Genomic DNA, 259,560 nt, shown 5'->3' on the forward strand with positions numbered 1-259,560 from the left:
ACATCATTAAGCCCCAACCCACTTGCCTCCTAATCCCCTCCTGAACCAAGCCCAATCCCCCTCCTAAACATGTGCACAACATTAAGCAAAGGTTAAGACTTTCTAACCCAAGCCAAAGTCAAAAGTCTCCCCTATCCTCTCACATTCCTATCCAAGAGCATTAATGATGCTTACATGTCATAAATACCCTTAAATGCCCCTTACATCCTCCTTCCATAGTCATCCCCCCTTGAGCCCCCCACTTTGAACACCCAAACCCCTTGTGACACTTGTCACAAGGCTAGAGCTTCGAAGAAGAACAATCCATGTACTCTCCCTTCCTTGCATCCTAGCCCTTCCTCACCCTTTCTCCATTCTCACATCTAGACACTCCATGTCACCACCCCTTAGCCTATAAATTGAGCCCTTCACCTCTCACAACTCATTCAACTTTCATGCAAACTTATAATGTCCTTTTAGAGAGAAAAACATGAAATCACACCCTTGACATGCATAAATTGTCACTCACCCCATACACCATATTTCATCGATTTGGAGACTCTTTCCCATTGAACACTTGAAGTATGCTTGAGCACACATCCATCCATCTTCAGACACATCAATGTCATCATAGGTTACACTTGAGGAGTTTACCATTCTTGGTTTTCTTGTCTCAATGGTGTTTCCTTCATCTTATCATAAGTGTAGCTAATTTACTTTGTTTGTGAATGTTAGTCTAATTACTAATGTTCTTTGTACACTATTTTAAAAGCTCTACAATTTTGCATGCCCAACGAGACCCCACATTTGGGTCATTTTGATCATATTTTTCACCTATTTTGTTAATTAACCAAATTGACATGATGAATTTTCTCTTGTATGTTTTAGGTTTTTAACAATTTTTGTAGGTGCATAAGTCTCAATCTAGGAACTACACTCCCAACCATATAACCAAGTTTCCACCAACTTACTTTAAGAACATTAAATTTTTGTGAATTTGTGACTGTAAGTTCGAGGGAAACAAACCTAGAAGATTGCAAACCTACAAATGTGGGAATACATTCATCATGAAACCTAATTTCCATGTGGTAGTTAAAACCTCCCCCATCACTAGTGTTGTTCCATCTTCCCCTAGGAACACAAGTTTTTGCTAGTGGGTTCACTAGAAAAACTTATGAGAATGCTTAGCCAAAACAACCAACTCTAGAAATATAGTTTATAAATTTTACCCTCAAACCTATACATACACTTGTTAATGGGAATTCTTTCTAAAAACTTTAGGATCTCTCTATCATGAATGCCCTCTATAAGTATTTTTCTCACTACCTACTTTTCATTTGTTTTCACTTGCTTTTGCACCATGATCCTACAATTTTTTACTACATTCCCATGTTGTGGGATCACAAGTTGACTCCACAGGTTCAGTAGTTTGATTAACCAATTTAGTTTTCTAATCTATTTTTTAGTGAGGTAGCTCACATGTACCTTGATAGAATTCTAATAGTTTGGTTTTGCAAGTTTATTTAGTTTAGTTGCCAAAAACCCAATCTCAAATGCTTAAGGATAAAACTTTAATGTGTTTCATAGAATTAATGGTTAAATAAATTAGCATGCTTGTCATTGGAATGAATGATTAAGTAATTAGAAAACAAAATCTTGAATGTCAAGTTCTAAAAAAGAATGAATGCAACAAATAATTAGTTTTAAGTGTTAATGAACATTATGTGTAAACACTTCAAATTTTGGACTTAAAATGAATAAAACTCAATCTTGAATGCCTTAAAGTGAAATTATCCTTATTCCCATCACTTTCAATTTTTTCACTTGCTCAATTTCTTTTGTTGACATGATTTATTATGTTGACCATCAATATAAGTAAAAAATGAACCTTGTATCATAAAATCATGAGTGTTTTCAAAGTGATCACTAGGATACATTAAAAGATTCTAAAATAGAATGAATCATGTGCCTTATGTGTCTTAAGATTGTTCCCTTTAGCACATATTTGACTTCTCTATTTTCAAAAATTAGGACCATTTAAATACATGATACATCTACCAAAATTTGTTAGCAAGATCATTCGCAACAACCTAGGTGTGCTTCTAGTGAGTTCATCCCCTCTAGGAAACATATCCCCTTGGAGAGAAGCTCAAACTAATAAATAATTTGGCTAGTATATAAATGAGATGAAGGGTAAACCTTCTTGCTCCATCAGGAAAGTTTGGGCAATGTTCTTTTGGGGGTAGCTTGAGGTGGGAAAACTTTCCCATGATTTTAGTATGTCCAAAATAGATTCTTAAGTGGATCACATATGTAACAACTAAGTGGTTGTCTCCACAAACCTAATTATGAACCAATTTAGTAGCTACCTTTTTGTCCTTGGTGTATTACTCATGGTGCAAGAGAATATAAGGCTTCTCTGAAGTTACTAACATATGTGTTTTCCCTCATAGAGGAATAAGGCTACTTGGGTTTCATCTCCAAGAGTCATTGTCCTTGCAAAAGGGGGGTTTCTATTTGTCATACCTTGAAGGATCATTGATGTGTAATTTTTTTTATTGACTCTTATATACACTCACCTCTTTGATTAGAGGGAAATATCACACTAGATATAGAAAACATCAAGATGGGCACCTCCCAGTAGGCTTAATGAGTAATATATTGAAACCAAAGTGACATTAGGGATAAAACGTGTGTTTTAATTGTCTTATTTGTGCAAAATATTTGTGAAAAACATTTATAGAACATACACATTTTTATGGTTACTATCAAAATCCTTTTTCTAAAGTGATCATGTGTCTATCTTTCAAAGCTACTTTTTCCTTTGAGAGGTTGTTTGCTCACAAAATACCATATCGAGTTATCAAAAAGAGTTTCATCCTTGGTATGTTAAAAAGGAGTTGTTGGAAAGTCTATTTTGGTTTTACTTCAACTTTTCCAAAAACAAATGATTCTTGTTGTTTCAAAACAATTGTTAGCAAGTTTATTTGCAGCAACTTTAGTCTAGTTGGTCTTACCTCACCTATTCAAAAAAATGTCATTACAACATCCTTTGGTAAAGATCACTTCATCCACACTCAAAACCATCTATCTTCAAATCAAATTAACCTTTACTATCTCAAGGATGATTGTTAGAAATCTATTCACAAAAATCCTAGGCCTAGTTTGTTCTATTTTACTCCTTATAGTTAAACTCAATTCATTTTGTCCTTTGATAAACACCATTTCTTATACCTATTATGTCATCCAAAAGATCTATGTTATCCAACCTAAAATAAAAGGTATACTTACTATAGTCACTACCTTAACCTGCAGTTGTGATAAACCTATTAAGAATACTTTATGTCAAACCAACCCAAAACTAAGCTCAAAAAGATCAAGCTTCCACAAATAGTAGTCTATAAAGAGATAGAAGTAAAACGAAAAAAGTATACACTTAATCCAAGACTCACAAAGTTAGATCAGATTGAGAAGGAAGGTGTTGAAGTTTCTCTACAAACTGAGTGGGATCATAAAATTAAGAACATAACCCTATGACATAGAGTCAATCAAAGCCTTATCAAGTATACTAATTATACCCATTTATCATATCTATCATAGATTTAGGTCTCTATATAAGCCTTTATTCTACTTAGGCATTTTGTAGATTTGTCATCTTTAGATCATACTTTAGGAATCCAACCCCATCCAAATCAAACATCATAGATCACAATCATACATCATCTCCATCATACTCAAGCATTTAATGTCACTTTTTTGAGAATTATCTACCCTAATCCTACATTCATCACACTATCTATATTATCCCTCAAACTAAGCATTGCTTAGGGTAAACTATCTTTGTCTTGTGTGTCCCTCATCACCTTGAGAAAAAGGTTGGGCTCCACATGTGATCATCATTTCTCTTCCAAAAGGTCACAAGTCTACCTTAGAGTTGACATCATCATCGCATCTCAAGCATACACAAAGGAAAAACATCCTCTCTTACTTTGGCATCACATAACTCATCCTTAGGATTCCTAGGTAGCATATCATTAGATATAAGGTCCTCCTTACACATCTATCATACATCTTTGGGAATCCTAGAAAATCCTTACATCATAGTTATTATATCCCTAGAGAATTTTCAAAAAATCAATCACTCATATATCATTGCATTCATTTTTCTACTATCTTGCACTTCATGCTTAGGTACATCACCATTTCATGCTACCTATCACACGTCTTGCCAAGAATAAAAGGAAAAAGAAAGACATGGATCTCAATCTTAGTGGTAGTTTAGCTAGTGCACAACCATACCCACTAGTATCTACAATCACATATGATCCACTACCACAAAATCCTAAGGAATCTGACCCTTCACTAGACATAGAGGCCTTTATGAATCATCCCAGACATGCAACTATCATCAATGCCATCATAGATCAGAATACAAAAATCATCATGGCCAAATTATTGAGAGATAATGTTGGTGCCTTTGACTTTGGAAGACCACCGCCTTTCAATATAATTGATCCTAGACATCCTTTGTTTGGATGACTATTGGTCCATCTGATCCCAACAACCGCCTTTTTATACCAAAGGAAGGATATCATTCAATGCAACTAGAACCCACAAATCTAAATATATCATCTACCCAACTTAGTGCTCTAATCCCATAGAGATATCAACCTGTCATAGGATAATCTTTAGTCTAGACCACATCCTAGCATACAACTACTACACCTGTCATGTCTATGAACACCACCACCTTCACTACTCCATCTACTTCTATCCCATTTATTAGCACTACACTCACTACTTCCATTTCATATGCATCTACTAGTGCTACAATCTACCCCCCTTAGTAGTATAGCTAGTCAACATCCCATCATACCCTAAGAATGTCATCTTTAGGGTCTAACAGTCCACCTTTTATCTTGCCCGCTATCAGTGGTAACCCATTTTCTATGAGTCATAGTACTACCACCTCTTTTTCATTAGGTCCTTGGAATTTTACAAAATCACAAGGTCCACCTACCAACTTTTTCACTAGTAATTTGTCCATGTCTAATTTCCAACTATTGCCAATATTTTCCATCACCCCTGTTGGCGCTCAAAATTGTGTTCCCAATTTGAGCGTCTATTTCAATGTTTGAATCAAATCAACTCCTATGAATGCCCATAAATGCATATGTACCCGATTGTACCTTTGAGGCCTCTAAGGTGTTTAATGTTTCTAGCACCCTCCATTCAGTGTGTTTAAGTGCTCCATGATGATCAATTGACATTCCGAGCCATTTTGTGAAGTCTTGTTTTGAGCTAGTTCCAAATTTGCATTTTCACCTTAGTGTCAAATAGCGACAGGAGGCCTTGTTTGCATTTGAATATCTCACACCCAATAATCTTTCATGGCTTGCCACTTTGGGAATGTCTAGTGTCTGTACCCAAGAACTTATGTTTTAGATTTCGAGTTGTTTCAAGTCCATTTGACTAGGTTTCAATTCCCTCAAAGTTGGTTATTTAATGTTGTCATGTTGATGCACTTAGTTCATAATTCTGGGAAGCCCTATTTGACGTGTTATAACTTTTGACTAGTTGACCCAAATGATAAAATTCCTTTTGTGTTGCATTGTAGACATCAAAGACTTGTTATGTTTGAAGTTTTAGCTTATGAAAAATCCATTTGATTAGTTTTCAAATGTGATTCCAAACGTAATTTCTATCTTTTTATTGGTGTTAGCATTTGTAGAGTTGTCGGTACCACTATTTGTGATGTCATATCTCAAAATCTATGATTGGTGAAATTGAATGGATTGTACCACTGTGTTGTACTTTAAAAATACTTTAAGTGTGCTAAGTTTCAAATCATGAAAAATCCATTTGCACACTTTTCTAGGTCCTTTCCAGTTGCAAAAATGTGTCTTCTATCAATGTTTCCATTTTGCAAAATCCAAGTAGCCCACTTTGATCACTCGCCATTTGCGTCCTATTATTTGTCATGAGCCCAAATCGCAGATCCATAATGTCCTCATGACAGAGAACCAATGTCCCAATTTATGTTTCCCTAAGTGTCAATTTGTCTAGTTTTCAAAGCCAAATCTGAACCCAGTTTATTGCTTTCTAACATGTTTATCTACAGATGATTCTGAGAAGGCAACTTTGACGGTGAATATCTTTTGACCCAGAATTCATCATGAGATGAGATTTGACATGGTAAAATTATGTGGAACAAAGAGTCAGTGTGCCAATTTTCAGAGCCTAGTTAGAGGTTTGGATCAATTTTTAAAGCCAGTCAAAGGACCTCCTAGCACCAAATTCACAGTTTGCAGATAAAGGATAAAATGAGTTTTTAATGATAGATTATTGATCGAATTTGATTCTAATCGGTTTGAAATGATCAATAGATCAATTCAACATTTAAGTTGTCCAAAAACAAAACAAAAATTAGCTGGACCCGCTTTGGAGCCTGACTAAATTCACTAGACTAATAAGGTGTTTTGAAGAATGAAATACTGAAAGGGATTCCTAAAGGTATCCAATGCAATTGTTTAAATTTGATTTTGTCAAACAAGTGTAAGTTGCCAAAATTGTTTGAAACGCTCACCATGTCTTGACAATACCATTCAAGGTCAACAATGTAAATGCATCAGGAGTTGACTGAGTAGGAATTATTGACCACTTATTCTTGAGCAAATGTAATATGAAGTTTTACCTTTAGGGGATGCCCAATCGAAGTGGTCATGTGATTGTGACAGAATCCAGTGAGCTTGACAAAACTCATTATTTGGATCTATGAACTACTCAAGTTGCAATTGTTAACCATGTTAAACAAGTTTTTATAGCAATCAGACCTACTGCAAATGTGGAAGTTGCTTCGACATATGTTGAGGAGTTTCATTTAGCTTTAGACAATGAGCTTTCTAAATGTTTTGATGAAGCTTATCCAAAAGGGGAGTCCGCAAAGTTGTGGTCATGCAATTTCAATTTCAATTTACAATTTGCGATGCTTTGACAACTAAAGGGGATTTTCAAGGGGCAATAAGTGCCTTAGAGACTAGACAACAATGTGCTAAGGAGGCAAAATATTGTGAACTTTAGATGGTTTTCGCAACTTAAATATTATATGTTCTCCTTATGCAATGGGAAGATATGGTTGTTGTTGAGAAAGTTGTTTGAAGCATGTGATATAATCTAGAATAGTGCTCTGTTAGATAAAAAACAATTTTGTTGTGATCACCAGGGAAATCCATATCAAAGGAGAATAGAGAAAAAATGCAACAAAAGGAAACCCTCTAATAGTTCAACAAGGGGTGGCGTTAAAAGAGAAAGCCTATACAAAGCAGTAAAAGAAGAAAGCACAATCACATTAGAACTAGGCACCCAAGATAAAAATAGAGGAATTCAGTGTTTTTTATAGAAAAGTTAGGACAAGAGGTAGAGGAAGATCATGCCATAAGCAGAGGATACCTATGTGAGCAGAGGTCCATGTGCGAACAACAACATGCCAACGTGTTCAAAGGTGGAGAAGCAGGCATTTTAAGAATGAAGGCGACTGAGTAAAATAAGCCATACATAATGCTAAGGAGAGAAACTAAAAAAAGAAGCCTCAGTCCAAGGTAGGATGTGACAACGGTCATCCACTAGAAGAGTTCACATTGGCTAGTAATAAGGGAAAGGCATCCACACAAGGAACCACATGCATGAAGACAGTAGATGCCCACACAATAGGAAAATGCATAGAGAGAAATAAGGGCATCCCAGTGCCATGCACAAAGAAGAGCTCACATTGATCAAGGAATGTATAGGTGTTGAGTCGCAGAATAAAAATAGAGCAGAGTTATGAGGAACACAGTCAAATGCATATGTCTGACATTCATTGTGGGAGGAAGTTTTTATTTCTTAAATACAATAGTGTTGGGCATTTTACATGTCTTAAGAGACACACCTTTTAAAGGTAGTAAAGAAAGAGGTGGGCCCCCTACGCGTTGGATGATGATGGCAGCTAAATTTTTAATGAATCCATAGGCACACTGACATGACACCAAAAATGGAGATGCACCAAGATGTCGCCACATGTCAGGATCGAGGGCTAGCAAAAAAGGTATGCAGACCAGATAGTTGTAAAAGAGAGACATTTTTAAAATCAACTTTCTGGAGGTTCTTGTGATGCAAATATAGTGATATTATATATCGCCAAAATCATGAGAAGATGAACTTTTTGATTATGGAGTTTGTTTCTGCATAGGAATTCATTTGTTCAAGTTATAGCCAGAAACATGAAATTTGGGGCCTTCGCAATTGAATGAGTTAAAATTCAAAATACAGTTACAGGATTAGTAATATGTAGTGAAAATGCAATTTGAGGCAAATTTAACCACTTTCAAATCAGTAAAACTCAATTTCACTAGCATTTTCATGAAGCTTTTAGATATTTTGATGACTCAACAAGTTTTCATCATTGAACAAAAGATATTTTCAAATCAGTTACAAAGTAATGATGAAACCAAATCAGATAAATTTTTGGAAAGAGGAAGGAGGTTTGTAATTGGAAAAGATTGATTTCCAAGTGGACACATGTCACTCTGAGATCAAATCTAGGAATTCTTTCTTTTTTATATCATTCTTTCTCTCTTTCATTTGAATGGGTTGGCAGTTTTCTCTGGATAAGACCAGCAAGGTTCTAGTGTTTTACTGTGAAACCATTTTCTTCAACATATTCTCTATTGTATGAATAGCATTAGGAAGGATAATATAGATAGTTCAGATCTATTAGGTGTTTTCTGTGTTTTCATTTCATGCATATGAATGTATAGTTTAAAGGAAATTAATACAAAGAACAACAGGTTGAGTTTCATCTTTAATCTTGTCTCCTTTATTAGTGATCTTCAATGTTTTATAATCTTTGACATGGAGCTTAGGTTGTAATTGTAGTCCCTTAAGGTTGTATGTTATTTCATTGTTTCCTATAACTCAAGGGGTTATGTAAATGCTTCAGGGAAATCAACAGGGTTGCAAGTTTGTTGATGGGGATATCATGTAAGAATGAGGTTGAAAGTGAGCATAGATGTCAATTTACAAGTTAAATGGATAAATCAGATATCTAAAGATACAAATAGGTATTAGATATCCATATGTGTGTTTTTTATTCATAGATTTTCCCAAAAGTTAAGGCACTGATCAGTTTACAGGATCATTAGGTCTTACTATTGCATATATGAGGTTTTGTTGAATTCAACATTATTAATCAAAAGCCTTTTCCCTACCATGTTGAAGAGCCATAATTGTTTAACCATCACTCATCTTATGCATTTCATAGATTTCCATTCAGCTACTATAGATTTGTGTTATTACATAAGTTATTAGGAGATATAAGGGTTTTCATCTACAATAAATAGATTCAGGGATATGTTTTGCACTGGTACCACATTAATTGGATCTAAGGTTCACCTACCTAGGTTTTGCAGAGCCTAAAGTGAAGAAGGAGTTATGCCTTAAAGTTGGCCCAAGACTGCAGTCAAGTGTATCCGTCATAGAAATTTTCTAGCCTTAGATGCATTGGTCTAGTTTCTTGGTCATTTTCAAAACTATTAAATCAGGAGCCAACAACCCCCACACCTACCATCATGAATTATTTTTTTATGACATCTCTAGGAAGAAACCAAACTGTACCATGCTAGTTCGTACTAGTGCTAGGCACATTTCCTTAGACTAATTATTTGGCTTCATTCAGCTCCCAATTGCCACATTAGCTAAGCACTCAACCCCAAACTATAGCACTACTCTATCCACCACCTCCACCCTTCCAAAAAATCCCATTATAGTCATTGCATGTTTAAACTTCCATACAACATCCTCTAGCTAGACAATAGTCTCATGCCTATACTCTGCTATAATAGCCACATTATCAAAGCTACATCCAACAAGCAAAAAAACATTTCTAGCCACCATTCCAACAACCCATCACTCTCATCCTAGTAGTAGCACAATCTACATTTAATCTACTATAATATTTGATCCAAATCCACCTAACTTTACCTATACAATTAGATACATACCCTCCACTAGGGGTACTAAGATTGAGGGAACCTGTCATAACTCCTATCAACCCTAAATGGGAAGAGATGAAGAGTTCCTTTAAAGAACTCAAGGATTGAACAAAGTCCAAGACATTCAAGTTTGAAAATGATTGTCTATATCCATTTGAGAAGACTATAACAATGACAAATTTTCTAAAACACTTTCAAATCCTAAAATTTGAAAAATTTAGGGGGAAAGGAAATCCGATCACCCATGTCAAAGAGTTTTATATGCACTTCCAAGATGTGGCTTACAATGATATCTTCCTCATGTGACTTTTTCCAAAAAGTCTAGGAGGCTTCTCTCTTGAATGGTTCTGTCGCATACCCAAAGATATAACTAGTACCTTGTTTTATATGTCAAAAGCCTTTGTAGCCCAGTATGATCATTTAGTCAAGACCAAGTTATATGTAGTGGGCCTAGTCCATACCAAACAAAAAGGAAGGGAAAACCTCATAGATTACTTGCAGCTTTGGAAAACTCTCACAACTTGGATCTCATGCACCATACCTAAATGCCACTGTGTCAAGATGTTCATTAACACTCACATCCTAGTCTTGCACACCACATGGTTATGAACTACTTAAAAATATACAAAGACATCAAGGAAAAGGGAATGGGACTGGAGAAAGAACTCATTAAGAACCCAAGACCTAGGGTAATACAATGACAAACCATGATATTAGAATAAAAAGTGAAGCATAGTCACTAATGGTGCCACTAATAAATGGAAAGCTCATGTTTTAGGGGCTACACCTAGTGCACCTAATCCCCCTTATCTACAATTACCACAAAAGTAATAGTCCACTTATCAACATAGCATGTACCAAAAATCATACCAATAACCCCCATTACAACACACTCAACACAATCTCAACCACAAACTCCTCTAAATTAGATGAACACCATTACTATCATTGTTGGATCCAAGTTGCACATATAGAGGAAACCCTGAGTATACACCCCTTTAGGGGAATCACTTGATTCCATCTTTGAAAATTTGTCTAAAAATAATCTTATTCAATACTCACAAACTCGATCATTAGAAAAAAAATCAATAAAGGGCATCCTAGTATAAGGAAAATGAGTTCTCCAAATTCCATCATGTTAAGCGGCATCCCACTCTCAATTGCATGCAACTCAAATATGATGTGCAAGATCTCATTGATAAAAGGAAATCACATGCGGGCAAAAAATTTCACAAATGTAGGATTATTGATTTATCAAAATGCATTTCCTCCACATAACAAAAATATGGACAAATCCCTAATGAATGATACTACCACTAACAACACTAACAAACTGAACAATGATCAAACTAAACAAGGTGATAACTGCAACAAATCACAAAACTATACCTCGACCTACTTGGGCTTTGGAAATTTGATCAGTTACATATCTCAGATAAAGACTTCTATAAATGTCATCAATATCAAAGGCCCAAACAATCAATGCATAGTTACCACAAGAAGAGCTCGACTCGCCATAGTTAGACCATTTGTACCTACCCCATCAAGATCACCTCTATTAGGACCACCCCCATCAGGACCATAATATAGTATCTTGGAACACCTTGGAAATATGCCAGCTAAAATCTCCATTTTGGATCTCTTGTACACAAACCCACAGTATCAAGAGATCCTTGATAGTGCTCTTCATGAATCATGCCTCCCTACTAATATCAATGCCACAAAGTCTTGCAACCTATTAGGTCATCTATCTACATCATGCACCTTGTCCTTCAAAACTTTAGACATCCTAGTTGTTGAGCCCAATCATATCCTTCCACTTCACATAGTTATCATGGTTTATGACTTCGTTGTCAAACAAGTCATGATAGATAATGGATTGGCCTTGAATCTCTACACATTAAAATTCATCAAGAAAGTAGTCTACACTAAGGTAGATATGCTAAATGACGTCATCACTATCAAGGCATATGACAATTTGGAGTGGACCACTAAAGGAACTATCCTACTACCTATTAGAGTTGGCCCTCTCACTCAAGAAACAATATTTCATGTGTTTGATCTTAACCTACCATATAACATCCTCCTTGGTCGACCATGGATTCATACCATGAAGGTCATTCCCTCCACATATCATTAGTGTGTTAAATTTCTACATAATGGTACTGACATAACCATCCACATTGATCTCAAACCCTTTGCTTATTGCAATGTGGTAGATGCCTCATAGAATAATCATTGCCCCAGAATCAAGATTGGCAACACCATGGCTAACTCCTTTGGTACTTTCCATGATCCAAATACCATACTAGCCTCCACTCTTTCCATGGTTAAGATAAACTATCAAGGTTGTGGAGAATACAATATTTCAAATGCCTTTGTTATTGGTGCTCTAACACTTGATTGACATACTCAGGGGTGCCTAACTTATCAGGGGCCAAAGCTAGAAAAGATTGCTTAGATCAAACAACTTGGACCCACCATATTTGTTGCAAAAATTATCCTAAATGGAGAGGAAACCACCCCTAATATTAGTACATGGCTATACAAAGATCCATCCCCTAAAGTTAAAGAGCTCCTTGACTGCTTCAAAAATAAATACCCACACTCACATCACCTTGCTATTGAACAATGGGATTATCAAGAAGGTACCCTAGGTCATGAAGAGTCAGGCATTAGACATCCTGTAGAGGCATAGAAGGAAGATAAAAAGAATTTTCATGGCTATGGACTCCCCACAATTAGGGGTACCACAAAATTTGTTCATGCCTTTTTAAACATTCATAATAATCTCGTCAAGGTTGAAGGCATCCCTAAGAAAGTGTAAAAAAAGGCCTAAGATGATATTTTCCTTGACAAACTTATCTTAGGAGCCTCTTGCTCCATGAAATTTTCATTAATCTTATAGGCTTATAGCTCACTTATCCTGAACTCATTGATTGGGACCAACCAAGTGCTATCTGTGTCAACTAATTCTCCGTGGGGCATGTTCTCCTAAGATTCATAGGAGTTGAAATACCACACAAGAAACAACCTCCATAGTCAACTTATGTCTACAAGTTCAATCCAAAAGGTTACTCCAGGGAGGAGGAAATATCTAGTCCCAAAAATGATCAAAAGAAAGATAGCAAAAAGAAAAAAAGAAAAGCAAAAGTATCCCATGGTGAAACCTCTTTTGGAGCACCATCAGATCACTCAAAAGATGAAATAAAAATAAAGGATGTATCCAATGGTAAAAACCTTTTAGATACACCCATGGATGGAGATTTCATCCCTCCCTATAAGATTATAGGCCAGAAATTTCATCAATCCTAATAGAGAAAAATAGACCAATCAATATTAGTCTAACAAAGACACTAAAAATCACATACATTGCAACATCTTTACCACTCAAACAAGTAGATCTTCTCATTGAGGTGCTCCAAGAAAATATAGGATGGTCACATGATAATATCAAGACATGTTTAGGGTAGGAAATAACTTAGTAGCACACCACTTGGTCATAGATCCAAAGGCTGAACCAGTCAAGCAAAAACTATCAAGCAAAAACTATGTAAGATGCATCCCAAAGTTTCCCTGCTAGTCAAAGTGGAGTTAGAAAAATTGCTAGATGCAAAGATCATTCACCAGAATTGACTACTCAAATTGGATCTCCAACATGGTATCTATCACAAAGCCTTATGGTGATATTAGGATTTACATAGATTTCTAGGATCTTAATAAAGCATGTCTAAAGGATGATCTCCCATTCCCAAATATAGAAATGATTGTCGATCTTGCTATAAGCCATGAGCTCTTATCACTCATAGATGGTTTCTTAGGATATAATTAGATTCAAATAGTAGAAGAAGATCAACATTATACAAAATTTACTATTCCTTGGGGAACATTCTATTATAGCATGATTCCATTTGGATTGAAAAACATTGGGGCAACCTATCAGCAAGTCATAATAGTCATCTTCCATGACCTCATCCACAAAACTCTTAAGGATTATATGGATGATATTTTAGTCAAATTTATTCATTCCCTTGATCACTTATCTCACCTTGAGGAAGTATTTGATTAGCTAGCTAACTGTCATCTCATGCTCAACCCTAAGAAATGTGTCTTCAATGTCACATCTAGAAAGATCTAGGGTTCGTTGTATCAAGGTGTGGTATTGAGATCAACCCAAAAAATTTAAGGCCATCATGGATATGTCTCCTCCCAAGACACTCAAAAAACTTTTCTTTATCTGAGGAAAGTTGCAATCAGTCAAAAGATTCATCTCACAGCTAGCAACCAAGTGTCATCCATTTACACACTTGCTAAAAAAGGATTAGAATTTTAGATAGGATCCTATTTTCCAATACATATTTGAATTGGTCAAGCAATTCTTGGCTAATCCACCTATCCTAGTTTTGCTAGTTTTAGGAAGACCACTCATCTTATATGTCATAGCTACCTTGATAGCACTAAGTATGATTCTCACATAGCTTGATGACAATGGAAAAGAGATGGTTAATTACTATGTTAGTTGCACTCTAGTTGGGTATGAGCTTAATTATACACCTATGGAAAAGGATTTCTTAGCTATGGTGTTTTCCACTCAAAATATTCATCACTACATGTTGAGTCATACCATGCAACTTATATCCAAGATTGGTCCTTTGAAATATATGTTATCATGCACAATACTCATAGGATGCCTACCCAAATGGGTCATGCTTCTTAGTGAATTCAACATCCAATATATCAACAAAAAATTTAGTAAAGATCAAGTTATAGAAGATTACTTGGCCAATGCACCCTTGGTTACTGATCAACCCATCATTATGAAGTTCCTGGATGAACATCTCTATTTGATAAAGGAACAACCATCTTGGAATCCAGATTTTGATGGATCTTACACATCCCATGGTTCCAAAGTTGGCATACTATTGGTCACTTCTCAAGGTGACTACATTCCTAAGTCTTTCAAACTCTAGTTCCAATGTACCAACAACATCTCAGAGTATGAAGCTCTTATTGTAGGCCTCAAAAAAATAGTTGAGTGGAACATCATAGAGCTATAGGTCTTCAAAGATTCACAGCTAATTATCAAGCAAGTTCTTGATGAGTATCAAATGAAGGATGCTAAATTCCATCCTTATAAAGAATTGGTAGATCAACTAAAATTGCACTTTACTCAGATCCAATTCACACAAGTGCCCACATTACAAAGCAAGGCTGTAGATTTCATGGCTACTATTGGTTCACTCTTGGAGATCCCTCAGGAAGCTACACAATATGAATTCTTAGTCATATAGCTTCACAAGCCCACATACGAGAATGATGAATCAACATAGGCATGTGTCTTGGTTGGTCCCCAAACTTCATGCATGGTACCATGAAATTCACACTTACCTACTAAATGGTATCATATCTACCCATCTCACACAAGCCCAATGCCAAAACCTCATTCATAAAGCATCCTACTACACTATCATAGCCAATATCCTATATCATTGTGGTTATCATGAAAATCTCTCTCAATGTTGTGCCCACATTACAAAGCAAGTCTGTAGATTTCATGGCTATTATTGGTTCATTCTTGGAGATCCCTTGGGAAGCTACACAATATGAATTCTTAGTCAAGTAGCTTCACAAGCCCACATATGAGAATGATGAATCAACATAGGTATGTGTCTTGGTTGGTCCCCAAACTTCATGCATGGTACCATGAAATTCACACTTACCTACTAAATGGTATCATATCTACCCATCTCACACATGCCCAATGCCAAAACCTCATTCATAAAGCATCCTACTACACTATCATAGCTAATACCCTATATCGTTGCGGTTATCATGAAACTCTCTCTTAATGTTTAGACCAAAACAAGGCTGCAATGGTTCTCAAAGAGGTACACATTAGACTTTGTGGTGCTCACATGAGTGGTATAGTCCTACCTAAATAAATATTTAGAGTTGGATACTATTGGCCTATCATAAAACATGATGCTTGTAACTTTGTCAAATAGTTTCTACCTTGTTAGAAACATGCAAATTTAATATGAGAGAGAGCTCAAGATCTTCAACCCATTGCACTACCATGGCCATTTTCATGTTGTAAATTCAACCTTGTTGGTGTTATTGCACCTCTATCTTTAAAAGGTCACAAATGGATAATCAAAGTGACTAATTATTTCACAAAGTAGGTAGAGGCAATCTTTCTTTTCACTACCATACGAGTTCAAGTTTCCAAGTTCATCCTTTGTCATTTCATATGTCACTTCGGCATCCTAGCTACCATTTTAATTGACCATGCAGGTAACTTTGAAAACCTCAATATGGAAGAGTTGTGCACTTCCCTTCACGTCCATCACCATTTTTCCTACCCCTACTTGCCACAAGATAATGGTTAGGTAGAGGAAACTAACAAAAACTTACTCAAAATCCTAAAGAAATTTGTCAATGATTTTGGTCGCGATTGATATTTTCAAATCAACCCCACCCTATGCACATAGTAAAATCCATTCCATGCATCCACAAGTATAACCCCATATTCCCTTGTATATGGTGCCAAAGAAATACTGTGTATTGAAGTTGAACTCCCATCCTTATGCATTTCTTTGCAAGGATAGATATTACATGAGGATTATAGAGTAGCCAGACTCACCCAACTAGATCTACTTGATGAGAAAAGGCAATAGGCCTATGACCACCTCATGTTCTATTAAAATTGCCTCAAGAAAATATTCAACAAAAAGGTTCACCCATGGTGGTTTCAAGAAGGTGACATGGTCCTCAAAGAAAATATGGAATCCAAGTAGACCGAGAAAGGAAGGGAAAGTTTGAGCCCACATGGATTGGTCCATATGTTTTCAAGACAACTTTTGGCTTTGAAGCTTACCAACTATCAACCCTAGAAGGTGAAGTACTAAATGATCCTACCAACATCATTCACCTCAAAAATTTCTATGTCTAAGATCCTCAGTGTATCTTGTTACTCATATTTAAAATACAAAAAGCCAAAAAAATCCAAAAAAAAGAAAAGAAAAACAAGCATCCAATGATGAAAAGTTGGAAATTCAAGTGTCTTCAATAGGTGACTTGGTGAAAACCTAGCAAATAGGCACCATGTGTACTTGACCTTTTCATTATCTATTAGCAATCTACACCTCCTATACCATCCTCCACATCTCATTTCCCATCTTCCTATTTCCCCAAGGTGTTCCAAAAGTCCATTAATGCACTATCACTATCATAGCATACTATTCCCATCCCTGAGCTTGGAAATCTAACTAGAATAATATATTATATTATGGTTAGCACATATATCATACCCCTATACTTTACCACATGTATCATATTAATTGTATTTTAACTCGTAAACCATATCCATGTATCATATCACTTGTAACTCTAACAACAATGTACTATATTAGATCATTCACACTACATCATCATCCTAAGTTTGTTTTTCATTGTCAATAAACCACTAGTCTTTTACTCTAAAATTTTATACAAAAACCCTTGTACATATCTTGGTCTATTTTTTCTATATCCTCTTTTCCCATTTCTCCCTAGTCTAGGTGTTTCCTCAATGTCTATAGCAAGATCTTGTGTCATCAAAGAGCTTTCTTAAGAAAGTTATGGTTTCCAATTTTGTCATAGTTCCAAATACTACCAATAGGTTCTTTCAGGATGCTTCCTTCCTCATGTATAACCTTGGTCCATCAGGATCTAGTCCTACTCCTCAAGGTCTCCATGATCTTTTATATCATGGTGCATTGTGAATAGGGCAATTAGAGAGCAAGGTTTTGATCAGGTCTTTTCTACTTGTGAGTCAGTCGGATGTGACCCTTGCATTTTCCAAACATGTGATCATTTTAGATCACATGATACACTTGGGAAATATTATTTTCTTTTAAACTACCCAATATCATTTCCACTCTAATTCCTCTGGGATTCATGTGTGATGTTGGGGGAATCCTTTCATGCTAGTTCAAGTTAGTCCTATGTAATATTGGGGTAAAGGCCTTGATGTTCTCGGTAACCTTGGCATATCCCAAATATTCCTATATCAAATTAACTTCTCAAACTACATGGTGGTACTTCTTTATGAAATACTCCACCCTCAAGCTTCAAGCATCATTCTATCATCCCATCACCTTGTTCCATAATAGGAAAATCTCATTCATCTCCCTTTTACCACATTCCTACTACTGAATCCTACATGTTCTTTTCTTACCATACACATTTATCCTAGCTACCAAACAAATTTCTATTCCTAAAAGCATCCCTTGATCTCCTATGATCTTATCAATGTTTCACCCCATCCCCTCAAATCTAATTTAATAGCCTATCCCCATTTCCCTTCTTTCTAATCTCCTAACCCATCACATCTCCTTAGATATCTTGTCCCACAAATATTATGTTTGAAGTCGTGCACATTGTTCCCCCCACAACCAAGGCTATGGTCTATCAGTGATATGCTACAAATCCTATCCCTACATACATTTCCCTATTATTATACTTGCATTTCATCTCATGTCCACTCATCTCTCACCACATTGCCATGACCTTTTTCACTATTATTCTAGTCAACCTTTACATTTTCATAATTCTTTAAGTCCCAAATTACTTATAATTTCCATCATCATAATCTTTATGGTTCATTTTTACTCCTCATTTCATTATCATAGTTTTAGATCCATTTTTTTTATCATAGTTTTAAGATTTGTTTTCATCAGCATAGTTTGAGATTCATCTTTTAACATAGTTTTAAGTTCCATTTTCATTATCATAATTTGAGATCCATTTTTTATCATAGTTTTAAGATCCATTTTAATTATCATGGTTTTAGATCCTTTCTCATCATCATAGTTTTAAATCCATTTTTCTAATCATAATTTTTGTCCTTTATCATAGTTTTATCTGTCCACTTTCATTATCATGGTCTTAGGTTCATTTTTTATCCCTTTCCATCAGCATAGTTTTAGGTTCATTTTTATCTTTTCTAGGTTCATTTTTATCCTTTTCCATTATCATAATTTTAGGTTCATTTTTATCTTTTTCCATTATCATAGTTTAGGTTCATTTTTATCCTTTTCCATTATCATAATTTTATATTATTTCCATTACCATAATTTTAGGTTCATTTCCATTATCATAGTTTTAGGTTCATTTTTACCCTTTTCCATTATCATAGTTTTAGCTTCATTTTATCCTTTTCCATTATCATAATTTTAGGTTCATTTCCACTATCATAATCTTAGGTTCATTTCTATTATCATAGCTTTAGGTTAATTTTTATCCTTTTCTATCATCATGGTTTGTCCATTCATTTTAGTTATCATTTTCATCATCATAGTTTTAGATTCATTTTACTAATCTTTTTCATGATCATAGTTTTATAGTTTCATTTTATGTTATCCATTTTACATCATCATAATCATTTCATTAGTTAGATTCCCTTTTATCATGCATCTCATAAAGAAAGCATAAAAAATAATTAGTAATGTCATGCCATATCATACATCATCATATAGAAGGCATCACATCCTACATCACAAAGCATTAGTATAATCATCGATATCCTATATCTCACAAACCTACCATCACATCCTACATAACACATGCCAATCCATCTCATACATCTATCCACATGCATCCTATGAAAAATTAAAGTATAATAGTAAAAAAACCACATGACACATTCCTTGGTACATACATATCCCACCCCAAAGAATGCTCATATATATATATAGACACACACACACACACACACACACACACACACACACACATTCTCAAAGAATAAATAATGCATCACCCATCCCTAAAAGAATAGAAAAGTCTGTCATAGTCAACTTCAATGTCCATATAGTAAAAATATCCATATAAATACATCAGGTCTATGCCTACAAAAATACATCCAAAATCTTGTACATCATCACCAAATGCATGATATCACTACTCCTCATCCTTGTCCATCACATCATCATCATGATACATGTAAGGGTCCCTCTCTACACCCTGCATCACTACTAGTTATGGTGGTGGCCTCATCCTCCCTCCACCAATACCCAAATACTCCACCTCATCCCTCCTCCCACCAATCCCCCTATCTTGTCTTTGGCTCTACTCTGTCCTATGCTTCTACCCTATGCATTCAGGCCCTCTAGTCCTCTATGATCCCCTAGTGCTCCATCCACTCTCTCCCCCATCCTATATGCCTATATGAGTGCCATATATGCCAGATCATGTCATTTTTCTATATTCCTCTATTTGGTCTATAGCCACCATTGTATGGTACCTCCCCCTACAGAATCCTTCTCTCTCCCAAAGGTCCTCCACCTCCCCCCTTAGTCATCTCAACTCCTCCAAACCACCCCCACTACTATTTGCATCCTCAAAATCATAACCTCCACCATCAGTCATTCTAGCTCCTCTACCCCTCACCCTACCACCATTTTTGCTCACACAGTCACCACCTCCACCACCAACTAGTCTCTCTCCTCCTGCACCATGTCTAATATCCCTTTTAGCCTCTTCCTCTCCCCCTCCATCACATCTAGTCTCCTCTTTAACCACCCTACCTCTATCTGCAATGTCCTCAAATCAACCTCTTCTTGGTCTACCTATCCCTAAGCTATATCATGCTCATGTTAGAACTAATCCTGCTCATCTCTAAGATGGTCCCTCTCCTACTAAGTATCTCACAACAACTAGCTAGTGTCCTTGTGTACATACTACAGGGTGTATATCTCCTCACCAATCCATCATCTCCTACCCTTGATGATGATTGTCCCCCTCCTCCACCCACTGGCCCCTAGGCCCCCTCTCCCCTCTCTCATTGTGGTCTCCTCACCTCCTCCTATTGCCCCTCTCCTCTCTCTAGTTGTAGCCTCACATCCTCTTACCTTTCCTCCTCCTCTACCTCCCTCTGCCTCCACCTCTATGGTGCCTCCCCTAGATCATAGCCTCTAGTTACTGTCTCAGGCCCCTAGCCTTGTACCTCCCCTTCCTCATTGCTCAGGAAATCTCCCCTACCACTACCACTACTCATCACTTGTGCCTAGCCTATTACCCTTGGGTGCTCAAACCCATCCTTGTACTCCTATGTCAAGCCAACATCCACTACTCTACTAAACTAATCCCAATCTTGAGGCACTAAGTGTTGCCATGTGTCTAGCAATCCCTCTCTTTATAGAGCTTGCCCAAAAAGAATTAGAGACCTCCTTATCTCTCAGTGATACCAAACTGGCTCACCTGGTGCAACTTGCGGCCATTCAAACTAGTGTAGCACCCTATCTAATCAATACTACTTGATAATGTAATCCCATTACTCAAAAATAAATTAAGTTGAAAGGGTATAAGATAATCATTTCCTATCCTTAGCCCATGGCCCAAGACACATATATGACCTCCATATAACTACTTGTACCTCATCCAAATAGACTCACCAGTAGTCAACCTCCTCTATATCATGATAGGTGAAAGCATCACCCCAACTTTAAACCATAAGCTCCTCTAGCTATCTGTCCCTCCACTTCATTAGCCTAAAAGCAACAATGTGCTCCTAAGCCCACAACTTTAATAGAGTAGAGAAGCACACACTCCTCCCTTGGTGGTGCCTTAGTATACTATATGATGAAGATCTTGATACAGCTCAGCCAACATTAGTGAGCCACATGCAACATGGACTCCATCATCAATAATCTACATAATTATCAGTACCAGTGCCAAAGTAACACTAGTATCACTTGTGTCTAGGGAAACATACTTGAGACTAGCCTACATACATAGAATTATATCATCTGCTCCACCACCACTCGATCCAAATTCTCATCCAACAGAAATTGGCCCCTCTGAATATGAAACTTAACTCTAGGATTGACTAGTCACCATATAGCCACCTCTCATGTGATCTCCCTAGTTTCCATTACTAGCATACCTCACACTAGTAGACGAAAGATCATGTCCACATCCTCCAAAGTCACTATCATCTTGCTTATCAATAGATGAAATGTATCACTCTCACTATGTTAGTGCTCACACAACATTGTCACCATAGCCATATAGGTATGAGTGTGTGGTGGTCCCATTAGGTATCCAAGCCCAATGGCATCAATCCTTGCCCAATATGTTGGTATGACCTACTCCCTAGCATGTTGCTCTCGCAACACCAATGCATCCAATGACTACTACATCCATAAAATAACATGATGTCAAATCTACTTTCCCTTAAACCTTTATGTCTCAATTTTTTCCCACCCACTTAGTGTCTTATGTTTTCCTCACATTCCTGTAAGTAGTTTTGCATTCCCACAAACCATCTTTCGATGAAATTCTTGCTACTACATTTTTTAGTGGGATCAGTCCTTAACATTTTTTAAGTCTCACCCAACCCTAACTCATGTTCACACTACCCAACCTACACTCCTACTTTCCTGCAACTATAGATCACCATAGGAACGCATCCTATCCTTTCCCCCTCTTGATCAATTTTCCTCATTCTCGCGTTGACTATTTCCTAAATATCACTATAATGTGAGAACATTCCAACCAAAATTGCAATCTTGTGATAACTACCAACCAAATTCAAGTTCTTTTGAAAATGGCTTTTGACCTCTTTTTTAACGCGTCCCTTTAGACTTTTTGTAGGATTGTTGTCTCATTGATCCTAATTGCAATCTCATCAGACTTGTGCCTGTAGGAATGATGTTTCTAAACTTTTGGATTGCTATAAAAGAAAATGCAAAAATGACAAAGTAGAGTTTTTAGTGCCTATCAATTGGTTTAGTGTAAGTTGTACCTATACTTGTCATACCATGTCTACCCAATGCTCTGGTTGTCCCTATGCAATCATCATGTAATCCAAATGAGAGCTCAAAAAGGTAATATCTTTTCATAGGTATAAGAGAAAATAACCCTTTCTAACCCTCCTAGACCCCCTTATAGGCCCCCTATAGTGCCCTATTTCCATTTATGATCCCACCAGCAACCATTTTTTCCTCTAGCCTTATTATTTTTGAAAATTAATCATCATTTTAACACTCTTCTAGTCCTTTTACATCTTCCTGCTCACCCTAGCTTATTATAAATTTTCAAGAAGTCATCAAGCTTCATTTTTTCTCTTTGCCACCTACTTGAGGGGGCATCACATAGTCCATTCTCTCCTCTTCTACTCAAAACTGTGGAAACTATGTTGCTTTAAAAATCTTCTTCACATTATTTATATTCAAACTTCTTGAAATAGTGTTGTCCCAACACTATGTCAAAGAGGGACAAAATATAAACACTTAAATCTGATTAAACCACTAGCTAATCTATTTCAGTAATCTTCTAGGACATTATTGATTATTTTTTTATATTTGATTAATTAATTATCATCCCCTAGTTAATTAACTAATTTAATTAACTATAGTCTAATTGATAAATCAAATGATAACGCAAAATCAATTTATCAATTAAATCCTCATTCTTCTATTAAATTAACTAAATGCAAAAATATATTCAATTTAATTCCACATCCTCATTTATTAAATATTGCATTTAATAAATCAATCCCAAAACCCTAACTATCCCTAAACTCTATCATTATCCTAAGCCAACTCATTCACCCATACTAACCTCACTTAGCCAACTAATGTACCTCATTAAGCCCTAAACCACTTATCTCCTAATCCCCTCCTAAGCCAAGCCTAATCCCCCTCCTAAACATGTGCACAACTTTAAGAAAGGGTTAAGAATTTTTAACCCAAACCAAAGTCAAAATTCTCCCCTATCCTCTCACACTCCTATCAAAGAGCATTAATGGTTGTTTCATGCCATAAAAACCCTTAAATGCCCCTTACTTCCTCTTTCACACTCCTCTCCCCTCATAATTCCCTTTGACCCTCCACATTGATCATCCAATCCCCTTGTGACACTTGTCACAAGCCTAGAGCTTTGAAGAAGCATAATCCATGTGCTTTCCTTTCCTTGCATCCTAGCCCTTCCTCACCCCTTCTCCATCCTCACATTTGGACCCTCCATCTCACCACCACTTAGCCTAAAAATCGAGCCCTTCCCCTCTCACAATTCATTCAACTTCCATGCAAACTTATAATGTCCTTTTAGAGAGCATAAACAATAAATAACACCCTTTCCATGTAGGAATTCTCACTCACCCCATACACCATATTTCATCCATTCAGAAACTCTTACCCATTAAAGGCTTGAAGCATGCTTGAGCACACATCCATTCATATTCAAACACATCAATAACATTTTAGGTTATACTTGAGGAACTTACAATTCTTGGTTTGCTTGCCTCAATGGTGTTTCCTTTATATCATCATAAGTGTAGCTAATTTACCTAGTTTGTAAATATTAGTCTAATTAATAATGTTCTTTGCACACTAGTTTAATAGCTCTAGAGATGGAAGATATGCCTTAGTGCATTATATGCCAGTCTCCTCATTCTCCATACTATTGTGTTGTTTCCGAATAATTCTCCACATATCAAAAAGCACAATCTGAACAAGGAGATGAGGAAGAAAGAAAAAGTCATGAAGATGTGGGATGTAACATGATAAATCTATGTGACAATGGTGAAGAATCTAATTTGGAGGATTCTGAGATTGATATTACTAATCAAAGAAATATGTACCAATTGAATCATCAACAAATATTTTTAGATGATGAAGATAAAGATGGAGCTAGGATGTGAAATATGATATCAAATGTAGAGCACATGAACTTAAGAAAACCATCTAATGAGGAAATTGATAGGATAACTGCAAAGATGGTAGCTTAAGTGCATAGTACTTACAATCTTAGAAATAGAATAGTGAAAAATATTGCTAGTAAGTCATCTAGTATTTTCATCAAAGATATCAATCAAAATATGGATGACAAAAATAAAAAGGAAAATCCAATGATTATGAAAATCAAAGATAGTACGAGCAAGTAGTGGGAACCAAAAAATAAAGTACATTTCCAAAGTGCAAAGATAGTCAAGGTCAATAAACAAGTAGCCAAATGTAATCTTTCCAAATCCTTTACATATCACCTTGTAGATATGATCTCAATGTTGTGTTAAATTACTATTAAGGTTCCCTTATCTATGATGTTTAGGATAGAAGAGCACAAAAAGAAGGGCCTCTCTTGGTTAGGTGGAATAGGGAGTAATAGTATTGTTGAAAAAGAACCATCAATAATGTAGCAAGTACCACTTTTAATAAAAGACAGGGAACAAAATGGAGTTATGTCCCAAATACCTTAGATGTATTTGGATAATTTATCTATAGCCTACATAGAAAACATTGACCCATTCTTTTTGAGTCTAATCATAAATGGGAAAACCTTAAAAAATTGTATGATTGATTCAAGGGTTTCTAATACTTTCATGTCTTTTAGAATTATGAAAGTACTAGGTTTGAAAGTAGATACCAAGTGGGGTAGATATATGGAAATGGATACAAGAGAAGTACCTATCATAGGTACAATCAATGCTCTGCCTTTTAAATTAGTTTCATACCCTAATGTTGAACTAACCATTATTGTCCTAGTAGTTGATATTCCTCCAAAGTATGAGATGTTACTCTCAAGAAAATGGAATGTTGCAATGGGAGGTAACCTACAATTTGATTTGTTCTTTGCTACATTTCACATAGGGGACAAGGCCATTTAGGTTGGTAGAGAACCAAGATCACCCATATGCTAGAAGACAACACTGACACTAATGCTACATGCTTCTTAGATACAGAGGTCAGTGCTTTTAAAGATGAACTTATTATTCAAGAAATTGAAAAGCTAGCCCCATTAATTGCATAGGAGGCATCAAATTGTATAAATTCTCAAAACCTTTGGACCATGTACTTTGATGGGGGAAATTATAAATATGGGTCAGGGGCTAGGGTTGTTTTCATAACTCCAAACAAGAATACTTTCATGTATTCATTTACTTTGAACTTCACACATACTAATAATATTGTAGAATATGAAATACTTTTACTTGGATTAAAAGTAGCAATAAGTCATGGTTTTAGAAAGTTACATACTATTGGTAATTTAGAGTTGATTGTGTTTTAGATTAGGGAGACATATGCTTCGAAGAATAAAATACTAAGATAGTATAGAACTGTTGTTTGGGACCAAATTGAAGCATTTGATGCTTTTGGCATATATTTGATGGATAGAAGAAATAAAAAGATGGATGACTTCTTGGCCAATATAGCAATTAAACTTGATGATATATCATTTGTTGATGTGTCTAAGATTGAGATGAAGAATAGGAATTATATTCTTGATAATGTAGAAAATTGGAACGTGTTTCAAGATGATAAATATATCTTAAAATTTCTTCTTAATGAGGACAAATGCCTATTGAGGTTGATGAAATATCAACCCCACTACTCCCAAGAATCACCTATATGAAAACACATGTCATAGAAAGAGAGAAGCAAAAGATATGGAGGCTAAAATTCACAGATCCAAAGTTGACACATTCTTGATGAGAAAAAAGAGAAATTTCTATAATTAAAAGTGAATATATTGATAATTACAAAGAGATATTGTCCTTATTAAGGAGATCAAAAGCCAAAAAAAATTAATTATTAGATGCCTAAAGTTTAGCTTAAGTAGATAAGAGTTAATTAGGAAATATCTAATTACTCTAACCCCCCCACCCCTTAAGATAAACTTAGGGAGTAGCTAAAAACTTAGAAACTATTACTAAAAGTAGATTTTTATCCCAAAAAAAAAATCCTAATGAGATACCCAAGCACAACTAAATCTCTAAAAAGAGGAGAAAAAGAGAAAACCACATGGGAAAAATCCTACTCCAAAAAGAAATGGAAATAATGTTGAAAAGTATGTGAAGGACAAAAGAAGTCTCCAAACTAGGGAATGTGCTAGAAGATAGGAACAAAAGATGATCATGTAGAACACCAATAAAGTATGTAGAAGTTGAAAATCTCTATCAAAAGTAACTGCTAATATAAAGAACCTCCACTGAAATAGAACCTGACTAGGTAGAGAAGACCATAATTTGCATCAAATCAAGAGACACAAATACAAATAATTGAACTCAAAGTTATAGATGGCATGAATCACCAAAGCTTGAAGAGTTGATCAAATGAACAAAGGAAGCATGAGAAATAATAGAAGAAACCCCACTAATGTAGACAAGGGTGAGGTGACAGGAAACTAGAAAAGTGAGCCAAAAGAACTGCATGTCAAGGAACCATGATCAAGATGCACAAAAGAGTACATATGTGTGTACTAAGGTGATCAATCTCAAACATGTCATGAGGCTAATGTCAGGGAAGGGACACTCACTGAACAAAGGAAGATGACAGATAAAGGAAAAACATCAACCCTCCATGGCACTTTAATCATGAGTAGTGCATGTACAATAAGGCATAAGATATGGTAAATCCCAAGAATATAATAATCTACATGAGTATCTTCAAATAACACTTCTTGAATTAGAAGGCAAAAAAAGGAAAAATAATTGAAACAAAAATATAGATGTAATATGTAATGACCTTCCTCAAATTTTCTCTCAAAAAAATGCTGATGAAAGCTCAAGGAATTTCATCAAACAATTCACATGCAAGGGACGTATGATTGATATAGTATCTCAGCTATCTTCAAATGACTTTTTTTACAATTTGCATCAATGAAAATCTTGTGCTAGAAGACTACAATGGACTACACAATGACCTAACATGAGTGTGCTACTAATTTTGACAATATTCAGTGCATATATATGATCTAAGCATGAGAAATGAACACCTACAACCAACTGGCATTTTTACAAACTAGTTGGTATGCAAACTAACTAGCTGATAAATAATGATATTAAATTGCTTGAATGACACCAACAACTATTATCTTCTTAATTGCAATGAAAATTACAATGCTCATGAAATATGGCCAAGACTTTGGCATTTACATGGATTACAAAATGATAATTCTGGTATAATGCACACTTACAGCTGAAAGCTTATAACACCCTAAAAAAAAATACTAACAAAAGAACCTGGTTATAGATGTTGTAATAATTTCCTTCTATGTTGCCCCTTCTACTTTGCTTTTTCGAACTGCTTTTTTGGCCTGCCTTTTTGTACCCGCTTTTTTAGCCTACTTTTTTTGGTTTCACTTTTTCGGATTGCTACTATGTTGAATCTCAAGACCATATCTTTCAATGGCGTCAAGATTTCTAGCTTGAAGGGATTTCATCCTCCAAACTATTGAGACATAATCTCCAAAAAATTTCCCAATTTCTTTGATATTTCCAAGCATGCATAAAAGAAGCTCTTTCATTTCTTTTATAGTGTTCTCACAAGAGCTCCATCCTTCGTTTTCTCAATGTGGGATAAAACATAACTCCCTTTATGTAACTTATGTCTCCAATGTGTTATAAAATAAAGGGGACTGTTTTAATTTTAATATTTTCGACAAACTATAGTCTATGCATTAATAAAGTTAAATATTTAAATTTAACTTTATAAAATAGCTTTATCAATGCATAAGAAATCTTATTAATGATAAATAAGTCTTCTTGTCAATTTTAAACAATTACCATCGACATACCATTGCCACTAGATGTCCACCCATGTCCAAGATGACTTACTATAAATAGTAAGTATGCCCAAAGTTGCCTCAAAACCCCTCAGAAAGACTTGCAACTGAAACTATCTAGGCCAAATGGCCTCTAAGCCCTTTTAATGTCTTGGTTAGCCTACAGGACCGTGGGAAAATAGGCTAACAAAAACATCATGCTATGAATTCTAAAAAGGGGACATTACAGTCTGCCCTTCCCAAAATTGCTTGTCCCCAAGCAATGGCCGAACAACAACCCAATCAATCCACCTGGATCCCAAATGTAGTCATGAACTATATTTCTGTCATTCAACATAGGCTCCTGCAACAACCTCTGAAAATTAACCAAGAGGAATCCATAATCAAACTGGAAAATACAACTCACCCAAACTCCAAAGTCAGGAACCCATGAGAAATAAGCTCTCAAAATATTAGAACCCAAGTAGAGTAGATAACCCAAATTGCCAACATAGTAAATACCATCAACGCATCCCATTGGCCTATGCAGAATGTACAATACAACTCTGCAACAATGATGAATACTCCCACATGAAACTGCACCAAATACAGAGAATCCACACACTGCACACTTACTGCAATCAGCACAACTCTGTAAATCACCAGCCACTATCTCATAACCATAACTCTCATGCATCACTGATGGCAAATAGTCATCACATGATAAATAGCAAGAACTAGAACCCAAACCAAATTTGACGACCATCAAGTCCTCAACACCTGGATCCAATGCAAACTGATGAACATACCTTGTAGTATAATGTTGGTAAAAAGAACAAATCCCAGTCAAGGACTCATCCTGCAGTCATGATACGACCAATTGTGACTGATCATCAGCTAAGTCAAAGGATGATATAGCCAAGGGCACAGAATCAATAACAACATCACTAGTCTTTGTGTCCCCCAAGTTGAACATACCACAATGCTCAGCTACAGGGCCCAACTCAGCTGAACCTACCTCCAGTGGAAACGAACAAAATATGCCAATACTAGTGTCATAGACAGATATATCCTCATCTCCATGACCTCTATCAACCTTGATCATGGACATCCTTGGATCACCAGACACCATGATCTATGATTGTACAAAATCTAGTAAATATTGAAGTCATTCTAACTCCATGGTCACCTCAGCTAAATGAAATTGTGACTCCTCAAAAGCCAACTGTGTACTCTCAAGAAACTCAGAAGTCACCTCGAGTTGCTGAGTAAGCTCACTCACCTCATCTTCCTTGACCAATAATGCATCATATGTTGTACTACCCCACTCCATAAGATAATCTCTGTCGGCTGCCAACTGCATATAATTCTATCTCAGAATCCGAATAGCCTCCCATAAAGAGTGGATCTCTGTCAAGGAAAGATAACTGCCTCCTTTCTCATCACTAGTAGGAGAACCCCATCCATAAACTACTAACAACTGACAAGCAGCATCAAAATTTTCACAAGCGATAGAAATGTCTCACTTGCCAACTCTCAGCTGACTAGACATATGATTGTGTCGACTGGTCGAACTCCTATACTCTATCCCTAGTACACTATCCAAAGGAGTAACCTTAGAATAGCTATCATCTGTAATACTCAGATCCTAGGACTCTTCTATAAACTCTGTCATATCTGAGAGATCATTAACCCATTCCAACAAGAATGGTCGACTGGATATATGAACAATGCCCAATACAGGTGTGTAAAAACTAAATCTAGCATCAAACAAGTTGCTGGCATGGATGAGAACTACACCTGGAAAACTACTAATCAAGTCCATGATGGTGCAATAGATACTACTACCAAGGAATGATAGACATCTCCAGTCAAAATGATCCAAAGTACTAAGATAAGGATCCCAACATCTAATCCATGAATAGAAACTAGCTGGCAATTCAAGAAAACTTCTCGCCTGAGTAATGTGAACAATACCAACTAACTTCACGCATCTCTCTACAATCTCTGAATTCAGAGTGTGAATGCTAGACATACTCATATCATCATCAACATGTGACCTGACTGTAAAAGAAATTTGAGTCCCTGGTATACGCGCTAACTCCTGAACTAAACTCACCTCAAGACAAAGCTCATCCACGTGTCTCTCAAAATCTTGGAGAGCCAACTGAGTACACACCAAGGAATTCCAAGTATCCTCCAACTCATGAAAAAACTAATCAACCTCCTTCTCCTCCTTCACTACATCTAAATAGATCCTTGCAAGATTAAGGATATGATCACAATCTAAAAGTAGGTGTATGTAACTTAACTTCATTGCCTCCATGTCTTCCTTGATTTGTTGTAAGTCATCACAAGAAGAACTTGTTGTGACTCCTTTCTGTCTCTCTTGCAGTTGAATCATCCAAATGTGATTCTCAATCAATCCATGTATCCTGTCATGATGAGATAAAGTCATGACAATATTCTTGTCCCTTGTCTTCAGTTGGCTTGCCAAACCAAGTAAAGAGCTACTAGCCTCTATCTCATGTGAAGAAGCATCCAACTGTGCCTGATACTCATTTTTTGCAAAGTCCTAAATGCTCACTTTCCGATCAACTATACTATCCTCAAACATGATAGTATCCTCAACTGTTGTAACTTCATCTAGCCCAATTGTACTAGAATCACTATCTATGTCAATCGCACAATTTGGTGTCCCTGTGATATCACCTTTTGGCTCCTCCTGCACAATGTCTGTAACCCCTTCTACTTGTGAAGATGATGCAGATAAACCATTACCTGAAGATGTGCTAATGTCTCCCTGTATCGAATCAACATGTCTGTTAAACTCCTTATACAAGTTTTTGCCTGTCATAGGGAAGGTACGATCCTTAGGCCTATCAAAATGTTCAATCAGTCTCTCCGTAAACTCTACATATGAGGTAATGTGTGCATGAACCATAGTGACCATAGCATGATGCCACCACTCATGTGCTAACCCATCCAGGTGAATTTTTGCATACTTAATAGCTTCTTCCTCAGGCATAGGCTTCATTTGAAAGTATGTGTCAAGCCTTTGAACCCAAGCTCTTGCTATAGACTTCCCCGAGCCATCATAATATGGTAATTGAAGTTTCCCTACTTTCTTCCGTAGCTCGTAGCTCTGGTTCTTGTCATGTGCACGAGGCATATGCTTCATTCACACATCTATATACTCCCTAAAGGTAATTGCAGTAGTAAAATCTGGACCTCCAGCTTCCTAATCTCTCCTCAGCTGGTCCTTTATATCAGTGATCTGGGGCTCTAGTACGAGCTTCTCTGGAGCTCTAGGAGGAAATGTGGGAATAATGGGCCTTGAACTCACTATCCTAGTTTGTTGGGGTGCATGATCGAAATTGTTCCCCACTTTTTTGCTTCCATTATGTGTCCCATCCTAATTATTACCACTCTAGTTATTACCATTCTGATTATTTCCTCCACCCACATTAGCATTCAACCCCATTTGACGAGCCATCATCTGCATCATAAGCTCCAATCTTTGACTCTGTTCCTGTGCTCTCTGCTCTGCTGATCGCTATCCCTGTGCTAAGGTGTCTAATAACTATAAGAATCTTTCCTTTCCCTGATCTGGACTAGCATTCATTTTGTCAAACATTTTTCTCTCTATCTAGCTAATCCAAATTCCCAATAAGACCTCCACAGGATGGCAGGAAACTGCTCTGATACCACTGTAATAACCCCAATAGGTTATAACTTCTTCAAACACCAAAAATCTTTATACTTCAGTTGTTTGACATTTCGTCAAACACTTTGCAAGAAAGCTCTGATACCACTGTAATGACCTTCCTCAAATTTGCTCTCAAAAAAATGCTGATGAAAGCTCAAGGAATTTCATCAAACAATTCACATGCAAGGGATGTATGACTGATATAGTATTTCAGCTAGCTTCAAATGACTTTTTTTACAATTTGCATCAATGAAAATCTTGTGCTAGAAGACTACAATGGACTACACAATGACCTAACATGAGTGTGTTACTAATTTTGACAATATTTAGTGCATATATATGATCTAAGCATGAGAAATGAACACCTATAGCCAACTGGCATTTTTACAAACCAGTTGGTATGCAAACTAACTAGCTAATAAATAATGATATTAAATTGCTTAAATGACACCAACAACTATTATCTTCTTAATTGCAATGAAAATTACAATGCTCATGAAATATGGCCAAGACTTTGGCATTTACATGGATTACAATATGATAATTCTGGTATAATGCACACTTACAGCCGAAAGCTTATAACACCCTAAAAACAATACTAACAAAAGAACCTGGTTGTAGATGGCTGTAATAATTTCCTTCTATGCTACCCCTTCTGCTTTGCTTTTTTAAACTACTTTTTCGGCCTGCTTTTTCATACCCACTTTTTCAACCTACTTTTTCGGTTCTACTTTTTTCGGACAGCTTTTTTGTACCCACTTTTTTCAGCTTGCTTTTTCAATTTTGCTTTTTCAGACTACTACTATGTTAAATCTCAAGACCATATCTTTCAATGGCATCAAGATTTCCAACTTGAAGGGATTTCGTCCTCCAAACTATTGAGACATAATCTCCAGAAAATTTCCCAATTTCTTTGATATTTCCAAGCATGCATAAAAGAAGCTCTTTCATTTCTTTTATAGTGTTCTCACAAGAGCTTCATCCTTCATTTTCTCATTGTGGGATAAAACATAACTCCCTTTACGTAACTTATGTCTCCAATGTGTTATAATATAAAGGGGACTCTTTTAATTTAAATATTTCTGACAAACTATAGTCTATGCATTAATAAAGTTAAATATTTAAATTTAATTTTATAAAATAGCTTTATTAATGCATAACAAATCTTACTAATGATAAACAAGTCTTCTTGTCAATTTTAAACAATTACCATCGACATATCATTGCCACTAGATGTCTGCCCATGTCCAAGATGACTTACTATAAATAGTAAGTACGCCCAAAGTTGCCTCAAAACCCCTCAGAAAGACTTGCAACTGAAACTATCTAGGCCAAATGGCCTCTAAGCCCTTTTAATATTCTGGTTAGCCTATAGGACCATGGGAAAATAGGCTAACCACAACATCATGCTATGAATGCTAAAAATGGGACATTACATAATATGACACTTTATACCAGTGCATTTGTAAAAATGATACAAAGGATGTCTAAATAGATTAGAAGAGACATAAGACTAATACAATAGATATTATTACTCATGAAGAATTATATGAAGAAATGAAATCAATGCCTAGACCTAAAACAACTATGATATCCACCAAAATGCAAAAAACCCAAAAGGGTGAATAGAATGTACTAGAGCATAATTTGGAAAAACAACCAAGATCACTGAAAGGATCTCAAAAATACCTTTCCAGCGATATAAAGAATTCTAAAATTGGAATCAAATGCTCAATATATGTCCCCCAAATTGAAAAATTGTACCCCTAACTTTGACAACAGAAAAAGCCATAAAAAATGCATCAAAATTGAAAATTAACTATACCACTTTGACGGGCTCAAAACTAGCTTTCTAACAATATCTAATTTTTGGAAAACAAAGTTTGTGTGCCCAAGAAATGAGAAAAAACTTGAAGAGGTGAGAGAAATGATGATGCAATCCTGAAATTAGTAAGTAATTAGCATAAATTTGATAGTCAAATGGTCATCGAGGAAAAAATTGGTAGAAAAACTACCCCTATTGGAGAAAAAGTCTAATTGCTAGAAATAAGAGCTAGTTCAAAGAGCCAGTGCTAGAAAAAATTCTGGTGGCTAAAAGAGACATGTGCCAGAAACATGTTGTCAAAGAAAAGTTCAAGCGGGGGCCACTCCATGCAGAAAAACATGTATCTCAATCAACCAAAAAATAAAATGTAATTGATTGGCCCATGCATAGGTGTCAAACTACTCCATTGAATATAAACCACATGTGGGAAGGGTTTTTGCCAAGAAAGATGATGTGGGTCCACATGGCCATCACAATTTCCCCATAACCACCCATTCATTCCAAAAATAACCAACAAGGGGAAAATTGCTCGAATGTGTTTGGATAAAAGGCACAAAATGTTGTCAAAAATCCTGAAATCACATAATGTCGATTGAGAATAGCCTATTGAACTTGATCACTAAAGTTGACTGGTGTCGATCACATGGAGATGTGTCATCAAATACACCATTAATAGGGGCTAAATATGTCGAGTCAGGAGCCAATTTGATGTGCAAAAGAAAATAGGTTTTGACTTTACCTAAAAATGAAGTAACTCCCATAATAAACATTGGCCATCACAAATGCATGGGCAAGACAAATACATGTATGAATGGTAAAAATATATGATGTTACTAATAGAAATGAAGCAAGGACAATCAAAATATTGTGCCTTCAAATCATAGGTGGGAGTGGAAAAATGGTAATGCATGTGGTTGGTGATATGCCTAGTGGAGCAAACTTAGCAAAAAACAATCTACCAAACTCCACATCTTGTGCATCTTGGGCATTCCAAATATAAACTTAGTTTGTGGCACAAACCAAGGGAGATAGATGCATGGGTAGGAAGGTCCCCTTGGAGGAGACCACATAGCTAGAAAGGCACTACAACATATGCCTAGAATAGGTCCTTGAGTTGTCCAATCAAAAAAATTTCCCACAAGTCCTCCATAAACAAAGGAAGAGAGACCCATGTCGATGACCAAGTGAGATTTGAACTGCCAAATCGTGTGAGCTATACAAGCCCCACAAATCTGATGTCCTCCCTAAACAAGTCATTGAGTTGGTAGTCCACACTAAAATATGTATTCAATTCCAAAAAAGGCTACACCAACAATAAGGAGAATAAAAACAACCATGCAAAATTGAGAAGAGATTTTGAAGCTCAAGTTTTCCCTCTTCTCTATTGTCCAACTACAAAGCACTAGATGGATACTTATCTATTTACTTATAATTCTATGAATGAGGGGCACCTAGATAAGTTGTGTGATCATATTTCTAATCTAGTATTGGATGTATTCCTAGAGTAGGATCCTAAAAGAAAGGTATCATATGAGACCTATAGAGAAATTGGCTTCATCTCTAATGATGTGGACTTGGATGCTAACAGCTACAAGGTGCATATGAACATTGAGCTATAAGAGGCTAGACCTATAGATTTCAAGGTATTAAACTAGGTGCAAGTATAGGGGTCAAAAATCATAGACAAACTTTGTGGCTTAGACTCCAAGTAGGTGCTATCAATGCTGATGTGGTGGTCATTGATAATTGGGTGAAGTGCTTCAATAAACTATTAACAAAGGTGGTGTAGCATTGCATATCCATAAAGTGAAACCACATACTACAAAACATGTTTGTATGTGCATTAATCTGATGGGCCTAAAGGAAATAACAACAGTCCACACATAATCTCCAAAAAAGTGCAGCTTGAGGGTTGGTGGGGCCCAATAAAATGGTTGCCTATCCTTCTAAAGACACACCTCTAGAAATCTCAAACAAGTCCACAACAAATCATATAGTTGTGAAGCCATTGAAAAAGTCTCGCTAAGATGACTCAAAAGCCCAAGTTGAGATTTTGGTGCAAAAAAAAAGAGTCTCTTAAAGAACCATAAAATGTACTCATCTCTGACAAGATGTCAAATGGAACCTAGTACATGTTGGTACAGGGCCCATCGGGTACCTTTCAAAAAGATATTTAAACAAAAAACACCTTTTAAATCAACACTTAATTTCACACACTTTTAAATGATAAGGCATGCAAAAAAAAAACTCCTTCAACAAGTCAATACAACCTAGGTGTGAAAAAAAATTCTATAGATTTCAAGAGTGTCCAAACTAGATGTATTTTATATGGAAATAGGGGTTTTTGAGTGCTTTGAGCTCAACAGTGATATCCATTTTTTCTCAAAGTGCCTCAAAAATTAGTGACCACATCCCTACCCCCCCCCCCCCCCTTCCCGCCCCCCCCACAAACAAAAAAAGATCCAATAAAAAAAATTTGAAAGATCAGATCTGAAAACCAATGTCAAATCTCTCACAAACAAAATAGGGGCATAAGGAACTAGAGCTCTAATACCATGTTGAAGTTGATGAAAGATCAACCCTACATCTCCCAAGAATCACCTACATGAAAACACATATCATAGAAGAGAGAAGCAAAAATTTATGGAGGATGGAATTTCCAAATCCATAGATGAGACATTCTTGATGAGCAAAAAGATAAATTTCTATTATCAATAATGAATTGATTAATAATTATAAAGAGAGATCATCCTTATAAAGGTGATTGAAACCCAAAAAAGGTCTATCCTAGGTTGCATCATTAAAGAATTAATTATTAGATGCCTAAAGTTTAGCTTAAGTAGACTAGACTTAATTAGGAAATATCTAATTACTCTAATGATAACATGGCCAGGAAATGGATTGCAGTACATTGATTAAGATAGTAAATGGAAAGAAAACCATTTTTGGTCAAGAGATATGGCAACTAAAAACCAACAAGGTACCTAAAGGATTAGTAGTGTTAGAAAGTGTCTTTGATAATCAAGAAAGAGTACATTCAAACATCAAAGATAAGAAACCACAAAAGCTAGAAGAAATCAACCTTGGCACAACTAGATCACCTAAAATAGTGTATATAGGTAAGACTTTATCCCTTGCAATTAGGAAGTCATTGATTAATTTGCAGATAAAATTTAGGCATGTTTTTGCATGGTCATATGATGATCTTAAGGCTTTTAGGGAGGATTTGTTTCAGCATGTAATCCCCTTTAAAGATAATGTTAATCCATTTAGACAAAAACAAAGGCCTCTCAATCCCACATTAGCCCCTAAGATGTAAGAAGAGCTTATGAAACTAAGGGATGGAGGTATAATTAAACCTATTAGACATTCTTTACAAGTGTCAAACCTAGTACTAGTTAGAAAGAAGAATGGTGATATTAGGTTGCATGTTAGTTTTAGAAATCCAAATATTACATCCCTAAAGAATAATTATGGATTGCCCAACATGGAAGCTATCTTGTAGTAAGTCACTAGTTCAAAATGGATGTCAATGATGGATGGTTTCTTAGGATATAACTAGGCCCTTGTTGATGAGAAAGAGTAGTTCAAAATAGCTTTTACAACTCCTTAGGGAACCTATTTATATGTCAAGATTCCCTTTGGTCTAATAAATGCAGGAGCAACATTTCAGAGAGCCATGGATGTAGCCTTTAAAGAATATATTGATAAATTCATGGCTATTTATCAAGATAATCTGACAGCATACTCAAAGAAAGAAAAGGATCATCATAAACATTAAGAAAAAAAGGTATAAAATCCTTAGAGTATGGGTTTCATTAAAACCAATGAAATGCACTTTTGGAGTTACAAAGGGGAAGTTGTTAGGCTATATAGTGTCTAAACAAGGGCTTAAGATTGACCTTGAAAGAGTGGCAGCAATTGACAAAGTTTGTAAGTTTGAGAATGTCAAAGGAATCCAATCTTTCTATGGACAAGTTAATTTCTTGAGGCGCTTTGTAAAAAAAATTGTTGAGCTCAACAAACCTATTTCCAAGATGCTTAAGAAAAGAGCAATAATCAATTGGAAAGGTGAGCCTACTTTTTTTTTCAAGAAATTAAAGATGCTATCAAAAATTCACTAGTCCTTAGGACACTAGATTATGCCAAGTCTATGCATTTTTATTTTTCTTTTGCATCTTTTCATACCATAGTAGTAGTGTTGCTTCAAAAGAATGAAGAAGGCTATTAGCAACCAATCGCATTTTTTAGCAAATCACTTATGTAGAAAATGTATTTTCATAACAAAAATTTAATTGATCTAGAAAGAGTTTTCCTCAACTAATTATTGAAAAAATATACTGAATTCCCTTTCATGGGACATTAACTGCTTTTAACTACCAACAATTTACTAAAATAACAAATCTCAATTGAAATAACTATATCAATAATCAACTAAAATAACTATAACAATAATCAATTGTATTAACTATAATAATGATTGGCTAAAATAACTATAACAATGATCAACTATAATAACTATAATAACAATTAACTAAATTAACAATAACAATGATCAACTATAATAACAATAATAATGATTAACTAAAATAATTGTATTAACTAAAATAGTGATTTACTATCTTTCCATACATATAAGTAAAGTAAATGCTTAACATGAAAAGGAAATAAGAACATATGAGAGGTATCCAGTGAGTCTTTAATTGGTTGTGAAAGCCTTGGTTTTGGTAAGAGGAGAAGCATTGACTTAGGCTTAATCTCCCAACCTCAGACCATATTTATCCCCACACAATCTATTGAATTGAAAGGCCCTCCCTACCTCAGAATTAGGCTCAAGATACCTTTAGTCTAGCCACTTGAGCATTTTGGTGTTTAGTATGTCTACACAATTATCGATGGACATTTCTAAATAACTAGCTCTACTTACATCAAGTGATCATAGATGGAAAACATGCCTTAAAAGACCTTGGCCAAGGTTTTTCTAATGGGTTTAATGACTTGATCACCATCACTCAACTTGAAATAGGGGAACAATAGTATAAAAAAGCATGAGATATTAAATGAATTAAATTTAAAATTATTTTGTCATGTCTGACTTTTATTTCCATGTTATTGCAGATTTATCTCACCTCTTCACATTTTCCATAGCTATACAATTGGTGAGTCCCAAGTGCTCAAATGTCAAAGAAAATGACTCTATCTATTGACCCTAAACTGATATAAGAATATTATATGTTTCTAGCTCATGACAATCTATGATTTTGAGAAATATAATCTTTAAAACTTTCAAAATAAATATTATTCAAATCTAAATTTCAATGGCATAAATAAATGATGATATCAAGTCATGGATACTTGGCTTTTATTTTTCATAAACAACTCTTTTTAAAAGAGTGTCTAACCCATGATGCTTAAGAAAGATTATTTGCATCATAATATACAATTGTATCTTAATGCTATAGAAAATAGAATGTAGTAATAATCGATAATGATATTTATTACAATGCTTGGAATGTGGATAACTACATAACCTAGTATAATCTATAAACAGAATGGAGTCTTGTTGGACACTAATAGTCATCTCTTCCATGGAATAAATCTCTAGGTGCAAACCTAGTGTGATTTTGAATCACATCTTCAGCAAAAGATATCAATACAAGGGAAAAGCATGGAAGAGAAAATGTAATGTTTTATCAAGTGCTATACTGTAGAGATATGGTGCGATATCTGTAGAGGTATCAGGTGATAAGAAAATGGAGGTCAGATGATGTAAAGGAAGTTGAATGATGAGTTAATTCCTTCTATCTCTCTTGACTTCATAATATAAGAAGGTTTCTAAGTCTCTTTGGCTTCCGAGAAGCTATAACTCCTAAAGAAGAGACTTGGCTCTTGGTCACCAAATAAATATGCCAAATGTTCATTTGGTTTTTTGTAAGAAAAATGAATAAATATGGAAAAAGATTTGAAGGTTATAAATAGAGGATAATTATAATTTATATCCATCTATTTTCACATAAATATACTTATGAGGTGGCATCATATTAGTTATAAAAATAATATTATGGTGTCACTTTATTCCTATATCTATGTGCACGTACATAGGTATACATTATAATTATGTGTTGGAGAAATCAATAAAAAACCATTTGAGGTATGTATTATTTTGAATTAAAATAATTAATGTTTTAAATGTTTATTTAATACCTCATGTGGGTCCATTGATTATATCTTGATGCTCAAGTTGCTAGGTCCTTAACCTGATAATTGGATAAGCTAGTATCCCATTCCATTGATCTTGTTTAGCAATGCTTGCCCCTTTCATCTTCTCCTACAATCACCCGTGCAATATTTCCACGATAATAACAAGTTCCATAATAACATTTTTAAAAAATATTTAATTATTAACCATAATTCCAAAATCAAGCAACTACTTAACATCACATGATAGATAATGGATAACGACCATCTTCATTAAATAGTTAACGTAATGAATACAATGGATATATTTAACTACCTTCTTCATATAATTATGAAAGAAAATTTGTTCCATCTAATGGCTATAAATAAATTTTAAAATTAGGTCAAATTTTGGGATGTAACAACTTCAACCTATAGAGTTGAAATGTGAGATAAATGAGAAGCAAGCATATGCACTTGTTAATGTCGTTAAAGCCTTTAGGAGCTATTTGGTTGGTGCTATTGTCATTGCATTTATACCTACTAAAACAATCAAGGACATTTTTTCTTAGCAAGAAGTATCTAGAAAAATAGAATCCAAGAGTTTAACATTGAGATCCAAATCATAAAATTGGTTAAAGGCTAGATTAGCAAAGTTGATGGATCAGTCAAATCTGGATGCTAATAAGATAAATCTGGTATGTGAAGACTTGATGTCAAACACATGTGATATGGATCAATGTGATTAGTATAAAAATGTGATACAATACTTACAACATATGGAAGCCCCACCTCATTTGACAAACAATGAAAGGAGAACTATTAACCTTCATGCCATTAGATATGTTATTATTAATGAAAGTCTATGGTGGAGGAATTTTGAAGGAGTTCTTTTAAAATGCATTGATCAAAATGAATTAAAAAATGTACTTACTGGTATGCACTCAAGAATATGTGGAGGTCATTACATGGAAAAGACCATTGCCCACAAGGTAATCAAAGTTGGTTTTTGGTGGCCTAGTTTATTCAAAGATGCACAAACTTTGGTAAGAAAATGTGATTCTTGCCAGAGATTTTCTAGAAAGCTAAAAAAAATTGGGGAATGTTCCTTTAAAATTAGTGGAAGTACAAGCTCCATTTCAGTAGTGGGGAATGGATTTCATAGGTGAAATTTCAACCAAGTATTGGTTACTCATGGATATTAGTGGCAACATACTACTTCATAAAGTGGGTAGAGGTTATTCCTACTAGAAATTCTACCATTAAAGTGGTAAATAATTTTCTATTGAATAACATCATAACTAGATTTGGGTACTCTAAAAAGATTTTTACTGATAATGCCATGTGCTTCAGGTCATAATAATTTATAAAGTTTTGTGACAAGTATGGTATTACTAGATCAATATCATCTCCTTATCACCCACAAGGAAATGGAAAAGTTAAAACCACAAATAAAAGTCATTAAGAAGAATTTGGATGATAAAGAAAAGGCATAGGATTCCAAGTTTCATTTAGCAGTCTGAGTTGATAGAGTGACTGTCAAGAATGCAATAGTTGTGTCACCTTTTGACCTAGTATATGGAATCCAAGAAAGGATGCCTCAAAACAACCTAATAGGCCTATATAATTACATCCATATGTATGGTGATCATATCATAGATGATATGTAGGAGAGAATGGATGAATTGGTATGACTGACTGAAACCAGAAAAGAAGCTTCTACTAAGCCAAGCTAAGCATTTATATGATAAGAAAGCAATGGAAAGGAAATTGGAACCTAAAGACCTAGTTTTAATATGGAATGCAAGAATAGAAGATAAAGGAAAACATGGAAAATTTTGTCTTATTTGGTTAGGTCCTTATCTGATTGAATCCACATGGGGTGAAAAATTTTATATTCTAAAGGAATTATCAGGTGATATTCTTGAATTTCCAGTTCATGGACAATTCTTTAAAAAGTACTTCTATTGAAGATATTTTTCTTTCCATGAATAGTAGCTAGGTTTGGCATTTTATAAATCTTTGTATATATGTATTTTCCCTCTTTGTATATATTTGTGGTGTTTCCTAGTCTCAATATTTCTCTCTAAATATTGTCATTGTTGTGGTCATGTGCGTGGTCTGCTTATTCTAGAAATTCTGAATTCTTGCATGGATGCAAGTTATCCATCATCCCTGAATAGATCCACTGATAGCCCATATTTTCACTATGTTAATTTTTTGAAAAATCTACTATGAAAATGTCTTGAAATTTTTGTATAGATAGTGTTTTTTATAAGTTTTTATCATTTTTCTAATAAAAACCTTGACCTAGTAAGTTTTTCCCTAGCATAAGATATTGCAATATCCTAAGGATCATGTATTTTACCCTACCATTGAGAAAATTTCTTAATTAGTGATTAGATTTGACCTTTACCCTAGGTTTTGTGTTCAAGCAAGAGATTGTGTGTGATTTTCATATTTACCATCTTTTATTATGATCTTATAGTTGGGGTTTCAACATCTAGTCATAAGTCTAAGTTTTCATTCTCCCAATGTTATGAAACATAAGCCTTCTTATGATTGTAAATTTAAATGTTGGGTCTCTCTATGTTACAATATCCAATCTAATATTAGCATTATGGAAGTATATTATGAGTGTTTTGATCTTACACTCATCCTAGCTATGTATCATCATAAGTGTCTTATGGTGAATAACAAGTGATACGATCTTACAATAAACTAAAGAGTGTATAAGCATAAATACTTAAAATGGAACCCTCAACCATATGAAAGCAAGGAGGTTGTAAGATTTTAAGACATAAAGTGCTAAGATTATTAAGTTTCATGATCTTATGAAGTGCAGCCAAGCCCACAAGTGTAAAGAAATTGATCAACACATGTCAATAAAGTCTTTCGAAGATACAACATGTAAAGGATCATAAAATTGTAAGATAAAACCATGAACATTTTTGAAGCTATGAAGAAATGCCAAGAGTATGGTCATAAGGGTTAAGGAAAAGTGAATGTTAGAGTCTCTAAAGCCATGGTGATGAGGTCATAGTTAGCATATGAACAGGAAGTAAGGTCAGTGCTTAAGAGAAAACTTATGAATTTATGAAGAAGCTTAGATAACCATGATTGAGAGATCATAAAGTAATAGAAGGTGAGGTATGATATTACGAAAAGCTATGATCGTAAGATTCTAAGGGCTAAGATATATGTTGGCGATGCAACAAAAAGGTTTATAAAATGCCAAGCATAATTGTGTGGCTCTAAAAGAAGGTATTGCATTTAATGTTCTTATATTTCAATAAGTTGTTAGTCATAAGATTGTAAGGAGCTTAAAAGGGATATTGACTAATACTAAAAATGATTGAGTGTAAGATAATAAAGGAAAAATTTATTATTTTTGAAGATACAAAGGGTTTGAAATTCAAAGTGAATCATAGGATCACAAGTCTTAAATAAGAAATGAAAGAACTTTTTGCCCTTTCCTAAGCTCAAAAATGACAAAAGTTCTCAACCAATGAAATTTGAGTAAAGTAAAAAGAAGGAAAATTTGTATAGCTATGTTGATGCTCCATTGAGTTGATAGTAAAAATTGAGTTTAAGACTCATGCATGCAGGAAATCAATACATAAAGATGGTTGATGAAGTACACATAGCATAAAGGAATTATCTAGGCAAGTAATAGATTATAGTTTGTAGCAGAAGAAGATTTTGAGTAGTTGCAGAGTATTCAGTACGAGGATTTTAGAGTTTTCAATGCTAGTTGTAGAGCTTTTTTGGATTCCCAATTCATCGTCAAGATGTTGGATAAAGAGGTAGAAGAGATATAGGCTATAGACATGGATATTTTTGAGACATCCACTTCCAAGGGAGGAAAAATATAACAAAGTCAACTAAGTTTGTAGATGAATGGATAAAGTTATTCCAAGACTCCTCAAATGTCATCTCTGCTAATGAAAATGACTTCAGAGACCCACATGCATTCTGTAGAGATACTACTTGCCTTGGCATTAATGGGTATGAATTATTCATATTCTTATATAACAATATATTTGAATAGATTCCTATATGTAATCCATGGAACAAGAATCTAGCTAAGCTCATTTTCTTGGAGGTATTTGTGGATGTTGATCCAATAAAGGCAATGATTAATTTCTACAATCCAATGACTAAATCATTGCCTGGTCATGATGGAACTATTCTATGCACACTAGATTGTGCTTCTTTTATTGAAGCCTTTAGATTAGATGGCGTAATGAGTGAACCACTAGACCTAGAATAACTTTAAGGGAAGTTTGAAATAAATACAAAGGTCTAAATGAGAAAAACCATGATGTAGCATATCCCCATGGATCTAAAAATGGTGGGAGATTATCCAAAGAAAGTAGATAAGATGATGCCCCTAGAAAAATTCAAGAATTAGTTTGTAAAGACTATATATGGTATTCAAAAGGTTGTGGGTAAAGATGGGTCTAATATGGTGTATGGGTCAATATACATTGTGACTAGATATGTACAAGATGCATATCATTTTGGAGAATATTATTATGTAGATTATATCCTAGAAAAGTTGAAAGAAAATATTGGGATAGCACAAAGAGGAGAATTGTCGAATTTCAAATTCCACCATTATTCATTGCTCATGCAATATGATTCTATATAAGAATGTGGGGTACAAGAGCCCATATTTCATTGATCAAACATCAGATACAAATGGAGAGCTACTAGTACAACTATGGACACAAGTATGAGACAGATTCTATCACCACTCTGACTCTATTTGATTTTTTAATCATTTCAGTTTTGTAATTATGAAAATGTTAGAACCTAATTTCTTTAGGGCCCCTAATATTTTAAAAATTCTATTAAGAAAAATCCCTCTTCCCTAAGAATAAGAGATTAGATCATAATTGGGGAGATATTTTCTTGTTTCCTACCTTTTCCATTATGAGATTTTATGGTTGCCCCTAGCCACCCCATACCCTACCTAAATATATCCCTCCTAGACTAGCCATCATTGAATTCATGTGGCATTTTTTTATGGTGAATAGGGAATATCTAGGGCATAAAGTGCATAAGAGCACATTTTCGTGTAGGTGCTTTAGGACAGGACACTTTTTAATTGGAAAAGAATCATTGGACCAAATTCATTCTTTCCTCTGCCATTATAATTTGTCTACTTCTCCTCATAGAATGTATGACTTAGAGGGCTATATGAGGAATACCTTAAAATAAATCATGGGTTATGCATTTCCAAACACTAAGGAGTGACCCCAAGAGGACTTAATTACAACTATTGTAGTTGAGGGGGGAGGTTGTGGATAAACTAGCTAAATTTGATGATGTCCCAAGGGCGAAGAATGAACTAAAAATGATAGATACTAGCTTCAAAGTTTTCTATTTAGATTTCACCTACCCATGTAGGCTTAGGAAGATGGTGAATGATTATGCAAAGATCATGGCATTAGTTCCAACAGGGCCGATAGGGGAAGAGGATAGAGTAAACCTTTACTTCCCTAAGCCAGATGTTACTTTGGAAATAGAAGAAGAGGAACCTACTAAGACATCATGGTTTGCCAAGGATAACAAAAGGAATAAAGTGGTCCATATACCAAAAAAAGGTAAAACAGAGGACACTTCAACTCATGCCTAGAAAAAATCAATTTTTTTTTGACCTAGGGCAAAGTTACTTGTAGGATAGGATGGATGCAGTAGAGAATTCTTTGACTAGCCTTGAACTGGCAATAGCTAGACTGGATGACAAAATTATCTAGGAAAAATAATTCATAGAAGATGGTGACTTCCAAGTCTATTGAACTCAAGAGCTTCCTATATAAAGTGAAGCAAATTGAACTGGTATTGAAGCTAAAACTAGGATAATTTGATGAGAAGATCCATGAATTGGTTGATAAAATTTATGCCTATGACCTAGAAAGTAAAGTGATGACTCCTGCAGAAGCAAGGGACTTAGTCCAAAGAAGTGGCATGCTCTTAGTACTAGGATGGGATCTAGAATCAACTTTCATGCTCAACCAAATAATAAGACAAGAAAATATTACATCATATGAAGCATTTGGAGCTGGTGGTTTACAAAGGGGATCAAGTTTCAATATTGACTCCAAATCCTTGGCATTATGGAGTATGGTTCCAAATACAAAAAAGCCAAAACTTAAGTATGTCCAAAACACTATATAACATAACATGATAGTTTGGACTCTATAGAGCACATATACTATAGAAATATCCAAGGCCTTGAAGCATTTCTCATTTATGAATGAGGCCAAGGTAGAGGAGATAGAGACAAAACTTGCTAGGACATTTCATGATCACATAGATGTCAAAAAGCTCTATGAAGAGGAAATCAGAAAGAGCCATGTCTATAAACAAAGGATAGAAGAGATAGAGGAAATATCTCAGGGGACTAGAAGCTGAAGTTGCATCCTTGAAGGAGAAAGTAAATAATGCATAATAGAGTAGGGCACAAGATAGCAATGAACAATCAACAAGAGTCACACTAGAAGTGTCTACTCAGACCACAGAGCTAGAACAAGAAGAGACAAGAACTAAGAAGGATGAGCATTGATGTGTTGCAAGCATGAATGTTGATGATATTCTGATGGGGGGTTATTGTAGGTATTTTACTATTATGATATGTTACATTTGTGACTGAATTTGTCATTGATGTCAACGTAGCAATTTTTTTTGGTATCTACAAAATTATAGTTGAAAGATCAAGTTGGTATAGATTGCTAGTTGAATATTCTAACTATCCAAGGTTATCAAAGATACTTCTAAGTATCTAGTATATGTAGTTAACATCAAAGGAAGAAATGATTAGTCTAGTAGAAGTTATGTAAGTTTTGGCAATGTCTATTCTGAGATAGATTTTACAAAGGCATGTTCTAGTAAACTTGATTTATCTCTTAGTACAGTTCATATTCCAAGGATTGAGGTTGAGGACATGAAGAAGACATGTTGGTGATAGCATGGCTATGTTCACTCATCATAATATTGTGTGTATGAAAAGATATTCAAGTTACAAGGTAGAAGATTAATCTTATTGCTAAGTATAATGTGTTCTTAGTGTGGCCCTATAATAATAATTGAGAAGGTCTAACAACCAACTTAGGGAATTATTTTGAGGACTTCGTATAAAGGAAGGACATTTTCCTTTATAAAGTATGACATGAATTGTATTAATGTAAAGATATTGTAAGTAGAGAAAGAGAGAGAGAGAGTAGAATGTGAAGTTGAGCAAAGCAGTGTGGAAGTAAAGGAAACTTCATTTCCAAGGTTTTGTTGAGTGATCCAAGGTTTGATATTTAGATCCAAGGTTTTTGACCTAGTCTACAAGGTCTAATAGTGATTGGTTCAATTGATAGAACAAAGGAAAGAAGAACATAGCAATAAATTTCATGTTTGAGAAGTGAGCTCTTCTTGTATTCAAAATTGCATGTTTGGGCAGTGGGCTTTTCTTGCATACATTGTGCTACAACTCCTAATAGGGTTGGCACAACTCTAATAGGGTTGTAATCTCCTAACAAGGATTCAAAGTCTCCTAATAGGGACTTATGTAAGTTGAATTTTGTAATAGACTCCTAATAGGGTCCATCCTCTAACAAGGAATATTTATATTAGTACATCATCTTGTGGGCATCATTCCCACCAGGTTTTCCCTCTAATCAAGGGTTTCCCTAGTTAACATATCTGGTGTAATTGTCTATGTGCATCTTACTATGGTTGTTGTTTACTTTGGTTGAATGGTTAAGTTTTCTTAAAGAAGATGAATGTTCTAAATATTTGATAACTGATTCACCCCCCTCCCCATTATCTTGGTGGAGTATTATTTCTAACATGATGCTCAATCTCCATAGCAAGGTGGTGAAGTAAGGGTAAGTATCTTGACAGGCATGATAGGCCATAGAGTAGAGAAGCTAAAGAAAAATTCTCAATAGGAACATAGCCTTTACATTTCTTTACAAGATGATGAGTGTGTTTGCAATGAAGCACTCTTATGGCTATCACCCATCTTTAATCAATGGGGTCAATATATACAGCTCCTAGAAAGACTAATTATGCTAATGGAAAAGAAGTCAAATTTATCAAGAAAGATCATCATAGTGAAAGAAGGCCTAGAAATAGTAAAAGAATTAATAAGCTCTAAACTAGTAAATTGCAAATGGTACAAGGTAAGATGAAATTTTTTTCAGAAGGGATTGAGCCTTGTATCCCATTAATTTTGGATGTTGACAATAAATTGAAGGACTAGAAAGAATGGTCAAACTCTTTCAATTCAATATTAACACATACAGGAATAGCATCAGTTTTTGTGGATGACAGTGATATCCCCTTTAATAATTTAATTGATTCATTGTTTAAGGTTGAAAGAGACTTTTAAAAAAATTATGTAGAATTAAAGGCCATTATAGATACCAGATGGAATAAGGTAGTAAAAGACTTAGATGAAGTTAGAGGCACTGAGTGGCCCACCAAAAGAGAGATATGTGTTTGGGAGGAACTTGGAGAAATAAAGGCTCTGCCAGCATGGAGTAGTTAAAGATCTATAATGAGATGGTAGAAGAGACAAAGTGAAGAAAAGGAAAGGAAAGCAATAGGTTGTTGGAACGATATCATAAGAATGAAATTTAGGGTTAATAGCTAACTAGTTTAATTGTAAGTCAATTAAATAGGTTTAGGGTTACTAGTTTGACTTTGTATAACAATGGATAAGAATTAGTCATTAATTTAGATGTAAGTTAATATAGTCATGTGGTTGCACAATACACATCTAATTCAAAATAAAATTTTCATTTTTTGTAATAAAGAATTGAATTTTTGGTCATTCCCTTATTGTGACAACTTTATTTGAATTTATAGTAAGCTGTTGTAAATCAATAAGTTGATTACATTTCAAGAAGTTTTCTAACCATTTTTCTACTATAAGGGATAAATATGATAAGAAGAATATTAGTGAATAAATATTGAATAAGAACATCAATAAAAAGGCCAATTTAATCCCTAGGAGCACCCACCTTGTCTGTATAGAGCATAAAGAGTAGAAAGCCCTTGTGTGCTTTATTGAAGTTGGTCCAGATCTTAGATAATTTCTGCATAATATGGGAACTAGCTAATCCTTAGGATTTTATTTATCTTTTGCATGCTTGTATTGGTTGTTGGAACTGTAGTTTTAAAAAAAACCAATAGAAGGGACAACAATCATTGACCAACTTTTAAATATAATCGATCAAGTAAAAGATGAAAACTTGGAATCTAATGAAAAGCTAATGGATTGGTCAGCAAGAATATTTGAAGCCAAGGTTGTGGAAAAAGTTTCCATAACTATTTTGATGTAGTACAAGGCAATTGAATCCCCAAAGGAGATGTCCAAAACCCTAGAAAATAACCACATAGTGGAAGCTCAAAAACAAAACAACAATAATGCAAGATCTGATACCAAATCACAACTCTTTATTCATAGACATGATTGATTACATGCAATATGCTTGGTTTTAAGGCCTTTTGGGTTAGGTCCAAATACAAGCAACAACTGCAAAATCAATTCTGCAAGATCCAACAAGATCCACTTACAAATCCAAACCTAGCTAGTCCAAATACACAACTAGATAAAAACACCAAGAAGAATCCACACTTGTACCCTTAGGTCCACCAAGCAATCCTTTGGTTCTCAAGCCATATCCCTATCTCTTCAAAATTTTCATCTACACTTCATCACCTTCTTCAAGCCAGAATGATCACTACTCCCTATAGACTCCACAAAACTCATTACTTCTACCCAACTATGCCACAAGTCATCCTAGCTCATTAAAAACTAAATTAAATCCCTTAGATTAAATATAGGTTAAGCCACAAGTCAGCCACAACACAAACTAAATACCCATAAATAAATTAAATGCCAAAATTCAACTTACAGACAACTCAGCACGAACAGAACCAAAACCAATACTAGCACTCAACACATACATGAACACTCAACATCCGTAAGATTGCTACAATAACTTGGCATCCACTAGGAGCTATAGTAACTCAGCATCCACTAAAGCTATAGTAACTTGGCATCCACTAGAGCTACAATAACTTGGCATCCACTAGAGCTATGGTAACTTAACATATATTAGAGCTATAGTAACTCAACATACACTAACCAACTCAATAGTAACAAAAAATTGGAAACCACTAGCACTTGGCTCCAACATGTAGGATTGCAAGAAAACCTAGGATGCTCCTACATTAGACATCCGAGGTTCAAAAAGATGTTCTAGAAACTGGAAGAACATCTTCTAGGATTCAACACAAATCCCAAACTATTTCTTCATGTACATATCCTCCAAATCTTCAACTTGTACACTCTTTCCTTTGTTCTTTTTCTACTTGTTCACATCCATCTGAGGTTTTCTATAGGTCTACTTTCCACATTGATCCCCAACCTTCTCAAAATTTTCCAACTCAACTCAACTACCAATACTCAAGTTCCCCCTATTGAGCTCTTCATTTTGTAAAGGAATAAAGGAAAACTTCCTGCCGCCTTTCTCAATAGTAAACACATTCTTGACACAGTCTTGCACAGCCCTGCAATCATACTACCAAGGTCTACCAAGAAACACATGACAACTATTCATGTCCACATTATCACACAAAACTTGATCCTTATATTGCCCAATATGCAAATCAACAAGGCACTGCTCCCTCACTTCTAAAGCATGCTCACCTTGTAACCAACCAATCCCATAAGGATAAGGATTTCTTACTCTCTTCAAACCAAGTTTCTAAACCATCTCCTTAGCAACAAGGTTATCAGTACTACCACCATCCATAATCATCTTGTAGACTTTACCACTAGACTTACAACAAGTCCTAAATAAACTAGTCCTCTAATAAGAATCCAATGTCCTCTCACCAACCAATACTCACCAAGCCAGCAAAATTTCTCCTTGCTTAAGTTGGTTGCTAAGTGGACACTCAAAATATCTATGCCCTTCTTTCCCACATCTAAAACAATTATCTCTGAATCCACCTCCACCTATCCTCCTTTTCTAATCAACAAGTTTTGGTTCACTTTTAAAACTTAGTTTAGCTTGTGCCAAGCTATCCTACTTCTCTTTCCCTCTAGCATTACATTGACCTTTCCTCTTCAACTTATATTTTACCTTCAGGGAATACTGATAAGCATCCTCAACTAAAGAAATATTTAGCATACCAACCTCATTCTAAATGTTGAATCTCAAACCATTAATGTACCAAGCTATCTTTTCTTTTAACAATTCTCTATGACCAGACATAATAGTCAACTTGTAGAACTCCTTGATATGATCTTTCATAGACATATCTTTGTGTTTTAGATTCTATAACCTTTTAAACAACTCAAGTTCATAATTAGTAGGAATGAACTTAGCCTTCAACCAAGTTACCATCAATCTCCATCTAGAAATCTTCATTTCACCTTCTTCTTCTCTATCTCTTTGCAATTCTTTCCACCAAAGAGCAACATGCCCTTTCAACTTAGTTTGTGTCAACCTCACTCTAAGTGGATCCTCAATATCTTTAAGCTCAAAGTAGTCTTCCAATTCACCAATCCAATTAATCAAATCTTAAAGTCAAAGTACCTAGGAAATTAGAAACCTCCATCTTATGTTTTAGCTTCAACTGAGATCCAAGTCTAGCAAACTGACCAGCCCTAGTTCCAATAGATCTCTCCACATGATTAGTTATATCCTCACCACTAGATCTAGTAGCTTAAAAGTCTTTAGCAACTTCTTCATAAGTACCTTCAATGTCCACATGCCTAGGTACAACACCTAAAGCACTTAGAATTTCAGCAATCATGTCGCTCTTCATTAATGCAATCTTAGATTTGAACTCTGCTCTAATCTTCTCTAAGATCCTTTCTTCCATAATATCACTAAGATCATCAATTTCCCTAGGGTCCAATCTTCTTGGAGGCATCTTCCAAAATTTGTGCAAACCCTAACCAACAAATCCACTAATCAAGAAGATTAATCAGCCACAAGATCAACCTTCTCTGCAAGTCCTGGTGTAAATTGCCTTAGTTTTGGCAATCTGTCAACACATTCAAAAACAACCTTCACTCTAATACCATTTAACATAGTGAAAGGTAGGAGAATCTCCAAAAGAGATGTCCAAACTCCCCAAAAAATAACCACACAGTGGAAACTCAATAACAAGATAACAATAATGCAAGATCTGATACCAAATCACAACTCTTTATTCATAGACATAACTATTTACATGCAATATGCCCAGCTATAAAGCCCTCTAGGTTAGGGAAAAATACAAATGGTAATTACAAAATCAATTCTACAAGATCCACTTACAAATAAAAACCCATCTAGTCTAGATACACAACTGGATAAGAATAGCAAGAAGAATCCACACTTGTACCCTTAGGTCCACTAAGAAATCCTCTAGTTCTCAAGACACAACCCTAGCTCTTCAAAATTTGTATCTAAACTTCATCCCCTTCTTCAAGCTAGAATAATCACTACTCCCTAAAGAGTCCACAAAACTCCTTACTTATACCCAGCTAAGCCACAAGTTGGCCTAGCTCATTATAAACTAAATTAAATCCCTTAACATTAAATATAGGTCGGGCCACAATTTGACCACAACACAAATTAAATATCCATACATGTATTAAATGCCAAAATTTGGCTTACAGACAACTTGGCATGAATAGAACCAAAACCACTACTAGCACTTGGCACATACATGAACACTCGGCATCCACAAGATTGCTATAGTAACTTGGCATCTACTAGGAGCTATAGTAACTCAGCATCCACTAAAGCTATAGTAACTTGGCATCCACTAGAGCTACAATAACTCCCCATATACTAACCAAGTCGGTAGCAATAGGAAATTGGAAACCACTTGCACTTGGCTCCAACATGTAGGATTGCAAGAAAGCCTAGGATGCTCCTACGTCATACTGTTAAGTAGAAAGTGCTATTAAAAGATAAAGAATATGCTATGATTAAACTTATACAAAGAGTAAAAAATTTGTATACAATTTTGTCAGACATGCCAAGGTTTACAGATAATATTCAAGCACAAATAAATAAGACTCAGGCTGAGCTAAAGGCATCCATCAATATTATTTCAGAGTCAGTGGGTTCTAGCATTGATCACTATAATAATCTACTAAATTCTTGAGGCACATTGGTCGAGCTTCACACAACTAATAGCAACAATAGATCCCAATTGATCTCAATTTAGGCAATTTTGATACCTCATTTAGAGTTCATGTAGAGAGAAATGAAAACAACCTAGGATCTTATCACAAAATATCACAACTTATTAGTTGCTAAGAGATTAATTGATTTAGCTGCAAGGCTACAGTTGCATAATCAAATTTTGGAGGTAGGAAGAACCACATGGGATCATGTGTCGTCCATGATTACCAAAGTTCACAAGGAATTCATTGAAACATATGGATTACTTCAACTCATTCAACCCCAATAGTAGTGACATGTAGTGTTCAAAAACAAGGGGGAATTGTATACAAGGGTGAAAGTGAAAATGAATGTATATAGATTGAAAAGAGATGCGTACAGGGGAAGATCAAGTGCAAAGTGAAGTGTCACAAGGGCAAAGAAAAATAACAAAGTATATAGGTAAAGAGAAAGGTTATAGTGGATTTTTTTTTATTCATAAGTCATAACAGTTAAGGGAGAGCTATATTTTGTATAATTTAGATTTTAATATTAAAAAGGTATTTTTTCCATTAATGTCAAAGGGAGAGATTTTTGGTATCTCTAACCATTGTTGTCTATTAGTGTCAACCACTTAATCATTAACAAGATAGAGTCAGATGGACATCACTGCAATAGAGATACTCTATATAGGTTGAGTCATGTACATAAGTTAGTATGTATCAAGCAGCTCTATAGGAGCCGAGTAAGTGTATAGTCACAAGAATAATTTTGTATATGTACCGAGCTCATTTATTGACCCAACATATCATCAACAACTGAGTGAATTCCAAGTATGTAAGTACCAAGTGATATAATATGTGTCAAGCACAATACATTTCGAGTATCAAAAGGTTAAAGAAGGTTGAGAAACAACAATTTTGAGCATTAGAAATAATAAAGACCAAGCAATCTAGAGTTTACATGAAAGTCAGGAATGGAATAGAGTTTTTGGAAAAATAATTATTAGGCTAACTTGGAAGGATTATTTAAGTTTTGAAGAGGTTTTTATAGAACATGTAATACTTATAGAGGTTGTTACAAAACATTTACATGACATGAATCAAATATCCCTATGTTGTATATTCAATGATCAAGATGAAGAGACAAAACATGGAGCCATCTAGAAAATGGTTTACAAAAATCTTTAAATAGTGATAATTTTAACCTAGTCAAAGACATGATAGAGGAAAAGAGTATATGTGCAAACATGATGCATTATACTATGAAGGATTGAAAAGACACAAAGTCATTCAAGGGTTTTATTATCATTTAATAGAGAAAGTGACCTATTCATAAGCAATGAAGTGAAAGGGAAAGACAAGTGTTATCGGATTAGAGGAGAGGATCATTTAATGAGAAGACTTGAAATCAGCTTGTAGAGAAAACTAAGAATCAGGTATTGAATAAATCTGAACAAATTTGAATTGAGATAAATCTCTTAATATATCTATGTAAATCTCCTAACAGAGTCCTTGTCTTTAACAAGACAAAATCCTCATGGGGTAGATCATATTTTATGGTCAAACATTATAACCTTAACTAGTTAACATTATTATTATAGTACTGAATATTTGTGGGTATCATCCCCTCCCTAGTTTTACCTTCACCTTGCAGTGTTTTTGGGTAACAAATATTATGTTATGTATTTTTACTTTCATGCATGTGATTGAACTAATTTACATGATACAATAAATTTACATTTGAAGTTTCACATGCACAAGTTATGTTATGTGAATGAATCTATGAAAAGGTATAAAGTGGTAAAGATTTTCATTCACCCCCACCCACCCCCCTTAGTATCTAGTTTACACATGCATAAATAAACATATGGCTACCATCTTAGAAAATGGAGATCAATTTAAAAATAAGAAATTTGAGGCCTTTTTGGAGAAATATTGTATTTATCATCATGTTTCTTCTCCTTACTTTCCTCAATCTAATGAACAAGTTGAGGCTTCTAATAAGCTTATCAAAAAAATCCTCTAGGAGATAGTTAATAAACATGCTAAATATTGGCACACTTAGTTGGTTTATGCTTAATGGGATTATAAGATGAGTGTCTAAATTGCAACTAGGACATCTCCTTATAACCTAGTTTATGGGGCAAATGTGATGATGCCTTTAGAATTAAAAATTCCTTCTTTGATAGTTTCTTTCAAAGGTATAATTAATAAAGATACTTTTTAAGAACAACATTAACAGGAGCTTGAGATGTTGGATGAACAATGAATAAATTCTCTTGAACACATCATGATTTATCATAAAATAATGAACAAAAGATATAATGGTAAAGCGATTGAACCCTCTTTTATGGTAGGATATTTAGTTCTTTTTGAGAATCAAGTGAATGCAAATGCCTTAGTGGGAAAAAAGGGGAAGTTTAGTCCTAACTAGTTAGGTCCTTATATGGCCACAGAGGTATTTGGATATAGTTCATAGAATATTAATAAATATACCTTTTGAGAACAACATTAACAAGAGCTTGAAATGTTAGATGAACAATGAATAAATTCTCTTGAACACATCATGATTTCTCATAAAACAATGAACAAAAGATACAATGGTAAAGTGATTGAACACTCTTTTTTGGTAGGAGATTTAGTTCTTTTTGAGAATCACATGAATGCAAATGACTTACTAGGAAAAAAGGGGAAATTTTCATCCTAACTAGTTAGGTGCTTATATGGCCACAAAGGTATATGGATCTAGTGCATAGAATATTTCTGATATGAATGGTGTGCCTTTTAAGGAACCTATTAATATAATGCATTTACAATGATATTATGTATAATCATTCATTTATTTCATAATTTGTATTTTCTTTTTTCCACAATTAGTTATAACAATTAATCAAGGAAGTAAATAGAAAAAAAGTTCATCATATATATGATATCATCAAATTGTTTTGATATACATAAGCAGGCACTCAATACAAAATTTACTTGATATTAAAATAGGTACAATCAACTCTCATCCATAGGATGATGAGATTTAGATCTCTCTCCTCTATGATGTGATGATAGGGCTATCCTCTAAGTCATGGATACATGTTTATGATTCCTAGAGGTACTGCTCTATAATTGGTTATGGTATATTACTCATGTAGTTAATGTAGATCACATCCCTTTTGATTTAGCTTCTCTTGCATCAACTATAGTTCCAATACTAAAGGTGTAAAGATGTTTGAATGACATCCTAGGTCTTGTCTCCTCAGCTAATAGATCTATGTAGTGGGTGGAATCCTTTCTTCTATTGCTATGTCCATTAGGATATCTCACACAAAGGATCTATGCTCCTCTTTACTAGTTGCATAAGTTAAAAAAATAATCAGACATATATTTAGTATTATCATTTATGCATTTATTCTATATCTCTTTTTCATACCTCGATCTCCTTCCTAGAACCCAGAATCTATATCTTGGAGATGGGTAGTTGGAGGTAGATGACTTGACCCTTGAAACTCTACCTGCATGATTCTAGGGGGAGGCACCTCATTATAGTATCATGGTGTGCATGAAAATATTGGTCTTCCTTCTACAAGAGATGGTATCCTATATTGTGGTCTCCCATGTGCTATTGATGTATCCTCCTTACTCTCTATCAAATATCCCTTTGGTGGAGGCTCATCATCATCATCTTCTCCACCATCTCCCCTTGGTGTTTTATAGTATAGACTTGGATCATCTATAGGATAGTCATCTAGAAATATAGCTCTCACACCATGCACACTGAAATACATAGATAGTCTCTAGATACTCTTCCATCGTCTTGTGTAGGGAGAGAGTATGTATCATTTAGACCCTCGATATCTATCACAGTCACATCATCTATAGTCAATCAATGATTTTTCTTAGGTATATCATTTTACATAGCTCCATTTTGATATTAGGGCATAGGTGGGGGTGCATCCTACTGAAGACCAAACTACCTCATCACTCTATCATAATAATAGGGCACCACTATGTACTTATATCTTCCCTCTAGCACCCCTTGTCTCTACATCCACTTGAGCTAAACTACTAAGTTTGGTCATGCTATCATGAGGAGGTAGGGTCTCCATGTAACATCAATAGACTATAACCAATCAAATCTAATCCTCTAGTATAATATATCTCAAAAATGATAGGGATGGCTCAGTGAGTAAGCATACACTCTTGGTGACTTTGCTAGAATCTCAATCGAAAACCCTAATGGCCTCATGCATATGAAACTCTTAAAGGACCACACTTATAAGACTATACATGTCATAATACTAGCTTGATAATATCTCACAAACTTCCCTAGTGTATAATACAAATGTGTTATCATGCTCCATCCCCATACATATACAATTGACTCTCTCTCCATATGCATGACTATCAGGGTGTGACACATTGTATCAAGTATGATAATCATGGTCATGATGCATTGCACAATATTCCTAAGTAGATGTAATCATCCAAGGATGATGCTCTTTAGGCACACCTAGTTCTCTCTCTCTCTCTCTCTCTCTCTCTCTCTCTCTCTCTCTCTCTCTCTCTCTCTCTCTCTCTCTCTCTCTCTCTCTCTCTCTCTCTCTCTCTCTCTCTCTCTATACATACATATATATATATATATATAGGGCATACCCATAAAATAATCAAAATTTTTCCCAATCTCTTTATGTGATCCTTGTCCTCAATCTCTCACTATAAGTCCTCATACTAGCAAGTGTAAGATCTAGTAAACATCCTCCAATGTAAAAGTCATCTCTCCCATTGGTAAGAGGAAGGAGTTGGTGGCCTCATCCCATCTCTCCATCAATGGTAATAGCATATGTATGTGGAATATCACATGTGGCTATTGTGCTACCCAGTGCAACCATGTATCCCTAAGTATATATATCTTTGGTTCTTTGAGATTCAAGATGTGCATTTGAATAGAAATCATCACATTTGACATATAATTCTCTTGCATGACTGGTGGATCCTATAGAGTAATCAAACAAGTATATCATATCAATTTGATGATCACCTAGTCTACCTCTAGACTAGGTTGACTTTCCTTTGTGTTAAGCTTACATGCCCCTGGGATAACCTAAAAGCCCCATAGACTAGGTCAACCTCCTACTAGGGAACCTATAGATTACCTAAATAGCTGAATTCTACAACTACATAAAGTAGAAATGCATAGGGTAACAAAAAGATGGGTTTGATACTGACCTCCTCTAGTATGACATCATCTTATACATTTTGTCAGAGAACCTCCATCTATGTTGGCTGTAGTAGTTTCATCTTCAAAAAATATTTTCCTTCTTCTTCTCTCCTTTAAGAACATGGTAATAAATGAGCTTTTCCAAAGGTAACTTGCACTTATATAACATTGTTTTAGGTTACATTTTGAACATTTATTCACTCTTTCTATGATATCTTAAGTTGTGTAACTCTAATTTCCTCCCCATTACAAGCACCATAATCCTGATTTAGTTACCTACATTAGATTAGGAACCCCTAGAAGCATTCAGGTATAATATGATAGTGATTTGAAGGCTTCCTTTCATCACTTACTATTCATAATTCACTGTGTTTAGCATGATCCCTTGTTTCACCTGTTTCTAATGAGAAAGTAAAAATAAGGGGGCGTGGCTATCCATGAGCTTCACCATCTTTCTATAGAATGTTCTAGGTGATTTTTGGATTATCACTAACCTGTGGTTTTACAAGATGTGATTACTATTATTTTCTTGTAGGATTTGTGCATATGGACTTTTATTATATCCTTTTTACAAGTTGTGGTTATGTTTATTACTTTAGCTTGCATGTGCACATAGTGTCATATCCTACTAAAGTGGGGGCTAAATGTACCATATTAAATTTGATGCACTTGGATTTAAGACCTTTTACCTCCTCTTTAGTGTTTTTTTGCATTTTATATTTTCACCTTTAGCACACACCTCACATCTTTCATTTCTTTCTCTTAGGTGAAACTAACGTAGGGCCTAACTAATCCTCTTTGATTTCCCTTTATCCATCACATAATCACTAAATCACAACCTAATATTTGGGTATCCTCTTTTTCTAGGACCTCAAGACCCTATGTTGGATCTGTAGATGAAAATCTAGGACATACATTTCATCCACCAACCTCTACTAGTCTAAAATATGGATAGGGAGACCCTAAAGGTAAACCTTCTAGACTAGGTTGACCCAACTTGACCTGGACTAGACTAGATCAACCTAGGTTGACCTATTCCCAATGATTTGGTACTTGTAGTTGTTTGACACTCCTATTAAAATCTTGCTTGTGTAGTCAACCCTAGCAGTGTAATTTAATGATTATTCTAGAAATTCACTATAAAAAGGGATCCAATCCCTCATTTTCATATAACATGACAATAAGAATATTTGAGGAGAAATGAGAAAGAAAGTGTTGACACCCTAATCTAACATTGAGCAATTTCAAGGTGGAAACAAAGGCTAGTTTCTTATTCAACATTCTAAGATAGTTTATTCTTCATTCAAGCAATCAAGATGAATATACCAATTATGGAGTTGAAAAGGGATCTCAAAGATAGTTACAATACTTTGGCCTTGGGGGTTTGGTATGATTTCTAAATCACTCTTCAAATCTATTTCTTTAAACTATCATACATTTACATGCATTCACATACATACATACTTCCATTCTATGGTTTCACTCACAGAGTAGATTCCTAGCATTTACATTCTACAAATCTAGGCTTATATATATACACACAACATTTTTCTCCTAGTGACTATTCATGGAGGTAGAAATTACCAAAGTTGGGGGTTTACTAAGGAAAGCCCCTTTATATCTACCCACACACACAAAATTATTATAGATTTTTAGGTGGGAGAAAAAAGAATTACATATCTGGACCTACAATTCGCAAGCTTTCTAGAGTCATGGACTATGTCAACCTAGTCCTTCAATCTTAGATTTTGGGGATATTTGTAGGTTTTGTTCCTCTCATCATTTTATTCCAAGATCCGTTGTTGGAAGTTCAAAAATAGTTCATATTTGTGAGTTCTAGAACCAAGTTACATCTTTCACTATGTGTTTCTAGATAAGTTCTTTATCTCTTATTTTCCCTCTTAGCATACACTTACTTGATATTAGAATAGATTAAAAATTGATTAGATTTGGTTCATACTAAATTGTTCATTAGAAAGTACCCAAATAAAAAACATTTAAAGACTACCAAATCACTACTAAGCTTGACTTATAGGGTAGTCAGTCTATATGAATCACTTTACAACTAATCAAAATAGTATCAAAGTTAGTATGAGTAACCAAAAACTTAGTAACATTATACTAATAATGAAGAATTTTACATATTACTGAAACTAAAATATGCTATTGATTTACATTTGGGCCCCATTAATCATTAGAATCTAAAGATTGTAGAAAAATAGCATCAAACAATTCATCATTCCATCTTGCTAGAACAAAATCACTTGATAGCTAAACATTTTCAGCAATAGAAACTTGTGCAGAAAATTGTTAGGTGCTAGTAGAAATGTGTAGATACTCCATCATTTGAACAATTTGTTTTGTGTCATCCAGTTCCATCATATCCTTAAATTGATCAAGATAATTGAAAGCCTTGATTTCATCTTTGTGAATAAGCAACATACCATCCTTGACTAGTGTCATGAATTGAACCATAGAGATTTCCAAAGAGAGTGAGACCTGTGACATAGTGGAAACATGTGTGACTTTACAAGTAAACTCAATAAATCCTCTATCCTGCTGCTAAAAAAACCTCTTCATTTCTCACTTTCCAAATGTCTAATCAATATAACACCCTTTTAGTTGTAGGATTGGACATCCCTTACCACCAAAGTACTATGCTGATTTTCATTAAATGTCAATCCGAGAGCGTGAACTTGAGATGATGTATGCAAAGTATATGCTCTAGTTTTCACTAAAATTAATTACTACTTTGAATGCAATAACCATTAAGGAAATATATTTTATCCAAAGGAAAGACAACTATCAAATACTTGGAAGGAAATTCTAAGTATTTAGCCATACATCTATGCACCTACTACTGTAGGAACAGTGACTGTTTCTATTTCCAGTGGCTACAGGAATAGAAATTCTAACTTTAACTTAGAAAATTGAGTCTAACTTCTACTTACTAAAGCAAACTCCACCTTCTGTGTGGGCCCCCATGGAAGAATGAAGGAAAGACAAACTCAGATAAAAATGTAGAAACTCAGCAAAGGCATGTATTCATCCATTATGCAGTATTACAATAACTTGGAAAAATGATAAGATGTCTATCAACTCTATCTGTTTACTCACTACCTATCCTCATAGATACAAATGGGGTCTTATTTATAGGGAAGAACAACAAACTCCTAAAACTATGACTTTCTCATGAAGGAAAGTCAGTTACAACTTAAGACTGCAAACATACAATCTAAAAGACATTAATTATCCCTTAAATTCCCCACAAATATAGATCATAGAAAATGCTAGATTTTCTCTTTTATCTATCTTCACAGCTTTCCAAGAATCTAGGTATCGTGTGTTGCATGTTTAACTGATTGCTTTGATGCTTGCTTCCTTGCTCAACTGCTTTATCAGGTCTCGCTTTGTTATTCATTAAAACAGGTCCCTTCTGACTTTGCCACCAAGTCTTCTAGCTGCAACGGTGTCATAACGCTTCTCCTTAATGTCATTAATGCCTTAGTGCTATTCCTTCATAGTTTTTTTAACTCTCGCTCAACTTGTATCCTGCGATCAACATTTAATACACACAAGACTTCCTGCAAACATTTATTTTCATTTATTAGTTTATAAAGAAAAGGCATTAATTATTCAACTAATATTTTTTGCAATCTTTTCAGTTGTAGGAAGATCTACCCATATCGAACATTCATGAAGAAAGATTTTTACCACAAAATGAACCCCTTTTTAAATATAATTCTGATTATCATTTTATGCCCTATGTCCATACTTTATACATCAAAAGTTCAAAACATTTACACTAAAGGATGATAAAGTTTAGTATTTTATAGACAAATGTTCACAAAAAGGGCTAATAAAACTTCTATTTCTTCATGTCATCATTTTTCCCCCCAACTGTCCTGAGGCTGGTCCCTTCAGCATCTATAGGTTTCTGATCCTCATCCGTAGTCTAAGGTCATTGGTGATTTTCTCCCCTGATTCATGAGCTCTGTAATTGAAATATCCATGATTTTGTTTCAACCTTTCCCATTTCTGTTCTTTAGCAGACACGTTATATTCAGCAAACAAATCATATTTTCCAAGCATAAGATGCAAAAGTATTGGCGGTTGGAAACGAAGAGGTACCCAATAATTTTTTTGATTTCTTCCCAACGTTAGATACCTAGGCATCTTGCTGATGGCTAATTCCATATTTTGGGGAGAGTTCAACTCCCTAGTTTTTAGGTCTTCTAGAAATCGAATCCATCTTTGAAGAGAAGCTTGTATAGCATCAGGGGAATTTGCAGAACAATGTTGCTCCCAATCTAGAAATGCCTGTTCACGGACAGGGTGGATTTTGGTAGTAGCACTTCAATTATTGTTAATGGAAAGATAATCAAAGAATACTCTATAAGTTTTTTTAATTTCTTGTCGAATGTACAATGGTTCAAACATTTCTTTTTCCCTATAGGGAGTAGCCTGGTTCTCTCGACTGATCTCATTCTGCATCCATGACATAACGGCCCTAAACTATAAATCTCCCACATATAACAATGAATTCCAATCTTTATCATCTAGTACAGCAAGATTATGAACATATAATTCATAGAGGAGATTCTGTAGAGTCATTAGAACTGAATTGAATGTTGCATAAAATTCTTGGGGAGTGTGTAAGGAAGGGTTCAACCCCCGAGAAATTTGAGAGAACTGAAAATTAATCATTTGCTCTTTTAGGAATAGTGTGTAAACTAGAGATGGGGACCTACAATTTACAAGCTCTAGAATGAGCTCTATAATTTTTGTGACACATTGCTACGGGATCATAATTTCACTATCCTTTTCTTCAATTTGTTGTGCTTGTTCCCTGATAGTTCTGAGCATTTGCTTCTTCTCTAAATCCCAGTTTTCTTTTTCCCATTGAAACTATTCGTACAAACTAAAGTTGGTTGTTAGAGTGGAAATTTCCAGTGGTGTATGATGAAGGACAATAGGTCTATAATCTTCAAAGTGGTGCTCAGGATGATGGTGGTCAGCAGCGCTATCATCCTCAAAATTTTGACGTTCAACAAAGCTTTTATTTTGATAGGCAATAGTGTTATCAACTTTTTCTGAAGGGGCAATGGCTGCAGGATAGGGTGCAATAGTCATTTTATCTTGAAATGTTTCAACAATTTCCTAAACCATTTCTTATGCAACAGATGGATATTCTTCTGATGGTAGATTATCAGTTTCCCCTACTAGTTGTTCAAATCCTAACACTTTCTTTTGAGCACTCTGTATCGCTATCAACATTAATAGGGCTATTTGGTTTTGTGAGAATTTCCTCAAGATCATTTTTATGTTCAAGAGTAGGTGTTGTGTTCTTTGGTGACTGTGCAGGGGTAGGTATTGGAGTTTCAATATCAATAGGTGGTATAGGAGGCTCAATAGGTGGTGCAGGAGGTTCAATTCTTAAATTTACCCTAGACATTTTGGTAACTCACTGTGGAGTAGAAATTGGTTTCTTGCCCTTATCAATAGATTTCCCTTTATTTTGGTTAAGTGCAGGTTCTTGTGATACTGAAGATACTTTTTCTAAACCTTTCTTTGCAGCAACTGTGCGTGATTTTCTCTTCCTAGAAGTTGAGGCTTCTATGGTTGAAATTTTCCTCTTTGTAGTTTTAGGCATAGAAGCAGAAGCCAAAGCTCCTTGAACCATTCTATATACTACTTTCTTGACTCCTACAGCAATTTTCTCTCTTATCCCTACTCCTTTCCCTTTAGGTCCACCCCTTTTAGGTCCCTCTGACCTTAGCTTTACAAAATCATCCCATGTTCCCAAGTGTTGCCTAGTCAACTCCTTTTCAATTATAGCCCTAATCAAGCAATGGTGTGATACCGACTAGGTTTTTCCTTGTTGTACATAGGTAGCTTGCCTTTTGATGATATTATAAAGGAAACTTGGAAGATTTACAGGACAATCCCCATGCCGCAAACCACTCAGAATTTTGAAATGAACAACATGCAAATAGGAATATCTTCCTTCATAGGTAAAATATCTTATGATAAATTTAGCAAGGTGGATGAATTGCAGAGGGAGAGATAACCATAATGTACCTTTCTTTTTGTTTTCCTCTAGTCAAGGATCTCCTAGTACTGAGAAATGCTCTTTTTCTTGTCGTGCATCCATATCCTCTGTCCAATGTTCTCCATTTGTGGGTAACCCAAAAACTTCTGCCACCACTTCTTCGATGAATTCTACCCAAATGCCCTTAATAGTTGCATATCCATCCCTCAATGTATTATGAAATTAGAGAAAAATTTCTTGATCAAACTACTTCAAACTAAGACAATAAGCTAGCCATCCTCATTGCTGAAACAAACTACATGTTGTTGGGTCTTCCAGTAAGACTCTATGATTTGCTGGTTCATGTCGCTAAGGTTCTCCACCCATATTTTCGAAAAAAAAATGTCAGTACAAGAAAATTCACTGAAAATTATTTTGAGATTATGGGTGGTGATAGCTACAAGGGTTTCATCAGAGGGAAATTGTAATACTTCAATACTTTCCAAACATCACATCCTTCAGTACTTCATGACGGCATTTTAATCACCAAACCATAATGGGGATAAAGATTATTCTCAAAAACATATGCCATATTAATGAGGAGTTATGCAAAATCATGTTTTAATATTATTTCACACATTTTGAAAGTACAAATGGTTGCCAGCTCATTACTGAAATGACCCTTCCCCGTACATCCTATATACCAACTTAAGATTTCCTTGATTTTGCATTTATGATTTCAATTTCCCCCTCCCCCCAACCTAGCAGAGATTGGGTCCCACCAGACCGTAAAGATTTCAAATTCTAAAAATTGAAATAACATGCTTTCCTAAATAAATAATAAAGTAAATAAATGCAAAGGGGGTTGAGTGTGATTGACCTGAGGTGCGATAGGAAGGATGATCTAAGAAGTGCCTTATTAGAGAAAGAAAGTGAGATGGAATGATGATGGAAAGACAAGAAGATGGGATGGAATGAGGTGGAAAAGGAATGAATTTTTGCATGAGCGTGAAATATTTATTATGAAGGCCTTGAAAATAAATTCAAGGGGTTGCAGGTGTCTGAGTGGGAGCCTCAGACGAAGTGGCTGCAGGAAGAGATGTTTCTGTTGTGGTGAACTATTGAAGAAATTCTTCCCTAGTTGCTGGTTTATGATATAACTTTAGGCGATGCCCATTAACTAGGAGTTTGAATTTAACCGGATCAATTGTTGACAGTTGAACTACTCCATTGTTAAAAATTGTAATGATTTCATAGGGACCAAGCCATCGAGTTTCAAATTTGCCTTGGTGATGCTAATATCGTGAATCATACAGGAGTGCCCAATCACCAACAAAGAATTCTTTGTCTTTATAAATGAATTTGTCATGCCATTGATTTCTTTGACTTTGAATTAATTCTATGTTATGAAGAGCTAATTTTTTCCATTCATCCAACTCATTGAGATACAAAATGCGATCATGTTGTGCTACAGGAAGGGTAATATCAAGTTCCAAAGCTGTCCGCAAAGTTTTATGTTCAAATTCAATAGGCATAACAGTTGTCTTCCCATTTAGGAGTTGGAAAGGTGTAAACCCAGTAGTGGATTTCCATGTTGTTCTATACACCCATAAGGCTTCAGGAAGTTTAGCTGCCCAATCTTTACGATGCAAAGACACTATTTTAGTGAGAATATGTTCCAGATCTCTATTTGTCACTTCTACCCATCCATTAGCTTGTGGATGATACAGAGATGATTTTCCATGCCGAATTTTATATTCCTCCATGAGTGCTGCTATCAAGTTAGATGTGAACTGAGGCCCTTGATCTGATTGTAATTCTCTTGGAACACCAAATCTGGTAAAGATACATTCATACAGAAACTTTGCAACATTATTGTCACAAGGATACTTCATGGGTTTTGCTTCAGCCCACTTAGTAACATAATCAGTGCAAACCAATATCTAACTTTTCCCTTCTAATGGTGGTTCAATAGGGCCAACAAAATCAATTCCCCATTTATCAAATGGTTCTACTACTATCTATGGCTGCAAGGGCATTTCACCTATTTTTGTCGGTCTACCCATTCTTTGACATTTATCACATTTTTTTGTATACTGAGCTGCATCTTTGTGAAGTGTAGGCCAATAATAACCTGTATTCAGAATCTTTAATGCAGTCTGTTTGTTAGCAAAATTTCTACCACAGGTCTCATCATGACAAGCACGAAGAACATCATATGTTTCATCTTCTCTAAGACATCGTCATGTGACCTTATCTGGTCCAGTATAAAACATGAATCCTAAGATCCATGAGAAATTAAAAATCTTTTCTGCCAGTAATCATTTTTCTTTCGCAGAAAAATATGAAGGAGTTTTACCACTAGTTAGATAGTTGGCAATGTCAGCATACCAAGGGTTTTGTGTTGACAAAAGGAAGAGATGTTCATCAGGAAATCTATCTTCTATGGCTACAAGATCATCAGGTGTTTGAAGATGAGACAAGAAATCAGCTACAACATTTGCTTTACCTGGTTTGTCAATAATGGTGATGTCAAATTCTTGCATTAGTAACAACCATCGAGCCAATCATCCAGAGATTGTTGGTTTGTTCATCAGATATTTGATAGCAGAGTAATCTGTATGTACAAATATTTGGTATCCTATAATGTAATGTCTGAATTTATTCAAAGCATAAATTATAGCAAGCAGTTCTTTCTCTGTCACTGTGTAGTTATACTCGGCTCCTTGAAGATTTTTGCTGATATAGTAAATTGCATATTCTACTTTATCTATCTTTTGGCCAAGTACCACTCCAATGGCATGATCTAAAGCGTATGTGTGTATATGAAAAGGTAATGCCCAATTTGGTCCTCGAAGTACTGGTGTTGTTGAGAGGACTTCCTTAAGCTGCAAGAAAGCTTTTGTACATTTTGAATCCCATACAAACTCTGCATCTTTTCGAAGCAATTTGTATAAGGGTGCTACAATTTGATTGAAATCTTTGATAAAATGCCAATAATACCCACATGTCCTAAAAAACTCCTGACTTCTTTCAATTTAGCTGGTACAGCCAATGTATGTATGACTTCTATTTTTGTTGGATCTACTTCAATTCCTTTAGGAGAAATAAAGTGTCCCAAGACCACTCCTTCTTGCATCATTATAAAGCACTTTTCACTGTTTAAAGACAAATTGTAGTCTTTGCGTAAAACCTTGTCCAAGTTTTCCTTGGCTTCTTCAAATATTTTCCCATATGTGGTGAAGTCATCCATATATACTTCCAAACAATCTGTAGATATGTCACAAAAAATGCCAATAACAGCTCTTTGGAAAGTTGCAGGTGCATTGCACAAACCAAATGGTAGGATAGAATAAGTAAATGTTCCCCATGGACATGTGAATGTTGTCTTGTCCTAATCTTTTGGTGCTATCTAGATTTGATTGTAACCACTAAACCCGTCTAAGAATGAAAACTATTTTTTTCCTGCAAGATTATCAAGGACTTGATCGACAAAAGGAAATGAAAAATGATCCTTTTTGGTAGCTGAGTTAAGTTCTCTATAATCTATGAAGACTCACCATTTTCCCCCCTTTTTGGGAACAATAACCAATGGTGACACCCATTGGCTATCGAAAATAGAATATATGAAGCCAACATTGAGTAACTTTTGCAATTCATTTTTGACAATACCCCTTAATGTTGGGTTTATCCTACACTGAGGTTGTCGTATAGGTTTATAATCCAAACTAATATAAATTCTATGGGTACAGAGTGCAGGATCCAAACCTTTCATATCTGTATACTCCCAATCAAAAGCATCCTGATGCTTTTGTAACAGCTATACGGTATCATGATGTTGTGCCTAAGATAAGGACTTGCTTATATTTAATTCTCTTCCTAGAATGATTGTTGTTTTGACTACTTTTTCAGTCATCGAAATTTGCACAATTGGTTGTGAATCTATCTCATGTGGCAGAAGTGAATGCATAAGCTATGTAGACTCAAAATAATGTAGTTCATCATATAAAGGTAGAATGCTTTCTAAGAAATACTCTTGTGTAGAAGATGTCTCAGGTTGTGTTCCATACTCATTCATTATGATAGAAGAAATGACATCATCTTCTTCTTTAATGTTTACAAATGAGTCCTGTGAGATCATCATCAATTGCTAAATAGAATCTATGTCCATATTAGAGTCATCCATATTTGGCCAGACAACTTGATCATCCTGTAGCAAAGGTTGAGCAGGAGAATACAAGGTCAAATTTTTAGTGTTTGTTCCATCTAAAATAGTCATTTTCCCTGATCAACATGCAATATAAGCATATGCTATTGCTAACCATGGTCATCCTAAAATGATAGGGTAAGCCCCAGTACTTGTTTTTGGAGAGAGTACAAAAAAATCAACTGGATACTCCCATGAATGTAATATGACAATGACATCTTCTAGCATACCATCAGGAATGATGGTAGAACTATCTGCTAGTTGCAAGATTGTTGGCATTTTCCTAAGACCAATGATGCTTAATTTGGACACTACTTCCTTGGTTATTACATTGATGGATGCTCCTAGGTCTATTAAGACATTCTACACTTGTACTCCTTGAATGGTGAGGGTTACTACTGGGTTACCAAGGTCTGCATACTTAGGCATTTTGTAGTTATCAAGCATAAGATCATAAAGTTGTCCAAGGACATGGATAGTCTTTGGGTCTTTCTTTTTCCTTCCTAGATTTTTAACACAGGCTTCTCTGATGGCTTTTGAATATATAGGTACTTCCTTGATTGCATCAAGTAAGGGAATTTTTACCATTATTTGCTTGAGTTGTTCAAGCAAATCTAGTGCAGCTTGATTTTCACTTGGTAGTATTTTCTCTGTTAACCTACTAGGGAATGGTGGTGTTTTAGCTATAGGAGAAATAGTGGTGGTAGGTTCTTGAACTAACTCAGCATTTGTATCATCTATTTCTATTATAATAGGTTGTTGAGATGAGGCAAGAGTTGTTCCAGATCTTAGATGGATATCATTCAGGGTGATGGAATAACTTTATTGTTGGGTTGAAAGTTTTGCACTATTAGGGTTAGGTGTAGGTTGTACAGGTAACTATGGCTATTTTGGAGGGGTTGTATTGGCTACAAGAGGCATTAAGGCTTGCTGTTGAGGAGGTTGAATCAAATTCGGCTACTGCTGGTGCTGCTACCAATTCTAGGTTTGCTGCCAACCCTACTGAGGTTGGTGCCAACCTTGGTTAGGCTGCTACCATCCTTGGTTGGTCTGCTGCCACCCTTGGTTAGGCTGTTGCCACCCTTGGTTAGGCTGCTACCAACCTTGGTTAGGTTTCTGCCAATGATTATAATTACCATGTTGTTGTTTCCATTGACTATTACCACCATAATTATGGAGTGGTTCTTGAGGAATACTTATTCTTGGAGCCCATGGCCTTCGTTGAGCAACATAGAGGACTTCCCCATCTTCATCAATTGCCTTGAACTTAGTAGGCACATGTTATGATTCCAAGCTAGCAATAGGCTTACATCGGCAGTTGCATTTCTTTTCTTTGCAATGGGGGCAATATTCTGTCAACATACTATCAACGTCCTCCTTCTTTCTTCATGCTTGCATGGTATCCAATTGTGTAGCAACATCATTAATGATGTCTTGCTTGAAATCTGATAAGAGGTTTGACAATTCTATCTTAGATACTCCTGCCCCATGAGTCTTTTGGAGTAAATCCCTCAAACCTTGTGCTTTTTTTGTTGTTTCTCTGGAATAGTTCAAACAAATATTTCAGATTTTAGCCCATGTCTTTTGTGTAACGTCACCTCCATCCATTAAGTCTAAAGCTTCCATACTCTTATCATGTACTCCTTTTAGAAAGAGATGTTTTTAAGACTCCTCATTTAGCTAATGTTGTGTGTTGCACTATAGGTAAAACATGAACCAGGCAAGATAGTCCTCCAAAGTCTCATCCTCCTTTTGTGACATTTTAAAAATGTCATCTCCTTTCAAATCATGGCCTCTACAATATTCCTTATATTTATTAAGGAATGGATTACTCATAGTTGGCCAATCTATCACAGCATTGGCACCTAAACTCATGAACCATCTCAAAGCGGCTTCTTTTAGAGTTGATGGAAATAGTTTTAGCTCATGGGCATCAGTTGTGTAGTCATAACTTTGACAAAGGATTTCAAACTCAAAGAGAAAAGTTTCTAGATCTTTAGTAATAAGGCCATAGAATTTAGGCAGGGCATCTGAGGGTATATTTTTCAAATTTTGATTACCCTGCTGAGGAGGAATTGGAAAGGGAAAGGTAGGCTTAGCTGCTGCCATTTGTAGATGTCCTAGTGGTGGTTGATAAATGACTAGAGCTAATGGATTATCTTGATATTCGGGCTTAGCAAAAAGATTATTCAAATGAAAAGATTCTTCAGATGTGGTCAGTGATTGTACTTGTTCTGGTACTTCTGCAAATATGTTCTCAAACTGTTCTTCTTCTCTCTCTTCTCTTTCTTCAGGGTCAGGATAAAAAGGATCTTCCTAATTGAAGTTGGGAAGAAATCTTCCAAGGTGATCTCTTCTTCTATGCATGCAAGAATGCTGAAAATGAAACTAAATGACTCAATAGTAAATACTAGACTGAAACCATCCCCGAAAATGGTGCCAAAAATATGTCTAATCAATATAACACCCTTTTAGTTGCAGGATTGGACATCCCTTACCACCAAAGTACTATGCTGATTTTCATTAAATGTCAATCCGGGAGCGTGAACTTGAGATGATGTCTGCAAAGTATATGCTCTAGTTTTCACTAAAAGTCATTACTACTTTGAATGCAATAACCATTAAGGAAATCTATTTTATCCAAAGGAAAGACAACTATCAAATACTTGGAAGGAAATTCTAAGTATTTAGCCATACATCTATGCACCTACTATTGCAGGAACAATAACTGGTTCTATTTCTAGTGGCTACAGGAACAATAGTTCTAACTTTAACTTAGAAAAATTTGTCTAACTTCTACTTACTAAAGTAAACTCCACCTTCTGCGTGGGCCCCTACGGAAGAATGAAGGAAAGACAAACTGAGATAAAAATGTAGAAACTTAGCAAAGGCATGTATTCATCCAATATGCAGTATTACAATAACTTGGAAAAATGATAAGATGTCTATCAACTCTTTCTGTCTACTCACTACCTATCCTCATAGATATAAATGAGGTCTTATTTATTGGGAAGAACAACAAACTCCTAAAACTACGACTTTCTCATGAAGGAAAGTCAGTTACAACTTAAGACTACAAACATGCAATCTAAAAGACATTAATTATCCCTTAAATTCCCCACAAATATAGATCATAGAAAATGCTAGATTTTCTCTTTTATCTATCTTCAAACAGCTTTCCCAGAATCTAGGTATCGTGTGTTGCATGTTTAACTGATTGCTTTGATGCTTGCTTCCTTGCTCAGTCGCTTTATCAGGTCCCACTTTGTTATTCATTAAAATAGGTCCCTTCTGACTTTTCTGCCAAGTCTTCTAGCTACAACGGTGTCATAAGGCTTCTCCTTAATATCATTAATGCCTTAGCGCTATTCCTTTGTAGTTTTTTTAACTCCCACTCAGCTTGTATCCTATGATCAACATTTAATACACACAAGACTTCCTGCAAACATTTATTTTCATTTATTAGTTTATAAAGAAAAGGCATTAATTATTCAACTAACAGTTTACTAGTAAGAGTATCCTTGAATGAGTCCAAGCCTACCAAAGAGTACTAAAAATATTAGTACCAAATACCCTGATCTTAAAATCTCCTAAAAGTAGATCACAAAATGGAATATTTATCCAACTCTTTTCTTTGGGAACTATAGAGCATTGAATGCTATTTTTGATCAAAACTTTCCAAGGTTCATTACCAAAAATGGCCTTAAGAATCCATTTAAAGGAAAGAGTAGTAGCATGTTTTTTTAGGTCCTTCAAGCCTAGTCCACCATATTGCTTGGGTTTATAGCACCACTACCAATTCACACAGTGACACTTTTTATTACCCATTCCATCAAACCACAAAATATCTCTAAAAAAAAATTCAATTTTATTCACTTGATGGTTAGTAATTAATGAATTAGAAGAAAAGTAAATATTTCTTAGCATACACTTACTTTCATATCTATATTGGGTTATTTGTGTTTATTTTAGATCTATACTTGTCATATTTTGTATTTACATTGCATGAAAGAGAACTTTCTAGCGTAGTTCCTTGACAAGCTTCTAGATTTTGCATTAGCATAACTTCTCCTCTTTGGAGTCTTGCTAATAAAATGTATGGTTTATCAAGAATTATTCTTAGAAGCCCCTCTTTCTCTTGTATTAAATGCATCAGGGTGAATATGTTTAACTTGTCTATCCTAGTTTGCACTTTTTGGCACTAGTGTCATTTTTCCTCTAAATGACTCCTACAATCCACTTAAATTATTTTCTTTCCCCTCTCATTATTTAATTCAAAGGGCCAAAAACACTACTAAAACCTCTGATAATTTTTTGTTAAAACTAGCTAATCCATGAAATTGTCTTACCTTAGTTACACTCCTTGGAGTAGGTCATTCAATGATAGCCTTCACTTTCTCAAGTCCATTTTTAGACCTTCTGCTAAAACTACAAATCCCAGGTACAACAAATCCTTCGCAAAACTACACTTCTTTAGATTTATCATTAGGTTTTCTTCTTTCAACTTACCAAACACCTTATGAATATGCATCAAATTCTCCTCCAATGTCTTACTAAAGATCAAACTATCATCTAGGTAAAAAATGACAAACCTACTTAGAAACTCCTTCATTACCTCATTCATGTGATGCATGAAAGTGCTTTATGCATTGGTTAGTCCAAAAGACATGACCAACCACTCATATAATCCTTCACTTTTCTTGAATGTAGTCTCCCACTCATCTTCTTCCTTGATGTGAAGGTAATGTTACTCACTCTTCATATCTATCTTTATGAAATACACAACTCCACTCAAACAGTCCATAATTTCATCCATCCTTGGAAATGAAGACCTGTACTTGATTGTAATCTTATTTATGCCTCATGAATCTATGCATATTCTCCATTCTCCATTCTTCTTTGGAGCTAATATTATTGGTACAACATATGGATGCAGGCTCTCCCAAAGCAAACCCTTCCGCAATAACCCATGCCCTTTTCTGTTCAACTCCTCACTTTCTATTGGTGTTATTTTGTGTGTTGCCTTATTCAGCAAACTGGATCCTATAATCAAGTCCATCTAGTGACTAATTTTTGTCATTGGTGGTAATCCATCAGGCACATTATCTGATACAATATCTAAGAACTCCTCCAACAAATCTACAACTTCTACAGGCACTTTTACTTCTTCTTTTCCATCTTTTGAAATTACAAAAAAACATGTATGCTCACACCTCGTACGCTCTAATAACTTATTTCCATTAACAAAATAGACCTTTCCATATGCATCCTTCAATGACTCCATCTTATGTTTCTCTCCATCCTTTGTCAATTTGTATGTATAGCATGTATATCAAATTGCCACAGTCTACCAAACAACATATGACACATGTCCATAGGTATGATATCACAAAGCACCTCATCCTAGTAGCTTCCAATATTGAACTTCACAAAGAACTTCTAATTAACCATGACCTTATGGCCATCCTACACCTAGGAAAAATGATATGGGCATTGTTGTTTATGTCTCTTGAGCTTTAGCTTCATGCCCATCTTTTCTAACACCAAATTTTCAATACTTCCACCATCAATGATCACATTACAACACATATCTTCACATTTTCACCTTGTGCAAAACAAACTCCTCCTTTGATTAGGTTCAATCTCAACCCTCATTAGGACACTTTTGTTAACTAATACTTCTCCTCTTTCAACATCTTCATCAACATGTGCAACTATGGCCTAGCCTTCAATTCTTTTATCAATCCTTGGTGTTGGGAACATTTTCCACAAAAGCCTCCTATTAAAGATCCTCTCCCTCTTCCTCTTCCCCTCTAATCTCTATTGTTCTGATCATGGAAATGACTGGAATTATTTCCTCTTTAGTTTTGACTACTTTTGTTGGCCTTATCCTTTCTCTTCTAATCATCATTTCAATCTCCATAAGACCATCTGCTAGATCTTCCACCATGACCACTACCACTATTCTTGCTATCAAACTTCTTGTTTAGCTTTTCCTCAAATCTTAGGGAAAACTAGTATGCCTCTACAATAATGTTCATTCAAACCAAACTCAATTCTTCCTAAATTTTTTGCTTCAACCGATTAAGATAATGGAAAAATTTCTCCTTATCATCTTTTAAATGGCTAGTTATAATGAAAACTTGATAGAACTCTTCGGTATAATCTTGAATAGATCTTCCCACTTGCTTTAATCCTTGCATTTTCTTCAACAAATCAAGTAAATAATCCACAAGAATGAACTATCAGTTTAGTTTATCTATCATCCAATTCCATCTAGTGATTTTATCCTATCCTCTTCTATTTTTCTCCAATTGTATCTCCTACCACCAGATCTGTGTGTCTGTTTAGTTTGGCCTTCAAAAACCTAACCCTATTTGGATCTTCAATATCTTGATTCTCAAAGTGCTCTTCCAATTCATTGATTTAATTGATTGATTCCTCTAGGTTAATATTGCTATTGAAATTATGAGATCATCAAACTTAGGTCTTTTTCCAATCTTGGAAATGGCCCTAAAGAGACATTCTTCTTTAGGGTTCAAAACTACCTCTTCTTTAACATTTTCTTCTTCTCCTTCTTCCTCACTTTCATCTCTAATGGAAATATTTATTACTCTACATGGTTTTTCTTCCAATTCTTGCATCTATCTCTATAGGGAAATAAAACCATTAGGTGTAACAAATGTGGCTCTTCTATCATGCTCTCTTCATGGAGGCATTCTTGCACTTTTGGTGAAACCCTAGTGCAAATTGCCTTACAATCAGTGATATGTCTACACATTTAGCCCAAACCATGATCTTGGTTCAATTACCTCATAGTTGGCCATTTGTTTACACACTCAAGAACTCTTTCTCTGATACCACATGATGAAGGGTGTTCCCCTTAATACCACAAATACAAATAAAAATAAAGAAATAATAGTGATTTGCAAGAACAAAATATGGGCTTCTTACTATCACCACAACTAAAAAATTACAAATTTTAAAATACAATATGAAAATCCACATGGGTGACTTGCAATTATTTACAACATAGAGCTACAAACTATCACACAAATTTTTCATAGACAATGCACAAGAATTCCTCATATAGGAATTTTACAATGCGTAGGAAGTTTCTAGACATCAAACCCTAACCCTTGAGATTGAATAACCCTAAAATAACATATAGAGTTAGCCCAATACACTTTTGACACTTATTTTAGAAATCTTGGTTGGCCCAACTTTAGAAGGCCATAACTTCTGATTCATTGCTCCTATTTACTATTATAAACTCATTCTAGAATCCTCAACTTCTAATCTACAAAGCTTGATTTGTGCAACCTCTAATCAACCCCATTTTGGAGCCCATCAAAGCATCTAAGGCCTTCAACATTAAGCCTAAAGTTTTTATACCAAAATTGCACACCAAAATTTACAATAACTTCACCAATACCCATGATATGGCACTAAACTTCAATTGGTAGGTTGATATATCCAAGATGAACATCCAACTCTGAAATTAAGATATTTTAAGCTCTTATGACTAACTTACTAAGTAGCAAGCCTCTAGAAACAATAGCTCCACACTAAGACAACCCTTATTCAAGAGAATATATATATACATAGACATAGACATACGCATAGACATAGACATAGACATAGACATAGATATAGATATAGATATGTGTGTGTGTGTGTGTGTGTGGGTGGGTGATACAAGATTTCTCTTACACCTAGGATGCTCCTACATCAATATTAGTATCAAAATGAAACAAAAAAAGGATGTTAATGGGCTATGGGAAAACCTATTAATTTTCCCATCCATTTAAGTAGAATTCTTTAGAGATGACTAACTATGAAATTCCTCAAGTCATTTTTATTATTCCACCTCTACTCCATTTATGTAAAAAAATTATAGAGAAAATCTATGATAATTAGTTCTCATTTCTTATGGGACTTCAACTATCCAGCATTAGGACCAACAGAAAAGGTTGCACAAACACATTCTAGCCTAGGAGGAGAAGATTGGGTATTTCACTTGCCCAAGGGATCCCCATTCCTCTTTTTTCAAACACAAAAAAATCAACATCATCACCCAAGTATTCTTCTTTGAAAACCTTCCTCAGAGTAGCAACATGTCCACCTTTTCTCCTCTGAGGTCGAGAAGAGATGCCATAAATTGGGACATAATATTCATTCTTGATCAATATCTTTCTTAAATCTAAAGAAACTCTAGACCCAACACCATTTTCATAGCCTTGGTTATGAAAGGCCAACCCTCCTTACAAATTGACTCTAGTGCTTTGCCTCAGAAAGAGCCCAAAAAAGGCCTTTTTGACCTCCTCAAATGTGCATTTAAGTCTAATTAGAGTGTCCATCTAAATCTATAGAAACAAGAAAATGAAATTAGCTAAAGACTAAAAACCTACACTAGACTAATTGGCTACAAAATAATGACCTAAACCAAAACAAACTACGAAAATTTATCTATGAAAAATGAATAGAGAAATGAGGAAGAAAGAAGCTAAATTGTCTATAAATAACCTCAATTTCTTGGTAATTCCTTCACTAACTCCATTCATTCCTTTGTTCTTTTAGTTTTAGGTTATTAAATGATTAAATCTTTGTAATTCTTTCCCATAAATGCGGGATTATTCAAAATCTATATATTGGTTATTTGTAATTTTGTTAATAATAAATTGGAAGTTGCATGTGCAAAGTAGATCAAAGTTTAAGAATGTCACTAACAATGATGAGACATTTATTTAATGTCCATTACAAGTGGGACTGAATGAAGGGAGATTTGCTACCATTCTAAAGAATTGTAGAAGATTGAGGTTTCCTTCAAGACGTCCATCTTGAAATAAAACTTCAACTATTGATTTATAATCATTTATAAAAGAATGTTAGGTACATATCACATCGATCAATAACATCATGTAGATTAATATCTTTGATTAATTACTATTCGTCATGGCCCCACATGACAAGTGACAAGTATTGAAAAATAGTTTGTTAGTACCATTAATTGGTTTTCTATTTGTGAGAAAAACACACACACATATATATCTTGTCAAAAGGGAAAAAAGTGCCTCATACATTATATATATTTTCCTTCAAAGGAAAAATTTAGCCTCATAAATTATTTATATTCCCTCAAATTAATTGTAGAATTTCAGCAATACGAATTTACAAAACCTTGAAGAAAACCTACATGCAAGAACATGTCATAGAAAATTAGAGAGAGAAAAGACACGGCTTTGGTTATAACAATATGCAAGATTATATTATCAGACTAAAAGAATGAGTAAAATATGCAATGGTTCAATCCTTATAGAAAGAGATGAAAAATCTAAAAAGAAAAACCCCAAGAGGTAAAAGCATTTAACAATTACTATAATTATTAAATGTGACTAATGCAAGTACATGAAAGTGAAATCTTAAGAAGGGGGTAAGTTAATTTCATTAATGTGATTAAACTAATACTTTACTCTAACATTAATGAAATAATTGCTTAGATTTAATGAGATTTTATTATGATAAGAAAAAAATTGGCAATTTAAATTAATATCTTCCCCTATTGTGGAAAAATCACCAAAGTGATTAATTCACTCCCCACCACCCCCGCCCCACCCCCCTCAAAAAAGAAAAAGAAAAAGAAAGTAGGATTTGCAAAGATTTTACATATTTTCCTAGGAGGGAGTTTTTTAAAGTTATCCTAGTATAGGAGATACTCAAGTACTTGATCATGAAAAAGGAGAGATTTCTAGGTCTTCAAAATAGAGTAATAATTAGACTAAAGAAACTAAGAAGATGCCAATGAGACAAACCAATGAAAAAAGATTAATTCAAAGATGCGCTAATTCTAATAAAGTTGGTCATAGGGAAGATCAATATAGGAGAAATTCTTCTACGCCATCCTTTTTTGCTTATTGCTTTACTTGTGGAGATTATGGACACAAATCAAGGGAATACATAGTCAAAATGAACACACCTATTAACAAATGAAATATTAATTTTTAAATGCAAAAATTGTGGTCATATAGTGAAGTTGTGTAGAACGAAGACAAATCAAGAAAATCTAAAGTATGGAAATTCAAATGTAATCATTCAAAGATTCAAAGAAGCTAGGTAGTGCTCTTCTAAGGTTTCATGTGTCTCTTGTGTATGAATCTCTATCTGAGCTCTCCTCTTGAGTTTTCCATCTGTCAAATTGCATTTAGTATGGGAGGTTTTAGGGCTAGTTTATAATGGCCCCAACTAGCTATGACCCAGTAGTTGATATTGGTGCTCGCATTACTACTTCAGATAGCCATGGCACCTCCATTGAGCAAATGTTCTTGCAAGTTCATCATGAAGGTCTCCCATGAGGCAATCTTGGTATTATTCTTCCTCTACAAGAATTTGATGTTGCATGCAAATGGTTAGAACATCATACATTGATAAGGTATTTTTTGGGTAGGAATCCTCAAGAAACTATGCTCAAAGAATGGGTTTCCAAGAGTTGGACTCCTCACAGAGTCCACCTAGAGGCTGTGCAAAACCTTATCAAAGGGTTTTTGTTATTCCACTTTGCTAACCCCTCCCAGATCGATGCAGTCTTTAGAAATGGCCCTTGGTCAGTTCGTTCCTCCTTGCTTGTGTTAGAAAGGTGCTCTCAAGACTTTAGAATCTCTAATGAAAAAATGATTAGGGTTCCTTTTTGGTCTGACTTTCGTGGTCTCCCCCTACCATGTTGGTTTTTTATTGAGTCCATTGCCTACACCATTTGAAAAGTTTTTACTAAGGGACATGATAAGTTTTTCAATGCTTGCCCATAGAAATGCATTTGTATTGAGGTTGATCTCTCCAAGGATCTTAAGGATTCTATGGAGATTTGGGCTGGCTCCCACACCTTCTCCCAGAAGATGCTTTATTTGAACCTACCAAACACATGTTATAGGTGTAGGTTGGTGGAACACAAGATCATGGATTGCCCTTTGGTAGTTCCTAGTGTTGAATCCCCACCCAAGGATGCTCCTATCAAGCCAACAAAATGAAAACAAAAGGAGGAATGAACCACTATTGGGCACAAGGCCAAGGCTTCCTCGGTCCCTAAATAGTTGAATGTAGCATTAGCTTCCACCCCTCCTATGTAGAATAGAACACAAACCCCAACAATTGCAGGTTCAACAATAGTTTCTAGTAGTCAATTCCTATCATTTCACTTTCAAACCTTGTTACTCCTTAGGGGATCAAGGTGGATGGGAGGGATACCACTCCTTTAGTAGTTTAGACTCTACTTGATGAGTCCTCCATTGAGACATAGACTTTATGGCATTCTCATAGTCCACCTGGGCATGTTGAGAAACTAGAAGAGAAGCGTCGAGTCATCACTCTCAAAGGGTTTCCCTTTGATTTTAACCTAGTTCTAACCTTTTTACAAAATAGTTACTCCTCCCTTGAGGATAAGACAGCTAGGGAAGAGTTTTCATGAATTTTTTTATAATGGAATGTGTGAGGTCTTATAGACCTCTTTAGAAAAAGAGTTATGTTTAGGATACCCATCATAGACTTGGTAATCTAGATTTCATTTGTATGCAAGAGGTTTAAATCTTTGGTTTCATGCTTTCTTTTTCCTATCACATTATTTGGTCAAATGATATTATGTTTTCATCTCAGCTTGAAGTTGGTAGATGTGGTGTAGTTACTTTCCTCTCCTTTCACCTAGTTTTAATTCTATTATTTGTTTGCATGGTTTTGCCCCATGTATAGAATTATTTGGATTTTGTTTCTATCAATAATCATTCCTTTGGTATAGTTAATGTTTATGCTCCCAATGATGTTGTGGAATGATCTCAACTTTGGTGTTGGATGGCTAACAACTTGCCACTAACTACTTAGATTATGTGCAATGATTTTAATATGGTTGAGTTGGCTTTTGACAAGGTATTTTTCCTTTTCATTAGATAGCTAGGGAAAGGGAACTGTGGTACTCTATGCATAATAAATTGGGCCTTTTTTTATCCCAATGCTAATTGTCACCAATAGAGTGGGGTCTGGCATACATGGTCTAACTTTCAAGTTGGCTCAAACCATATATTAAATGTCTCAATCATGCCATGATTACTGCACAACCTTTTTTCTCCTTATTTTTGAAGATCAAGAGTTACCTATTATTCCCCTATTAGATGTGACATTGTCAAATCACTATCCCATTTATTTTACCATTTCTTCCCAAACTATTTTTTAGCAATCTATCAAAATATAATTTTTCCTCAACACGTTAGTGTTGATGCATGCTTCCACTATTGCTCACATTCTGTGTTTGAAATTTGGAGCCAAGACCCCATTCTCAAACAAGTTGGATTTAATGGTAGAATAATGCTATTAGAAGAATCACTAGGTTTCTTCACATCTATGGATGGAAATTGGCTATATTCAAAAAGAGGTCTTATCAAGCCAATATCAAGGCTCTCAGGAAGGCTTCTAAAGATCTTTCCCTTAACCTGTTTGATTCTAATTTGCAATTCCAACTTGCCAAGCTTTGCCATGATAAATAGATTATTGATAACTATGTTGCTCAGGGTGCCCAAATCAAGGCTTTCTTCCATTGGTTGGATATTGGCAATAAAACTTCTAAAGAATTCTTCCAAGCTCTTAGGGCCTACCATATCAACTTTGGGATTAAAAAGATTAAACAGGACAATATTATTCTTTCCAATCTCCCTGACATCTTACAAGATTTTGTACACCATTATGAAAATGTTTTTGCTTCGCAGGGAAATTTTTTTGCCTGGGAGGAAGCTCTTAGAAAATGTGTTTCTACTACTCCAAACCACCTAGCAATAAAGCAATGAGCTTTGAGTGAGAATCTTCTCACCATTAGGGACCTCAAGGAGGCTATTTTTTCTATGGTAGATGACAAATCCCCTAGGTGTGATGGGTTCCCCTATGAATTTTACAAGCACCTCTAGGAGTCTATTGGCCAAGACCTACACAAAGTCTATCTTGAAGCATATCATACTAAGAGCCTATGAGCCATCATTAACAAAGAAAACATTAAATTCATACCTAAAGCTAGTGACCCTAAGGATATTTGCAACTAGTGGACCATCACCTTTCTTAATGTATCGATTACATATTGTGCCCCCCGCCAAATATTTGAATTTTAAATACTACCTGCCCAACGGTCACTTTCCGATTTAATATTATTTTTAACGTCCCCAGGAATATTGAAAAAATTAAATGATTGAACCTTATGATATTCCTTAGTATGTTTCTGTGGGCCCGCAAGTTCATGATCGTTAGATCAAGAGATATCAATGGTTGGCGCTATGTCACTATGGAAAGTTGCACGTTGTTTTTCCATAGCGACATAGCACCTTTTTTGGCCACGTGTTAGGTGGGTCCTCCCTTTCCTATTTGTTTCTTTGATGTCAAGTTTTGATAGATCTACAATGGGTGCTATGGCACTATCAAAAAATCTATGTTCCTCGCCATTAGCGACATAGCGCCCAGACGAAAAGTGATGTTGCGGCAACATCAAAAGGAAGGTGGGTCCCAAGTATGCACCGTCAGATATCAGTAAGGAAATTTATCAGATATGTTGGTAGTGGTCAATTTTGTCATTGGCTGAGGTATGACTGTGTAGAATGTGGGCCTTGTGAGGACTTGTTAGATAGGTTGGCATGTGGCCAGTTCTCATTGGTTGGTACACTGACAGATCAGATCCATCGTGCTCGCCGCCAGATCTTAGAAAATCAATGATGGGCATTATCTCGCTATGGGAAGTTTCTCAAAGGATGTCCATAGTGACATAGCACCCCGGCGATGCGTGGCACAGATGACAACATGCCCCCCTCTTTTCTAAAGTAATACTATGACTCGTCCTTGGTGGCAGTTGTCAGGTGGGTCCACAATTCGCAAGGCCGAGGTTATCATGTGGGCAGTAAAGTGACGGCACCAAAGGGTGCTATGGCACTATCAGGAAATTTTTTCTTCTCACTATTAGTGACATAGCGCCCGACTGGTAAAGGAGCATGGTGGGACCTCAAGCAACGTGGAAAGTGACAATGATTGAAGGAGGATTTTGATTTGTTGCTAGCTGTACAGATCTTTTGATGTCAACAGTAGCCTGGACCCATGCCCCTCTCAAATGCACAAAGGTTTCCTCACCCTTGGATAAATTTGGATCAATGGTGGGTGCTATCTCACCATGGAAAGCTGTGAGGATATTACCCATAGTGACATAGTGCCTCAACGACACACAGTGAGGTGAACCCGTGTTCTCTTGTGAACTGCAGGGATGATGCCAGGTTGTGCTAGGTGGTTGCCAAGTGTGTTGACGTTGGTTCGTGGGCCCAAAATTTTTAAGGGAAAATTGTAGTAATTTGGTGAGTCTTCCTGATTGTCAGATCTGTCTAGATCCACGACGAGCGCTATCTCGCTATGAGAAATTGCTCGGAGGATACGCATAGTGACATAGCGCCTCGACGACACATGTCCTGGTGGCTCAAGAAACATTGATAGTTAATGACAGTGGTTAGATTAATTGCCACGGTCAAGGTTTTAGAAAGACCATCGCAGTTAGGGTTGAGCTAGCGCGATTAGTTAAAAGACATGGTCAACTCGGGGAGACTTTGCAGGGTGGCAAAAAGATAAAAGACTGTTGGTCCACGTGGCTCATCTTGGTGCCAAGATAGGTTGATTTGCTGACCTTGCTGATTCATGAGACAGAAACAAGGGAAATCAAGGGTTTTGCAGGAATCTGATCTTCATGATCGATTTCAACCACCTTGGAGTAAATGTGAAACAAAGAAGAACACTCTACCACCCGATCTATCTATCTACCTGGTTAGAGCACAGTTATGGCACCATTTTCATCTTCTCGGGGCCCTGTTCCAACCAAGATCATATATCATTGCATCTGGACCCATATCCAGATCAGATTTTCTCCATGACTATTCTTTGCAAGACTTAATGGCAGGTTGTTGCGAAGTAATTACTATTGGAGGACATCCCAGTTATGCATAAGCTATAAAGGAAAAATTTTATGAATTTGTAGGGTCGACCTTTCTCTATTTTCTCTATTACTGCTATGCATATTCTTAGTGTAAATTCCCCCTGTGCCTCTGAACTACATGATTTTCTATCTTATCTCCTTCAGCCATTGGTATGAAAGTGCAAAAATTCTTTGCCTCTTACTGGTGTTTTGTAGCAATCTATGATCTGTATGACTATATCTCCTTGGCCTATGAATGATAATATAAATGAATCTCTCTTTCCTTGTGTCATTCATCTTGGTCTTCTGATCTGCATGTGATTATTAGATTAAAGAAAGTCTGAATGTGTATATCCTTAGTTTCATTCTGGTTCAAAAGTGCATATATGGGCAGAGATTGGTCCGAACACTCTATTTTGGTGTGTCACCTCTTTAGATTAGATTACGTAGATTTTCTTTCATGCTCTCCTTCTCCCTCTTCCTCTCCAAGAGTAGTTAGGTGCACCTTGATAGTAAGAGGAAGCCGGCCTTCTCCAGAGACTCAACCTCATAATTCAAGTCCCACAGCTTGGAGGTTGTTTCCATGTTTCACTAGGTTGTCCTCATGCATAGGCTTTGGACAAGGGTGCAAACCTAAGTGACAACAGTTATCATACAAGATTATTGCTAAGGCCTTAGCTCTCAAGATTTGACATCTTCTTCCCTTAATTGTGCAACCTAAGTAAAATTGGTTTTATCAAATCCCATTATATTCTTGACAACATTATTGTTGTTTGGAAAGCCAATAGACTCTATTTTTGAAAATTGATTTTTCCAAAGCTTATGATCGAATTAAATGACCCTTCATGTTGCTTGTGGTCTAGGCTTTAGGTTTTGGCCCTAATTTTTCCAATCTATTGAGATTATTTTTGGAGATGTTAATGATTGTATTACCATCAACATCTCTCAATCTAAAGCCTTCTAGCTCTTTTGATCTATCTATCAAGGTTGCCCTTTGGCTCTAGCTTTGCATGTTCTTATTGCTGAAGGTTTTGGTTACCTACTTGACCACTCTATGTCTGTTAGTTTGGTGTGTGTCATTTCCTTGCCTCTATCATCTTCCCATATTTTCAATGGTCCCTTTGTTGATGACTCATTTCTCACTCGCCTAGTGGACGAGGACAATATCACTAATGCCTTGCAATGCTTGGATACCTTTTATCAAGCTTCTAGTTCAACTATTCAATGACACAAGACACTCTATCAAAGGAAATCCTTTCTTCCATCTCCACCTTGGATTTCTCAATTTGAGTGGAAATGGGTTGCTCACGAGGATTTTTTTCTCCTTTTGGGCATCCCCTTTGCCTTTCAAGCTTCTCTGGTAGATTTGTGGAATGTTGTGCTCATGAAAATTAAGAAAAAGCTTGACTATTAGATTACCAAACCCTTCTCTCTTGCAGAGAAATTCCATATTTTCTCGAAGGTGTTGGCTTGTGCTCATGTCTATTACTCCTCTTGTTGGGCTCCCTCCAAAGCCTCCTACCTCAAGCTAGAATGCTTGCTTCATGACTTTATATGGGCTTCTGGTTCTGATCATCATGGCTTTCATAGGGTTGCCTAGAATTTTTGTTGTCTCCCTAAAGAATATGGAGGTCCTAGCCTTATTTCCACATAGAAGCAAGGGCTTTCTCTTTGTGCTAAGTGGATTATTCATGATCTCACTGGTGATGATGCTTGGGAAGTGTTGGTTCAAAACTATATCTCTTCTAGATTTCCTGCTAACGGATCTACATGGAAAGGGATTGGCCTTTAGACCCTTCTTATTATGCGGGAACCTATTCATATACATGACTCTTTTGTTATCAAGAGCATTTGGAAAGATTGGGAAGTTGTGAAGCCTTGGCTTTACTAGGATGGTGATGGGTTTCGTGATGGGCTTTCTTTGAATCAGCAAAACCTTTGGTGGTCCCCATTATTTGTCATTCAAGGTGTTCCTTTGGCAAAGACTCAAGGTGCCAATGCTCTGCATTTTTTCCAATGTGGCATCAAGACTCCTAAGGACCTTTTTTCCAAGGTCTCTAAGAGTCTTAGATCTTGGGAGGATATGCAGGTCCAATTCTATCATGCTCATCCAAATCATCAGACTTTTGATTCTTTGCTCTCTTTTATTCTTGATCATTTGCTTCACAAGTTGGGAATCCAGTTTGTGTGACCTCGGTAGAAATATTAGAAGTGGTATCATGCCATGCCCTTTACTAGTTATAAGCCCAGTTGAGGGTATCGATGAATTTCTCCCATCTCCCTATGGTTGATACTCTCAACCAGTGATGGCATCTTTAGTATTCTCTTCGTCATTGGAGGGTTTGATTTTATACTATTTGGGATGCCATCACTGAGCCTAATATTGTTCATTTTTCCTTGTGCCTGTTATTTCAAGGGCTTCCCCTTGGACCATGACTCAAACATTTTGGTGCTCTTGATCCTCAGTGTCCTTTTTGTGGGCATCCTAAGTCTTTTTAACATATTTTCTGGTTATGTTGGCTTGCTCAAAGCTATTGGAAATGGATACATCATTTTTTTAAGCCTTCCAAGCCAAAACCCTTTTCTTGGCACATGATTGTGTTGGGCGATTCCCTGAGGCTTCCTCATCAATTTACCTAGATCTAGAATACTTTCAAGATGAAGTTTTTTTTACTTTGTAGAAAGATAGGAATGTTGTTCTTTTCACTCATAGATTTCTTGATATCAATGTTACTATGTACACTAAAGCATGCATTTGTAATAATGTCATGTTGTAGATCTAGGTCCAGGCCAATAAGATAGTGTTGGAGGTTGCCCACCTCTAAGAATTGCTTAATCATTAGGGTAACGCATCTTGCATAGTCAACAGAGTTTAACTCCTTAGGTGACCACACTCTACCCCAGGACTACTATCAAGGTCACTGTTCTTCTACTCACAACTCCCATACACCATGCTCACAAGCTCCCCATCACCGCTCTCCTAGTGGTGGTGATGTTGGTTGGCATTGTTGCTCAGCTTCTCTATAATTGTGGTTTTGTCTAGTCCTAGGTTCCTGTGTCTCCCCCTCCTATTGCTCATCTTGTCTCTAGTGGCTCCAAGTGGTATTTCCCTTGCCTAGCTCTGACAATTTCTCTATCATGGGTGGAGGAGAAAGACAAAGAGACTATTGTTGATGAAGACATTGTTGATGGCTAGATTGTTCCTAGTCCACCTACCAATCTTAGGGATTCGTGGGGTTGTAATGATCATGATGATCCCCCCCTTCGATTGGCACCACTCTTGTGGATTAAGGGAGATACTTATATGTTTTTTTGGTGAATAATTGTTATTTTTGACTTCTGTCATGTGAACTTTCGCCTGGTGATCTAGTAGTATACCCTGAACACTTTTTGTGAATATGTAACTAGGATATTATTTTATTAATAGAAACAAACTATTCATAAAAAATACAATAATTCTAGTCACATGCTAAAAATTATAGATACAATAATACAAAAGTAAATATGAAAGTTTTGGTTGAATGGAACAATGTGAAGAATGACATTAAGGGAAAATGAACTGATGTTGAAAGAGTTGGAAAGGAAATGAAAAACATATGGGTGAGGAAAAATACATTGGTTCTACAAGGAAGGTCGCTTTAGTTTTTGGTGTAGAAAATTCTTCATCAAAATAATTAGATCATGGACCTAAGGGGGAGTTCTTAAAGAAAAGCATTACCTTGCCCCTGAATTTTTTTGACCAATGGAAGCAATTGGCACTATCAATAGCTAAGATAAAATTTAAACTTGGTCTATTATTCTTATTGGATTGGAAATAAGTTTTGGCATTCACAAACAAAATCTATATCAGTAGGATATGCATTTTTTATGTTAGTGTTTTGTTGTGTATATTGCAAATTAATGTTTGAAGCTTTTGAAGGAACAAAAATATTTTCTATGCATCATTTGAGACCTTGCTACTTTGTTAGCAAGATTTTAGTGTGATTAAAGGATATTTGAACAAAAATGGCATAATTTTTAGATATCTTACTTAAAAACCCTAATAATAAAAATGAGGTATTTATCATTTCATGTGTTTTTATATTTGATCATTAACAATAGTTGATATCAAGGAGAAAACACAACATGAATTCAAAAGACAATTCACAAACCCATGGAAAATGATCTTGATGAAGATTTTTGTATTGTACCACATGGATAATCACATATAGAAGATATTAGGATATATATCCACTATCAAATTAAAGAGTTAGGAGATAACACAATATCTAAACAATATGAATCTCATTATGAGAATGGTCAACTGAAGGATGAATTCAAAGGTATAGAAAATGTTATGCTTTCACAGAAGATAATTTTTTAATTTTTGATGAGCTAGAGTGGATCAAGATAGTTCTAAGTAGAATTCATGATCAATTCGTCTAGCTTGGTAGAGTATACAAGGTTACTAAGTTTTAGTAGTTAAAGGCTTTAAAGAAAGTGGAAAAGTTCCAACACCTAGATCAATTAAGAAAGATTTAGTAACGAGGCTTACAAGTTCACAATGGGATAAAAGGGTTATGATAGTTAGAAGGTATCAAGCATCCTGATGTGAAATTGGTAGCAATGGTTTTGGGATATAAGGTTTTCCATAATAGTAGGAAAAATTCTATCTCGAGTACCATAATTTAGTGCATACAAGATAGTCAAAGAAAGTGTAAAGTATGATGTTTGTGAATTTATAAGAGGGTATTTTGGAGTATTTGGAGAAGATAAGGACATGAAGCTAATATTCAAGTATGGTTCTTTGATCTTCATGAATCTTTTTCTAGGATATTCTAATAGTACTTAAAAGAAAGATACATCGATGGCTTTGAAAATGATTCATTACCACTCATGCAAGATCAACAATTAATGAAAAGAGAGATTTGAGGATTCTTCAAGACTTTTCAAAAGAAAATATAGGAAGGATGCACAATTCCAATGAAAATAGTGGAGAAATGTGCAAATATTGTTTGTTTTATTTTTGAAATGGATGCTTGTTGCATTGAGGCTATTGAACCAAGACTTTTTGGATCATGACTATGGGTTATGAAGTAGAACAATTTCTACTTCAAGAACATGTCAAGGATATGATGAGTAATCCAATTGATCCTAATGAGAAGAGGTTTGACACCTATGAGGATAAAATATTACACTTACATTTAGAAATTAACAAAGCTAGAATGAATAAGAAAGTTAGAAAAGAAGTTGAGGCTATGGGTGAGATAATAACTTTCACAAAAGAGAAGATGGTTAAGGCTTGGAAGGAAAATGAGGAATCAGAAAACAAGAAAGAAGAATAATCAAACTTATTCATGTGCATGATGATGATTCACCTCCTGCTTACATAGCATTCAATAGAAATACTCAAAGTTTAGTGAGATCTTCAACTAGATAGTTTGAAAATGATACCACGGTTTAATCAAGGGAAAGGACACCTATAAAAAAAGGCTACTAAGCCTAAATCATTCAAGCTAAAGATAGTTTCACAGCCATCAAGGAAGAGAGTTATGACAAAAAGTAAAGGACCTTAGAAAAGAATTAAAGATGGAGATGGAGATAAATCCACAAAGTCAAATGATTCAAAGAATAAACTTAGAAGTTAACAAACCAAAGCATAAAAATTTGTGATGGGTAAAGTATGTAAGTTGTAACCAGTAATCCCCAATTTACAATTGATGATGTAATAAAATAAATTGGTTGATTATGATTTTTTTGTTCAATTGAAAAACATTAATCATATATTTGATGAAGAAGAAAAGATGAGACAAGAGGAAGGAACAATAAAATATTTGAATAAATATAATAACGAACTAAGTTGAGATCAAAGTAAAGATATTGATGATCTATTTTCTAAGATTAAGGAGAGAAGAATAACATCATTATCAAAGGACAAGAGAATTGGGGAAGGGGTCATCAATAGATTATGTCTAGCTATCTTAATTGATGATCTAAAAGTACTTCTTGATGAAGCAAATATAAAATTGTTGAAAAAAAGAAGGATTAATAGGATTTCGAGTGGGAAGATTGATGGAATTGTTGAACAAAATAGGGAAGCAATTCTAGTAGGATACTATTGGAGAGTCTATGTGAAAGACCAACATTGAAGGAGTAGAAGAAAGAAATATGTAAGTTTGTTATTCATATAGGATTTGATTCAACATATGCTGAACTCAATTTCCTTATTTCTTCCTATTTCACTTTCTATTGGTGGAGATGAAATGGAAGATATACCTAGTGTGATGAATTACAAGGCAAATATGACATAGGAAGAATGTAAAGAGGAAATGAATGAGAAAGGTAATCCAAATGACAACCCTATTGAGTTGGATAGAACAAGTTGAGGATGAGATAAATCTTGATAATAATTAGAGGGAAGATAAGACAAGAATAGATTTAGAACATGATATGTAGATAGACAAGAAAGAAAGTTGAGTAAGTTAAGGTAGTAGGAGACACTGTGGAGTCAAAACATGGAAAGGAAATCACTATTATGTATATAAAATTTGTAGAAGTTCAAGGTAATATAAATAATTCATGATCTATTTTAATAGTCATATTTGTTTTAAATTTTAATTGAATTTTTTTACCCCATTTTCTCATGGTGTACATTTGATTGCAGGAGCTTTTCTCATGGGAATGTGGGGTAGCTTCTTATAAAATAGAATGGGCGATCCCTCTTTCCCTCATCATTCAATGTTAGATGATGTTGATTCTTATAGGAACACATGATGAAGATAAAATCTTGTCAGTGACTATATGATTAAAAGTGTTGAGAGAATGTGGGCTATGTGTCAATTAAATGCTTAAGAATAATGTCGTCCCAATTTCCCTTGCAATGAGTGACTATAAGGTGAGATATTCTAATAGATTACCAAGAAAGAATGAAGTATGAAATGTCTCTTGGACTCCCTCGTGATATTAAACAATAGGATGAAAAATGTTAAGGGATTGTGTGATGCGGAGATGATGTGAAAAGAAGATATCTCATAGTCCCTCAAGTCAATCAATGATTTCAAGAAATAGACCAAGGGGTTTTGGGGTGTTGAGACAATAGGATAGTTACACCGCATTCCCTCATAGGTAAAGGTCACTAATGAAGTCATGGGATCTTAGGATAGTCCTAATAAAAATTCATCTCTCTCATTCCCTCATAAAATTGAATGTAGAAATGCAAATATTAAGGGCTTACAGAATAATAAATCATGAGAAATATGCTAGTGTCTTGCATTCCCTTATGAGATTAGACTAAGAGTGAAATTTTCTCATAGGAACAAACAAGATTAAAAAACTCAAATGGATAGAAGGCAAACATTACCTATTATTTAGTGTATTTCAAAGGAGAGAAGGTGATGTATTTGCGAATACAACTATAGAACAAACAATTGGATGAAATTTTATTTTGATATTGTTGGATGTTTAATAAGTTGGATTTTCTATCAAAAGGGGAACATTCAGAAGTTCAAAAATGGATTGATACAATTGAAGCAAAGAGAATATTTTTAGTTTTGGAAGAGAAAAATGGTTGAGCAAGTGAGACATCAAAACCTAGTGAAAAAACATTCATGGCATGAAGATAATTTATATCATGATAGCTATCTTATATCATATATAGAAACAAATTACGTATCAAAATGACTCTACTAGAGACTTTATTAGGGTATACATATAGAATTGCACATATGCATGATAGATTGAATTATATGAAGGGTTGGACTTTGACCTTTAGTGAAAGTGATTGTTAAACCAATTTAAGAATTGAAAACTAGGAGTAGAAATGGAACAATAATAATGTTGTGCACTTGTGATTGAAATCTATGTTTGGCTTCTGAAAGTGTGTCTTATGATTATCTATGCTCTAAATATCTATGTTTTGAGTATATGTGTATGGCTCCCAAAAGTGTGTCTATCTTGAATCAAGTCATGATGAAGCCACTTTCGATCACCTTCCTTCTCAAATTGTTTTTAAATTTCAAAATGACCTCAAGTGATTTTAGCCTCACTTTTATCGCTATTTTTTGCATTTTATCAAATAAAAATACCTAAGAATGTTTGTATTAGGATGTTGATGTGATAAAATCCCTTCATCCTTATTATATTGACAAATTATTGTTTCATATTTGGGAGATATTAAACCCCCCAATATTAATGCACATGATAGTGTATTTCTTGGAAAGTGAAGCCCTCGTAAAGGCCTGTAGAGGTATAATTATTTCATTATTAGATATAGCCTCTTCTATATATCAACATACTTATATTTTTGTTTTGATTTCAAGGTTGATCACTAAACTAGGGTTTGATTTAGGAAAACCCATTTCTACACAATATTTTCCTTTATTGTGTAGGGACAGGTGACAGATGCATAAATAAAACCATAGATCAATTAATTGGAGATCTATAATTTGTAAGTTATTTCAACAAAAAGTATAAGGAGTAGGTTCTCCCAAATGATTTTTTTATGAAGCAAGTCACCTAAACTGACTCACTCTTAGAGTAGGTAGTCCTCCCACTTTTGTCCAAATTTACTTCCCAAATCTGTTATCAGATTTTATCTTCTAGGTTTAGATTTTTCTATGCATGCAAAGTCCTCCTTTTTGCCTCCTCTTGACCTAGCTCCTTGTTTAAGTCCTACAATTACATAGTCATCTTTCAACTAAATAGGGTTTGAGTTAGGAAAACCTATTTCTACACAAAATTTTCCTTCTTTTATGTGTGTTGGAATAGGTGGCAGATGCACAGGGATAGTCATGGATCAAGAAATTAGAGATCTATAATTAGTAAGTTGTTTCATCAAAAGGTATAGGGAACAGTTCACCCCAACTAACTCGCTTCTAGATAAGGTTACCCCACTGACTCAATCTTGTCACTTTTGCCCAAATTTTGGTTTGTAGGTCACTTAAAGTTTGTATTTCTCATATCTGTTATCAAAAAATTTATTCTAGGTGCTTATGCATGTAGAAAGCAACCTTTTTACCTCATCTTGATCTACCTTCTTTTCTTAACAAGTACAATTGTATAATCATCCTTCAACTTCCCCACAAAGGATTATAGAATTCATCTTGTACCCGATAATCCTTGAGCCAAGTGGATCATTTTCTCTCAACATTAATTAAAGTGAAAATAGGCCTAAGCTTCTTAGTTTATCCATACAAGCTAGTGAACCCTATCTATTAGGATTAATCATGAACATAAATAACAATTACATACAAATATAACCAATATCAAAAAATAATAAATTGCAAAAAATAGAACACAAGACATCATGATTTAATGTGGTTCACCCAATTCCTAGGCTACATCCACCAAACAATGAGTCCAATATTATTACTATCCAGTGATTACAACCTAATTACAATATGTAATCCCTTACAGCTCAATACCACTACAAGGAGAAATTATCACATCACACCTTATGAAGTCCCTCACCCTATGCCCCTTTATACAAGTATTTTTTCTTCTTTTAGGTTAAAATTAGTTACAACATGTTGGCCTAAAAATGTTGCCAACGAATTATGAAGTATGTATAGTACTTCCTTGATCAGTCACCACAAACTAACAATCCCTCACTTGGGGACTGATCAAGCTCCACACTAGAAAACAATCTCCCACTTGGAGACTGATCCTATAGCAATGCCACTACTCCATGAGGCTCCCACTGGAACATCAAACCACCTTGAACTCAACTATTCTTTTATTTTGTTTAGATGAGAAGACCAATCGAAGCTAAAGAGGAGTTTAGCTTCTCCCTTGTCACTACCTTAGTAAACATATATGTTGGATTGTTATCTATATGTATCTTGTCCAGCTTTAACTGTCCATCATCCAAAACTAACTGAATGAAATTGTACAACAACTGTATGTGTTTTGTCTTTAAATGTAGAGAAAAATTCTTTGCAAGATGAATGACACTCTAGCTATCTATAAAAAAATAATTATTCCTCTGTAGGTGTCTCAATTCTTCTAGGAAGAATTGAAGTCATCATCTCCTTCATTGCCTTTGTAGTAGCAACGAACTCTACCTCTATAGTGGATAAAGCATTAACCTTCTGCAACCGAGAAATCCAACTCATTGCTACCCCACCAACAATAAATACATAACCTATAGTACTCCATCTAGTATCAATATCTCCTACCAAATCTAAGTCAACATAATCTTGTAAGTCAGTAGGAAAGCCCCCAAAGTGTAAACAATTATTGGATATTTGAGGAATATATGAGAATCCATTTAACCACATTCCAATGCTCAAGCCCTGGATTACTCATATACTTGCAAATGATTCCCACTGAATGTGCAATATCTAGTCTTGTATATACCATAGCATACATCAAGCTTTTTACAATTGAAGCTTAAGGTACCTTAGACATCTTATCCTCCTCTTCTTGTATCTTTGGACACATCTCCTTAGTCAACTTCAAATGACTAGGTAAAGGTGTGCTAACAACTTTATCATTCTCTACAGAGAAATGTTGCAACACCTTCTTAATATATTCAGACTGAGATAATGTCAATTTTCTATTTTTCCTATCTCTGTAAATCTTCATACCAAGGATTTGTTTTGCTACCCCCAAATCCTTCATAGCAAATGAATGTTCTAATTATTCTTTTAACAACTTAATGTGATCCATGTTAGACCAAACTACAATCATATCATCAACATATAAACATAAAATAATGCAAACATATCATCCAACCTTTTAAAGTAAACACAATGATCTGAATGACACCTACTATATCCATCCTCATGCATAAAACTGTCAAATTTCAAATACCATTGTCGAGGTGCTTGCTTCAAGCCATAAATATTTTTTTTCAATCTGCACACTAAGTTCTCCTTATTGTTGACCTCAAATCCATGTGGTTGTATCATATATATCTCTTCATCCAAATCACCATGAAGAAAGGTTGTTTTAACATCAAGATGATCCAAATGAAAATCTTCAATAGACACAATACTTAAAACAGTATAAATAGAAGTCATTTTAACAATAGGAGAGAATATCTCATCAAAATTAATGCCCCTTTCCTGTGCAAATCCTTTCACAACTAACTCGGCTTTAAATATTTTCTTAACTCCATCCTTTTTTTTCAACCTGTCAACCCATTTATTATGTCAAGTTTTTTTACTTGTAGGCAACTTACGTAGATCGCAAATCTAATTTTGTTGCAAGGAGTTCGTTTCATCTTTTATTGTAGACTCCCACTGAATCTTACTATCCACTTGCATGACTTCATCATAACATTCAGATTCACTAGTATCAGTTAGTAAAATAGAGTACAAAGATGGAGAAAATCTTTTTGGAGGTCTACTTAGCCTTGTTGACCATCTAACATTCATTGGGGTGTGTGGTATTTGTTGTTGCAGTTGTTGCAGATCACGAGGAATAGCTGGAACATCATCTTTTCGAGTATCGTCCAACACTACATAATTGTTTTCTTTTTTCTAATGTTGGTGCAACAATTTTTTGTACAATACTTTCTCATTGAATATGCCATGCCTGCTTCTTATAATTTTACAATTTTCAAAATCCCAATGCCTATAACCAAATTCATTAATGTCATATCCAACAAATATACATTTATTTGACTTAGCTTCTAGCTTGGTTCTATTTTCAAAATCAATATGTGTACATGCTTCATAATTGAAGGTTTTGAGAAAAGAATAACTCACATTCATACCAGTCCATGCTTCCTCTGGAATACCACAATCCAAAGGAATAGAGGGACCTCTATTAATTAAATATACAACAGTATTGAGAGCCTCTACCCAAATGTTTAAGGGCAACCCAACATGTAACCCTATGCTCCTTGCATGCTCCATTATTGTCATGTTCATGCGTTCAGCCACTCTATTTTCTTGTGGAGTCCTTGGAATAGTTTTTTGTCTATGAATACCATTAGTGGAGCAATAATCTTCAAATTCATGACTACAATACTCACCACCATTATCAGATTTGAGACATTTTAATCTCCTACTAGTCTCATTTTCAACCAAGCATTTCATTTTCTTAAAAGTTTGAAATACATCAAATTTTTGTCTAAATAAATAAACCCATACTTTTTAAGTTGCATCATCAATAAATGTAACATAATAATGAAAGCCACCAAGAGAAGATATCTAAGCTGATCCCAATACATTTGTATGTACAAGCTCTAATTTCTCATTTTTCTTTTCCTTCCCACTCTTCACAAAACTCACTCTCTTTTGTTTTCCATGCACCCAAGTTTCACAAAAATCCATATTGACACACATTCAGACCTAGTAAAACTTGTTTTAAGTGAAGTAATTTCAAACCTTTCTCACACATGTGCCCACGTCTATTGTGCCATAGCATTGTATCAAAATTTATAGCAACTTTTTGTTCTTTGTGCTCAACTACACCGATTATTCCTCAACAGATTTTTTTCTTTGAAATAATTAAAGTAGAAGGAACAATATGACCTCTACAAAGATATAAGGTCCCTAATTTCACACTTTTTTCTACTACAAGAAAGCCTTTTGAAACCTTCCAATTTTTAATTTTTATCATTAAAAGTAACTACACAACCCTCATCACCAAGTTGTCATGCCGAAATTAAATTCCTGCTTAGCCTTGGAACATGTCTTACCTCATATAGTAGTCAATGATTCTTATTCTACAACTTAATCTTAACTTTTCCCTTTCCAACAATCTGACAGGGTTCATTATACCCAAAATAAACAAGCCCAAAATCCCCTTGGACATAATCAATAAAATAACCTCTATAGGGTGTAGCATGAAATGAAGCCCCATAATCTAAAACTCAAGAATCATTAACATTTTCTAAAGAAAGAAGCAAAGCATCCTCTATGGATTTGTTACTTACCACATTTGCCTCTTTGTTCCCTTCTGGTTTATCTCCTTCATTGTTTTTTCGAGTTCAACAATCTATTTTCTTATGCTTTGGTTTCCCACAGTACAACAATCTCTTGGTCCTATGGATTAAAACCTCTTTACCTTTGACTTTCCTCTTGATTATCCATGATTTCCATAATTGCTTCCTCTAAGTGCTTCTGCCTCTGTTTTGTACGTTCAAAGAACTTCCTGGTGTAGATCCACTTGAAGTTTCCCTACAAGTTTTCTCACTCAAAATAACACCAATCACATCATCAAATTTGAGGGTATTAGATCCAAAAATAGAATTACTCACAACCTTTGCCAAGTCATTCCAGCTTTTCAGCAAAGAACACAAAATCAAGAGAGCCTTAATTTCTTTATCGAAATTGGCATTCACAAAAGAAACCTAACTAGTAACAATACTAAACTCATTTAGATGATCTACAACAGATCCACCTTCTGTTATTTTCATGTTAAATAAACTCTTCATGAGAAAACCCTTGTTTGAAGTGGAGGGCTTTTCATACAATTTTGTTAGGGTTTGCATCAACTTTTCTGTCATCTTTGCTTTTGTAATGTTAAATGTCACCGATGGTGCCAGGCATAATTGAATGCTTACAAATGCCTTTCTATCTAAAATTTCACATTCCTCTTCTATAATAGTTCTTTGTTTCTTGGATTTTCCTTTCAATGGCATCCATAAATCCTTCTCACAAAGATAGTCCTCCATTTGTATCTTCCATAATTGAAAGTTCTGCCCATTAAACTTCTCAACCTTCAGCTTACCCTCGTTTTCCATCGCTCCCACTCAAGTGTGAGACTCTCACTTAATTGTGAGACTTTCTTGTAGAGGATAACTGAAAAATAACCTCACTTTGATACCACTTGTTAGGATTAACCATGGACATAAATAACAATTACATGCAAATATAACCAATATCAAAAAATAATAAATTGCACAAAAGATAACACACAAGACTCCAAGATTTAACGTCGTTCACCCAATTTCTAGGTTACATCCACCAAACAATAAGTCCAATATTATTACTATCCATTGATTAGAACCTGGTTACAATCTATAATCCCTTACTGCTCAATATTGTCACAAGAAGATATTCTTGCATCACACCTTGTAAAATCTCTAACCCTAAGCCCCTTTTATACAAGTATTTTTGCTTCTTTATGGTTGAAATTAGTTACAACATGTCGGCCAAAAATGTTGCCGAGGAATTATGGAGTATGTACAATACTTCCGTGATCAGTCACCACAAACTAACACTAACTCCCCACAATATACTCTCTTTGGTGGGGGTCATAGTGAATTACAATAGAACAGAAGAAAACGTCTATAAAAGCAAGTGAATTACATTCTTCGAAATGGATCACTTTGGTGTTAGATGTGGATGGGTAATTGAGTCTCGCGACCCAAAAATGCAACCTTTTTCTCCTCGCAAGATGATGAAGCGCAAGATGTCTTGATCAGGATTGTTGGTAAAGATGCTTAGAATGTTGGGTACTTACATGATGGAGAGGTGTATGAAGTAATGTTTTACCCATTTTGTGTAGATTATTAGATATTCTTTATAGGGAATGCGTGTAGTTGGAAAGACAATTTATGAGAATTCAGAGTATGTGCAATGGGCTTGGAATTTTTTTAGAGAATGAGTGAAGAAAGACTAATGTTTGGATGAATTTAGAGCCTCCATGAGTAATAACAGTAATATTTTTCCCACTAGAGATGGTTGTAAGACTAGTTGATATTGATGATTGGGTGAAATTCTTCCATCACAATTATAAAAATATCTTCCTTTTGATATTAATAAAGGGAGCTATCTCCATATGGTAGCATGTGTACACACACACAGGTGTGCACGCACATGCACATGCACACCCACACCCACACACACACATGCATATGCACATGTATGCACACAGATTTGTGTGCATGTGGATACGCGTGTGTATGATAGCAATGATTTCCTTATGATAACAATGATTTCCTCAAATTATAATAAATGGATCAAACAATCTTTCTAGCACTGAATAAAACATAAGTACAAAACAAATGAATATATATAATATACATGTTTGTATGACAAAAAATAAAATAAAAAACACATTTAATAAATTGTGATTTTTTCTAAGGAACTTCAAAAAAAAAATCATAACAAGTAGAGTCAAATAAGTGTGAATTATGTGATTTCAAAGTCAAGATGCAAAACCAAGTCATATTGAAAGGTCATTTTATTAAATACAACCTTCAAATTTAGTCAATATATAGCCTCATATCAAGTGGGAGTGAAAGATACACACTAACCCACTTTAGGATAGATATGCATAATATCAAAATAAGCATACATAACCAATGACCAAGATTTTGATGCAACAAAGATTTAGCATCTTGGTGCAATACTAGACTATATATAAACATCAAGCTAATGTTTCAATGCAGTCGGATTTTTGTACTCAATGCAAATGTGGCCTAACATAATACCTCTTTACTTCTAGTAAGGAGACTATACAAAATGGAAGCATAACATTGTTATAATCATCAAGCAAAGCAATGTTGTGATAGACTCTTAATTAGCATTAAGTTCATGTCATTTATCGAGTATATAGATAATTAATTTTTCTAAAGTAATTTACTAACCTACCTTTATAGAAGACCATCAAATGTTGTTGGGATTGAGTAACCAACCCACCTTTGCAATAAAGCTTAACATTTTTTTTAATTTAAATTGAAAGAAGCTTGTCATGTATGCAATGAAAAAATTATTAAATACTTGATATAGATTGATAGTCACAAAATTAAACCATGTGCAACAATGCATTGATGGTATTAAGAAAAATCCTAGCATCTAAATAGATAAATTAAGCCATGATAGAGGAGAATTATATATATAGTGAACTAAACTATAACCTCGGAATAAACGCCCTTCACCCATCATAACAATAAAATACTCTCTTCCAATGAAAGTCCCACCAAAATAATACATTTTAACATATTATTTGTCTTGTTAATTTAAATTAATAGATCCCTATAATGCAAATATTTAAAAATAAATTTAACAAATGGTTTCATCTATTTGTACACACTGCTTGAGTTTTGTATAAATGCTATTGGTGTGAAGTTATAGAATGTATTTGCATTATTGTTATAATGAAAATTCATCTACCTTTAACTCAAATGCTTCACTCCCAACTAGTTGTACTTTATATGCACATCGTGCCAAGCTCATGTTTGCAGTATCACATGACTGCATTATTCTTAAAATATTTAACCATTTTGAAGGTTCAACATGTTAGTGACAAATTGATTAAGGTTTTAAACATGGTTTTAAACTATGCTCCACGGAGATTCCTGAACGAGGTCATTTCAGGGGATGGGGACGTGTTTCCAATATAGGGATGGGTCAAAGCCAAAATTTAGGGGACGATGATTAAAAACATAGGGGATTTTTTAATACAGAGAGACAAAATTCAAGCATGCATATTATAACATTGATGAACCATTCACCATAAACATTTTAGAAGATCAATACATGAAAAATTATAAAATGACAAATACTAAGTACTTCCATTACAACAATATCGCATACATATATAGCAAAAATCAAAATGCCTAAAGGCTCCAAGTATTATGCATGAAATCATAATGGAATAAAGAGAAGTCCAACTAAAATAGTAAGAAGTAAATACTAAATGCAATCTTTTCTCACTGTTGCTCTATGTTTTTTTTTCTTTCTCTTAGCAAGTATGTCATATCTTAAAATTAGTAGAAGTGTTTGTGTTTTAGTGTTTTAATGGACAAAAATAGTTTGCATATTTTTATTATGTCTTTAAGACAACTACGTGTCTACACAAAAAGAAAAAATATAGTGTTTTGCCTTTATCCGACTAACTAGAAAAAAGGAGACCAGCAATTTTGGGGATGGCTAGAAGTTTTGGGGACGGTTGGGGGATGGCAAAGCCATTTCCAGTACTTCTAGCCATCCCCAAGTATCCTACCCTAGAAAAAATTGTCATTTTGGGGACATTTCCAAATTTGGCAAAAAGGGGACAGCTTTGGGAAAGGAAAAAATCCGTCCCTGCATCCCCATTTCGTCCCTAGGGACATATACAAGCCCAAAATCATAGGGGACACATCCCCATGGAACACATGCAATTTTTTTGCAGTTTAAATGTGAACAAATAGTTGCAAAAGAAAATTAAGTTTTTTTTAAGAAGATGAGTGAAGGTGGCGAAGGGGAGGCTCAACAATCATGACATTAGCCAACATACCAAAGCTAGCAATGACTATCATTGTTGGTGTAAGAACTAAAATATATAGCAATTTTCTATCCTTATGATGTGTATGCAACAACTATCTTATTTGTTTGTCTTAAGCTATAACTTGTTGCATACATGCTCCATCAGAAGCACCTACAAGAATCAATAGAAGAAGATGTGCGATAGCATACTATATTAAATGAGTTATTTTTTCATTAAAAAAGCAGTATAAAACATAGATCCCGAACTTGCCACGATTTTGATGAGTTTGGTGATTGCGAGAGAAGAGTAGAGCATGGCAAGTTTTGGTGACCCGGTTGATCAACTCATTGAGTTTTAGCCAAAAGTTGCCTAACTCGGCAAGTTGCCAAACACCCATAAATCACCTGATTCGGTTGCAAAACTTGGCTTCCTCTATGACTTGAGTCATTGACTTTGACACAAGTGACAAATCCCTATCTTGGCTTGCAACAGACTACAAAATCAGCTACGATCCCTTATTAGAACTAAAGAATGCTCCCCTACTAGAATTCAACTTTTGTTCAATATTAAGACAAAACCATGGACATCCCATCTACCAAGAGTCTGGACTAACTGGAATGGACAAGATCTAAAGATGCAGAGTATCAAAGAAACTAATCAACTCATTGAGAATAATCCATCAATATTCAAAGTTAATATGGGAAATTTTTTACATAAAGGTGATGGTTTAGCCTTATCTAAATGACCAAGTTACACTGAGTCAAAATGGCATAGAATGCACTATATGAAGGTTGCAGAATGGTATTTAAAGAGAAGACAGACTGAAATTATTTAGCAGTAGGATGGGAGTTATTGTTGTTTGTTGAAAATATCAATTTGTAGGAGTACAGCTTTAACATTCAAGACGATGCATTTTGAAAGATTTGTGGGAATGGAAACAATGACCGCATATACTTAGATTCGGTTGTAAAAATGAAAAATCAGCAGAAAGCAAGTTGCAGATTGACTCGTTTTTTGCCGCATTTACTTAAGATTCGGCTGCAAAATTTAAAAAATCACCAGAAAGCGAGCTGCAGATAGACTTGTTTTTTGTTTATAGTGTTATTGTTTACACTTTAGACTTTATAGGTACACATATGTGTTTCATGGAACATTTGATAACATATATTTCATGGATTTTACATTCATTCATGATTTGACAACATTTATAATTCTACATGTCTGGCATATGATCCTATGTTTTCTATTTACTTCAGCTACAATTTACATTTTACATGTGATGGATTTATCATTTATATTAGCTTCTATCTCATGATGTTATAGTATTTCAAGTTATATTCAATATAGGTGCATGAAATAAGTTTTAAATCGTTTACATCTCTAAATCTCAAGGGGTTTTTTTCATTTTGTCGAGTCCTAGCTGAGTCACAAGTTGAGCTCGGCCTTGCCGAGTCCGAGTTTGGGAACTAGGGTATAAATGGAATGTCTATCTATGTTTGAAACATTGTAATTATATTCTATTTTTGACATTATACCAGAGTCACCTCCTGCAGAAGAAAAAATGGACTTTTTCAGAACAGCAATTTTAACTAGTCAATTTTAACACGATATAATTAATCCCCACAAAAAAAATTTAGTTCTGATGATGCAAATGATATTAAGCCCCAGTGGAAATTGGACCCGACTTTACTAACATGTATTGTGTGCATTGATTAACTGGTAATTGTGATAAATAGTAGACATTGGATTTATACAAGCCATGAGTGACGTTTCTGGGAAGAAACTTAGTGAGTTCAGTTTGCATCGATCATCAGTATATTCACCACTCTCACCACAAACTTCAACTAAAATCTGCCTTACCAAAGTGTGATATAATACAAAATATAAAAGGTTGACTACAAATCTTGCTAGCCAACATGACTTACAAGCTAATCCCCACTTCCAACTTGAATAGTACATAGAATTGATGGATTGATTGAAAAACGTTATTTATAGATGACTTTCTTCTACATTTTTCCTTGTTACAGAGGCACTTAATCCGTACAAGACTAAATAAAGAATATTACATTTATAACTTTGCAGATATAGTTACTATACAGGAAATGCAAAGTGTGTTGTTATAGTTTCTTTGGGCTAATGGAAAAGATCAAAAAAAATAAAAGAATTTATCTTTAAGTAGGTACAGGACTTGCTGGTCGGAGGACTTGTTGCAATAAGCGTGCTGCAAGACGCTGTGTTATTCCTCCTACAACACGGCCTCCTATATCCCGAGCTTCAGGTTGTTGAAGTATCTGGAAAAGAAGTACTTTGGATTAATAGTCAATATTAATAAAGAAAAGCATTATCTATTAACAGGCAATGACATTCTAGCCAAATTTCATATGAAGTTTAAAAGCTAAACATTCTAGCAAAATTTCCTTCCCAAGCACTTAAGAACCTGACAAAATTGTAAAAGGCAAAGTCTAGGAATAAGGGTCCTTATAGAATCTGGTAAAGAAATCAAGAACCTTAGGAAAAGATGCAGTTTTCCTATAGAACCTTACAAAAATCTTCATTCAGGTTGAACCTCAAACCTAGCTTATCACCTTGGTACAACATAAAATCTAAGATGCTTAGTGGTCGCACTAGATGCTCATATTCACAGCCTAAATGTCCCAATGGATTTGTCAGTGCAAATAACATTCCCCATTTCCTTATCATGGATTACAAATTTAATGGTCAAGTAAATAGACCATTTTTATTATAGCAAGGAATAAAGCACTCGGCGAAACCCTCAAAAAAGTGGGCAGCATGGGATCATACTCCAAGAAAGTAAAATGAAGTTGTCAAAAAGTAATTTGTATTGCAAAACTTCTATTAACTGTAACAATTACAAGCCATAATTATATAACTGTAATCAGATCTACTCTTAATTATTGAGAAGACAACATACCTCTACAATTGGCTGCAGCAAATCAGGATCAAATCCTCTTGAAGAGCGAAGAAGACCCCATATTCTAAGCACTCGATCTCGGAGTTCAAGCATTGTTGCTTGTTCATTCTCATTCATTCTCAAAAATCCATTAGCACTTCCACTAGGAATAAGGGTCCTTATAGGACCTGGCACAGAATTGTAACTATCTATGGCTGTTCCCAATAAAATAGCTTCAACAACCCTTACAGCCTCTTTGACAACTAATGTACGGAGTTCTTCACCATCAGGCCCCAACAAAAGCTTCAGGACAGGCTGTAAAGCATCTTTAGCAGCAAAATCACTATCTTTGCGCCCTTGGACAAGAAGGTTTTCAAGTCTGTTCCACCTGCAATTCACCCACAAATATATGGTACAACTATGAACTGCTCACTTGAGTGCTGATGCAAACTTAAAAATCAAAATATCATATTGAATTCCTTACTATTAGATTTTTAAAAAATTCAGAGCATGAGCGTCACATTAAAGAAAATAGGTTACCAGAAGATAGTACCTGAATCGTCCATCCTTGAAAAGCAGCTCAATGAGGGCATCTCTCAGGTAAGGATTTTTATCTGTCAGCAGCCTCTTGGCAAAATAAGGATATGAAGCAGCGAGTACTTTAAAATTAGGATCAGCATAAAGAGCCAGCCCTTCAAGAACTGTCAGGGACCTCAGTATCAAAGCATAATATGCTGGAACTGCAAGATAAGACTTGTTATAAACAAGCTTCCAACTAAATTTCTCTAACTGTTGCGCACTGAGAATAGTTATTATAAAAGGAGACACATTAATCAGATCAATTATAAATTCAAACAATTTAGCACTGCCAATGCCCCAACTGACTTCCCTAACCCTATTGGTTTCATACTTTCACTGGTTCCTCAAGACATCATATTCACCATAACACTAAAATAAAGAGAAACAAACTCTATAATTCTTTCGAGCATATGATAGAAACAATCATATCATAATGGGGAACTAGATTTAATGATAGAAAAGGAAATGTTTTTTTTAACTGCCTCCTTCAGTAACAAAGCATATTTATTGCGTGATGGACTATTAAATTGATGGATCTCACCAAGAAAATATAGAGCTTGTAATGGATTACTCTTAACAATCAGGTCATTGAGACCTCACCTAGATAGGTATATTTGTGTGCATTGTTATCAAGGTGATTTTACCTTCATCAACAAGATTTAGGTATGGACACTCTAATCAATATACTTGGTCGAAAATTGTCTGTTCATTGTTTGTTGCGAATATTAAGTGTTGTAGCCATGTGGCTTTTGTACTTCTATCTTCATAGCTTCATATGTCAGAAAGTGTTCAAAAATAATTTTCGCTTCATAAAATAGGATGTTGTGTGACTTTTAAATCCTAAATATTCATGATGACAACCATATACATTAACAATGTGGCAGAGTCCATGTTCAAGAAAAAACCACTACACCTTAACATATATTAGTTTTGACTGTGTCAACAAACAATACTGAGACCCCAGAGGCAGCTTTCTAAGACTTGTTAATAATAGTTGAATTTTAGCACACAGCATCTGAAGCTTTGTCATGTACACAATACACACATCAATCTGCTTCACTAATTGGTGTTTTTTTCTGCCTTTGTAAAACGCATGGCTTTTGCTACAGTCTATATATTTTGGATTGCTAGTAAAATCAATGTCAAGAAGTCTTCAATCTTGAAAAATAAAATTCATAGCAACTGACAATTTTCTCCAGCAAAATTAAAAATTTAGAATATGATAACATCTTTATGGTATTCAATCAAGGGAGATGTTAGACATTAGAGACATTTATGCGACATAAAATTGATAAAATGATTGCTTAGATTGAAATGACCTTTATCTAATATTGTATGAAAATATTCTTTAATTACAATAGAAAAGGCTCAAGGTTGCATGGGTACTCGTACCCACACCCCTAATACTCGTACCCACATACCCATGTATCGAGTACTCAGCGGAGAGCATCATAGCTTAGGACCTTGATTAAGATTTCTGAATTTTTTTTTTCAGTTTTTTGTTTGCATATCAGCTTGTTATCTATCAAGCTTACTTCAATACCTAATCAGTTTGAAACTTTAATGCAATATTGATTAACAATAAACTTTTGTTACTGTTCAAGTTAGAAGTTTATCATTTGCAATATGTCATTGTCATATGATTTACAACCTTCTTGTTCATGTTTAAAGTCTGCTTTCTCTGTTATGCATCTAAACATTTATCATATATTTTTATTACAAACATATAGCAAATCTGAAATTGAAAAGAATACATTACTTTGCAAACTTCATCACTATTCTTGTTTTTGAAAAACCATTGTCATGACTCATAATTTCAGATTTTCTATAAATAAAAAAGTATAATTAAAAATAAAGTTTGACATACCCAAGTACCCCCATCCCCTATTATGAAAAATGGTCGTGCATGTACCCATACCAGTACCCTAATAACCCCACAAGTACCCTCTGTTAGCATGAATGTTGATGCTATCACTATGGGGGGAGCATTGTAGAACATTGATATGATGTATTCATGACTGTGTTTGTCATTGATGACAACATAGTAGTAAGTTTGTGAAGACTGACAGAACAGCAGAGTGTGATCTTTGTATTAAGAACAATACATTACTCATCTATTGATGCGCAATTGTCAAAGTACACTACAATATGTGTGTGTTACAAGGATAAGTGTGCGGAACTTGAATTGATTGTATATACAAGATATTATTAATCTACAGAGAACCGTTTGGAACCAGAGTATTAGGAAAGTAGTTCTTATTGTGTGGCTGTTGTAGTTCATCAGAAATGTAATGAAAGCTTGCACAATTAACTGGAGAAAGTATATTGGCCGGTGATGACATCAGAGAATGTGCATGTACAGAAGTCACACGAGTAAAAGTTTGCTTATGACTATGAGCTGACAACATTAATTAAATGTGTATTCATTTAATTGACATATTTTAATTAAGTGGGAAGCCAACTCAAAGATTTATTATTGGGCATGGTAGAAAGGAAAGATATTTTTCCGTGTTTAACATATAGGGAATACATGAGACTTGCGAGCTACTGAGGAAGCAGAGCGCTAAAGAAGCAAAGTGATTTACCTATGCAAGTGATCTTTTAAGGGTTATTGTTATTGAGAACTGAGTTCCAGATCTGATTGCATGGTCTGAGGGAGAAGTCCGACGTATTGTACAGAGAAGTAGAAGCTTGTTTCACATCTATTATTTTGAAAGGAATAGTACCAAGGTCAATTGGACAGTGGGTTCATTGATCTGATCCTGAGCTGTTTGAATAGTGGGTTCAATTGTCTTCCACAACTCCTAACAAGGTTGGCACAACTCCTAACAAGATTGGAATCTCCTAACAAGGATTCAAAGTCTCCTAACAAGGACTCTTTGTACTAAATGTTGTAATAGACTCTTAACAGGGTCCATCCTCTAACAAGGAAAATTTATATTAGTACATCATCTTGTGGGCATCATTCCCACCTGAGTTTTCCCTCTAATCAAGGGTTTCCCTAGTCAACATATCTGGTGTAATTGCCAATGTGCATCTTCATGGTTGTTGTTTACATTGGTTGAATGATTAAGTTTGTTTAAAGAGGATAAATGTTTTAATTGTTGGATAATTGATTCACACCCCCACCCCCCCCCCCGCCCCCCCCAGTTATCTTGGTGGACTATTGTTTCTAACAATTGGTATCAGAGCTTCAGGTCCTTGAAGAAAAAGTTTAACAACTTTAGGAGATCCAAGGCAAACATGTTCAGAAAGGAAAGTCCGAGATTTGATGGCACCAATTACGACAGCTGGAAGGATAAGATGAAGACTCATCTTTTGTGCATGGGTCCAGGATATTGGCTGCAACCAAGGCATCTAAGAATATTGCGGAAGAAGACAATCTTGAAAGCTGTACTGAGGAGCAGAGAGAAGTATTTATGTGCAACATAAGGGCAAGAGAAGCAATATTGTCAGCTCTACCTGAAAGTGAGTATAGTCAAGTAAAACTACTCAAAACATCTCATGAAATTTGGAAAACTTTAGAAGCTAATTATGAGGGTGATACACATGCAAAAAGAGTTAGATTACAAAATTTGCATTGTGCATTTTAAGATGCTAGAATGATGGAAGGTGAATCTGTAAGAAGCTATATTGGCAGAATATCTGAGATTGTTGCAAAAATCACATCTCATGGTGCAAAGAAATCGGATGATGAAGTAATATGGAAGTCTAACACCACCTTCAAGACAATAATAGAAATGATTCAGCTGATGATACCATATACCGATAATTTCACCAAAGAAACATTGCTTGGTAGATTGGAAGCTACAAAATTCAATCTGAAACAATCTAGAGAATTAGCAAAAGTTGAGACAGCATTTAGTGCATTAAATATTAAACCTGGTCTAGCAAAGAAAACAAAAGCACAAGGAGACATTGCTAGCAGCAGCAAGACTATTGAGGAAAAGATCAAAGGAGTGGCTCTTCTTGTGGAAAGAGAAAAAGATGGTAAGAATATCTTTAAGTGTTGGACATGTAATGAATATGGTCATTATACATCTAACTACCCTGAAAGAGAAAAGAAGTATAAGGGACGATTTAGACCTAGAAAATCTAGAAATTGCTTATATGCTAATGAAGAAGAAGAAAAAGAATATGATCAAAGCATAAGTGAAGATGAATTGGGATTTGTAGCTATAAAGGAGGATGATCTCGACAAAGAAATCAGAAAAGAAAGTGCACTGATCTCACAAGTTGAAAGAAAAGATTGCATCATTGATAGTGGTTGTTCACGTCACATGACTAGTGATATGAGCAAATTTGTCAAATTCAAAAATCATGATGGAGGGATTGTCAGAGTAGGGAATAATGTAGCCTGTCACATTACAGGAATTGGATCTATCACACTTGATGGTAAAACAAATACTGATGGTGTTTACTTTGTTGATGGACTGAAACATTACTTGTTAACTGTTGGACAACTTATGGACAAGGGTTACCAATTACAGTTTGGTAATCACACATGTATCATCAAGGACAAGGAAGGAAATTTGCTTGGTACTGGCACAAGAACCAAAGGTAATGTATTTCAGTTGAACACCACCGAAATAACATGTTTAGTAGCTAACGTTGACAACAGTTGGTTATGGCACAAAAGATTTTGTCACAAACTTTGATAACATCATGAAAGTCAGTAATACACATGCTGTGAGAGATTTACCTAAGATCACTAAACCTATTGACATTATTTGTAAGGAATGTATCTTGGCTAAGTAGAAGAAAGCTTCATTTCCTAGCAAAAAGTTTGGCACTACAGAGAAGCTGGAATTGGTCCATACAGATTTGAGTGGTCCTTCAAGAACAAGAGGATTCTATGGAGAAAGGTATTTGATGATTTTTGTTGATGATTTTACCAGAATGATGTGGGTAGCTTTTCTTAAAGAAAAATCAAAAGCATTTGAGAAATTCAAGATATTCAAGAACAAAATAGAGAATGAATTTGGAGTTAAAATCAAGAGCTTAAGATCTGATAGAGGAGAAGTAATAAGAAACGAAGCAAGACTAGTATGCAAAGGCTATTCTCAGCAAGAAGAAATAGACTATGAGGAAACATATACACCTATAGCAAGAATGGAAGTAGTCAGAATGTTCTTGGCATATGCAACAAATAAAAACTTCAAGGTATATCAGGTGGATGAACTAAGTTAGCATTCTTGAACGGAGAACTTGAAGAAGAAGTTTCTATTGAGCAGCCAGAAGCTTTTCCTTTGACATAAGAGAAAGATATGGTTTGCAAATTAAAGAAAGCCTTGTATGGATTAAAGCAAGCACCTAGAACCTAGTATGCAAGGTTGGATAAATACTTAGCAAAGCTTGGATTTGCTAAAGGAACAACAAACAACAACTTGTACTTGAAAGAAATAGAAAATGGTTTGTTGATAATCATTGTATTTGTTGATGATATTATTTTTGGAGGAAATGATGAAGCCTGTAACAAATTCTCAGAAGATATGAAGAATGAATTGGAGATGAGTATGATAAGAGAAATGAATTTTTTCTTAGGATTGCAAATTGTTCAAAACAAAGAAGGTATCTTTATTTCTTAGACCAAGTATCTGAAAGATTTGCTAAATAGATTTGGACTAGATAATTGTAAACCTGTTGGAACTCCTATGGTAACCAGTCACAAGTTATCTAGTAAGGATGAGACACCTGTTGTTGAACAAAAGAAGTACAGATCTATGATTGGAGGATTGCAGTATCTAACTCATTCTAGATATAACTAATGCAGTTGGAATTGTGACAAGATTTCAAGTTGATCCTCAAGAATATTACTACGCAGCAGTAAAAAGGATATTCAAATATCTGAAAGGGACATCTGATTATGGCATTTGGTATGACAGAGGTAATGATTTTACTCTTTGCACTTATACTAATGTTGATTGGACAGAAGATGTGGATGATCAGAAAAAACACCAATGGAGGGGCATTCTTTCTTGGTGGAAGATTAGTTTCTTGGCTTAGCAAGAAACAAAATTGCACTTCATAGAGTACTGAAGAGGCAAAATATGTTGCAGCAGCAAACAACTATAATCAAGTTATACGGATGAAGCAGATGATGAAGGATATTGAAATTACATTCAAAGAACCTGTTATCATTTACTGTGATAACACAAGTACAGTAAGCATGTCTAAGAATCTTCTTGTGCATTCTAAGGCTAAGCACATCTCTATAAAGTATCATGTGTAGAGAGAGAAAGTTGTAGAGAAAAAAATCAAATTGGAGTATATTAACACTAAGGAACAAATTGTAGACATTTTCACAAAGGCCTTACCGAAGGACACATTTGAGTACCTAAGAGGTATGCTTGGGGTTATGCCCCTCCCTACTTTAGAATAGAAGATGCAAAAGTGCATCAATCCAGGATACATAGCACCATTGTTAGACTATACTGAATGCTGATGCTTCCTCAATGGGGGAGTATTTGTGATGCACAGAGTCAACAAAGGACTCTTGGTAATTGGCAATTAGTATGCAATAATGTCTCTAGACACTTGAGCTATTTATGGATTTATTGTAAAGCAATAGACCGGCTTGTCATCGTACTAATAGGTTATTGTATCTTTGAGAAATTGAACTATTTGTGTATTACACCTTAACCTTTGACATTGATGTCAATGGGGGAGAGAGTGACATGAAAAACATTCTATGGGGAAGAAATGACAACATGATGCATGATGTTTTGATTGATCTATATACTTGGTATTCTTGAAACTTAGATGTTTTTCATCTATGTTGCCATCAATGCCAAAGGGGGAGATTGGTAGCATGAATGTTGATGCTATCACTATGGAGGAGCATTGCAGAATATTGATATGATGTATCCATGATTGTGTTTATCATTGATGACAACATAGTAGTAAGTTTATGAAGACTAACAGAACAGTAGACTGTGATCTTTGTATTAAGAACAATACATTACTCATCTATTGATGCGCAGTTGTCAATGTACACTACAGTATGTGTGTGTTACAAGTGCGCAGAACCTGAATTGACTGTATACGAAAGATATTATTAATCTACAAAGAACCATATGGAACCATAGTATTAGGAAAGCAGTTCCTATTGTGTGATTGCTGCAGTTTATTAGAAATGTAATGAAAGGTTGCGCAGTTAACTGGAGACAGTACACTGGCCAATGATGACGTCAGAGAATGTGCATGTACGGAAGTCGCACGAGTAAAAGTTTTCTTATGATTGTGAGCCGACAGCGTTAATTAAATGTGTATTCATTTAATTGACATATTTTAATTAAGTGACTCAAGCATTTATTATTGGGCATGGTATAAAGGAAAGATAGTTTTCCGTATTTAATATATAGGGAATACATGAGACTTATGAACTATTGAGGAAGCAAAGTGATTTACCTATGCATGTAAGTGACCTTAAGGGTTATTGTTATTGAGAATTGAGTTCCAGATCTGATTGCATGGTCGGAGGGAGAAGAAGTCCAATGTAATAGACAGAGGAAGAAGTAGAATCTTGTTTCACATCTATTATTCTAAAAGGAATAGTACCGAGGTCAATTGGACAGTGGGTTCATTGATCTGATCCTGAAGTTGTTTGAACAATGGGTTCAACTATCTTCCACAACTCCTAACAGAGTTGGAATCTCCTAATAGGGACTCTTTGTACTAAATGTTGTAATAGACTTCTAACAGGCTCCATCCTCTAACAAGGAATATTTATATTAGTACATCATCTTGTGGGCATCATTCCCACCAGGGTTTTCCCTCTGATCAAGGGTTTCCCTAGTCAACATATCTGGTGTAATTGCTTATGTGCATCTTTATGGTTGTTGTTTACTTTGGTTGAATGATTAAGTTTTTTTTAAAGAGGATAAATGTTTTAAGTGTTGGATAACTAATTCACCCCCCACCTTCCCCACCACCCCCTCTCAGTTATCTTGGTGAACTATTGTTTCTAACACCCCCATCCCTATGCAACCTTGAAAAGGCTCTATATGGATATGATCAACCTATCAATCCACAGCCCAATGCAATCAACTCTAATATGAAATGAAAGTTTACATAAACATTGGTCAAAGATAAATTTATTCGCCTACGAAACTGGCATGCAGAAAAGGCATGAAGATCTTAGAAACTTGAACATTAGATTAAGGAATATAAGTATACAATTAAAAATGTAAAGCTTCCACAGCCCATTATAATTGCAAATTTGGTTTTTGGACAAAAATATCTCAACGGAAGAAATACTTCTACACAGTTCTCTCCAAAACTTACCTTTGTAGTGAATGCAGAAATTTTTAACAGAATTTATATGCAATTTACATTACATCACCTATTCCCATGCACATAGGAAACTTACCGTCAAAAGGATATTCATATAGAACAGCCCCTAATCCATCCACAATAGTCTTAAAGTTCAGCTCACTGACTGTTGAATTCAGTGCACCATCAAAGAAGTTTTTTAATGCTGGAACAATAGGTGTTACATCTATATCAGGTGACAGGAAATCTAATGCATAGTAATCCCGGGCCATAGCTTCATAATCTCGGTTGACCATGTGAACTACATGACCAATGATGGCAAACCTAGCCTGTTGAGGTGTCTCACTCATCATTCCAAAATCCAAAAATGCAAGCTTCCCCTCAGGTGTGGCAAGGAGATTCCCTGGATGTGGATCTGCATGAAAATAACCATACTCAAGAAGCTGCCTTAGGCTACATTGAATGCCTATGTTCACCAGCACTAAAAGATCCAGACCTTGTCTTTTAATAGCTTCTTGTTCATTGAGCTTCACACCATCCACCCAATCCATTGTTAAAACTTTTGTACTAGTATAATCCCAAAAAATCTCAGGGACAAAAACATCTGGCCTGTCTCCATACAGCTTTTTGAACTTAATTGCATTTTGTGCCTCCTGCAAAACCAAAGGCAACACTAGTGAAAAAAAATCCTTTGCCCAAACACTTAAGAAATTATGCCCCATCTGTACAGTTAGCATCCTCTTCCCATCAAACTAAAAACACTACGCTACCACCATACTACTTTTGAAAGTGTGATATGGCTAGAAAGAAAAATATTACAAATGGATCTTAACTATTTGAAGTATGAAAGCATTTTTTCTCAACTGCCAATTGGATTCAGATACGTCACTTCAGATACGTCACTACAGTAGGCCTGTAAGGAGTATAAAATTTTTAGGGTGTATACATTCTGGGTACATATGTAAAATATAAATAAACGATTATAAATTTGCAGCCTTAAAACAGGAATTAAGTTCAGAACACCCCATGTCATGCATATGATATACAAAACTGGACATAACTATTGCAATTTTAAAATACAGTATATTTATTCAATATCTATTTATCAAACTCCAATGTTGTGATAGATATTCAATGTGCATACTAAAAATTCAATCAGTAAAAAGTGTCCTTATATTTATTCAATATCAATTGTCCTTGTATTTATTCAATATCAATTTATCAAATTCCAACGTTGTGATAGATATTAAATTTGCATACTAAAAATACAATCAGTAAACAGTGCCCTAAGCATCTTCATCAAGACCAATGACATCATCATCGTTGACATTAGATGTAGCTAGACTAGAGAAACCACAAGCCCCAACCACCTCCTGCAGTAAGATTACACTGGCACTTAGACTTCTTTGGAAGTGAGAATGGCTACAAAATCAGAGAAGATTCACAGTGCTGCTCATTATGGTGATTGCGAACCATAATCTGGCACTGCTTACTTGTCCAAAAGAAGATATTTGCGTTTGTCTAGTCAATTGTCAATTAAAAAACAACCAAAAATGGCCATCAGTTTACAGTTTAGGCTAAGACTTTGATAGTCAAAAGTCAAATAAGACACACTGAAACTATCCCCCACCGTAGAAATTGCCCAAAAATCACCCAAGAACTGCCTCACTGTAGATGGAACACCCAAATGCACCTGTGAACGACTCCAAATGAACCTGCCCCTCAAATACTATGCCCTAGGCCTAGACTAATCCAAATGCAAGTCCAGCCAAGTCTGATCCCATTCCAGACTCTTACCCAATTAGGCCTAAGTTTTTGCCTAACTCAGTAACAGATTTTTCATTATATCTTAGGCATGGACTATAAGAGCTACAGTGTCTTCCATTAGGTGAATGGGATATTTGACTTTGCATAAAATTAGAGAGTGAAGATGACTTTAGGAAAAGAAACTGTGAAGTTTTTTTCTCACTAATGTTTCAAATTGTGTTCTGTGATCCATCGTCAACATGAGATGCAAATGCTGGGTGGATTGCAAATATATTTGAGCATATAGTGCCTAAGAGCTCAAGTTGGGAAAACAATAGTGCAGGAAACAATTGAAGGACAAAAATGGCAAAAAAACAATAATTAAATAAAATGAGCAATCTAAAATAGATTAAACTCTGTTATTTGACAGGAAAAGTGATGTGATAACCTCAGAGGTTTTGCTAATGGGATTGCAAGAAAAGTGGGCCTAATTTGGAGGAAACGTTGTGGTTAAGCATGCTTGGGCTGGAGTAGTACTGGGATGGGTGGATAGGTGACCTCCCAAGAAGTCTTGGTGCTTCACCTCTGCGAGCATTGCCTAGATGCAATGAGTGCTAAGTGTTTTATTCATTCTCATGACAGAAAAGTTCTTGTGAAACACTACTCATGAAACAAGAGTTGATGAGTTTGTCTCAGAGACTACATAGTTGAGTCCTGAGAGCAATATAACAAATTTAACTTGCCACGGAAAACATCTCCTACTTATAAAGTGACGAGCTTAAGGGGTTTTCTAATGAATAGTTCATAAAGCACAACACTTGTTGAAGGGTTTGCAAGCATAGTCAGCTTAACCTTGGAGGAAAATCTGCGGTTAAGCATGCTTGAGCTGGAGTAGTATTGGGATGGGTGACCTCCCAAGAAGTCTTGGTGCTTCACCTCTATGAGCATCACCTAGATACAATGAGTGCTTTGTGTTCGATTTATTCTCATGAGAGTTGGGTTTTTGTGAGCCACTATTCATGAAACATGAGTCAATGAGTTTGATTCAAAAACTATATAGTTGAATCCTAATAGTAATGTCACAATTTGACTTGGTGGAAAATATCTCCTTATCAATTGATGACCTAAGGGGCTTTCTAATGAATGGTTCATAACACTTGCTGAAAGTTTTGCAAATGGGTTTGCAAGAAAAGAGGGCTTGACCTTGGAGGAAACTTCGTGGTTAAGTGCACTTGGGATGGAGTATTACTAAGATGAGTGACCTCCCGAAATGTCTCAGCACTTCACCTCTATAAGCATCGCCTAGATGCAATGAGTGCTAAGTTTTCCATTCATTATCATGAGAAATGGGTTCTTGTGAACCACTACTCATGAAACACAGGTCAATGAGTTTGGCTCAAAAAATACACAGTTTGTTAAGATTTCAGATTTTAGGGCAAAGAAGAGGTTAGTGCAACAATGGTGAATAATTACTTGCACATTATGTTTTGGTGTGTTTCTTATTCACCACCCAACACATCTAATATATATATATACTTGCACATTATGTTTTGGGGTGTTCCTTATTCACCACCCAACACATCTAATATATATATATGAGATGAAGAGGTGCGCCTTCCAAAAGACATGACACTTCAAATGGGGCCAATTAAGCTTTCCCACTTAATTGAATTATCATTTAATAATAACAATATATTTCATATTATTATTATTATATTGCCATTAAATATGTAGCCACTCTTGACTTGCTTTTGCATATTTAGTTATCTATTGTTGATCTTTACCATAAAGGCCACAAACATTAACTCCCCCTCTTGGAATTGAGAAGAAGATCAACCAATAAATCTCAAGTCTATAAAAGACCTCAACTTCTCTATCTTCACAATTGGTAGAGGTACCAAAAACATACCTTCAACAGATCTCAAATCTATTATATATCCCATTCATCATCTCATGATGTAAAACTCATATAGATCTTAGAGTCATCATCATATACTCTTAAGTATTAGTCTCTTGAGTCTAACTGACTCAACCAATATCAAAAGCATTGGCCGAATATCAAGTCCATGATATTCACTAAATGCTCCGAGTAATGGCTTCCCAACATCAAGTCCATGATGTCACCATGTACTCAACTTGTGGATCCAAGATCCACGAGTCACAAGGAATCAATTGACATCAAATCCATGATGTCACCCGTAGTGGTATCCGAACATTAAGTCCACCAAGTAATAAATCTGACATCAAATCCATGATGTTACCTGTACTAGTATTTGGACATTAAGTCCACCAAGTACTAAATCCGGCATCAAATCCATGATGTCACCTGCATTGGTATCTTAATATCATAGACATGATATTCACCAAGTGCTTCAAGTACTAGTATCCAGACATTAAGTCCGCCCAGTACTCAATCCTTGAGTTGAGAAGACTCAAACTGTGGATTGCCACTATCCACAAATCATAAAAAATATAATCACATAGATGAATTTAGCCACATATGCTTACAAACAATATAGTCTATGCTATATTCACATATCAAAGAAATGATCATGCAAAATACCCAAATATCTCAATTATAGACTCAACTATATAAAAGAGGTTAGTCTCTGCTATAACATAGCCAATGATCATAACAAATGCAACCAATAATGTAGCCTAGGCTAAATATAGTCTTGGCTAATATAAAAGAAATGCTTATACATATGAATCCCCAAAGGAGGAGTTTATAATGAAAAACTAGGTGAAAGTAGGCTCATATATAAACTCCCTCTTAAGTTCGAGGATCTCTAAGATGGAATCAATCCACGTATGCAAGTTCCCAATTTATCCACGATTTTTTTAAGTCTAACCAAATTGAAGTAACTTGAGTCCATGACACTTAATGTGATCTACTCCCTTAGTGAAGAGTTTGTCTATCTGCTCTTCTGAAGTTTAGGTTTAACTACTTTTGGTAGGACTCTCGCTCAATGTGTACATTGTAAGGTCCCTCCCCTTATCTAGCCAAAGTTTATAGATAACTTCTCAAGGGGTTACGAGTCATTATCAAACCATGAGAATTTTTTGTTTATGTCACTTAGTCCAGATTTATCTCAGAATTAATGGTTTAACTAGTTTAATTCTTTAACTCGTACTCACAAATGAATATAATGTAATATCCCTATTGACATTCAACCTTTAACAAAAGAAATATTCTGCTATGTTTAGAATGCACCTGGAAATGTTTGAATGCTCTTGGAAATAATTCCCTTTGACATTTGACGGCTTCCTCTATGCACTTTGATATCAATCCTTCTTTTCCTGCAAGAACATTCTTGGAGGAGAAGATCAAGGAACATAGCTCTTATGTATAGAAATACAATAAATACAAATGAGGTTTATTAAATTAGGAATACAATACTTAGAATGTTAATGTTATTAATTTAATAACAAATATAGGTATTTTCTTTATATATATAAAATCATAAGAGAACTCTTCATTTTACATGTATTCAATAATTATCCATCTTATATACATAAATGTAATAATTCAAAATAATAATTATGAACTAACCTCATTATGTCTTACTTTGAGTATGTTCCCCAATCTTAATAATTGTTCATACCTTTTGACACAACTTTGACTAGTGGGACATGAACCTTATGACTTGGATACACCATTCGGCTTCTACAATTTAAATCAATATTTGACTCCTCAAACATATTCCAATGCCCTTACATTTTAGGTGCAAATAAATATGTGACTTGGGCCCGCGCAAGCGACATGACCCATGCAATGTTCGTTAGCTCGCATAGTCCTTATCGTACAAGGCAATTTGTAAATAAATTGATTCATTTAATTGGCCTTGCTCAGTAACTGCACTTAGTTCACTCTCCAATATACATCGTTTACCTTTGTCAATGTTCTAAGCCAACACAAACATGCACGGTGTATATGTGCACTGAGTCATCAGTTTAGGGATTGGCAAAGGCCTTACATTTTCAGACTACGTGTTCACCTTGTTTGTTGATCCCCGTACTCTTCCCATAGTGCTTGTTAGTGGTGGTCAGCTTATGTTCCAGGTGAATGTATTCGGTCCACTCTCCATGAGTCACATATCAAGTTCATGACCTTAACTTTATCATGTTATCAATACCACATAACCATATAAGAGGCTCCACGTTGTCACCAAGGGAAATTGAGAAAAGATACAGTAGACATGTCCAATCCAATGATTTAGTCAATAGCACTATTAGTAACTTGTTTGATCTAGGCTTTTCCTTCACTCATTTCATGCTTAAATCCTGCATTGGTGTATTTTAACTAATGCAATGGATTGGACCACTTATGAATATACAGTTCTATGTTTTATCCATTCCTCGGTCTTGATGAATTATTCAAAAATAAAGTTTTGGAATCATGTGCGCAATGGAATCAAAGACGCTGCCTTTCACGAGCATTCCCAGTATTTATTTGATGCTCCTTTCAAAAGTTTTGATCGCAATAGTCCACTTGATTCAATGATCAATTGTCCTCTTAATTTTGTTGCCTTGTGTTGATCTGCCTTCAAGCTGCTAGGCTTTACAGAAGGAACCCGCTCTATTACCATATTAAAATTTCAGATTTTAGGGCAGAGAAGAGGTATAGTGCAATAGTGGTGAATAATTACTTGCACATTATGTTTTGGTGTGTTCCTTATTCACCACCCAACACATATAATATATATATATGAGATGAAGAGGTGTGTCTTCCAAAAGACATGACACTTCAAATGGGGCCAATTAAGATTTCCGACTTAATTGAATTATCATATAATAAAATAATATATTTCATATTATTATTATTATATTGACATTAAATATGTAGCCACTCTTGGCTTACTTTTGCATATTTAGTTATTTATTGTTGATCTTTTCCCTAAAGGCCACAAACATTAACACGGTTGTATGTTAACAACAAAATCACAATAACTGAGTGGTAAAAAGATTGTGGTAATGATAAGAAAAATAGTTCATTTGAAAGAAACAATGAAAGCTACACAAGAAATATGTAAGAAGAAGATAAGAGTATACTAATAAAAGAGAAAAAATGAAGATGGGAGAGAGATAGAAAGTAATGTTTGGTAGGTAAGGTTTTGAAATAAACATGTTGATGTAAATTTTATGTTACTAAAACATGTAGAATCAAATGCTTAGTATTCCAAGACGAAACACCAAATTTCCAACTCTCCCTTCCATGAGGATGCTCATGTGCTAAACAATGTATATGGATTGTGTGACCAAATGAGACAACCCTACAGCTCCTAATTGTGGACTTTCACTCACTTGTAATGATGCAATATGTTGGATATCACAAAGGGACTTACATTGTGCAATCAATGGATATCAACTACTTCAACTATTTTGAACCAAACAAACTACAAAGAGGGTTTAGAAAGCTATTCTACTCCTAGAATGCAAGAAGATGTAGATATCTTTGCAAATCAACTAGACTTAATCTAGTCATTGACATCAACCAAGTGTCGTCTCTTAAGGTAAATGTAAGGTGTTCAAACTATTACCATTCCATCAATGCATATCAATGGGCAAGCAATAATCTAAGTAAAGCTCATAAATATGTTATTTGACCACGCAAGGCAAACTTATAATCATCAAATAGATAGTGGTTTGTTCTGAACAAGTTCACTAAAGATGCATCCAAAATATCATTCATTCAGCTAAACACTATCTTTAATCAACATTAATAAAATCAAAATCTAAGAGAGGAAATGTAGAAAGCATGCAACAATACGAAGCAACACAAGTAATCCACCATGAAGACCAACAATAAATTAGCAATTACTTTGGTAGCATTATGGCAACAATTTCTCCATGTCTCAGCATTTACCAATGACAAAGATTTCCCTTTTATACTAGTTCCCAGAACAATGAGTGGCTCGGATTGCTTTGGAATCAAGGGCCAAGATTTATCCAGCATAACCTAATCCAACCAATAGCTACGGGCCCGTTTAATTGTCGGAATTGGACAAGAATAGGCATCAATAATTCTAGAAAATTTGTAATTCATAGTTTGGATGCACCAAACAGGAATTGGAATTTGGATTAATTTGGATTTGGTATCCCCGTTTACCCCCAAATACTGAAATTCAATCTTCCATATAAATAGGTGTAATTGGACAAATTCCCATTCTAATTCCAATTCCACAAAAATGAACATTGGAGAATGAAATGAAATATAAGTTTTTTGAAGTCCACCTTACTTTTTCATCTTTTGGACTTGCATTTTTGACAAATCTTTCGCGATTACATTCTACTTTCTTCACAACATGCAAGAACCTCATGAGAAGATTTTACACAATAATTACTAATTCCACGCTATGGAATTGCATGTGTTCGATCTACCTCCTCCAATTCTTCAGTTATCAATGGTACTAAATTTCTAATGCAATCAAAAACTTCCTTGCCCTTTGCTCCCCTTCTCTGTTAGTGTCGACAAAAATAGGGAACGACATCCATCCAGTGAGGCTTTGTCAATGGTTTTGCCAATTTCATTTGTTAATTATTCGCTTTTTCATCTTTTTAGTAAACCACTCCACAAATGTTGGTTTGCTCAATACATGCTAATTTTATGTCTAGGTAGATTTAGTGGAATTCTTAAAATGACTCGAAGTTGAAAGTCTTAATCAAAACCTTGCACATTCCCTTGTCAATGCATTAAAATAGGTATTCATAATGATTTTGTAGAACTTGCAAGAATGCATTTTTGTTCATAGAATCATCTATGGGCTAATTTGGGCTTCTGGACACATGAATTCTTGGAGAAGTGTAATGCTTATCCAAGTAGTATTCCAAATCCAAAAATATGGAACCAAACATAGGAAATGTATCTTCTCATTATGAATTCTATGTAAACCAAATAGTCTCAACCATATTCTGAAAACCATAATCCAAATTTGAAATTCTAGAGCTGTCCAAATTCCAGATTTGGATAATTCTAGCATCACTAATTCTAGCAACCAAATGAGCCCTACAAGTACTAATATTTGGCCAATTACAATCGGGTACCAATTTATGGGCCAATGAGAAATTTCATTGCTTTTACTGACCAATCAAGTAATTGGTTAAGTATTATGTGGACTCCACAAATACACTTAGCATGATTTGATTGAAGAGTCCTAGACTCTTGCAATTGGAGCCTTCCAATTAATGAATAAGCACAGCGTCCGTAGGCTTATCTTATTAAACTTGACCTTTTCCTTGGTGTTGATGTTTAATAGCATCTGTCAGTTAAACCTATATAAATAATTATCTATGAGATATTATATATATATATATATACTCATTACATTGAGATATAAGTTTATTGTTTTATATATATATATATATATAGCTATAACTATGATTAATATTAATTAATTGATTATTGAATAGACATGTCCCGTCTATTCATGACCTATGCTCAATATAAATATGAGAGGATATTGCATTTGAAAAACATATACCAAACATTATGGCAGTGCAATTGCATTTGCAAAGATCCTGGAAATCTAACATGGTATCAAAGTAGGTTCCTTACCAAACCTATTAATTGTAGTTAAATTCAATACAAGGACATGCCTCATGATTCACATTCAACCAATCTTGTGAAGTTTTATGAATGATAAAAATGTAGATTTTTGACAATAGTGAATGTAGACCCAAAAGGACGAAAGCAGGTGACAAATTTCTCCCCATTACAAAAGTAGCCATTATTTGATGATTACAATAAGAATGCAACTAAGTAATGGACTCAACATATTTATTTTATAGTGTAGGGAAATGAGACTACATTGGAAGATCGTCATAGGGAGCGATGGAGGCAAAGAAGATAACTTTGATCTATTTTAATCATTTGATGAGCTTCCCAATGCACCTAGCAAATGTATTGGGGTGAAAAAAAAAAGTCAAAATGTTCATAGTCAATGTCAATGCCATCATGAGGTATTCTTTTATTATCTTGCTGTGAAATGAAATTGCGTATTAGAATTGATTGGAAAATTATAAGGAATGTACCTCGATTGTTGGGAAGCCAACTGAAATAAATAGAAAAATGGGTGAATCTCATTCCCTCAAGCCATTATAACATGCAATATACAATATGGTTAATCCACCTCTTGCGATATTATTGGTATCAAGAATGAAAGAGTTGACAAATGTTATGTCCCCATTTTTAGCAGATTCCTGAAGCTGGCCAGGTCAATTCACCATCACGACCCTCATGAGCTGACAATGGGATTTGAGGGTCTCAGTTGTGTGGTTATAGGCTTTCCAGCAACCTATGGTGTGTTTGGTTCCGTTTGAGGGACCTACTATTTATTGTAAGTCAATATGTTGGTTCCGATAGAGCTTAGTTGAGTTAGAGAAGTTGGAGAATGCTCTCATTTTTTATATCGAGCTTCTGGTTTGAGCTTCAAGACTCTTGGAGAGAGCATCTATTTATAATAAGTCACCCCGTGCGCTTCATTCATCGTCTTTCATCATTAGGATCACTTTGCTGTTGTCAGATTTTGATTTTGATGCTTCTTCAGTTGTTTTCACAAGATGGGTGAATTATTATTATTAGTATTCATCTAAATACGCTGAGGTTGTTATTTTTGTTGGTTGCCTCAGTATCATAGCTCATTGGAACCGGGACAAAAAGTTTTAAATCATGGGAACAAGCAATAGTGGCCTCACTTGTCAAAATTTTAAGTTATGGTGGAAAAGGTCATTTTCTGAGCCAAAAACAATTAATAAATTAGTTTATAATGGCACTTTATTATATTTTAATGTTGCATGTCGGAAGATTCCTAAGTGAAGTTCATTTGGGAAACTTTGTACCATTTGGAGATTATAAATATGAGCCCATTTGATGAGTAAAGCATCCGATCATTTGATTATCTTATTTTGCTTTGACATCTTTGTGACATTTCCTGAAGTTCTGATTCGATATGCCCTTACTGAAGTATAAGGGTTTGGATTTGAGAAGCGCCTGGTAATTCACAGCTAAGTCATTCCTTGATCCAGGCATGAGCTAACTGGAGCTGTTGTGATCAAAGTACACTTGTGTGTGGGGGTTTGGAGACACCTGTGCATATTGCAGAGGCTGCCATTCATCTCTAGAGAAGCAATTGGCTTGTTTATAATCTGCAAACACCTCTATAAAGCCTGCTGTTTTAAATCTGGAGGCCTACAATTGTTTCCTAGTGGCCTGGTTCAATTTATAGTGGTTTGCGTTCAGGTTGCTAGCCAAGGAAAATCCACCATTATGTTGAATTCAGGTTCTTTATCAATTAATGTAATTTTCAGTACATGATTTGAGCAATTTAATTGCAGCATCAAGCTTTTATTAAAAATAAATCAATTCAGTATTTATCTTCAAAATTTTAGTGTGAAGCATTTATATTCTCAAAACACAAAAGGAATCAAATACATTCCAATGTCATACAATTATAACAGAGTTGTATGCTGAGTGTTCGACGAAATGTCAAACCATTGAATTGTAAAAAAAATTGATATTTGTTTAAAATATAAACAGACAGGGTTATTACAACAAATCGAAAAGGGAAAGAAAAAAGAAAGAAAAAGTAACCACGAGAAAGATTACTGAAGTCTGTAACTCCTGCATTTGTCTATATCTAGAGATTACGATGTAAGCATTGATGGAAACACAAATTTGGAACAAAAACAAAGAGGATTTTGAGAGGAAGATGATTATCGAAGAAGTATTGAAGCCCCAATGAGTGAAGGGTAAGGATTTCAAGTAAGGAATATGTAGCACATATCGTGGGTTACATATTTGTGACAATTAAATTCTCTTCTCTTCATTGCTGACTAGGGCAAACAATCAATTTATCCAGTAAGACCAAGCCAATAAAATGCAGAAACCAAACAAAATATGAATCATCTATGATATATAATGCATAACCAATTGTTGATTAATAGAATACATAATAATCACCACATTATTATGGTCAGCCATCATCATTGAATTAGGAGAAGGTGGGATAAACAATAATTCAAAGGAACTTAGAACTAGTGACTAGTTGGAGTGATCATTATTGTTAATAGAAATACAAATATTAATGGATTGACAAACACAAAAGGATGCCAATATAAATGACATATCCTTTGTTCTTATTAGTGTCAAACTCAAGGTGGTAATGTGGATTTTCAAACTGTTTTTCCTATCATGGTAGAGGTAGAGGTTTGGATATAAGTGTTGTTTCATCAGTTCACATTGATAATTCATGTACCCAAGGTATAGATTCTCTACAAAAATGCATGACTTGGTGCTACAACTAAATCTCCAATTTGACAAATTGATGATCATCAACTTTGACATCACACATCACAGAAGTGTAAATGCATTTGAGCACTATTTTTTTATCATTTTAATCTATGAGTAATTGGCAACTAGTCTAAAATGGGCACCCTTGGATCTCCCAAAAAAACTAAACCAAATTGCTGAAAGGAATTATGTCAAATAGTTTGCATTCAACTTCTTATTTCTCCGTTTAATGTTTTAAACCCCTTATAACTCCGGAAATCAAACGTTTATTTGTTTGTTGTGTTTCGTGCATGGAATTGGTATCATACAACATAAACAAGAGACAAACTACAATGATATGCAAAGTGGAAATGAACTGCTGCTAATAAAATGTTATTTTCAGAATTCATAAAACCAAATACATGGCAAATTTATCAACTCACTAATTACTTCAGCAGTATTGACATAATACTCCAGCCCATGCTTTTGAACTTGCTGCTACAATACTTTGTCCTTCAATCAGTCCACTACCTTCATAATACCATTCCCTCAAAGCGGCATAAGCGTCGGACAAGTAGTGAAGAAGATATGAGCAAAATACCAAATCTGCCTGTAGTCGGAAATGCAACTAAACTGCCTGATAATGAAGTCAATAACAAAGAATTCCAAAGGCCAAACCCCAAGGGAATGACATCTAGAATGTTACAAGAGAGGATAGACGTCCTCAAATGCCAAGAACGGAGCTGCAACTCACACACCAATTTCTTCTCATATTCAACCTGCCTAATGAAGCCACAAATGCTTCCTTTTATTCTATTTCCAAGGGTCCGCTCAACTCATATGGGCAATGTGGGATAAAAGATGTGTAATATATAAAACATATATTAAAATACCCCTTATGTCTCCCTTGGGTACACATCACCATAAAATAAATATTAAAGTAACACTTTAATAGTTTACAATTAAATTAGACGTTACTTTAATAAAACTTCAGGCATTAAAATGTATTAGCAATCGGACTTCGAATAATGCGAGTGATAGCTCATCGGAAAGCTCTCACCGAGGAGTATCGAATCCAATCACCAAAATTGACCTGCACTGTGTCCTGTCGACTTACTAAAAATAGTAAGTATGCCTGAAACTGAGTAAATCAACTTCGTTTTGGCCCAAACTGGAAATGACTACGCCAAAACACTCCAAGATCCCATTAAACCCTTCGTTAGCCCTCGGGACCATGTAGAACAAGGCTAACGCACACACACTTGGTCAACTGCTAAAATGGGGACATTACAGTCCACCCCCCTTGAAATTGCTTGTCCTCAAGCAATCTCAGTCCAACCTGCTGAATAACCTGCTCACTCTCCCATGTAGAATCTTCCTCCGGCAGGTCTTTCCATCTGACCAAATACTCCTTCACTATCCTATTTCTAAGCTTCCTCTCTCTGGTGTCCAGAATAGCCTCGGGTACTAACACAAGCTTCCCCTCCTCATCCAAAGGGGGTAAATCTGCAGAAGGCACTACACTCTGACCAATGGCTTTCTTAAGCCTAGACACATGAAACACATTGTGCACTCGATTGCCCTCTGGAAGCTCAAGCTCATAGGCGACTTTGCCCACTTTACGAATCACCCTGTAGGGACCATAAAATCTAGGTTTCAACTTTTCAGCTCCGCTCTTCTTGAGCGATGACTGTCTATATGGTTGTAGCCTCAAGTAAACCATATCCCCTACCTCGAAGCTACGCTCTATTCGGTGCTAATCAGCATACAATTTCTGTTGATTCTGGGCCTGTTGTATATTCTCTTTGAGCACTTTCAGGATGTCCTGACTATCCTGCAATAAGTTTTTGGCTTTGGGCACTCTACTATCCCCCAAAACTAAATCCATGAAGCTAGGTGCTTCATAACCATAGAGTGCCATAAAAGGAGTCATCTTGATGGACATATGATAAGTGGTGTTATAACAATACTCTTCCATATGCAACCATTTGATCCAAGCCTTTTGTTGTGTAGTTACATAGTTCCTCAAATATCCTTCCGCCCATTTATTCACAATCTCTGTTTGCCCATCTGTTTGCGGATGATAACTAGTGCTAGGTGTAAGATCTGTACCACACAACCTAAACAACTCTTGCCAAAAAACACTCATAAACTTACTATCCCGGTCACTGACAATGAATCTGGGCAGCCCATGTAACCTGAATATCTCTCTAAAGAAAAGATCTACCACCTGTGTTGTTGTGTAAGTGGACGGAATAGCAAAGAAGTGAGCAAACTTCGTCAAGCGGTCCAACACCACATAGATGCAATCCCTTCCCTGCACTCGTGGTAAACCAGTGATGAAGTCCATCGAAATACTTTCCCATTTCCTATCAGGAATGGGCAAGGGCTGTAATAAACTTGCAGGAAATGTGTGCTCTCCCTTATTCTGTTGACAAACCACACACTCCCTAACATACCTCTGAACATATTCCTTGAGCCCTTTCCATGAAAACCGCTCTCGGATCTGCCTGTAGGTCTTGAAGACCCCCGGATGTCTAGCTGTGGGTGCATCATGAAATGCCTTCAGTATCGCCTCTCTCAAATGTGATGATGGAATCAAATAAACCCTGTCCTGAACTCTGATCAATCCATCTATTACCTCATAGCGATCATCCTGTATGGTACCTGAAATCAATCCAGAAGCCCAAGCATCTTCGACATACTCTGCTATAATCCGATCTCTCCAATCTCCTGAAATCTCTGCCAGAGCACATAAGTGAGGTCTCTGAGATAAGGCATCAGCCACCACATTTTTCTTACCTTTGACAAACTCTATGTCAAAGTCATAAGCCTGCAATTTAGTCACCCATTTTTGTTGCCGGTCATTAAGATCACGCTGGCTCATGAAGTATTTAATACTGTTGTGATCAGTCTTGATCACAAAACATCCACCTACCAAATATGATCGAAATTTGGCCAATGCATGCATTATGGCCAACATCTCCCGGTCATAAATAGAATAACTTTTCTCAACTCCCCGGAGCTTCCTACTCTCGAATGCAATGGGATGCTTCTCTTGCATCAATACTGCTCCAATCCCATCACCTGATGCATCACAATGAAGCTCAAAAGGCTTCGTGAAATCCGGTAGAGCTAGAACTGGGCATGAAGACATTACTTGCTTGAAATGCTCAAAACACCTCTGTGCTGCCCCTGTCCACACGAAGGCTCCTTTCCTGGTAAGATCTGTCAAGGGTGTAGCAATCTATGAGAATCCCTTAACAAGCCTCCTATAAAAACCACATAAACCGAAGAATCCCTTAAGCTGTGTAAGGTTTGTGGGAGTAGGCCACTCTACAATAGCTCTAATCTTTTCGAGATCAACCCGAACGCCATCTGCACTAATGATATGCCCAAGGTAAAGGAGCTCAGTCATGTCAAACTCACATTTAAATTCCTTGGCATACAATGACTCTCTCTCCAGAATAGATAACACCTCCTCCAGATGATGTAAGTGCTCCTCCCAGGTCTTACTGAAGACCAAGATGTCATCAAAGAAGATCAAGACAAATCTCCTCAGCTGCTTCCTGAATACCTGGTTCATACAACTTTGAAATGTAGCAAGTGCATTGGTTAGACCAAATGGCATAACCATGAACTCAAAGTGGCCATAGTGACATCGGAAGGCTATTTTCTCAATGTCCTTTGCTCTCATCCTCATCTGATGGTATCCGAATCGCAAATCAATTTTGGTGAAGAAGCATGCCCCATGCAACTCATCAATCAGCTCATCAATCCTAGGAATGGGATACCTGTTTTTAATTGTTTTCTTATTCAGTGCCCTATAATTGATGCACATGTGCATCGTCCCATCCTTCTTCTTTACCAATACTACTGCTGAAGCAAAGGGGCTCTTACTGGGCCTGATATGCCCCATCTCCAACAAATCCTTAATCGTCTTCTCTATCTCATCCCTATGTTTCTTAGGATGACGATAGGGAGTAATCATAACTGGTTTGGCTCCCTCCTCGAGCTCAATAACATGTTCCATCCCTCTGTCAGGAGGAACCCCATGAGGAATATCGCTAAATACTTTAGCGTGTCTATCAAGTATCTTCTGGATATCTGGTGGATGACTCTTTTCTTGTGGCTCTGGTGAAGTTGGCATAATGTAGCATTCTGCCGCCCACTCTATGTCATCATGACGAAAAAGTCTCTGCATTCTCCTCAAGGACACTACCCTGCAACCTCCATCTGAAAGTCCTCTAAGTACCACAGTTCTGCCCTCATGCTGGAATCTCATCTCCAATTTTGCTAGATTGAGTGTGAACTCAACTAGTGAAGCCATCCATGTCATGCCGAGGATGACATCATAATCTCCCATGTCCACAACATAGAACTCATCCTCCAACTCGTAGCCATCTCCAAACCTGATGCGAAGATTAGATATCTTCCGAGTGCATAATAACTTATCACCGTTAGCCACCATGACTCTAAACCCATCATGCTCCTCTGTCTGTAACCCTCTCCTAGCTACCAACTGTGCATCTATGAAGTTATGTGTAGCCCCAGTGTCAATAAGAGATATCACTTTCTGCCCCTGGATAGTACCCCTGACCTTAAATGTGATTGCCTTTTGGGCCCCTATCAAGCGTGCCAACGATCTATCATCCTTAGGAATGTTGCTCTCCTCTATAGTGTTACCCTCACCTGAATCGGAGTGCTGATCTTCCCCTTCTGACTCTGACTCTTCTGCTGAAAAATACTCCATTTGATTTGCCTTAGCCTTGAGAGAACATTTATGAGATAAGTCCCAAGGCTCTCTACAATGGAAGCACAGCTTCTTCTTTCGAAGTTCATTCAAGATTTCATTGTCTAGTCCTTTTGATCCTTCTTTGGGTTTGCTATACTCTTTCTGAAACGGTTTTCTGTCTTTGTCCTTGCGGTAGGAAGAATCTGTTGAATGGTTTTTTCCTTTGTATATCGAAGGGGCTAAATCTCATGCCTTTTTAGTTGCTTCAGCTAAGGTGAGTGGATCATGTCCCTTCACCCAACCTCGTAATGGATCAGCAAGACCATCACAAAATAACACCACCAATCTCCTAGGAGAGATATCAGTAACAAGTACAGACAAGCGTTGAAACTCGGCAATGTAAGCATCCACAGAACTTGACTGTTTTAACTGTGCTAGCTCCTTGAAATGTAACTCAGGATCCTTAGTGTCAAATCTCCCAATCAATGTTTCGGTGAATTCCTCATAGGATGTAATCTGATTATGCCCCAAAGTCACCATGCCATGATGCCACCATTCATGTGCAACGCCATCCAAGTGCATAGCCGCATACTTGATAGCCTCCTCCTCAGGCATAGGATTTAGCTGCAAGTATGTATCTACCTTCTGCACCCAAGCTCGTGCAGTCATCTTCCCTGAAGCATCATAATAAGGTAAAAAAAGTTTTCCAACTTTCTTCCTCAGCTCAAAGTTTTGATTCCTCCCTCCTGCTTTAGGCATGTGTCTCATCCTCAAGTCCATATAATCTCTAAGAGAAATATCCGCCTGAAACTCCGGTCCACTAGCCTCCCAGTCCCTCCTGAACTGATCCTGTAACTCGGTAATCTGCGGTTCGTTTACTGGTTGAACCGGATCTCTGGGTGGGAAAGTGGGTAGAAGAGGTCTCGAGCTCGCAGTCCGTGCTGGGCATGCAACGTGTCTAAAGTTATCAGCCTAATTCCCATTGTTGCCGTGTCCATTATTAACATTAATGTTATTCTCAGGACCATTGTTGTTGCCTTGGCCTCCATGGTTATTGTTTCTGTTGTTGGCATCACCTAGATTAATATTGACACCCATCTGTCTAGCCATGAGCTGCAACATCATGTCCATTCGCCTATTTTGCTCCTGCTGCATACGCTGCCCCTGCTCTAATGTATCCAGTAACTGTCTGAACATTACCTCCCCCTGATTTGGACCGGCATTCCGGCCTCCGCCTAATCCTGTATTCCTATCATCTCGATCACCCATATTGTTGTCCTGATCAAAGAATATCTCCTCTGTGTCTGTATGGCTGGATTCAATGTCCACCTGCACGGATGTACTAGACTGTTTGCTTTGTAAGTCTGAAATCCTATTTTGTCTTGCTCTGGTATTGCGGAAATTATAAAGCCCCTGTCACATGCTCAAAAATAAATGCTTAGCCTGTGTTTTATTTATTTATTTCTGATTTTAGTGTTTTGACATTTCGTCAAACACTTTTCCCTCTATCCGGCTGTTCCAAATTCTCTATAAGACCTCCACAGGATGGCAGGACTTATAGCTCTGATACTACTGTAATGGGCACCCCTGAATGTCCCAAAAAACTAAACCAAATTGCTGAAAGGAATTATGTCAAACAATTTGCATTCAACCTCTTATTTCTCCGTTTAATGTTTTAAACCCCTTATAACTCCGGAAATCAAACGTTTATTTGTTTGTTGTGTTTTGTGCATGGAATTGGTATCATACAACATAAACAAGAAAGAAACTACAATAATATGCAAAGTGGAAATGAACTGTTGCCAATAAAATGTTATTTTCAGAATTCATAAAACCAAATACATGGCAGATTTATCAACTCACTAATTACGTCAGCATTATTGACATGATACTCCAGCCCATGCTTTCGAACTTGCTGCTACAATGCCGCGTGAATAGTGCCGCATGAACAGTGTTGATATAGTAATTTGTCCTTCAATCAGTCCACTACCTTCGTAATATCATTCCCTCAAAGCGGCATAAGTGTCAGACAAGTAGTGAAGAAGATATGAGCAAAATACCAAATCTGCCTGTAGCTGGAAATGCAACTAAACTGCCTGATAATGAAGCCGATAACAAAAAATTCCAAAGGCCAAACCCCAAGGGAATGACGTCTAGAATGGTACAAGAGAGGATAAATGTCCTCAAATGCCAAGAACAGAGCTGCAACTCACACACCAATTTCTTCTCATATTCAACCTGTCTAATGAAGCCACAAATGCTTCCTTTTATTCTATTTCCAAGGGTCCGCTCAACTCATATGGGCAATGTGGGATAAAAGATGTGTAATATATAAAACATATATTAAAATACCCTTTATGTCTCCCTTGGGTACACATCCCCATAAAATAAATATTAAAGTAACACTTTAATATTTTACAATTAAATTAGACGTTACTTTAATAAAACTTCAGGCATTAAAATGTATTAGCAATCGGACTCCAAATAATGCGAGTGATAGCTCATCGGAAAGCTCTCACCGAGGAGTATCAAATCCAATCACCAAAATTGACCTGCACTGTGTCCTGCCGACTTACTAAAAATAGTAAGTATGCCTGAAACTGAGTAAATCAACTTCGTTTTGGCCCAAACTGGAAATGACTAGGCCAAAACACTCCAGGATCCCATTAAACCCTTCGTTAGCCCTCGGGACCATGTAGAACAAGGCTAACGCACACACACTTGGTCAACTGCTAAAATGGGGACATTACAAGTTAGATATTTTTTATTTATTGAAATAATGGGGATCATTCTCAAAGTAATATCCAATGGAATGATAGGATATTGATGTATGATTGAGTATTTATTATCCTTGAGTATTTTATTTATCTAATCATTGTATTCTCTCCCTAACTTTTTTTATGAGCATTTGCTTTGATCTTTTCCTCCGGGAATGTTTTTGCAGGAAAAAGTGGGAGATTGAGATTCAAAGGGAGACTGACAGCTTATTAGTGGCAACCTTGGACAAAGAGAGGGAGTAGAAAATAAAAATAGAAATGTTTCAATCAAACTTTTGATGATCTTGGTCTAGGAGTAGATCTTGTTGAGATGGATTCTCCACTACTCAGAAACTATAAAAAGCTTAAGGACTATGATTCATGGGATAAAGTCTCGTGTACAAAGGTTGGAAAGCCTTATGCTACCAGGATACCTATTGAACTAGGAAAGCATGATATGACTTGCTACCAAGAGTTTAGAAGGATGATAACAGATTCAGAGGGAGTCTGACACTTCATTGAAGAGAACCTTGTACTAAGAGGTCAGAAAAGTTGATATCAGGCTAAGAGGGAGCTTTGACACTTTATTAGTAACCTTGACAAGGTCAAAAGATTTGTAATATCCTACTTCAAGACATTCTTTATTTACCTTTTAATTGGAATAAGTTCAATAATATTTGTATCATATCATTTTCATTGTTTGATATTCCATATAAATATGTGTATTTCAAAGAGTCATGTCCTTTCATAATAATAATTATATTATATTAATAATATAATCATATTAATTATATATTTATATTACTAAGTTTAGTTATATTAATTAATATCATAAGATATATTATATTAATAATTACACTATAACATTTATTATTTTAATAATATATCAATAATAGATTATTTTATTCTTTAAATAATATATTATATCATTAAATATATTTATTCATCATGAAATTGTAATATGTTTATAAGTCATTTACTCTAATAATTATATATATATTTATTTATTTAGTTAAAATAATTAAACTATTTTATTTCATTCACCTATATTACCATAATTAGGTGACATGATAGTCCACCATTCCTCAAATTGCTTGTCCTCAAGCAATGACTATTTACACTAAACCTTTCTTGTGAAGTCAATTTACAAGTTATACATTAGGATAAAAGAATAAATAAGGTATGCATGCAGTTAATGTCGTAATGCATGAAGTAAATATATGAGTACTTGCAGACATGAAGCATACACAAAGAAAACACATTAATGCATGAAGACACAAAGCATACACAATGTATACACATATTGACAAAATCATCCTATAATCTAATAAGATTATTCTAAGAAAAATATGATTTTCCATTGTACTTTTATCCAAAATCCTGCACCAAAGGAATACAAGTTAGTACACATGAATATACTTTCAAAGAAACTAATAGTTTTTAAATAGCTCCATTGTAATGTCCCTACTTGTAAGGGTTTATAATATTGTCCTTTTTTTGCAAGGAATCAATTTAAAAGATTATCATTGCCTTATTTAATCAAAATAATTCTTCGTATATGTATATATTTGTATCCTATCGATTACATTATATTTATAGGCTAGGTCACCCGAGGATTAGACAAGAAAATCACATTAAAGGCTTGACAAGACCTTGGTCCTCGCCTTTCAAATGGATACCTTCCATCCCTTACCATGCCTATATGCTATACCATAATACAGTCCTTGAAACATCATGGTGGGGTCCCATAGCTCGATAAACCTAAACCCAAGAGTTGGTATATACCTCTCTTGCCTTAGGACTCAGTCCTACCCTCTTACCCACCTAGTTTCTTACTAATTAACATAATCTTGATATAATTTTAAAATCATTACTTCTTAATGATTGCCTTACTAGAGTACTTGTGTATCATAGTGGGGTCCCATAGCTCGATAAGTCTAAACCCAAGAGTGGAATACATCCCTCTCTTGCGTTAGGGATCAGCCCCACCCTCTTACCTACCTAATCCTTTCTTCATTAACATGCATTTCCAATTTATCTTGAATCATTTTATTTTGATAATTAATCATTAAAGAAATAATTTCATATAATTTTATTATATTATTATTTGTTATCATTACCATTTCATTATATTACCACTTGTAACGTCCACAACTAGGACATTAAATTATAATTTACCTAACCTTGCATATATTTCTCCATTTTTTCTCTCTAATTCAAGGTTAATGTCACCATTTTGCAATTTCTCTAACTCTTCCCTAAAATGAAGAATTCCACAAGAATCAAAGGATGATTAGAGACAAAACATCACCAATAAAAATACCTTTATAAGATAAATCAACACAAATGATAATTAAAAAAAATTGGAAACTAAAGAAATACTTCCCTTTATCTTTGTATTTAGCCCACTTAAGATCTCCTTTTAGTTTTATCCTTTTTGTGATGGGATGGTAGTTTGAAGACACCAAATAGTCCTCATCTCCATTCATTATTTAAGTCCCTTTATTTTATTTTGTTTGTGGATATCATCACTTGGAATGCATTGGATGTGTTTCCTCTTACATTGTTGACATCACATATATGGTTTTGAGTGGGCCACCTTCAATTTTAATTACTTAAAAAGTATTCAATGTCTATTCTTGCCTTTACTAAGAGGACTCCAAATCAAATGAGATGCAAATAACTTCTTGTCTGAATAATTTGGCCACCATAGACGTCTTTCTTAAATATTTAATCTCAACTATACATTTTTCATGGTGTTCATATGAGATTCAATTCTCAAAATCTGATCTTGTGCAGGTAACATAGGGCCATGCGGTGTGATCTCTTCCCGCGGTGCCCTATTCTATGTGCAAGTACCACTGTAGCAGAGTGCGTTGACTTCAATCCCCATCCCTTCTCCTTCGCTGCCCGTCTTTCTTTTTCCTTTGTTTCATTTCAACCTTCGCGTGGTAGTGTGTCTGAACAATAAGAGTATAGTTTCACATATATCTTTCCCTTCGATGGCATTATCCGTTGACCATTCAACTCAATTACAATAGTCTTCATTGATATCTGAATAATATGTTGATTTGACCATATAAAAATATGCATTCATTAAACTATATATAGTATGTATGCTTTGTGTACTATCTTTATGTACCATCATTTGTCGGTGTGGGGCGTAGCTATTGTATGACAAGGTATCTTCATATATACCTTGGTTTAGTACGATCCTTTGTATTATATCTTTTGTTTTGTCCATTTGTAGAGGCCATTAACTCTATATGGAGCAACACAATTGTCCATATCTTGCAAAAAACTATAATTGTGAAATATGTATTTTATTCACAAATTATAATCTTCCTCCACAATACTGAGCCAACAAACTATGTTAACAAATATTTCTTGCCGCAATTGCGCATATATTTCCCGCTGGACTATAAAGGCATAGAGATATATATTGGAGGTAAATAAACCTTATGACACTTGATCTATTTGTATATTTCTTACACTTCACCCATTGAAACTGATAATCTTATGTTAAATTTAGAACTGATATTATTAAATATTATAGGATGGTAAGATCAATTGCTCTCATACCACTATAATATCCCACTTCAAGACATTCTTTATTTACCTTTTAATTGGTATAAGTTCAATAATATTTGTATTATATCATTTTCATTGTTTGATATTCTATATAAATGTCTATTTCAAAGAGTTGCTTCCTTTCAAAATAATAATTATATTATATTAATAATAATATAATTATATTTATTATATATTTATACTAATAAGTTTAGTTATATTAATTAATATCATAAGATATATTATATTAATAATTATACTATAGCATATATTATTTTAATAATATATCAATAATATATTATTTTATTCTTTAATAATATATTATATTATTAAATGTCTTTTTATAATTATATTTATTCATCATGAAATTATAATATGTTTATATAGTCATTTACTCTAATAATTTAAAATATTCATTTATTTATAATAATTAAACTATTTTATTTCATTCACCTATATTACCATAATTAGGGGACATGACAAGGTTAGTGAAATCCTTTATATTACATTCTTGTCTATGAGAGATAAGTTTGAGGTGAAAACCTTATTCTCTGATATGTTTTATAGCGGATGTCGTAACAACACCACATGACACTATTCATGGTGACTTCATTGAACTTTTGATGTCATACGTGTATGAGCCTTTCCCCTGTGTATATCATGAGGAAGTAACGACTTCTAAATAATTAATACTTGTATTAGGATAAGTTATTGAAACGTGACGACCTTACAATAACCTGTATCATGATATACATTTTCTGTAAATGTTGAAATAAATCATGAAAAGGCTTTATCTTATAAATCAACAACTAGGTGTTAGATGTCATTAATTTGACTATCTACAAGTTGTTTGTATAGATATATTTTAGCTACTTGGTGAATATCCTGCCTTGATATTCTAATAGGCCGTTACCACATTGAGTATTTGGTGAATATCATTTAGTTGATGTTCTAATAGGCCAATACTCGAGTACTTGGTGAATATCATTTGGTTGATGTTCTGATAGGCCAATACTCATGTTATCTAATATGATATCAAAAGTGTATTTAGTGAATGTCATGCGTTAACATTATGATAGGCCAATACCCATATGATAGCATATTATGGAAGTATTCTAATCAAAGACTCCCTTGATGTGTGACTTCCTAATATTACCAATAGTGTAGTATCTGTCTTGTGTTTATCCTCCCTACCTAAGAGGGAGTGTTGATGTTTAATATCTTCTGTCAAACAAACCTATATATATATTATTGTATAAGATATATATATATATATATATATATATATATTGATGTTCATTATATTGAGATAACAGTTTATAGTTATATAAGATATATATATATATATATATATATATATATATCTATATATATATATATATATAAAGGTAGAATTGTTGTCTTAAGGCACTTTGTCATGCCTCCTTATTCTATTTCTTATACGTCTAAAAACTGCCTAGCGAGAGAAAGGGTCTAAAGTCCCAAAAAGGAAGTTACCAAGGCTACGTAATAGTATGTCCTAGAATGGTAGAGGATCTTTATGTTGGAGACTTGAGGAACCCTTGTATGACCTCCACCCAACCCCATGAGGTACTCTGTGTTTTTTTGAAATATGAGGCAGGATAGGGAAAGCAAGTACAAGAACCCCAATAGGTAGGATACCTCAGGTGGATGTCCATGTTACCTACTACCAAGGCCAAGTGAGCCAATGTTTCATTCTTGGGCGGCTTAGTGTGAGATGACTTCGGACAAACCTATTGTGCTGCTTCTCCCACACCTTAATGTGTTTGAAATGATACTATAGATATTTGAATGTGTTATGTAATATCCCTAATAAAGAAAATATGTGTGTGTTTGTGCATGTATCAGTGTGTGTATTTTTCTTATCATTACAGGATTCAAATTCAGGATTACTCTATATGAAGAGGCATTTTACTTGGTCAGATTATCTGATTATCGAATAGACATGTCGCATGAAGGGACATGTCTATTGATGACTATGCTCAATATAAATATGAGAGGATGTTGCATTTGAAAAACGCATACCAAACATTATGGCAGTGTGATTACATTTGCAAAGATCCTAGAAATCTAACACTTAGTAATCTCTTGATACTCAACATTACCAAGTCCTCATTTGCGATGGCCCATATTCTCGAACTTCTTCATCTTCACCAAATTTCTCGATCTTCTATCATTTTGGCTTCTTGACCTTGATATTATGAAAGTTACACGTAACTAGATAGTTCCTTAATCCAATTGAACTTGGATTCCCAAAGGAAATTCAAGTTGATGATAATTCCTCTTTGCTTGTAGACTAGTCCATTCTTGGTTCTCCATTTTGCTCTTGGATTCATATCTTCACAAGATCCTCAATCCTAAACCATCTTATTGCTTAAAGTTTTGAGCTTGATTATCCGAACATCCCTTTCCTCCATAATCACCTTGCAAAACAAAGGAGACATTAAATTTGATCAGAGATGAAACTCCTTATAATTTTTTAATTTTTGCTTTCAAATTCTAGAATCAACGAATTGAAATTAACTTGAATTTTTTTATTTTAAGCCCAATTTTGAATCATTTCAACATGCAAGTACTCGAAAAGACCAAATTCAAAAGGGAAAACTGCATTTTAAACATAGATTTTGAATCAAGAGGGTGGTGGAAATTTGGGATTCCAAGGCATGGAGAAATTGTTGCCACAAGCTGTACAGGACATGGTTGGATTCTGACCAGCCTTGGGACAAGGTGCCAGGTCAATTCCCATAAAAGAATTTTCAAGCATTTTCCTTTCAAAACAACCCTTTCTGTCTTTTCTTTAACATTTTCAAACTTTGAATTCCTCTTTTGGTTGGGACAAGGTAGTTCTGATTGTGGTTTCAACTTGGAGTCTGATATCTGATTATGAAATTCTCTCAATGAAGATCTGATTCTCCCAATCTGAAATCTCATTAAACCACTTCATTTCTCCATATGGCTGACTTCATGAGGCTTTTGCAAACTGATTTCCATACACTAATTATCCTCATGCTCACACAGTTTCCCAAAATAAGGGGAGGCAGAAATCTCAATCACCTTGGACCAGTGTGTCCAAGGTCTGGTTGGAATCTGACCTGACCTTGGACAGCCCTGTCAAAGCCTGGGTCGGATATCAACCAGGACTTGGAGACATATCCAAGCACCTTTCTCTCTTTTCTTTCTTGCTTTAGACTTCTAACTTATTGTCCTTCATGCTTTTATCTTTCATTTTGACACATTGATTTTCTTTGTGCTTGTAAATTGATCAATCAAGGCTGAATTGTTGTTTTACTCCTTAGAAATTCTGTTTTGAAAGTCTGATTTTATACCTTTGGATAAAGAAATGGATCATCATTCAATCCTAGACAAGTCATGTTGCCCTTAAAATTGCTAAAAATTGATCTATAAATAGTCGAGGAACCAAGAAATACTCTCGAGTCATGGGGGGATTTTAGTCATGCTTGGATAAGCATGTTCAAGATCAGGTCAGATTTCAATACGTCCTTGGAGAGCCCTGTCCAGGGTCAGGTCAGAATCCAACATTGACTTGGACACAAGTCCAACTTGTCTTATTCAAATTTTGACTCTATTTCTTTTTCTTCCCAAAACTTCTTATGATTGCAATATGAAAAGTTTGGCATTGCTTTCTTCTTGCTTTCAGACCTGATCACAAATTTCTCTCTTCTTCCATGGTTTTGTTAGAGTGGGGTTGCCATTGCACCAAAAGACCGATCTGTCAATGCCCGATACAACCACTCAACTTATAGTACACAGGAGGTGGTTAAGCCCTTGTCACGAATTCCAAAGGGAGCACTGAACATATTTCCGACAGGTTTGGTCTTCACACTCTCTTTGAAAAGTTTGATCCTTTTATCTGCCCAAACAAACCTAATTAGGTGGGAAAATGGTGTTTTGCACCTTGGAACCCCTAAATTTCAATGCAAGAATGCCTATGAAATGAGAATTTCACAAACTCATGAGAGCGGGAATCAGGGGATCCTTAGACCAATCTGTCCAAGGGCACACCAGAATCTGACCTGTGTCCTTGGACAACCCTGTCCAAGCCCAGGTCAGATTCTGACCTGATCTTGGACACAAATCTAAGTTACTTCATGCTTCATCATTTCATTTTTCTTCTCAAAAAATCTTCTCCAACCTTATAATTTGATCAATCAAGGTTGAAATCTAGTCCTTGGGAATTTTGTCTTGAGGGTCTGGACTCTGATTGCATGACTTCAAGTGAAGAAATAGATCATCTTATACCTCAAACCAGACTTATAGTCCTCAAAAATGTTATTACTCTGATTGGAATTGTAATTGTTGAGTCAAGACATGCTTTCTTTGTGAGGGTGGGATTTTTACCTGGCCTTTGTCCAAGGTTAGGTTGGAATCCATCCTGTTCTTGGACAGCCCGTCCATGGCCAGGTCAGAATCTGACCTGTTCTTGGACATAAGTCCAAGTCGCCTTCTCTTGAATCTTGACTTATTTACTCCTCAAAATGAGTTGACTTCTCTTTTCTTCATCGTTTGCAATTTCACAATCTTCATTTCTCCTTTTTTGGAATCTCCAAAACTCCATGGTTGCCTCCATTTGGCAAGCAAAATGAGAAATTAGGCCCTCATGTGATAAGGCAGAACTTAAAATATAGCATTTAAGTACAAGAATTAATTTCTTATGCTTTAAGTTATATTTCACGTATATACTAACAAGGTGTTTGAGAGTGGTGTCAGATTTATAAGAGTTGGACTTATAATGTAAGTTTTAGATTTTGGGAGATCCTAAAATTTATCAGACTTCAACTTTCAGTAATCATGATGTTCCCATCAGTGTTCTTTGTCACATTAAGATTTCATCTCTTCTTGCTTTGCAAACTTCATTCACTTCATCTTTTTACATTTTGGCTAATTAATTTCATCACAGATCTCTTGACTTCAACTCCACATTCTTGACTAGCTTTGCCCAATCTCACTCATATCCCTGATTGGCTTGACCCCCTAGAGAGCCAAAATAGCTCAAACTCATCTCTTCGACTCGGAGACTTGAAAATTGCCACTGAACTAAAACTACAAGGAACAACTATCCTGCTGCCAAGAGAAAAGAGGTGATCCTCTTTTGCAATGGGGCGATGGTGTGAAAACAGCACAACACAAGCAAGAGGACTAATCCCATGAGAGAGGCTAAAATTGTAATCAGAAAAGACAATGAGACCCATAGACATCCCTTTTATACTCCCTATAATAGCCATTGCAGATCAACAAGATTGGTATTTGCTCATTGTTACAACTAAGGGAAGTATAACAGGCTGCTAGGAGAAACTGAAGCCCATCCCTTTTCATAGTTCATATTTTTGGATGTTAGGTGATTTTCACAGCATCTCTTAGCTTATGTAGGATACTGATTCGTTTGGTATAGGCTAGGCTTGCGCAACCGATGCGGATAGATTCCAGATGCGTCCAGAAGCCCTGCGGAAGCTGGCCAAAAGCTAGCCACAGGCTCTCGGATGCATTTGGAAGATGCATCCAGGAGCCTACAACTAGCTTCTAGCCAGCTTCCACAGGGCTTCCAGACGCATCTAGGAGAATCCACGGGCCCAGCAGCCAAAAGGCCCAAAACAAATATTAAAAAACAAAACATCCACTTAAGTTACCCATTCAACAAATGTTGTAATTGCATTTGTTAGGTTTTTTTTAACTATGAAACCCTAAAATGGCCTAAAGCTAAATATTGAAGCATTCACAACTCATTTTGAAACTTTGTTTGCACCTACAGCCACTTCTCATTTAGTCTCTAGTTTGCATTGTCATTGTGAAGCCAAGTTCAGCATTTTTGAAAAGGATCAATTGAAGAGCAAGAGATGGTTTTCAGAAAGGAGTTTAATCATTCAAGGTAATTGATCAATCTCATTCTTGAGTATTTTGATGAATTTTTTAGAGGTTTTGATGAATTTTTTCAAGTTTCTTTTCAATTCCTTTTTTTTTTGAAAGATATGTAGAAGCAAGTTTGGGTATCTATTTTAGTAGTTTTTTCTCACTTCTTTCCACTTGTATGCATGATGTTCATAGTTGTTAGGACCTAATTAAAATTTATTTATTTTCTTATAGAATAGGTTGCAAAAAACTAGGCAAGAATGGATATTGGTGGTAGTGCTAGTCAAAGTTTAGGGGAGGGCCATGGAGGGGAAGGGACTGATAATTTCAAAATTGATATAGGTTCTCCTTTGTGGAGACATACAACACAGATATCACAGTTTGCACGAGGTGGCTCTTACTATTGGAAGTGCAATTATTGTCAAAGTAACAAAAGAAAACCTTTCAATAGCTCATATTCCTGAATAAAGCTTCATTTTATTGGCCCTATTGGCAAAGGATTTGGAATGTACAAAGGCAAAAATAGTACTGGGATGACTAGTGCAAAAATACTTTCATTTGTAAGAGAACAAGAAGTTGTTGATGCATTGATCAATAGATCAAAAAAGCTACTATCAAGGTCCATCCTCAAAGAGCAAGATGCATGCACCCACTAAACCAATTGCATCCTCCCAACACTCATTCTTGCAAGTACTTGTGCCAGGAGAGGATGAGTGTAACATCCACTTTTCCCGAGTCTTATTTAACAACTAACATATCCAAGAATTATAGATATTACTTCATTTTCATAGGAAGACAATTATGTCAGTCATGTTCATGTAAATAAGATTTACGGTTAAAATCAGTTAAACAAAATTTCATAACTAAGAATTGAAAACACCATCAATGAATTTACTATGGAAATTAAAATCTACATACCATGAAATTCAAGATTGAAAAAAATCTAGGGATGCTTCTGCAACCACCCAGGTTAGTCCACAAATACCACTATAACATTATCAAATAACGATTACCATCCAATACCGTTATATCAAAATCAAATGACAATTACCATTAAATACCACTATATCAATTAGGGCATCACATACCATTGTATCAATTAGGGCATCGATGTCCATTGGATCATTTAGGGCATCAGAACCACTGTATCACTTAGGGCTTTAGATAACACTGTATCATATAGGGCATCAATTATCATTGGATCATTTGGGGCATCATATACCACTGTATCACTTAGGGCTTCAAATAACACTGTATCAATTAGGGCTTCAGATACCACTATATCATTCCTTTCCTTCCAATTTGCTAAACTCTAGCATTAACATAAGATTAGAAGATCTGCTCATAATCATTATTCTTATATATGAAAAACTGAAAAAACAATCCTATAGATATATTCCATATTTAGTTAGAAGATCAACCAATCTAATTGGTTGCCAATTATGTTGACGATAAGAATTGCTTTCATTTAAAGAAATAACTGTAACGATGTTACAACTCAATTAATCTCACCTTCTACTTGAACATACATTATAAAAGTAAAAATACCTGTTTTTGACAAACATTTGAATGCATAGCTTATCTTTGTCTGTTGTACGTCCGACAACTTGGGAAGAGGTGAAACATTGTCAGGGGCTTAACCACCCAACCTTGGACCATAACTTATCCCCACACAATCTCTTCAAGAAAGGCCCTCCCTACTCGGAATAGACAGGGAACATCTTGTCATCCATTGAGCATCCTAGTATCTATTCACACAACTCGATTTGACAGCATGAGAATACAATAAACGTGATCATGTGTAAGCTATTAAGTATATTTTATTTAAGTTATTCATGTCTGATTTCTCTTCTGTTTTCTTGCAGATTTATTCCATCTCTTCACTATACATGGCTACCTAACCGGTGATTCCTAGGTGCTTTGAAAGATTATGAGCACTCTGCCCTTTCACACCTCTTCACCATTACATGGCTTCATTGCTGGTGATTCCCAGGTGTTTTGGAAAATTTATTAGCATTCTTCTCTCGATATAAATGGTTTGTTTTTGTTAGAATATTGTCATGTAATATGCTAAGTTACCAATGAGTCGATCTAGGAGGGGGGTGTGGATGCGGATGCAGAAGGAGGCATGGTGGATGCTACCAGGAAGCTGCGTTGTCTTCTACGGATGTGCGCAGGGTGCTCCAAAGAGCATTCAAGCGCATCCCGTGAGCATCCGACTGTTTCCAGCGTCCAGTCACTTAAGTGACTTAAAAAACATGTGCTCTAAATTATTTTTTATTGTTTTTTTCCCTTCTATTTTCCTCACAACCCTAAAACAGTCCTAAAAGAGGCCATTCATTGCCCATTCTTCCCATTTGTTTTCAGTTGGGCTCTCTTCTCATTTGCTCTCCATTGTGGAATTCTGAAAGCAAGGTCATTAGTTTTGAAGAGGATCATTCGTAGAGGGTCTACTGAACTTCCACAAAGGACGAATAAGTATCTAAGGTAAGCATTCAATCCATTTTATCAGTTTTTTTAGTGATTTTTTCAGTTCATGAATTTTTCAAGTTTTAGAAGAAATTTTTCAACATATTTTTTTTTATTTTTTATAAATAAAGAAATGAAGGAGTAAGTATTTTTAAACATTTCTAAGTTAATTTTTTCTATTTTCTTATTAGATTCATAGTTTCTACTGTGCAAGAATCACCACTACTGATAGTCAAAGTTCACCAGTAGGGCAAGACCAAAGTAATAACTTCAATATTGATGTGGCATCTCCATTATGGAGACACACCACAAGATCATTACAAGTTTCCGAAGGTGGGTCATACATTTGGAGATGCGATATATGTCATAGTAAACCATTCAATAGCTCATATTCTCGAGTCAAAGCTCATTTTATGGGCCCTACTGGCAAAGGAATAGCATTGTGCAAGGGAAGTAAAGATGGAAAAAGGTTGAGCGATGCACAATTAGCTAGATTCATAAAAGAACAAGAGGCTATTGATAGTTTAGTGAGAAAATCAAAATCAAATTTGTACAAACCTTCATCTACAAAGAGCAAAGTGAATGTGCCCATTGATCATGTTGCATCCTCCAAACACTCATTCTTGGAAGTGGGAGAGGAGGATGAAGTACAAGTTATTACCTGCAAAAGAGGTCTGTTGGATCAAGCATTCAAAATGGAGGCAAGAGAGATTGTTGATGAAGCAATTGCACGTTGCCTTTATGCCAATGGTCTTCCTTTCAATTTGGTAAGATTGTCAGATTGGAGAAAAATGGTTGCAGCCATCCTTAGAGCACCAACTGATTACATTAGCCCTAGGTATGAAAAGGTGTGTACTACTCTTTTGCAAAAAGAAAAGATTTCTATAGACAAAGCTCTTCAACCAATTAGAACATCTTGGAAAACTTCCGGCATAACTATTGTATCTGATGGATGGAAAGACACAAGAAACCGACCATTGATAAATGTAATTGCAATGTCCCCCAAAGGGGCAATGTTTTTGAGGGCTATTGATTGTGACGGGCAAGTTAAGGATTTACAATTCATTTCTCGGCCTCTCATCTTTCCTCTGCCACTGCCCACTCACCCATTCGCTTTTGTTTTATCAAAGGCGATTGTGAGCTCTTTTCCGATCACCTTTCAAGGCTCCTCAACCCTTCATGCTTCTCTGCCTTGTGCAAGGCCACTTTCATATTTGACCTACTTGCGATGGCTATTCAAAAGTCTACCATTCTTTCCATTCCTCATCGCCCTCCTTTGCCCCTTCACAGAAAATGCTGTAACACTTGTCCTATGAACCAATGGTTCGATACAGACTGCAAATCCTTCCGTCGTTTTATGCATTCTGCTTTTGTGGCTCGCTCCACTGACTTTACCCGCATTTGCTCTTCTTATCTTCGCTTTCTTCGTGGTAAGAAGCATTCCTTTATTGCTTCCAAGTGCAAATCCCTCTGCTCCACGCTGATCCATAATCCCCAACTTTTCTAGCACACTCTCTTCCACCATGGTTCTCCTCCTCCCTCCGCCCTCGACTTTTGCTCCCTTACCTTGCATACCACGGCTCTTTATGACATTCTGGGGCAGCCTTCCATTCATCCCATTCTGCCTCCTTACGACCACTTGTTCACCCCTTCCCACATTTTCGAGGCCATCAAATCCATGAAGTGTAGTAGAGTTGCTAATGAGGAAGGCTTTTAGGCTAAGTTTTTTAAGTTTAGTGCCTTAGTTCTAGATCCCTATCTCTCTATTCTTTTTAATAGAGTGATTCACACTGGTTTTCTGACTTCTTGGTCCAAGCATCTAATTTATCCTATTCATAAGACCGCTCTAGTCTTTGATCTAGGGAACTACAGAACCATCATGATTGGGTACACGTTTGCCAAACTGTATGTGACAGCCCTTAATACTATGTTATCGGGTGAGCTAGACGAGGTTGGGTGCAAGGCCAAATGTCAGGCGGGTTTCCGAGCTGATTATCAAACCACATCTTCACTCTACGAGCTATTACCGAGGAGGCTAGACACAAATCGAAGAAGGTATATTGTTGCTTTGTCGATTTTCTCAAAGCTTTTGATTAGGTTCCTAGGGTGGCTTTGCTTGAGAGGCTTAGGGAGATTGGCATTTCTGTGATGTTACGTACCACTATTATGAGATTGTATGAGACTATGGTAGGCAGATTTAGGACTCCCAAGGTTTCTCAGATCTGATCCATAGCACCATTGGGATTAAGCAGGGTTGTCCTCTCTCACCTACGTTGTTTGGATTATATATTGATGAGCTTGAAGACTTGCTACGGAGGTACTCGCTCCCTGGAGATGGTTGTTTTCTTCACCAGGTTCTGATCTCCATCCTTCTTTTTGCTGATGATGTGGTTCTCCTTGCTTCCTCTCCAAATAGTTTACATAGGCTTCTTGATGCCTTGGCTTCCTTTTGTGATCAACGACAGCTTATGGTTAAATTGAGTAGAACTCGGGTCATGATTTTCAATTGTTTAAAAACTTCAGATCACTTCTTTCAAGGTCAGGAGATCGAGATCACTACATCCTATACTTCTCTAGGAGTTAAGTTTTCATAACCACGATTCAGTATGAGGCCAGCTCTCTAGCCTAGAGTTAATAAGGGTATGGGTTCTCTTGCTTTGCTTGAGAAATAGTGTTTCAAGCACCATTTCCAGGATACCTCGTCCAAGTTATCTCTCTTAGACTCTCTTGTGAGGCCTACTGTTCTCTATGGATCTATGGTTTGGGACCCATCTCTCCTTGGTTCTAATTGGGCCTCAAACAAGCGGGTTTAGACTTTATTTTTGAGGCGCATCATTAGATGCCATGGGTTCATTTCTCATAATATCATTCTTGCAGAGTTTGGTGCTCATCCGTTTAGTCTTGCGGCCATTTTTTATTTGGTTTGGTACCTCCACGTCTCCATGGCTTTGCAGATCATGGTGGTGACCATGATTGGTACTCCTATTTAGCTTTTTGTTTGACTATATCTACTGCGAGCGCTGAGTTTGATTCTCACGCACGTTGTTGGTATGCACAAGCCTCTTCTCTACTCGGTTCGATTGGGATTGATATTGACCACCTCCCCCCTTTCTTTTCTCGTTGGATGCCCCGATTCATCTCCTCCCATCTCGGCAGGAATTGAATGAGCATGTCAAACTTGACATCTACAAATAGTACATTGCTACTACCTAGGTTAACCCTCCTGGTGGGTTACGCCCACGGAAGTCCTTTTACGTGAAGCACTTTTTAGAGATGTCTGATGGTATTATTGTTTGTCCTAGCTACCTTTCCTGGAGATCGTCTCATGCTCTATGTATCTCTTTGGGATCTTTCAAAGTTGGGTCTTACCGTCTTCAGGTCCAAACTAACCATCATATTGATAATTTGATAGTGAAGAGCGGATCTGCAGGCTTTGCACTTCGAGTGAGGTGGAGACTGAGACACACTTCATTTTCCATTGCCCATTTATTATGAGATCAGAGGGAGATTTTTCTGCTTGTTTCGGGATTGCTTCTCTCTTTATGATTTTTTCAGCTACTATGATCAGCACTGTCTCACACTTTATCTTCGACAGACCACTATGCTCCGTAATAGCAGGATCCAGTCACTACTTCCGCATCGGCACTCGTCTACTCAGCTCATTACTGCCTTTTTCACACCATTATCTCCCTTGCGTGGGGTGAAAAAGCCTTCTTGCTCTACTAGATCTACTAGGCATTCCAAATATGTCAGGTCCAAGACTGGCTATTTGCATCAACGACATTCCTCTACTAGTGGCCACATATAGGGTAGGGCCTTTACTCATCGACATACATATCATTCAGTGACTAACTTCTTTTTGCCTAGAAAGGACTCCTAGTCTCTTTCTTGGCCTCATCTCTGGTTCTTTGATGCTTTATCTTGTTGTTGTATTTTTTCTCAAACACCTTTGTTTGCTCCTGCTACTGTCAACCTCATTGTTGTAATTATTCGTTCCCATATACCTTTTGTTGGTCTTTTGTTGGACCTTAATATCATTATCTTATCTTATCTAGAACTCTTATTGAAGCAATAGAGATGGTGGGTAGTGAGAATATGGTCCAAGTGGTCACAGATAATGCCACAAATTGTAGGGGTGTAGGTGCTTTGGTTTTGTCTTGATAGGACCATATTTTTTGGACACCATGCACCGTACACTCTCAACTTGGTCATGCAACAAATTGGCACCTAAATAGATTGGGTGAAGCAAATATACCAAGAGGGAGAGGAGATACAAATGTTTGTGACAAACCACCACATGTCACAATCTATATTCAAATCATTCTCCAAGTTGGAGTTGTTGAAGGTAAATTTAAAATTGTAGTTATTTAGTTTCATTTATTTATTTATTTTGAATAAGTTTTATATTCATGTTCAATATCAAATTTCTTGTTTATAGCTTCGTTTTATATTTGATGTCATATTGTCAACTTGCTTATAGGTAACTAAGACTAGATTTGCATCTCATACTGTTGTTCCGAAACGACTCCTCAAGGTGAAATCAGCATTGGGCCAAACAGTTATTTGTAACCAATGGGCTTTATGGAAGGCTTCAAAGTCAGAGAGAGCCTTGAAGGTCAGGGGTATGATCTTGGATGAGAATTGGTGGGCTTGTGTGCAATCTGTATTGGATTTCACCAAGCCTATCATGACTATACTACAGTTTGCCGATATAGATGCACCTTGCTTGGGAGATGTGTACGATGGCATGGACACCATGGTGGAAAAGGTAAAGCTTTCCATACATGCACATGAGACTAACCCCGCAGAATGTGAAGCCTTGTGCAAAAATGTGGAGGATATCATTCATCATCGTTGGGAGAAGATGACTACCGCATTGCACCTCCTTGCATATGCCTTATCCCCAAGGTACTATAGCCAGGAAATACTTGCTATGCCAGATAGAATTGCACCATATGCGGATGAAGAAGTTGCTACTGGGTGCTACACTGCATTTGCAAGACTCTTCTCAAATGATGAAATACACAAAATGGTGAGGCAAGAATTTGGCTTATTTGCTTCAAGATCAAAACTAACTCCATATGTAATAAAGGACCAAAATGATATGGGACCTATCACATGGTGGTACATGTATGGGCAGCCATTCAAGCATTTACAACCTCTTGCAATCAAGATCCTCTCACAAGTAACTTTTCATTTATTTATTTATTTTAGCAATTGTATTCTACACTTTAATGTTTAACATTCTCTAATTTGCTTTTCATTTGTATGTTTAATTTTAAAATTTTAAAATTTTATGAACACTATTCAAGTTGCAAGTTCTTCTTCTGTTGAACGGAATTGGAGTACATACTCCTATATCCATTCAGTGAAGCGCAACCAGTTGGGCTCAAAGAAAGCTGAGGACTTGGTTTATATACATACCAACTTGTGTCTTTTGTCACGTAAAGAGGATGGATACAAGGAAGGGTCAACCAAGCTTTGGGATGTAGCCCCTGAATCTGCAGACTTGAATGCAACACTTCAAGATCTTACTATGATGACGGATGATGATGTTGATAATATCATAGCACATGCATCTAGCACAATTGGAATTATACATGGTTCAAATGAATTTGCAAGTGTTGCAACAGCAGGAGATGATTAGAATGTGGATTTTTTGAGAATCTTTATGATTCTGAATGACTGAATGTGATTTGTGAATCTTAAGCCTTGACTTTTGATTGATTAACATTGAACCATGAACTATGTTTTGATTTTGTAATTCAAATTGCATTGGAATCTTTATGTTTTGAATACTGTTATTTCAATTTGATTATGATAATGATTCAATGAATGGTTTATTTTTGTATATTTGATATTTCTTGTATTTCTTTGCATACATTGTCATTAATTATAGTTGACAACTTTACATAAATATATATGCATTAATATATATATATATATATATATATATATATACTTATGTACGGACGCACCCAAATGCATCCAAAATCCCCAAAAAAAATAATCCACGCATCCAGGCATCAGCACCCCGCACCTGCATCAACATCAGAACCAAAATTGGTAACTTAGGTGATATGCTATATCTTGTATGTTCATGTATAAGATAACATAATTACTAAACACTTAGGAGCTAAACCTAATGACCCATAATTACTATTATGCTAGTCTATTTTCTTCAGCCAAAGAAACTCGAGGACTTATCTCCCCCAAATTCCCCCATGTCTCCAAGACGGGGATGCACCGGAGGAGGGGACATCTTTCTGACTTCTCTAGCACCAACACCAAGTGATCATTGTGTTACAAGATTCAAGAATTGTTGGTAGATTAACGTATTTCCGAATGATTGATTGATTAACAAAGGAACAAATGTGTTCCTTATAAAGAATTACAAGGACGTTGTTTCTAAAATAAACAACGTAGACTAAAGACAGAATTAGAAACAAAACTGGAGACAGAATAGGAAACATTCCTATCTGGACTGAAGACAAAAGAGACAGGATAGGAAACATTCCTATCTAGACTGAAAGACGGACTACAAACAAGTAGTTGACTATTATAGAAAGTATAAGATATTATCTTAATACCCTCCCTTAATGGTCGACGTATGGATGTCGGAACATTCTATGATAACTGAGACCCTCCCTGGATCTACAGAATGCTGAAACCAAGAAGCTTTGCCAAAAGAGTGCTATGACTCAAAATAAGTTGCAATTACAAAACTTCGTTTTTGTGGAAAAAACGGTAAAACCCAGAATCTCACACAACCTTGCGTATTACAGACAACTTGAAATGATTTTTGAGGAGAAAATCAAAAAACCCATAAAAAACAGAAACAGATTTAGAAAGCAAAAAATGCAGCTTTGCCTTGATCAGGAAGCTCGACAACTTGTGTTGTTGGCTGGGAAGCATTTTGCCTTGCTTGGGCAGCCAAAAGTTTCCAACACTCGAACTTCATATGGCCGAACTTGTGACAGTAATTACACTACACATTTTGCTTCGTAGAGCCATCCAGGGATTGAGCAGAAGGTTGATGCTGGGAAGGCTAAGAAGACTAATGGTTGCTGATGTTCGGTTGAAAGGATTTTGCAGCAAATGCCTGCTCTGAGGAGGCTGTAGAAGCACTGCTGCCAAATTGTTGTTTCCAACGATCCTGCTGCAGAAGTTTGGTGCATAATTCTGGAAACTTAAGATCAACATTAGTTGACGTAATGTTGAGTGTTTCTATGAAGTGCTCATAGGATGCTGGTAGACTTTTCAGAGTGATGACTACCATATCCTCTTCCTCCATTTTCCAACCAATAGCTTCGAGCTAATTGCAGATGTCCTTAATCTTTGTCGGATGCTCTTGTAAGGACATACGTTCATCCATCATAATGGAGAACAACTGATTCTTTAGAAAGAATGCCCGACTTTTGTCAGATGTTTCATGCAGCTCCTTCAGATATTTCCAGATTTCTGCAGCTGACTTGCCAGAAGGAATTTGCAGTAGCTGATCATCGATAACAGAGAGCTTAAGAAGCATAACAGCCTCTCGATTGTGATCATCAAGCTTGTCCTGTTCTGCTTGGTCGGAGATCGGACGAGTCTTTGTGCCCAGAACAAGCTCATCCAAATGACGATATTCGAAGATTGTCAACATGTATTACTTCCAGTGATTATAATTGTGGCCATTGAATCGTAGACTGCCCTCCAACATCAGATTAGTCAAAGATGCCATTTGCACGAAGTTCAAGGCAATGTTGAGGCTGACCCAAAAAAAAGACAAATGCCCAGAAAAGTAGACAGAAATCTCGGAAGGAATCTGCAATCGCAATGTAAATCTGTCGGCTCGAAAATTGAGGCACGGAAAACGAGGTACCCAGAAAATTCTGACGAAGACCCAGATGAGATCTTGAAAAACCCACCAAGAAGCTACAAACAAAAAAAAAATTGGAAGTCAAAAAACTAGGGTTTTGAGCAAAACCCTAGTCGGCAACTTTTGAAGATCAGATTTGCAGGAAAAATGGCGAACATAGGCAGATCTTGGAACAAGCGGATTTGAGATAGGCGGATCCACGCAGATAAGGGTGGATTTGAGACAGCGGATTTGTACTAAATGACTACCCAAACCAGGATATATAAAAAAAACGGATTGAACACGTTTTCACTGCGTTTGAAGGGAAAAAATCTGCAAGATAAAAATCGAATTTCGCAGTGGCAAACTTGCTAAGAAAAAACGCAAACCCTTCAGTCCAGTTTAAGTCTCGTTCGCATTCGGCCAATGCCGTCAGCTCGTGATCTTGCCGCCGATCAACTTCTGCAAAATACAGATACTACTTCCGGCGGCAATATCTTGGCGTTTCGGATTCTGACATGAATTATGGGCATCGACCCGTGGAAGACACGAATATTTACTAAATGCAGAGCCGTGAGTCTCCAAGAGAAAAGAAAACGCCAGAAGGAAACTGCCTGCTATTTGCAGAACAATACTGCCCTTGAAAACTCGAAAAACGTGATTTGCTAACTAAACAGAAACCCTAGCCGAAATTCAAAAAATTTGAGCAAATAATTTCGAATGAAATTATAAATCAAGTATTGGCTCCGATACCATGTTACAAGATTCAAGAATTGTTGGCAGATTAACGGATTTCCGGATGATTGATTGATTAACAAAGGAACAAATGTGTTCCTTATAAAGAATTACAAGGACATTGTTTCTAAAATAAACAACATAGACTAAAGACGGAATTAGAAACAAAACTGGAGACAGGATAGGAAACATTCCTATCTGGACTGAAGACAAAAGAGACAGGATAGGAAACATTCCTATCTAGACTGAAAGACGAACTACAGACAAGTAGTTGATTATTATAAAAAGTATAAGATATTATCTTAATACATTGTCCCCTAGGAAACAGGGAGACGTCTTGACATCGCTTGAGGGGACAAGGAAATGGGGATGCATCCCTCGACCCCTCTAGGGGATGTCTAGGTGTCCCTCATCACAATCATAAAGTTCACTAGTTTTTATAAATAAATACAACTTTTTAATTAATTCTAATGGGTCAGTTTTCAACCCCAAGACATGTGGGGCCATTAAAATGTGTTACATTTCTTACATTTACTATGGGCTTCATTTGCATTCATTTTGTGTTCATTATTTTTTGCAACAGCACCCAAAAGAAGAGTGAAAAGTTGAGAAAAGGGTTGCTTGTGAGGGGTGAAAGAGTAATTGCAAGGCAAAGAGGAGTGAAAAGGAGCAAGAAGAAGAGGAGGAAGATTCGTCACCTTGTTGAAAAAAATTTTCAAGCAAAAGGTAGGGTTTCTCACTGATTTTTCATTATTTTCAGTTTTATATTTCTTATTTCTTTTTGTTATAGTTATCATTTCTAGATTGAAGTAGATTCTTGTTGTTTCAATTATAATTATTGTTACTTAAATTTTGACAGAAAACCTTGTTATTTTAAAGAAGGGCATAGGCTGAAACCATATATTTATTGTTTTATTTGTTTCATTTGGTTAAATGCAGTTTCAAAATGAACTCCCATGGTCATGATACAAGTGGCATAAATTTTGAGATGGAACTGGAAACTCATTCTCATAGAGATGGTAGACAAGAATATGTACCTAAGCATGAAAGTAATGAGGAGGATGAGCAAACTGAGTCTTAATCCACAAATACTTGGCCACCTGGTCCACCATCTACCAATTACCCCTCCCCACTTTTGACGAAGTTGGCTAGGGGTAAATATGATCCTAAGTCACCTCTTACATAGTTTTCTACAAGGATAGATGATCTAACACAAGTAGGTGGTGTCACAACGAAGTGGAAATGCAACATATGTGGTACATAATGGTTTGGTAGCATCACTAGAGTGAAAGCAGACTTCTCCTTTTGGATAGGAAAAGGTGTAGGGGCATGTGAATTTTTGAGCCACAATAAAAACTTGCATTATAGAATTGAATTCAGCAAGCTTTGAGGCATTCTAGATGACTTGGGGATTGCGATGCCTCCTACCTTATCTCATAGGCAACAAATTCAGTATATTCAGCAATCACAGGAGCAGCAATTACAGGGACAGCCACATACTTTTCCTCCTAGATTGCAACCGAAAGCATCATCATTTATAGGAGCGGCCTCGGGACCTTCCACTTCCAGTGCTATGAATGATGTGGAACCAAACAAGGGGAAATAGAAGGTTCTAATTGAAAGTAACCAGATAGAAGATTTATTTAAAGCACACATTAAAGAGGAAGATAGAGGAAGCCATTGGTAGATTCCTTTTTTTCTAATGGTGTACCACTTCACATAGCTCGATCTCCTTATTATAAGGAGATGTTGCAGAAGGTTGCGAAGGGGGGAGGATCATCATTTGAGCCACTAGGTGAGCTCAAATTGAGGACTACTATCTTGGATAATGAGTATGCCAAGAGCAGTCAGACAATGGAAACCACGAGGGCTGTATGGGAGGAGTCAAAATGCAGCATTATCATGGATGGGCGGACGGACATTAAGAACTGTCCACTCATCAATATCATAGTTGCATGCGTAGATGGCCCATTCTTTATCAAGGTGGTTGATTCTGCAGAGCGTCGAAAGGACACTGATTTTCAGTTTGACATCCTTTGCACAGCAATAGAAGAGATTGGGCCACAAAATGTGGCCCAAGTGGTGACTGATGCAACATCTATGTGTAGAACAACAGGGAGGCTTGTTGATGCAACATATAGACATATTTGATGAACTCCATGTTGTATGCATGCCATGAACAATGTACAGTGTCGAAAGGACACTGATTTTCAGTTTGACATCCTTTGCACAACAATAGAAGAGATTGGGCCACAAAATGTGGCCCAAGTGGTGACTGATGCAACATCTATGTGTAGAACAACAAGGAGGCTTGTTGATGCAACATATAGACATATTTGATGAACTCCATGTTGTATGCATGCCATGAACAATGTACTCAAGGACATGGGTAAGATTGACTGGATAAAGGGAGTGGTTAGTGATGCTAGAGATGTGCAAATGTATCTCTGCAACCACCATGCTTCACATGCATTCTTTAGGAGCTTTGCGATGAAGTCCCTAAAACCATCCTACTTCGTTCTTTTGGAGAGAATGCTTGAGTTGTAGGAGCCACTACAACTCATGGTCATGATGAATGAGTAGAAATGGTGGGATGGCTCGAAGACAAAGCAAGGGAGGAGGGTGAAGGATATAGCGAAGAGTGACTTATTTTGGAGTGATGCAAAATACATCGTCTCTATCATCACTCCAATTTTCCAATTCATCAAATATGGGGATGGGGATGTGCCTAGCCTTGGAGAGGTCTATGAACAAATTGATTCTATGCTTGGCTAGATGAGGGCAATTGTGCGAGAGAGGGATCCTAGTTTAGCATTCTACCATGAGCACATTCGGCCTATCATTCAGCACAAATGGAACAACATAAATACTCCCCTACATATGGCTGCTTGTGCATTAAATCTGTAGCGGTACATGCCTAGGCCTGGTAGAGTCACATTGATTCAGGATGATGAGGTGATTCATATCATGCTACTTATTTTAATCATCTTTATGTCCTATATTGGCATACATGTTGATACTTGAACGGTGAAACCTTTTCATAACTAGCATCTTCTATTTGCCAGTAATTTGAATTTTTAGTTTTCTCCGTGAAGGAAGGGTTCTTCAAGTGCATCGCTAGGATATTTGACTCTGAGACAGCTGGTAAGGTTCACCTTGAGAAGAATGAATTTGCTACTCCTGGAGGTTATAGGCCTACAGCAAAGGCAGACCAAAAAAGTATGACACAGGAGGATCTGATTTTGTGGTGAACTTGTCATGGACCGAAATCAACAAACACCACACTAGCTCTATGTTTCTTGTCTCAAGTATCTAGTTCTTCAAATTCAGAAGCTATTATTGATTTAAGAATAATTTCAATTTATATTCGAGAAATGCTTTAACTTTTTATTTTTTAAGGTAACTTCAAGAGTTCTACTTTTCAGCTTTTCTCACACTAGTTAATTGATTGCTATGTCTGGTATCCAGTTCTTCATTTCTAAAAGGAACTAGTCTATATATAGATTTATCCACTCTATTAAGAGTAATAGGCTTACCTCTCAAAGAGCAGAGAAGCTAGTAGTTGTACATAGTGTCTTGTGCATGAATGATCGCAAGACACATGTACAAGGAGAGCCTCGCAGCACGATGGGATGTAGAGCCAGAGGAGCCATCATATAGATTGATAATGATGATAAGGATACTGCACGTGCAGGGTTTGTTGATGTTCCTTTCAGAGCTCTTAACCTTGGAGAGTTTGATAGTTTCAACTTTCAATGATGACGAGCTTGCTTCCCTCCTAAGGGATGATTAGAGGCCTCCTTCACTACATTTGAGACTTTGGCCCTTGGCATTTTGATTTTTGATTTATGAACATTGAACATTGAATTTGAATATCATATTGAGTTGACATTATGATTATCATTATATGTAATCATGTTAATGATGATTGATGAGATACTCAAACTTTAAAAATTTTGATATCTATGACTATTATTATTTGGCTTTGCTGATTCAAGTATTTAGAATTCTAATATTTAGATTCAATGTTCAATCACAATGCAATATTCAAGTATTTCAATTTTAGAAAATTCATATTTTTAATTTTACATCTTTGTGTCCTATATTGTTAATGTTATACATCTTTTCATAACTAGCATATGGTATATACAACCCCCCCTCTCCCCCCAACAGCCCCCCACCCCCCCTACCAAAATTGATGCCCCTCTGTGCCCCCTGCTCGGAAACTTGTCCCCCTGTCCCGAGATCTCCCCATTCCCCAGGGTGGTGTAACTATGTCTTCAGCAAATGTGACATCTGATTTCCATGATTTCACAAATCAGAATCTCTAGTATTAGAATCTGCACAACTCAGTAGGTTGTCTCCACTCATCTGGCTTGGAGTATTCAGTCTTAAAGTAGGTATATATATATATATATACTGGACAGGACCAGGACATTGCCATGATATACAAGGAAAAATGTTTGATTCCTTTAAGGGAATATTCACATCTCCAAAAAATTATCTCAGAAGCGAGCCTTATAAAGAAACTGTCAACATAATTGACTAAGTGACAGATTCAAGGTTACTCTTTGTGGAAATAAAGCAGTATCAAAGGATTAAGTAACAATTCAAACAGAAAAACCTTTTCTAAATATGAATCACAACACTACATGGTGCATATGATTAGAAGAGGTATTAAAGTTAAAATGGTTGTCCATAAATGATGAATAAAAATATGAAGAAATTAATATATCTAGATCCCACCACCGGCCTTCAAGATCAGTGTGTGCAGCTGGCAGATTTTATTGCCCAGAACTGCTCTTTCAGGTACACATTGTACTAAAGAGTGAGCAAAACGAAGACATCTAGAACATATCCTAGGATTCCAGATTTGCTATCCGGTTCTGGTGCCAAACTTATTATAAATTCCATTTGTATCTATTATCTAATAAATATGATGCCCAACTGCAGATATATTCCCTTCTTTCTTTAGGAATAGGGGAAGCTCTACTCTGTGGGGGCTCATACTTTTCATTGTAATATGCAATTAAAATTTTCAGCATGCAAGAAAAAACAAAAAATGTCACTCAGTACCATCTATCTTCATCTTATTCTCTGTAACTTCATTTTTACTTGGAAGAAGAAAAACGAGAAGAAGATAAGAGAAATAAAGTGAGAATAAGAAGAAAGAAACCGTATGAAATTACGAATCCACATGAGTGGAGGATAAGAGTCACCTGGACATAGTTGAGTTCCTGATATACTCTCCGTGCAAACTCATCTACAAGTGCAACAACGTCACTGGTGACAATGTCCACATACTTATTAATAAGCTTACTTAAGCCACGAACCAAGTAAAAATCTAGTCCAATAGCTTCTTCAATCATGGGCCTTTGGACTTTAACAGCAACCTTTTGTCCAGAATATCTTAGCCGAGCTTTATACACTTGGCCCAAACTAGCTGCTGCAATTGGAGATGCTGAGATAGCTGAGAAGATTGATTCAAGTGGCAACTCCAGCTCCCTTTCAATGCAGGCAAAGGCATCAGCATTTGGAAAAGTAGGCAGGGCATCCTGCTTGAACCAATGGAAGTTAATGCTTATCAATAATACTTGATGTTTGTAACTAGCTAGCACAAGAATCATCCTACTTGCATCAAGAAGATTAGTACCTAAAGTCAAATGATCACATAAACTGTAAAAGGCAAATCAATTGATCTTCAGTGCATCCCATGCATAATGACTGTACAAATCAACCTATAATAGATTTCTAGATCATGTGAGAAAAATGTTTTATTTTACATAGACCACCATATAGAAAACAAACCAAAGTATGGATTTATAAATTAGTTGAGTCTTCTCATAAATATTTGAAACTATTTAATATGACTTGCAACTTTAGATCTTATTTTGCATATGCTACCAAGAAAATCCAGCCACGAATTTCTCTCTAGCTCACTTACAACTATCTTCTAAAAACTCATCCTGCAAATGGAACCTACTTATAATCCACAATCCTACCATGTAAGCTGCTGAAAAGTATAAGTTCTTTCTGGAAATGAAACTAGATAGCCAGTCTGTTTTCTGTTGAAAATACTAAGTGAGAAACAGAAAAAAGAATCTAAACAAAATGGCATTAGGCCTATATACAGGGGTACCAAGTTTTCACCTCCCACTAGCCTATCTCAAGTTTCCTTATTCAACACATAGAAAAAGGATCGAATCTGATGGAGCCCAAAAATTTAGGTCACCATTTGTGAAATAATGTTGAAAACTTTATAGTATTGTCATTGAGAAGGGAATACTTTATCAGGCTTATTCATTTCCCATAAATTCATATGCATATCATAATGAAAGGAAGAATGTGCAAAGTGCAACATCCACAGGAATCTCTGAAACTCAGAATCATGAGAAAACCTGCAGAATAGAAGCAGCAACCCCTTGCAACGGTACTGGTGATTTTATTGCAGGGAAAGGATACAGGCATAGTTGGCACCCTAAATAATCACAAGGCACTTACTAGAAAGGGAGTATGCATTTGACAAACTATGAAGAGGAGCAATTAGTCCAGCAGAAGAACTAAAGACTACGCTCAAAATGGAGTCTCCAATATATGCTCAACGCAATCACAACTCGGCCACGGAACATTAGAATCTTGAATCAATAATAGGAAATTTGACTGTGACGATAGCCATTGTAGAAGACATGTAAATTCGTATGAAAGTCACGTAAGCCAAAGACAAGACACGATTGGCAATGAAAGATACTAAGTGCATTCACATCATCCCGAGTCAAAGAAAAACATATGATATGAATATATTTTTTCAGGAAACTCTATTCCGAGAAACTCCATCACTCCATCGGGAAATTTAATGAGTTTGGAAGAATATCATGCCACGCCTTCCAAAACAAAGTTCCAAGGAATCGAATCGTGCCCATAATGATGTCTCTGTCATCTATAAAGTGCTACAATAACCTGGAGAATAAAAGAAGATCACCATGACTTGGAAGTCATGGGAGGAAGACATCACCATCACCAGAGAATCAATGAGCAAGGGAGTATTGTGTGTTGTAGAAGACCATGCGATTGCAAACAACAGAAAGCTTGAATTAAGGTTAAACGACATTAACAAATTAGCTATTAAAAGGAGCAATTATTATTTTGAGGAAGTGTGATTTTATTTGATAAGTCATAAAGTTAAAGTTAAAGAAGATTATTAACTTTTGAAGAAGTGTGATTTATTTTTGAAGGGATATAACCCTTTAACATGAAAAGACATGTCCTCAAACAAATAGGATATAAATATAAACTATTTTATTTGAGATATTCGATATTAGAAAACAATCATTCACATTCAACAAGGAGTATTTTATATTTATTTGTATGGAGGAATAAGGGCTTAAATATGACTTGTAATATAAATTCAATTATTTTATTTTAACGATAAAATAAAGTCTTTTGTTTATTTTTAAATGGCATGGAGATTTAAACTACAGATGAATCGTCCTTTGTAATTATTTTTTAGAATTTTGTATACAATTTAAATGTCGGATTAGTGGACATGGTCATTTAGCATTTTAAATTTGATCATCACAGATATTGTGAAATATATAGTTGTTTCCGTATTTGTGTCCAATTTGTCTCCCTACCAGAGGAGTTAAAGCTCAATTTGGACTAATTTAAGATTGCATAATATTTGGCCTGTTGCATCTTGATTATTTAATTATTGGCAGTTCAAGTGCATAAGAACTTTATAAAGTTGTACGTGAAAATTCACTGAAGTTGACTCTATTGCCCAGATGAGCAAAGGCACTGGTTTTTTTTATTATTGAAGTTGGAAAATCTGTAACTTCCTTCCTACAAGCATCAAATTTTCAACTGTACAAAACATCCAACCAAATCTCAACATTCAGTTTTGGTTTCATCGAGTTTAAGGACCTTGCCAGTTGAGGAACTCCAAAGCTTAAATTCACTTTAGAAAAGCTCTGAACCAAGTGACCAAGTTTGAGGAGAAGGTCTACCCGCCTAGGTGTAGCAGAGCCTAAAGTGCAAGGGAATCAAGGTGATTCTTGTTCATTGGCCAGAACTGATTGCGGAATCCTATTAGAGAAGTGGCAAGCTCTTGGATTTCCAATCTGTGGTTTTGGGAACTAACACAACCTTCACGCATTTTTGCCAATCTGCTGCAAACTGGTAAAAGACCAATAACAAAAAGATTTGAGCTGTTGATGGTGTTGTTAAGAGTACTTTGTTACTCCAAGCATATCTAAAAACTATAATCAGTTTGAAATTGTGAAAGGCCACACTATCAGTCAGAAGGATTTTCACATTTGACTCAATTCTTCAGTAAGTGCATAGACTTTAGCCAAATGGTGTACATATTCTTGGCTTGATGCTTTTTAACTAACAGACAATCATAAGCAGAATGATTGAAACTCACAGAAAACCTCAAGCAAAGAGAATAAATGTAAACACAGGGATAGCCCTTTGTAGATATACTGCAACATGAGGATAAGTATTCCACTAATTAATCTATCTATGATAGATGTGGAAAATCTGGAGACTGTGATCCAATGAGTATTGAAAACCTCATTCTAACAACCAATTTGTGTATAAATGAAGTAAACAACATCAATGGATCATCCAAAAGGTTCCACAAAGTTTTCCTTAAGAGACAGAGATTAAGTTACAGGAAGATAATAATAGTGAGTTGTAACATTGTCCATACTGAAAAGCCAACTCAGCATCTTTCAAATCATTGATGACTTATTTGCTCAGAATGAGTATAGCTATTTTAGTGAGCCTGCATAAAACAACAAAGTTGCAATCATGATTCCTGAAAATTGATGGATATTCGCCAATATGTCCATTATGGACTGCCAAGGCGTAGAGGAAACTGAAGTAACTGGTGTAAATCAAACTTTCTATTAGAAAATTTATGTTGTCTGCATACTGAACAACTATCATGACTGGCAAGTCAATCATATCGCTAAGAATGTCAAAGGATTGACTGCAAGAATAATGATTAATTTAGAAAGAACCAGCTAATGCGGGAAATGATATTACATTATCACTTTATCTTTTATAAACGAAATTAAACAAATCTCTCTAAGATACAGAGGAAAAGAATTGTCTAATTGACTTGGGAGGGTCATCTAATATGGATATTTAAACCTATCACATAATATGAATAATTGAACACATCTTCAATTGTATGATGATACATTGTTTCTGGCTTTAGTCATATCGAGGGAATCGGCTGCTATAGAGGAAGCCTTAAATACATGAAAGGGAGTTTCTGGCAAGAAGGTTAATTGTGCTAATTTACAATTGGATATCGTGAACACAACAAAGATTTATAAGTACCTGGGGACTCCATTGATACAGCAAAATGTTTCATGACACATTGGCAAGTTTCGAAAGGAAATATATCCAGTAGAATTAACCACTGGACTAATTGGTGATCTATGCAAGCAGGACAAATACAACAAAATTACTGGTTAAGCTTGCTCTGCAAGCTACGCCACAACATTAATTTGCTTGTATTTGTGCAGAAATTCATGACAGATTCAATTGAATGCATACAGAAGAATTTCCTCTAGCAACGAAGATTGCATAATTCTTCAAATAAAACTTCCTGCATGGAATAAAATAGCTACAAGAAGATACAAGAACTGATTTGCACAAAGTCAAAGTAAAAAGATCAAATCTAAAAGGTGGCAGAATCCAAAAGAACACATGTATATACTATAAATAGAGCAGAGGAACAACGATATTTTAGGATCCAATGAAATAAGCCTTCATAAATTGCAGAAGACCCCAGTGGGCAGTGGCAGAGGACCTTTCCTTGTGAGTTTGGTCCAGACCTCAGTCATTTCGGTTCATATAGCTCGGTCACAGTTGATAAATATCAGGTCTTTAAATCATATCATAGACTAGCTTGAGCTCACAAAGGTAACTACATAGGTTAGGAAGGTAGCCCATGGTGAAAATAAAGTTGGATGCCATCACCCTTCGGTATAAAAATAAAGTTGGATGCCATCACTGTTCTATAATTATAGAATATTCAGTTGAGACAAATTTGTAAATAAATACAAAAGCGGTAGGCAGTAAAACTCAAAATTGCTTACATGAATTAATGTACTCAACGGGTACATATAGCAATTTACAATAGCCAAAGATAGCAGGTTCCCACAATCCATATATTGTTTGCTTGCCTATGGAATCATATCAATATGGGTTTTATTTCAATTCTTTTTTTCCTTCTCATCCTGATGATGGGTCACAGAGTATGATCCAAAACGTTGATGGTAAAAGTTTTCACACAATCTGATTCCAGAAGCAAACAAACTAAATTTACAAGAGCTTCAAACTAAAGCTAAAGTCTTCTTAAAGTAGAAGAGTAAAATAAAATAATAAATGAAAAACTGAAATGACCATGCATGGAAGATTTTATAAAGCTAGCTAAAAAAAGAGAAAGATACTAAAATATTAAAAGAATCTAAAATATTATAATACCCATCCTTAATGGTCATTCTATCAACTACACCAAGTTGCTCGCTAAACATGACAAACTTTTCCAGATTGAGAGACTTGGTGAGGATATTTGCAGTCTGGTCCCCAGCAGTACCATACTACAACATCAATGATCCATCTTCGACAAGCTTGTCGATGATTTTTGGCAAGATTTAGGACCCCTTGATTATGACAGAACAAGGGAGTTGAATCTGCATGTAGCATGTGCATGTCACAAGAATCCTTTGAAGCCAAACTACCTCACAACCAACCTTTACAGTTCCCTAATATTCAACTTCTGTTAAGGAAAGAGCTATTGTTTGTTGCTTTGTGTTGGTTGTGACAACACCAGGGCCCAAACTGAAAACATACCCAGAAGTACAATTTATGTCATCAACACAACCTGCCCAATCCAAGTCTCTAAAACCAACTGCGATCATTGCTACAACCCAATGTTCAGCTCTTGGGGCTCTCATGAAGCTAGAGAAGTAGCTCACAGCATAGTTGATGTCAGGTCTAGTTGAAGTGAGATAGATAAGGCTACCATAGTTACCTAAACAATGATTCATCCACCACTGCTGGATCCAATTTGGATGAAAGTTTCAGACCTTTCTCCATAAGGGTAGAAGTAGGTTTGCAATCATATATCTGAAACTTATCCAACAGATTTTATGCATACTTTGACTGAGAAATGAATGTGTTTATATCTATCTACCAAACCTCTCCACCAAGACAATAATGGAGAAGCCCAAAATCTGTCATATCAAAAGTTGGCACAAATTATGTGTGACCAAATGTGTAGCACTACCAATAATGATCAGATCATCAACATAGATGACATTACTAAGAATCTCACCACTAACATGCTTGACATACAGATTACAATCAGAAAGACTGCTGGAACTTTTGATCAATCAAATATTTATCAATCTTGATGTACCATGCACAAAGAATCTATTTCAGACCAGAGAGTGCTTTCACCAATTTGCAAACTTGGTAATATTTACTGACTACTGTAAAACCTGGACGCTACATCATGTAGACCTCTTCCTACAAATCGCCATTGAGTAAAGCACACTTCACATCCATCTAATGGACTTTCCATCCAAACTGAGCTGAAAGAGTGAAGACAAGTCAAATGGTTCTCATTTTGGCTATAAGAGGGAATTTCTCCTCTTAGTCGATGCCCTCCTTCTATGAAAACCCTTAAACTACTTACAAATACTTGTACTTATCAAGAGTTTCATTAGCCTTATGTATTCTTGACTTTGTACACCCATTTGCAGCCAATAAGTTCCTTCCTTGGTGGAAGATCTTATAGCACCCAAGTGTTTTTTTTTTTCCAAGAAAGACTAAAGTTCAACTACCATAGCCTATTCCCCTTTAGTATACCTTTGAATCAGTATAATAACAAATTTGCCAATTTAAAACTTTTAGCCAAACAATTAACTTCAAATGCTGAAATGAACAACTATGCACATGAACACAATGTCACAATATTTTACGTGGAAACCCAATGCAGGAGAAAACCACACCAAATAAATGCTTTTATATAAATGTATTATTTTACAATGTTTTGTAGGCTCCAACCTACTAGAGGCTCTAACCCCTATGTTTATGAGCACCAAGTCTCTAGAAGCCACAACTCCCACACTTCGCAAGCTCCGACCTACTAGAAGCACCAACCCCCACTTCTATCTTCATGAACACCAACCCACTGCACACAAACTTCTTTTCTCCACCTAACTAAGTTTCTTATTCACCTGATAATGGACACTTTAACTTCAAACTTTCTTTCTTTAATCTGATAATATGGGTTGAAACTATACTCATATCCCAAAATCTTCCTTCATATCTTTATTGAAAAGGAGCAGCAATCTTCCTTATTATTTTGACCCACACACACACACACACATATATATCGCCTAGCCCGATTCGAGGTGGGGTAGCCAAAACGGTCTGATTTGAGAATTTTCTATTTTAAAAAAAAGATCATGGGAGGCCATGTACAGCGATAAGAATGAAATTTTGGGCATTAAAATAAATAAATAAAAGTTAACCACTTTTGGATCACACACAGGACTCGGGTCATGTAGCATCAAGGCGAGCTGGGTGACATGATTTGAGCAAAAAATCAACAGGGGAGCCAGCTTGACTAGAGGCAATTTGCCTAGCCCGATTCAAGGCAGGGTAGCCGAAATGGTCCGATTTGAGAATTTTCTATTTTAAAAAAAAAATGATCATGGGAGGTCCTCTACGGTGATAAGAGCGATATATATACATATACATACATACATATATACATATACATCTATACATGTATATATATATATATGTATGTATGTATAACTACTATATATATATATATATATATGTATGTATGTATATATACACTCTTTATTGTCTCTTTTTAATATTTTGATAATCTTCTCTCCATCTTCTTTCTCATATACTCTGATATATATGTTTCTTTATTATTCCACAGTTCTTTACTGCTCTTCCAATTTCTTCCTGTGCTTCTACTTTCTTCGAGTACTCTGATTCTTTCTTTTTCACATTGTCTCTCTCTATAAATATATATCAGATTAAAATCTGATTATATATTTCTTTAAAATACTCTTCTTCCCTTCCTATTTTTCTGCTTGCTGACTTAAATATTTTTCTTATTACACTTGTATTACTTCTTCAACTTACTACACAATTTTTTGCCAATGATGCATGTCATATTTTATATTTTGATAACAAAGGAATGCCTTCAATTTTATAAGTTACTTCCCTTCAGAATTAAATCGTACTTCTTTCATCTATAATTAATATTAATCTAATTATATTTTTTAAATATACAATCGCCTTTCTTCTTAGATCACACTTGTTAACCTTTACTAGTATTATTTTTAATGTTACCATTCCATGTAACATTTCTGACTTCATAAAACTCATAATGGACCATATTTGCTTCATATGCACTATGACGTAATTCAGAAAGACATGGACTCCTCTTTGAATATTTGGCATGCCTTTTAATATTACTGCATAAAGGTATTTGTTGTTCAAACATGGCATAAATATAGTTTAATCTCCAAAGCCATCGTATCTACAGAACTTCTGAATCTTGATAGGGACACATCTGTATTTATCTACAGTCAAAACCACATTTCCATCGTTCATGTGCTGATTAAATCTTGACAGCAGACTTTCTTAATTACTTAGTTTGAGAGAATCGACCACATCTGCATAAGGAGAATTGTTTCTGACGGGTACTTCTAAATGTTTTCATCAACATTTATTATCACCACTTCATACTCGATGTTCGCTGCTTGAAACCCATCGCAAATATTTTTGACCTTTGCAACTATTGTCTTCAAATGCCGCATCTTTAATCAATTTAGTTCTTCAAACACATTGAACAACCTCTGAGTAATCCTTCGAACACTTAGAACATTGAGATTCCAGGTCTTTACCCTTATTGTAGTATCCCTTGTTGAATAACTTAAAATTCCATCATTTTGGAGCACCATTTTGGGCATGGCTTGCACCCATACAATCTGGTATGCAGTGATAATATACATTTCATATAACCTTTCACTGTAAGTCTCATATAGCCGATTTTTCACACACTGTATATTATTTTATTGTATGTAATTGCTTTGACTTCCTTATATGATCGCAGGACATCAACATCATTGATCGTGGACAGGTCTCAACACTTTTCCATAAAGAAGTCTGATAATTGTCCCTTAAATCTACGTCTTGTCTTTTTGTATTTCAGTTGCATTCATTTACTTGTTTTATCGGGCCTCTCCAATTCATTGGCCTACATTTTCTTTTGAATAAATCGTTTGTATTCTTACTTATTTTTGTATTTGCAGATAATCCTGGAATTGCCTTTTACCATCTTTGTCTTCATGCAGCCATTCAATATTGTTGTATGTCTCCAAGGTGATTTTATTTGTCCTGTTTTAAGCATGTATATACACATTTTCATCTACCAAATGTATTTCTGCATAGTCACTGTGTATTATATTTTTATTTGACTATCACTGCTTTCAATACTTACAAGGATTATTAAATACTTCGCTGCTTTATGTGTCCTTTGTATTGTTATACAATCTCAATCAACATATATCATAAATAGTCTTTAATTATCACTGCCTTGTAATTACTGACTGCCTTATTCCTTTATAGTGTCACACCTTATGTTTATTCATCATTTTAATATTAATCAGCTCCTTATATTTGACTTTGATGATGGCTTCATCTTCATATCTTTGACATTGATAAACACTTGTAGTTTTTTTCATGCTCTTTGACATAGATGACAGTAATCCCATCACGTTCTTCATCAAACACCACATCTCGATTGAATATGAGACTATCAGTATCAACATTATCAACATCAATCAGCCGATAAGCCTTGTGATTATCACTACAATCTGTGAACATCAATTTCTGTCTTGAAATCCAATTTAGTGCTATTGGAACTTCGAAACCAAACATAAGTTGTAGAGCCAAAAACCTTCACATGACAGATATTGAGCTTCTGTCTAGACCAAGCTTCTTATGGGATCATCTTTTTAACAACATATGTGGCAGATTGATTCAGAAAATAATCTGCAATATGGACTACCTCCACCCAAAACTGCTTTCAAACTTTCTATGCTCCAACATTGATCGAGTCATCTCAATGACTATATTCCTGCATTCAACTACACCATTCTACTAAGGGTTGTAAGGTGTGGTATGCTCATGCTTAATGTCATGTGATGCACAAAAGTTGGAAAATAAGATGAACAAAATCCCCCTCCATTGTTGGACCGAAGAGTGGCTATCTAATAACCTGACTCCTTTTCCAAAAATGCCTTGAACATGTAAAACATGTTGAGGATGTCTGATTTATGCTAATGAAAATGCACCCACATTTTTCTACTGAAATCATTAACAAATAACGGAAAGTACTTACATCCAATGACTGATGGAGTGTTCTGTTAGAATTTGAGATTGATGGTTGTCATTGATGTCAACATTTTTCTCTCAACCTCCGATATGTTGGTAGTTGTGTATTGACAGTTTGGTGTATGTTTGGTTGCATATTGATTATCTTTCACCGATAGGCTATGTATCGGGTATTGTGCATTATCATTGGCTCAGCATTACCATTTTGTACCTTGGTGGTGGTGTGCGACATTTTCGTGGATTGTGTTTAGGGTCAATCCTTTGTGTAGCGTGTGGTTTCGATTTCGGTACCAACAGCCCTTCCTAGCATGTTCATCATAACCATTGGCATCGAAGATCATTGCATTGTATTCTAGTGCTCGAGGAGATGTGACCCATCTCAAATTTAGTTAAGCCAGTATATTTGTGGCATGCATCTAGTATAAATGAAGTCACATTTCAAGTAGGATGTATGCAAGTCTATGTATGCAAATTTGTGTGATTTCTTGTTTTCTTATACTTGAGCTATATGTGATGCAAGTGCAAACTGAGTTGATTCAAGGAGCTGCAGATAGTAGTAGACTTGACAACTATATCCTATGGTGGTTTCTACTTCATCTATCATATATTGGCTATAAGACTATCAGCAGTGAGCCTTTTCTTTTCAGCGGTGAGCTTTAGTGTGTTTGTGGGCCGTAGCCACACTCGTAGTGAAGCATACTAACAATATTCATTATTCCAGTGAAAATTTCCAGGCAGTTAGCCTTGTTCTACAAAATCACCTTAACTAGTGTCACCTTAACAGGTGGTTTTCATTTTATGAGAATTTGCTTCTCTATAGTTTTTCACATTTTAGGTTTTCCACGTAAATCCTAGTGTTAATTGTGCCAGTGTTCTGAAGCTTTCATGATTATCTTTCTTATGGTAATTCATTGTTCTTTAATTGAAAGATCTTCAGTGGTGCATGATGATATTAAAGTATTAACCAACATATCAAAAGTTTTTGTGTGTGGGAATAATTGATTCATGCCCCCACCCCCCCACCCCCCCCCACCTCAGTTGTTCGGCTTGTTCAACAATTGGTATTAGAGTTTGGTTCCTCAGTGTGGAGCTTAACCACTTGAGGCAGATCCAATGGCACTGAATATCCCTATGTTTGATGGATCAGACTACAGTTCATGGAAAGATCAAATGAAATAGTATCTGGTATTGGTTGGTAGTTACCAAACATGGAAGCATGTGGAGACTGTATGTGTTCTCTCAGAATGGGTTACAAACTGCAGATGTAATTGACCCATATGTGGAGAATGAGAAGACAAGGTGTGCAGTTACAAGTGTTTTATAAAAATCAGAACTTGCTAATGTAATATCTTTGAAAACTGCTTATGTGGTTTGAAAAAACTTGAAAGTAATCTATGAAGGAAATGATAAGGTGAAGTTTCCGAAGAAGTTGAAAGCAAAGAGACATTATGAGAATCTTAGAATGGAAGATGGTGAACATATTAAGAGTTATTTTCATAGTGTGAGTGTAGTGAATGAAATCAAGAATGAAAACAACAACATAACTGATGAAGACTTTATGGAGAAGATCTTGATTACATTACCTGGCAGTTATAATGACAAAGTTTCAGCTATTAAAGAAGTTTATGATCAGAAGAAGTTTACCAAGGAACAAACATTTGGCACTATGATAGGATTTGAGCAGAAAATGATTGGAAATGGCAACAGCAAATGTGAAACAACTTTCAAAGAAATCAAAATTGAAGAACCTAATGATGATGATGAAGAAGAAATTGAAGCTAACTTTACAAGAAGATTGAAGAAAGGTACCAACAAATATAAAGGTATGTTACCCCTAAAATGCTTTAGGTGTGCTAAAGTTGGTCATTTGGCTACTAGATGTCCTAAGAGAGGTCCTAGATAAAAGTTTAAAAGATTCAATAAAAAGGCTTATAATGAAGATGCTAGTATTTCAGATGATGAATTAGAAGGTGATGTTCGTTTTATGTTGAAGAAGAGGAAGACACTAAGAAAACTGAAATTGATATATTCAACATTTGTGCTAAGATTGATGATATCGAAACTGCTTTATATGTTAGGAGGAAAAAGAATGTATGGTTAATTGACAGTGATTGTTCTCATCATATGATTCGAGACAAAAGCAAATTTGTTTCAGTTGATTAGTATTAAGTATAATGGTCGCCCTCTAAGACATGGTGATGATAAGGCGGCATATATTGTTGGAAAAAGATCAATTACTTTAATGGAAAGAATTATACTGATGATGCTTATTATGTGAGGGGTTTGTATAATAATCCGTTGAGTGTTGAACAAATGCATGAAAATGGCTATGATGTCATATTCAAGAATGAAGGTTATGAAATCGGGAAGAGATCAAGAGCATTGATTGTGGTTGGCAAGAGAACCAGCAGAAATACGTACCAGCTAGAAAGGAGCTACAAAAGGATGCTTGATATCTTGAGTTGATGACAATTGGCTCTAGCACCAGAGGATGTGCCACATCAATTTTGGCAATTTGGTAGGATAAGTTCATCTCAAGCTATTAAGGACTTACCAAAACTAAGTAAACCAGACAATGTGATACGCAAAGGATTACCAAAACTAAGCAAACCAGACTGTGATATGCAAAGGATGTCAAGGAAAAAAAAAGAAGAGAAGAAAACATTCAAGGCAAAAGATCGTTCCTACCGGTTTGTCGGATCTAGTGCACATTGACATTTGTGGTCCTACTAGAACAAGAGGTTTCCTAGGTGAGAGATAGTCTGTACTATTCACTGATGATCATTTTAGATATACAAGGGTTGTATTTCTATAAGAAAAATTTGAAGCATTTCAGAAATTCAAGATATTTAAGGATAGAGTTGAGAATGAATGTATTAAAAGGATTAAGTGTTCAAGATCTAACAGAGGTGGAGAATTTTCCTGTGATGAGTTTGAGAGATTTTGTGAGAAACATGGAATAAGAATACAACTATCTGCAACCAGAACACTACAGAAAAATGGTGTTGTGGAAAGAATGAATAGAACAATTCAGGAGACAGCAAGGACTATGATCAAGGAAGCAAATCTACAGAATATTTATTGGAAGGAAGTTGTGCACACTGTTGTGTACACATTGAACAGAGTTTTGTACCGAAAAAGATACTATAAAACTTCATATGAACTCTGGCATGGAAGTACACCTACTATGAAATATTTCAAAACATTTGGAAGTAAATGCTATATTCTAAGAGATGAAGACAATATAGGCAAAATTGATAGCAGATCTAGTGAAAAGATATTTTTGTGATACTCTACTAGAAGCAAAGCATATCAGTATTATAACAAAAGGCTATATAAAATTGTGAAAATTATGAATGTAACGGCTGTTGAAGACTTTCAAAAGAAACTGGAGAAGATTCTGATTATGAATCTGATACAAAGGAGAAGAAAGAAAATAATAAGGAAGAAGAAGAATCAAGATTCTCTCCTACTTTTACTAGTAAAACTCCAAGGTATGTACAAAAGCATCATTCTGAGAATCAAATTATCAGTGATAAGAACAAGGGTGTTGTTACCAGAAGTAAGGCAACCAAAGAACAAGCTTTATTGTCTTCTTTTAGAAGTTGAACCTAAATCTATAATAGAAGCTTGTAATGATCAAAGTTGGATCAAGGCAATGACAGAAGAGCTAAACTAGATTGAGATAAATTGGACTTGGGAGCTTATTCCAAGACCAACTAGAAAGAATGTGATTCTAAATGAGTTTTCAGGAAAAAAATTGACGAGAATGGTAAAGTCATGAAAACAAAATCTAGACTTGTATGCAAGGGTTACTCTCAGATTGAAGGAATTAACTTTAATGAGACATGCACCTGTTGCTCAGATGGAGGCCAGTAGAATGTTCTTGGCATATGCAACTTTCAGAGAATTCGAGGTTTACCGGATGGATGTCAAGTCAGCAATTCTAAATGATGAGCAGAAGGAAGGAATTTACACTAAGCAATTGGGAGTGCTCAAGTCAAAAGCAAATTCAAATGCAGCTTGCAAATTTAAGAAGGCACATTATGGATTGAGATAGGAACCTAGAGCTTGGTATGGTAAGTTGGATAAATACTTGACCACTCAAGGATTTAATAAAGGTTGGGAAGATAGTAATTTGTATTTCAATGTAGATACCAACAGAATTCTGATTGTTGTGGTATATGTAGATGATATCATCTTTGGAAGCATAGATGATATCATCTTTGGAGGCAAAGATAATCTATGCAAGAAGTTTGTTGAAGATATGCAGAAAGAATTTGAACTGTCTATGATTGGTGAATTGAATTTCTTTCTTGGATTGCAGTGAATCAAGACAGAAAAGGCATTTTTTATCTCTCAATCCAAGTATGTGAAAGAATTGTTAATGAAGTTTGTCTTGGAAAACTCAAAGCCAGTGTGCACTCCTATTGTCATTGGTTGCAAGTTGACTAAGGAAGATGACTCACCGAAAGCAGATGTAAGTATGGATTGATGATTGGAGGATTGTTGTACCTAGCTGCACCTACACCAAATATCATGTATGCAGTATGCCTGGCAACCAGATTTCAGTATGAACCGAGAATCCCATGTTATGGATGTGAAGAGGATCTTTAAATACTTGAAAGGGACTAAAGATTATGGGTCATGATATCCAAAAGGATCTGATTTCACACTAACAGGATACACAAATGATGATTGGGCAGGATCTTTGGATGAACTAAAGAGTACCACTGGGGCAGCCTTATTTCTTGCCTCTCGGGTAGTTGCTTGGTCAAGCAAGAAGCAAGATTTTGTAACACTCCCAATAACTGAATCAGAAGATTAGTACAACATTATTGTGTTGTACATAGAAATTATGGATAAAGGAGTCTCATAAGAATCAACTTCGGCGAACTAGTTCCTATACTATGTGATAATGCCAGTGCTATAAGTATGTCAAGGAATCCAGTAATGCATTGCAGAACAAAACATATTGACATCATATTTTACTTTATTAGAGAAAAGGTTGAGGCTGGAGTATATACCCATAAAGAAGCAGATTGCAAACATATTCACAAAACCTTTGTGCGAGGATACTTTCAAGTATCTCAGAGGGAAGTTGGGCGATCTTCCCCTTCCTGGTGCTCAATAGTGTGCATCGGTGTGTGCATTGGTCCAATTGTTTTGCACATCTATAACTTTCTAGATCAGTGTTTGCAGGTTTCCTCTAAGGGGGGGCAGAGCGTGTTAATAAGGGGGAGCAATGTTTGTCTTTGTAGGCCTTGTCATTATTGTCAAAGTGGGAGCACTTTTGGAGAGTTTAATAATGTTGGTCTTTCTGTGCTTTGTTATTGATAAATGTTGTCATCAATGACAAAAACAGGCAACTGTTAGAATATGAAGTTAATGGTTGTCATTGATGTCAACATCTTTCTCTCAACTTCTAGTGTGTCAATAGTTGTGTACCGACAAATTGGTGTATATTTGGCATATCGGTTGGTTGCATATTGATTGTCTTTCACTGATAGCCTATGTTTCGGGTCTTGTGCATTACCATTGGCCGAGCATTAACTGTTTTACCATTTTCTGCCTTGATGGTGATGAGCAACATTTTTGTTGATCATGTTTTGGGTTAATCCTTTGTGTAGCCTATGGTTTTGATTTGGATCCAGCTGCCTTTCCTAGTGTGCTCATCATAAACATGTGCACCAAAGATTGCTGTAGCATGTTAGAGTGCTCGAGAATCATTGAAGCGCTCGAGGTGTGACCTATCTCAAATATATTTTGGCAGACAGACTGGTGGTGTACATCCACTATAAACGAAGTATTATTTCAAGTGGTATGTATGCAAGTTCGTGTATGCAAATTCATGTGATCTTGTTTTCTTATATGTGAGCTATATGATGCAAGTACGAACTTACTTGGTTAAATGATTTAAGGAGCTGCAGACTATAGCAGAGTGTAATTACAGATGCTCAGCAATCATTTCTTGTAGTTGTTTCTACTTCATCTATCATATTGGCTATAAGTCTATTGACTGTAAAACTTTTCTTGTTAGCAATGAGCCTTTTTATATCTGTGAGGCATAGCCACTTTGGTAGTGAGGCCTATTAGCAGTACCCCTTCTTATTGCAGTGAGCATTTTCAGGCAGTTAGCCTTGTTGTACAAAATCACCTTAACAAGTGTTTTTCATTTCATGAGAAAATTAGTCTCTATGGTTTTTTCCATTTCAGATTTTTCAAGTAAATCTTGGTATAGATTGTGTCAGTGTTTCAGTGCTTTTATGTTTATCTCACTTGTGGTGATTAATTGTACTCTAACCAAAAACATATTAAGTGTTGGTTGATGATAGTTAAGTATAATTAAGAGTTAACCAACAGATCAAAAGTTTTTATAAGTGTGTGGGAATAATTAATTCACCCCCAGTTACTCAACTTGTTCAACATGTTCATGAGTTCACAAATATCTACATAAACCAATTGTAAGACCTTGGATGCCATCCAAGCATCACCGTCTAAATACAGAGTCCAATGCTACTTCCCAACCTTACAAGCTCCACAAACTCCATAATTTTGTGTCTCAGACTTATATGATCCAACAACTAGACACTCTAGAGCCATCTAGGACAGATAGAACACATTCAAGTGCCCATGCCATTGATGCCAAAGATTGTCAATGGAAGTACTTCTATTTGTCATGGCCTACTCTTGAGAATCACCTATATAAATGAATCAATAATGACCATGATCGTCAATACCTCTTGCAATTGTAGTGTGAGACTCCCTATCAACAATGTTGCACTTGTGTGAACTACAAACGATATCTAGTTGTGGAGAATGAAACATAATCTAACTAACAGCCAATTGAGCATCAAACCTAGAACAAAGTACACATCAAGAAAGATCAAATCTCTCCAAGTGAAATATGAACTTTACCTTTTCCAAAAATAGTATACTCCTCTCCAAAGATTACAGAAGTTGTGAAAGGCATGAACTCTGTAAACCAATCCCAATTATGTGTGAAAATCCCAAATGGCACTAGAGTTGAATGTATTAGGAAGATGATTTCTCATGATCGGATTAACATGTGGCCATGAACGCATAGGAGGAAGACTCTTAATCAGAATGTGTAGTGGCTTGGGACTTCTATTGAGGCCCACCCTATGTAGCTTGTGCACTTGCCAACTATTTCTTGCAATCTATCTTTGTGTGACCAAAACTACGACAATAATTACAGTGAACACTCTTCTTCTTTGAAGATGTTGAAGGTTTACCCAGTGCTTGCTACTAGGAGTGAGGTTTACCTTTGTTCTTGTCTAAGGCTTTGCGATGAAGGGAGGACAAACTAGCATTGCTTCCAAACCATTGCTCTCATCTATCCTGTTGTAGAAGCTTGTTATAGAGAATAGGAAACTCAAGATCAATACTAGTAGAAGTGAATTTCGAGAGTCTCAATGAAATGTCCATACGATCGGGGTGGACTTTTCAACGTGATCACTACCACATATTCTTCCTCCATTTTGCATCTAATAGCCTCCAACTAGTCGTGAATGTCCTTAATCTTCATAATATGTGCCTCAAGAGATATTCCAGCCATCATGAAAGAAAATAACATATTCTTTACAAGGAAAGCTTGGATCTTGTCAAAATCTCTCAGTTAGATTCTTCAAGAGTTCCTAGCTCTCCTCACCTATTTTGCTAAAAAGCAACTAAGGGAGTTGATCATCTATAATAGAAAGCTCAATAAGCATTACAACTTCCTGATTATGTTTGTCAAGTTTGTCTTGATATGTGTCAACTTGTTTAGGACGTGTTTCTATGCCTAAAACAATCTTTTCAAGGCACCAAGATTCAAATATTGTCATCATACACTAATTCCAAGGATATAGTTGATGGACCGCCATCAATTGCCCTCCAACATAATGTTGGTCAAAGATGTCATTAAGATATTAAGGTTGCTAGTCAACCTTGTAAAAACAAAAACCTAGTAGAACCTAATCAACTAGCACAATTCCAAGACAAAATGTGTTGCTCAAACCGTAAGATGAATAAGGTTTTTTTTAATAAGAAATCAATCAAATCTTGGACATAAGATCTTGAACTGTAACATCTAGCAAAGAAACAAATCTAATTTTGTTCAAAAGAAACCCTAGGTCAAGTAGAGATCAAAGCACAAGGGTTTGCAAGTCACAAGTCGAGGGGTCCTAGATGACGTGTATCATTACTAGTTTTGTTCAAAAGAAACCCTAGGTCAAGTAGAGATCAAAGCACAAGGGTTTGCAAGTCACAAGTCGAGGGGTCCTAGATGACGTGTATCATTACTGAGAGGGATCCCTATGGGTTCTAATTGATATGGAAAAGTGTAAGGGACCATGGTAATGCTTGGTACCCTGATCCAAGGAAAGCCTGATGAAAAAGGAACCAATGAGCCAACAATGGTGTAAATGTGGCCATTTATGAGCTTAAAGCCAAAGCGTGTGGTGCATGGTTACCGGGAGACCCGTCTCCCCCCTAAAAGTCGCGTCTCCGGAGACCTCAAAAAAGGTTGGAGACTTCATGACGAAGTCTCCTGAAGTCTCCCAGTCTCCTAATCCAAAAAGTGAAGTCTCCCCAAAGTCTCCTAGTAAAATATAAATGTAAAATATAATATTAAATAATTTTATATATTTTAGCCCTCATTTTAATGTTTTTAATACAAAAATTAAGACCACTGACAATTTAAATGATTAAATCATTTAAAATATTTTTGGAGAGATGATTTTTTGGAGAGCATGATAGCTGAAGACCTTGAGATGGATGATCACAACCTTGTGGAGTAGATGATAGTACCATCAACATACTAATACTAGATATATTTCTGTTTTTTGTTTATTGTACAAAGTGTTCATTTTCGTTTGCATATCGGCAATTCAGCATCAAACTATACTTTTTTGAATTTAAAATTTGAATATGTAATGATAATCTCAGCGATTATCAATCTGATATGATGGTGATCATATGCAATATTCGGAAAACAAATATTTCTATGAGATACAATATTGTGATCATGTGAGTTTTGAAATCTTTGACTCTATGAGTCTATTTTAATTTTTAATGTGACATTACTATTATTATTTACTTTAGTCTTGCAGTATTACTATTTTCAAATTTTGTATTTACTTTTATTATTAGACTCTTTAAACATTAAAAAAAAATTATTAAAAAAAAATTGCCGTCTTCAAGTACCCCCGTCTCTTATTTGAAAAATTGCCATACTGGTACCAGTACCAGTACCGGAGACCTCAAAGTCTCCCCGTCTCCCGATGACCTTGGTGTGGTGTCAAAGTCTAGTAGCCTCCTGAATGTAGAGGGTAAGGCATGTCTAATAAATGTATCTGAAGAAGGTGGAAAGATCCTGAGACTCTCTAAAGAGATGGTAGAATCTCCCCCTGATTTTGTAGTAAAAAGGACAACTAAAAATGAAATGCTCCTCAGTCTCTGACACCTCGATACTGTAGAGCTCGCACACCTTGTGCTCTCTCTGTAAATGATGATTTGTCTCAATACAAAGTTGATGGGAGTCCACTCTAAATGAACCAATAGGGATCCTGAGGGAATGGGACCAATAATGGGATGGGTATGAGGGATGAACAATGATACCGTCTTGGATCTCAAGAAAATGCACTGCATAAAATGCCATCTAACGGCAAAGCCCCCCATGGAGGCCCACCCAAGTGGTATGTATGAACCATCTGTAGATGTTGGTTCTGACACACTTGTTCAATTCCTTCCTTGTGGAGAGGAGAAGAGGTGGGGCCCAAGAGAGTATTCGAAGGGAGGGAGGCAATCAATCTCAATACCAATGGAACCAAGCAAGGTAGGGAACTCTACAAACCAGCCACAAGCCCTCCCAGAAGAGGATGAGGCAGAAATAGACTTCAAGGAGCAAAGGGTGAGGAAGAGATACCTACTACGTCCTGTGCAAGGATCAACAAAACCCCGAAGGCAATGGATGAACTAGACTAGATCAAATATAGCCTCAAGCCTAAAGGGATGGACCCCAAACTTTGCAAGAATGATATGATGTGGAATCAACTGGCTCCACCCGTTGGTTCCCAAAACCACAGATTGGAATCCTACGAGTCTTGCCAACTCAATGCTGAGATATGCAACTGGTTATGGCCAACTTGACAGAACTGAACAGTATGGTCCGAGTTCCTTGCACTTCTGGCTCTACAAAACCAAGGTAGGTACACCTAATCATGGACGAAACACTTAGATCCAAGACGCTTATAGCAGATAAATTATAATGTGAATGCGATGAAAGTCTTCCTAACGGCAAGAATTATAGAAAACTTCAAGCTTACAAATTGTGAATTGAGAACAATAAATAAATATATGACTGTTTTTTAAAATAAATATAAGTATAGATTAATGCAACAAATGAATATATTAACTCTTCAAAGGAAAAATATGAAATAATTGCTAGCGTATGGATTGCAAATTATAAAGAATATAAAGACCAATGCTGAAGGGTGATAGAGTTAGTATTCAAAGTTTAAAACGTACAACTTTATAAAATTATACACACATTAATTATAAACAATTTAGTAATCAAGATGCAACAGATCAAATATATGGACGCAATTTTAAAACAGTCTGGAATGTAGTTTAACTCTTGTGGTTCGGAGACAAACCAAACATAGATTCGGAAACAATTAACTATTTCTCAATATCTATGATATTCAATTTTAAAATGCTATAATCGATCCTGTCCACTTATCTATCATATATATTATTTATAAAATTAAAATAATAATTAAAAGGATGAAACTATATAATAATTTAACTCTAAATCTTCATGCAAATAAAATAAAATAAATATTTCTTACTGATCCAGAAATAAAATTGTACTAGAGACACTCCTTACAGATGATCCATCCAATATAGTTTGACTCCACAATCGCACAAGAATTCATTTGATAATCCACCATCCACAGACTTATTCAAATAATCATTTCTTTACCAGTGAAGGAATATAATATATCAAATGAGCATGTATAGTATAAAAGTTTTGGAAAGTATGAATTGTATATCAATCTATCTTCGTATCGATTGTGAGTCCTATTTACACGATACAATATAATAACTCGGTTGATTGCCAATCATTGTGACTCTTCACAACACCAACTAATTATGTCGCTAACACCAAGGTGAGATTTACTTGGGCCATCGATTCCAGAATCGCCGCCTCAATTACTGACTATTTGTGAAATATTAATGAACCTTTGAGGGTGCCATACCGAAAAATCACTCATTCTTCTAATTGATGGGAAGCTTTTGACTCCATGCTTGGCCACCCGACTTTCTTCATACTATCGGTCTCCAATTTCAATGTGATAACAATACTTGACACATCCATTTGTATACTATTGAGTAACGTAAAATCACAGGCATGTCATTGAACAATACAAATTGTGTTGAAAGCATGGATCCATCCCTCTCGGAAACACTCATCATGTTAAGCAGCAGCCATCATCCAAATCTGCATATAGTCCTTCCTGATTTTCAAATCTCAGTCTTCTTATACCACTGATGGTGCCTGTACAAGACTTCATTGTGGTTTATCACAAGGATCCATGCCGTGAATGAAGGCATTTCTGACTTCTCCATTGCAAACATTTGATTAATGTCTTCCACAAAATTCTATAATTGAGTCATTGGGCATGGATTCATATGTGATACAATGTCTCTTGGCCCTCCCTGATGGATGCTGAATAGATAAAGTTCTTTACAAACTGGATGCCAACAATCAAACTTTGAGATGAATTCTATTGTTGCTAGATGACCATGACATGTCATAATGGATAATTAGTAATTTTCCATCAGCGATAAACATCCCTGTATCATTTTGGTGAAGATTTCCTTGCTCTGCCTGAACACCTGCATCAAACAAATGAGAATATGTGTCAGTATTGTCTGCTTCCACGGTGATTTCCATATTCCATCTTATAAATTACTGGCGGTTGCTCTTTATTCCAACATTTACCTGACTCAGAATAACTTGAAATTCGCATTTGCCGGTAAATTAGATGAATATCTTGAATATTTTAAATACTTTTGCTATGCATATATTTATCTAGAATTACTACTTGTTCACTGTATTTGAAAGACCAATAGCAGATTGTATTTTGTTTACCAAATAGGACATTCATTTAATTCCCTTCAATATTATTGCCGGGTGGAAATTCTGACATTGTGTACAGGATTAATGACATATAACCATATATATTAGCAGAATATCTGTGCATTGATCATTTTATATATACAATTGTCACTATCTCAACATTTGCTGAAAGAAGATGTCGTGTACATATCTTCAACACTATATCAATTAGTTTCCAGCCACAAGTCTACAGGTAAGTGAAGTATGTTTTTCAATCTCAGAATAATTGTAAGTTTACTGCATATCATTCTTGCCATATACATATTCCTTATTCCTTCAACAAAAGGTGTACACATTACTGCTATATGGTGTTCTTCAATTCATTTGGGTAAATTGAAAACAATTGACACTCCATCTTCAATGTATATAAGCATGTGAAAAATTACAATCTCCACAATAGTTTGCATGAGCAAATGAGCCAACTTCCTTTTCCACATTCTCCTGATCACTACTACTTTTGGTGACTTGAAGCATATTGTTTGAATATAATTAGTGTGTAAAATCTAGTGATTCTCCCTTTAGCCTGGATTTTGGACTCTAAAATTTGTCAAAATTTTAGAGTTCCATCACCACCTAATGATGTGTCAAAGGATACCCTAAACCCTCTATGTCAAGGCCCAATCCGTCTTCAAAAGGTAGGGGCGCCAAACAATAGAGCCATAGAAGACAATAGGTCTGATAAGGGTGTCCATGAGGGTCATTTGGACGTGGTGTCCTAAAAGTGGTACCAAAAACATTGTTTCTCAAGTAGGACCAAAGAACCATAACCCTTGTTGATGCATGGTTGAAGGGTGGATCTCATACTGAAACGAGGGCCACAAAACATGACCCCCAAGTAACTGTAGGAAGGAGATCTCCACCTCCATGCTCCTAAGGAAGTGGAGGTGAGAGGTCTTAAGGCCATTGAAGATTGTAACCCTAGTCTTCCCAAGGTTCACCGTGACATGTAGTTGATTGCAAAACAAGGCAAGACCATCTTGTTGAAGATTATAGCTATAATAGAGATCTCTATCTCTAATTTTATGTAGTAGAAATATGACTGTTATGGTTATCTTCAACTGAAGAAGACATTTATATAAATATTTAAGATAATACTATATGTATAGACGTGTCATGTGAAGAGGTAGGCATATGGAAATATGAAGAGTTTTATATTTGGAAATTGAAGAGACTGTCTGTTGTGTAATGAACAGTCTCTCTGTTCTTTATATATATATATTGATTGTATCAAGCAAAATGTATTGTACTTAAACATTTTATTTTATCAATAAAAGTGATATTTTCGTGATGTGGGGTTTTTCCCTTCAAGCGGAAGGGTTTTCCCAAGATAATCTCTTATGTCTTTTGTACCTATTTTGGTCTTCCTTATTGTTGTTTATCTTTATTTCCAGGCAAAATATTATCATGGCATTAGAGTTTGGTTAGATTACAACATATAATGAAGTGCTAATGTTTATGTTAGCTTTGGGAGAGTTCCTTCATACTGATGTGTGTGAAAACTCTTTTCTATGTCGTATCAGAGATTTTATTATTTAGGTAAATACTGATGAATTCATTCTTTCTCCTGGGCATGAAGTATATATTCTTCCCTTGTTTAGTGGTGTTCATGATTGTCACCAATTGGTATATTGTGACATCGAAAGTTTTCCTAATCAAATTGTGCAGCTTCCTTAATCATGGTCAAGTTGTTCTATCAACATCGGTTCTCTTTCATATATCTGTATTATCGTTTACCACTTAGTCAGTATGTATGGCACCATGCTTGCTTTGCCTTGGCATCATGATTATGTCTTAAGTGTTTACATTTGGCTTTTGGTATCGACTGGTATTGTATTGGCACACTCGATGTGTTCTACAGTGGAAGCCAAATCAATATGGGTCATAGGGTCTCTTGTTAGCATATAATGTGGTTTCTTTAGTGAATTCTTCCAAGTGTTGTCAATATATATATATACAACTATAAATACAATGAGATGTGAGCAATGTTTTTATCGGGTGCTCCCTAGTAAACCATCATGAAGAATCATTTCGATTTTCCATGCTTTATGATATCATGTGTTAGCAATATCGAGGTTGTACATGTTTTCTAATTTGTTACCAGTGATATTAGTTTATTGCCATCATTGTGTGTATTCCCTTTTTTTTCTCTATTGATGGATAACATGGTACCGTGTTTATTCCACATTTGAGGTGGTTTGCATGATGATTTCCTACATATTAGTTGTCAAACAATGGATGATTATTAATTGTCGACGACTCATTTATCTTAATGGAAATGTCTATTAGGATTCCTTAGGAGGAGAGCATTCGTCTCTCTTATAGTTTCAATTACAATAATAGTAAAAGATTTTTTTGTTGCAAATTTGATTATTCTGAGAATAATCGAAGTTCTTTTGTAGTTCTCTATGTATAAAATTTTGACTCTATCATGCCTAGAGTATAAGTTTCATCTATTGTATAAGAGCATGACTGAGGAAATTCATTTTTGTCAGTATCTGATGTGAAGTTGAACTATATATATTTTATGTATTAGCAATTTTTGTATCAAGGTTAATTTTCAACAGGTTTGTTGGATGAGCATCTTCATGATTGGTCAGTCGTAGCTTGTAGCAGTTGTGACAGGTTTCTCAAGAGGGATATTTGGAGGATGTTGATGTATATTGAGTTGCGGCTTATAGATGACAAAGTTAAACGGCAATCTACAAGTTACTATGGTGCATAGGTACTTGGGAGTAGTTTGTATACCAACAAGTAAGAAACTACCTATGGTGAGTTTCCCATTGCTAAAGGAGATGCATGGTATATGACAAAAGTTAGGTGTTGGTAAAGTCACTACATCTTCATTGGTGCATTTTTATACACTATACAGCTGACTGTGATTATCCTGTCATTTGACACCACTACATATTTATGAGAAAGAGTGACAAAAAGCTATGTAATTTGAAAAAGAAAAGTCTAACATCGATGTTTGTAGCAAGATGGCTACAATTGTTGTTGAATGGCTTTTGATTTGGCACCAACATAGAGATAAGTATTCTAATTTTGTATAGTTCGTGAGTTTTATATAACTAGAAATAGTATGTTTTTGGCATTGATATTTATGATACGTTGATTTTATCTCTCTTGGTTGCAAGGTGCAACAAGAAGCAATGAAATGAGGATGTTGATCCGATGATTCAACGGGAGATGTTCACCTTCAAAGGCAAGTTACATCAGCTATCTTATTCTGGCAATCAAAAGTTGTACCTATTGAGAGGGAGTGTCTGTTGAGAGAAAATCTCAATCATTCCTATACATATTAATGAGTTCTTCTCCGTAAGAGAAGTTTGAGGTGCAATCCCTTGTTAATGACTTCTTATCTATGAGAGAAGTTCGAGGTGAAATCCCCTATTCCACCCTCTTCGAGTAGTTATGGTGAATCCACCCTTTACGATAAGGCATGGTGGAAATGCATTCCTCTCAGGAAGAAATTTGAGATGAAAGCCCTCATTCCACCTTCTGCAATGAGGCATGGTGGAAGTCATGTGTGTGACTCCATGACTTTAATATTATGTGCTTAGGAAGTAACTATGGTGAATTATGTTATGCTGAGATAACATGTTTTATGTTATATTAATTTATCATTGACATCTTTGGTTGCGGATATGTTTGTCTACCATACTAAAGATCTCTCTCTTGCTAAGAGGGAGTGTTGAAGATTGTAGCTGTGATAGAGATTTTTATTCGGATTTTATGTAATAGAAATATGATCATTATGATCATCTTCAGCTAAAGAAGATATTTATGATAATATTTGACATAATACTATATGTACAGACATGTCATGCGAAGAGGCATGTGTATAGAAATATGAAGAGTTTTATATTTGGAAATTGAAGAGACATTCAGTTGTGTAATGAAGAGTCTCTCTATTCTTTATTATTTTATCAAGGGAAAAGCATTGTACTTGAACATTTTTTATTGTCAATAAAAGTGATACTTTCGTGGTGTGACCGGATTTTTCCCTTCAAGCAGAAGGGTCTTCCCAAGATAATCTTTTGTGTCTTTTGTACTTGTTTTGTTCTTCCTTATTGTTGTTTATCTTTATTTTGGGGGTTTTGTATTTTGTGACTTTCTATTGCAGGTGGAAATTGGAGCTTCCTAGTGCAAATCAAAGGTTGGCATCATATAGAGGAGGTCCAAAAACCCTCAATCAACTTTATTTCATCCAAATTGGGCATCTAAGGCCAAATCTAGAGCCATTTGAATTTTGGAAGTGTGGAGGCGGCAATTCAAAAAAAGTAATTTCAGAGGAAATTTTCAAACAATAATATCTCACTCATTTGGAATCCTTTTCTCGAGCAATTTTTTCTTGTTTTGAAGTAGAATTTCATGATCTATATAGTGGTGCAGGTCATTTACAGTCTATATTCCTGAGGTTTTTGAAAAATTGCAAATCCCAATTTTTGCAACTTCCAAGACCTCATTTGGGCTCATACGAACTCCTTTTCAGGTGCAATTTTTTTTGAAAGTACATAATTTTTTCTATATTTTCCAAATATGATATCCATTTTCAGTGACTAGGGTCAAAAAGTGTACTTTTAGAATGCCTTAGTTTTACAAGTGTAATGCATAGGCCTTAGTTTGGGCCTTTGCATAGTGATCTAAGTTTACTACAGTCTAAATGTAAGATATAATCATTTGTGACCTCAATTTATAATATGAGAAGTGTATCATTGATGTAATCATGGGATATGGTAGACATCCTGCTATAATAGATTTGACTAGGGATAATTATAACTCATGGGAAAAGGAATCATCACACATTGTAGATGGCTTAATCTCTTGCCTTATCTTTATGGACTCATTCCTGAGCCAAAGACAAAGAGGATATAAATAGTTCAGGAAGATAAAAATGGTCATATTAAAGGAGTGATTGGTATGAGTCTCTTTTGATTTTAATATCATCCAATTTACTTCAAAATCAAGAATATTTATTGCCCACACACAATCTAAACACTTATTCGGGAGCAATTTGGAGATCCACATGTTCCTCCGTTCCCCAATGATCCTATTGCAAATTCTCTCATTCCACTTGATGATGCAAATAATATTCCATATGATGATGATACATTAGATGAGATTGAGTATAATGCATATATTGAGAGCAAGGAAGACCCGGTGACTCCTAATGCAACTCATACTACTCTAGTTGAGATCACACATTCATCTCTTTTAGGTGATTCCAAAGAGTGATTACAAGAGATATTTATTTGTCTTCCTAATCGGGATTCTTACTTGCCAAATATTGGTTCATTATTTGTGGAGTCTCACATTTCAGATTTAGCAAACATATTTGAGGGGGTTTTCTCTTCTCTTTGATGATAGCATCACAATTGTAGATACTTCTTCACCTTCTTTGGAGATTGATACTTTTTATTCTTCCTATTCACTTAGTTTGTCACATTTCATAAGTCAGCTTGATGGTGTGATGGAATATCTGAGCTTGGAGACACCTATTTAGTCTTCAGAGATGCATACATGGAGACCTTCTTCCTCTTTTCATTTGGTTGTGGATTGGTTTATGGCATCATCATTATACTTCATTTGGCTTCCACTTCCTAGTTCCTATCCACAATGGGAAGCATTCCTACATTTGTACTTGGTCTATCTTCTTCCCAAGGGGAGAAATGTTGTTTGTAGACATTGGACTATTTTTTGTCTTCACACTCTCACCATTCTTGCAAGGATCTTCTTCATTATGGGAGAAGATATCATGTCTCCTATCATCCCTCCTATGGGGGGATCATTCTTTGTATAAACATAATGTATGTAGTTCTTGGGGGGTCTTGAGTATTTCATCCATCCATGCATTGTGTTTTTTCATCTCTCTTTTTGGAAGAGTTTTTCCCATTAGGTTTTCTCTCTGACTACTTTATGAGACATTGCATTTCATGTATTGCTTTGCATATTGTACATGGGTACCTAACATGGCCTAGTAGCCGAGACCCATCTTGCATTGTGAGTTAAATGTTTTCCCCTAAGTTGCACTGAAGGGGGGGGGGGGGCCTGATGGTGTAATTAAATACTCACTAATTACACTTAAGCTTACTTAGGATAATATAGTAGTTTGTCATTGAGACACCTAGGAGTTTATACGTAAATTAAGCACATGGTGTAGGAGAATTCCACTCTAGGTGGTGATAGTTATCTCAATCCACCATTAGCTGACAGACCCACATGTCCTACATTCAAGGAAGAAACTCCAGCACTCACACCTGACACTATGGTAACAAATATTGCAGTTGAACTCCGACAAGCGAGGAATGAGTGGAATTCATTACCAACATATGTACAGGACGGATGGACATTTGACAGGTACCTGAACTACAGAGTTGCCATGCAGAAGTAGGTAGATAAACACAGTGAGTTGCAACAGGTCACCAACAAGTTGACTAGATTTCTATTTGGCAGATCTTCTCATAGGGCAGATGACACAATTAATTTAGCTTACAGCCAGGCTGAGGTCTCAAATTCTACTCCGCCACAAGAGGAAGTGGTGAAGGATATTACGCAGATTGATAGTAACTATCAACTTGATACTGAAGTAGAGACAGTTGTATACAGGTCGCCAAAGGGTGATATCACAAGTACTCTGGATGGTTTGGTTACGACAGGCAGTGATTACAGCATAGAGGGTTCAGATGATGATTTTGAGGATGTTGTTGTGTACGATGGTGAGATACCTGGTAGAGATGAGCAGACATTGAGTATTCATGAATTTGTTGACAGGGAGTACCAGGCACATTTGGATGCTTCGTCACATGAGGTTGAGGCTGGTAGTACTTCGCATGATTTGTCCAGCCAGCTGAAGGTGAGCGAAGACAGTATTGTGACTTCATTATCTCATCATGACAGGATGCGGGATATGATAGAGGATCACATCTGGGTGATTCAGTTACAGGGAAGACATAAGGGAGTTCAGGCAGAGTCTTCTTGTGTTGACTTACAGGCGATTAGGGAAGGAATGGGAACGATGAAGTTGAGTTATTTACATCTTCTATCAGATCGTGACCATCTTCTTAGCCTTGCCATAGACTATTCAAATGCCTTGAGGAGGAAGGAGGAGGAAGTTGACAGGCTTTCTCGCGAGCTTGAGGACACTCGAGCTTCTTTGGTGAACACTCCATTGGCATTACAGGACTTGGAGAGACATGGGGATGAGCATGGCGTGGAGTTGAGTTTAGTCTCATCTTGCACACTTGATACTCAGCTTTCTGCGGCAGGCAGATCATATGTGGTCGTTGATAATGTTGTGAGTTCGTTTTGCATTCACATCCAGGATACAAGGACAGTGTCAGACAGGTATGTGGAGTTAGTTGGTATTCATCATATTACTCAAGTGAGGAGTTTGCTTGAGTTACCAGCTGATTCTAGTTTACGGATATGGACTTGAGATTGTTATATTGGCATTTGGGATTTAGTTGACTGGAGATCTTTATCACTTTTTGGTAGCAGTGATTGTTTGGGTGCTATCATGGATTTGATTAGCAGATTGCACAGTGTTTTTTTTCTTGTGCCAGCAGCTTGTCCGATGTTGGTATTAGTTTTTATACACCGATGTTGGGCTTTGTTCATATATCCAGTCAACCATTCTTGCTGGAATGTGTTGATGATCTTTCATATTTGGCAATATGTACAGATGAGTCCCGAGATCATACTGGCAGTGATGACATCCAGGAGGATGCAGTGGGCAGTTTTGAGGACTTAGTTTCCTCGGCAATTTCTTTTGGTACAGAGGAGTTGGACAGTGGTGCTACAATTTTTGATACTTCATATGTTGATATGAGCTTTGGAGTTGATTCGCAGGATATGGATGGTAATACTCTAGAGACCAGTAACTTTGAGGATACTCCTTTGGACAGTGCGTTAGAGGAGGATTGTAGGAGATAGTCTAGCCAGCACCATCATGTGTCTAGTCAGCTGAGAGTTAGTGAACGAGACATTGCTATCGCTTGTCAGCATTTCAATGCTGCTCGTCAGTTGTTAGCAGTTTATGGATGGGGTTCTCCTACTAGTGATGAGCAAGGAGGTAGTTATCTTTCCTTGATAGAGATCCACTCTTTATGGGAGGCTATCCGGATTCTGAGACAGAATTTTATGCAGTTGGTAGCCGATAAAGACAGCATATGACGCATTGTTGGTCAAGGAAGATGATTTGAGTGAGATTACTCAGCAACTCGTGGTAACTTCTGAGATTCTTGAGAGTACATAGCTGGCTCTCGAGGAGTCGCAGTTTCATTTGGCTAAGGTGACCATGGAGTTAGAGCGACTGAAGTCTTTACCGAATTTCGTACAGTCACAGGTTGTGATGTCTGGCAATTCGAGGATGTCCATGGTCGAGATTGTCAGAGGCAGTGGAGATGGGGATGCATCCATCCTTAATACTAGCATTGGCATATCAGGGTCTCTTCCACAGGGTTCAAGTTCAATTGAATTGGGTGTTGCAGAAAATTGTTGTGGTATGCCTGACATGGTGGCAGTCTCTACTACTTATGGCATGGAGACTGGTAATGTTGTATCAGAGATCATGTGTGATGTTGATGAGCCGACAGTTGGCATGGTTCCTGCTAGTGATACTACTCCTTTGGCGGTGTCTTCGGAGGTAGTAGTCAGTTTCGGCTTGGTTAGTGATCAGTTGCAGTTAGTTTCATCTGGATTGCAGTCTGAGCCACTGACTGGGATTGGCACATTCTATCGGCATTACACTGTGAGACATGCTCATCAATTGACCTTTGATGACCATGTTGATGAGATGATGATACGGAGATGCACTTTGGTTCCTAGTGCTTGTCATTGGTTATGGGATGGTTTGACGCCACGGGATGAGAGTTGCGATGGGCATGACATGGCAATAGGTTCTGCGGTTGATAACTTGATAGTACATGACTTAGAGCAGGAGTTTGGGAGTGATGCTTCAGAGGTTGTTATTGCTTCTACTCCTTTGGCTATGTCATCTCCTAACTTAGCTAGTGATCAGTTGCAATGGGTTGCATCACCTGTGCATGGCGAGCTGTCGCCTGAGGCTGGTTCTTTTAGTCAGCATTATACTGCAAGGTATGTTCATCAATTTGCATTTGATCCATGTGTTGAGGAGTTGATGGCAGGCCGGCTTGGCTTGGGTTCTATTTCTTGCTGTTTATCTTGTGATGTATACTCACCATCAGCGGTGCATGGGAGTTATGGTTATGAGACAATGGCCAGTGATTTGCAGAGTTGTGCTGATTGCAGTAGGTATACAGTATGTGGATTCTTCGTACTTGGTGCAGTTTTATTTGGGAGTGTTCACCATTGTGATAGAGTTGGATGGTACATCCCACATAGGTCAGTGGGATGCGTTGATGGTATTTACTGTGTTGGCAATTTGGGATGTCCACTCTACTTGGGTTCTGATATTTTGGGAGTTTGTGTCTCGGGGGTTCCTAACTATGGCAGTAGTGGATTTGAAGTTCAGTTGAGCAGTGATTCACGCTTCATTCATGGATTCTTCTTGGTTATATTGCAGAGGATATTGCAGGAGTCTGCATTGATTGACAGCAATATAGTTCATGACTACATTTGGGATCCAGGTGGACTGATTGGTTTATTGTTCAGCCATTGCTTGGGGACAAGCAATTTCAGGAAGGGCGGATTGTCATGTCCCCATTTTGGAGGTAATTTGATTTAATTAATTTAATTAATTAAGTTGTCCAAAATAATGAATATTTTATGAGGATGACTAATTAATTATTTTAATTAAATAAATAAGTGGTATTAAGTTAATTATTTATAAAGTTATCAAATAAATAAATATTAAAAGATAACTTTATATTTAATTAATTTAATAAAGTGACTTGAATTATAAAATATTTTGTAAAGTCACTTAATAGATAAAATAAAATAATGTTCTAGAAGTTTCTGGAGAAAGTGGAGAAAAAGAATATATAGGCATTGAGGGCTCATTGTCTATCATCCAAGTTTATTTTCTCTATTGCGTCTACTTGAGCATTTGTGGAGCTTGAAAGCCTGCAAGTATTCAACTTAATCATTGAGAACGATACCTCCCAAGTGATTGCATAACTGAGGGGGTGAAAGATCCTCTGAAGGGTTGCCCTTTGGAAGTGGCACTCAGCCATTTCAAGTTGAGCTTAATTTGTATACTCAGACTTACCTGAGGGTTTGAGTTTTTGGTTGCAAGAGGAAAAAAAAAAAAAAAAGCAGTCCGAAAAAGCAAGATCCGAAAAAGCAAAATGAAAAAGCAAATCCGAAAAAGTAAAACGGAAAAGCAGATCCAAAAAAGCAAAACGAAAAGGCAGCATTGGTAAAAATTATTACAGCCATCTACAATCAAGTTCCTTTGGATATTTTATGCATTTTTCTTATCATTTAGATGCATATTAGAAGGTTGTAGGTGAAAGTTTGTATCAGATTTAAGCATTATTCTTGGGGATGTAAGCCAAGAGTCTTAGCCATTTCATGCTAGCATTGTAGTTGACATTATATGTGCAATAAAGGAGACATAAGTTGATGGTCTGATATAATTGTAATTGAATATGTATTTATCATTCATGATCAGCTTATTAGTTTGCATGCCAATTGTTTGACAAAATGTCAATTGGCTGTAGGTTCTCTTTTTAGCATAAATGATGTTATAATTTTGCATACCAAGTGTTTGTATTTATGCCACTTGGCTATAATTGCATTAACGCCATCATAGGTTGCATCCAAAGTGTTTGTCATAATTACTATTTGCTGTAGCAGCATATTGCTAGTAGTTTTAGCTACATATATGCATTGAATATTGTCAAAATAAGTTGCACATTCATGTTAGGTCATTGTTTAGTCAATTTTGAGTCTTCTTGCAAAAGATTCTCATTGATGCAAATTGAAGAAAGAGTCATTAAAGAAAACTGAAATACTATATCAGTCATATGACCCTTGTATGTGAAGTGTTTGACAAAATTTCTCAGTTCAGCATTAGAGATTTTTAGTGGCCTATTGGTAGGGTCATTACACCAGGAATGCCCATGGAATCTATTGATGTTCATTACCAATAATATCATTCTTGCACCTTTATGTAATTGTCTTCTCAATCTCTTGTGGAAGTTATCTCATTCTTTCATTATATCCTAAGGGTGTTGTAGAGTCACCTAAAACTCTAACACCATGCAACCCTTTAGGTATCCACCAAACTGATATGCAACACAAAACTACTAACTAGGAGTGCTCAGAAATAACATGCAATGGTAACCCTCTTCATAAACTACTTCTCCCTGACATGCTACTTAAAAATCTAAATACAACTGAAAAAGATGACATGCAAATAAAAAAAATTGCATGCCACCTTACAGTGATTTACACTTCCAAGGCTATAATCATATGGTCATGTAACTAGTGTAGGATTTGCTGTTGTTGCCTTTGTATAAAAAGTAGTAAAGAAATCAGAGCTATCATATTTCTGCAATCCTATGAATGTTCATGAAAACTTCTGGATTTGATTGTGTAACAAAAAATGTCCTTATGTTCTCTTACATCTTAATGATGGATCATGTAATGTGATCTGTTAAAAAAATTTACACAATAAAATCCAAAACCTTTCATGAATAGTCAAGAAAACGTTAAGCTGATTGTTGATGTCGCAATGCGGACTTTCTGCTCTCCTCTCACCCATTTCTTCAACAACAAATAATCTTCAGCTCTTTCTACTTGATGTCCTCACCTATTTCTAGTGTAATATTTGTGTGATACTACCACTCTAGGGTGTATAGAATCAATTCAAACTGACTTGCAATAACCCTCTTTCACAAACTGATCAAAACTACCAAGCAACCGTTTGGCTATCTGCCAAACTAACATGTAATGCAAATCCACTAACTAGGAGTCATCAGAAATAACATACAATGATTACCCTCTTCATAAACTGCTTTTATGCTGACATACAACTACAAAATCTAACATGCAGTTGAAAAAGCTGACATGCATCTGAAAAAATATAACATGTAACCTCTCAGGCTAGCAGAATATGTGGCTCTAATAACATTGAAATATCCCAAACTAGGATATTGTTTCAAATATGATTTAGGTTTTCGACTCTTGAATTTTTTTTGCTTCATTTCATTAAAAAATAATAACAAGCAAAGAATATGATATAGATTTCCAAGAAAGTAAGTGATTTAAAAGACAAATATATTGAAAATGATTCTGATATAAAACATGCATGGCTACTGCATCAAATATATTATTGTTACAATACTAGAACATGAATTAAGTTTACATGGAACATACCCACGTGATTCCATTCCAATATCATTGAAGCCCCTATGAGATATGATCATTTGTAACATACAGACGAAGATTGAATGACATGCAAGAAGAGTGAACAATGCAAAAGTGAAGTTGTTGTAGATGTGCACCAATACCAACATGCAAGGGAAAGTCACTATCAACCAAACCCTCAAATAATCACTGCAATATCAGGAACAATCACTCGCCAAAATGGAAAAGTTGTTACCACACAATTGCCCATTGATGAGGCCAACATCAATGAGAATCTGCCCTCATAATGGTGCCATGAATATCTCCAAGTCACAGCCAAGGATTGGATATTCGCCCACAAAAAATGGACAATGTAGTGCCCCTATGAATCCTGAAGCCAATCCACCGATGGGGCTGATTTGGGTTTCCATCCAAATCACCAAACCCTCTTTCCATCCTAGGGTTTTACTAGACCTTCAAGCAAAGATTCAAGCTGACAAAGAAAAGACTCAAAGTAAAAACATAAAGTCTCCAGAATGCCTTCACAATCCCGTTCAAACTCCTTTTATAATAGTCTTTTGGATTTTCCCTGTTTTGAGAGAACTACCTTATTTATTTATTTTAATTTCATTTTCCCTCCAAAAAGAAAATTTATGATATATTAAAGTTTACATTATAATAAAGTCACTTTATTGATTTAAACTCTTTTATTCATGACGTTGGCTTAGATAGATGATAAGTTATGACTTAAAGTGGCCCCAATAAATAAATAACTATTATTGAATTTCACTTCAGCTTTTTTGCCTCTTATATTTCATTTTCACAATATCAATTCCTTGGCTCTGTATTGGGGACATTACAATGGAAAAAATTTCTTTGCTAAATTCTATTTATTCATATTATAGCCAATTATGGACCTATTATATAACAATTTGGCCCATATGCCCCTAATAGCAAGGTCCAAAATGCTTAAAGAAAGGGCATAAATAGCTCAGCAGTTCTCTTGGAACAGTCAGAATTGTTTTCCAAAATATCAACATCTTATAAAAGGTGCTGTAACTGGACTCCTATGTTTTTTCTGTGGACCATTTATCTCATAAATTTATTTTCTTAAGAAAACAAACAGGAAAATGGTGCTTCCTGCTACTTCAGATCTAGACAACCATTCTCATAGTTACTTTGCATAGACAGATTAATCAAAACATTATTTGAGTAGGATTCTTTTTAATCATTTTTCTATCCCATTGCACTGCAATAGGCAATGTTTGATATATTTCAGAATCAAAACCCACATTTAAGAATTTCAAGTGTCTATGCTATAGCATGTATTAAGAATTATAAATGTAAATTGTTTGCCACCTTGTACCATCAATCTGAACCATTACAAGAGTACAGCATAGGATGCAAAGAAGTCATGCTCATGGAACATTATTTGGGAATTTATTTTTGGATGAATATCAAAAAAATCTCAGGTGGGATTAAATTAAATCACATCAAGTATTTATCATCTTTCATGTCATGGATTTAGGTTCTCTGAAATGTATATTAAGTTGAATCCACCTACAAGTTGTGATGAAGAATTTATGGCAGGATCAAACTAAATCACATCAAGCATTTATCATCTTTGACATCATGGATTTAAATTCTCTGAGATGTGTACTAAGTTAAATCCGCCTAAAAGTTAGAGTGATGAGGAATCTACTGACAAAACACACCTGCAGCTCCGATAGTTCTTCCAGGTACTCAGGAGGACAAAGATCTGGTCTGGTTGATAGACCTTGACCCACCTTGACAAAAGTTGGACCCAACCTTGTAAGTATTTTTCTAAGTTCAACAGCCCGTGTACGCTTATTTTGATTCAAGCGGCCACTCCGTTGATCAAGAGCCAATTTTAGTGCAAAAGAGCCCAATCCAAAGAATATTTCCACAGTACGTCGAAATACCTGAAATGGGCATATATATTAGCACACACGAAGTAAGCATATATTCCAAAAATATTAAGAGCCTCTAACTCATAAATATGCTTTATGGAAAAGAAGCAGCTTTTCATGGTAAATTTTGTAGCAGATAAAAAGAAATTTCAAATGCCAAAAGTATATTAGGTGATAAGAGTGACAACTAATATGTGAAACTGTTGATTTTATCATGTGCTTGTACTCCTTACACTGCTTTGGAGCACCTTGCAAAGCCATTTGAGACGTGTCACTGTTTTTGTCAATAGGTTAGCATCTCATTGATTTATTTATGGAGGGCATTTCTCAATTCTAAGGATAAGATTTTCCTAAAACATATAATTTCGGCCTCCACCATTGTTAACAATATACTGTCATACTAGAATTTTTATGGTGCAACTTAAAAAGCAAATAAAACAACCCTCCTTTTGTTATAGTCAAATCCTTTATACTCCAATTTCCAGAGAGTTGCATTACAGTTTCTTCACCTTTTTCAATTTTATTTTTCACAGGACATGCTATAAGAAATTCCTTCTTGAAATGCTAGACTGTCAGAGAACCTTCATCAATACAAGGATAAAAACAAAAAAAATCTCAAATTTTCAGTTCATTTTGGATCACTTTTCATGATAATCAGAATTGCAGTTAGGAAAACCTCACAGATTTCCAATCTATTTTCTTTTCTAATTCAAGACCATTTTGGAAACAAAGGTTTTAATTATCTCTTGATGTAGCTAAAGAATATCTTTAAGAACTTATTTGACGTATTTTACTTCACTCATTTGCAGCTACTTTACTTAAAGCTGATTTTAAGCATAAGTCTACATAATACTATTAAAATAATATTGTAATATTTAGTATAATGATCATGATACTTTCTTTTAAGTCAGTCAGTTTTTAGTAACTTTTTCTACTTCAAGGTATTTAGTTGGTTTAGTAATTTTTTAATGTCTTTAGGTCTCGATTTTTTCCATCTAAGTCACAAGGTTCAAATTTGAATTCGAGTTCGTCGATCATAAAATTAAGATGAAATTCAGAAAGAATAAAAAATTTGGAAAAAAATCAACATTAAATCTAACTTATATAAATTTATTTATTTTTAAATATAAGAAATGCATCTACAAAATTATCAAAGTAGTTTGACATTGCTAAATAATTAAACTAAATAACCCTAAAATAAAATAATATTTCATAAATAATAATATTATATTAAATATCATAAAATTCGGATGAAGTTCAGAAAGGGTAAAAGTTTGCTGAAATTCGGTGTATCCCGTGACTTAGGTTTCCATTATGGAGAGATCTTGTAATTGTTTATTTCAAGAACATCCTTCTTGTTTATTATGGAATATCAATTGGTCATTTCATGGTATCAAAGCAGAGGTTGATTTTTCGAAAAAATTCTCAATAAAGTTTAAGGTTTAATTACCTAGAAATTTTGAGAAAAAATTTGATAGTTTTTTGCCAGAATTTTTCAAAACAGAAGTTGTTGGGTTTTTTTGGTGGGTTTCTTTTTTATAGAATAGGATTTTTTGTTTTCTCTAAACATTTCGTGAAGAAATTTTCAAAAGATTTTTTATTTATTTTTCTAATCAAATTGAAAGTTGAAGTTTTGGGCCATTTTTCTTTTAAAAAATCATAGATTCCGCAGTTTTCTTTACCCTTTTTTCACCAGAAAAATGAAGAATTTTAAGATTTACAACAGGTTTATGTTCTTGTGACCATTGCTAGTTATTCTCATCTCAGAGGGTTTTGCATGTTTCTTTTCCCAAAAAGAATGATATTTATTAGGGTTTTGCATGATACGTTTGAATCATTCTTTTCCCAAAAATTCATAGTGAGTTTTGCCATGATAATTTCCCATAAACCATGGATGCTTTTTTCATGACTTTTCCCCCCCAAAATTGCAGTTTACTTTAGCTGCTTTATGATGATTTTTCAACAAAATCATGGTTTTGTAAGTTCTACAAAACAAGGGTTTTCAACAATTTTCTCACACAATTGTCACACTTTAGCATCGCATTCAGGATTTGACAATAACACCAAAACATCATGGTGCTGCTTTGTTGCAGATTCTATTGACAGTTTTGGGCAAATTTGTAGTTTTGGAGTGTTTTGCTGATTATTACCAACAAAAATCACAACGTTTAGAGAAGCTGATCCTGGTTTTCAAGTCTTTGGATAGAGAGAGGGATGGCCCCATTACTCAACATTAGGCTGGAAGGCATTGAGCTTGTGTTTGCTCTTGGTCATACAAGGAAGTTTTGTAGGAAGCAGTTGGTCAATCAAAAGTGCAAACTGGGAAGGAGGGTCTCAAAATATGTTCATGTAGCAAAGTATTATGATGAAACCGACCTTTATGAATTTGTGGCCAAATGACTGGCAGATTATGTCAAGTCTTCTGAAGGGCGGTTAGTAGAATGACCATTAAAGAAGTGTATTAAAGTAATATTTAGTATAATGGTCATGCAACTTCTTTTAAGTCAGTCAATCAGTTTTTAGTAATTTTTTGTTCTTGAAGTTGTTTAGTTAGTATAGTAACTTTTGAATTTGCCTTCAGTTCTTGATTGTTTCCATTATGAAAAGATATTCTTGTAATTGCTTTTTTGAGGTGTATTCCTCTCCTTTGTTTATATTGAGTATCAATAATTGTCATTCAAATTATCTCAACCAAATAACATGAATATCTTAAAATAAACATGGCGTTTGTTAATGTTGTAGCTTCAGTCGGATTGAAATAATTTAGAGATAATCCTCCTATAGTTATTAGTTAATCATCAGTTAGACAAACTCACATACATACATACATACATACATACATACATACATATATATATATATATAATTATACATTGTGTTAAAATTGTCTAATGGTTATTAAGTTTACCATAGAGAAATGTCTTTTCATGGGACATGTCTCCTCTGCACATATTTATATAACATTCAATCTGCATGTGGAACACACAGAAAATGGCAGTGTTATTACATTTGCATGAAAACGATCTTACAAACTTAACATGGTATCAGAGTTGTAGGCTGCAAATGTAGAAAATAGAAAAGATGTAGAACAATTGTGGGATAGGAGGAAACAATACGAACAAGGAAATCATAGATCAAAGACAGGCAAACTCTAACATAGACAAGCAACTTGAAAAGTATCCTGTTGATATTACATGTGTGCACAAAGGATTGCATGTCTGATGTTAAAGCAATTATAATTGCAAGATAAGGAGGTATCATTACCGTGCACACAAGATATGCTCGTAGAATCATTTTATAATGAATACGGAGATTCCTTTGGACTTAACATCCAACAGTTGTGAAAATTGATACATCAAGGCATGGTGTTAGAACATTTGTACATGAAAACTACAATTACAACACCCAAGATAGTCAAAGTTTATATATTCTGAGCCCTGTATATTCTAAGTTCTACACTGAAGATAGACATCCCACTTGTCTTTATGGAGACTATTGATAGAGGAAGAATATATCTGTGTGCTTTGGCTTGGGTCTTTGATTAGGCATAAGTTTGAGCTCTTAGCACTACTGATATCAAGTTTGGGATTTGAAGTACTAATTGAACCATTAAGTCTCCAACGACAATGACGTACAAGGAAAGGTTGCGAGTATAGTAGCAATTATCTATTGCAGTGATGAGCATTTATATATAATACTCTAGACATTTCCTTATCGTCCCTTTGCCTTTGCAGCGTGTATGTAATGGGATCATGGAAAAGATAATAAATATCTTTGGGGAACAATTTGTGGGCGCTGGCATGGTCAGGACTCAATCTATGATCATCTACAAACACTTCAATGGTGACATGATTGTTGTCTCTGCTTAAACATGGTTGGTTGGTTGGAGAATCATTCTTCCTATTAGGATGGTGTTAGAAACAACTCAATTCCTTGCATCTAAGTCAGCATATTTCTTCAACACGGATGTTGACTGATAGAAGACTTATTATTAATACTACTGTGCATGATGATTGCAAAAATCCAGGGAGACATAATACATCATTATTTTAATGTCAGGCACAAACACTACCAAACTATCATGAAATGTAATTCTCTGTTCAAAAGCAAAGGTCTCCTCGTAATGCATCATAGTCGATACATTTTTCATATGACAAGATCGGAGATATCGTGTGAGGAATAAATGGTGGTTCACTAAGTATTAGAAGCTGCAGTGGTTGAAGGACAATCTGATCAAGAAAGGAGAGATGTGATCATATGAAGTCTGGAACTAATTTGTCGGAGATGATGGCAAGCTGCCATTAAGGAAATAATCATAATAAACAATGCTTAAGAGTTATAGTATACTGTGTATATAATACAGACCAAGTTCTTAACAACAATGAACTGATTATAGAAATGAAATGTTATGTTCAAATATCAAGTAGAGGTCATAAGAATTATCCTTAAGAATAAGGATTAAGGGGGGCCGTGATTGATTGATTTTAGTCGGTGATAATAGGATCAATAGCCAATTATATGTCAAGAAGTGCGACAATTAGGAATGGACATTGGACGTATCATTAAAATTGGTAGTATATAAAAAGTTATTCAACCCTGCTTCAGCAATTATCATCAGTGGAACAATGTTTACACATAATGTTTGGTATTCATCAAATCAGTAATGAAATAAACAAGCTTTGGGTGAACAGGTTTCCACATAATCTTCACCAAAACTCTTCATATAAATGCAGGAAGAAAAAAATTTATTGCTAGGATGAGCATTGTGATCGTTGAAACTGTATGGAGATTCATCATAAGGTGGGGCACTATTATGATGAAAATATGCATGGAGGGCTTACTGTAGCCATCTGGGATATGGTGGATTGACCAACATTAAATATTCTCATGAGATAGTAATTTTTGAGGTCAATGGTACTGGCAAGCTATTGGTCTTGTCTTCCATATGGATTTTAACAAATACAATGATTTGCTACTTCCAAAGCCTAATAGGTAACTGTATTCTGAAGTTTCTTGGCAACCAACTTAAATGGATAACCTGTACTAATTTGATGAGAAACATTGGCTTGAGAAACAAAAAAATCTAGTTATGCATCCACATGTTGTGACTGATCATGCGTCCATATCAGTAGAATCACCAAATTCTGGCCATTTGCTGACATGTTATTTGAATAAAGGTCTAACAGAAACCTTGTTGGTGTTGGAAGTCTATTGGGAAAGTGAGATACTAAGAGGGGACCGGGGGGGGGGGAATGAATTAGGATCAATAAAACTTTTAACCTTCTAAACATTTATCAAACTGATAACTTTCACCACTAACCCTTATCTCATCAATATCAAAAATCACATAAACATATATTGCAATGATGTAAATGATCAACACATAACACAAAGAGTTGGTTACCTAGGAACCCTCCAAGGTGAAGGTAAAACTAGGGTGGGGACGAGACTTACAAATCTTCACAACTACAGTAACAAAATTCGCATGTTAGGGCTACAATTTTGATCACTTCTAATGATCTATCCTATGAGGGGTCTGCCCTACCAAGAGCTTACAAGACTTATTCAGTCTACCTCGATTAAAGGATTTAAACTTACAATAAAGTAAGCACTCTATTAGGAGATTTACATAGGCCTATTAAGACCACTCTATTAGGAGATTTATCCTGATTCACTTGGCTAAAATGCATCAGTACCTGATCCTTCAGTTAGCACTGTAATGCTTAATTACAGATCTCCTCTTTCCAATGTCTGATCCTTCTTTGATCTGATATAACTTTATTATGCACTTCACTGCTCTGCTCAGTCACTCTTCCTTGTTTCACCTTCAAACTCTGCTTAAGTATCCAAACTTTGCTTCTCGCGCATACAATCTTCTCATATTGAGATTAGGGTTCGAGTCCTACTTATATAACCAATTAGAGAAGGTTCTAGATCAATTCAATGATCCAAATTTCTCCCATTTTTCCGCTTAAACTTTCCATTTTTTTATTAGTTAAACACCTCGCATAGGGATTAATAATCCATCTCAAAACGTGTAATCAACTCCTTAAATTACTCCTCGATCATTAAATCACACAATAAGTCAGCCAAAAACTATTTACCTCATTGTTTGTGCAATTCCAAACTAATATGCTAAAATTGGTTTACTCCGCACAGGAACTCTTTAATGCTCAGTCATGACTAGTTCTTCATGTTGCCCCTCGACTTCTGAATGCTCAGGATTCACTAGATAACTCGACATGAACTATGTATTGCTTGGCACAAATTGACTTTTATCTTACTCGACATGTATAGGGGCACTCAGTGACCATAGAATTGCTCGGCTAATTGCTCAGCCTTCAATTGTAGTGATGACTGACCAACGTTGCCAAATAAATGACTAAGTGGTTGACACTAATAGACAACAAACTATAGGGATCAACAATCTCCCCCTTTGACATTAGTGGCAAAAACAATTTTTCGTGATTCAACATTACATCCCAAAACTCAAAATTAGTGCTCTCCCTTAGACTATAACATGATCTTAATAAAGACTTCAAAATGTACAACATATATACATGACTTTTACATACTCTATCTGCAAAAATGTTCAAACATTAATACCTATACTCATATCTCCATATATATATATATATATATATACATATATACATATGTATATACATATATACATATGTATATACATATATACATATGTATATACATATATACATATATGTATATACATATATACATATATGTATATACATATATACATATATATATGTATATACATATATGTATATACACATATATATATATATATATGTATATACATATATGTATATATGTATATACATATATGTATATATGTATATATATATATATATACATATACATATACATATACATATATATACATATATATACATATATGTTCCCTATATTCTCCCATATATATTCCCCCTTGTTTTTGTCACTTATGGTTGTTGGGGTGCAAAGGTCAAACCATACTTATCCAAAAATTGTTTGTGAAGCTAGATAATTATGGCTAGGGCAGATCCCAACCGATTTTGACTGATTCTAGCAATTGAATCTTGATCTCTAGTGTAGCAGCTAGATCAATTAAGTTTTCAGCCATTGAGATATTTGGATCTCTTTGTGCTACCTCCTTGGTTGTTATAAGCTCTCTCTGCATAACCTCTAAATGAAATAACAAAATTGTCTGAATAGAGACAAGATTAGTACTTATTCTGCCATCCTTGGCCACTGGCTCGGCTAATCTACCTTGGTAAAATGTTGATTTATTGAAATAATTTAAACCAGAACTTGGGTTCATGTTTAATGAATTTGTTGATGCTTGCAAATATGCTTATTGCCTATCTATAAAACTTTGATTCTCCTTTGTAAAGAATTCAACATCACACAACTTTTTGTACAAAGAAAGAATGTTCTTTACAATATCTTCTATAGTATGGATTAAACATGATAGATGTACTTGCCTTATTGCAATCTCAGTCGAGACTTTTTCACTGACTTTCTTCTCGAACTTTCTGGAACTCTGCTCCATCAACTTTTCATTTGCATCCACATCATCTTTATTGATTTTCTCCACAATATGAACTAATTGAGCTATTACAAGAGCATTCTCATCAAGATTTTCTACATCAAATGCTTCAACAAAAATGTCCTTAATCTCCTGTAGCACTTACCTTTGATGTAGCTCTTGCCTCATGTCTTCCTGTTTAGTTTTTCTCACTAATAAATCTTGTAGAATTTGCATCTATTCAAATGTCAATGTCATATTTTGGTATGAAAATGACCTTATCTAAGGTTATTGGCTTGCCAGGTGACCTTGCTTTCTTCTTCAAAAGTTGTTGCTTAGTAGTGCTAGCTGAAGTGAGTGTGATGAAACATCAACACTCGGTCTCTATGGCTCCCTTGCTCCACTAGCATCCACGCTTGCTAGGACTGACTCCTTTAGAGTCATAATCACCTGTTGTTAAGGTGTACCACCTTCTTTAGTCTCAGATTGTGTAGAGAGTTCTACACTTGGCCCTATCTTTGGTTCATCTTGCTTTTGACCCTATAACTCAGTCACCGTAACACTTGTTTGCTCTATCTCCTTGTTTCCCTCTGTAAGAGGTCCTAAGACTAGTGCTTGGATCTTAACAATAGTAGAATTATCTACTTGTTCACTCTGTACATCATTCTAACCCTCTATGGTCTGATTAGCCTTAGTAGGTTCTTCACTTTTCTTCTCTTTAATTGTCGATCCATTGTTCCTTGACATCTATGACCAAAGTCTTTTGTTCCATTTGTCTTAATTGGTCATTGAAGTCAACAATAACAATGGGTGTTTCAGTAATTGATACTATTGCCAGTTGCTCCATTCCTTGCTCTCCAATCTTAGGATATTCCTTGATTTGAACTAATACTAGATTGGATGTATCAATCAACCTATCCTTGATAGATTTTGGAGCTTGGTCTCCATGTTCTGACTTAGCAGATATTGTCTCATTTGGCTCGGTTGATACTGGAGTCACTTTAGGAGTCTCATCTTCAACGGTGACTACCTCTGTCTGATTTACCTTGTGTTGAGGTATCTTTTCCACAGTCTCTACAAATTGTCCAGCATCACTATACAGATCTTCTATATTATCTAACTCTGTTTTCTCATCTTCTTTTTCTTCTTCCTCTGTAGTTGGTGCCAACAATCCAAAAAATTTCTTCCACACCAACCTACTTTCTTGAACTGAATCCTCAATCTTATTTCTCAAAATTTTGTAAGCCCTTGTCTTGGCCACAAACTTCTTTGCATAATCCCTTAGGGCTATAGACATATGTGTCTTCCCTAAATCTAGCATAGTTTGGGCTAATGTTGTTTCTCTTGTTTGTCTATCAATAGACAATCCCCATTTACATTTAGAATCCATCTTATTATACAACTCCTCTCCTTTGGTAGTGCTTTGCCCAACTCTATAGGAGTATGCTTGAAATTCACCATGATATCCAAAACTGCTAGTCCTACTTTATATTTATCTTCTTTATTTAAAGAATCATATTTTAAATACTTAAATCCAAAAAGTCTTGTTGTACTTCGAATTTTGTTACATACCTTTTCTGTATCTTGAGAAGCCTACCTGGGTACAAACTGAAATTTACTTAGATCATTAGATTATGTTCTTTCCCCTGTATCATTCTCTTCTTTGTCCTTGGAAACAAACCTAAGAGGGGATGCCTAAAGAAATTGAAAGGCACTCATGCATCGATAAGCAGGGATAAAAGTGATAGCACCACAAGTTAAGTCCCTTTGCACCCGAACCAACTCCGATAGAGGTCAGGCTTTATAATCAGCTTCCTCCTCGATCTCTTCTTTTGACCTTGCTTGGTCTCTTTAGCCTTTGGTTTCCTTTTCTTAGGAGACTTTCCCTTTGCTGGCTTGGTGATCTTAACAGCTCTTTTCTTGGGCTCAGCAATTACAGGAGATGTTGCCTTTGATCCTTGTCTAGTGGAGCACAATGTAGACAAAGGGCCTAGTTAGTGAAATCATCATTTTGTGGTGTAATAAACTCTTAAGGGCAACAAACCTAGATAGGTTGAGCCTAGAGACCTTAGTGGTAATGTTTGATAGGTTGGTGAACTCATCTAGAGTCCAAAAGAGCACCTAGTGCTTGTTTGTCTAGGTTGTTCTAGGTTGGTCAAACATAGTCAACATTTGGTCAAAGGTTGACTCAAGGATGGATTTGATCATTTTTGGTCAAATTTAGTCCTTAGACATGATTTAGGATCATCTCATACATAGTTGGAGTCAAATTGCATAATATTACAAAAAGTTGCTAAAAGTTGCCAAGTTGCAACTTTGCAATTTTTGCAATTTCTTGCAAAAGTTGTCAAGAATGCATAACCAAGTAAAAAGTTGGTTGGGAACAACCAAATGACCTAGAGGAGTGTATATATGTTGGAGATCACCATATTTTAGGGGTTGGAATCAAGTAGACAAGTTTTGGAGTAAATTTTGTGTCTTCTAGAGTGTTGATCCATACTTTTTCAAGCAAGTTTTTGGTTTTGTGTGATGAACTGATTGAATCCAGTCTCTAGATTACTCTCACATGTTGAAGGCATTGATTTGAATCAGTACAGATTAGATTAACAAGCTGCATTCATTTTCCTTCATTTTTGTGCTTTCTTACCAACTAGGGTTTTAAAGCTTTCAATGAATTCCTAGCAATCCACGGCCTCTAACTGGCTATGGCTTTGTGGATGGCTAGGGGTGAGGGTAAAATGACTATAAATAAGTGTTCCAACCTTTCCTCCTTGGTTGTGATGCCAAAATGGTGAGTTTAAGGCTGAACAAGTGTAGTGTTGAGCCATTACAAGAAGGAAAAACATGTATAAGGTAGCCTTGTGAGTTGTGATACAAGGTTCGGCACCTTAAATGAACAATACAGACTAGTGAGGAAGATTTGAGCCTGGTTTGGAAGTTTTATGAAGAATTTTTACTGTGAAACAAAGTGGATTAAGTTTTGAACCCTAGATTTAAGCCTAAAAAGGAGGGTTTTGTGATTAGGGCATCTTTGGAATTTCATAGTTCTTCCAAAAGGGCATCCAAATATCAAATTTGTTTGGGGCCTTGTTCAAGTCAAATTTATGGAATTTGCAAAATCCCTAATTAGTATGGCTAATTCTACTAGGTCTGTTTTGGGTAAAGTATAGAATTGCTCGACAGAATTGGGAACAGAGTGAAACCCATCTTAGGGAATGGACAAAGAAGTTTGTTGATGTTTGTAGAAGGTGTTGGACACCTTGAATTGCAAAGATCTTGTAGCAGGGGTGTGGGAGTGTTGGTGAGACACTAGGGTATCTTGGAGAGCCCTATAGACTAGATTGAGTTGAGGGTTAATTTGATGAGTTCTTGTCTCTAGGAGAGAAAGGACCCGGGGAGGAGTCTTTGGAAGATCCTATCCCACCAATCCTTGGAGGATTGAGATAACCCTAATGAGTCCATTGTTGGAGATTTGAAGAAAACCCAAGGCCTTACTGCATCAGAGTGGTATCAAAGCAGGATTCATTGGAAGTGTATGTCAGACACAGTTGTTGGAGATTTGAAGAAAACCCAAGGCCTTACTGTATCAGAGTGGTATCAGAGCAGGATTCATTGGAAGTGTATGTCAAACACAAAAGAGTTGGTGTTTTCAAGAGAAATTGAGGTGGAAAGCATGCCTCCAATGACCATTAACATGGATGTTGTCAAACAACTTGTCCAAGAGATGTTGGACACCCAAAAGCAAGAGTTGAAGGGTGAGTAGACTAAAAGCGGGGAAAAGGGTAAGATAACTAAATGATGTGATGTAACAGATGATGAAAAAGAACTAGAAGAAGAAGGCACTTCTTCCACACCAGTAGCAGCTGAAGGTAATAAGGAACACGAGATGTTTCTAGATGCCCTAAAGTCATTAAACAGAGATCATTTTGATAGTTTACCAATGTATAATGGAAGTTTGAATGGTGAGGAACTACTAGATTGGATTGATGCATTGAATAGCCACCTTGACCTTAAAGAAGTGGATGAAGACAAGAAGGTGAGTGTTGCCAGGGAAAGATTGAAAAGGGCAGCATTGATATGGTGGAATGTGATGCAAGAAGAGAGAGTCCACCAAGGCAAGAAGAAGATACATTCTTGGGAAACAATGGTGATCAGAATTAAAGCCCAATTTCTCCCAACTGATTATGAAGTACAAATGTACAAGAAATTGCAGACCTTCAAACAAAGAGATCTTGATGTGAGTGGATACACTGAAGAGTTCCATAGAATTAGTTTGAAATCCAAGAAACAAGAAAGTGAACTTGGGGAGTTGACAAGATATTTGAATGGGTTAAGGACTAACATCCAAGATGAAATCGTTATTATGGCTCCTGATACAGTGAACAAGTGTTTCCAACTAGCCTTGAAAGCAGAAGAAAAGTTGAGTAGGAAATGAGAACCAAATCCAAGAGGTAGGAATCAGAGAGGATTTAGAGGAAGAGGTTGCTTTGGCAGAGGCAACTTAACAGTAGTAATAAGGAGAATGTGGCACCAAAAGGAAGTGGAGAAAGATGTGTAAGAAGTAGTAGGCGTAACTACAGAGGTAGAAGTCCATCAAGAGGCAGATTTGGTGGATTTGGCAAAGGTGGAACTACTGTGTTCACTAGGAAATGCTATCACTGTGGTCAGGTAGGATACACTGTGGGCAGATGTCCAGAAAAGAACTCCTCACAAACAATGGAGAGAAGAACCACTTCTGTGCAAGAAGATGAGGCTGGTAATGTTACTTCTCCTATGGGAAAAGCTGGACCAGTGCAAGATGGAAAAAACTTGATGCTGAGAAGGACACTGCTGAAAGTACCCCAACTCAAAGAGCCACCACAGAGGAAGACATTATTCAGAACTACATGAAAATCTCATGGAAAGGTATGTAAGGTTATAATAGATTCAGGTTCTACTAAAAATATTGTCTCTTGAAATGGTAGAAAAGCTTAAGTTGAAGAGATTACCTCATGTTGCTCCCTATAAGGTATCTTGGCTTAACAAGGGTTAACAAGTGCTTGTAGATGAGCAGGCCTATGTGGAATTTGAAATTGGGGAGTATAAAGACAATTTTCTTTGGGATGTGCTACCAATGGATGCTTGTCATCTTCTTCCAGGACGTCCATGGCAGCATGATGTCAAGGCAATGCATGATAGAGAAAAGAACACCTATGTTATCACCAAACTAGGTAGGAAGTTTCAGATGGATCCATTACCAGATGTGCTAGAGGATAAAGCCACAGGTTATAGTGTCATGTTATTGAGTGGGAAAGAATTCCTCAAAGTGCTTAAGACTGAACCAATACAAGAAGGGTATGCCATAATCCTGAAACCAAAAGAAAAACCGAAGAAAGAAAAGGTCACTGAACTGCCTAGGGATGTGCAAAAACTATTGGATAAGTATCAGGATATAGTGGTCAGTGAGATACCAGATAGCTTACCACCCATGAGGGACATAAGTCAGCAAATAGATCTCATACGAGGGTCAACATTACCTAACAAGGCAGCCTATAAAATGACTCCTGCCCAAAATGTAGAGATAGGTAAACAAGTGCAAGAATTGATGGACAGAGGGTTAATTAGGAAGAGTTTAAGCCCTTGTGTTGTGCCTAATATACTAGCTCCTAAAAAAGATGGAAAGTGGAGGATGTGCACTGATTCTAGAGCCATCAAAAAGATTACAATAAAGTATAGGTGCCAAGAATAGAAGACTTGATGGATTAGGGGGGAGTATGCTACCTTTCCAAGATTGACTTGAAGTCGTGTTATCATCAAATAAGAATCAGACCTGGAGATGAGTGGAAGACAGCCTTTAAGACCAATGAGGGTTTGTATGAATGGTTGGTGATGTCATTTAGGTTGACCAATGCACCTAGTACCTTCATGAGGTTAATGAATGAAGTATTGGTAGAATTTAATAATAATTTTGTAATTGTGTACCTTGATGATATTTTGATCTTTAGCAAGTCTAAGGAGGAGCACTTGAAGCATCTGGACATGGTCTTGAACAAGTTACATCAAGAAAAGTTGATGATCAATTTGGATAAATGTGAGTTTATGAAAATTGAATTGGTTTACCTTGGTTTTGTAGTATCACAGGGTTGTTTGAAGATGGATATGTCTAAGGTTGAGTCAATTTTGAGTTGGCCTAAACCTCGATCAGTTGGAGATGTCAGAAGCTTCCATGGCTTGGCATCATTTTATAGGATGTTCATTAGAAACTTCAGTCATATCATTGCACATTTTGAACGCTGTTAAAGGAAGAGCAATAGCTGACTTACCCATCCTTAGGTTACCTGATTTTCACAAAACATTTGTAGTTGAGTGTGATGCTAGTAACTTGGCCATAGGTGCAGTTTTGAGTCAAGAAGACCATCCTATAGCTTTCTTTTTAGAGAAGCTTAATGAAACTAAACAGAGGTATTCCACATATGATCTAGAGTCGTATGCTATGGTGCAGTCACTAAAGAAATGGAGACCCTCCTTCCCAAGGAGTTTATATTCTATACAAACAACCATGCCTTAAGTTTCCCTAATAGGCAGGACAAGCTGAATTAGAAGCATCTCAAGTGGGTAGAGTATTTGTAAGCCTATACGTTCACCATAAAGCATAAGAAGGGTACTTTAAACAAGGTAGTTGATGCCCTTAGTAGAAGAGTGTTAGCAATCCAAGAAGTCCAATTGCAAAGGTGGGCGTTTAGAGGCATTAAAGGAGCATTATGTCACAGATAAAGATTTTACAGAAGAATATAAGGTTTGCTATGATTTTTCTAATGCATTCCATGTGGATTATGCTCACTATTTGTTGCAGGATGGATTACTTTTTAATGGGTCACAATTGTGTATACCTCAAGGGTCTATGAGAACCAATATTGTCAAAGGACACTTTGGATATGACAAGACATTGGAACAGATCAACAGGACATACTTTTGGCCTAAAATGTACCAAGATGTTAGACATTTTGTGGAACACTGTGGAGTTTGCCAAAAAGGTAAAGTAACATCATCCAATGCTGGGCTCTATCACCCTCTTACCATACCATCTAGGCCTTGGGAATGCCTTAGTATGGACTTTGTATTGGGACTACCTAAAATAGTACGGGGTTGTGACAGTGTGTATGTTGTAGTGGATAGAGTTAGCAAAATGGCTCATTTCATCCCATGCAAGAGCACCAATGATGCTTCCTATATTGCAGGTCTTTTCTTTAAAGAAATTGTCTAAATTCATGGTTTACCACTTAGTATTGTTAGTGACAGGGATTCCAAGTTTGTTGGCCACTTCTGGAGAAGATTGTGGAAAAAGCCTGGTACTAATCTTGCATTTTCTTCAACTTATCATCCCCAATCAGATGGTCAAACTAAAGTAGTGAACAGGTCATTATGAAATTTGTTGAGAACCCTTACCAAACAACATGGACAAGTTTGGGATTTAGTTATAGGGCAGGCAGAATATGCCTATAATGATTCAACAAACAGGAGCACTGGCAAAAATCCTTTTGAGATTGTTTATGGTTACCATCGAAGAGGAGTACTAGAACTAAGAGACACCAAAGTTATGGAGACGAGGAGTGCTTTGGGAAAGAAATTTGCTGAACATATTAAAGACATTCATGATCAAGTAAAACAAGCTCTTCAAAAGGATGCTGACAAATATAAGGAAAGAGCAGACAAGTCAAGAAGAGAAGTAAAGTTCAAAGTAGGAGATTTATTCATGGTTTATCTCAGAAAGGAGAGGTAACTTAAGGGTCAACCAACCAAGTTACTTATGAAAAAGATAGGACTCCTCAAGGTATTACACAAATATGGTGACAATGCCTATGAGTTGGAACTACCACCTGATCTGAGAATCTCCTCTATCTTCAATGTATGTGATCTGTATGCCTACAAAGGATTGCCTTCAAATGCTGACAAAACGGTAGAGCAAGACTCTCAAATGGATGATTGGGTCACTGATTTTCCCACTCCTCAGCCTATGCAACTTGAAAGGATATTGGACACCAAAGTGTTCGAGAAAACAAGGGAATCTACAAAGACTACTTAGTTAAGTGGACAGGTTTTCCTGAAGCTAAAGCCACATGGATGACTGAGTTGGACATCATCAAGCATGGCAAGACAGTTGCTAATATGACAACTCATGAGACATGAGTTCTTTTGTACCCCAGGAGGATGGTGCAGGAACACAATGTAGACAAGGGGTCTAGTTAGTGAAATCATCAATTTTGTGGTGTAATAAACTCTAAGGGCAACAAACCTGGATAGGTTGAGCCTAGAGACCTTAGTGGTGATGTTTGATAGGTTGGTGAACTTATTTGGAAGCCAAAAGAGCACCTAGTGCTTGTTTGTCTAGATTGTTCTAGGTTGGTCAAACATAGTCAACATTTGGTCAAAGATTGACTCAAAGATGGATTTGATCATTTTTTGTCATATTTAGTCCTTAGACATGATTCAAGATCATCTCATACATAGTTGGAGTCAAATTGCTAATAGTGCAAAAAGTTGCTAAAAAGTTGCCAAGTTGCAACTTTTCAATTTTGGCAATTTTGGCAATTTCTTGCAAAAGTTGTCAAGAATGCATAACCAAGTGAAAAGTTGGTTGGGCAACGACTACATGACCTAGAGGAGTGTATATGTGTTGGAGATTACCATATTTTAGGGGTTGGAATCAAGTAGACTAGTTTTGAAGCAAATTTGGTGTCTTCTAGAGTGTTGATCCATACTTTTTCAAGCAAGATTTTAGTTTTGTGTGATGAATTAATTGAATCCAATCTCTGGATTACTCTCACATGTTCAAGGCATTGATTCGAATCTGTATAGTAGATTAGATTAACAGGCTGCATTCATTTTCCTTCATTTTTGTGCTTTCTTAGCAACTAGGATTTTGAAGCTTTCAATGAATTCCTAGCAATCCACAGCCTCTAACTAGCTATGGCTTTGTATCCTAGCTAGGGTGGAGGGTAAAATGACTATAAATAAGTGCTCCAACCCTTCTTCCTTGGTTGTGATGCCAAAATGGTGAGTTTATGGCTGAACAAGTGTAGTGTTGAGCCATTACAATAAGGAAAAATGTGTATAAGATAGCCTTGTGAGTTGTGATACAAGGTTTGACACCTTAAATGAACAATACAAACTAGTAAGAAATATTTGAGCCTGGTTTGGAAGTTTTATGAAGAGTTTTTACCGTGAAACAAAGTGATAAGATTTAAGCCTAAAAATGAGGGTTTTGTGATTAGGGCACCTCTGTATGGAACCCAGGGGTTCTTTGGAATTTCATAGTTCTTCCAAAAGGGTATCCAAATATGAAATTTGTGGAATTTGCAAAATCCCTGATTAGTAGGGCTAATTTCTACTGGTATGTTTTGGATAAAGTATAGAATTGTTGAACAAGAATTGGTAACAGAGTGAAACCCATCTTGTGGAATGGACAAACAAGTTCATTGATGTTTGTAGAAGGTGTTGGACACCTTGAATTGCAAAGATCTTGTAGCAAGAGTGTGGGGGTGTTGGTGAGACACTAGGGTATCCTGGAGAGCCCTATAGACTAAACTGAGTTGTGGGTTAACTTGGTGACTTCTTGTCGCTAGGAGAGAAAGAACCCAGGGAGTCTTTGGAAGATCCTACCCCATGAATCCTTGGAGGATTGAGATAACCCTAATCAATTCATTGTTGGAGTTTTGAAGAACACCCAAGGCCTTACTACATCATCTAGTGACTCTTCTCTGAGAAGTAGATGAAGTAAACACTTTCTTCAAGCTTCTCTTGACCTTTGGATAAACAATTACTTTCTTCTTGCCTTTTGGTGCCTAAAACTTGGAAACCACCGATTCTTTTCCCTTGGATTCATTGTCTTCATCATCTTCCTCACTCTCTTCTTCTTCTCCTTTACCTTTGTGATTTGCAGGGGTGCCTCACCAAGTTTTCCCTCTAAATCTTCAATCATTTTCTTTCTCTTTTGGTCCATCTTAGGAACCTTTGTCTGCATCATCATCTTTATCTTAGCAATTTCATATGTGTTGAATGGCTCAGCATTCTTATCTATTTCTTCTGATAGTAATGTTGTCACTACTACAAACACTTCATCAAGATTGAGTTTGTATTACATAGGCCTCAACCACGCAACCTTCAACATAACTGCCTAAGCATAGGTGTAGTCAGTGTCCACCATAAAACAAATGTGATCATAATACTGATCCACAAATGACTCAAGGATTCTCATCCTATTCTTCATCTTTCTCTTAAACTCATCAAAATAACCATCCAAAATTGTTTCAAAATTCTCACCCAATTGCTCAATGTAACCATTTATTTGCCCGGTTTATAGGCCTAGTTTTTTTCCATACTCCTTCACCAATGGTGGGAAATGAGTTTTGCACATAAAAGAATATACACAACAAAAGTGAGCCAAACATACATGAAGTGTTCTTCGTTTTCCTTATGGCTCCCAAATTCTCTACCAATTGAGTCAACTGCAACTCAGCCAAATCATAGTTGTCGTCCTTTTTGACAATTTTGTAACCTAAATCAATAGTTATGCAGGGTACACTATTTAGTCGGCTAGGCTGATAGAGTTCATGAGCAATCACCTTGACTACAAACTCCATAATAAAATCATCAAGACCATCAATTGACATCCCTTGGCCATTCCATTTTGCCTTTGTTTGTTCCTCTATCATGTTCCCGGTTGGGCATCGCATGGTCTTCACACAATCTAGGGTAGGATAACAAGTGACTTGTCAAATAATCAATATTGTTATCTTCACTGGCCCATTTTCCAGCCATAACTTCATATCATTAATTCAGCTCAAAACTATTTTTATCCATTCAACCTTAAAAACTTTTGGAAATGTTAGGGCATAGGTAAGCCTTTTCTCGGCAATTACCTTGTTCTCTTCTTTCAGAACTCCATTTTCACACAGCTTTTCGTAGGCATTCCTAAATTCAAAATCTCCAATTTCTCCTATCTTGCACATGTAACAGGATTGCACATTGTGTACCATGCTAACATGCAGAGGGATAGATGACAGCGTGCCAAATGCATCTCCAGTCATTGCGATCTGAGGATAAGCTTTGAACTTTGGCAGGGTCATGCATCATTTCTCACAATTTGATCTATCCTTCAATGCCCCCATTCTACTTACAGATGCAGTAGATGCCATTTCGAACTAGGGTCTTGAAACTTTAAAACAAATTTACAAAGCAACCAAACTCGGTTTAAATATGCTTTGCAAACTTTACTTAATTTTGCTCACTGTTGCCAATGGTACGCACAAGATCTTTGTGAAATTCTCACAAATTTCTCTAAATCGCCTTGGAATAGTTTTGCAAACTTGAAATCGCCAGGTGAGTGAAGAAATGAACATAAAATTCACTATATACCCTCAAATGGTCGAAATACCCTTGTATTTATTGTTTCGTGCATATAGTAGGTATACACATAATGTATGACAATTGTCTCACGTTCATTCTTTATTCACTAGCTTGGTCGATATTGTGACTCGGTCACTACAGGCATCAATACTAATGCTCGACATCAACTATGCTTCAACTCAGTATATGTGCACTTACTCGATTCACACTTTAAAACTATCCGCATGCATCTTATCTCATGTGGATATGGACTTCAACTCATCACATGCTAGGAACTGATGTATGATAAATCATTTAAACACAATCCCTCACATACCTTCTTTGCTTAGTTTGAGGTAGTGTGATCACCTGATCCATTGGATTGGGTGATCTCAACATCACAATTTTCACTATTGTTACTTTCATCCTTCTTTCAGTTATTCCGACAACAGGTGTCTGACGCTCTATCTCTAGGAGGCCTCCCAACTCAGAGATCACACCTTGCAGCTCAGGTTCCCTCAGCACCAAACCTTGGATCAGCTCATCACGGACTTCTTTCCTCCCACGACCACTTCCAAGGGTGGGAAACAACCTCACCCAACCATCTTCGGTCACACCAGATCGGTCAAACCTCGGCTTGGGTTCCTTAGATAGTAGCACCCTACCCCACGATTATGCAGCGGCAGAGACAGAGACGGTGCTAGACACAAACCCTTGCTCATCTTGGCCTGTATCCCTCTATACGGGATTTTTTTGTATCAAGAAAGGATTGACGGTCCTTCTCTCTTCCTTTTGTTTGTCTCTTTCCCCTGTTGTGCTCTCTTTCTCTAGTCACCGTTTGGTGCTCCTATTGGTTTCTTTACTTTACTGTACTATTGTATCTTTCAATCCCTTAGACCCTTGTTGGTCTCTTGTTGGACATTAATATTATTATCTTATCTCATCTTATCTTATCTTATCTTCATGTTTGATTAACCTCATTCCTTGCCTGTTCTACATAAACTTCGCCTTTTCCTTTGTTTTTTCATTGCTAGGTCTTGGTGCTCGGGTCCTACAATTCTTGCTCACATGTCCAATGTTGTGACAACTATAACAAACTAAACTTCCATTCATCTAGCTCTTGGATTTGCCTCTAAAATGTGTCTTGATGCAATTTACTACAACATGACCATACTCACCATATAACTGACAATTGTAACATGTGTTGTAATCCCAATTGATTATGTTTCCTTGCTAGGTGCATTTGCTTGCTTCTTAGGTGTCTATGTAGGTTTAGCCTTTGATCTGCATTATTGAGCTCTATGTCCATACTTCTGACAATTGTAGCAATGAGCTTCAAAGCTTGAAGCAACTGGTGTATTGCTAGTTTTGGATCTACACACATGTGCTTGATGTCCTTGCTTCTTACAATTAAAGCAATTACCAATAAATTTAGGCTTAGGGTTTTGCTTGCCAATCTAGCTTCTACAAATGTTTGTTGTATGACCTAGCTTTCCACAATGATAGCATGTAGGTTTGTTCTTTGGCTTTGCATTCCTTGTTTTCCACTCTTTGATGATTCTCCTTCATCAGAAGATGATAGGTGCTCGGTATAGCCTAGTCCAAATGTGTCATGAGGTCTTCTTTATAATCTCACTAGCTCTTCATATTATCTCACAGGTTCTTTAGGTTTGTTCAACCTTTCAATGAACTCCTTTTCATGTTTCAGTTCATTCTTCAGATGTTCATTCTTAGATTTCAGATTAACAATCTCCGCATCCTTTCTATTTAACTCTTGAGTTGTAAGGAGCCGCCTGTTAGCCATGTCAAACAGATTTTGAGTAAGCCTTTGCACTTCGCTATTCTCGTTATCAAGTCTTGTACATACATGAATTTTGTCCTCTTCAGATTTCTCTTTTTAGTTCAGTTACTTCACACAATCTTACTGACAGGATTTCATGTTATCTCTTTAATGCTCTTACTTCTTCATTTAGTGTGTTGTTCTTTTCCAATAGATCTTCTATTGTTGCATCACTCTCACTAGAATTCCCATCAAGTAAACCTTCAGTGTCTTCCTAATATTGTGTATCATTCTACATGAATCTTTTCTTTTCTTTAGGTATTCCCTCAGTGCTTTTCTTGCCAATTCAAGTTTCTACAATATAAGATGTATCTCAAGCTTCTGGTTTTCAATAATCTTTCCTAGCTTGTAGGCCTCCATCTCCAAGATGTTGTCTCTCAAGTGGTTAAACTTCTGCTAAGAAAACAAAGCTCTGATACCAACTATTGGAAGTTTATTGGGAATGTGAGATACTAAGAGGGGGAGGTGAATCGGGATCTATAGAACTTTTAACCTTCTAAACAATTACCAAACTGATAACTTTCACCACTAACCCTTATCTCATCAATATCACAAATCACATAAACATATATTGCTATGATATAACAGATCTAATCTTCTAATCACAACCATAAACATAAATGTAAACGATCAACACATAACACAAAGATTTGATTACCTAGAAACCCTCCAAGATGAAGGTAAAACTGAGGTCGAGATGAGACCCACAAATCTTCACTACTGCAGTAACAAAGTTCACCTGTTAGGGCTACAATTTTGATTACTTCTGATGATCTACCCTGTGAGGGGTCTACCTTGCTAAAAGCTTACAAGACTTATTCAATCTACCTTGATTAAACGATTTGAACTTACAACAAAGTGAGCACTCTGTTAGGAGATTTACATAGGCTTGTTAAGACTACTCTGTTAAGAAATTTACCCTGATTCACTCTGCTAAAATGTATCAGTACCTGATCCTTCGGTTAGTACTGTAATGCTTGATTATGGATCTCCTCTTTCCACTGTTTGATCCTTCTTTGATCTGATATAACTTTGTTCAGCACTTCACTGCTCTACAAGGTCACTCTTCCTTGCTTCACCTTCAAACTCTGCATAAGCATCCAAACTTCGCTTCTTGTGCATACATTGTTCTCATATTGAGATTAAGGTTTGGGTCCTCCTTATATAACCAACTAGGGAAGGATCTAGATCAAGATCAACGATCTAGATTTCTCCCTTTTGCCACTTAAACCTTCCATTTTTTTGATTGGTTAAATACCTCGCATAGGGATTAATGATCCATCTCAAAACGCGTAATCAACTCCTTTAATTTATCCTCGAACATTAAATCATGCAATAAGTCAGTCAAAAATTATTGAACACATTATTTGTGCAATTCCAAACTAATATGTTAAAATTGATATCCTCGGCACATGAACTCTCTGACACTTGGTCATGACTAGTTCTTTATGTTGTCCCTTGGCTTTTGAACGCTTGGCATTCACTGGATAACTTAGCATGAACGAACTCTGTTCAGCACAAATTGACTTTTGTCTTACTCGGCATGTATAGGGGCACTCAGTAACCATAGAATTGCTCGACAATAACAATTGCTTAGCCTTTAATGGATGGTGTTGGGTGGATATTTTGCAACCACTAGTTTTGGATAAAATCCAGTTGCAAAATAGGATGACCAATCACAATGTGTGAGACAAAGTTAGTCCTACCTTAAAGGGAAGGCTCCCCCTTCTCACCGTTCCTTGGATCAACTCAAGGTAAGCAAGAAGTTGGGAGATTTTGTAAGGGGTGTTACCAATATTCGTTCCTCTTAGCTTTTAGGAAAGAATCCACTTACCCGCGGAGCGAGTAATGGACAAGATGAAACCTCAAACTACACTTCTATCTAAAGTTGTAAATGGTAATACCAATAAATCGAGATTAACTCAAAGGCTAGTTGAAAGCGTACCAATTTGGCTCTAATTCTTGTTTTAACCTATTCTATAAGAATAACCTCTACCATTGGGGCACAAAGACTTCCTAAAGAATTCTAACTATTTTTCATGAATTTGAGATGGTAATACAAGCTGCAATCAAAGCTCCTAGTCTATGTATTGCCACAACCGCTCCAAGTAAAAGCTTTTGCTCTAATTGCTTCTTAAATCACTATGCTCTATTATTGAACACAATAATAACATGAATCAAAGACAATAGGCACAAATTACAGTCAAAGCTTCTAATTTGCTCTATCACAATTGCTTCCAGTCAAAGCTTTGAATCCAATTGCTTCTTTTATTCACTTTTCTCCCAAATTCGTACTACACAATCAAAGTTATGCTTGCGCAAGTCTGGCAGAGCTTTCTTCCATACAACAAAAGATGATTTTTACAATGAAGGGGCACTCCTTTATATAGTCAAAGGAATTGAGAAAAAGATGGAGGAAAAAGTGGGAGCAACTCAACCAACTTTGACCAAGTCTAACTAGAAGAGAAATTATTGGGTTGCATGCAACTGCACATACAACTCACATTACATGTAATTACATTTTTTCATGCAATGCAACCTCTTCAATTACAAACATGAAAGAAGAAGAAAGCGGACGGAAGAGAAGGAAAACAACCCTAGGGATTATTCTGAAAGGCCTTGTACTTGGTGATACAATCCCGAATGATCACAAGATCAAGAGTTCCTATATTTTGCCTCACTACATTCACCTTGATAAACATAGTCTTGTGCCTTTTGATAGCCTCTGACTCTCTTTGATAAATTGTCCATTGTCAATTGAAAACTTGATGTGATCAAGCTTTATCTCATTCAAGTTGTCATGAATTCTCCTTTGTAGATTGGCACATTCTGGAGTCTTTGACACCTTAACCTTCTTGACAATGTCTGGATGTAAACTCGGAACAACTTTCCATCAGCACCTTTAATTTTTTTAAATTTCTTTTACAAAGTGTTTGGCGCATTCCCACATGAACCCAGGTTCTCAGACAATCATTGAGAAAAATGGAGACCAAATGAAATACCGCTTTTTTGAAGCACGCCTTTTTTACTGGATGTCTTCATTCTTTATAGAAATCCTAGCATATCTTGACTTGCTGCAACATTAAAGTTTCAAAGAGATTGAATCTATGAAAGCGTTGAGATTTGAGTTACAATGACAAATACATAAGGAGTGGGTATTCGAAGTATGGATTTAGACACTTATGAAACACATATGATGGCTGTAAATGAATCCGAAAGCATATGTAGAGGATGGAAAATGGTAGGTAGAGAAAGAGAGAAAACATGAAGTGGGTGATGAATATGCTATGGGACATGAAAGTGAAACTCATGGGAATGCATGTGACTTGGGCTTTCAAGATGTCATTGCATGGAAAATGGATTACATGTATATATAACATGTAATGAGGAATGAAAAGTGAGATGACATGTGAATGCAGATGATATAAGACCTCTCCTCATATGTACTTATTTAAATTTGAATTAACGTTTTATGGTTTAAGTATCCTAATGGAAATTGAGATCAGTTGATATGTTCATGTTTTAATACTCTGTGATTTGAGACTTACTCTATTATCTCAATTGTTTAAACATTAATCTGCACTAACAATGATGCAAGGTGTTTCACCTTATGATGATGATGTTGATTATGGTACCTTGATGATTAAGTTATATGCATTTAGATAGTTCAGTATGCCCTATTGATGATGTTTATGATGCTTAGGTATATGCATGCCTAATGATAATTATTCTATTATTTTAATTCAAATTGATGAATAGGTTATGTTATATTGATTATGCAATTGTTGATGATTAAATGTGTGCAAAAATGAGAAAGGGTTATTTACATGAAACTTTGATGTTTGATCAATGTGATTATGCAATTTGGTTTAAATATATGAATATAATGTTATCGAACTACTGATGTGCAAATTGAGTGTGCAAGATTATTAACTAAGGAATTTATCGAAGAATCAGTAATTGACTCTATGTTCAAATCTGTGAAACTAAAGTCGAGTCTAATGAAAAGATGCAGACCTCATTGTTTTGTATTTTAATTGTATCGTAATTTGAATGTGTGTATCATTTTGTATTTTGTAAGGTGTTGAATGTTACGTAACAGTGAATCTTATGGTGTCACTTGACACTCGTAATACGTATATGTGTATCAGCATGTTAATTAGGGTTAGTAGAGTACCCCATTACCCAAAAATTGATTAAGTTAGTAATCTAGGATTAATTAGTTGGTAATCTAGACTAATAATCCTAATTAGGGTTTAGTGGAAAGGTGTTATTCTTAAGATTCTAAAAGATCAAATTTTTCAAACCAATTATATAGGTCCTAAATGATCCTAGAGGCCAAAATTAATGCAATCCAAGTGCCTAAGGGGTATGCGTATGGTTTGGGGACATTTTCCACCCTTTTAAATCCTTCTATTGACTTTTATGACCCCCTAAATATCTCATTTTCCCTTTAGTGCGAAAATTGAACATCTCTTTGAGGTTTGTCAAATTTACACTTCTCCTTAAAAGTTGTCTTAATGGCAAGTGGGAAGACCCTAGAAGGCTTAAGTCAAGTCTGGAGTTATTGTCATTTTAGGTGGGTGAGTTTAGAAGCCTATTTAGTTGTCATTTTGAAGGTTGAAAGATGTTCACTCATCCTCTACATTTAGATAGAGTCAAGCTGGGAATTGAAGAGGAAGAAGGATTAGCTCTTCTCAAAAACTCCATTGCCATAACCTTTGTGAAGGTAGAATTCTTCATGACCTTGTTCTTCATGTTTTATTTTTGTTTGTTTATGTAAATCTCTTGCATGTGTGTGTATTTCATGTGTGTGATGAAACATGTGAGGGATGGGTTATTGTGGGTTTTCTATTTGCTTTCCTTTCACATTTTCCTTTTTATTTTGTGGGGAAAGTTGTTAAGGGTGTGTTGGCATTACTCACCCTCGAATAGGGCATAAGTGGCCATTTACGGGAGGAGGGTCTTACTTGGACTCTGTGTTAGTACAGAGTCCCTCTTCATGATGAGGAGAGGGAGAAAGTATATGGGCCCTTACTTGTCAATACAAACCGTTGTTTTGTTTAGGGAAATAAGGAGAGAGAACAGAAGTTCTTTGTGATTATTACCCTCGAAAGAGGCATATGTTTGGTGTTTGTAATTGACATCTCCTACCTTGGAAAAATCCACCTTCTCCCTAGTCTTGGTTCAATATGGACCATATTGTGCAAGCCTTGGATGGGATTAGTTGTTAAGTGTGTTAATATCTGATTGTCACTCGGTCAATTTCGGTTCTCCATGGTTATCTTTATGTAAATTTGCAGATTGCTTAATTGATACCTTGATATGGAGCAAAACTAGATTCAAAGTTTTTGGTGTTCTTGAGTCCATTGTTATGGAGACTTCTCCCTGAAAAATATGATCCTGATATATAATTCATTGCTAACTTTATATTTGTAACGACAACGATATCAGATTTTCTTCCCTGATTCTTTCTCGATTGAGTCTTTGAATCAGGTTTTTAATAAAATGATAGTTCCTTATAGGAGAAAAGTTTAATTGAATTATTATAATGTTTTAATAGTTCTCTCATTGTGATTATTGTTAGTAAATGGAAATAACAGATGCAGTTGTTAAATATTGATTTGTATCATATTGAAAATCCATCCCCTTGTATTGATATCAATCATGAAAGAACAAAGGATTGTTTTATTAAACATTAGTCATAACATTGTATGAAGAAATCAAAATGAATTGTGGAAAGATTTACTTGAGTTCACTAATCAAATTCTATGTTTGAAATGATGGACTTCCCTATAGTTGCACCTTAATTTTAAATATAATGTTTAAATGTTAGACTAATATGTTTATAACCATATTAGATCTATTGCATTCTACCTTATAAATCACCCCAACCCATAAGGAAATAGAAATATACCATATAAATAGACCTAGGTTGATACATTAACTACAAAACCCATTTTATTAAAAAGGCTCTCACAAAAATATTTTCCAAAAGAAAAAAGTAGAAAATAAAAGCACCTACAAGATGTTGTCTTTTGTATGGGAAAATATTTAATTTTCAAAAGTATATGACAGTTCATATTTTGAAGTTTGTTATTATATTTATAAAATCCTAAACAAGAATATATCTATGTTATTAAACATTTAAATTTAACACCTATAATATTCTACCCTCTCCCCCCTCACCTAACAAACTTTACAACATAACTCTCCATGTTTAAATCAATCAAAAAAAAAAAGCAAACTTTCCCCTTGCATGCGTTCCAAGATGATGACATCACCCCACATCTTCTAACATTCCCACTTGAGTTTGGATGTAGCTATTGGGCAGCAAAGCAAGTCAAACACATAAAAGAAAAAAAAACTATAAAATGAAAATAAAAATTCACACTTACCTTTTTACCTCTCATCCTCCCTTGCTTTATTCAACATGGGATATTTTGTTCAAAACAAGTGAGGGGGGAAAGGCTGCTGCCTTGGGCAGCAAAATAAGGCCTTGGGCAGCGTGGGAATTCCTTGGGTAATGGGAGGATAGGGGTAGGTGTTAGATGTTGAGAGGTCGTTAGTAGTTAGGTTTAAACTAGTATGTTAGTTGATAGATTAGTAAATAATTTAGAGTTATATTTGTACTAATAAAGTTAGCATTTAGTCCCCTTTTTTTTAATATTATTATTTTAGAATTAATATTAATGTTAGTATTATGTTAATAAGGATTAGTATAGGAGTAATAAAGGTAATTTTATTTTGAAAAAGAGTTTTACTAAGTTTTGGATTAGGATAATTAAGAGTTATTATTTGGAGATTAGATGTTGGATTAGGAGAATTGATAGGACATTGTAATTGTAGATTTACATTTGAATACATATCATATGTAATTAATTGTTTTAACGTGCATGAGTTATTAATCTTTCGATGTAATATTAAAGTTGAAGTAGAGAGAAGTTTATTCGGAAGTGGTCTAATGTTTCATTATATGAGTAAAGGTATAATCAAATTTATCATAGAGTATTGATTTAATTATTATATTATTTGAACTAAATTCTTAATTAAATATAATTCTTAATGTTATTAATGTTTTGGTTATTAGGTGCTACCGAGTTAGTATTAATATAACGATCTAAGTGTTATAAGTCATAGTTAACTAGATAACTTGTCTAGATGATTGGGGTTATGTTTTAAAATGATGTGAATGTTGTAAATAAATCAAATGACGAATAATAATGATTTAACTATTTAAATTAAAGTATAATTATAAACAAGATCAAGTACTTAGGGGATAGACCAACTTATGATATGATGCAAACTGGTTCACCAAGGAAATTGAACGGACACACCAAATGAATATGAAATAACTCGATAACCTAAAAGAACCTACGAAACTTTGTGAAATTAATAATGTGACTTACGGAAGGGTCAATTTAAGGTTGACTTAGTCAACATTTAGGGTTTAGTCAACCCGAACTCGGTGTTCTTATAACACCTTGATTTGAGTGTTTTGAACCTATACAGTATGGTTGGAATGTCAACTCTGCATTTTATTGAGAATAAACAAAACTCACTTTTAATCCTTTGTTGACAAATAACCTATTTAGTGTAGTTTGTGATAACATAGTGGATTAATTAACATTTTAAAAAAACTCCTTGTGTTTTTGCCCCGATATTTTGGGCATGACAGGTGGAGAATGAGCTTACATGTAAGTGTGGATGACGGATGAGATGAAATGCATAATGATACGGGAAGTGAAATGACATGTATTTTGCTCATGGAGGGTAAGTGCATATGGAAAGATGGAAATGCAATGTGATTTGAAGTGAAGTGAACTTTATAGATGTCTTTGTGGAAAGGTGAAGTCAAGGTACATGAGAAAACATGCACATGACATTTTTTACTTTTAAAAAGTGACTTTTGGTCAAAAACAGGTTTCAGAGATGCAATTACATGAAAGAATTTTCATATAATCGTGTCATGCGATTGGATGCGGAAATTGAGATGAGTGAAAATGGAAGTGTAAAATGAAATTACATTCATGTGCAGATGATGAATGAGATGAAATACATGTAATCACATTTGACGAATGAGATGAAAAGTGTTGTGACATGAAAGATGACAATGGAATGTGATGATGCTTTTGCATGAAATGGAAGGTGGAGTGAAATGAAACTTGACCAAGTTCTTGAGAAAGAACTTGCAACTTCTCCAAAATAGAGAGATACCAAAAGCAAACGCACAAAACACAAAATTTCAAAAGAAAAATGTGCCTTTGGCAAATGACTCAAACATGTCAACAAACAAAGCACTTCAATATGCAATTTCGAATTTGGAGTTTGGAAAAAACCAAAAACATGAAAATAAACCATTTCATCATTTTCAAAGGAAACATACACTTTCCATGGCAACAAAATCAACAAGTGTAAAACATCAAGCTAAAACATGCATAAAATCAGCAAGATAAGTACAAAATTATTAGCAAGAAGGAAAATGTCCACTTACATGATGATTATGTGCCACAAATGAAGGAAAGCTCCAATATTGAAAAATTCTCTAATAAACTTAAATCTTTTCAAATTTTGCTAGAGGAATCCGCAAGAGGCAGCAAATGAGGCGTTTCTAATGCACAATGCCAAAAACGTGCCCTAAGAATGCTCCCAACTTCAACATTTTTGGCAAATAAATGTCCTTGGGACGTTTTTGGATAAAAACATGTCTCATATTTGCATGTTACAAGTCGTTTTTCACTTCCAAATGCAAAAATGTGATCCTTGGTGTATTGCAAACAAATGAAAATGCAAAAACACCTCTTTTCCTTGCCAAAACGTGATTTAAATCACTCTAAAATGAACATTTTTGGAGAAAAACGTGACTGAAAATCATAATAATGAAATCGTTTTTAGCATAAAAACAATCATCTATAGCATGGGAATGCCAAAGGATGCAAAAATGCCTCTTCTCCTTGAGATTTTTGAATCATTCCATGATCAAATCCAAGCATTGGAGTGAAAACGGGTTCTTGAAGCGCACACACATGAAGTTTCTTCAAAAATAAGTTTTGGAGGACCAAATACATGTGTTCCAATGCAAAACACAACTTTTGGAGGTGTATGCGTATATTAAAAACATGTAATGAAGAAAAACGCACCTTTTGAAGGCCATTACATGTTTTAAAAACATGTAATGGGCTCTTCCAATGCAAAAACGCACTTTTTGGTGCATAAGCATGTTTTAAAAATGTGTTTTTTGCCCAAAAAGGGGTTTGGAAAGTGAAAATGCATGTCTTTTGTGCAAAAACTCATCTTTTTGGTGTAAAGACATATTTAAGTTGCATATGCAACTCAAGGCAAAAGCTCACCTTTTTGGTGCATATGTATATAACACATATAACTCATCTTTTTGATGTCATTGCACATTTTAAGTGAATTTACATGCAATGGCATCAAAAGGGTCCATTTTCTAAGTGATTTTACACTTTAAGTTGAGTTTTACATGTAATGGCATGAAAAAGGTCCACTTTCAAGTGATTTTTACATGTAATGACATGAAAAAGTGTTAAAGCATGTAGCTTCGATCTAACAAAACTATGATCAGCATACATATTTATATATGTACAACAATATGATGCACATACTATTGTATATATATGCATACGTATCATTGTTGTATGTGAATCCATACATAGTTGGACCGACGATCATATATACATTTTATGAGATCATTTAAGGCATGATAGAAACTTATTTCTGATTCCTTCGATTTTAGATCACTATCGATCTATATTTTATATCGGGTTGCGGTCATTATGATTAGTAATACATTGTTAGACTTGTGTTAAGTCTGTAAACATATTGAGCATGATTAGTTACACCGCACTGGTGTGATTGTGAATGTCCATGTCTCCATTCGAAGACATGACCATTCACCATCACAACCTTGTGTGATATGTACACTTGATCTACCCAAGTAAACAAGGATAGAAATCAATTAATGCAAGAACATCAAAGGATCAAAGGACATATCAAGTTCAAGAATATAATATTATCTTTGTTATTTCTGTACTAACTTCTACAGATTCTGGAGCGAATCTATCCTTTGTCAACAATGATCATTCTGTAATAACCCTTGGTTTTCCTCTACAAGTCTTAGACAGCCAATGCACAAATTCCTCTTTTTTCTTTGTTTTATTTTAAACTATATCCTTAAGGAATTCTTTTAGATTATATACTAACACAAATGGGAATACTATTACCATAACACAACTCCAAATTTATTAAAATTTATTGTAAAGGAAAGACAAGTTTCTATGAGCAAACTTATTATCCAAATTACAATGCTTAACAAGAACTTGTTTGTTGTATATGTTTGCAGGTGCCTCCCCATTAGCAAGAATGTATTCAACGTGGCTCCAATACTCAATGGCTGCCACCTCCAATTCCAAACGCAGCTATAGACTTCATGCCCAATACCTAACGTGGTGAATTCTGGTCCCAAATACAAACGACAACAGTAATCAAGGACGTATGATATCAATGTGGCTTCACGGGTTACCCACATTATTGTAGAAGGTTTACTTGGCACTTTGCTAGCTACTCAATGTCACAAACCACTTGCACTACTTATGCAATGTCCAATTTGAAACCCAATACCACATGTATTTCTAGAATGACACTTTCAGCTGTCAATATAACCAATTCTATCTCTCCTCAATTGCCAACAATAGCAATTAATTAACCTCCTAAATGTTTGTCTCCTTAGCCACAGTGAACACAATAGAAGAATCTTAGTATGGTACAGTAAGGAAAATATCTAGCTAATATCAAATCCACTATACTTCAACAGTGGAATGAAAAACACGTCTCAAATGCAGTGATAAGCAGTAGAGAAGTTTGGCAATCTTAGCTATACCTCAGCAGCTAAATTGCAAATGCAAATCTTAGAATTTCCAACCCTCATACATCAGCAAGGGCATACAGTTCAAAACCAAAGAAAAAGCCACAGAGGCACAAAAATCAAATAAATAATCAAGCGTGCTTTTCTCAATGAAATGAGCTCTTATTTATAAAAATCGTTGGCCAGAGTTTCCCTAAAACTCTACACTAGAAACTTTCCAACTCGTCTTTTAAGATATATCTTTCAAAGTCATTATTATAATAATAAAAACATTACTCTAATAATGCAACTCAATGATTAATAAATAAATAAGAACTCATGCAATTTATTACTTTATTAATTGCAAGTGACGACCAACTGCTGAAGCCACCCATTGCAGTGCTAAAAATAGCAATTGTTGATAATAGACTTACTAAAAAATAGTAAGTCCACAACTAAGACCCCGAAAACACCTTGTCAGCTTACGAGGGTCACTATGATGAGCTAACTCCATCCACTGTGTTGACTTGCCAAAATCGGGGACATTACACATTCCTATAATAAAATTGTGCATCAGCAAGCCACGAATTTGAAATCTGGTAAAGAACTTTACAAAAAGGTCCACTTTTAAGTGATTTTACACATTCAAGTGATAATTATAAGCACATGTCAATTTGATTTTGATAAAATATTACTTAAGTGGGACATAAACTATATTTACACATTTATATTTACATTATCATATTAACAATATAATGTGTAAATAAAATTTAAAAAGTAATATTTACTAGAGCATTTGATTTAAATGTCAAAAATTAAATTGAGCTATATAGTTAATATAGTCACTTAAGTGAAAAATCAAAAAGCAAATCAACTTAAAAATATAATATAAAGTGCACTATAGTTACTTTAAGTGAAAATTTAATTGATAAAGTAACTTAAAAACATAACATAAAGTGAATTTAAGTTATATTTTTCAAAAAGTGAATGTCAAATTAAAAATATAACATGATATTTTTAATTCATTCAATTGCATCAAAAAGGTCCACTTTTTGGGCACTAAAATGGCCATATCTTTTGACTGACAACTCCAATTAAGCCCCAAGTTAGATCAAATCGAAGGGGAAACCGAAAGTAATGAATTGAGGAAAACCAAAGGACTAAAAACCAAGAAACACACACTAAAAAAGAAAGAAAGGACGTTAAAGGCCTCAAAAATCAAGCATAGGCTCGACAAACAGAAAAACGAAAAAGACTTGACGAAAGTCTTTAGTAAAAGGATTCATTATATTAATTGGAGTTGATTAGTTTATCAATACCAACCAATTAAATAATGAACTAAACTCAGAGAAATGCAAAACTAAGTTGAAAAAGTTCTGAACTATTACCTACATTTTGTGGTGACAAAATGCAAGACAACAGATGATTGGGACGCAATGATGACCAACTAACGCTGTCAAATAAATGGTTATGTATTTGATAGGGATCAACTAGTTAGGTGTATGCATCCATAAATTTCCATGCTCATGTAATTAATATAATGTTTGCGCCAAAAGAGTTACTAGTGGAAGTGAAAATAAGGCAATATGATTCAGGTAAATATTGTTGGAAGTAACCCTCTTAGCTATTTTGCGGAACAAGCATAAGAAGAGAAGAGAAGATCGACAACTCCTTACTTGTGATTTCCCTCCTGACTTGATACTATCAAGAGAGCCAACTTTTATTATCAAGTTTTTTGATTCAATATTTTTATGTCTGCAATTGTTATGATGAACAAATGCTATGAATTTAAGACAATAAAATAGTGTTGGGCATTATTAATCAGTGAATGATAGTTAAATTGAACATATCAGGCCACACAAGCTTTTGCACTAAGAACTATATATATGATTGGGGGTATCTATGTGTCTATTGGCACTCATGGCAACAAATAAATTGATGTTAGTGAAATTTGGGAATTTGGAGGTTCGTTGATTCAGAAAACCCATTAAATATTTGGTGAATAAGAAAAAGAACAAAAAGAAATTTCAATTGACTTTTGAGGATCCTAATCATATTTATTTAAAGGGAGTAGACCATGTCAAGATGGATTCCCCAATGATCAATGGATTTTAGCAATCAAAGGATTATGATTCAGGAGATGAAGTTTCATGTGCGGACTAAACTGTCTTAACTCAAATGCCTAAATTGTACGTGGATACTTGGAATACTATTCATTCAAAGTACATTATTGTTAAAGATCTGGCAACCAACATTTTCTCCAAGCCTTTAGCCAAAGTGAAGTTTGCTATATTTGATGTAATGCAAAGTTGTTCAACAATTTAAGAGTGGGAATTTTACATCATGGGGGGGGGGGGGCGGGGCGGGCATAATAACCAATGTTTCATTCCTATTGTTTAACAAATGCGTATATGGAGGTATTTTTTATTTTGATGTGCAAGGATATTCCTCAAGGGATCTTTGTGGGTAATAACATCTAGGACTATGAAATAAAATCTAAACAAACCACTCTTCCATTAATAGGGAGTATGACACTTCTTTAAAGGCAACATAGGAGCGTAGAAGATTGATATTTAGAGGGAGTCTAAAAATACATGTGTATGACTGCATGATTTTGATAGGCCTACCCCTATGTACATCATGAGGAAGTAACAATTTGCCACTAGAAAGTCGAAAGATTGATATCAAATTCAGAGGGAGATTGACAGTTTATCATAGGCATCCTTGGACAAAGAGAGCCTCTAAGGGAGTAGCTAGAGGATCTGACTTCCAAGGATCTTTCTTCAAAGGGAGAATTTCGAGGTGCAATTCCTTGCTAATGAGTTCTCTATGAAAGAAAAGTTTGAAGTGAAATTATTTGTAATACATTCTTCTCTATAAGAGAGAAGTTAAGGTGAAAGACCTTGTTCCACCTTCTAATGTGATTAATGGTGGATATTAAGTGAGTTACTACATAGTTTTGTTGGAAAACGTCATGAAAGGTGACGATCTTTCATTGATGTGTTTGTGAGGTTGCTATTGTAAGGTGGCGATCTTAACAATGGCTTGACCTGTTATAACCAAGGACTACATTAAGTTGTTGTCTTGGAGTGTTGGAGATGATGATAACAAACATATCATGATAGACTATATTAAGTTGTTGTCCCAAAGTGTCAAAGATCATGATACTATTCATGATAGAGGTCATGACTATTATCTGATAGACTACATTTAATTGTTGTCCTGAAGTGTATCGGAGATTAGATAACAAACCTATCATGATAGACTACATTAAATTGTTGTCCTCGAATGTGTCAAAAATCATGATACTGAAATTGTTGTTCTTGAGCTCTTGATCTATTATCATAACAGACTACAATAACTTGTTGTCCCAAAATGTGTTGGAGATCATGATAAGTAACGTATCACGATGAACTACATTAAGTTGATGTCCCAAAATGTGTCGGAGATCATTATACCTATAATGTAGGAGTCTACTTTGTTGTCCCTGAAATCAATTTTGTTATTTGATAGACTACACTCAATTTTTGTCCTAGAATGTGTCGGGAATCACATAACTTATATCCTTCTAATACATGTTTTAGTGTGATATTCTTGTTGATAGGTATCTAGATGTTGATACTAGTGCTCATGTCACATGAATGAGTGTAATGAATATCATATGATTGATATTTCATGTTAAATCATGCTTCAAATGATATGGAAAGATAACATCTAAGTTGATGGATATATGTTAACATTCTTTCCAAGAATATCATATTGAGATGATATCTCTCTATATGCTTGAAACTATAATGTGTTCTATAATAATCCTCCCAAGCTAAGAGGGAGTGTTAATGTTGTAGCTTCAAACGGATTGAATTAATCTAAAGATAATCCTTCTATGATTATTAGTTAATCACTAGTTAGACAAACTCACATGTATCTAATTATATAGATATATTATATATTATCTTTATATATTATAAGTATAATATAATATAAATATTATAGAGATATGATTATGCATTGTGTTAAGATTGTCTAATGGTTATTAAGTTAAGTTCAATTTACCATAGAGACATGTCTCTTCATTAGACATGTCTCCTCTACACATATTTATTTAACATTCAATCTACATGTGGAACACACACAAAGTAGTAGCGTTATTACATTTATAGAAAACGATCTTACAAACTTAACAAGGTTGTATGGCCAGTAGTTTTCCAATGTATTTTTTCAGGAAAAAGTGTGAATTTTGAGATCTACATTTTGAATCACACTCAATGATTTGTCATCAAGAACCAAAATGTCTAACTAAATTGAATTAAACATATTTTTCTTCCTGATAATGAATATTGAGTGTGATTCAAAACATCAATCTTAAAATTCATAAACACGATTTTCCTGAAAACATAAATTGCAATCTATGGGCTATGGAAAGTTAATACCCACAATAGTTTCCTTCACAAAACCAAACAATGTTTATGCAATTTAGAATGCATGCTTGACTAAAATATAGGTGAATAAAACAAATAGAAATGGAATATTATGATATTTTAATGAACTCATCCAATTACACCATTGTTTGCAAACTTTGCAATTTGTTCAGTACTCACAAGTTTTTCCAAATGGCCGGTACTCACAATGATTAATCATAGGAGTTTCAATACTGAGCTTTTCAAAGTTATACAAAATACTTAATGAGTTTGACTATTTTACTCATCTCTCCAAAAAAACACATAAAACATGAATAAAGATGAAAAAAATTTAACCTTATTCCTACTTGGGCATGTTACACTTCAAAAAATTTGGTTTTGGGGGTTTATAAGCATTATTTTTCCTTTTCAAAAATTATATAAATGACGTGCACGATGAAGGTCTCTATGATTTTGAACCAAGCTCTACCCCTCAACCCTATTGGGGATGCTTCCCCCGCCAAACTTGTGAACGTTTAGCCTAGAAATTATGATAACAGTGATAAAGAAAAATAGGCACCAAAAGACACTAGACCTTTATCCTAGGAAAACCCTTCAACTTTGAAGGGAAAAACCTAGCCACACCAAAAAAATCTCACTTGTATTGATAATAAAATGTTCAAGTACAATGCTTTCCACTTAGTACAATATATATAAAGAATTAAGAGACTCCATCTCCCAACAGAAGGTCTCTTTAATTTCTAAAAACAAGTTTTTTGATATTTTCAAATGCATGACACGACACATGTCTCTTCATATTATATTATCTCAATAAATATCTTGAATATCTTCTCCAACTATAAACACGATATATAAGCATTATCTCATTTTCAACATATAGCAAAATCAGAGATAAAGATCTAATTTTGTATGGTAAGCACACAGCTGCAAACAAAGATGTCAATGATAAATTCACATAAAACATGTTATCCTAGCATAATAAAATTCACCATAGTTTCTTTATAAGAACATAAAATTAAAGTCATGGAGTTATACACATGACTTCCACTATGCCTACTTGCAGAGGGCAGTCCACCATACCTGCTTGCAAAGGGTGGAATGAGGGCTTTCACCTCAGACTTCTCCTAGATAAGAATGCATTTCCACCATGCCTTACTCACAAAGGGTGGCCCACTATACCTTCTCGCAAAGGGTGGAACGAGGACTTTCACCTCAGACTTCTCCCAGAGAAGAATTCATTTCCACCATGCCTACTTGCAGAAGGTGGTCCACCATACCTATTCATAGGGAGTGGAACGAGGGCTTTGGCTTCTCCCAGAGAAGAATGCATTAACAACATATATAAGAATGACTGAGATTCTCTCTCAACAAAGACTCCCTCTCAGCAGGGACAGCTTTTATAAGATAGCTGATTCCAATTGTTACACTGCCACATTAGACATCTCCCTCTATCACATAGCCTCCCTCTGAAGCTCAAAATATTGTTTTCTATATCATCAATTCAGTCTCATACTACAAGCAATTGTTCCTATTTTTCATCATCTCATTACTTCTTGATGCATCCTGCAACTAAGAAGGGTCAATGGTAAAGTCAACCTATCATGAAGAGTAATATCATAAACTATTCAAAAATATTTATCTCTTTGAAGTCTAATCTTCCTTGAGAATGATCTCGGCCCACCAAAAGATGGTTCCCTTATTTAGCTATTAAAAATTAATATCACAGTACTTGCTTATGACTGGAGTCTTCAACACTTCCAATCAATAAATCTCATAGACTCTCTGATTAAAACAGACTGATTTACAAATGCTATGATTCTCAGATTTAGCACAATAATCTTGCTCAGAACAATTCCAAAATTGAAACACAACAAAATATATGACTCAGCACTTCTACCTAGTGCAATAATATACAGAGCTCACAAACTTACGTGAATACAAAGACAGAAAAATTAATGCCACTGATAAATATGTGAGAGAAGAACCCTGACCTATAGGAAGCTCTTATAACATATGAATCAACCCCTTAAAGGACAGAAGAAACATATCTGATAATGAAACCAGATTGCCTACTAGAACAAGAGCTGAAAACAGGAAGAAAATAAATAAGACTATGGTTCGAGAATGATAGAAAGAATTAGCAACAAAAATAGAATAAATGCTCTACACGGCACATAGTTCTGATAAACAAACATATATTATCCTACAAGAATGATCCCGATAATAAATCATGAAAGCAACAGGACTAAATAGAATATATACTTTAAGCTCAGGCAAAGACTCCATATTTTTTAATATATCGTTGCTTGAGAATGATCGCACATGCATACACAATAAAAGAACTCCCATCCATCGACTAATTTACATCATACAACAGGGGCCATGATGAAATGAATGTCAATCAGCCAAAGCCTCCGACCAAATCCCCGTTCCCGCTAAATCATTGCTCAAATTGAATTCAGACAGAAATCACTGATGATCATCACAAATTCAATGTAAATTATGTCTCCCATTATAAATTTTCGTCCTTCAAAAACACATTGAACTATTTTGATACAGACATATATCATATATCAAAGATATAATGCCACAGACTAAGAAAAAAAACTCGCTCAAAATAGAATGCAGGAGAAGAATCTGCATCCATACGGGACCAGCAGAAATAAAGATTGATGACAAAATAATCAGAAGAGTGAGGAAAGACTCTTTGTTTTCCTTCACAATACACAGTGGTGTTACATGTCTCGCCTTATGAATAAATCACATGAAGACAGATTGCACATATTAAAATGTTTGCCAATATATAGCTTACGGAGCCACCAAATCCAAGATGCCAAGTCATCATTTTCAAATAAGAATAAGATGAAGAAAGATACCTTGCAGCTAAGCTGGAATAACAAAACTCATCACACTCTGAGCAAAGAAATACACTAACAGCAGCCAAAAGTAAGTTGCAGGACAAAATACTGAAGAAGTCTATGAAGGTAATCCACAAGACGTAGCAAAGAAAAAAGAAGATAGAAGAAGACATCGAATAATAACAAGAATTCACTGAGAGTAAGATCTCTTAAATGCTGCTATCAAAATAGCTCTGATACTATGTTAATGTTTAGCCCAGAAATATGATAACAAAAATAAAGAAAACTAGGCACAAAAAAGCCACTAGACCTTTATCCTGGTAAAACCCTTCAACATTGAAGGGAAAAACCCAGCCACACTAGGAAAAATATCACTTTTATTGATAATAAAATGTCCAAGTACAATGCTTTCCACTGTATACAATATTTATAAAGAATTAAGAGACTTCATCTCATAACGAAATGTCTCTTCAATGTCTAAAAACAAGTCTTCATATTTCCAAACGTGTGCCTCTTCACATGATACATAACTCATGTCTCTTCGTATTATATTATCTTAAATAAATATCTTGAATATCTTTTCCAGCTGTAAACACATATAGGTATATTTTCTCATCTTCAGCATATAGCAAAATCAGAGATAAAGATCTCTATCGCAACTACAATCTTCAACACTCGTTTGGCACATTTTGTAGCCATGTAATATCCCCATTCTGAAATAAGAGTTAATAATAATAAATAATAATAACAAAATTTTAAAAACAAACAATAATACAATTAAATATAACTAAATAAATAATACAATATAATTACAATTTTGTTAGGTTTCTAAGAGACAAAAATGCAAGTGAATTGATAATCAACATTAAATTGATTTTAGTATACTACACATCATGGACAGCCATTATGTGAGAATTGTTTAAGGTATAAATCAGACAAAGATATAGGTGACTACCAAGTGTTATGATAACAGCAGTTGAGATCTAGCAATTATGTCCATGTCACTAATCATGAGGAGGTGATAGAAAATTGTCTATATCATAACCAATGAAGAATAACAATTGCATTATCACAATCTATGCTAAGAGTTAATGATTAGGATTTAAGAGACATGTAAGCAATGATTCATCAACAATGGTATTAATCAAAGGCTCGATACCAGTCCGAAGTTAAGTAGAATCTATTGATTCCTAGTAAGCTGTCAAGAGTCTGCATCAGTATCAGTGTTAGAGAATTAAAGACTTGACCAAAACCAGCGTTGTCTGTATAAAGAATAATCGATTAGAAATAGGAATAGTTTGGAGTAACTACAAAACAGAAAATGAGACATGTCAGAGACCCATCAATGAGCATATTGTCGATCTATGGAGAATCAATAAGGAATGGTGGTTAATCAGATAGAAAAAGAAATAGTGAGTCAGTACTAAATATGAAAATTAACCAATATGCCATGAAGCTGTTATCGATTGGCACAGGGTATATCTCTTGCCATGTGACTTATCACTCCCATGGGTAATATTATATAAGGACATTACCAAATCAGCAATGGAGGGATGAAGGGAGATGATTGACGCTCAGCAGCCAATGGGACATCTCTATTCTCCATTTTGTATAATTATCTGGGATCGCTGGCAATCTACAGAAGCAGGTTGACCATTACAGCAAGTAATGTAAGTTTGTATGTTATTTCATTCTTGGCTAGTATTTTTGCAAATATATCCTGTAGAACAATAAACAAATATAAGCATTGAGGTATTATTTTTAGATATACATAACAACAATCTGGGAATCAGATCTACACTGACTTAACAGTAATTTCATATAACCATAATCAGAAAACCGATGTAAATTATAAGGGAAATCATTAATGCTCAATTCTGAACTTAGTGGTAATGCTTAGACCATGTATCAAAGAGTCCGGTTCTTAGTCTTTCTCTAATACTTAGGTCCAAATCGGAGTAGTCTAGCTCAAGTTATAGGGGAAAAAGTGGGGTTTTTCAGGTCAGATGCATATTTTTATTAAAAACCTCATAAAAGTGGGCTTTTTATTGGCAATTGCACGATATAAAATTATATTTAATATCTAAACAGAATTTTGCGATCCATTTTAAAATCTCAACTCATTCTGAGTTGATTTAACCATAGTTTTTTATGTTTTATGAAAATAGTCTATTTCAAGACTATTTTTCATGTTACTTTATTATAAACTATAGTTAGATGTTAGATTTAATTACATAAGACAACTTAAATGCTTAAAAGTGGGGTTTTTATTACTCATTGCATATATCAACATGCAAATTACTATGTGAAAACCTACTTCCAATAAAATATAAGTCCCAACATTGATTTAAAAGGACTTTTTCAATGAAATAACACATTTTAATGTGTTAAGTGGGTTTTTAATATGCATTTAATGTAACTGACAAAATCTAACCCATTTACATATGTTTTTGCATGTATAAGTTTATTTTACATATATTAATGCATTTAAATGGGGGTGTTTCTAACCCATTGCATATACATCTTTTAAAATTACCACATAATGGACTTTTTAAATCAAATAGCATGTTTTTATAACATGTAAATGCATGTCTAAAGTGAGTTTTCACTTAACTTAGACATAAGTGATGATTTTGGACCCAATCGCATGTGTATGTGATAAAAGTAAACCTGTTTCCACAAAACTTAATCAAAAGTGGTGTTTTTGGGACTCATGTGTTTGAAAATATGTTTTTGAGCCTTATAAGTGAGCCAAGGCAAAATGGCAAATTTTAACCCATTTGCATATCATCCCAACATGTAAATGGCTCTTAAAAACACATTTTTAATGAATTAAATCCTCAATTGAGGCAAAGTGGTGATTTTGGGCTCAATTACATGTATTTCCAACATGTAAATGTCTCCCAAAAGTGTGTTTTGCACTAAGTTACTAATCAAAAACTCATAGTGGTGATTTTTTTCAGCCATTGCATATGTTTTTAAAACATGTAAATGCAACTAAAAAGTGTTTTACTTCATAATATGAGCCTTTTTAATCAAACACCTTAAACTGGTGATTTTTAGTCCTAAAACACATTGTTTTGGCTCTCACAACTCATTTTTTGGGGCATTTTTCTCCAAAAACTCATTTCTTAGTCATTTTTGATGATCTATAGGTCATTTTTGCCTAAAATCACCCAAAGAACACATTGGGCTACTCACAGAGGGAGATTTTTGAGTGTTTTCTTCATTTATCAGCCAATCTAAGGCACGCTTTTGCTCAAAAATGCCCTAGTTTTGAGCAATTTGCACCATTAACAAGTAGTGTTTGGATCAAGGTAAGTTTGAAAGCATTTCCTATCCTTTCTAGCTTGCATTCAAGTCTCTTAAATCACCTGATATGCTTTGAATGCCATTTTCCAAATTCTTTGCATGTTGCACATTGCTTGGTCAAAACAGTTGCTAAAATGCAAGGTTGCATGGGTACGTGGGTACGGGAACAGGAACGGGTACGGGAGCGGGTACGGGTACGCATATTTTTCAAAATAGGGGACGGGGGTACGTGTGTAAGCCTAATTTTTTCTATATAATTAATATTTTATAAAAAATATAAAAATCAAAATATCTGTCATGAGTCATGACATTGAGCATTCAAAACAAGAAATTTGAAAATATAAGCCATAAGTCAAATATATATATATATATGCTATTGCTGAATGTTTAAAGTATTTTTCATAATTGGGGATGGAGGTACTTGGGTATGTCAAACTTAAAAATTACACTTTTATATTTATAAAAAATCTGATTTTATGAGTCATGACGATGGTTTTTCAAAACAAGAACAGTGATAAAGTTTGCAAATGTAATGTACTGTTTTCAGTTTCAGATTTGCTATATGTTTGAAATAATAATACATGATAAATGCTTAGATGCATAACAAAGAAGGCAGACTTTAAACATGAACAAGAAGATCCTAAACCATATGACAATGACATATTGCAAATGATAAACTTTTAACTTGAATAGTGATAAAGTTTATTGTTAATGAGTATCAAAGTTTCAAACTGATTTGGTATTGAATTAAGTTTGATAAACAACAAGCTAATACAAAAACAAAAAACCAAAAAGAAAAATCAGAATCTTAATCAAGGTCCTTAGCTATGATGCTCTCCACCGAGTACCCGGTACGTGGGATACGTGTACCCGGTACTTGGGTACGTGGGTACGAGTACCAGGGGTGTGGGTACGAGTACCCATGCAACCTTGCTAAAATGATAAAGCTTTTTGCTGTAACTTCCTACACTTGGCAAGCTACGGATTTTGACTCATCTCTTGCAAGGATTGAATCCAGATTTGAAGTCTATTTAACACTTCATCTTGCAATCTTTCTAGATCCAAGAAATCTCTTCAATTGCATTTTCAGATTTGTCACAAGTGTTTAAAACAACTTCTCTTGCCTCTTGATAAAAGGGTATGATTCCTTGTTATTCTTCCTTAAGGCATTTTGGTCTTGTTGTTTTTCTTATTGCAAGCTTTTCAATTTACATTTTCAGATTTGCATGATTTTGTATATACGTTGTCTCTTCTTTTTCTTCTATCTTCTTCTTCAAGTTGCATATGCAAGGTCCCATTTACTTGTATATGAAGTCAGGGATAAAATCTCGTTCTAATATGGAAGGGAATCCCTCTTTTTACCTCATTAGAATGCAAGTGCAAGTGCAAGTCCCACCAATATGCATTCCGTGAACCTCCATATGGCTGCCCTATGGTTGAAAAAGAATTCCCCACATGCTTGTCGGTTACAGAGCATGACTTATGCCTATTAAAGCATGCTATGTTTCCATTTCATTACACTTCACTCCTCATTTGCACATTTTAAAGCTCTTTGTCCGCAAATGCAATCCACTTCAAAAAAAAACGTTTTTGGCTATTCTAGCCTTTTTTTAGTGAACCTAAGCTTGACCCATTTGCTCATTCCTTGTCCCTAACCATTCCATTTTCTTGCCCTATACATACCTTGCTCGAATTTGTGTTTTGACACACCCAAGTTTTTAATGGACCCTTCATATGATGATGTTCATACACTATGGAATTTTCATGTGACGATTGTGCAGGCACACCATTCAACAATGTCAACAGAAAATACACCAGCGAAAGGGAAAAAGACTATTGCTGGATTGAATGACATTCTCAAGTCACTCAATCATCAACTCCAATTGCTGGACAGAATCTTGGTGCCTGGAACAACATGATAGACATTGATTTAGATGTCTTGTGTGAGTACGGAGTCATCACATTTGTTGAAATGTACCATAATTACTACAAGGACTTGTAAAAGATGCAAAGGCAGCAGTAGCCAGGATAACTAACCAAGAAAGCATGATCAGAGAGGCATTTAGAGGTTTATCATACGAAATCATCACTGAAGATAATGAACTCAAGAATCAAGAAGATGTTCTCACTGAGTTCGTAGAGACCATCCGCTTACAACTTGAAGTGGATGACTTCAACATCGGTGTGTTGGATACATTTGCAAGCTGGAAGTATTCATTGAAGAATCTACAAAATCAAATGGAGATTTGTAACAAAGAAATATTTGGAGCAGCATGCATACTTAAGGAAGGTTACAATGATCTCACAACACACCGGTGAACTACATGTTGCAATGTACACAAGTCGCTGCGAAAGTCTGGAGAGTTGGCTAATACCATGTGAATACTTCAAATCAGGTTTTCATATGCTTTAAGTAGAATAGCAGTAGGAGGATTACATGTCAAAGAGCAATTATGTTGTAAGTACAAGTAACATGTCCCTGTACAATCAGCTCATGTAGTCAAGTTGCAACTGCATTAGCCATGCAACTTTGAATAAGTCAAATTAGTTAGTTAGAGAATAAGTCAAGATGGTTGAGGATTTTCCCTTTCCCTCCACCTTTCTCTCTCCTATTTTCCTATATAAAAGAGAGAGCTCATTGTAAGTAATCATCTTTTAGCAAGGCAAGAAAAATCGGCCAATTTATGTGTGTACTCTAAGACTATGTGCTTGGAAGTAAATCTAAATTGCTATCAATAAAAGAGGCAACTTGTTTTCAAGGTGTTATGTGATGACATTTTCTCGATATTGATTGTGAGTTTTGGAGCTTTGATCAAGAGGGATTTGAATTTAATCATCCAAACTTTGGGCTGCCTATTGCATTCAAAGTCAATTTGAACTTTTGAAAACTCTGTGCTACAGGAGGGCAAATTGTAATAGATAGTAGTGGCTGTAATCACTTAGAGTTGAAGACTTTTGGCTTCAATTGTAAGTGTTGTTATTGAATTTGAGGGTATCGATTCAGAGACTTTGTGCCTTGTTGGTTATTCTGCTTGAATCTTCATTCGAGACAAGTGCAGGAGACTTCAGGTTCCTGTTTTTGTTTCACAAAATATAAAAAGTAAACTGCTGCCCCTGGTGTTGTTCTTATGTCAATTGCGAGGTCACCGATATTATCGTAGCAATAAAGCACTTTTTGTTAAGTTGGAAAGTTAGAGTTGTAGGCAAATCATTCCTGAAAAAAGAGGAATTGATCAAGAGAACCATCAGTTTTGTATTTTTAGTTAAGTTCCTATTGAAGCCACCTACGGTAAGAAGGGAACTTCCCCAATTGCTGAGAGGAGAGAGAAATCTCGTGAAATGTTGCCTAAAGTCACAATTTTGTAAGTCGTAGTTAGTGACGTACAAAATTTTCAGCCAACAAAGCTATATTTTGCATAAAAGAAAAAGTTGAGCTGCTCAGTTTTTTGCCAAATCAGAAATTTTTGTTTTGTCAAGTACTCGGTGAGTCAAGTAGCAAACTATGAGCTACACATATCTCAATTCTAAGGCTGCCAATTTCTGAATAAGCTAATTTAAGCAGTTTGTGATTAGACTGAAAACAAAAATTCTCTCCCAGATCAAATTACATCTTTTTTGTTAGTTAGCAGCCTTGACCATCAAGATAAGGGCCTAATCAAAGATCGATTCCCAGTGGTGAGACGGCTTTAAGAATCTTTTTGTTATACATATTAAGTTTACAATTGAATTTCCTTTTGAGAACTACTAATAATTATCTCCACAAGAAACATATTAAGGTTTGGGTGACGAATACCGGCATCCTCCTAGCCTATCGGCACCCTAAAAATTGAATTATCAAAAAGGGAAAATCACTGCATACTTGGTTAACACAACTGTTGGTGTCAATGTACAAATTCTGCCTACTTTCTTGTGCTCTGCTTGGGAAGTATGTTGGCAATTAGGATAAGTGCTAGTCAATGTGGTCATTGTTGGCTGGGATTACTATTTTAGCTTGATTCTGTTTAAGTGGGCTGACATCATGCAGGTCAGTCAGGCAATCTTAGATTAATTAATAGTTCGAAAATTGAAATGATCAACTAGGAGAGAAAAGATAGTGGCTGTAAACAAATGCAACTGGGATTGACCTGATGATGTCATCAACAAGAGATTGTCAAAGTAGATACAATGATGATAAAAATAATGGTAATTATGCAGTTACTACCTTGTTGTGAAGTGAAGACCTGGTCCAGACTCACTCACCTCCCATTTTCATAGATATTGAACTCTCAAAGGGTCTAACTTCTCTATCAAGAGTCAAGGTTCTACAAGATGATAGTTTAAAGATCCATTCAATCATTCAATATATATATATTCTTTGATTTCCAAAAGAAAATCATATGCTCTAGGAGACCCTTGATGACTTTCCCTTGCAGTTCATCATTCTACAATACCTTAATTTCATTATTCTTGACCTACGATTTTGGTATTATCAAGATTGAAAATCTATGCATTAGAAGCTCTCTTTGTCCTTAGCTCGTGACTGTACTTCCATGCCCTCCACACAGACAGTTTATAGTTGTGTATTTTGACACAAGAAACATCAGTATCTGGTCTCTGGGAAAAAACAGCTCATTGATGTTGTACATGTTCTCCAATGACCTTTTATCATACTATCTCCCAAGGGAACCCCAACCTTGAACATTCACCCTCATCCCCAAGTATCTTATGTGAGTTTGTTATCTTTATGATATTCTAAATAAGCATAGTGTTAAGTGTCCCCTTATGCTTCCTTTTATAATATCCTAGTTTTGTAACGAGAGCTGCTACATACTAGCGAAGCACTTGATTGTAAATGCCTCCAAGCTGAGCTGAGCTACACATGGTGAGAGGATTCAAACTATTTCTTCAGCATATGGAAAGGTTGTGAAACACAAAAAGAGACCTTTCTTCTCTAGTATACCACCTACCACCTAATATGAACTGGATCATTCACATCAATGTAATCCACTTTGTTTTATGGCTTCAGATGCATTGATATTTTGTGTGTCCGATGAAGAAGCTCACAACATGTTGCATCCACACCTTGGAACGAAGAAAAGTGATTACTCAGAGAGTGTGGAGGAACATGTGAAAAGAAAAGTTGGAAGGTTCTGGGATGATCCGGGGCCTCAAAGGTTTACCACCAAGTAGCAGAAGTAATGAATTCATCCCATAAAATAGTGCCAACTAAACATTTTTTTCACCATCGAATTCGTCCACAAAAAACATATTAGGAGCTAGGTGACATGAATATTGACTTATTGGGGAGACATTAAGATGACTTGAACCTATGAGACAATGATGTTTAACCCAACTGCTTACAATTGAACAAGAGGTCTCGGATATCATCAATTTTCAAGTCCATCGTCTTAGATAAATGAGAGACAATTGAAAAACAGCTCTCGGCTATCATCACTTCACATGTTCATTGTCGTAGATAATAGGCAGTTTGACATTTGCAACGCGTTTCCTTAAATTGCTTAAGTAAACACCAAAATATAAGCCCATAAAGTTTCTAGATTTTTTCATATACGTGAAGCCAACAAATAATTTAAAAATCCCCTGCTTTGAAGCCCCCAAAATCATGCCAATTTCCATATACAGAAAAGCCTTGTTCCCCAAATTGACATTTGCCATGGCCTCCAGTGAAATAATCAGTTGACTAAAAATGCAATTACAAAGAAAAACAATCCTTAATTGTTATTCTCGCTGAACATTTTGCAAAATCTAGGGTTTATAACCAAGCTATTACAATTTCAGAATCAAGAAGCATTCAGTTCAAAACAAAATCAACATCCACAGAAAAAGGAAAACTTACCTTAAGAGGCTGGTTCATATACTTGTCATTTAATTTAGAAGGATCGTAGACCGTGGCATCAGCAGCTCTGGCCAAAGCCCTCGCTTCCGCTTCTGCATCACCATTTCTCCCAGTGGTAGGTGGAGCCTTCAAACTCCTCTCTAAACTCCTCACTATATTTTCACTGTTGTTGTTGTTGTTGTTAACGTTGCCTTGTGTCAATTCCCCTGGCCTTGGCTCGGCCAGAGTAGCTCTGACATTGAGTCTAAATTTAGCAGAGGCATATAATCTACCATTGTCGGGCTTCCAGCTGGTGCAATTGAAGAGTGGCAGAGTGGCCAAGGCCATTGGGCTCCCACTTTTACGTTAAATTTAGAATGACGATGAAAAGAAGAGAAAATATGCCCATTGCATACTCGTCCTCTTCTCCTAAGGAAAAAGGCTGATTTCATCGGATTATTTTGCGGTTTGGATAATCTAGTCATATGGTATAGCAAGCTGGTTCACGTGGCAAGTTTATGTGGCTCCTGGCCACGTCTACAGAAGGGGAATCACTTGTATAAAACACTGATTTAGTTTTGGATAGATTTGATTTTTCCATGCACTCTCCATCAAATGGGACTTTATCATCTTCATGCATTTTAAAGGATTCAAAATTCGCTTTTATCGACGTGTGGATAATTTCAGTTTTGTTTTTTCTTAGTTGGAAGTTGCTCTACAGCCCCTATTATTTCTCGACTATCAAACAAAAATACGAGTATCTCATTGAATATTTCAATTGGAAGTACAAGATAGAGGTGTCAATGTCATCTTAAGTATAATATAGATTTTATGTTTTGAGAGTACTATAGAGTTTACATTTAGTATATATTTTTAATATTTTCAATTGAAAGGCTTATTAGAATCATTTTAAATACAAAGTTAATTTCATTCTTTTAATTCATCATTGATGCATATATATTTTTCCATTTTCTTAATCCAATAAAAAGAAATGCTTTTAATTAAAAGTCAAGAAGAGATATATTGATTTCATTAAAATCATTTAAGGTACAATATTCAATTTTTTCCATAATGAAGGGTACTCTCTTTAATACCACAAACACATATTAGAAATAGAGAAATATCAATTATTTTTCAAGAATAGAAAATGGGTTTCTTATTATCTCTAAATATATAGAATTAAAAAATTTAGAAATACAATATGTGAACCTACATGAGCATCTTCCTTATAATATTTTTGAAAAAAAAAAAAGATGTGAATTATCACCTCAAACCGTCCTAGACAATCTATGGGTCTTTCTTATATGGGCAATATTTCATTGTCCAGGTAGGTTCTAAACACTTAACCTTAACTCTTAAGACCGACAAACCCTGAAATTACATATAGAGAGCTCAAAACAGTTACTAATTTTATTTCGGGATTTTCAAGTAGTTCAACTCTAAAGACCATAACTTGCAAATTGTTGAGTTGATTGGCTATTATGGCCCTATTTTGGAATCGTTAGCACATGTTCAACAATGTTTAACCTACACAAGATCCAATACGTTGAGTTTCAACCCGCATCCAGACCCTTGTTGGCCTTAAAACCTAAAGTCAAACTTTTTCTATCAAAAATTCATACCAAAACTATGTGATAACTTCACAAACACTCATGATGTGGCAATGAATCTCAACTAGCAGACTGATATATCTTGTTGGAATATAAGAGGAGTAACTAAGAGGGGAGGGGTGAATTAGTTACTACTAAAATAAATCCTAGATCCCTTAGATGTCAATACAAAAATACAATCTGAAAATTGAATACTGTTGATGATCGGTAAGCACACATAAAATGTTGTAACCCAATAATTACTGATTATGTAAATCTTTAAATGTTATCTGTGATTAACTAATAAGAGAAAATAGCATGAACACATTTGACACCGGAATTTAACGTAGAAACCCAATTTGGGAAAAACCACCAATTGCAACTAGTTACTATTTTCACTCTTGTGAAGTGAGCCTTGTTAGGAGCCAACCCTGTTAAAGGTTACAAAACACACTATTAGGTGTGACCCTATTAAAGGATTTAATCACCTTGTTAGGAGTGGCCTTATCAGAGGTCTTAAGCCAATTCAATAGAATTGACACCTTGTCAAAGGATTTGCAAATAGTTGTTAAGTCAACTCTGTTAAGAGATTTAGATCACTACTACAATGGTTAGAGAGTAACAATGAGATGACCTAATTTGAATACAATTGAATTTCTGATTACAAATCTCTATTATGTCTTGTACTTCATCCTTCTTGATCAGTTATAGCTTTTCTGCTCCACAAAGATATTATGTTTATCCTTCAAATTCACTTCCTCTTCATCATAAAATCTTCAATATATTCATCACATCTTTACACTCTTGCATACTTTGAATCCACAACTTGACCTTATACATATACCTTTCATATTGTCAAGTCGCTCATATACAACTTAGAATAATTAATATCCATCACCTCAATCAACTAGAACCAATAGATAAATCAATTAAGCTTAATATGCCAAAATGAGAAAATCCTTCGTTAGCCAACCCAACTCAGTAGACACTAACTCAAAAGAGATTTCTTATGTTAACCAACAAAAGCTCGATTAGCACTGCAAACTTGCAAAGATCCTTTGGCAACTGAGTGAGCTCGGTTAACACTAGTTTCATCCATCTTTTCTTCATTGACTGAGTGAGCTTGGTTAACACTTATCTTCTAAAAACTTTCCCTCGACACCTAAGTGACCTCGGTAGACACTACCTTCTGAACTAGGCAACCACAGGAATGCTCGGTAGACACAGAAAACTGTCTTCACTACCCAAGTGAACTCGACATATACTGACTGATAATGATATGACATTTGTATAACATCAAAGACAATACACAATTAATCAATTGTATCCAACAATATCTAACATGAACCTCCACCTTTGAAACAAAAATAGTTCGAGCTCATATGACAAGCTTACTAAAGTAGCAAGCCTTCACAAATAACAACTCTGTATTGAATAGCCCTTATTGAAATGATAGAAATGAAATGAAATATTTTTGGGTGATATAATATTGCTCTTACATCCAGGATGCTCATGTATCATTTTAAAGTATTATATATTTACATTCAATGATATTCGTTTTGACCTTTTTATTAAGAGGCAAGAACATGAAAATGCCCATTTCACTAAAATCATTTGAGTTACAAGTTCAACCTCATTCTTTTAAATAATCTTTAGTGTGTATTTCCTTTTCTTAATCTAATACAAAAAATTATGATCTTTTAATTAAGAGTCAAGAAAATGAAGGTGTCTTTTTCTATAGAATATTGAGATGCAAATTCAACCTCAATCTTTTAATCATTATGGGCCTCATACACAATAGAGCTTGACTCTTTAGATGTCTTCTAAGTCATTGAACTTCAACAATAAACTAGAGGCCACTTAACCTTAATGTATATGAAAAGATTGATGTGCACATACAACATCTAGAGAATGGTGTATAAGATGAATGTCACAATTATATATTAATTATTATTTTTTATATAAGAGATAACTCATACCATGTATATATAAATGTGCAATAAAAGAAAAAAGGGAGAGAATGTTATTGACAACTAAGATTGAATGATTCCTAATATTTTATATTATATACAAGATCTGCCCATAATTGTAGTCATTTATCATGATATTGCCCTTTGCACTTGCAAAACCTAAAACTTGATTCACTTAATGAGGATTTTCTAGTTTACATTGTAGTGTTGATAAATTGATTTGGAATTCTATTACATAAAGATTGAAGCTTGATAATTTCTTATTCCTTGATCAGACCTTATTATTTGCATGATTGAAGACACAATAAAATATTATGCTTAAGATGAAGATCGATGTGGTATATGTTTTTTATAAATGATGCAAAAGACTATTGATAAACAATTGTTTATACGTGCCTACTTTAGATTTGATATATGCAATGTCCCATTTCCTAAATTAAATAAAAGTAAAGGCTTTGAAGCTTATATTTTATCCATTGTAGAGTAAAGGGGGTGTTTTATAAAAGAATAGTATAATAATAATTTTGTAACTATCCAAAAGGTACTATAAATTATAATGTTGGAGAAGGATACCCAATTTATTATTAAAGCGGGACAAGGATAAATATTGCATACATGGTAAAAAATGTGAGTATTTGATTAAAGAAATATTTCATTAGACATTTCCAAAGTAATATGACAAACTATTACATTTTGTTGGTGGTCATAAAGAAGATTATGTGGGTGGGATTAATGATTTTACTAATGGGGGTGGAAATGTGTAATTTTTATTAAAGCTAAACAATGTGTGCATTGAATTTTTTGATTCTAAATTATCTTTCCAAGTGTTGTGAGAGTTAAAGGATATCCCTCATCATCAAATTGGTCGGGTTTCATAATTAAATAACATAATTCCAAACACATTTGGGATGTCCTAAAGTGCCTAAGAAACCACCACAATATTTTTTTTATTAGACCTTGGAAATTTTTTAGTTTATGTACTACAGATCTCATTCTCATTTGACATGTTCTCACTATCAATCTAGATTGCTATGAGAAACCATTATTCATTTATTTTATATTGATAGGAATATGATATTTTCATCATCCAAAAAATATTACTTCCATCAATAAAAAAATATTTTAATTTTATTTATTTTCTAAGCAAAGTACAAAAAGTTGTTACTTAAGAGATTGTGGAAGATGAAGACTAACTTTGAAGTTCATTGTTATGGAGCTTTTTTTTAAATAACCAACACGTCAAAATTTTGAACCGAGTGAAATGAGACCTCACTTAAATTAATGATTTTGTTGCTCAAGGAAGAAAATCTAACTAAGAAGTGAATTTTTAATACTTGCATAACTTTTTTACCTATTGGGCACAAGATAGTTTTCATCCTCCTTACTAAAAATCCCTCAAAGTAAAGCTAATAAACAATGGAAAAATGATGATGCACTGACCTTGCTACATTTAGGATACTTAAAGGGCCTAAATATAATATTTTTATGTTCAATTCACACATATATATAAGATGAACTCCCAAAAAGAGAACTGAATATTACTATGCATGTTGTACACATATTGAAGTGTTCCAAATAGAAATTATTTGTGGGTGATAATAGTCTCTTATCCTTTTATTATTATTAAGATGTCTAATAAGATTACCATATTTCAATGTCTTGTTGTACTTTCTTATCAAACTTTTAGATCACCTAATAAATAAAGTATTGCATAAATAAAATATTGTTTTTGATTAAGTAAAATAGGTTTTGAAGGGAACTTGAAACCCTATACAAAAAGCTATGTATTTACATCATTAAACCCACATAGGTAAAATATTACAAAATAGAATAGGACAGAAAAGAGACACAAAGCTAGCCAATAAAAGACATCAATTGAAAGATAGCATAGAACAAAAAATAAACATAACCCTTCATATTTTTGATAAGGATCTTTATATGTTCATTGGAAGCCTTCAAAATTTTATAGCTCTAGTCAACAATGTTCTTCATTTAATATTCTCCAGGCTAGAAGTCTTGTTATCCATCTCTAGAACATTTTCTTCTAATTTGTAAAAGGAAGCCATGTCCATAAGAGAGCCCATGTTAATCATGTCCCCAGCTTCATTATCACACTCTTCAAAATATAGATGTTGTCTTCCAAGTTGTTCATCCTATACTTAATATCAATAACATTGATAGACCTAAAATTGTCCAGGAGATTATTACTATATATGAGCAATGTTAGTATGCTAATAGAAACCAAATTTAAATAAAGCTTCTACAAACTAAACAAAATTCATAAACTTCAAGATAGACTAAGATGAGCTCTTAATTGAGAATATGAGCCATTAATGGGCTCTCTCAATGAGAAGCTCTCTTGTTGAGTAGCTTTGTCTAAATAGATAGGATGTATGCTCAAGCTTTATGCTTCAAAAAGGGCTTCAAATGGAGTTGGAATTTGGGTGTGAGTGTATGGTTTTGATGTAAAATGGCTTCTTAAAATGGCATTATGAATTTACTTCATGGATTGTGTTGTTTTGCAAAGGGGAAGGATCCAATTTATAGGCAAGAGGCTTGAGGGATTGAGGGCTAAGATGCAAGGATGGGAAAAAGCTCATGGAGGGCTCAGATTGCATGAGAGGAGAGCACATGGATTGTGCTTCCTTACAGCCAATCAGGGAGTGACACTTGTCACAGGGTGAGAGGATGGAGGAAAGGGGAAGGATGAGTCAACAAAGGAGGCTCAAGAGATAAAATCTTCATAAAGACCCTCATAATGGCTTGTAAGAGCAATAAAAGGGTTTGGAAGAGTCATTTATGGCCTAGTGGGCTTCATAAAGTTTTATGGTTGAGATATTTTGAGGGAGATGAGAGCAATTTCGACTTGGGCTTGATTAGGAGGGTTTTAAGCTTGCTTAGGATTGTGCAAATGATTAGAGGATGGATTAGGATGGTTTAGGATTAACTTAGGGATAGGCAAGTGGATGGTATTTAATGAGGGTGGGTGAAGGAGGAGATATTTGTTAACTTTGGCTTGGGTTAGTAAGTCTTGACCCATGTTTAGAGAATGTGACAAGGTTAGGAGGGGATTAGGATTAGGTTTAAAGACATCTTCTAGAAGAGTCTAGAATTTGGATGAGGATAAAGACTTTCTAGAATAGTCTAGAATTTCCTAGGATGAGGATGAAGACTTTCTAGAAGAGTCTAGAACTTCTTAGGATGAGGATAAATTAGATTTTTAGGAAATAAATAAAGTTTTATTTATTTCAAGGGTTTGGGTTGAGGAGATATTTATTAAAACTTTTTTAATAAACATGAGGATTAATATTTAATCTTAATTAAATATTTTGAGTTGGGATTAGGGGTAGGAAATGATGAGATTAGCCTTTAATCAAAATTAAAGAAGGATTAGAAGATTTTGGAAGAGGTCAGTGGTCTTAAGGAAATTGGCCAAGTTTTGAGCAAAAAATAAATTTTTTATTTATTTTAGGTTTTTTGGTCAATTTATTAATTAAATAATTAATAAATAAGGAAATAATGTTTAAATAAGATTTAAACATTTTTGGGAGGGATTCCTTAATTAAATATTTTTAATTAAGATAAAGGGATTTAATGGCATAAAAATAAATTAATTAATTAAATAATAAATTAATTAATTAATGATGATGTCATCAGGAATTTTTCAGAAAATAAAAATACTTTATTTTCTAAAGGTTTTTAGGTGTCTACAATTACTACCATTTTTAAGGAGGTCCACGACAGACTATTTACCAGAATCAATTAAAATCAACATAGAAGGGTAAATGAGCTTCTTAAGATCCACACCACCTCCCTCATCCCTTTTAACCTCCATCTCAATCTTCTCCCTAGCAATAGCCAAGCACACAAAATATATGTTAAACTTTTTTAATACAACCATCTTCTCCTAAGAATGAGTATCCCTCATAAAGGATCCAACAAGAATATTAGGCAAATGTCAACTAGATCCAATCCTCATTATAATAATCTTCACCCCAGGTCATGGTGCAAATGGCCTCAACTTCGATGATCTGTCTACAAGCTCAAGAAAGCCTTTGCTCTGACACCATCTGATGAAGTACAAGATAGGAGAATCCCCAAAGGAGATGTCCTAGCCCCCCAAAAATAGCAATAGAAACAAAACACAAAATACAAGATCTGATGCCAAACTCAATTTTTTATTCATAAAATAACTCATTACATGTGATTTGTTAGGTTGTAAGGCCTTTTAGGTTACGACCAAAGACAAAGAAATTAATAGTTCTACAAGATCCTTAAGATCCAACCGAAACCCTAGTTAGCCTAGTTTTGTAACACAACAACACTCAAGTAGAAACCTTCGAGGAATATCTAAACTTGTGCTCACAAGCCACCAAGCAATCTCCTTGTTTCCCAAGTCGCAGCTACTAGCTCTTCTCAAACTTCGCTCCTCTGCCACATCCTCCTCTCCAAGATGGATGATTATGATTTAAGGCACCACAAGATCCCTCTACTTATACCCAACTAAGCCACATGCTGGCCTAGAAAATTACAAATTAAATAAATTCTTACATTAAATACATGTTTGACCAAAAGTCAGCCTCCAAATACACCTAGAACAAATAACCAAGACCCAAAATAGGTCCCCAAAAACTCCTAAAATCTCTCCACTTCATGATCTCAATCCTCACACAATAAATGCACTAAGTTAGCTAAGAAAATCTATGAGAATCTCATCCCACTAGCCACACTATCGAGTATCATCAACTACCAACCAAGCACTATCAAGCTCCCACAAGTATTGTCGAGCAACATAGTATATGCCAAGCAACACTATATGTCAATCTCGTTTAGCAACTGATCTCCTTGACCAACACTACACCCAGTAATGAGTGAGCACCACTCCTTTGGTGACCAAATCCATAATTCCAAAGGAAAAATCCCTCACCATGCACAATTGTTAACTTTCATAGGATGCTCCTACATTAGACACCCCAAGTGTGAAAAGATATTCTCTGTAGCTGGAAGAACATCTTTTGGGATTCAACATGTAAATCACAAAATGGTTCTTACATAAATGGCATCCAAGTGTTTAACTTGTACTTTCTTTCCCTTGTTCCATTTCTTCTATTTCACATCCATCTTCTGTATGTCATAGATTTTCTTTCCACATTGATCTCTAACCCTCTCAAAATCCTTCAACTCAAATTAGCTACCAATACTCTTGTTCCTTCTATCAAGTTCTTTATTTTTCCACCTTTCTCAATAGTAATCACGTTCTTGACATAATCATGCACATCCCTGCAATGTATATCCATGTGTGGTGTTTGTAGTAAATGTTTCTTTGAAAAAGTTTGTCACCATGAATATGTTTCTTCTTTGTATATATAGCTGATGCTTTGTGATAACATCTCTCCATGTTTTACATCACACTCTTTCTATGTCATGATTTTGTTCATATACTAATCTAGAGTGTCCAAGGACATCACATTGAATTTTTTTTTTTTTTAAATCATATTTTAAAAAAAAATAGGTCCTAGCAAATGGCATTTTTAGAGGTCTTATGCTCAAAATTTGAAGTTGAGATTTTCATCAATCCCTAAAAAAGGGTAGTTGGAGGCTACCTATTTTAAGGATTGGAACTAGATTTTTAGTTCTTCTTTCCAACAGTGTAGATGGTTTCAATTTTTGAGCTCTAGGTCAAAAGTTATGACCTCAACAATTGGGGTAAAAAATACCTAGTTTTTTACTAGTTTTAGATAAATATTATTGTTTTATTAGAGCCACATATACATTTTGAATTCATGGTTGTGGTGACTTTTGATGTTTCATCATTGTATTTATTCTCATATTTTTTAAATAATAAGATGAATTTTGGTTTGCATACAACTCTTTTGTGTTTTTGCAAATTTTTACAAAAATTAAACATTGATATTTTAGGTTTACACTAGATATTGTTGCTTCAGCGCAAATTTATGAAGAAAGAATTAATATATCTAGGATATGTAGTTTTAGCATAAGCTTACAAATGGACCCAGAGAAATTGAAGGCTACTCTTGCATGTTCTACTCCAAGGAGTACTACTGAAGTAAGATCTTTTAATGTTTTGGCTAGCTTTTATATAAAGTTTATCAAGATTTTTAGTAGTGTTTATGGACTTTTCACTGAAATAATGAGATGGGATAGGAAAGATCTTAGCTTGACTATAGGAGCAAATAAGAGTTCTAATTTTTTGAAATGCAAAGTTATAAAGTAACACATTTTAGCACTTCTAGATTTTTATAATATATTTCAAGTAGATTATGATGCTAGTGGTACTACAATAGGATTTATTTTCAGCCAAGAATGTAGAACTGTTTCTTATTTCAGTAAGAAGTTAAATAGTGCCAAGAGAAAATATTATTTTTATGATCAAGATTTTTATGCTATAGTTTAGGCATTGAAGAAGCGAAGACATTATCTTCTTCCTAATTATATTTTTTGCATATTGATCATCAAGCTTCATAATATTTGAACAGTCAAAGAAATTTGAATCAAAGGCATTTGAAATGGATTGAGTTTTTGTAGAGTTGCACATTTGTTTTCAGTCACAAGAGAATGAAGTCTAACAAGGTTGTGGATGCTCTTAGACTATGATAAATTTTGATATTAGAGATACATATTGAGGTGGTTAGGCTCAAGGAACTCCAGAGTTTGTATCCAGAGAATCCTAATTTTGGTGAATCTTGGAAATCTCATCAATGAGGGAGAATCTCATCAATGAGAAGAAGAGTGGAGGGTTGGCTGGACATTTTGGTTGAGATAAAACCATTGCTTTGTTTAGTGAGAATTATTATTGACCATAGTTATAGCAAGATGTCAAGAAGTTTATACAAATTTGTATTTTATGCTAGATGGAAAAAGGTGAAAAGAAGAATACAAGGTTATATTAGCATTACCTGTACCAAAGAAATCATGGGAGAATATGAGTATGGACTTTGTTCTTGTTTTACCAAGGACTCATTAAGGGTATGCTTTAATTTTCATAGTGGTTGATAGGTTTTTAATGATGACACATTTTATTCCCTATAAGAAGACTAATTATGATGTTATTGTGGAAAAAAATATTTTCCAAAGAAGTGGTGACAAGACTACATGGTCTACCAAAGAGCATAGTTTTAGAATTGAGACACTAAGTTGGTTGGGTATTTCTATTCCACATTGTGGAAGAATTTAAATTTAGATTTGAAGTTTAGCTCATCACATCATCCATGAACTGATGTACAAATATATGTGGTGAATAGGAGTTTGGGGAATGCATTGAGATGTTTGGTTGGAGATAAGCCAACTTGATGGAATTTTATTTTACCATGAGAAAAATTGGCATACAATAATTCTACCAACAAGAGCACTGGTAAATTACCATTCTAGATTGTCTATGCAAGTAGTCATAGAAATACATGATAATTGAGGAATTTGGACAAGGGGGTGTTGGAATTCTTTAGAATAACTACAAGGGGGTGAATCAGTCATCCAAGGTCCGGATGTACAAATAAAACTTTTCACAGCTTGGTGAACCCATATCCATAAAAACTTAATATGCATGCATCCATTAGATCATACAATGCTTAAACTTGGTAGGTTACTGTCCTAGGTCAAAATATCTTTGCAAAGATGTAAACATGAAACATAACAGATTCAACAACACATTTGACACATGGATTTTATGTGGAAACCCAATTTGGGAAAAACCACCAGTAACATGCTACTAATTCTCACTCTTCTGAAGTGATGCCCTGTGAAAGGCCAACCCTGTTAAAGGTTACAATACCCACTGTTAAATGTCACCCGATTAGAGGATTTCAATCACCCTAATAGGAGTGAGCCTTGTTTAAATAATTTAGATCATTCACTTGGAATGTCACCTAGTTAAAGGATTTACAAATGATTGTTAGGTCAACCTTAATCCAAAGGATTTACCCTAGACTAATACAATGATTAGAAAGTAAAAGTAAGGCTTGATCTGATAATAATTTACAACTTATGGTTCTAAGTTTCTAGATTAGATTGTGTAAAGATTTTTACCATAAACATTTCAAATCACACTATGTGATTCCATCATCAGGATGAGAGAGTAAGAGGTGTAAAACATTTTACACCTCATCATCATCACATTGATTTACACCTCTTGCTCTCTCATCTTGATGATAGATCACGTAATGTGATTTGAAATGTTGATGGAAAAAATATTTACACAATCTAATCCAGAAACTTAGTACCATAACTATCATGGATTGTGGAAATCTAATCACATTAATTTACAACTTACTTGTAGATTACAGATCTTTGTTTGATTCCTCCATTCTACTTGACTTTCACACACTTAAGCTCTGATCTAACCTTTTCACCTTTAAAGCATTCATACTCTTAAGCCTTCTTGCTTTTCTTCCCAATAGAAGTCTCTTTTGTTCAACCACTAAATAAAGAAATACCCTATATTCCTTGTCTTCCTTAGGTTCCTACACATGACAACCTTTGCTTCTGACCAGCTCTCTTATAAATAGAGATTTAAGATCTTTTTTCATTCAACCTCCATCATCCATTTTAGGGTTAGGTAGGATTCAATGAATCTACCCACTTTTCTATTTTGTTCCTCTAGAAACTTCTTCCTCAATCCTCTTTGAATTCACCTCAAAATGATTTTCCTTGAATTTTGTGCCACCAACTCATCAAAGTTATCTTCCACACACTTCACATAATTCAAGAAAACAAAATAGTCAACTCAGATTAGTCATACCTATGATTTAACATGAATATTGGCACCCAATATCAATATGTTATCACTCAGCTTCCATACTATTCTTCCACTTGTCATCCACTAGATAACTTGACAACCACTAAAGTTTATTGGTGGTCAACATCAACTAAAATTTACTCAGATTACACTAAGTTCACTTAGCATATACTAAAACTTCACTTTACTCAAATCTAACTAATTTTTTACTCAGCTTGCACTAAATTTTCTCGGCACCTACTATCCACTTGCTCAACCTTGGAAAACTCAATTATTCTTACTTGTTCTTCTAGACTTAATCAATGTATCCATCCTTTGCAGCCTTAGGTAGATAATCAATACACTATGTCATCACTATCTTAACTAATCTTTTTACTCCTTTTTCATATCATAACTCAACCTTTCCTCTAGGTGTTCTTGTTATCATATTTGATCAAAACCTCCTCATTAATCAAACACATGATAGTACTCAAATCAACTAAGCAGTTGTCTTACTAGCAAGTAGTAGGTTTGACATCATTGACAAAATAATGATTGAAACATTACAATCTCATACTTATATCAATTTATTTTCAATAGGGGAGATAAGTAGCACTAAGGATGAGGATTTTGCAAAAACTTGAAGAACATCAATGATGAGGTAAGGGAATACATTACAAAGATGGATACATAGTACAAGTCTAAGATACATGAGAAAATGAGGCATAAATAATTTCAAGTTGGAGATGAATTCATGGGTCATTTGAGGAAGGAGAAATTTCTTGTAGGTACATATCACAAGTTGGAAATGAAAAAGTTTGGAGCATGTAAGATATCGAAGAAGCACAATTTAGGAAATGCCTATGAAGTGTAGTTTTCCACTAAATAAAATATTTCAGTAGTATTTAACATCTCAAATCTAATAGAGTATCATAAAGAAGGTGTTGAAAATGTGGTTACAAAAGCATAGTAGAGTATTTGGAAACTACTTCGACTACAAAGGAGATTAAGGATATACTAGATCATCATGTTGGCAGAACCACAAGGAACACAACATATCAAGAATATCTAGTTAGATGGAAAGGACGCCCTATAGAAGATTCATCATGGCTGACAAGGGAGGAGGTTAATGTCTTGGTTTTTCTTTGAAGGTCACTTCTCAAATTACCCCAAGTGTGTAATGTAGGACCATCCTAGGTGTAAAGGCAATCTTGCATCACTAAGAAATATTTGTGTTTCTATCTTTTCAATTAGGTGTATTTTAGTAAAAAGTTGTTATTTGTGGAAACTTTCTATTTTTACTAAGTTGGTCACATAAGCTCAAAATGTTGTAATTTCATGTGTGGAGGTTCATCTTAGACATATCAACTTGTTACCTAAGTTTCATTGTCATATCATATGTTTTGTTGAAGGTATTGATGATTTTTGTTTAAAAAAACTTTGATCTCAATTTTGAAGGCTTTAGAGGCTCTAGAATGGGGTCAAACGCTAGTTGACGACATTTAAGTGATTGGAGTGCCAAAGATTAGGATATGTCATTTCCAAAAAGTAGTTATAATTTACAAAAAGAGGTACAGTTAACAAGTTATATCCTCTGAAATTTGGGCTACACAAAAATATAATTTGTTATAGTTTTGAGCTAACTCTAATGTAATAAAATATGAAAAATAAAATAATTTTAGGGTTAGTCGACCTCAAGGGTTAGGACTAAATGCTTAGAATCTTCCCAAGTGGTGGAAAATTTCCTGTATAAGGAAGGCTCGTAGGATTGTTTAGGAAATTCTAGGTGATTGTTAGTGCTCTATCTTAAAAAATAGTGTAAGGAAAATGCCCATGTGGCATCACATATTGTATTTCTAAAATTGGTAATTGCATACTTTTAGGAGATAATAAGAAGCCCTATTTTTATTCTTGTGAATAGTTGTTTCTCCATTTTGTGTTATGTGTGTGTGTGTGTGTGTGTGTGTGTGTGTGTGCGCGCACATATGTGTATGGCTATGTGTATGTGTATATAGATGGTCATGTGGATGTAGATGTGGATGCGTATGTTCATATACATGTGCATGTGTTGTGTATTTATGTATGTTACTATGTATGTGTATGTGTATGTGGATGTGCATGTGCATGTGTATGTGTATGTGTACATGTGTATGTGTATGTGTATGTGTATGTGTATGTGTATGTGTATGTGTATGTGTATGTGTATGTGTATGTGTATGTGTATGTGTGTGTTTTTGTATGTGTATGTGCATATTCATGTGCACGTGTATGTGTATTTGTATGTGTATGTGTATGTCCATGTGCACTATGATTTTACATGTGGATGTGCATGTGAATGCACATGTGCATATAGACAATATCTCAAATGTTAATCATAACAAAAATAATGGTAATCCCTAGTAAACAATGTTTATATCTATCTATCTATAGTCATGACACTATGTAAAGATATGTTTCTCTCTTCTCTCTTGCATTTGTGTGTTGTTTTTCCATCCACACCTAAATTTTTTATAATATATCAATCTCAAATTCATAAATAGTATGAATATAATCAAATTTTCAAAATAGTAATAACAATAAAATATTTAACTACCTAATATCTCCCAAAATAGTCTAGTAGGATGTGTGTTCCTCCTTGTGTTATCCTCACATGTGAAATGTTTATTACCAACAACATCATGAGCACAATTTATACAATATCTGAAGTGGGTCATTTAATTTCTTCATAAAAAACATTTGATGCACTCTTCTAAAGCATCATATTCACACTTTCTATATCCACAAAAAAATATTTATATATGTGTAGTACATTATCATTTTTTATATCTACAAAAAGTCCATAAAAAGGTCTAGATATATATTTTGAATCATAGCACATGTACCCATAACTATACATAATGCTTCTAAATTTACACACATTTAATACATATATTTTCCTTCCCCTTGAATGATGCAACGCCCATATAACATTCAGTGAGCAGTAATCAATTATGTACTTAGTAGTTTTCCCGTGCTTATTGTAATCACCCAAAAATGATCATCTAGACAATGATCCCCCTTTCTAGAATTTTTTCTTAATTTATTCATTGCTTATTCTTGATCAAATCCTCAAATATATATTTATTCTATTATAACCTATGGTTCGACCACTTTATCTTAAGTCTTTTATTTAATTGAAATAACTTGCTCCCTTTTAATTAAATAAAGTCCCCTAAATTCCCTTATCCTAAGTGCACACACATAAATCATTATTTCTATTTTAAAAATTGAATAGATGTAAAAATATGAATAGAATGAATGAATAGGATAATGATGATGTGAATGTGTGGGGGGTAGAGTGAGATATGTGATTATGATATAAGAGAAGGAATATAGGACCTATCCTTAACCCAAATTCCCAAAAGGAATGATCCAAATTGATGAATCACAAAGAAATGATCAATGCATAAATGAATCAAACGATGGAGAATATGAAGAAAAGAGGAAATCATATAATCTACTACAGAAAAATATGTACTTAAAATATTGAATGTATAGAAGACAAATACTATTCTTAAAGTAAGAAAAATTTGGAAAATGATGATTTCTGATGTCTGTGCATAGTTTCAGAAAATTTTGCAACTTGCTCTGGACTGGAAATGTTGAGATAGAAAACACATAAAAAAAAATTCCTTTTAGAGGGTAGGGTGACCTTGACCTAGATAATGGGGTAAAATCTTACCTTGGGGCACAATCTTACCCAAAAAAGTTGACCTTGACCTGTACTACTCTAACAAAAATTCTGTTCACGGATCTCGAAAGTTCACCGAAAAGGGTATCCAAATATGAACTTAAATTTTCTATCTTGTAACTATACCTGCAAGAGAAATGGTTTTTTAAAATTTGGATGGAGTGTTTGCCTTGGTGAAACCCCGGTTTGGAATCAACCTTGAAATGTAATTGAAATTGCAATATGTATAAAAAAAGTAAATGGAACCACTCGCCTTGCTTATGTTGAAATCCTTTTAGAGGTTTTGAATCCTTGAATCCACAAGTATGGATGCTCCAAATGAATGTAGAATTATATGAAGGATACCTCAAATAAATAGCATTAGATCTTCAATACCAATCTTGAATATATCTTAGCATAAGAAGAGGCTTGAATGAATGTAAATGGAGAAATCTTCAAAAGGAGGGCTTCATAGAGATTGAATCCTTCAATGGCTAACAATGGATCTCCTTGATAAATTAGATCTTGAATACTTGAATGCTTGATAATGAGTCATTTGATATAATGTCTCATCTTGCTATGTTATGTTCTCTTAGAGAAAATGAGAGGAGGAGGCTTCCTTATATAGTGATCTAGGGCACAAACTTCTAGAGAGGTCAAAATTGGAGAATTAAATCCAAATTAGCCTTAACCCCTAGAAATGGACCTAGATTAAATGAAATTTAAGAGTTTACAATTTTGAAACCTGAAACAATTGACCCGAAAAGCGGGAAAATGAAACTTTCCAAAGCCTGATATCATGAAACCTTTGGAACTTAAAATTTGGACCTAGGGTCAGGGTTGAGGTCGACTCTACCCTAGGTTAGGGTCAAGGTCATCCTTGACCTAGCTCAAGGTCGAGGTTAGCCTTGACCCTTCAAGTCGTCATTGACCCAGAAACTCAAAGTCTTCAGTTTCTTAGAGAAAGTTGTTAGATTAAGGTTAGAAA

At 35.3% G+C, this 259,560-nt stretch overlaps 1 protein-coding gene across 1 annotated transcript; it reads right to left on the reverse strand.

Annotated features, from left to right (window-relative positions):
* Window positions 1-102,650: 102,650 nt before the first annotated feature.
* On the reverse strand, window positions 102,651-243,063 carry LOC149563958 (Protein kinase superfamily protein). The gene is made up of 7 exons (XM_089827063.1): window positions 242,595-243,063; window positions 194,359-194,586; window positions 157,953-158,288; window positions 112,827-113,382; window positions 104,430-104,616; window positions 103,898-104,264; window positions 102,651-103,256 (listed from the first exon to the last, which is right to left on the reverse strand). Exons 1-7 carry the CDS (start codon window positions 242,919-242,921, stop codon window positions 103,137-103,139), a joined length of 2,121 nt encoding a protein of 706 aa, XP_089683189.1. The 5' UTR covers window positions 242,922-243,063; the 3' UTR covers window positions 102,651-103,136.
* Between the last annotated feature and the right edge of the window lie 16,497 nt (window positions 243,064-259,560).

This window comes from Cupressus sempervirens, chromosome 4 (assembly GCF_028749045.1).
Source record: "Cupressus sempervirens isolate cs-2001-9-10 chromosome 4, ASM2874904v1, whole genome shotgun sequence".
Taxonomy (NCBI): domain Eukaryota; kingdom Viridiplantae; phylum Streptophyta; class Pinopsida; order Cupressales; family Cupressaceae; genus Cupressus; species Cupressus sempervirens.

Coding starts and splice junctions, on each gene's coding strand:
- LOC149563958 (XM_089827063.1), bottom strand. CDS start 242,921: ATGGCCTTGGCCACTCTGCCACTCTTCAATTGCACCAGCTGGAAGCCC. Junction 158,289..194,358: donor AAGAACTATCGGAGCTGCAG/GTGTGTTTTGTC, acceptor TGGTTCAAGCAG/GATGCCCTGCCTACTTTTCC. Junction 104,265..104,429: donor TTCAAGGATGGACGATTCAG/GTACTATCTTCT, acceptor GGTGAATTGCAG/GTGGAACAGACTTGAAAACC.